Source organism: Choloepus didactylus, chromosome 3 (assembly GCF_015220235.1).
Source record: "Choloepus didactylus isolate mChoDid1 chromosome 3, mChoDid1.pri, whole genome shotgun sequence".
Lineage (NCBI taxonomy): Eukaryota > Metazoa > Chordata > Mammalia > Pilosa > Megalonychidae > Choloepus > Choloepus didactylus.
Window position 1 is genome coordinate 87175949 of NC_051309.1, and position 279200 is coordinate 87455148.

General features: G+C 39.0%; 2 protein-coding genes and 2 non-coding genes across 5 annotated transcripts; 2 read left to right on the forward strand and 2 right to left on the reverse strand.

Moving 5' to 3' along the window:
• The first annotated feature begins 76229 nt into the window (after positions 1-76229).
• Positions 76230-76301, forward strand: TRNAG-UCC. Its single transcript has one exon. It is a non-coding gene; the product is annotated as a tRNA-Gly (tRNA).
• Positions 76302-87414: 11113 nt separating this feature from the next.
• Positions 87415-233468, reverse strand: RASGEF1B (RasGEF domain family member 1B). Of its 2 annotated transcripts, XM_037830088.1 has the most exons (14): positions 233385-233468; positions 115046-115228; positions 113131-113253; positions 112662-112799; positions 104909-105121; positions 104338-104412; positions 102777-102872; positions 102553-102655; positions 99683-99762; positions 98375-98470; positions 93480-93575; positions 92995-93118; positions 91556-91628; positions 87415-88777 (listed from the first exon to the last, which is right to left on the reverse strand). In XM_037830088.1, exons 2-14 carry the CDS (start codon positions 115220-115222, stop codon positions 88753-88755), a joined length of 1419 nt encoding a protein of 472 aa, XP_037686016.1. In that variant the 5' UTR covers positions 115223-115228; positions 233385-233468; the 3' UTR covers positions 87415-88752. The 2 variants fall into 2 exon arrangements, 1 of the variants encoding a protein (XP_037686016.1); XR_005215899.1 differs by lacking the exon at positions 233385-233468 and adding an exon at positions 128002-128153 and having other exon boundaries at positions 91556-93118.
• Positions 97352-97458, reverse strand: LOC119530682. The gene has a single exon (XR_005216077.1). It is a non-coding gene; the product is annotated as a U6 spliceosomal RNA (small nuclear RNA).
• Positions 125919-135860, forward strand: LOC119530327 (eukaryotic translation initiation factor 3 subunit A-like). The gene is made up of 4 exons (XM_037831447.1): positions 125919-125936; positions 127712-128594; positions 128863-129007; positions 135257-135860. The coding sequence occupies exons 1-3, from the start codon at positions 125919-125921 to the stop codon at positions 128865-128867; spliced, it is 906 nt and encodes a 301-aa protein (XP_037687375.1). The 3' UTR covers positions 128868-129007; positions 135257-135860.
• Positions 233469-279200: the final 45732 nt, after the last annotated feature.

Below are 279200 nucleotides of genomic sequence, written 5' to 3' on the forward strand. Positions count from 1 at the left end.
ATAGTAGGCATTTAGGCATTACCCTGTTCCCTCCAGAACAGGGCCAGGGACCCACAATGGGAGCACAGGTGGGCTCCACACAACAATGGGGAAGGGGTGCAGGAGGAGCCAGCAAGCAATCTGCAAGCTTCCCCCACCACTTTTAGAAGTTGCCTTTTTTTTATTCAGTATTTGCCCAGTTACTAAAACCCTTTGATCGTTTTCTGGAATTTTGAGGAAAATGGCTCTGCTAGTTTTTGCTAGTTGTTCAAAGAATCTATTGGGAGGTAGAACCCTGGAGAATGGCTTGCATTTATTATTCATCCTAAAAGAAAAAATACTGCCTCGACAGTTACTAAAATCGTTACTTCCTGCAGGTAGACTTTTCCCCCATCCCGTGTGTTTTTCTCCCTTGCAATTTTATTGAGATATAGTCACATACCATACAGTCATCCAAAGTGTACAATAAATTATTCACAGTATCATCATATAGTTGTGTATTCATCACCACAATTTTTGAACATTTTCATTACTCAAAAAAATACTAAAAATAAAAATAAAACACCCAAAACAACCCATCCCCCCTATTATTCATTTACTTTTTTTGTCCCCATTTTTCTACTCATCTGTCCATACACTGGAAAAAGGGAGTGTGAGCCACAAGGTTTTCACAATCACACAGCCACACCATGTAAGCTACATAGTTATATAATCGTCTTCAAGAATCAAGGCTATTGGGTTGCTGTACAACAGTTTCAGGTATTTCCTTCTAGCTATCCTAATACACTAAAAACTAAAAAGGGATATCTATATAATGCATAAGAATAGCCTCCAGAATGACCTCTTGACTCCATTTGAGATCTCTCAGCCCCTGAAACTTTACTTTGTTTCATTTCTCTTCCCCCTTTTGGTCAAGAAGGCTTTCTCAATCCCATGATGCTGGATCCAGACTCATCCCTGGGAGTCATGTTCCACATTGCCAGGGAGATTTACATCTCTGGAAGCTATGTCCCACATACTGGGGGGGTGGGGGTGGGGCAGGGGGGGTGGAAGCCTGAAGTATCTTTTGCTGCCTCCTTGGTTAACTGGAAGTTGTAAGATTTTTAAAAACATTAATTCTAATTGGAGAAAATGGGGGCGCTTCATAGATAAAGGGTCATTTTGATCTTGTCCTTGGAAAAGTTAAATAAAATGAATTCTAAGGTCTTCCTCAGTCATAAAAAGCAAGTATTCTATAAATGGGATACTTTATAATAACAAAGCAAACCAGAGAATTGAAACATCTATGCAGATAATCATTTAAAAATCAAAGTAGATTTTTTTTTAATATTAAGTTTTCGGTGAATAAACAACCTCCTTACAAGACATTGTAATACCTACTGTTTTCACTTACTCTACAGTCTATATATTAATCCTTTGGGAATTAAATTTTACAATCCTGGGTGTGCTCCAGAAGTATTTCAACTTTTTTCTTTCCCAATCATGTAGTCACATAAATGTTGTCTGATAAAGACAAAATTAAATATTGGTCAGAAAGAAGATCAAATCTCAACTGTTAAAATTTCCATTATGCCTTGAAATGCTGGGGTGGGGTGTAGGACAAATACTACCCTTATAGGCCAATAGTGATATGCGTATCAGGGTTTCGCTTACATAGTAATCTATGTAGGCATGTTTTGGTGAAATGTTTGACCAACAATACGGCTAAAACTATGCTATTCTGGAATTTGCAAATGTGTATTTCTCAAACCCAACTGAAGTGTAAATGCCATATAGTTAGGAAAAAATCCTAAGATTTCTTTTGACTTCAAAAACTTAAATGACATGAATCTTCCTAACCTTTTTCTTCTCTTCCTTTTACTTGAACCAATCAGTGCACAGTATGGTGACTTTGGCAATTATTAGTTTTTGGTTGAATCATACAGTGGTTGCTCACACCCCCTAAATTTGGGCATGCAGTCAAAATATTCTTTGAGTGTGTTATTGGGTTTCCCAGGACTCTTCAGCATGTTTGCAATATATTATGGGCAAGTAGGGGGAGATGCCCCAATTACTGTGTCATAGCTAAAAGTGTTTTAAATTTGCATGTCATTTATTACTTGCTTATAAATTGTTTGCTTTTATTTTTCCTCTTCTTGATAGAAAGTGGAGGCTAAGTGGAAAGTTATTGGGTTTGTGAATCCAAGGTCTGTTAAAAAGAAAACTTAAAAAATTAGCTAGGCAATCACCATTTACTTGATTTCCATGATATTAAAGATTTAGACTTGATTTCTTCAGTTTTTAGCCAGTTCAGTCATTTGACTTGGTGTCAGAAATGGAAATATTTAACAACTCTTAAGATAAAAGAATTCAATCTGCTACTTTTTCCCATTCTCACCCTGAGTCATTGTGTGTAATCAGAAGGTGCACTGCTTGTTTGTGACCTGTAGTCTATATGGCACATATGACTTAGAACATCATTTTGCAACTTCCTTGCAAGTGATTTCATATTTATGATTTTTTTAGAGTGATGACTTCATGGTTTTTATAAAATGGCATTATTTACAATTTCTTTGAAAAAAATTAATCAAAAAAGAGAAGTACAAAAAGTAAAACCAATGATCCCAAATGCTACCACTTGAAAATAAACATTTAATATATGATGACTATTACTCAGATATATTCCTATAAATATACAAAATAAATAAAGAGAGAATGAAGGGAGATATGAAGAATGAGAGATCACAGTAGACAGTATTCATGAATTTAAGTTTGGGGTTGCTTTTAGGATAATTCTGATTTTGTTTTATTTTTTAATCTACATCCTATTCCCAAATACTTTCATAGCCTGCCTTCCACACATCTCCCCTAAATTCCTCCTTTGAGACAAATTACGTGTACTTTCTATCAAACGAAGTCCACGCTTTTCAGTCTGCTCATCTTCACTTACTGATTTCTCCTCTGACTTGCCTGCCCAGCCCACACTGAGCTCTTCCCCTGGCCTCTAAAAAGGCCTGGTGACCTACAGCTCTCTTTGGGCAGTTGTTCTCTGCTACCTTTTAAGGTCAGTTGTCTCTTTGTGTCTTAGTGCCCCTATTAGATTGTTAATTTTCCTTAGAACAAGAATTGCATTTTATTCTCTCCCCCACCCCTCTTTTGTCATCTGGGGCTTCATGCCCTGTGCTGAATATAGTGCAAGTTAGTGCTTGACAGATAGTTGTTGACTGATAATTCCCAGACCACTCAGATAAAAAATCCACATTTTGCAGTAGTTGGGTGATTTTGATTTTTCTCCTACATTCTTTGCAAGGCAGATGAGAAGCCTAGAGATGTCATAGAAGTGGTAAGTTGTCATTGGCGTATTCAAGTAATGAAAACTTCAGGACGTATGTTTGAAAACACTTTGTGAGGGAGGCTAGGAGCTTAGTCAGAACTATAGAAATGCAAGTGACAACAGCATGGCCAAATAACATCCCTGAATCACTTTGCACAAACTTTAATTAAATGAGGATAAATAACTAAGTGTAACATTTATAGGGACTCTAATGCATTATTACCCCTTAGGGGAAAAAAGGAATGAAGAACAAAACATTCCAAAGATGAGAAACAGATTGAGGAGAAAATTGCCTGTTGAGAGAAGAAAAAAAAATTAGAAGTTTCTGGGAAATATGGGAAAAGGCTGGGAGTCGAGGGCAAAATTAAGGCAAGGTTGTGCAGCTCTTTGTCTAGTTGAGTGTCACAAACCTACTAAAAAATCCTGTTTACATGAACAGAAACAAAACCTTCAAGTGAGAGCCATAATTGAGACCATATGTAACCCTGTTCAGGGTCTGAAGAGTGTATTACCATCAAGATAATATTAGGAGCTCATTTTCATTGTTAAAAAATATAAAACTGTCTTACTTTCTCTATGTATAAAGATATATTTTGTTAGACATGGACAAGAAAAAAAACAGGATAATTACTGAAACCTGATTTCCAGGTACGTCTTTTTTTAATTTTCAATTTTATTGAGATATATTCATATACCATAAAATCATCCAAAGTGTACATTCAGTTGTTCACATTAACATCATATAGTTATTCATTCATCACCCCAATCTATTTTTGAACATTTTCCTTGTACCTGAAAAAGTGAAGATAAGAATTTAAAAAATAAGAGTAAAAAAGAACACGCACATCATCTGCCCCTCCCACCCTATTTTCCTTTAGTTTTTTTGTCCCCATTTTTCTACTCATCCATCCATACACTGGATAAAGGCGAGTGTGATCCACAAGGCTTTCCCAATCACACTGTTACCCTTTGTATGCTACATTGTGATAAGCACTTCTTCAAGAGCCAAGGCTACTGGATTGCAGTTTGATAGTTTCAGGTATCTACTTCTAGCATTCCAGTACATTAAAACCTAAAATGGGTTATCTACTGGTGCATAAGAATGCCCACCAGAGTGACCTCTCGACTCCATTTGGAATCTCTGAGCCACTGAAACTTTATTTCGTTTCATTTCACATCCCCCTTTTGGTCAAGATGTTCTCAATCCCATGATGTTGGGTCCAGATTCCTCCCCAGAAGTCATATTCCATGTTGTCAGGGAGATTTAAACCCCTGATAAATCTCCAGATCCCCCATAGGGGGGAGGGCATGATTTCACACACCGAGTTGGCTTAGCTAGAGAGGGAGGGCCACATCTGAGCAACAAAGAGCCATTCAGGGAGACTCTTTGGCACAGTTATAACCAGGTTTAGCCTGTCCTTTGCAGTAATCAGCTTCATAAGGGCAAGTCTCATGAGAGAGGGCTTCGCCCATCATCCCACCAGTCCTCAATGTTTGTGAGAACAACAACAGACATCCAGGTAAGGAAGTCCAACACCTCTGCATTTTCCCCTAGCTCCTCAGGGGGGCTCTGCATATATTTTTTTTTCATTGTAATTTTTTTAAATTAACTTTACCAGAAAAATTTTTTAGAAAACAATAAAAAAAAACATTTCAAACAAAAACAAAATAAAGAAATAAAGAAAAACTAATAACCTATAATAACTACATTACTTTCAACATGAATATTTAGACTATAACCCAGCAAAGGAATAATAATGTCTTTTTAAATAAAACAAACAAGATGGATGGATGGACAGATGGATGAATGGACGGACGGATGGATGGATGGATAGAAAAAAGACAAAGAAAGAAAGAAAGAAAGAAAGAAAGAAAGAAAGAAAGAAAGAAGGAAATATATATGTAGATAGAAATGACTATATGTACTTAAGTATGCATTTATGTATCTATATATATATATAGATAGATAGATATAAATGAATATCTATATGTACTTAAGTATGCATGTATGTATGTATCTATCTATCCATAGCATTATATGCTCCGAGTGTGCTCATGATTCAGCCAGTCTCTCAGACATAGAGTCTGGAGTCAGGAAGTGCTGAGGACACCTCAGAAGCATCACTGTCCAGAGTCCACCACTCTAGACCGTGAGCTCTGCCACCTCTCTTTGAGAAAAGTCCCAGGAAAATGCTCTTTGCGCCTCTCTGGTTCTACTTTTGGTTTAAAAGGAGGATAAAGTAGGGAACGGCAATCCTCAAATCACAACTCCTATAACATCTGAAAAGTGTTCAGTCTCCTTAGCTCAAGTATGTTATCTCCTCCCCTTTGAAGCAATCTGGTCCCAGCCAGGAACTGAGAGAAAACAGATGAGATCACAGGTGCTATAATTGTTGCTATAATAAATGGCATAAATATAATACATACATTTTGCAACTCTCTGACAATTGCATCCACACAGAGGAACAAAGAGGCTCCAAGTAGTCATATTTGTAGTGCACCATACTGGTCCCATATATTAGAAAGTAACTGGCCAAAACAAATCTTTCTATGATCTTTACCTAGAATTTCCCAAACTAAGTTGGTAACATGACCTGAGGACTTAAAAATATAGGTGGCTGTATTTAGCTTCATGTATGGCAACGCAGTAAAAACTGCCTGAAGAGGAAGAGAAAGAGGGAAAGAGGAGGAGGAAAAAAACAAGAAAGGAGATACTTCAGGGCTCCATCCTGCCACAGAAGCTTTGAACAACCAACAAGAACTGGCCAAAACATCTTCTCAAAGCTCCAGAAATCAGTTAAGTTACTGCAGTAACAGGCTGAGCACTGAATCAAGTAAAAGGTGATGTGAAAGCAATAGGATCTCTTGCTGGCCCTTCCTCCACCCCTCCCCAGCTCAACCTGGAGCTGGCCAGTGCTCCCAATGTGGGCTCCTGGTCCCATTTCTGTAGGAAACAGAGTGACCCTTCTGCATATGGTCAGAACTCATATGTCTGGCCCAATCTGTCTGGTGGAGTTCTGAGAGACACACTGTCCCAGAACTTGCCCTGAGTGTAAAAGACCGTTCATGGAGAGCAGCCAACTCAGGCTGCTTGGGGCAAGGGTTTGCTGGTTGTAGGACACACAGTACAGTGCCCAAGACCATGAGTAGACTATTTCCTGCGGAAGAGAGGCATTTATATCATGTAAATGAGGGGATTCCTAGGACCACAGTGCATACCCAAGACAAGATGCATGTGCAGAAATGATTAAGGAGGCCCCTAACGCTTTGACATGGTGCTATCCTCTTAACTTACTTCATGGATAAACCCTGAAGGAGAGCACTTGCACAGGTCAATCTGCAAAGACTGGAAAAGGTGTATTCTTTTTTTTTTTTTTTCCTTCTTCTGTTGTTTGGGCATTTTTTGTTTGTTTTGTTTTGTTTTGTTGTTTGCTTCTAGCATTCAAGGAAACTTCTGTTATAACACCAGCTGTATACAAGTTTAAGGAACTGATGCTTTGGAGTCTAAATTCCAGCAACGACATATTAAAATATCAAAATGTCCAGGTTTCAACAAAAGCTTATAAAACATACAAAACAAGAAGCAATGGCCCAGGAAAAAGAGAAGATTAAAGCATTAGAAACCATCAATGAGGAGAATCAGGCCTGGGACATTCCAGACAAACACTTTTAAAAAATGGTCCTAAAAATATGCACAAAGAGCTAAAGGAAAACATGGACAAGGAACTAAAGGAAATCAGGAAAATGATAGAACAGTAAGAGAATATCAAGAATATCTTAGAATACCCTGTTCCTTCTACCTGAAATGCCTTCTTTTATCTCCCTTCCCATCCTAACCAGATCCTACTTATTCTTTAAGACTTGGCTCATGTGTCTCCTACTTCAGAAAACATTTTATGATCAATCCTTCCTGCCCATGTCCAGTTGAGGTGCTCAGCTGTGTGCTTCCCCCATCACAGTATTTATCCCATTATCTTATAATGATCATTTATTCATCTGGGTTCCCCATTAGACTAATACTTCTTGACACACTGAAATAGTTCAATTACTTCTCAGATATATCACAAGTTTGTTTCTAATAATTATTAAAATACCAAACTTTACTCTTTTTTTAGCCTTTTAGAAAGTACTCAAGGTATCCAATGATACTTAGGATATCCCATTATATTCCCTCATCATTTATTATGCTATGTTTACTTGGGTGGAAGAGATAGGGTGCATATGTGAGAATTTCGGCCACTGCTCTGAACTTTCAATTTCCCATTTGTACAATGGTCCTGATGTTGCTAAACTGTCTGTGTTGCCATAATCTGTTTGAATTCAGCAGTGCTAAAGCTCTTAGATCTTTGGGAGCAAGACATTTCTGAGTGGACTGGAAAAGAAGTTCACTCATTATAGAAATTGGAGAGGTGATGTTTAAAATGTTTAATAATACAGAGGACAAGGGCACTGAATACAAACTGGTAGTTCTGGAACATGATCTTAGAGCTGTCCCTCCACCTGCCAAATAATAACCTTTATTTGCTAGAATAAGCAGACTTCTGGAGAATCTCAAGGGAAAAGCCAGGACAGACAGAGCTGCAGGGATTACTTAAAGGCTCAGAGAAACTGTTACTTGCCAACTATACAGAAGTATTTCAAGACATTTAACAACTAGTGGGGCTGTATGCTTGTGTACCCAGGAAATGTCAGCACTGCCAGCCAGCTAGAAAAAAGAATTAGAACTAATATTGGAAAAAAAAGAAGGAAAAAAAAACACTCAGATTTCCATATGTGCTAAGACCCTAGAGAGGATTCCTAGATTGCATTCTATTTTAAGATGTAGCCCATAAGATATTTCATGATGTTCCAAGAGAAAAGCATGTCCATGGTCAAGTAAGTTTGAGAAATACTGTGCAAAATATACTCTTCTTATATTCCACAGCATGTAAGTGAATTACAAGTTGGGAGTAAGGAAATCTATGGAACTTTGTTTAGTCCAAGCATTTACTAAACTTATTTCCCCCAGAGATTCCCTTTGTCATGTTTTCACCTTTGGGGGACTCTATTAGTCTATACAACATACAGCCTGTTCTAGTTTGCTAATGCTGCCAGAATGCAAAACACCAGAAATGGATTGGCTTTTATAAAAGGGGGGTTATTTGGTTACACAGTTACAGTCTTAAGGCCATAAAGTGTCCAAGGTAATGCATCAACAATTGGGTACCTTCACTGGAGGATGGCCAATGGTGTCAGGAAAACCTGTTAGCTGCAAAGGTACGTGACTGGCATCTGCTCCTAAGTTCTGGTTTCAAAGTGGCTTTCTCCCAGGACGTTCCTTTCTAGGATGCAGTTCCTCAAAAATGTCACTCTTAGTTGCACTTGGTGTATTTTTCCTCTCTTAGCTTCTCCAGAGCAAGAGTCTGCTTTCAACGGCTGACTTCAAACTCTCCTCTGCAGCTCCTGTGCTTTCTTCAAAGTGTCCCTCTTGGCTGTAGCAAGCTTGCTCCTTCTGTATGAGCTTATATAGTGCTCCAGTAATTTAATTCAGACCCACCCTGAATGGGTGAGGCAACACCTCCATGGAAATTATCCAACCAAAGGTCTTGTCCACAGTTGACTGAATCATATCTCCATGGAAACACCCAAAGGATTCCAAAATCTAACCAACACTAACATGTCTGCCCACACAAGATTGCATCAAAGATAATGGCATTTTGGGGGACATAGTACATCGAACTGGCACACCACCCAAAGTACGCTCTCCACATGTAGATGGTCCCAGGTTTGTGAGGTTTTTGACAGCACACTACTGATGTAAGCAAGGGCCATATTTGTCCTTCTGCCAATAGTTTTCAGAAGGTTTATTTTATGCTTTATTCCAGAAACCCAGGAGCATTGGCCCCTTGCTTGATTGATGGCAAAACCAGGATAGTTCTCAAACACTACCCTCTAGGTCAAGAGTCAGCAAACATGTTTCACAAAGTGCCAAATAATAAACATTTTCAGTTTTGTGGATCATACAATCTCTGTCACAACTTCTTAAATCTTCTGATACAGCATGAAAGCAGTCATAGACACCATGTAAATGTGTGAACATGGTTGTGTCCCAATAAAATTTTATTTACAAAAACATGAAGCAGGCTGGATGTGGCCTGTGGGCTATAGTTTATCAAGCCCTGATCTAGGCTAAATAACCAGTAGCCTCCTCAACCTCCACTCTTTTGACCTTGGGATGCTCATCTGGTCTTTGCTCTTTTTGTGTCCTTATTTCTGGGCATCAGAAATAAATTAACCAAACAGGCCTTGTTACTATTAGAAGCCGTAAAGAGAAGTAGAGGTAGGGTAGAGAGGGCAAGAAAATTCCAAATGGCAATGTAAACCATGCACTGGGAGTACAAGTAGAAAAGACCTTCACTGAGCTCCCTGAGATATTTTAAATTAGCCTCACTTCAGCTACTTCCATGAAGCATTTTGGGACTAAAAGCCTTATGACAAGTCTTTGGATGAGAATCAAGTAGCTGTCATGTCAGTGATCCTGCTGTTTGCTACTATTTTTATTTGATAAGTAGAACCTTATACTTGGGCCCAGATTTGAGGCAAGATCATCAATGATTCATGGTTTGGAAACTAGGGGGCCCCCATCTCCAAGTTGGCCTGTGTTAGTGTTTCTTTGGCAGGAGTACTGTAGATGTTTTCCATTAGGTGAAAAACAAAACCTCCAGAGAGTATAACTTTAACCCAAACAAAATCTCTTCATGAATATAATTTCTCTCTCTGTATGTGTGTGTGTGTGTGGGTGTGCATGTGTGTGTAAAATGGTTGAGGCAGCTGTGTTACACAGGTGGTATCCTAGGCAGTAAATTATACCACTTTTATGGATGGCTTGAGACACACAGTCTCAGAACAATTAATTTTACTGCTATACATTTGACCTAAGAGCACTTTTTATCACAGCAGGAATTCCTTATCAAATTCTCAGGTGCAGGTGCCCCATAAACACATTGGAGGCACACGGACCTTGTGGCTGACATGGCTAGTAACTTGAGAGGCAGGAAGAGGTATTCTGGGAAGAAAGAGAAATAAAATACACTGACCCTGGCTCAAAAAAGTAAACCCAAATCCTCGACCCTACCCTTTCTGTGGAGTTTACATATCCCTCCACCCAGCCAAACTTGCTGTAAAACCTTGGAAATTTAGAAATCAGTCATCATAGGGAAGTTTTTCTTTGTGGTCATAAAGCATACATATTCATATGTCATTACAAGTAACTATATTTATGTTTAGAAAAAAATTGACAAAACTTTCCAAATGGAGGACAAGGAAATCATCGGCTTGTAAATTGGGGCTATGGAGTGCTTACCAAAACAACTAGCTAATGAGACTGTTTCACAGAAGAAACTTATATAACTGGATGTCTGTGTGTGTGTGTGTATGTGTGTGTGTGTGTATCCACTAGATTCAGTATTTAAAGAAAGATAACCATCTGTCTCTGAGACTAGTGGTAATCAGTTTCTTTATTCATAAGTTAATTTATGAGCAGAAAACTCTTAATCCCATTTTTTCTACTTGATTAGATAAACAAAGAATTGCTCAACCTGGACACACAATGTGCAAATTATAGATTCTGCCAGAATTTATATTTCAGGTATCAGATCTTGTTTTTTGTTTGCTGGTTTGTTTTGTTTGATTACCCACCTCACCCCCTCCTCCATTAAAGAGCTGCTGGACTTAACACTTTCCTTAAATAATAATAACAAGTGGTAGGGAGCCATCACAATCATTTATTTTTCTCACAGATGGATTTTTTTTTCTTTATAACAGAAGCTGTGGGTATACAGAACAATCATACCTAAAATATATCACAGTTATTTTTGAGAACTCATCAAAATTCTGACACTTTACCACTTTTCCAGTCAACAAGTATTTTTTGATGGGCTAACAGGATGGATTGACAGTGAAATGAATTAGTTGTTATGGTTCAAATGAAGGTACTGACCATCCAAGAGTCCTTCCTGAGACAGAAATCCACATGTCCTGGGAGAGAGAGAGCATTAAATGAAAAAAAAATCTGGCAATTACTCATCCAAATCTGAGCCTATATGTAAGTTTGCATGTACAATCATAAATTCCTGAGTTTTTAAAAATTCCTTTTCTACTTCAAAATGGTAAGGAAATTATATAAAATTTATCTACATCTCTTACTTAAAATCCCATTTTATTATTTCTTTTATATTCACTATACTATAAATAAGATTGTCTCCGTTTCTTCTTGAAACAAAGGATCCTTATTTTTGAGAATGGAAGGACTGATCTAAGAAAGGAATGAAGTGGCTGATGAGGGACACATATAACATCAACACAGAACTAATGAGGAAAAAAAAAATCCCAGAGGCAGCCTTAAACCCAGGTCTATTTCTAGAAAAGGTTTATTGTTTAAAGCCGAAGCTGTCAGTATCAAGGACTATTTCATTATTTTTCTCAAATCTGGAAGTTATGCCACTACATAAGCCTTCCAATGATTCCACCCCACTCAAAAGGGCAAAACATAGCTGACCTTCTCCTTTAAGAAATAACCACTAATGAGATAAACATGACAGCATATTTTTATTTGGGGTTTAACTGGAACTTGGGCATCTGCCTTTTCCCCATAAAAAATGGAGAATATATATTCAAAAGGACCATAAATATGAGGATCTTCTAATTTATTTGAACAAAAACCAAAAAATACTTGTGTTTCTGTCATGTGAGTAGCAGGAACTGAACACTCCAGATACACAGATTTACAGCTCAACTCTACAGATGTTAGTTGGAGAAGTAGGAGAAAGAAACCACTCTCCATTGAACTATGAAGTCATGAGAACACCCCACAAATTTTTTTAATTTAAAAAAATTTAAAGAATGGTGAGGCTACAACTATGTCTCCATTATACTTGCAAAAACTGGGGAAGAGAAATAGGTGGACGTTCGATCCTGAGGCAGAGGTACATCCCTTACCATAACTCCCTCCAAGACCCGAAAAAGCCACAAAGCCTTTTCTTCTCCCACCTTACCTCCTGCATCTTTCTGTCTACTTGAGAAATTTTCCCTGTTTTCCTGTTTGTTTCTGCTATCTCCTAAATGCTCAGAGAAACTTCCTCCCAGTGTTCCCATGGTATGTGGGACGCAGCACCTACCTGCTCATGTGAGCTGATTCTGTGAGACTTTTCACAACTTCACCCTCTGTGACATCACATTGGTAGCATTGACTCGGTCCTGGTGGGGGTATTTATATCATGGAAATTGGCAAATGCTGCAAAGCAAAGCTTCATTCTCCCCCTAGAGAATTAGCCAGTTGTTAAACACATACCAGTACACCACTGCTTTGGACCCGTTTCTCTACTCTGTCTCCCTCCCCTTATCCCATATCAAATCCTGCCTTCAGATAACCATACATTTGAAATACTCTGTGTTCTAGTTTGCTAATGCTGCTGGAATGCAAAACACCGGAAATAGATTGGCTTTTATTAAAAAGGGGGTTTATTTGGCTACACAGTTACAGTCTTAAGGCCATAAAGTGTCCAGGGTAACACATCAGTAATTGGGTACCTTCACTGGAGGATGGCCAATGGCATCCGGAAAACCTCTGTTAGCTGGGAAGGCACGTGGCTGGTGTCTGCTCCAAAGTTCTGGTTTCAAAATGGCTTTCTCCCAGGACGTTCTTCTCTAGCAAGCTTGCTCCTCTTCAAAACGTCACTCACAGATGAACTGAGTCCCTTCTCTTTGAGTCGGCTCATTTATATGGCTCCACTGATCAAGTCCCACCCTGAATGGGTGGGGCCATGCCTCCATGGGAATATCTCATCAGAGTCATCACCCACAGCTGGATGGTGGGGCACATTCCAAGCAAATCTAATCAGCACCGAAACGTCTGCCCCACAAGATTACATCAAAGATAATGGCGTTTGGGGGACACAATACATTCAAACTGGCACACTCTGATAAACCAATTTGTTTGTGGGAAATGAGGTATTTAATGTGACAACTTCACCATGCATGTATTGAACAGTATCTAATGATAGTGCCTTAATCCAAAGTAAAGAATTTCTATTTATTAAAGTCTGACTGTTGAAGAAATGTTGAGTGGAATAGGGCTTTTGTCTAGAACAAACTTCTCAGCACCCTTTGAGTTATACCATGAAGGCAGCTAGTGACTCTACCTAAGGTAAAACCAGTGTTACCAACAGATAATGAAAGCAGGATCCAATAAAACAACTACCTGGGTAGAACGCCCAGTATTGATTGGAATGCACAGACAACCTTATTTTGACAGAAGGGATAATCTAATTTTCAATAAAATCTGGTTCTCACTGAGGAAAGAATAAAGAAATAAGGGTGCTTCTTTAATGCTATCCATCTTATAATCAATAGGGTTTTGTTGGAATGTATATTTATTTGAACACTAAATCATTACCATATTTCATCAAAGTTAAAATATCATTGGTTACAAGATAAACCATTACATTACATACCACTAAGAAAGGATATAAAATTTGTACCAATTAAATTATGACCCAAAGTTTTGCTCTTATTTAGAATTTTTCTTTTTACATTCATTGAAAGAGATCTTACAGATTTAGACAGATGTTATCATATATTACTCTTATGTAAAGCAATTCCTAAAATTCCTTCTCTTTCAAAGTCGAATCTTTGGAATCACTTTTTTTTAAACTTTATTTATCAAAAAATCAAAAAAAAAAAAAAAACCATTTCAAACAAAACAAAACAAAAGAATAAGAAAAACAAATAACCTAAAATAACTACACTGCTTCGAACATGGTCCTACCATACCCCAAGAAAATTAACAAACCATAGTCATTCCTGAGCATTCCCCTAACATTTTGATTACCCTCAATAACTTATCTGTTCTTATTAGATTATGGTTCCCCCTTCACTAGTTGCTGTCTATCGCTAGGTCCCCTACATTCTACAATATAAAACAATTTATTTTACATTTTTCACAGAGTTCACATTAGTGGTAACATACAATAGCTCTCTTTTTGTGTCTGGCATATTTCACTCAGCATTATGTCTTCAAGGTTCATCCATGTTGCCACATGTTTCATGACCTCGTTCCTTCTTACTGCTGCATAGTATACCATCATGTATATATATCACATTTTCTTTACCCACTCATCTGTCGAAGGACATTTGGATTGTTTCCATCTCTTGGCAAATGTGAATAATGATGCTATGAACATCAATGTGCAAATATCTGTTTGTGTCACTGCTTTCAGATCTTCTGGGTATATACCGCGAAGTGATCTAAGGGTAACTCTATATCTAGTTTTCTAAGGAACCACCAGACTGTCCTCCAGGGTGGCTGTATGATTATGCAGTCCCACCAGCAATGAATAAGAGTTCCAATTTCTCCACATCCTTTCCAGTATTTGTAGTTTGCTGTTTGTTTAATGTCAGCCATTCTAATTGGTGTGAGATGATCTCATTGTGGTCTTAATTTTCATCTCCCTAATAGCTAGTGAAGATGAACATTTTTTCATGCATTTTTTTGGCCATGTGCATTTACTCTTCAGAGAACTGTCTTTTCATATCTTTTGCCCATTGTATAATTGGGTTGTTTGTTCTGTTGTCGTTGAGTTGTAAGATTTCTTTATATATGCAAGATATCAGTCTCTTATCAGATACTTGGTTTCCAAATATTTTTTTCCATTGTGTTGGCTGCCTCTTCAACTTTTTAACAAATTCCTTTGAGGTACAGAAGCTTTCAGTTTTGAGGAGTTCCCATTTATCTATTTTTTCTTTCCTTTCTTGTGCTTTGGGTGTAAGGTCTAAGAAGCTACCTCCTAATACTAAATTTTGAAGATGTTTCCCTACATTATCTTCTGGGAGTTTTATGGTACTGTCTCTTATATTGAGATTTCTTATACACTTTGAGTTAATTTTTGTGTAGGGTGTGAGGTAGGAGTCCTCTTTCATTCTTTTGGATGTGTCTATCTAGTTCTCCCAGCCCCATTTATTGAAGAGACTGTTATGTCCCATTTCAGTGGTTTTGGAGGCTTTATCAAAGATCAGTTAACTGTAGATCTGGGGGTCTACTTCCAGATTCTCAATTCAATTCCATTGATCAATATGTCTATCTTTGTGCCAATAACATGCTGTTTTGACCACTGTGGCTTTGTAGTAAGCTTCAAAGTCAGGAAGTATAAGTCCTCCTAGTTTGTTTTTCTTTTTCAGAATGTTTTTAGCAATTCAAGACATCTATCCCTTCCAAATAAATTTATAACTAGCTTTTCAAAGTCTGCAAAATAGGTTGCTGGAATTTTGATTAGAATCGCATTGAATCTGTAGATGAGTTTGGGTAGAATTGACATCTTGATGACATTTAGCCTTCCTATCCATGAACATGGAATATTTTTCCATCTTTTTAGGTCCCTTTCTACTTCTTTTAGTAAGGTTATATAATTTTCTATGTGCAGGTCTTTTATATCCTTAGTTAAGTTTATTCCTAGGTACTTGATTTTTTTAATTGCTATTGAGAATGGAATCTTTCTCTTGAGTGTCTCTTCAATTAGGTCATTTCTAGTGTGTAGCAACATTACTGACTTATGTGCATTAATCTTGTATCCTACTACTTTTCTAAATTTGTTTATTAGCTCTAGTAGCTGTGTTGTCGATTTCTTAGGGTTTTCCATATATAAGATCATATCACCTGCAAATAATGACAGTTTTATTTCTTCCTTTCCAATTTGGATGCCTTTTATTTCTTTGTCTTGCCTGATTGCTCTGGCTAGAACTTCTAGCACAATGTTGAATAACAGTGGTGACAGCAGGCATCCTTGTCTCATTCCTGATCTTAGAGGGAAGGTTTTCCATCTCTCACCATTGAGTATTATCCTGGCGGAGGGTTGTTCATATATGCCCTTTATCATATTGAGGAAGTTTCCTTCAATTCCTACCTTCTGAAGTGTTTTGATCAAAAAAGGATGCTGGATTTTGTCAAATGCTTTTTCAGCATCTATGGAGATGATCATTTGTGAATCACTTTTTGATTAAGAGCTGTCAAAGCCCATGTTACACACAATATTGTCCTTTGTACTTTGGCAGTGTTGGAGACAGCACATTTCTGAAAGGGCTGCACTAGCTGTCCCTGAGGTTTTCCCCCAAGCCTCTGTCACCTGGCTGTAAGATACAGTGCATGCCCTCAGAAGCACCTGGCCTAGCTGACACAGTTGTAAGGCATGTCCCAATTTTAGAGATTTATAAATGTGGCAGAGGTGGGCAGAGACTGCAGAGCACATCTTAAAGCAGGTGAAATATGGTTATTAGTCTCTCAGGTTTTAGGGGGTTAAGCCCAGAGGGGATGGCCCCTCTGAAGGGTCTTCTGCTTATTTTTTGATGCAACTGCAGATTCATTTCCTAATGCTGCTTGCACATGAGAACCACCTGGGAGTTTTTAAAATCACCAATGCCTAGGTCCTACCCCAAGTGTTCTGGTTTGCTAATGCTGCTGGAATGCAAAACATCAGAAATGGATTGGCTTTTATAAAGGGGGGGTTATTTGGTTACAGAGTTACAGTCTTAAGGCCATAAATTGTCCAAGGTAACACATCAACAATTAGGTACCTGCGGTCGCAGTTGAGTTGTCAGGGGGGGGGGGGGGGGCGGCCGGTTGCTGAACCCTCGGCTCTCGGCGTTGCTCGGAGGGTACCGGCGGCGGGGGCTCTTTCCCGGAGGCGAGGGCGAGGCGGGGGACTGGGCCCGGTCCCCGGCGGAGGCGTGCAAGGTGTGGAGGGCGGCGAGAAGGAACAGGCAGGACACGGTTCTTTGAGGGTGAAGAAGCCAAGAGAGTTTATTAGGGGTGAGCACAGGTTATATAGGCTGGCATAGAGGGCGGGGGTTGTTACAAGTCAATGCTGAGGGGATAAAGGCTAGGATTGGTTCTGAGAGGGTGCGGAGGTTAGGATTGGTTCTAAGAGAGCACGGAGGTTGTTTGAAAAGGGGCGGGAGTTGCTCTGGCAACGGTGTCTGGCAACAATGTATGCGCACTGGTGGTGATGGGAGTTGCACTGGCAACGGGGAGTGTCCGGGCAAGATAAGGGGGTGGGGAAAAGGCGGTTCCCTCCGGCAAGCCTCCCCTAACAGTGGTATTTTGGGTGAGGAAATGGGGCCTGCCTCCGGCCTCACTTTCCCAGGCCCGGGGGGCTGTGGAGGGCGCTGTTCACTCGTACCCACTACCCTCCCCAGGGGTGGCCGATCCCCTGGCCCAGGCCCGCCAAGTCGAAGCACGTAATCAGTGTCCTGCATTTCCCCCTTTTTTTCTAATTAAAGGAAGAAGCTTACCGGAGAGGTCCGCTAAAGGATGAGGGAAGGGGAAGGTTGGGGAGGGGAAAAAGGGTTGACGGTGGCTCAGCAAGGCTGGAGCTCAGCGTTGGTGTGGCGCCCGGGCGCTCGACAAGGGCCTCGCTGCTAGCGGGATGGGCGAAGGTGGAAGGTTTAACTGGAGCTCGAGGTTGGTACGAGGTTCAGGCGATTGAGAAGGGCCTCGCGGTCGGCGGGTTGACCGGTGGCGGTGAGGTTGCGGAGGGTTGGTTGTCATCTTGGAGTAGGGAGCGTCAGAGGTGGCGAGTCGCTGGTACTGGATTTGCACGAACGAGGAAAAAATAGCATCTGTTTGTTTTCTTACAAGTTGGACGATTCTGCGGATAATGCAGGGTCCTAAAGTGAGAGCTAGAATGATCATTAGTAGGGGGCCGAGGAGAGGGAGGAGGTAAGGGAGGAGGGGGGTAAAGATGTGGGACCAATAGCTGGTGGCTTCACGGTCTCTTCTACGTCGTTCTAGTCCCTCTCGGACCTTGTTTAGGCTGTCCTCGGCGAGACCTGTGGAATTGGCATATACACAGCACTCTTCTCCTAGGGCGGCGCAGAGGCCTCCTTCTTTGAGGAGGAGAAGGTCGAGACCTCGGCGGTTTTGGAGCACTACCTCAGAGAGGGAGTTAACAGAATTTTTAAGATGGGAAATAGCGTTCTGTAGGTGACGAATGTCCTCGTCAACCGCCGCTCGGAGGTGAGTTAGGGCGGAGCTTTGACTGGCTAATGCAGCGATTCCGGTGCCAGCGCCTGCAAGACCTAGGAGGGAGGCAATTGTGAGGGCGGTGATGGGCTCTCGCTTTTGCAGAAGGGCGGGATCTGCAGTCCTTTCTAGGCGGAGGAAGAAGTCTTCCTCGCTGTGGTATAAGACCCTAGGGATAAGGACAATTAGGAGGCAAGTTTCATTAGTGGTATTGAGGGTTTGCACATTAAGGCAGGGGGTAAGTCCTGTAGAGGAGCACAGCCATTGGGAGGAGTTGTGAGGAATAAGAAACTTGGCAGAGCTGCTGGGAGAGGAGTAGTTGGCACAAGCTGTGAGGCTGAGAGAGTTGCTTGAGCGAGGACGGATGCACTTTCCTGTAAAGGAGACTGAATGAAAGGTTAGGGGGACGGCAGAGGTATTCCAATTGCATTCCGAGGGGCTGTTCTCTGTGTTTTCTGAAAAGGAAAGGTTGGAGGCAATTGGTTCATATAGGGGGGAAGAAGTAGAGAGGCAAAGCCAACAAGAGGAGGTAAGATTGGGGTTGGAGGAATTCACTGAGGTGAAGGCCGCTTGGATAAGGTCAAGGAGGGGAGAGGAGTAACGAGAGGGGGGTAAGAAAGGTTGGGGTGATGGGGTTGGCGATGCGTTGTTTGCAGCTGAGGTGCGACTGGTTGGAGCTGAGGTGTGGCTGGAGGGCTGTGGAAAAAGGGGATTCACTCAGACTGGGGTCCAGGCCCAGGTGTACTGTTGTCATCTGGTGCACTAGGTTGCGGAGACGACAGCATTCTCGTCTCGTTAGACGCGTGGTTGCTGGTGGCGGGCCGGATTGCCCTTCCTGGGATCCAGATTGGTTGTGCTGCATCATCTGGGAAAACACAAGCAAACCCGCGCCCCTGGGCGAGGAGTGGGGAGGGACCCTTCCAGGCATTATTCTTTGGGTCCTTCCAGTAAACCATCGGGGCCTGGGTGGGCCTATACGAGGGCCCCCAATGTTTATGTAGGGGCGAAAGCCCTTCTTTATTGAATGTGAGTAGATTAAGGTGAATAAGGGCTGCTATGATAAGGTCCCCTGGAGTTGCCTGGGGGAGCATTGCCCTTTCTTTTTCAATTTGTGTTTTTAAGCGGCGATGGACTGCTTCCACAATGGCTTGCCCCTGTGGATTATAGGGGATGCCGAAATGATGGGTGATGTTATATAATTGAAGAAAGGCCGCAAAGGAGGCACTGCGATAGGCAGGCCCATTGTCCGTTTTTAGGTCCCAGGGAATTCCCATGAAGAGAATTCCTTGTCTCAGGGCCTTGATACAGTGTTTGGCCGTTTCCCCGGCAAGGGGGACTGCATAACACATGGCTGAGAAGGTGTCAATTATTACATGCACATATTTGAGGCGTCCAAAGGACGGAACGTGAGTTACATCCATTTGCCATCTAGAATTGGGTTTTAGGCCTCGTGGGTTGACTCCCTGAGGTTGCAGGGGGCCAAGCGGCGCAAAGGGCGCACAAGTTGCACAATTGCGGACAAGATGTTTACAGGTATCTAGGGGGAGGCCACATAGATGATGCAACGACGTAGCCGAAAAGTGAAACCTGGAATGCAATAACTTGGCCTGGTTAACAGCATCCCCCGGAGGGGCTGCCATGTGAGTTAGCATAGCTTGGGTATTCTGAGCTGAGACCGCTTGGTCTACTATACTATTGCCATTAGCCAGGGGCCCCGGAAGGCCTGAGTGACTACGAATGTGGTTAATGAACCAAGGATTCTGTCGATGCTCCAGGATGCTTCTGAGGTCAGAAAGTGCTTTATCAATGGCCGAGTCTCCCGGGAAAAAGGTGGAAAACGCGAGGACTCGGCAGACCTGATACGTGTAGAGGCTGTCTGTGAAAATGTTTACTGGGTGGTTGCAGTGGGCGTTTAGCGTATATGACACCGCCAGAATTTCCCCCACTTGAACTGAATGAAGGTTGACATAACTGAATAGGCGGGGTTCCGGGTGGTCCTGAGAATAAGAGAGGAAGGCAAAACGGGTTTTGGAGGCGTCAGTGAAGACGGTAGTGGCACCCGGGATGGGTGCAGAGGAGGGGAAAGGATGGAAGGGGCTGCGGAAGGGAAGCTTGGCGAGTCCCTGTAACAGCCGATGGCTAGGATAATGACAGCTGAATTCCCCCTGAAATCCTTCTAAGAGAATTTGCATGTCCAGGTTATCACGTATAAGCAGGCGGGTTTGGCCTGCGTCCAGGGGCCAAACAATTTTTTCTGGCGGCTCTCCGAATACATGAACAGCCAGGGTGACTAGATCTGAAGCTAGGCTGATCCAGAGCCGCACTACGGGGCAAATTTTCCTAAGCCGGCTCTTAGCAGGGTGCACCCAAAGCAGAGGGCCTTCCTGCCACAGGCAGCCCATGGGCGTGCCGGGCGTAGGAAGGATGAGTGCTATAAGATTACCCTCTTTAGTGCTAAACCTGTTAAGACAACAGGCAGCAAGTGCCTTGTTAATAGCGGCAATGGCTTCCTTTGCCTCTTGGGTGAGCTTAATGCGCCGAGAGATTGCTAGCGGCGGGGCTTCAGGAACACTCAGCAGCATAAAAAGTGGTTGGAGCTGCGCGGTGGTGATCGGCAACGCAGAGCGGAGCCAATTGATCTGACCGCAGAGCTGTTGAAGCTCAGTGATAGTGACCCGATCCGGTATGTCCAGCTGGGGAGCGGACGGGGTAATAGTCTTATCAATACTAAACCCTAAGAAGGCTAATGGTGGCACAATTTCAACTTTATCGGGCTGAATCGTAAGGCCGAGGTCAGCTAAATTAGTGGTGAGGTCTTTAAGGATTAGAGGAAGTGCCTCGGCGTCCTCAGAGGCCACCAAGATGTCATCCATGTAATGGATGAGCATGGCCCGCTTTCGCAGGGGGGCCACTGCGTGATTAACATACATTTGGCAGATGGCCGGACTGTTACGCATCCCTTGAGGGAGGACTTTCCATTGGTACCTGCTAGCCGCGCCCGCGTGATTGGGGACGGGAACTGTAAAAGCAAAGCGCGGGTGGTCTCGCTTATGTAGTGGGATGGAAAAGAAACAGTCTTTGATGTCAATGGTGGCTACATGATAGTGGGCCGGGATGGCTACCGGATGGGGGAGGCCAGGCTGCGGGGAACCCATGGGAAGAATATGCTTATTGATTTCCCGCAGATCATTGAGGAGCCTAAATTTCCCTGTGGCCTTTTTATGAATAACAAACACTGGCGAATTATAGGGACTAGTAGAAGGCTCTATGTGGCCAGCGTCCAACTGCTCCTGGACGAGGGCTTGGAGTGCTACTAATTTATGTGTGGGAAGGGGCCACTGCTCCACCCATATAGGTTCCTCAGTATCCCACTGCAGAGGAACGGGCGCTGGAGGTGTTAAACGAGCAGTGGCGCACATTATTGGGGGGGCTGCGTGGTAAGCACTGCCCCAAAAGCGGCGAGGATATCACGGCCCCATAAAATTTGGTCTATGGTGTGTAGAAATAACGGGCGGAAGGTGCCTGAGTGGCCCTCTTCATCCTCCCACTTAATGGGTCTCAAGGCCTGAAGAGAAGTAGAGGTACCGGTGGCTCCCACTACTGAGGGACCATCGAGAACCATGCACATGGTGGCATACTGAGCGGGCATACAAGAGACTTCTGCCCCCGAATCGAGCGTGCCTGTGTACCATTGCCCCTCTATTCTTAATTTACAAGTAGGCTTCTCTGGAGTGATAGGGACTGTCCAGAGAAGCGTTTTACTGCCAGTGAAATGATTGGTTGTATTAGAACCGGTCGGCACGCTGCCTCTTAGGGGCGGGGCTGAGGCTTGCCCCGCTTGGAGTTTAAAGTTTGCTCAGTGCCCAGGCGCTGGCTGCCGTCAGGGCACCAGGGATAGTAGAGGTTTTTAAAGCGATCCTTGTTAAGATCTCTGTGGCTGCCCTTGCAATCGCGCGCCCAGTGATAGCCACGCTGGCAGCGTGGGCAGGGAGTGGGAGGGGGGCGCCCATTGCGTTGCCTGAAAGGCGGGCGTTTGACCTCCGCATTGGGGCACTCCCGGGCAAAATGGCCACTCTGCCCGCACTTAAAGCAACCTGTGGTGGCGGCTAAGGCGGCAGTGACAGCGCCAGAGACAGCCTGGGCTAGGGACGCGGCAGCTGGGTCAAAGGCGCTGCAGGCGAGTACCCAGTCATTTAGACTTTTTTCCCGCAAGGGGAGACTTGCTTGCTTACAGGGGGGGTTAGCCCCTTCTAGAATGAGTTCCCGGGTAAGAGCTAGCTGGGCTTGGGGGTTGCTAACTTTCCTAGCACAGGCTTCTTCGACCCTGGATACGAAGGTGGCGAAAGGTTCGTTTGGCTCCTGGAGGAGCTTGGTAAAGTTATCAGGTCGACGGGCAGAGCAGTTGGCAAACGCGCGTAAGGCGATGCCTCTGAGGACAGTCCAGAAGGTAGCAGGAGCATTAATATAAGCAGACGCATTCAGAAACGCTCCCGTGCCCAAATAGGCTTCGGGGGGATGATAGACTCCAATGGCTGCGTCTTGCTCACTTTGCTTAGCTGCTTCTGCCTGGAAGTGAGCACGCCAATCAACAAACTGACCGGGATTAAAAATTGAACGGGCAAGCGAGGCCCAGTCTTGGGGGATGCAAAAATCCATGCCGAGATCCTGCAGTATTTGAGAAGCGTACGGGCTACCTAAGCCGTCCTCCTTGACGGCCCTGCGAAGCTGCTTGATAGTATCTGAGTCAATGGGATACCAGTCGTACGGTTTCTGTGGTGTGGGGGTAAGGTTAAGAGGAAAGCAGCGAAAAGCACGAGAGAAAGGAGGACGCACTTGCAGAGGGCCTGGCACGGGAGTGGGGGTAGGAGGAGCGTTGCCCCAAGGGTTGCCTTGAGGTGTAGAAGGCAGCCAGGGGTTGTTAGTCGGCAGGGTGGGAGGAGCGGCGGCAGCCGCCGGTAGCGGCTCCGAGGGGGAGCTTGTCGAAGGGGGAGGTGGAAGTGGGAGGCCCCAAGCGTCGCAAGAGGGTGGCGCGGTAGGCGTGGCCAAGACACAAGATGGCGGACTAGCCCCACCCTGGGAAAGGGCGGGGTCCAAGGCACAAGATGGCGGACTAGCTCCGCCCTGTGAAAGGGCGGGGTCTAAGGCATAAGATGGCGGACTAACTCCGCCCTGTGAAAGGGCGGGGCTTAAGGCATAAGATGGTGGACTAGCTCCGCCCTGTGAATGGGCGGGGCCTAAGGCGTAAGATGGCGGACTAGCTCCGCCCTGTGAAAGGGCGGGGCCTAAGGCGTAAGATGGCGGACTAGTTCCGCCCTGTGAAAGGGCGGGGCCTAAGGCGTAAGATGGTGGACTAGCTCCGCCCTGTGAAAGGGCGGGGTAAAGCGCATGCGGTTTCCAGCCCGGCTTAGGGCTGACGTCATCACTGGAGGACTTCCTCCCCTCAGTAGAAGAAGGAGGAAGTTCGCCATTTTGGAGCAGTCTGGGGGGGCGGTTGCAAAGAGGCACACGGCGCGAAACAAAGAAACAAAGACACAAAGGATTACAGTAAAGTAATGGAGGGGAAGAGGGAGAGCGTTAGGAGGAATGGGGGTCATAGAAGAAAAGGACGAGAGGCAGACGGAAGAATGGGTAGTGGGGAAGGGAGGAGCGGGGAGGGAGAGGCGGCCCCTGACGCGGAGCGGCGAGGGAGAGGCGGCTCCTGACGCGGAGCGGCGAGGGAGAGGCGGCTCCGGGAGCGGCGAGGGAGAGGCGGCCCTTACCTTGCAGGCGAGGAGAAGGAGAGCTGGAGAGGCGTCTGGGCGAGCGAGTGGCGTCACTGGACCGCTGCGTGGAGAGGACTTCCAAGTGCAGGTGCCCCACGTTGGGCGCCAGTTGCGGTCGCAGTTGAGTTGTCTAGGGTGGGGGGGCGGCCGGTTGCTGAACCCTCGGCTCTCGGCGTTGCTCGGAGGGTACCGGCGGCGGGGGCTCTTTCCCGGAGGCGAGGGCGAGGCGGGGGACTGGGCCCGGTCCCCGGCGGAGGCGTGCAAGGTGTGGAGGGCGGCGAGAAGGAACAGGCAGGACACGGTTCTTTGAGGGATGAAGAAGCCAAGAGAGTTTATTAGGGGTGAGCACAGGTTATATAGGCTGGCATAGAGGGCGGGGGTTGTTACAAGTCAATGCTGAGGGGATAAAGGCTAGGATTGGTTCTGAGAGGGTGCGGAGGTTAGGATTGGTTCTAAGAGAGCACGGAGGTTGTTTGAAAAGGGGCGGGAGTTGCTCTGGCAACGGTGTCTGGCAACAATGTATGCGCACTGGTGGTGATGGGAGTTGCACTGGCAACGGGGAGTGTCCGGGCAAGATAAGGGGGTGGGGAAAAGGCGGTTCCCTCCGGCAAGCCTCCCCTAACAGTGGTATTTTGGGTGAGGAAATGGGGCCTGCCTCCGGCCTCACTTTCCCAGGCCCGGGGGGCTGTGGAGGGCGCTGTTCACTCGTACCCACTACCCTCCCCAGGGGTGGCCGATCCCCTGGCCCAGGCCCGCCAAGTCGAAGCACGTAATCAGTGTCCCGCAGGTACCTTCACTGGAGGATGGCCAGTGGCATCCAGAAAACCTCTGTTAGCTGGGAAGGCACATAGCTGGCGTCTGCTCCAGATTCTGGTTTCAAAATGGCTTTCTCCCAGGACACTCCTCCCTAGGCTTCAGCTCCTCAAAAATGTCACTCTTAGTTGCTCTTGAGGCATTTGTCCTCTTTAGCTTCTCCAGAGCAAAAGTCTGCTTTCAAAGGCCATCTCCAAGATATTTCTGTAAGCTAAAGCTCCTCTCTCAGCTCCTGTGCATTCTGCAAAGTGTCCTCTTGGCTGTAGCAAGCTTGCTCCTTCTGTCTGAGCTTATATAGCGCTCTATGAAACTAATCAAGGCCCACACTGAATGGGTGGGGCCACACCTCCATGGAACTTATCCAATCAGAGTTATCACCTACAGTTGAGTGGGGCACATCTCCATGGAAACAGTCAAAGAATTACAATCTAATCAACACCAATACATCTACCCACACAAGATTGCATCAAAGATAATGGCGTTTCGGGAGACGTAATACATTCAAACTGGCACACCAAGTAAATGAGAATTTCCGAATTTAAAAGAAATTCTCCAAGTGATTATAATGTGCAGTTATAGTTGAGAAGCACTGAGCTGTATCTTCCAAAATCCATCCTTCATATTTTCTCCTTATAAACTTTGTTACATATAGTATACAAAGGAGGTAACATTCACTACATAATCTAAATTAGCTGAGCTTAACTTGCTAAGAAGTTGGTAGGACAGAATAAATTGCACCTGATTCTTTGGACATTTTTGCCTCTAGGTTAAAAAGCTTATCCCCATACTTCTTATAGTTTTTGGTTCATATTCACACTGCTGCATGCAGATCTAGTTAGTGTAAGTTCTTAAAACTAATTAATGATTTCTCATCCTTTAAGTGCTATTTTCTTCAAATTTATTTTTAATCTTTGAAAAACATTTAAACATCATTTTCTTAATGAAAATGTTCAATCTTGTTCTGAAATAACTTTGGACTTATAAACTAATGGCACATCACAAAAACATTCCATCCTGATACCAATTCTCACCCTTTTGTGCAACAATAAACACAGTTGATTGGAGAGACAAGGACCTTAGCTTGGGTTTCTTCTTCCCTGGTGGGCACATCCATAAATTAGCGTGGGAATACTCAGTCTCATTAGCCCCACAAGGACTCTGAACAGTTGTCCCAAAACTTTCATTTTCCCCTTCCCACTTTCTAGCAGAATCCCAATTGTTGTTCAAGTATCCACACCACTTCCAGCCCTAGAGGAGGCTCTGATTATTCAGTATATTCTATTCCCTGGCTGCTGTTACTGGGCCAGAGATGGACATTTGGGCCTATCAGACTAAGGAAAGGATTCATGTACCATCTTTGAAAGTAAGGTTTCTCATCCCTCTCTCCTGCTAGACGTGGCAAGGAAGCATGTAGCCATGATAATCTTTGGCCACCCTGTGAGACTATGAAGGGAATGAACTTTAAAATGAAGTCTACACTGAACAGAGTAGAACAGAGACAGAATAATCCCAGTCCCTGAGAACACAATTGAATTCCAGTTATGAGAGTTCATAAGTTTCCAGTTTAAGTCATTTGAGTCAAGATTTTCTGTTATTTATAGCTAAAAGCATCAAACTGTATCTTCTTCCTCTCTATGCATCATTCAAGTATGTGGGCTCTAGCTCTGTTTGAATGCTGATGGGCCAGGCTGGAGACAGAATGAAATTTTTACTGATGTCTGAATACTTGGTTCTTAGGACACCAGATGGCTTAGTGGGAAGGCAGGGCTGGGAGTGGGAAGACAGGATCTACAGAAAGATTTCGGGGCCCTGCGTCTGCCACTTACCGTGCAACCCTAGACAAGTCAACCCAAGTTGCCTCATTTGGAGGATAAGTCTGTCATTACATAAACACACTAAGCCAGGAGTCAGCAAACATTTCTATAATGAGCCAGACAGTTTAGGCTTTGCAGGTCATATGGTCTCTTTTGCAACTACTCAACTCTGCCATTGTAGCATGAAAGCAGTCATAGACAATAAAGAAATGAGCATGGCTGTGTTCCAGTAACACCTTATTTATAAAAACAGGTGGCAGGCTGGATTTGGCCTGTGCATCACAGTTAGTGACACCTGCATCGAGTCATATTTAAAATGGAACAAATTATCATATACCTCCTGAGACAATGCTACAGGAATTATACATATAAGGTATTTTTGCCCTCCCTCACAAAAAAAAGTAGGACTTAAATGTAATTAAAACTAACTTCCAGTTTACACACAATTCAAGAGCTACAGAAACAGTTAAATGATAGGACAGGAAAGCACACAGACAAATCCAGAAAGTGAGACCTTCAAGGCAGGGTTGGGGTAGAGGTAGCAAGTACTCTAGATTAAAAGGAAATGACATTCAGATGCAATGTGTGGACTTTGACCCTGACTCAAACTAACTGTAAACAGAAGGTTTTGGATAATCAGGAAAATTGGGTTCTGTTCTTGCTATTAGGTTGACACCAAGGATTTATTGTTAACTGTGTTAGGCAAGATAATGACATCAGGATGATGTAAGAAAATATCCATATTTTTAGAATGGATCCTTAAGTATGTATGAGTGAAATGATATGAGGTCTGAGATTTTCTTTAAAATCTCCAAGAAAAAAAGTAAGATGATAAATCGTGTATGGCATAGTCTTATCATTTGTTGATTTATGGGTAATGAACATCTGGAAATTCACAGGCTCTCTTTTGTTTATGTTTGACAATTCAAATTTTTTTTCATGGCAAAAACAGGTTTAAATAAAGTCATTAAAATGGTTGTATCTGCCTTTAATCTTACGGTAGGTGTCAGTGTGGCTAGGAGGCTTTTGCACCCCACTAAACTTATCTCTTAAGTTCCTTTCCTTGAACAGGCTTTTTGTGGAAGCAAAGTAAAATTATTTTGATACTTGAGTAAAATTGCAATATAGGTAAAATGCAAATAAACACAGTTGACTGAATAAACTGGAGTGAAATTGTGTTCTGATGATACTTTGGAAATTGGCTCTGAAATGTTACCTGTTTTTATTTTGAGGAGTTGCTTCTATTTTGCTTCCACATAAATTCATAACTGAATTTAAAATCATGATGTATATATTTGCTTGCATATGCATACATAAAATGCAACTAGAAGGAATGACCAAAAAATGGAAACATTGGTTGTCTTTGAGGAAGGGAACTGAGTGGTTGGGGATCAAGAAAGTGAGGAAAAATTTTTATTATACCCACTCATATGTTTTAAATTTTAATCCTGAATGTATTACTCATAAAATAAATACAATTCAAAAAATAATAACGATCACCTTGTACATCACTTCAGGTTTCATAGCAGTCTATGTCTCATACATTCTGCTCTCACCTAAGTAGAGGGAAGCCCATCCACACAGCTCCATGATGGCCAAGTAGGGTATAATAAAATAATTTAAGAAGTAATTTATCTCCTAGTTCACGGAATCCTCATGTGTTTGACTTGGAAATATTAGACTTTTCCCAACTCTACTTACCAGAAAACAAAGTCCGTTTTTCATGGAAGCACAAAGGCATCAGTTAGAGGATGGATATGTTAGTAGGAGAGAAAAAAGATTATTGATAGAAATACATTGGGGTGAATGCACTCTTCTTCTCTTAACCCTCTTTTGCTTTTCTTTTGTATCGTGAGCTCTTTCCATATCTTTGTTCCCATATGGTTAGCCTGAAAATGGCATCTTAGGATCAAGGGTGCCTCAAACTGAGAATGCAAGAATGTGACCAGTATGGACCCCAGAGGAAAGTAGGGAGTAAGGAAGACTGTTAAACCAAATCTCCCATTTGCCCCCTCTCTTAGTTTGCCAGGCTGCTGTGACAAATATCACACGATGGGTTGGCTTAAGCAACAACAAGCCCATGTTTCAGAAGCCAGAAGTCCAACATCAAGTTATCGGAAAAGCTTGCTTTCTCCTCAAAAACTGTAGCATTCTGGTGCTGGATACTGGCCATCCTTGGGGTTCCTTGGCTTTTCCATCACATAGCAATGTCCTCTCCTTTCTTCTGCTTTTCCAGCTTTTTGCTGTTGTCCTGACTTCTGGCTCTGGGCTCTTTATAAGTCCTCCAGTATTCCAGATTAAGACTCACCTTCATTCAGTTGGGTCACCCCTTAACTAAAATAACATCTTCAAGAGGTCCCATTTGCAATGGGTTCACATCCATAGGAATGAAGTTTAAGATTAAGAACATGTCTAAATTGGGATTGCGTAATACAATCTATCACAACCCCTCTCACTGCAAGTAGTAGCAACTTGAGAGGAAAAACCATAATGTGGACCTAAGGGAAAGAAGTCAAAGGGTCCTTCACTCATGACTGCCTTGACCTAGGCCTCAAGCCAGAGAGCCAAAAGATATCCTTCTAGCCCTCAAATCTTCAGCCCATCTCTCAATACCAAATCTCTAGATTTTAATAAAAATGGGTCATTGTTGAATTGTAACCTAAAATTTTCTTTGAAATTTGCTCTCTAACTACTTGTTAAATTGCACTTGGAGAATTGTCACTTTTGTGTATATATGTTATATTCTACAATTTAAAAAATGAAAAAAAATGGGTTTTTGCCTTGAGTGTCTTAAATCTAGGCAAATATTCAGTTCCTAGGAATCCCAAACCATTCTCCATCCAGGAAACAATTTATAGGAACTTTGGAAAGCATCAAGCTCAAGTTTCTCTTCCTTGTAATCCCTTCACACAGAGTATATTCAGTAGGTTAGATATCTATCCCATCCTTCAGTAAGAAGTCTGTTTCTCCTTAAGATGTATGCTATATGTAGTCAGCCACATTTGACTTCATAGTATACACTTCCTATCCTGAACCTCTTCCAATCCAAGCCGCCACTCTCCTCTCTCCAAAATATACTCTTTGGTTCTGGCTATTCTGGAGGAACCGCATTATGAATCCCACAGAAATTGTGAATTGAAAGGCAGCTCTTCACTCAGGCTTCGTATAGATTCAGTAAACATTTATGAAGCAACTGTAAAATTTCAGGCATTGTAGAAAGTCCCAGCACACAAAGTGCTCACAGTGTAGCTAATAGTCCCGATCACACAGGGTGCAGTCAGGAGGGTGGCACACTTACATTGCAGCAGAAGAGAAGTAAATGATTAATTCTGTCCCCAAAGTAGAGGAAAATATGGGCTGTGCATCACAGCAGCTATGGCATTTGGCATGATAGGGGAAGACGGTGTCAGGTATGATCAGGCAGAAAAGGAGAAAACATTCCAGACTGAAGAAAAATAATATGAGCACAGCAGAGCCCTAACAGTGTTCGTCAAGGCCTGTTAGAAAATGTTGACTAATTATCAGGTGGGAGGAGAGAGATTCACGAAATGTAGAATGAGGTCCAACTGTGAAAGGCTCCTAATTCTCTCTTAAGGAGTTTGGACTTTATTCTGCAGGCAGCAAATAGTCTTCAAAGGTTTAAAGACAGGAATGACAGGAGCAGATACCAGCATTGTCTGTTCCCCTAACTGGATCCTGCCCACCAATAAAACTAATTTAGCCAGTGTTCACAGAATATATATTTTATTTTCTCAGTTTTCTAACTTTTCTTCCTGATATCATTTCTTCTGGCTGGAATAACTTTTCCCACCTTACTACCAAAATCCATCCATCCCTCAAAACCCAAATTAAGTCGTCTTCTCCAAAGAGCCTGTTCGATGACTCCCTCCGTACTCAACCCCAGAGAGGTTAAGGGAGTTTGTCCACTAGCGTGAGCTCTGCATTAGAAGCAGTTCACTTCTCTCACTAGCTGTGGCTTGATGGTGTCTCCTAACCATTCTGGCCCTCAGGCCCAAAGTGTATATGTTGAGTGGAGCATGAAGAAAGCAAGTAGGAAAACAAGGTTGACTAGATAATTTTCTGGGACATTTTAGAGTTCATTTCTTGCTCTATGATCTCTCTCTCCACCAAATTCATAGACTGTGTTGTTTCAGTCACAGAATCCTATGATTTGCAAATCTGGGCTCCTAGCACATAGACAACAATAACTAGCAGTGATTGGATGATTGGTCTTTTATTTTTAAAACAGTTTTATTGAGATATATTCACACATCATACAATCCATCCAAAGTGTACAATTCATGGCTCACAGTATATTCACAGAGTTGTGTATTCATTACCACAATCAATTTTAGAACATTTTCAATTACTCCAAAAAGAAAAATCCCATACCTTTATAACTGCTTATTACTGACATATAGCATTGGTATCTTTGTTACAACCAGTGAAAAAAATTTAAAATATTACTGTTAACTATATAGTTTGCATTAGGTGTATTTTTTTCCACAGACCACTCTATTAATAACACCTTTTAATAGTGATGTACATTTGTTCTAGTCCATGAAAGAACATTCTTATATTTGTACTATTAACCACAGTCATCATCACAACAGTTTTCGCTATATTATACAGTCCCATGTTTTATACTCTAGCTTTCCTTCTAGTGACATATATGACCCTAAGCTTCCCCTTTCGACTATAGTCACACTCATAATTCAGCACTGTTAATTACACTCAGAATAATATGCTGCCATCACCATTATCCATCTCCAAACATTCACAATCAACCTAATTAAAAACTCTGCACAGATTAAGCATCAGCTCCCAATTCTCTACTCTCATTCTATCTCCTGGTACCTATATTATAACTACTAATTCTATGAGTTTGCTTATTATGATTAGATCATATTAGTAACATCATACAATATTTGTCATTTTGTAGCTGGCTTATTTCATGCAACATAATGTCCTCGAGGTTCATACATGTTGTTGCATGCATCAGGACTTCATTCCTTCTTTCAGCTGAATAATATCCCACCATATGTATATACCACATTTTGTTTATCCATTCATCGGTTGATAGACACTTGGGTTGCTTTCATCTTTTGGCAATTGTGAATAATGCCACCGTGAACATTGATGTGTAAATGCCTGTTCACTTCCCTGCTTCAGTTCTTTTGAGAATATACCTAGTAGTGGGATTGCTGGATCATATGGCAAATCTATACTTAGCTTCCTGAGGAACTTCCAAACTGTCTTCAACAGTGGCTGCACCATTTTACATTCCCACCAGCAGGGAATGAGTGCTCCTATTTCTCCAAATCCTCTCCAACACTTGTAGCTTTCTGTGTTTTTAATAGAGGTCATTCTAGTAGGTGTGAAATGATATCTCATTGTGATTTTGATTTGTATTTCCCTAATAGCTCGTGATTTTGAGCATCTTTTCATGTGCTTTTTAGTCATTTGTGTTTCCTCTTTGGAAAAGTGTCTATTCAAGTCTTTTGCCCATTTTTTAACTGGACTGTTTGTCTTTTTATTGTTGAGTTGTGGGATTTCTTTGTATATTCTGGATATTAGGCCCTTATTGGATATGTGGTTTCCAAATATCGTCTCCCATTGACTAGGCTGCCTTTTTACTTTCATGACAAAGTCATTTGAAGCACAAAGGTTTTTAATTTTGAGGTGGTCCCATGTATCTATTTTTTTCTCTTGTTGCATCATGAAGATGCTTACCTATATTTTTTCTAGGACTTTTATGGTCCTGGTTCTTATATTTAGGTCTTTGATTCCAATCGAAATCCAATAGCTTACTTTGCAGAAATGGAAAAGTCAATTATCAAATTTTTTTGGAAGAGTAAGGGGTCCCAAATAGCCAAAAACATCTTGAAAAACAAGAAAGAAGTGGGAGGACTTGTACTTCCTGAATTTAAAGCATTTTACAAAGCTACAGTGGTCAAAACAGTATGGGACTGGCATAAAGATAGATAAATGGAAAAGTCAATTATCAAATTTTTTTGGAAGAGTAAGGGGTCCCAAATAGCCAAAAACATCTTGAAAAACAAGAAAGAAGTGGGAGGACTTGTACTTCCTGAATTTAAAGCATTTTACAAAGCTACAGTGGTCAAAACAGTATGGGACTGGCATAAAGATAGATATATTGACCAATGGAATTAAATTGAGAGTTCAGAAATGGACCCTCAGATCTACAGTCAATTGATTTTTGACAAGGCTTCTAAGTCCACTAAACTGGGACACAACAGTCTCTTCAACAAACGGTGCTGGGAGAACTGGATAACCATATCCAGAAGAATGCAAGAGGACCCCTATCTCACACCCTAGACAACAATTAACTCAGAATGATCTGCCCTTGTTAGCAGAGTATTGTGTATCTTTGAATTGTGGAGTTTACCTGAGAAGAAGAAATTTCACTATCTTTAAGCATTTTATTTACCACTTTAAAGAGGAGGAGGGAATATTTCCAAAAGATCAGAAGATTGTGGTAGGAGATGAGCCCTGCATGGAACCAGCCTGGCTGCTTGGTTTTTGCCCTTTTGTCATTAGCCCAGAGCTTGCAGTTTGCTTTCTAGTGAACCAGAGGGAAACACAAAGGGTAAAGGTAAGAGCCCATACATTCTTGGCAGAGCAAACTCCTTGACAACTGATGGGGGGGTGGGGAAGGGGGAGGCACCTTGCCCTGAGGTTACTCCTGCAGAGTTTCATTCATTTGGGTAAAAAGCAAATAGGAAAACCTGATGTTTCTTGGGCCATTAGTGAATTTGTTTAACAGAGCAAGTGACAGCTCCTCATTACCCTAGACGGATCCCAAAAATGTCTTGAAACTTGTACTAAATGTACCCACATTACTAAGTCTGCTGACCATGCCCACTGAAAAACCAGGATTCAATTAAATTCAACAATTATTGCACCTCTCCAATATGCAGACACTCTATTAAGTGGAAGACAAGTAAATAACAATAACTTCCATCTGAGCTTTCATTTTGGGCCAGAATCTGTGCTGAGCATTTTATATGTATTATCTCATCTAATGTTACAATGTTTCTACAGTGGCTTATACTGGCTTATACTCTCATCAGAAGGCATTAACCCCATTTGCCAGTGAGGAAACGGAAGCTTATAGGGATCAAGGGGGGCTTTTCAAGGCCACGTGGCTATCGCAGAGCAGGGTTCCACCCAGATCTGCCTGACTCTCAGCTTGTGCTCATAACTCCTATGTCAGGCTCTTCCTCCCCTCAGGATGCTCATGTCTAGCAAACTGTTGGGGAAGCTGAAAATTGGACTCACACTCCTGAGGGCTGGATTTGGGTCCAGACAACTCCCTGCAACCTCCCAAATGTTCAGGAGACAAACTGTGTTCTCCCTCAACCTCACCTTTTCTAACTGATGCTACCAACTTTTACCTCAACAAAGGATTGGCAAACGGTCCTGAAGAATTAGATTCCCAATAAAGGACTTCCTTTGACCCTAAACATCAAGACCCCATTTGTAGGGGTACAAATATGGGCTTGGGAGTGGACAAGAGAATAGCCCCCCTTCTAAGGCATCACCTCACCTGGGCTCAGCAACTCTGGCTCTTCCCCAGTCTCTGAGGCAATACAGCCTCTGGTGCCACCACTCAAGCCTCCAGAAGCATCTGGACTTCAAATCGGGCCTCTCTTAAAGGGGGGTGATCACTCTCTTTCCTCAGTTCAACTGAGGTAAAGTTAGAATGTTTCTAAAAGAATTTTAATTCTCAGTGAGAGAACAATAAAAGATAAAAAAAAAAAAAAAAAAAAAAAGGAAAACGTAAAATCAGAGACAAGAATGAGATCACAGAGCATGGATTCCCTGTGCTAATGAAACCCAAAGGGTTTTTCTGTTTGTTTGGTTTGGTTGGTTGATTGGTGTTTAGCTCACACGTCCTTTCAAGTTACAGGTCTGGGTCCTGATTTATCAGCCCCGCAGCCCTGTCAGGACCAGGGCTGAGCCATGCCCTTCAGCCCTCGTATTGCATTTGGCATGAGGCTGGCTGAGGTCTGGGCAGCTTCTCAGATCATTCATGAAGCTTCTTTCTCAGGGTTGGCTCCAGGCATTGGAATTGAGGCTGGAAGAGAAGCACATTGTCTAAAGTGGGGTCCTCACAGTAAATGTTTTTGAGAAAATATTTTGACTTGATCAGTTTTAAGCAAATGATAAAAATATACTAGAGAAGTAAAATTAAGACCTGTGAGCAAAGGGGATCAAAGTGGGTGTCATTTTACCTTCACTCTCCTTCTCTAGCGAGCAGCACAGACCCCACCTCAGGCTTGCTGCTCCCTATGTTAGACCTCAAGGCTTCTAGAGCTCTGGGCTCTGCCAGGCTTAGCTTCCACAGGATCTATCACCCACTGTCCTGGCACTTTTCATTCTAGCCTATCATAGTCCTCCTGAATTGCCTTGAAATCATCTTCACTCCTCATTAAAGTGGCTCTGACTTCGGCCCACTAATTTTGTATATGAATCTTTTCCCTCAGTCCTGCTCCATTTGCCTGAAAACAACTGCCTGTAATAGCTGGCTCTACTTTCTGGGCAAGCTCAGATTCTTCACCTGTGCTAACTGAGCATCCAGTTCTAGTCCAGCTAAGGTCTGTGTTGGCTTCAGAAAAATCAACTTGGAAGCAGCGTATACAGTGAAGGTAAGAAGGTGATAGCCCACCATGTTCCAAGTAAGAAATGATAAGGGTTGAACTAGCATGGGAACCGTGGAGATGGAAGACAATGAGCAATATCATGGAGGATTGATTAACCTTGGCCACTCTACCTCATGGGAGCAAATGGCAATTGAGATAATACATGTAAAACACTTAGAATAGTTCCTATTACATAAGAAGTGTACAATAAATATTAGCTATTACTTTCATTAGTTATATATAATGGAGCTTGCCTGTGTGGTTGAATAATGTTCTCTATTATTGGTATTCATTATTCAGTCAGGGAATGATGTCTTAATTTCCAGAAGAAGCATAAAGTAATTTGCTGTAAAATGTTACTGTTCCACCTACTGCACCAACTTAATATTGTACCTACAGTAGACTACAAAATTAATTCACATTCAGAGACAATTTAGAGAGATAATTTTCTATATTAGAACAGAATTCATAAAACCAAATTTGTTCAGAATGAATCAGGAATGTCTCATTTTGGAACTAACTTCCCACACTTGTGGCTTAAAAATGTATCCTTAATCCGTATCTTCTAGTCACCTCTGCCTCATTATTCAGTCCCAGTTCTTTATTATAACATGCTATTTAAGCCACTACCTGACACTCTTCTGGTTTTTCTCTCTCCCCATTTTCATGAGTTCTTGTCATTCCCTCCCTGCATTTCTTAAAGAGGTGAGAAGGTGTCCTGTATGGTTATTGCCATGCATGACTTGATTACCAACAGCCTTTAGTTATTATTAAGCAAAATGAAAGCTGTGGCCTTTGCCCCAGGAATAAGGCAATGATTTTTTCTGCATGTCTGACTTCTCTCTGCTTTCATATCTGTGTTAGTCAATATTTACCTGTCAACCCAAAACATGTGATGTTGGGCTCAGAGTAATTACATCTATCTTTCTTTTCTATCTTGTACCTTTTGTTAACTGTGGCTTTTTGTGAGCTGAATATTTTTAAGTGACAGACACAGGAGAACCCCTTTTTTACCACAGGGTCAAAGGACTGGATTCACACTTAACTTTGGAGCTCAACAATTGCAACCCATCAGGTTATCATAATCTGTAGTTGCAGCAATTCCAGAAACATTATTAGCCACCTGCAGGATACTGAATCCATGGAATGAATAGCTGTTATAGAAGATTCTTCCTGTACCTGAAAAAAAATGTTTAAAACACATTTAGGCAACCATAAGTACTATGCAACCAAACAGTTTTATTGAATTTGGCTCATGGGTTCTCCTTTTAATATATTTTTAAATTAGGATGCCACATGATTTCACTCTTGCATGATCCCTTGGTAATTATGGTCTATACTATAGGCATCAATACAACTAATTTTTAAATGTATATGGTAACTTCATCTGGGCTTGGGCATATCTCTTTACTTGTTCTCTCTTCTTTAAGATAAGCATGATTTTTGTCAACTTACAGTTGTTTTCTGCCCAAGTGCCCTCTGCCTCTCACTACTCTCATTACAGCAGCTATTTGGAAAACAAAATAGATTCTCACCCACTCAGTGTTCAGTACGGCTCAGCAGAGGGCCCCAGTGAGCAAAAGCTGCATAAACGCAAAACAGACTCTCCTATAAAACCTCACCAGGGATGATCAGGAAAATTAATATGGTGAAATAAGATCATTTCCAAAAATACATGTGTAAGGAACAAACACAGCACAGCCATTCAGGGGAGATGGGACTGTAGGAATTGCATCAAAGATAGTGGCCCTTGCTGTTTGCAAAAATGGTCTGCTTTAAAAAACCAAAGTAAACAGACAAAATGTACTCAATAATCATCTTTCCAGGATAATTACCAAACAAGTTTCAGTACGCATGTCCTCTAAATGGATTTTCTCTTGTGCATTTTAAGTCATCACTGCGTGAGAATTTAAGTTACACACAACTTGAAAAATACCATTTGCTTAACGTAAGGCCTATCCTATTGCAGTAGAAGATAAAAGACCAACCAAACTTGGGATAAAGGAACATGCAAAGTTTCTAAAATAGTAGCAACAAATTAGCCAATCAAAAAGGATATGTTGAATGATTAATCTGTGCCAGACACCTTTTCTAGGTGCTATTTGAAGCAGCAATAAATAAGAGAGAAAATGATACTAACCTCATATTCAGTGGCTACATTATCAACAGAACATTTACTTTCTTAGATTTAGATTGCTTCACTGCATTTAGTTTTTCTTTCAAGAACATTAGTAGATTCTTTTCCATAGCTAAAATGGTCAACAATTAAAATATTTCTGTTTTGTTTTAGGATTGTCCAGAACAAAAGGATAGTCTGCCCCAAAGGTAAATTCAACCCTCTATTTCTAATGAAGCAGAAAATACTTAATTTTGCTTAAATGACAGTTTTATTGGCCTCTCTTCCATCAAAATTAAAAATAAAAAAAAAAAAAACTTTAGGCCCAAGTCTCTTCCAGGATACCCAATTATTTTATCTCCAAAGAAAGGAAAGGAGAGACAAGATATAGGAAATTGAAGTGAGACAAATTAGGTGGCAAAGGGGACTTGTTAGAAATAATCTTTGAAATTATGGCCTTAGTGTCAGAAAGCTACTTAACAAACATTTGAAAACAACTCCCTCTCATTTTTGTAAAGGCCTCCTCCAGGGGGATGACTAAGAGTGTCAAGAAAGTTTGAAAGAGGAGAACTTCTGGGGAAGTTTGCAAAGTAGGAAGCCAAAAAAAGCTAGAGACAGGCAGAAATTGTCTGAAACAACTGTTCTGGGACTCTGGTGGCCAGGGGAGAACTATACAGCATCCAGAGAAGAACAGGACAGGGAGACTGAGAAACTGCAGTAAAAAACTGTGAGTAACTCGTTCTGCAGCAGTGACCAGTGCCCATTCCCCACCATTGAGTCAAGCTACCTTGGTCCAGTCCCTGACTGCTGCAGATAGACAGGGATGTGGAAGTCCTCATCCCCAAGAACAGGAGGGGGGTGGGGCATGGCTGAGTACTGATCATGGCTTTTGATCTTCAAATTTAGACTGCTGGGTCCCATCTCTGAACTGCAGTTTTAACCAGCCCCAGACAGGAAAAACCTTGGCTATTGTTTAAACCCTGTTCCCAACAGGGGAGGACCAAAAGGAAGTTTAAAGGCACACTGCCTACTTAGGGCTGCAGGGAACAGTTTGCCAAAAAGTGCCACCTACTGGACAGGTCATGAAAGTGCAGCCTTGGGGAGCTGACCAAAGTCTTTTCGGTGTATTTTCTGAACCTCTCCCCAGGACTCTTCAGAACTGGTCTACACCCCCATCATGGGTCCTTGGCCCTGTTTTGGCTGGGAAATCCTAATAGACACTTGAAGACACATACTAATCACAATGTCAATGGCAAAGATGAAGAGAGAATACTAAAAGCAGCAAGAGAAAAGTGATTCATCACATACAAGGGAACAGTAATAAGATTAAATGCCAATTTCTCATTAGAAACCATGGGGAAGAGAAGGCAGTGGTGTGATATATTTAAGGTACTGAAAGAAAAAATCGCCAGCAAAGAATTCCTTATCTGGCACAACTGCCCTTCAAAAATGAGGGCGAGTTTAAAATATTCACAGGTAAACAGAAACTGAGAGAGTTCATCAACAAGAGACAGTCCCTACAAGAAATACTAAATGGAATTCTTCAGGCTGAAAGGAAAAGACAGGAAAGAGAGGTTTGAAGGAAAGTGTAGAAATGATTATCAGTAAGAATAACTACAAGGGTAAAAAAAAAAGGCAAATATAAGATATGCCATAAAAAGCCAAAGGATAAAATGGTTAAAGAAGGTATGGCCTTTACAGTAATAATATTGACTATCAATGGATTAAACTCATCAAAAGACACAGACTGGCAAAATGGATAAAAAAATTTATATGATCCATTTATATGCTACTTACAGGAGACCCAGTTTAGACCCAAAGACACAAATAGGTTGAAAGTGAAAGGTTAGAAAAAGATATTCCACACAAATAGTAACCAAAAAAGACCTGGTAGCTATACTAATATGGAAAAAAAATAGACTTTAAATGCAAAACTGTTATAAAAGACAAAGAAGGACACCATATATTAATAAAAGGGGCAACCCACCAAGAAGAAATAACAATCATAAATATTAATGCACTTAACCAGAGTGCTCCAAAATACATGAGCAAACACTGGAGTGAAACTGAAGTGAAAAATAGATGTCTCTATAATAATAGTTGGAGACTTCAGTACAACATGCTTATCAATAAATAGAACTTCTAGACAGAGGATCAGTAAGGAATCAGAGAACTTGAATAACATGATAAATGAGCTAGACCTAACAGTCATATACAGGACACTGCACTCCAAAAGAGGAGGATATAATTCTTCTCAAGTGCTCATGGATCATTCTCCAGGAGATACTGCATGTTGTGTCACAAAACAAGACTGAAAAATATTTAAAAGATTGAAATTTTACAACGCACTTTCTCTGTCCATAATGGAATGAAGCTGAAAATCAATAAAAGGCAGAGAAATGGAAAATTCACAATTATGTGGAAGATAAACAGCACACTCTTAATCATTGGGCCAAACAGAAACTGCAAGATAAATCAGCAAATATCTTGAGACAAATGAAAACAAGAACACAACATATCAAAACTTATGGGATGCAGTGAAGGCAATCCTGAGAGGGAAATTTATAGTCCTAAATGGCTACATTAAAAAAGACAGAGCTAAAATCAAAGACTTAACTGCATGCCTGGAGGAACTAGAAGAAGAACAGCAAACTAATACCAAAGCAAGCAGAAGGAAAGAAATAACAAAGATTAGAGCAGAAAAAAAAAAAATGAAATTGAGAATAATAAATCTATAGAGAGAATCAACAAAAACAAAAGTTGGTTCTTTGAGAAGATCAATAAAAGTGATAAAACACTTAGCTAGACTGACAAAGGCAAAAAGAAAGAAGATGCAAATGAATAAAATCAGAAATGAGAAGGGAGACATTACTACTGACTCCACAGAAATAAAAAGGATCATAAGAAGATACTATGAACAACTATATGCCAGTAAATTAGACAACTTAAACGAAGTGGACAAATTGTTAGAAACACATGAACAATGCAAACTGACTCTAGAAGAAACAGATGACCTCAACAGACCAGTTACAAGTAGAGAGATTGAATTGGTCATCAAAAACCTCCCCATGAAGAAAAAAGCCCAGGAACTGATTGCTTAATAGATGAATTCCACCAATCATTCCAAGAATAATTAATACTAATCCCGTTCAAACTCTCCCAAAAAATTGACTACCTAACTCATTCTATGAAGCCAACATCACCCTAATACCAAAGCCAGATAGAGATACTACAAGAAAAGAAAATCACAGACAAATTCCACTAATGAACGTAGATACAAAAATCCTCAAAAAAATACCTGCAAATCAAATCCAACAGCACATTGAAAGAATTATATGCCATGATCAAGTGGGTTTTATCCCATGTATGCAAGGGTGGTTCAACACAAGAAAATCAATTAATTATAATACATCACATTAACAAATCCAAGGGGAAGACATGATCATCTCAACTGACACAGAAAGGGCATTTGATGAAATCCAGCATACTTTCTTTTTTTTTTTAATTTTTAATGCAATTTTATTGAGATATAATCACATAACATACAATCATTCAAAATGTACAATCAGTTGTTCACAGTATCGTCATATAGTTGTGCATTAATCACCACAAACTTTGAACATGTCCATTACTCCAAAAAATAAAATAAAAATTAAAATAAAAAAGAACATCCAAAACATCCTATTCCTCTTCTTCCCCCATTGTTCATTTACAATTTTTAATATAGTTTAATTGGCATATCTTCACACACCCTGAAGTCATCCACAGCATACAATCAGTTATTCACAGCACCATCATCAGAGTCAATTTTTGAACCTTTCCCTTACTCCAAATTAAAAAAAAAAAAGCAAAAAAGAACACCCAAAACTTTCCATCCCCTCCATCCCATCCTATTCTTCATCTAATTTTTGTCCCCATTTTTCCATTCACCTGTCCATACACTGGATAAAGGGCCAGCATCCTTTATTGATAAAAACACTTAGAAAGATAGGGATAGAAGGAAACTTCTTCAACATATAAAGGGCATATATGGAAACCCCATAGCTAACATCATACTCAATGGTGAAAGACTGAGAGTTTCCCCTCTAAGATCTGGAGCAAGACAAGAATACCCACTGTCACCACGGTTATTCAACATTGTGTTAGAAGTTCTAGCTAGGGCAGTTAGGAAAGAAAAAGAAAGAAAAAGCATCCAAATTGGAAAAGAAGAAGTAAAACTTTCGCTATTTGCGGTGGAAATTTCCAAAGAGGAAATACAGATGGCTAAAAAGTGCATGAAAAGATGCTCCAAATCACAAGCTGTTAGGGAAATACAAAATTCAAAACCACAATGAGCTATCATTTCACAACTACTAGAATGGCCACTATTTAAAAAACAGAGAACTTCAAGTGTTGGGTAGGATGTGGAGAAATAGGAGCACTCATTCCCTGCTGGTGGGGATGTAAACTGATGCAGTCACTGTGGAAGATGGTTTGGCAGTTCCTCAGGAAGCTAAGTTTAGAATTGCCATATGATTCAGTAATCCCACTGCTAAGTATATACCCAGAAAAACTGAAGGCAGGAAGGCGAACAGATATTTGCACCCCAATGTTCATAGAGGCGTTATTCACAGTTGCCAAAAGATGAAAGCAACCCAATGTCTATCAACTGATGAATGAATAAACAAAATGTGATATATATGTACAATGGAATATTTTTCAGCTGTAAGAAGGGGTGAAGTCCTGAGGCACACGACAACATGGATGAAACTTGAGGACATTGTGTTGAGTGAAATAAGCCAGACATCAAAGGACAAATATTGCATGATGTCACCAAGTTCTAATTGTAATAAGCAAACTCATAGAGTTAGTATCTAGAGTATACGTTACCAGGAGATATAATGAGAGTAGAGAATGGGGAGCTGAGGCTTAATTTGTGCAGTTTTTGACTAAGTTGACAGTAAACGTTTAGAAATGGACAGAGGTGATGGCAGCACTTTATTGTGAGCGTAATTAACAGTGCTGAATTATGAGTGTGATTGTGGTTGAAAGGGGAAGTTTAGGGTTGTGTATGTCAGTAAAAGGAAAGCTAAAGGGTAAAACATGGAACTGTATAACACAGTGAACCCTGTTGTGGACAATGGCCATGGTTAATACTACAAATATAAGAATGTTCTTTCATGAACTAGAACAAATGTACGTTACTATTACAAGGTGTTTATAATAGAGTGGTCTGTGGGAAAAAATATACCTAATGCAACCTAGAGACTATTGTTAGTAAAATTTAATATTCCATCATCAATTGTAACAAAAGTACCACACTAAAGCTAAATGTCAATAATAGGGGGGCATAAGGGGTATGGGGTTTCTCTTTTTGAAGTACTGAAAATGTTCCAAAATTGATTGTGGTGATGAATGTGAAACTCTGTGAATATACTGAGTCATTGATTATACACTTTTGATAGATTATATCTCAATAAAACTGATTTTTTTAAAAAACCATTTGAGAATCATAGCCCACAATCAGAGCTCTGAGTTTCCTGGAATCAATTCAGAATGTTCAACTTTCCATGCCTTGTGAAGTTAGCTCCATGCTGCCTTTTCCCAGTTCCCACTCCTTAGGAATAAAGTCATGGTGATTGCACTGAGGACCCTGGTTGTGATCCTAGGTGTCTGGCCTATCCAAATGGGCCATACTTAAAGCAACCAGCTCATATAAAGAGAAGTTCTGGAACTGCTTGTTCTGTTTTATTGCATCACATCCATAACTTCGTACCTGTTCAGCTGAATAAAGGAAATAATTTAGAGAAAAATATCAACTAAACTATCATTGCTATTCAAAGTTTCAACCATTTCCAGGTGCACATTAGATTATCCTCCTTTATGTTAAAGAACTGCTGTTCCAAAAGGCATGTTGTTCCCTTCCTCAAGGAGGTTGTAGCTAGCTCTCTGGGGGATCACGGGGCAGAGTTAGTTATGTTTAAGCCTGCTGTACAGGGACATTAAACCATATCATACACTCAGTTGGCTATGAGTGGGGGAAAGCTGTTTCCACTTCGGTTGCTGCAAAGAGAAAGCCTTGAAGAATGTGGTGCAAGCTGGGGCTCCCTGCCTTCCGCACAGGCCAGATCCCATTTCTGTGGTGCAGAGATGTTTGGCGAGGCTTACAGCTGGAACAAGTGCTTCTTAACCCCCAGTGCAAGTGGTACAGGTGTTCCAACATGAGCACGCTTTTGGGCATCCAGGACTTGGCGGGTCTGACCCAAAAAATGCCATTTCTAAAAGTCAAAAGAGTCTGGCAATAACAATGGGCACTGGGCTATACTTCCAGCATGTAATGCCTCTTAGTTGAGAGTTCAAGTGGAATGCGTCTGTAACACAGTTAGAAATTGGTTTGTTTTTATTGGACCAGATTCTTGGTCTCTGAAAGCAGTAAAAATTCTCTCATAGTGCTTCAGAGGATAAGAATCTGGAATCTGGCCTGGGGTTTAACCTTTTCTGAGCACAAGTGTTTGGTTCCTTCCAGGACATTGCAGTGGGACTTCTGAAAGCCTGCATTCCCACATTTGGGGAATGGTGTTAACTTGCCCTTAGGTGGCACCGGCAGAACAAGCTCAGATCAGCACTAATTCCTGGAGGAGATGGCTGTATCAGTGAACAACAAAGAGGGCTAAATTGCAAACCATGAATTGCACCAATGTCTGATCCTCACAGGTGTAAAGCTTAAAGCTCCGTGCATGTCTCTGACACCAGCATTTGCTCTCATCTGTGTCATGGCTTTACCCATTACTGTCAGAGGATCCACATATACATCTGTGCAGCTTTTATTTCAGAGCTATACGACAGACTCCAATTGTAACCATGGTAACAGCAGCACCAATAACAAAGACCCAAACATAACCCTAAATAACTTCCATTCTCCCATAGCCCTGTCTTTTATGCAGGATTTAAAGACTATTCCTTGAATGATAGTTATTTATACAAGTATTATCACCCGTTCTAGATTGAAAGTTCCTTGGGGGCAGATGCCATATTCCTATCATCTTTCAGGCAAACACGGAACAATGAGAATGATGTAGCCTTGGGAATCAAATTGACTTGTGTTTGAATGCTAGATCTTTCTATTTTGGTGGTCTTATGCAATTTAATTGACTTCTCCAAGCCTCAGTTTACTTATGTGTAAAAGAGGAATAATACCTTGTCATAAGGGTCTTAGCTACTTTCTTTACTTTGTATGGACTCACAGTGCATAATACAGTGCTTTAAATGCACATGATAGACATTTGAAATATTTAAACTGAATTCTTGCAAACAATAACCTGATATTTTCAAAGAAGGATAAAAATGTTTTATTTAGAAATCTTACATTTAAATGTGTGAGAGAGAAAACTAGAGAATACCTACGAACTGTCCAGGGCCAAAGAATATGTTGGTGGATAAACAAATCTACTGGATCTGAGATGAGCTCTGTAAGGTCATCTAAGGCCCTCCGCAAATGTATGATTTCACAGCAAGCAACAGTCCACCAGTAAATACAACAAAGCAAGCAGATGGCAGGTCTTCTGGGAATCTTGCCAGAACTAATGCAGCTCCTGGATGCAACACACATCGGCTTCATGGTCTCTGCCAAAGGCATTAGAAGAGCAAAGACAGGCTTGAAAATACCCGAAAAGCACATTTTATTACCTGGGAGGATAAAGCCCACATTGTGGCCTACAAGCAAAGGGAAGGGGGTTAAGATGACTAAAAAAACACACAGTACAGATATTTCTCCATGGCCACCTACCCTTCCATATCTTGGCATTTAATTTCCATACTATCCAGGAAAATCAAGAGGAGAATAAGTGCTTTCAAACTAATACTACAAATGATACTACTGCAAACATATTAAAGGACTTCCCATAGAATTTTCTCCTGGTTCAGGTTCAGCATGTGATGGGAGATAGGATCACTAGCCTGGGGTGGGGCCCACTGGTACCTTCTGTGTTCTTACACAGATTAAGCCATCAGAAAGCTCCCATTTCTGGAAAGCAAAATTGGGTCTAACTTGGTGGTTCTCAACCCCTTCTAAATCTAAAATATTCAGCAGATGTCTGCATGATAGGAATTACACCTTACGCAGTCAGGGTACTGAGAGTGCTAGTGTTCCGGCTCTGCGGTCTGTCATCCTAAGGTTGACAGTCACTAGACTAACTGATTTCTAAGACTCTTTTTAACTTTATTAATCTTTAAATGTATTGAAGTATATTCTTGATGGAAAAATGTAATGAAGAAATTGGTGGAAAAATAAACTTTGAGGTAAGAGCCATTATCAACCAAATATTCAGATCAAACATCTCTGAAGTGAGCTGCTCATTTCCAGTGGGAAAATGTGTTTCCATTCACCAAACACATTGCCACTGCATACCATTTAGGACATGTCTATTGAACAAAGAATAGGGTTCTGAAGGCCACACTGTGTGTAAAGTTGACATGTGAAGAGATGAGGGGCACTTACAGGACCTTGAGAGTTTTTTCCCAAATACATGAGCCACCCTCTCCCCTACTGGATTTGACCACCTTTTAACACCACAGAAATTAGTAGGAACCTTGATCCTAGAGAACCTAAAAAGTGCATTTTTGAAATCAGGGAAGGGAAACCTTAATATCATTCCATCCCTCTAAGGTCATCTTTTCCCCTCATCTCCTGCCTTCCTAGATTTGTAAAAGAGAAGATGTGACATGTTGTAACTTTTGAATAATTTACACTAAATAAAATGTCCATAAAATGAGCCTATGCAGTGGAACATCCAATCATGTTAAGCTTGAAATACTTAGCTCAGAGGGAAGAATGTTGAAAATCAAAGAATTAAGTGCCCAAAGTCAGAAAAAAGCCTGCTGCAGTTAAGGACCATAAATGACCATGTGGTGTAGAGTGTCAGGAAGACAGGGCAAGCACAGAGGAATCAATGAATCAGCAGTCATTTCCTCAGTACCTCTGGACGAGCAACCCTTTTGCTCTTTTGTTTAAGAGGCAAGACAGCTGGGATAAAACTGGCATTTAACACACTTATATGGGTCAAGTTGTTCCTTTTCTCTTTAAAGAGAATACCAGAAAGGGAATGTTCACTGACTGGGGGAAAGCTCTGAGCCAGGTTTACCCTGCTTAGCTCCTTAGCTCCTTGGAGCTCAGACACACTCATGGAGAGACAGCATCTATCTGCATCTCTTTGTCTTTAATTTCCATATTAGGATAGAAGGGGAAAGAGATCAGAGAAACAAATATGAAAGAAGGGCAAGGAAATCAATGAGAAAGAAAAGGTTTTGTGGGGAGGGAGATCCCAATGTTGGGCAAGTACGGAAGGGAGAGGGAGGGGAATGAGAAACCAGGAATTAAAAATTCAGATGCCAAACACTTTCTGATAACATAGAAGAGTGAGGCATGAACCAGAGAAGAGAGCCTAGAGGGAGTGTTGAGGATTCAGTGAATGGGAGAGAGCACGCCCCCTCCACTCAGCTCTGGTCAATTTTTATCCAGAGAAAATGTGACCTTAGTGTTGCTGGATCTGCAGATATTTCAGAAGTATTTTTAAATCCAAACTTTTATGTGAATTATTCTGGTTCCAAATATTGATAAGACCCTGTTCACCATAAAAAAATATCTGCAGGGCAGATCTGATCCAAGAGCCAATGGTGTGTGACTCTGCTGTAAGCACAGAACAGGTAAGGAAAGGGACAGACCTCGTCAGATAGGAATAAATTGTTTTTCACAAAATAGAAGGGAGGCTAAAGAACAAGAATAAGGAAAGAGGGATTGGGCCAAGAAGTTGAGCAGGGCACAAGACTATAAATGCCCTGGGGAGGTGGCTAGAGCATCAGTTTTCAAAGCTGATAATACTAGTTTGAAGCTCAACTTTTGTTGGGCATGTTACTTGACCTCTGTGGGCTTCCACTTCTGTAGAAAGGGGAGTAATATACTTACCTTACATGGTTGTTGAGGTGATTAGATTAGCTAGTTTATGTGGGCATGCCAGGCATATAGTTGATACTCCATCGATGTTAGTTTAATTTCTTTTTTAACTTTCCACAGATGGAATAGTTTGGTCCCAAGAGAGTAACTTATTGGTCTGGCGGATCAAATTCTTATACCTGAATATTTGGGGCAGATCAGGAATCCTTTTGAAAACTCTATGAAAACTTTCTCCTCAGAAAAATATACATGAAATATACATGGCAAAACACACACACACACACACACACACACACACACTTTACATTCCATTTCAGGAGGTCACAGATCCTCTGAAACCTCTCAATGAACTCCAAGTCAAGATCATCCATTTATGTTAATTCTGTCCCAAAGCCTCAGAAGAGAGTAAGTGCCAGGATGCTTGATTGCTTGTGTTTTTGAAGACAGATTCAGATCCAGACTATGGGCTTTAAATCTGGGATATGTGTGTGTGTGTGTGTGTGTGTGTGTGTGTGTGTGTGTGTGTATGTATGCATAAGCACTTTATGTGCCTTGCTTACATAGGCTGACTTTTCCTAGTCTCAGTATCATAAGAAAGGAATTGTCTGTACCACCTGTTTAAATGGCACATATGAATGAAGTGTTTCCAGGGAGTCAGAAGACTTTGGGCTGCAAAGAGATGGAATTGAACGGGAGACAAATTGAGTTGGTCAAAAATTAAAAAGAGATGATGCAAGCAAGGCTCTTCTGTTTGACTTACAAGTTATCAGGTATGAAGTGCAGCTGTGCTGCACTTGTGGGTAGGCACATTGCTGTGTTTGGAGCACAGATCCAGAAAGAATATAGGAATTTAAGGCAATAGTGTGGACCAGTCCTCCTCTTTGTAAAGGTAATGTTCTCTCTCTATACTAACAAAACACTACCAGGTAAAAGGTAGCAAGGCACTGCCACAATATCCAGCCACCTTAGCTGTATAATACTCTAAAACTTTGTGAAGTACTTTCAGAGACTTTTTTTGAAACCCCACCTAGATACAATTAATATACTTGACACGGAAATGACTTTAACATGTAATTGCTTTTTCCTCCCACATTTACCTAAAACTCAAGGCTGAGGCCTTCTAACTATTTCCTAGGAAATAAGTATTTGTAAATATGGGCTGGTCCCCTCAAGCTTAAAAGTCTCTGATTCTGCAGTTCTTGTACGCTGTAAAATGAAGGTTAACACAGAAAGTCACTCAGGGAGGAAGGCGGGGCAGGGCTAAAGAGCGGGCAGGCTGAACCGGGGGCACTGCGCTCCGCGGAGAAAGCTGCGGGCCGCCCTCTGCCGGCTGTCTGAGGTGGGGGAGCATTTCCCCGGAAACCACAGAGCTTCAGCAGATGGGGCCAGCCAGAGAATCTGTGTTTCTCCTTCGTGACGCAAATATTAAAGAAGGCGGGACTTGAGGCCTGCAGGAAATGAACAAAATGTTTTGGGAATTTTGAAGTCATATGGCAACTTCCTGGATTTTGAGCGTGTGGCTTACCATCTTTAGAATTGCGTACTTTGGAAAGTGAAAATCAATGACCTTGTTTCTTCTTTGTTGTTAAAAAATATAAATTCATTAAATAAATGTGTTTCCAGTTTCATTATCTGTTGCTCCCTTTACCACTATAAAGAAATAGCAAGAAATGTAATATATAAGTGAGGATTGCAGATCTTGAATTAGGTAAGATTTGGACAACATCCTTGAATGCCTTTCTGGGAAACCTGTGTTTTGTACAGGCAGGATCTGCCTTGTGCTTAGTACCAGAGTATGCGATGTCCTGTGAGGAGGCAGCAGGAGCTTTAACCAGGAACAGTGTTCAGTGCATCTTGAATTTGACTAAAATTCTACTGAGTTGAACTGGAGGAGCTAGACTGCACTGTAGAGCAGAAATTGACACAGAGAGGGATGGAGAGGATTCACAGACTATGAACCATCCCAGTAGTTCCACATCCTTTAGTGTGAATTAATGTAAGCAGGGCATTTTTTTTCTATCTGGGAAAAAGAAGAATGCAAGAAGCTCTCATGAGAAAGGAAGCAAATAGTAGAAGAAAATAATTAATATTTATTGTATTTTAAGCATATAATCTCAAAACTTGCAAGAATGTGCATGGTTTCTGTTACTATTACCATTCTACAGTTAGGGAAACTGAGGACTAACAACAATTAATTTGTCCAAAGTTACATCAAAATGACAGATCTATTTCAAACATGCCATATGCCCCTTACTTACATAATGGAGAACAGAAATTTCAAAGATGAATTCTGCTTGGTTCACGATTTTGCTCAGTTAAATGCTTATTTGGGGGGGGCTTCAGATTTCTCTTCACAAAGTGAATAAAAGGTCTTCTTGATCGTCCTTGGTGCTTTATTCAGTTCTCCCACAAGATGGCAGCATTTCTCCATGATACAGTTGTGGTGCACTAACGCTACAGGTATTGAACACAAGAACTGGAAATCAGGGGGCAAACAACACAGAACTTCCAGGAAGAGGAAAGGTTCCAAAATTGTGCTAGTGTCCCTACTGTCATAAATGCTTTCAAATGCACTAATGATTTTCAAATTCAACAGCTTCTTGCCTTACTGCTTCTTAGAAAAGTTAATTCATATTAGATGATTTTAGAGCTATACGAGTTTCCACCACTTGATGGCAAAGAAGACCTCTTAAATATCTAACGTCCATTTTCTTTCCTGAAAGTTGGTAGTTCTGTTCCAAAGTTCAGCAATCTATGCCTCTATCTATACTTCATAGTTCTACCCTGTTCAAGACACTGTGAGGTTTTCTGAAATTCCCCAATCATCTGTTAGGTCCATCACTTCTCTCTGATCTGTCGCTGGCATTTTCCTTGGGAGCTAGTGCAGGGATTCACACACTTTCTCCATGCTTGGTCTAATGAATTCATTAATTTTCCACTTCTGAGCCCCACCCATCAACAAGTGACTAATCCTTCTTGGGTGCTTCCTTCAAATAGCTTCTGAACTATCAACTCTTTCCTCTTTGGTCCTATCCCATCTACACATGCAACTCCTGTGATCCCCCATTACCTGTCATCCCAGAGAGGGCCTTAGACAATGACACTTTGTGAAATACAGTTCTCAACTCATATCTAGTGGTCCAAGCAGCACACAGACACTTCCTTGAAGCTGAGACCATGTCTTGGGCATTCTCTGTGATGCCAGCTTTTAGCTTTCAGCAAAGAGCCTAGCACAATGTATGTATTCACTGTGAGTTTATTGAAAGAACAGGTAATCAATTATTTAGGAATTCATTTGTCTTTCACAAACATGTTCATTGTCCTTTCATTTGCTTCAGTGATGCTGATGGTCAATTTCCTGAGAAGAGAGACACTTCCAGGACTTCTGTTTAGAAGGAGGCCACCCCCTACCTCTCTTGGTCCATGGAGCAGATGACATTAGGTGTAAGTCAATGTCATATAGGAGAAAGGGAGAATCAGTGAGGGAGGGCAGTGCACAGTGAGCAAAGGGCCCCTCAAGTCAATGTCACAACTCTTGGTGTGCTGTTATACTAGAGCGATGGACTATACTGAACCATTATTACTCTCGAGGCTGGCAAGCTTCAAGGATCAGCAGTAGGATTGCATGCAAGGTCAAAGCTGTTGTGGAATCTTTTCCCTGAGACAAGTTAATTCATACATCAAAGATGCTATTGGTTTGGCCTTGTTTGGCATTCATTTCTTGGCTGAACATTGTTGGAAACAAACAATGGAGATGATTCAGGAATGCTGCTCAGGAAATGAAGAACCAGAGAAGTTAGATACTGGGCCTCTCAAGTGTAAATGGGGAAGCTGAAGAGAGAGATGGTCTCTTTATAGCTTCCTAAGTACTGTTAAAGTTGTTGAAGAAAGGAATGAATGAATAGGAGTTGTACTTAGAAGGAAGTAATCTTTGTGAATTCATTTTGTTCTCTACTTTTTTTTATTTTTTTATTTTTTATTTTTTTATTTATTAATTAATTTATTTTTTGGCTGGGACTGTAATTCAGGATGCTCTATATCTACCTTTTGTCTGCTTTGTCACTTCTCAGATTGTATCTGTGTGCCAAGTGAAGCAATGACTTCTTGGCAGTCACATCATAAACACTTGGTGTTTATAGACAGTTATCATATCATTAGCCATTGCCTAGTTGCTTCTGCTTTCATGTTTCCACATAAATGAATCCCTCCCACTCCTTCAGTCATGTCTGTCCTTATTCTCTGATCTCCTTCCAGTATTTCCATCTCCTTCAGGCCCCAGAGCAACTTACTGACAATTTATTGTCTCAGGTAAGAGGCCAACATCACCCAGAAAAAAATATGATATGTGGATTCAGGGAAGAGTTAATACTTCTCACACAGCTCCAAAGTCAGGACCAGGAACAAAGAAGCTTCATACTTGGACACCTTGTTTGTCTAGAATGTTCATCCTGTTTTTGAAGTGCTTGACTGTTGGAAGTTTTGAAAGCATGCCCCAAAATATATTGGAACACATTTAATGCCTTTCTCCCTGTAATACAGAAACTTTGTGACAGGGACAATAATCTTTTGTAAAAGGAAAATGAGTGAGATCCAAGAAGACTAGAGAGGATGGGATAGAGTTCACAGGAAGAGGCTTTAACCTTGGACGAGAACTTTCTCAAAGTCATGGGAAATAGTAACATCAGGTGTGGGTATAGACAAGTTGGAGGAGAGGGTGGTGAGTGGGTGAAGGAGGGTTGACATTGAGTTGATTTACCCCTGTTGACCTCAGCTTTCTTGATGAATCAGGGGGTGGTTAGCTTTGAGTAAGGAGGACTGAGGGTGGGAGGACTTTTGAAGAGAGTAAAGGTTGGAATGACCATAGCAAGAAGGGCTGAAAAAGAGAAGTAATAGCAAAGGAGAGGCTAGGCCTGCCTATAATTGTGCCTAAGAGCCTCTTCCTGAATGCCTCTTTGTTGTTCAGATGTGGCCCTCTCTCTCTAACTAAGCCAACTTGAAAGGTGAAATCACTGCCCTCCCCCTTACATGAGATCTGACACCCAGGGGAGTGAATCTCCCTAGCAACATGCAATATGACTCCCAGGGAGGAATCTAGACCTGGCATCGTGGGATGGAGAACATCTTCTTGACCAAAAGAGGGATATGAAAGGAAATGAAATAAGCTTCAGTGGCAGAGAGATGCCAAAAGGAGCCAAGAGGTCACTCTGGTGGGCACTCTTACGCACAATATAGAAAACCATTTTTTAGGTTCTAATGAATTGGAATAGCTAGCAGTAAATACCTGAAACTATCAAACTATGACCCAGAACCCATGAATCTTGAAGATGATTGTATAAAAATGTAGCTTATGAAGGTGATGATGTGATTGGGAAAGCCATATGGACCATGTTCCCCTTTGTCCAGGGTATGGATGGATGAGTAGAAAAATGGGGGCAAAAAAAAAGGGACCCAGTGTTCTTTTTTACTTTAGTTGTTCTTTTCCACTTTAATTTTTATTCTTATGATTTCTGTGTGTATGGTAATGAAAATGTTCAAAAATTAATTTGGGGGATGAACGCACAACTATATAATGGTACTGTGAACAACTGAATGTACACTTTATATGACTGCATGGTATGTGAATATATCTCAATAAAAATGAATGTAAAGATAAAAAAGAGAGAAAGAGAGAAGCAACAGTGTGAACAAGTAGCTTTGAATGCCCAAGTGCAACTGGGAACTCTGGCCTTTATTGGCTTTAATCTGCAATTCCAGGTTTTTTCCCCAGCATGACAATTATATAATCACTTTTTGCTCATTCTACTTTTAAATATTCTTGATCCTGTCCCCTCTACTCCATCCTCACTGCTACTCTTTTGTTACAGGTTTTCATCGTTTTTCACCCTCACTTGATTTGTCTCCGTACTTCAAGTCTCACCTTGCCTATCCTTCTTTCTTACAGCTGCCAGAAATACATTTCTGATCCTATAACTCCATGGCTTCAAACTCTTCAATGGCTCTCTTGACTACGGCGCTTGAGGCTTTTGGTAAACTGAAAAGTTTACAACAAAATTCTCTGCTCCCTGTATGCACAGGCATACCTTGCTTTATTGTGCTTTGCTTTACTACACTTCACAGATACTGTGGGTTTTTTTGCAAAATGAAGTCTTGTGGCAACCCTACACCAAGCAAGTCTATTGGCACCATTTTTCCAACAGCATGTGCTCACATCGTGTCTCTGTGTCACATTTTGGTAATTCACACAATATTTCACTCTTTTTCATTATTATTTTATCTTTTATGGTGATCTGTGATCAGTGATCTTTAATATTCCTATTGTAATTATTTGGGGACACCACAAATCGTGCCCATATAAGATGACAAACTTGATCAATACATGTCATGTACGTTCTGACTGCTCCATTGACTGGCTGTCTCTTGTCTCTCTCCCTCTCCTTGGGCCTCCCAATTCTCTGAGACACAACAATATTGAAATTAGGCCAAGTAAGAGCCTTACAATTGTCTCAAAGCATTCAAGTGAAAGGAAGAGTTGCACATCTCTTGAAAGCTAGATATGATTAAGCAAAAGCTAGGCCTCTTGGCCCCAGTTATCCAAGTTGTCAATGCAAAGGAAGAGTTCTTAAATAAAAAGTGCTACTCCATTAAACACACATATGATAAGAAGTGAAAAAGCAAAAAGTTGATATAGAGAAAATTTTAGTGGTCTGGATAATCAAACCAACCACAAAATTCCCTTAAGCCAAAGCCTAATCCAGAGCAAGGTCCTGACTCTCATCAATTCTGTGAAGGCTGAGAGAGGTGAGAAGCTGCAGAAGAAAACTTTGAAACTAGCAGAGGTTAGTTCATGAGGTTTAAGAAAAGAAGCCATCTCCATAACATAAAACTGCAAGATAAAGCAGCAAATGCTGATGGAGAAGCTGTAGCAAGTTATCCAGAAGATCTAGCTAAGATAATTGATGAAGGTGACTACATTAAACAACAGATTTTCAATGTAGATGAAATGGCCTTCTATTGCAAGAAGATGCCATCCAGAACTTTCATTAGAACTTTCACTAGAGAGAAGTCAATACCTATCTTCAAGGTTCAAAGGACAGGCAGACTCTTGTTAGGCTTTAATGCAGCTGGTGAATTTAGGTTGAAGCCAATGCTTATTCACCTTCCCTAAAATCCTAGAGCCCTTAAAAATTAAGCTAAATCTACTCTGCCTGTGCTTGATAAATGGAACAATAAAGCCTGGATTAACACACATCTGTTTACAACATGTTTTACTGAATATTTGAAGCCCACTCTTGAGAACTACTGCTCAGAAAAAAAGATTCCTTTCAGTATATTATTACTCACTGACAATGCACCTGGTCACCCAAGAGCTCTGATGGAGATGTAAAACAAGATTAATGTTATTTTCATGTATGCTAACACAACATCCATTCTGCAGCCCATGGATCAAGGAGCAATTTTGACTTTCAAGCCCTATGATTTAAGAAATACAGTTCATAAGGCTATAACTGCCATAGATAGTGATTCTTCTAATGGATCTGGGCAAAGTGAATTGAAAACCTTCTGGAAATGATTTACCATTCTATATGCCATCAAGAACATTTGTAATTCATGGAAGGAGGTCAAAATATCAACATTTTCAGGAATTTGGAAGAAGTTGATTCCAACCATCATGAATGACTTTGAGAGGTTCAAGACTTCAGTGGAAAAGGTAACTTCAGATGTGGTGGAAATAGCAAGAGAACTAGAATTAGAAGTGGAGTCTGAAGTTATGACTGAATTACTGCAATCTCCTGGTAAAACTTGGATGAGGAGTTTCTTCTTATGAATGTGCAAAAAAGTGGTTTCTTGAGATGGAATCTACTCCTGGTGAAAATACTGTGAACATTGTTGAAATGACAATAAAAGATTTAGAATATTACATGAACTTAGTTGATAAACCAGTGGCAGAGTTTGAGAAGACTGGCTCCAGTTTTGAAAGAAATTCTACTATAGGTAAAATTCAATCAAACAGCATCATGCTGCAGAGAAAGCTTTCATGAAAAGAAGAGTCAATTGATGCAGCAAACTTCATCGTGTCTTATTTTAAGAAATTGCCACTGCCACCCCCACCACCCCATCCTTCAGCAACCACCACCCTGATCAGTAGCAGCCATCAACATTGAAGCAAGGCCCTACACCAGCAAAAAGATTACAACTCGCTGAAGGCTCAGATGATGATTAGTATTTTTAAGCAATAAACTACTTTTTTAATTAAGGTATGCAAATTTTTTAGACATAATGCTATTGCACACTTAATAGACTACTGTATAGTGTAAACATAACTTTTATATGCACCGGGATACCAAAAATATCATGTGACTTGCTTTATTGTGGTGGTCTGGAACCAAATCCTCAATATCTTTATACAATTTTGCAAAGTGATTTGGTGGTTCCTCCCATCAAGAGAGGGAGTCTATTTCTCCACCAATCTGGGCTTGGACATGTAATTTGCTTTGGCCAGTGGGACAGCAAAAATCTTGACACACTTGTGCATTGGGACTTGCAGTCTCTTGCTCCTCTTTGGGACCCCAAGAAGGCCATGTAAAGAAGCCCAGGCTAGTGAGCTGGTGGAGGAGGACCATGTGAGAAGAGCTATCCCTGTAATTCCAGCCAAGGCCATCCTTGACTAGTAAGACACAATTGACTCATCAGATGACCCCAGAAACATGACTAAGCTAGTAAAGAGCAGAAGAACTGCCCAGCTGAGCTCAGCCCAAATTTCTGACTCACAGGTTTGTGAGCTAAACCACTAAGATTTGGGGTGGTTGAAAGTTAGGACTAGTGTGTGAGGAGAGAGATTGTAGGGTGTGAAATTTAAGGAGGCCCTCTCTTGTATTTCCATGATCTTGAGAGTGAGTGCCTCCTTAAATTTTGTGTCCTACAAACCACACTTAACTCACTCTTCTCATCCTAGTCCCAGCCCATGGATGACTGATATGAGGATCTTCTTGATCTGGTTCCCAGATGTTTATGCACCATGGTCACAATTCCCTGTAAGAGTAACTCTCCCACCCTAAGTCTCCCTGCTGTATCTTGTGATGTATACCAGGTGGCTATGTCCTGTGACATGTGACCCTTTACTACCAAACTTACAGCTGATGGGCACCAGGTCCAGCCACCCAGCCCAAGACTTTCCAGCAAATTAAGAAGTGTCCTGATACAAAAAAAAATTCTGCTCAGACCAGATCAGTGATGTTTAGCTGGGCCAACCAGATTCTCAACCTTGGATTTTGAATCAGAAAATGTTGAGAAAATCTGCCAGACAACTAAAGTAATGATCCATTAACTCCTGCTTATGAGATCCCTAGAGCAGTCATAGACTCCCAAATTACCTTCTGGAAGTAGTTTCCATAAAGTGTCAATATGCTGCAGTTCTTTTTCTTAGATTTCTATGAGATTCCCATCTCTCTTGAGCTAGCCTAATGGAATCTTCTTTGCATGCTACCAAAAAAGGCTAACACCCTAGCTTCACACCTGGTACTGGTGACCTGCAGAAGCTTGTTCTGAAGAAACCCAGCCTGTATCTGATGTGACTCAGGGTTTTACACCCAGTCCCTTCCTTCAGGGAAGTCCACAGCCAATGACAGACAGATGTGGAAGTGCAAAAGCCCAGTTCTTTTGCCGTTCTGGGGTGTGACATATGCTTGAGATCTTTCCATGGGTTCAGGCTGAACCTGGGCCTTCACCTGAAACAGAATCCTTCCTCGGCTTCTTCCCCTTCCTTGCATGATATCCCTAATTCCCTTTCTGATTTCTCCTGTGAGCATTTCCTTAGCCCTTAGTCACCTAAAAATCTCTTACTTATGCTTCTAAGTTATGCTTAATTATCACTTCTGCGGAGTCTCTCTGGCTTTCTATGTGAGAGAGCTAGTCATTACTTCCTCTGTTCCATTACTAACTTTTAAAACAACTTCAACAATTCATTTAAGAACTCAATATTTATAATTCAGTGAACTATCTCCCTCACTGGTGGTCAGTGAGCCCTTTGAGGGTATGAGTATGGATAGTCAGTATCCACTAGAATACCTACTGTAATCATTAGGAACACAAGGTATATTTGCTGATCAGAAAATTCCTTACAGTGACTTGAAATCTGCCTCATTAAAATTTTCACTTCTTGGCTCTAATTATTCCTTTCAACATAATAGAGAAAGCCTTCTGACAACAGTTATTTCTCACTAAGTCTTCCCTTGAGGCTCACTAACCCTGGGTCCAGCAAAAGTCTCTATAATGACCTCGACTCCTAAAATTCTGCTTTCCCTTTTGCTGTCTTCTTGGTGTTCTCAAGTTTGTCAATGTTCCTCTTAAAGGTTGACACTCAGAACTGAAAGCAATGGGTTGGCAAAACAGGAGGATGACATAAAACAGTTGTGGATTAGTAGCCTGTTGACTATAGACCACTTGTCTAGATGAAGGGTTTTTGTTAATGAGACTAAGAAGGCTGATAAAGACACCCGTAAGACGTCACACTATTGGTTCATATGGAGAGAGGGGTCAACTAAACTCACTAAGGTCCTTTACAAGAACTTATGTAAGACACATTTTTCTTCTACCTGCTTTTACTTAAACCTAAGTGCAATGTTTAATTTTAGTCTGTGATGCTTCATCTGGTTTGCTTTAATTTGTTATTAGGCAAAACTAAAGATTTTTGAATACTGATACCACATAAGTTCTGTGACCTTTTGTGTTCTAGTTCTCCAGAGAAACAGAGAAATTACCCTGCCATTCATACCACTACAAACCTTTATATACATATATAATATATATATGTAAATGTTAAGGAATTTACTATAGGAATTGGGTCTCATGACTGTGGTGATTGGCAAGCCTGAATTCTGAAGGACAGGTCACAAGTTGGGAACACCAAGGAAGATTTCGATGAATTACCCGGGAGAAGCTGGCTGTCTGGAGTAGTGACAGAAATTTCTTCTTTCTGACTGCTGAGAGTATCAGTTCTCCATTTAAGGCCTTCAACTGACTGGAAGAGGAGACTTCTCTCAACACTGAAGTATTCTGTTGTTGTAGATGTAATCATCCATCAATGTTATCAACTGACTAGGATTTAAATCCATGAAACACTCTCACAGTATCAATCATGCCAGCATTTGCTTGACCAAACAACTGGACGTCATAACCTAGCTCTGTTGACACATGAACCTAACCTTCACACCTTTTTTTTAGTCTTCATCCTGGTTGATTGTAAAGATGAGAGCAAAATCAGGACAGGGACAGGACCCTGCCATACCATTACATTTCTGCATCCAGGTAGACACCAATTCTTTAATCCACACTCTGCAGGAATCATTGTTCAACTAGCTTTGAATTCACCTATCTGTGCTGTTGTCCAGTTCAAATTTGGTTGTAGGATGACATAAAGAATTATGTAAAATGCTGAAATCAAGTTTATTAAGTTTATGTCTTTGGAATTTTCCTAATCTATGGAGCAAAATTATATCACAAATAAGGGCATGACTTTTAGACTCAGACAGATAGATAAATCTGATTTCTGGCACTTACCAGTTTTGTGACCATAAGCAAATTTTTAACATCTCTAAGCCAGTTTCTATATCCCTTAAATAATTGTCTCCATTTCATAGGGTAGCTGAAAGTAAATCAGTTCACTTTTAACAAGAGTTGAATGGAGAACCTAGCATAAAGCAGTAAGCTCAATGTTTTCTATTATTATTTCAAGTTAATGGGAATGTTGGAAAGGAAGGTTGCTGACTTAGAGGAGGATCAGAGAAGGCTTCATTGAGAAGGTGACACTTGAGCAGAGAGTTAATAAAGAAAAGGGGATGAGCTGTGGAGCTGTCTAGGGAAGAGTGTTCCAGGCCAGGGGAATCATGAGGGCAAGGCTGAGGATGCTTATGGAATGGTGAGCAGTGTGTGATTGGATCTGAATGTGTGTGTGTGGGGGTGGGGAGCTGGGGCTGTTTTAGTTTCCTAGGCTGCTTAAGGAAATACCATGAAATAGGTCTGGTTAAACAATGGGAATTGATTCATTCATGGTTTCAAGGCTGGGAAAATGTCCCATTGAAGGCATCATCAAGGTGGTGCTTTCTCCCCAAAGACTGGCCTCCAGCGATCCTTGGCTCCTCTGCCACATGGCAAGGCACACGGCAGCATCTGCTGCTCTCTCCCTTCTCTTCCAGGTTTTATTGATTTCAGCTTCTTGCTTCTGTGGTGTTTTTCTCTCTGCTCCTGTATTCATTCCATTGATAAAGGACTCCAGTAAGAGGATTAAGACCCAGTCTGAATGAGGTGGCTCATTCCTTAACTGAAGTAGCCTCATCAAATAATATCCTACTTCTAATGTGTTCACACTCACAGGATTAGATTAGATGTAAGAGCATGTTTTTCTGGGATACATTCAGTCCCAAATCACCACAGGGAGGATGGTAGGAGATGAGACCAGAGAGGAAGAAGGATGAAATCTTAAAGGACTTTGGATTTCACTTTGAGTGAGATGAGAGACCATTGTAGGAATAGAAGTAATGGGAAGTGTAATATAAGCTAACTTATATCCAAAATGTCTGCCCTGGCTGCTATGTGGTGATAGATAGTAGGAAAGCAAGGATTTGGAAGACTACTGCAATAATCCAGGTAAAAGATTATGTTGGAATTAGTGGAAGTGGTGAAAAGTAGTCAGTTTCTAGATAGATTTGGCAGTAGTCTATAGGAATATTGATGTGCACTGAAAGAAAGAGGAAACAAGAATGAGGCCAAGTGATTTGGCCTGAGCAACTGAGGGGATTAAATTCCTCTTCACTAAGATGGAAAGATGAAAAGAAAATGATACGGAAAGATGAGACAGAAGGTGTATCAATCAAGACAGGCTAGGTTATGTTGTGGAAACAAACAACCCCTAAATCTCACTTACTTAACCCACAACAATCTCTTTCTCACTCACAGTATGTGTCCATTGCTGGTTGGCAAGTGCCTCTGCTCAGAGTAATCAATTGGGGACTTAGGATGACTGAGGCTTCATCTTTCACATATGATTTTGAAATCATCACAGCAGTTGTAAGGGAGCATGGTGAATTGAACACTGGCTTCTAAAGCTCTTGCCAGGAAGTGAAGTCACTTCCACTCATACTTCACAGAGCTCTGTCCAATGTCAAAGGGAACTGTGCTGGTTTGGAACTATTATGTACCCCCAGAAAATGCCAAGTTCTTTCAGTCCATCACTGTGGGTGCAGACCTATTGTGGGTGGGACGTTTTGGTTTGATTATTTCAATTCAGGTGGGACCCAGCCCATTCAAGGTGGGGCTTAATCCCTTTACTGGGGTCCTTAATGAGAGGATGAAAGAGAAAAAACTCAGCAGAGAGAAATGCCTCAGGACAAGCAAGGAAGGACCTACAGAAACTGAAGGAGCCAGACCTGAGAGAGAACAGAAGCTGGGAGAGAAGGATCAGCAGTCACCAGCCATATGCCTTCCCAGGTGATAGACGAACACTGGATTCAACTGGCCCTTCCTCAGAAAAGGTGTCATCCTGTTGATGCCTTAATTGGGACATTATAAATCTCCATTGAAAAGCCAACCCATTTCTGGTATATTACATTCTGCCAGCTTTAGCAAACCAAAACAGGGATGACAAGTACAATCTTCCCCTTATTTCCAGAGAGTTGGAAATAGTTGGTGAACAGCACCAATGACTAAAACAGGAAGGAAAAACAGTATTTTTTTTCCCTCGTTTTTGGACATGTCTTTCCAAGTACAGGTGTAGGATAGGCAGTTGCATGTACTAGTCTTAAGTTCAGAAGAAGACAAGGTAGGATACAAAATCTGTGTACATCGACAGGAAGCTTCTTTAAGATAAAGGATGTGCGCATCAGGACAAAATTAGTTACTTAGAAGGAGTTGTGTAAATGAGAGGCTCTGATGCTTAAGTTTCCTAAGCTTTAAAATGAATCTGCCTCTGGGAGAGAGAAAGACCTAAAGCTGTGAGTGACCAGCTAGTAGAGGATTTTTAAAGCACTGGGACTTAAGGAAGCCCCCAAGAAAGTAATACAAATAAAGAAGTCCCCAAGCCCTGGGGTAATTCAGTGTTTTGTGATTGAAGAGCAATCGGCAAAGGAGACTGAGGAGTGGCTAGGGAGGTATAACAAAATAATTTCCTTTTCTCTTTATGTTTACCTCATGCTTGCTCTTCTATAGACCGCTATTTATTTTTATTACATTCCTTTCCTTGAACTACTGCAGGATGGAGAGCCTCAGATCGTTTGACTTTAACACCCCCGTTGAAAAACGGGCGGAAGCATCAGGTCAATTCAGCTCAAAGGGAAATCCAGCATTTAACCAGTGGTATAAGGAGAAAGAATTGACTACAGGTCAAGAGACTAAATCTTAACTTCTAACCCTGTCACCAGTTTGTTAAATCACTTGCTCAAGGTCACATAAATTCTCTGGACCTTAGTATATGCATCTATAAAATGAGGATGTATATTATTTTCTCTACAGTCTTTTCTGACTCTACTATTTGGTCCATACACTCCATCTCACAGTGAGTTGGGACTCAGGACTGGATCACATCAGTTTCCGTGATATATACTCAGTTGCATTTATTGATTTGTGGAAACATTTCAAATTCCCTATTTGCTTTGCACTGATTAAGATATGATACAAGTGAACATAATAAACAAATGAAATATGGAACCTTCAAAGGGGCTTGACAATAAAATGGAATGAATGTAGTTGTGGAGTTCAAGGAAAGTATAGGAAGTATTACTTAATTCCTTTACAAACCTCCTCTTTATTAAAGGGATTTAATTACAGGCAGACCTCAGCTTAATAATTTAATCATAAAGAGACAAACTACATACAGTTGCTGCTCCTGAGTCTCAATTCTTCTGTGTCCTCAAGGGCACTCTCATATCCAGCCACCTTCACCTGGGTTTGTGATCTCCTCCTCCTTAACATTTTGCAAATCCGTCTCCTCCTATCCATCCTCTCTGCCTTCTGACCAACTGGCTACAAATTCAGGGGCCCCCACCACCCTCTCCAGTTGGATAATTTTCTAGAACAACTCAGAGAACTCACTGAATGCACTATATTTATGATTATAGCCTTATTATAGTAAAGGATACGAATAAGAAGCCAAAAGAAGAGATCTGAGAGGGTCTCAAACATAAGCTTCCATGTCCTCTCCACGTGGATCAGAGCACATCACCCTCCCGGCACAGCAAAGTCACTATCAATCATGGAAGCTCTCTGAAGCTTTGAGGGTTCCAGAGTTTCAAGGGTTTAGTTTATATGGAGTTTGCATGGAGTAGCCATGACTGATGGGATCAATATCCACATGGTTGAGCTCAATCTCCAACCCCTTCCTCTCCCAGAGATTGGTGAGGCTGACAGGTGTGGCTCAAAGTCCCCACCCCCCAATCACATGGCTGATCTTTCTCATGAGGACAGTCCCCACCCCAAGACTCCTGGTGTGGCTATGGAGCCGTCATCTCGTTAGCATATGAAGTATGATGTGTGGTCCTGCAACCACCATAAATAACAAGACACTACTATCAGGAAATTCCTTAGATTCCGAGGTTGCTTCTCCAGGAAATGGGGAGAAAGACCAGCCCAGCTTTCCATTACACTACACCATGATTCTTCTTAAAGGAGAGAATCCATTCCATGTCTCCCTCCTGGCTTCTGGTGGCTGGCAATCCATGGCATTCCTTGTTTAGTGACAGAATAAATCATTCTCTGTCTCCATCACATGACCATCCCTCTCTCTGGCTCTCTCTTACTGAATGTCCAATTTTTTTTCTCTGCTTTGGACTGCTCTAATCTAGTTTGACCTCATTTTAACTAATAACATTTACAAAGATCCTATTTCCAAATAGGATCACATTCACAAGACCAGGGGTTAGCACTTCAACCTATCTGTTTGGACTAACACAATTCAATCCACAACCACTGTCTTGCGAAAAAGCATCTCACTGCTAAAATTCCTTCAGTGGTTCCACATAGACCCTTAGGATAAAGTGTGATTCTGCAGCATAGAGTCGAAGTCTTCTCTCCATCTGACCCCTGATCACCTCTCAAGCCTCAGCTGGAACTTCAACCATAACCAGTGTGTGGTAGTTCTTTGAATAGAGTGTTTTGTTTGTGCACCTTCTCAGGGCTGCTGCTAACATAGAAAGAACCTGTGTGCCAATTAGGAAAAGGTCCCTTACGAGGAGAATGAACTATAATAAGGCACCCCTTCATCTGGGCTGGATTTCAGTTCAGTCCTCCAGCAAGCACCCTTGTGCAGGAAACAAGTGATGCACAGCTATGTGGCTGCCTGACCCTTTACCCACCTGCAGCAGAAGTTCCCCAGGCAGGCATTGATCAAGTCACAAACCTGTACCCACCAAGAAAATTCTCTGACTTCTAATACTGATTAACTAACATTAGATTCAACAGGAACACCAACACTCATTCAACTACAAGAGTCTATTTTCTCAAAAGTGAACTCCTTCAAAGTAGGCACTGGGTTTTATTCACATCTGAATATTCCTGGTCCTCTGCATAGTCTAGCATGTATATGTACTCAGTAAATCTTAAATGAATTCAGCTGTTTCTTGGTAATCAGCGAATCTGTGGATTCGAAGGTGCTGGAATAGCTGAAAACACCACGGATGGCTTAGGGAAGTGAACCAGGCAGAGCCCCAGCTGGTCTGCTGGGAGGGAATCTGCTGCGTGCCAGGGCCTAGATTGTAGTATTAGTCCCAGGCCAGTCACCAACCAGCTTGACGGTCAAGCTAATAAATCACTTCTTAACTTTAAAGCCCTCATTTTACACTCAAGGCAACTGAGGGTGATAATAAATTTGGTATGCCATTAATCATATTTTTCTTATTTTTACAGTTTTACAAAGTCTGCCCCTCCACATTTATCCCCTCACTGCCCAAATTTGCAAAATTTTGCTCTATTATATACATGAAAACTCTACCAGCTAGAAAACTAACATGAAAGGATTCTCAGTCAATCACATCATGGCATGAATTAGGTTAACAAATTTAAACCTTCAAATCCTTGTTTAGAATCAGCAAGCCTGAGGTGTCTCGGTTTGGAGAGAGGAGTAAAGGGAAGCTGGTAATTCCAGGGCACTGAGTATGTTGAGGAGGTTGGGTAGAAACTGGGAACATACCAACCTCATTGTAGATGCTGGTTGTCAGCAAGGCTGTTTCCTCCCATCCTCCTCCAACCCTCTGCTGGTGAGGGCACATGCCCACTGACCACCTGGTACCCAGGCCTAAGCCAGGCAAAGATAATTGATAGGGCTCTTTGTTAAGGTAAAGGGGAGGCTCTCTAGCCCTAAAAACACCTGGGAACTATGCAGTCTTAGCAGTAGAACTATCTTCCTTCGTTCCATCCATTTCTGTTAGAACCTTTAAATTCCAGTGTGGATGTAACCAACCAAGACTTATGAATTACAGTGAGCATGGTAGTCAAGTCTTTTGCGGCTGCCTAGACCAGTTAGTCTAGAGACTTGGTGAGCAGGCTCATTGGTCCTTTAAAGCTTCAAAGAAAGAAACAGTTTCCATTTCTGAGTCCAGACATCTGACTGGGTGAGTGGGTCACCAAGGTAAAAGTGGATCAGGAAGTTACGGAGGTTTGAGTCCCCTGGACCTGGGTTTTGAGGCCCTGGGCCGTATTTCCAGAATGATCCCCCTTTGCTCTGATCTCTACACCTTTTCTGTTTTCTGAATACCATTCTGCTCAGGGTTTGAGGCCCTAACCTGACTCTGTCTGCTGAATATACTTCCCCAAAATAAGTAACCCATCAATTAATTGGTCTTTAATTAAATTAAGTTGTGTTTAGTGTCTGTTTAATTTTTTTTAATGGAATTTTATTGAGATATAGTCACATAACATACAATCCTCCAAAGTTGTTTATTAATTGGTGTGCTACTTAGATATAGTAAGTATTACGTGTCTGTTTAAATTGTTAGCTGGTGTGTTACTGCTTTTGTATTGTTCAAGTGCTCCTAACTGGTTACTGATTACTGAAATTCTTTAAAACGGGAAATTCTAATTCGAGTAGCATTCCAGAATGTACCCTTTGGACTGTATTTTGAAAAATTGGAAAGATTTTAGTTGTGAGCCTATGAAATGACAAAAAAACATAGTTTATTTTTATAACACAGTCTGGCCTCCATATGATTTAGAACCAGAAAAGAAATGGCCTGAGAATGGCTCTATAGAAAAGAGCACTGTATTACAGTTACAGTTGTTCTGCAAAAGAGCAGAAATGGGATGAGATGACGTATGTTTTGACTTTCTCAGCAATTAATGTAGGTGAGGAAATGTAAAATTTTACCTGCAATAGGACGATCTAAGATGGCAGCATAGAGAGGAGTGGAAGCTAGTTTGTCCCCCTGGAATAACTAATAAACAACCAGGAACAACTAATAAATAATCCAGAATAACTGTGGGGGAACAAACATGACCATCTACTCATCATACACCAACTTGAATTGGGAGGAATGCCTGAGATCACAGCATAAAATCTGTAAATAAGAACTGTGGATCCAAGCTGGGACCCCCCTCCCCCCACAGCCCAAGCTGCAAAGCCTCCTGGTGCTAGAAAGAAGCTCTCTCCCAGCAAGCGAATATAGCTCAGCTGAGCTCCAACTGGGGTTTTAATTAACAAGCGTGGACTGCTCACTACAAGCTATGAATCCCCAACAAGCAGACAGAGGCTTTGGGTGATGACTGACCTTGGAGAGCTGGAGGGTGGCTGCAGACTGTCTTTCTGTCCCTGCTTCAGCTCAGCGAAGAAAGCCTCAGCCATTTTCAGTTCCCAGCCCTCTGACCCAGACAAGGGTGGAGACAGCACAGGCAGAGAGTCTATTCAAACGCTAATGACCTCTCCCTAGAGGGATTATCTTTCCTAAGAGGAAAGAGGTGGGGACAAGCTTTACTACCCACCTTCCATTCAGAACCAGACCCCAGAGCCTGGGGGAAAAACAGCCACAGGCCACACCTCCTTACACCAGTCTGAAGCTAGAAGCTTACAGGTGCCACCTGCTGGGCAGAAAAACACAGTGACTTGAGGGGCCTCACTGGGTGTACCAATCTTCTAAGACACCCTCAGGGAAACCAGATACTATTCCCTCCTTCCAAGACCTAAGCCTGTTCTGGTCTGGGAAAACCTGATTGGAGTAACCAAGGAAACCAGATGCCTAGACAACAGAAAAATACAACCTACACTAAGAAAAACGGAATGATGGCCCAAAGGAACAAACTTACACTTCAACTGAGATACAGGAATTTAAACAACTAATACTAAATCAGTTCAAAAAGTTTAGGGAAAATATGGCAAAAGAGATGAAGTGTATAATGAAAACATAAGATAGAAACTGAATGTTCAAAAAAACAGGTGGCAGAATCTATGGAAATGAAAGGCACAACACAAGAGATGAAAGACACAATGGAAACATACAACAGCAGATCTCAAGAGGCAGAAGAAAACACTCAGGAACTGGAGAACAAGAAAACTGAAAACCTACACACAAAAGAACAGATAGAGAAAAGAATGGAAAAATATGAGCAACGTCTCTAGGAACTTAAGGACAACAATGAAATGCAGGAATGTACGTGTCATTGGTGTCCCAGAAGGAGAAGAGAAGGGAAAAGGGGCAGAAGCAATAATAGAGGAAATAATCAATGAAAATTTCCCATCTCTTATGAAAGACATAAAATTATTGATCCAAGAAGCACAGCATACCCCAAACAGAATAGTTCTGAATAGGCCTACACCAAGACACTTAATAATCAGATTATCAAACATGAAAGATAAAGAGAGAATCCTGAAAGGAGCAAGAGAAAAGTGATCCATCACATACAAAGGGAGCTTGATAAGACAATGTGCAGATTTCTCAATAGAAACCATGGAGGTAAGAAGGAAGTGGGGTGATATATTTAAGATACTGAAAGAGAAAAACCACCAACCAAGAATCCTATATCCAGCAAACTGTCCTTCAAATATGAGGGAAAGCTTAAAATATTCTCTGATAAACAGATAATGACAGAGTTTGTGAACAAGATACCTGCTCTACAGGAAACATTAAAGGAAGCACTGCAGACAGAAAGGAAAAGACAGGAGTGAGAGGTTTGGAACACAATTTTGGGAGATAGTAGCACAGCAATGTAAGTACACTGAACAAAGTTGACTGTGAGTATGGTTGATAGAGGAAGGTTAGGAGCATGTGGGACACTGGAAGGAAAGAGGAAAGATAAAGACTGGGACTGCATAATGCAGTGAAACCTAGGATGCTCAATGATTGTAATAAAAGGTACAAATATGTTTTAACATGAAAAAAAATTGCCTGTAAAGATTGGCAGAGAAAAGAAAAATGTTCCCCCTGATTCAAATCAGGAAGATCCAATAGAACCTTTATTAACTCTTTCATCTGCTCACACCTACCCTATATCTGAGGGGCCATTAGATCAGGAAAGGAGGAAGCCCTATATCCTCCTCCTTATCCTCTTTAAACCCCTTTACAAGAGGTAAAACAGCCTGAGATAGAAATGGTCTCTGACAACTGCCAATAGGAATAGAATAACAGGGAGGCCCAAGAGGATTTGATATGTGCAACTCCATTCTCCACATCAGATTTTTATAATTGGGAAAATAATATCCCAGTCTATAGAGGGGACTCAAAGAAAATGGAAAGCTTAGTTGCTTTTGATTTTTGCATCCTATAACCCAAATTGGGCTGATATTCAGTCCTTGTTAAATGCCATGATAACAGGGGAGGAACAGAGAATGGTAACAGAAAAGGTGTAGCAGGAATTAGATAAGAAACAAAGAGAAAATCTCAGCAACCCAGTGCATGCTGGAGCAAATTTAGCAGCACCAGCAAGGGATCCTAAATAGAACCCAAATGGTGCTGGTGACCGGGCTAAATTAGAGCATTATGAAGAGTATATTGTTGCAAGTCTGCAAAACAGGGTCCCTGAACCTATAAAATTACAAAAAAATTAGTGAAACAGTACAAAAATGACAAAAAAAAATTTCCTCAGCTTTCCTTGAAAGAATTTATACTACCTACCAGCAATACACCAATATAAATCCAGATAATCCAAAGAATGCCAAAGATTAAAATATGACCTTTGTTACTCAAACTTTTCTTGATATAAGGAAAGAGCTACAGAAAATTGATGGAGAATTAAGATTACCTATCTCTAAGTTATTTGACATTGTCTTTAAAGTTTACTACAACAGGTACCAAGCAAAAAAGACCAGTGTATATATAAATTAGTACTCCTGGAGTACCAGAAATTAAGAAAACCAAGCTTCTAATATTTTTTAAAAACTCCTCCTGCCCTCTTTGTCTGTGTACTGGCCTAGATACTCAGGCCTTTCTCACTCTAAGCCAAAAAGATTCAGGAAGCAGTACTGTGTAGATATTTTTAAGAGCTGGGGCTCTAAAATTCAAAGCCTATTGATGAAGGTCATATAGATATCTAAATGGATGGAATTATTTGAAAGAAAAAATTGAGGAAAAAAACCTCTACATTCTTTCTATCTCAACTGTCCCTGCCCCCAAGATCTTCTCTTGAAAAAGTAACAGGGCAGCTATAGGAGAAGAGTTGGATGCATAAAGATGGGGGAAGTTTAGCTTAAAAATTCTTTCTGCTGTCCGTAAAAATTAGCAGTGACAACGACCAAAAAATGTTAAAGAATAAGCCACGTTTTGTGTAGTTTGTCCTGTAATTCCCAAATTATTTTTTTTCCTAACAATACCTTTGCAGAAGACAAATCATTACTAAACTTAAGATGAAGGTAATTGATTAAAATCCAATTGCCAAATTTAAAAGCTCCAGTAAGTAAAGAAAAATGTCCTTGATAGCTATGGAAAAGTTTTCCTGGATTTATATTTGGGACAGATTAAACAATTGTAGTATATTTTCCAGAGCTTAATAGTCAGTGTGTGTAGCTGAGAGTTAATAATTTAAAAACTCATTATGATTATTGAATCATTATATATGTCCGGCGCTCTCTCCGCCCCGCCTCGAGTCCCCGGTCGGCCGGCGATGGGGACCAGAGAGATAAGGGGAGAGAGGGTGCGGACAATGTCTTACCCGACGCACTCGTGATCACTCTGGACTCGCAGCAGTGAAGCATGTAGGCTTTTAATGGAACTAGGCAATCATCCTCTTTACAGGTTCCGCCCGGGGCAAGACACCTCGGGGGAGAACAACCTCGATGCGGCCGTCAGGCGCGGCTCCTTGTGGGCTGTCTCCCCGAGCTTTGCCCGGGAACTTTCTTATAAACCTTGCGTGTATCCAATGGGCTAACGCCACGCACACAAGCATGATTGGTGAATACAGCGGGTGGTTACATACATCAGAAGCCGGAAGCAGGATGTGGGCGCCATCTTGGCACCACTCGATGGGCGGGGGGACTTTGGAGCAGGTTTACAGCGCATGCGCTATGCCCGTCCCGGGAGACGGCTCTCCACAATATAGATGTTTTTCCTTCTAAAAAATTGTAGACTAGACAAAAACTAATACCTGAAATTACTGAAACTCACTGAACTAGTCTCAGTTCTGTTTAGACTTTCTATTGTGATAGTTATTCTAGAGTAATGTCTGCCCTGTTTAGACTCACTATTGTGACAGTTATTCTAGCCTAGCCCCAGTCCTTGTTTATACTTGTTATTTTAATGGCAATAACTCCATCTCCCCTTGTTTGAATCTATGAAAAACCATGAACCCCTTAGACTCAGGGAGACAGGTTTTTTCTTTTTTTTTATTCATTTTATTGAGATATATTCACATACCACGCAGTCATACAAAACGAATCATACATTCGATTGTTCACAATCAAATAGTTGTACATTCATCACCAAAATCAATCCCCGACACCCTCATTACCACACACACAAAAATAACCAGAATAATCATTAAAATGAAAAAGAGCAACTAAAGTAAAAAAGAACACTGGGCGCCCTTGTCTTTTGTTTGTTTGTTTCCTTCCCCCACCTTTCCACTCATCCATCCACAAACTAGACAAAGGGGAGTGTGATCCCCATGGCCCCCCCAATCCCACTGTCCCCCCTCATAAGCTACATTTTTATACAATTGTCTTCAAGATTCATGGGTTCTGGGTTGTAGTTTGATAGTTTCAGGTATCCACCACCAGCTACCCCAATTCATTAGAACCTAAAAAGGGTTGTCTAAATTGTGCATAAGAGTGCCCACCAGAGTGACCTCTCAGCTCCTTTTGGAATCTCTCTGCCACTGAAGCTTATTTCATTCCCTTTCACATCCCCCTTTTGGTCAAGAAGATGTTCTCCATCCCACGATGCCGGGTCTACTTTCCTCCCTGGGAGTCATATTCCACGTTGCCAGGGAGATTCACTACCCTGGTGAGGGAGAAAGGTTTTTAAGCCAAGAGGCCATCTGATCTCCTATTTTGAGCCTAGCGATAAACTCTTTCTGTCTTTGAAAACCTGGTGTCTCTAGAAACTGGTCATTTGAGTGCATCAGGCAGAGAATCCCCCACATTTGATAAGTATCAATTAGGTGACTCTGGTGGGACAAGGTCCCTCTGAAGTAAGGAGTCTGACTGCCTGAAGCTGTGGAGGCCTGGCAGGACGGGTAAGCACAGTCATTGAGACTTTTGCAGCCATTAAACTCTTTTAGTCTAGATGCTCAGTGACGAGGTGTTCTTCTGTCCTGCCAACACACCAGGCCCTCGGCACTTTAGAGCTTCAAAGAGAGAAACAGTTTCCAGTTCTAGGGCTGGACATCTGACTGGGTGAGTGCATCACCAAGGTAAAAGTGGATCAGACCTTGGAGGTTTGAGTCCCTGGTCCTGGGATTTGAGGCCCAGGGACCCGCTTCCACAGCAAGTCCCCTTTGTTCTGACCTCTATACCTTTCTGTTTTCTGAGTACCATTCTGTGTGGGGTTAGAGGCCCTGGCCTGAGTCTGGCTGTTGAGTTTACTCCTGAAAAATAAGTGATTCAACAATTAATTGTTGTTTAATGAAATTAAGTATTTGATGCCTGTTTAGTTGTTAATTGGTGTATTACTTGAAAATAGTAACTGTTTAGTGTCTGTTTAAACTATTAGTTTATGTGTTAATGTATTTGTATTGTTTAAGTGTTCCTAACTGGTTACTGATTACGGAAATTCTTAGGAAATGGCAAAGACTTTTCCAATTGTCTAAGTCACATCTTTAAGCAAAATAGATCTAAGAATTTAAAACAATTAAAGAAGGGCATAGAAACTCTCATCAATACTAAAGCCACCTTATGGGTCTTAAGTCCCACTGCCCTCATTTAAAACTTTTAAAACCAAACTAAACAGATCAGGCCTCATTCTTTCTGTATCACCTATGCCAGCCTCTAGGACCTCTTAAAACTTGACCAAATATGAATGAACCAGCAAAGACAGCTATGGGGGAAGGGTTGGGTAAAGAAAGCTGTGGTATGGGGGGGAGGCTTGGTTTAGAATTCTACTTAGTAGGCCTGGAGATTGGGAATGGTAGGCACAGAGGAAATGTCACATGGAATAGGCCATGTTTTGCATAGTTTGCCCTGCAATTCCCCAATTTAAAATTATTTTTTTTCCTAAAAATAGCTTTGCAACTGTAGTCACAGAAGAAAAATTATTGTTAAAACTTAAGATGGGTGTAACTGATTAAAATCCAGTTACTGGAAATGACTCCTGGAAATAAGCATGGACCCAGTACTGGGGGATTGAGAGGATTTTCTTACCAAAAAGAGGCTTCCAGTGGCTGAGAGATCTCAAGTGGAGTGGAGAGGTCACTCTGGAGGGTATTCCTATTCACTTTTTAGTCTGTAGTGTGTTGGAATGTCTAGAGGGAAATACCTGAAGCTGTCAAACTGCAACCCAGTGACCTTGATTCTTGAAGATGATTCTATAACTATGTAGATTGCATAATGTGTCTGCATGACGGAAAACTTGAGGCTCACACTCCCTTTATCCAGGATATCGACAGATGAGTGGAAAAATGGGGGCAAAAATCAGATAAAGAATAGGGTGGGATGGAGGGGATGGAAAGATTTAGGTGTTCTTTTTGGCTTTTATTTTTATTTTGGAGTAAGGAAAAGGTTCAAAAATTGATTCTGGTGATGAACACACACTGTATGATGGTGCTGTGAATAATTAACTGTACACTGTGGATGATTGTAGGGTGTGTGAATATATCTCAATTAAACTGTGTTAAAAAAGTAAATGAACAATGGGGGTGGGAGGGGAATGGGATGTTTTGGATATTCTTTTTTATTTTAATTTTCATTTTATGTTTCATTTTAATGTTCAAAGTTTGACTGTGGTGATGAAAGCACAACTATAAGATGATACTGTGAACAACTGATTGTACACTTTGAATGACTATATGTTATGTGATTATATCTCAATAAACTTGCATTAAAAAAAAATCCAATTGCCAACGTGGGACATGACTCCCAGGGATGAGTCTGGATCCAGCATCGTGGGATTGAGAAAGACTTTTTGACCATAAGGGGAAAGACAAATGAAACAAAATAAAGTTTCAGTGGCTGAGAGATTTCAAATGGAGTCAAGAGGTCAACCTGGAGGCTATTCTTATGCATTATATAGATATCCCTTTTTAGTTATTAGTGTATTAGAATAGATAGAAGGAAATCCTGAAACTGCTGAACTGCAATCCAGTATCCTTGATACTTGAAGATGATCATATAACTATATAGTTTATATGGTGTGACTGTGTGATTGTGAAAACCTTGTGGCTCATATTCTCTTTATCCAGTGTATGGACAGATGAGTAGAAAAAAGGGGGACAAAAAGTAAATAAATAATGAGGGTGGGCTGGGGAAGGAATATGCGATATTTTTGGTGTTCTTTTTCACTTTTGTTTTTGTTCTTATTTTCATTTTTATTTCTTGGAGTAGTGAAAATGTTAAAAAAATCAATTGTGGTGATGAATGCACAACTATATGGTGATACTGTAAACAATTGATTATGCACTTTGGATGATTGTGTGGTTTGTGAATGTATCTCAATAAAATTGCATTTAAAAAAAATCCTATTGCCAAATTGAAAAGCTCCAATAAGTAAAGAAAAATGTCTTTGAGTGCTATAGAAAAGTTTCCCTGGATTTATGCTTGGGACAAATTAAACAATTGTATATTTTCCAGGGTTTAATACTCAGTATGCATTTGGGAGTGTTCATACTTTTAAGATATTATAAAAACAACAAAAAAATTTTAACCTCCAATAGGAAAAAGCAAATACAGCTGCAAAAATGCAGTGACAAAATCTAGTCCTATTTCTGTTTTTATAATGACTTTTGAACCAAACAAATACAATTGTATTCTACTTTGGTATGTTCTCCCTAAATCTGCGCAAGTTTACTGATAAAATAAAGTAGCACTATATCTATTAGGTCTTTAGGATGATGAAAAAAGTAAATTTGTGTTTAATGAAATTAAGTTATTATTTTGACAAACTTTATTCTATGAATAATTATGTTTTGTAGAATGTTTGAAGACTGTATCAAAGATCTTTTTGTAACTTAAGGTATACAGGTAGGTAAAGTATACAGGGTGTGCTTTATTAAGGAAAGGAGTGTAATTTTGTATTCAAACATGTGTAAGACAAAGCCTGAGTGAATACAGACAGTTGTAAAGGTTTATAAAAATAAATTTTATCATAGTCCTTGCTAACTAAAATTTAATAAGCTTATTTAGGAGTGTGGTTTTGTCCTAAAAAGAAATGTCTGGTTTACACAGAATGTAAAACAGAAATGCATAGGACAAAAGCTAAATGAATATAAAAGGTTACCAGAAGAGGAGAACCTAAGATGGCAGCTAAGTGAGACTGGGCAAAAAAACACCTCCATGAAAAATACTAGATAAAAACCAGAAAGTGACCCAGAATACCACTTCCAGCGATGCACCAGCTGGACAAGGTCTGCTAAAACCACAGGGACCATGTACTTGGTGTAACTGGGAGTCTGCATTCTGAAATGAGTGAGTAAGCCAGCAGAAAGTCCCACCGCCATGCTGCAGTGTGGGGAAACTGTGGGTTGGTGTTTGGAGATGGACTAGTTCTTTTAAAAAGAAAACCCTAGGAGCAGCTGCAGATATGGCAGTGAGAACTGCACACTGAAGCACTGCAGGAGCAGGCTGTAGCCAATGCCTTGGTGTCTGGCATGGAAGATAGCCCTCCCCACACCTGCTGCTGATTGTCCCGGGGCCAGAGGAACAGAGGGGAGAGCCAAAAGGAGAAAGAAACCGCACCCCTTGCAGCTGGCTTTCTGGCATGCTGGCAACACTCCTGCCCGGGGCCATACCCACAGCCCAGAGCCACACCAGAAAACCCAGTCTGATGGGGAGTGTGTCTCATGGCAGCCCGCACACACCACAATATCAGCTGTGGACAGCGGCCTTGGGTGCAACCACATCTAGTTGTCCCGGAGATGGGAAGGCGGAGCTGTGCAAAAAGGGGGAGGTTGAGACGCCCCATTCAGCCATTTTTGCATCAGGCTGGGAGTGTCCCTGCATGGCCTGGCAGCCCGGGGCTTCCCTTGAGGGTAGGCATGCATTTGTGACGTAGCACAGACTTCCCTCAGCAGAGGTCCTGGAAGATCACAGCTATCAAGCAAAGCAAATGCCAAGATGCCAAAAACAACAGAAAATTTTCCAGCATTTGCTAAAACCAGACGATATGGAGAACCCAATCCCAAACACCCAAATCAAACGATCAGAGGAGACAGTACTTGGTGCAATTAATCAAAGGACTATAGGCAAAGAATGAGAGCATGGCACAGGAGATAAAGGACATGAAGAAGAACATGGCACAGGATATAAAGGACATAAAGAAGACCCTAGAAGAGCATAAAGAAGAAATTGCAAGAGTAAATTAAAAAATAGAAGATCTTATGGAAATAAAAGAAACTGTTGGCCAAATTAAAAAGACTCTGGAAACTCTTAATACAAGATTAGAGGAAGTTGAACAACTTAGCGTACTAGAAGTCCACAGAACAGAAAATGGAAGAACAAAAGAAAGAATGGAGAAAAAAATTGGAAAAATTGTAATGGATGTCAGGGATATGATAGATAAAATAAAAGATCTAAATTTAAGACTCATTGGTGTCCCAGAAGGGGAAGAGAAGGGTAAAGGTCTAGAAAGAGTATTCAAAGAAATTGTTGGGGAAAACTTCCCAAACCTTCTACACAATATAAATACACAAAGCATAAATGCCCAGCGAACTCCAAATAGAATAAATCCAAATAAACCCACTCCAAGACATTTGCTGATCAGACTGTCAAATAGTGAAGAGAAGGAGCAAGTTCTGAAAGCAGCAAGAGAAAAGCAATTCACCACATACAAAGGAAACAACATAAGACTAAGTAGTGACTACTCAGTGGCCACCATGGAGGTGAGAAGGCAGTGGCATGACATATTTAAAATTCTCAGAGAGAAAAATTTCCAACCAAGAATACTTTATCCAGAAAAACTCTCCTTCATATTTGAGGGAGAGCTTAAATTCTTCACAGACAAACAAATGCTGAGAGATTTTGCCAATAAAAGACCTGCCCTACTTGGGATACTAAAGAAAGCCCTACCGACAGAGAAACAAAGAAAGGAGAGAGAGATAAAGAGAAATTTAACAGACATATATAGAACCTTACATCCCAAATCACCAGGACACACATTTTTCTATGGTGATCATGGATCTTTCTCCAGAACAGACCATATGCTGGGACATAAAACAAGCCTCAATAATTTAAAAAAAAGCGTTGGTGGTACAGTGGTGAGCATAGCTGCCTTCCAAGCAGTTGACCCAGGTTCGATTCCTGGCCAACACAGCAGACTGACATAAAAAAAAAACAACAACAACAACAACAATTGAATATATTCAAAGCACATTCTCTGACCACAATGGAAAACAAATAGAAGTCAATAATTTTTGATTTGTAACTCTACTATTTACTTCCTACAGGATCTAAAATACATAAACTCTAATAACAAATCAGTGGTTTTGGACTTAATGTAAAATATATAATTTTTGACAAGAACTATATAAAGGTGGGGGAATGGAGGAGTATAGGAACATAGTTTATGGTTCCTATTGAAGTTAAGTTGGTATCAAAGAAAACCAAGATTGTTACTGATTTAAGAGGTTAAATTTAAGCCCCACAGTAAACACAAAGAAATTATCAGAAAATATGACCATAGAGATGAAAAGTAGAGTATGGGTTATGAGAAGTGGGGGAAGGGGCAATGGGGAGTTAAGAAATGAGTTTAGACATTGGGACTGGCGGTTTGATGTGCTGAGCCCTCGAGCATGGGACTTGCCCTTATGAATCTCATTACCACAAAGGAGAGTCTAAAGTTCTATGTAATGGTGCCTAAGAGTCTCCCCCTGAGTACCTCTTTGTTGCTCAGATGTGGCCCTCTCTCTCTCTAACTGAGCCATCTTGACAGGTGAACTCGCTGCCCTCCCCACTACATGGGACCCGACTCCCAGGGGTGTAAATCTCTCTGGCAACGCAGAGTATGACTCCCGGGGATGATTGTGGACCCAGCATCGTGGAACTGAGAGTATCTTCTTGACCAAAAGGGGGATGCAAAATGAGACGAAATAGTTTCAGTGGCTGAGAGATTCCAAATGGAGTCGAGAGGTCACTCTGGTGGACATTCTTATGCACTATATAGATAACACCTCTTAGGTTTTAATGTATTGGAATAGCTAGAAGTAAATACCTGAAACTACCAAACTCCAACCCAGCAGTCTGGACTCCTGAAGACAATTATATAATAATGTAGATTATAAGGGGTGACAGTGTGATTGTGAAGACCTTGTGGATCACACCCCCTTTATCTAGTGTATGGATGAGTGGAGGAATGGGGATAAAAACTACAGGACAAATGGGGTGGGATGGGGGGATGATTTGGGTGTTCTTTTTTTACTTTTATTTTTTATTCTTGTTCTGGTTCTTTCTGATGTAAGGAAAATGTTCAGAGATAGATTGTGGTGATGAATGCATAACTATGTTATCATACTGTGGACAGTGGATTGTATATCATGGATGATTGTATGGTGTGTGAATGTATTTCAATAAAACTGAATTTAATAAAAAAAAAAAGAAATGAGTTTAGGGTTGCTGTTTGAGGTGAAGGGAAATTTCTAGTAATGGATGGTGGGAAGGTGATAGCATTACAACATTCTAAATGTGATTAATCCCACTAATGGAATGCTAGGGAGGGGGTGGAATGGGAAGATTTAGGGTGTATGTATGTTTCCACAATTGAAAAAAAAAAAAATGACAGCCTAAATAGATGACAATTGAATGCCAAGGATGATCCTGGATGGGATCTGAGGATGGAGGAGAGGAGGCTCAAAGGGACACAGTTGGGACATAAGGGGAAAAAAAAAGGAAATATAGAATGTAAGCTTTGTATCAATGTTGAATTTCTTGAACTTCTTAGCTGTGCTTAATGGGATTGCATAAAAGAATGTTCTTGTTCATGGGAATTGTATGTGTGAATTATAGTGTTTGTTCAAGGATGTGTGCAGCTTGCTCTCTTATATTCAGAAGACAGAGCAATAGATGATGGATGATAGATAGGGAAGGAGAGAGGGAGGGGAGGGAAAGAGAAATGGTGGTGTGACAGCATATTAAAGTTGATGGATCAAGGTACTGGGGGAGGGGGGTCAGGGTATGCTGTGTATGGGGTTTGTATTGTTTTTGCAACTGTTCCTGTAACTTTGAATTTATTTCAAAATAAAATTTAAAAAAAAGTTACCAAAAGTTTATAGAAACAAATTTTATCTGTTGTAATAGATGCTAACATTTGATAAACTTATTTATTAAATAGTATACTAACACAAAACTAAAATTTAATTTTCTCTCTGACACAAAACTAAAATTTAATTTTCTCTCTTTAAAAGATTTTATTTCCATATGATCAATATAAAAGGCAGAAAGTCTGTGTTTTATCAGAATAAACTTCTTATCTTCATGTTTACCTTATCACATTATTAACAATTTAAAAAAACAAATACTCTACGTTAACATTTTAAATCTAACCCTAAATGATATCTTTTTATTTCAAACTGTTACAAAGGATTTGCTCGTTCACCTTGTAAAATTGAGGAGCTAAAAATAGTTTAATATACTGCATGGAAGTGTTCCAATAATTAAAAAGGATTTTCTAAACTTCTGTTAGTTAAATTTGTCTGGGTGAAATGTTATTCATATATTTAGAGATTGTATAAAATTCCTGAAATCTTAACACTGTTCTCACTGTCCATGCGATGTCCTGATACTGATCTGCATGATGATAAACAACAGTATGATTGTTGGTCTGGGTTTTAGTTATCCTTAGAAGAATGTTACATGCCATGGAAATAACCAGATTTTTTGGTCAGTTACACTGTTTTGCTCTGATGCTTCTCTAAAAATGCATGCAGTCAGTTACAGATCAGAGCTTCATCATCAACCAAAGGGATGTTAAGAGAGAAGCAAGGTGTGCCAGTTTGAATATATTGTGTCCCCCAAACGCCATTATCTTTGACGTAATCTTGTGTGGGCAGACATTATCAGTGTTGATTAGATTGTAATTCTTTGAATGTTTCTGTGGAGATGCGCCCCACCCAGCTGTGGGTGATGATTCTTATTGGATAATTTCCATGGAGGTGTTGCTCTGCCCATTCAGGGTGGGTCGAAGTTGATCACTGGAGCCATACAAAGGAGCTGGCAAACAGAAGGAACTCAGTGCAGCTGTGAGTGACATTTTGAAGAGGAGCTACAGCCAAGAGGGACACTTTGAAGAAAGCACAGGAGCTGCAGATGAGAGACAGTTTGCAAACAGCCGTTGAAATCAGACTCTTGCTCCAGAGAATCTAAGAGAGGACAAATACCCCAAGTGCAACTAAGAGTGACATTTTTGAGGAACTGCAGCCTAGAGAGGAACGTCCTGGGAGAAAGCCATTTTGAAACCAGAACTTTGGAGCAGACACCAGCCGCGTGTCTTCCCAGCTAACAGAGGTTTTCCGGACACCATTGGCCATCCTCCAGTGAAGGTACCCGATTGCTGATGTGTTACCCTGAACACTTCATGGCCTTAAGACTGTAACTGTGTAACCAAATAAACCCCCTTTTATAAAAGCCGATCCATCTCTGGTGTTTTGCATTCCAGCAGCATTAGCAAACTAGAACACAAGGCAAGTCTATGAATTATGTTCTACCTGTTAATTAATATGCCCTGGTAAAAGTGTAAAGGTGAGACAGGGCAAACTTTTGTGGTCAGTGTTGATAATCTCAATATAAATTAGTTGTCAATCGAAAGTTTTTATTTCTGGAAATAGTTTCATTTTTAAAATGCTCATGTGAATCGAGGCCTAGATTGTAAGCTCTTGCTGCAGTCACATTTGTTTCTGAGCTTCAGTTATTTCTACATTTTGAGGCACTTTGCTCCTTGGGTGCATGACCTGGTAACTCCTTGGAAATTGAGGTGTCTGTGTGATACCTAAGGCTTAGTGTTAGAGTTCTCCAGCTCTGAAGGTACTGAGGAATAGCATTACTCCATACGGCAACTATTAAAGAGTTGAAAAATGGATCAGATTTCAACTAGGGCTGATCTGGTTAGGACTAAGGTGAGCCAGAATACAGGGTAAAGGATATTATTGCCTGTATTCTGAGACTTTCATTTCTTTGTGACACCAAAGGAAAAGAGATTTATTTTGTCCAAAACTTAACACTATCTGATTTAACCTGTCTAGTTAGTTTGTTCAGACAACCTAATTCAGCTTCATTTGACATGGAACCTAGAACAGAGAATGAGATCTTGATATTCTTTATAGGTTGATATAATACCCTGATGCATTTCAGAGTATTTTCAGCAGAAAATAAAAACAAGTATTTGTAAGTTCCCTTGAGGGACTAGAGAAAGAAAGCATGGAACTATTAAACTTCCCTACCTGGGGAATTCTTGCTATTCTCTCTAGCAATAGGGGCTCCCAAGTTAATAAGGGAAGCCCTTACTCTTGAAACTTGCCCTTATGAAACTTATTTCTGTAATGGTGAAGCTAAGCCTAATTATAATTAATGCCTAATAATTATCCCCCTGGAAATCTCTTTTTTTTGGCTCAGATATGACCAATCTCTAAGCCAAATTCTGCAAATAAACTCACTACCTTCCCCCCATGTGGGGCATGACTTCCAGAGGTATAAGTCTCCCTGGCATCGTGGGACATGACTCCCAAGGGTGAGCCCTGTGCTGGCACCATGGGATTGAAAATTCTTTCTTGACCAAAAGAGAGAAAAGAAAATAAAATAAAGTTTCAGTGGCTAAGAGATTTCAAATAGAGTTGAGAGGTCACTCTGGAGGTTACTCTTATGCAAGTTACAGCCAGATATTGCAAATAGCCACAGTATGCCAAGCCCCAAGCAACAGTGTTCCTGAAAACCCTAAAAACTACCTTGGGCTCTAAGATTCTATAAAAAATTTTTACTTATTCAGTTTATTTTCAGAGACTTAAAACCTCCAGATTGTTCCTATGCCAGCTAAACCCTGAAACCCAGAGGTACCAGTCTCTCCAAGAATGATAACCAGTTTTATTTCTCTACCTCCTAATGTTGACACCCCTTTTCAGCATGAAGAAATTAGAACAGTTGTAGCCCAGATATCCTTCAATAGTGAGGAAATGGATAAACAAGAGGGAGAAGTTGTAACAGAGTTAAGAATTTAAAAATCATTATGATTACTGAATCATTATATAGATATATTCTTACCTTCCCTTATATTGTAAAATAGCCAAAAGGAAATAACTGAAATTACTGAATTGTCACTTAGTTGCCTTGATCTTTGATAATGATTGTATAACTATATAACCTTTATCTTATAATTGTAAAAATCTCATGAATGGTCCTGCTTATGCCCCCTTACACTATTTTACATCTTTAGAGTCTTATGATGACAAAGACAGCCCCTAATGAAGGAATGAAGGAATTGAGTCAGTCCAGAACTAACCACACACCCCCAATTCCTAAACTATCTTACTATACAAAGCTAGCATGTAATCCATCTGTGCATTCCCAATAATTAAATCACCTCTAACTTTGTCATCTCGAGCCATTATACTCATTATCCTAAAGCCTGCCCATCTTTTGATACTGTAAAACTATCAGAGTTATTGTAGTTTGAGGAGACAGATTTTTAGGCCAATAGGCCATCTGATCTCCTGCTTCACACTTAGCGATAAACTCTTTCTCTCTTTGAAACCCCAGTTCCTGGGTTGGCTGTTACATGCTTGGGGCAGAGAACTCCATGTTTGATTGATATCAAGAAGGAAAAGAACCTGGGAACTAAAGGACCAATGGTGTGGGCCTGGGCCTAGAAGAGAGGAGAGTAAACACTCCCTCAGGCTCATCCGAGATTGTGACAGAGTGTGGTATGAGAAATAACCTGCCGGGAAGACCAAAGAACTGTTTGCACTGTCCTCTGAACTCTCTGAACACAGAGATTTCTAATAGTAAGACTATTATTGTAATAGACCCCCACCCTCCCTCCTCACACAATTTAAGGGCAGAGCTAAGGGGGTACATTTATTCCACTTTGTGCCCAATCATCACAGCAGCCTTGAATTTGTCTGCAAACCAAGAGACTATCCTGAAAGAAAGAAGGCATTTTACAACTGTTGAGCTGGCTTGGGGAACACCTAGGGACCCTTTTATCCTTATTTCTCTTAAAAGGCAGAACTGGTTGAGACAGCAAAGCAATTCACACACGTACCTTTTGCTCTTTGCAAAGGCCTTGCCAATCTTTGAATAGGTGGAGGGGGTTGGTGGTGTCTATTTTTCAGAATATTCTTAAAATTGATTTTATGGAGTCCATTCAATAAGTTACTGTAATTGAAAATAATTCTCCTAGTTATCTAGTTCTGTTCATTTACCTAATATTTCTTTTAGTAGTCAAGAGTTCGTAATTTCCTGAGAACATAGCTGCTAGCTTTATTGTTTTTTACTATATTTTAATGAGTTTTAGTATTTCAGATGTTCACACCTTCTGTAAAGGTAGGTAGAAAGGGTCTTCTCCCACTTGTCAAAGCTATTTACTTTGTTATTTACATATCCTTCTACTTTTTCTCCCTCTTATGAGTTCTTGTTTGACTTTTGCTTCGATTTTTTTTTTTTTTTCCTTCTCTCTTTTACAGCAGCCTTCCTGGACTGGGATTTATGGAGCATTTATAGTCCAAGGAAAGAAGGTACCCATCCTCACAGGACTGGTGCATGCCCTTTCTGGTTTCCTCCAGTGTAGGACTTTCCCCACCACGCATGTCAGCATCAGTAGCCTAACACTGTCTGCACAGCTTCAAGGAGACCATCCCTCTGGCCCAAGAAATGAACATTGACAAAATGCAGAAATGGATTCTAATCATCACTTGGCTGATTTTTTTTTACTTTTAAGCCAAATAGTGACTTATTTGTAAATGACTAGGTGTGAACAGGCTCTTTATATAGAATTTTATCTACATAAACAAGCACAATTTCAACAGCTGCTATGGCAAAGATGTATTCTACACAACAAAGCTAATTTCATAGTGTTTAGAAACTGTGCTTTCTTGATCTAGTGACTTTGAAATCATATAACAACTGATCTTACAAAAAAGGTTGTTTTCTGATTTCTGGTTTGGGTTACAATCGCTCTACAATACAGACCCCAATTCAATTATGTTATATGCAACTGGAGGGGGTGGAGTTGAGACATTATCACTCCTTTTGTCTGCAGTGGAGTAACAATTAGCCTCTAATCCTTTCTCTCTTCAAACGCAATTAAACAAAACACAAAGGAGCCAGGCAGGAGGACAAGAAGGTTGGAGGCTGAGTTCAGGATGCAGTATTTACTTGCTAATTCTTTTAGCCCAGGAAGCGAGTATGTGCTTTCCAAAACCACAGACTAGTAGACCCAGAAAGGCCACTCAACACCAATTAGTCCAGGTTCATTCGTTACAGATGAGGACACTGAGGCTCAGAAGGGGCGGGCGATTTCCCGAAGTCCCAGAAATCTCAGGAGACGGAGGTTTAGCACTTAGTCCCACGGCTGTTCTACTGCTCACAGAATGTATTTCAAATTTATCCCAGAACCCAGAATAAAGTTGGCCCCAGTTTGGTTTATTAACGATAGATTTTCAGAGTATTAAAGATGGATTTCTTTTCGTGATTATAGGTAGTAATTAATAAACACTGGGGAGTGTTAATTGAATTAATAATAGTTTTTAAAGCAACTCACAAATAGTACCACTCATGGGAATGGATCAAAATCACTGAAAATTGTCCTCATTTCCAAAATCCAAATGCCTTGGGAGTACATTTGAGATTTACTCAGTCAATTAAAATGAAAACCTAAGAACCCCCAAGGATAACCGTACTAATAATTGGCTTACACATATGTTCAACATATATTTACTGAAATATATACATTAACTCCCTACCACAGCTCACTTGCAGAAAGTTTAACAATGCCCCCGTTCCTCCAACTGCCATGTCTCAACCAAGTTGACAACACATTACGCTAAACCTACTTTCCTACATGATTCATCCACAGAAAGATGATTTCACACTAACTTTCATTTTCTCCCAGCAGCATAGGAACAACGGAAAGAGAAAAACTTTCATGGTTTGGCACCCATTGAGGAACAAGTAATTTTCTTTGTTCTAAGACATACTAGTTCTCTTCTTCCTCTTTAAATTCCTAAATTATGATCCATGCACTAGTACATAGAAATTCTAAAATGTTGGATTATGTGCATCCTTATACTTTAGTACATTAACAGTTACTATTCTCAGACGGCTGCCTCATATTGTTCACAATGTGATTATACACATTTGGATGTTTAATCTCTTCTTAGATAGAATATTAGAGAGAAAAATGAGGTTTCAGGCTTGCAGAACTTAAGCTTGCTGAGGGCTGTTAGCAAAAAAAGGAATTGCTATCTGGGAAATCCCTCATTGTATTAAGTAAAAAAATGTATCATTTAAGAGAAGTTGAGTCTCAAATGCAGAATTAAGGCAGTGGTATATTTTGCAAGGATCCAGCATTGTTTGCTGTTTTGAATGACAGGTCCCTAAACTGAATAGGGTTTAGATACATAAAATTGAAACCCCATTATCTCTTTGTTAATATTGAGTAGAGTCAATGATTACATGAAGCAGAGAACTAAGGCAATTTATCACATAAGTCAAACCCAGGAAAAACCTTTGGCTCAAACTAACCAAGAGCTTCCCCAATTTTCTACTAAAACTCTCTAAAAGCCCAAGTCTGACAAAGTCTTTTCTTTTAAAATTACTTAAGGATAAAGCTAATAGTCACCATCAAAATATCTTCAGGTTTTATATGTTTAGCTAGTAGTCTCCAGGTCCCTATATTTTTTTTCAGGAAACTAATTCAGAAATTCCTTTGAACTCTTAGCATCAACTGGAAATTAGCCTAACCCTCTTTTCTATTCCCAGTTCTGTATTCTTCATCAGAATAGTGAGACAAGTTTGGGAGCAGAGGCAGGCACTATCTTTTGTTGAGACAGAACCCGGGGTTAACAAAAGAACCCAAGTAGAAAGTAGAGCACATTAACAATTTACAGCTCAACATTCCTATATAGTTTAACAACTCAGCCTTCAATGGTGGACTAGGTTTTCTTGAGATTCCAAGCACAGGAGGCATGCCGGCAGCAGCTAGGAAAAAAAACTACAGAAAAAAGTAAAATAGTGCTGGAAGAAAAAGTACAAGAGGAGTGAGGAACTGAGAAGAGGTACCAGAGCCAGGTAAGGTAGAGATGGTAAGCTGAAAACCTTCTGAGACAAAGGCAAAACAACCAGTTTCCAATTATGTTGCCTTCGTTAGATGAAAGGCAGGCCACCCAGGGGATCTCAGGCCTGTGTCCTCAAATAACAGGCTACCATCCTTTTCAAGGAGTGAAACGTGCACTCACCTTTTACCTAGCTGGACTCAGCTTGTTTTGGGGCCCAGCCTGGCCCCAGCCCCGAGCCTGCTGCTTTGGAATGCACAGCATGCCTGGACAAAACGCGCCTGAATCACAGTCTGCCGACACTGCCTAATGCTGTTTATGCTTGTGTTTTCCAAGGCTCCCATGCAGCACCGTAAATTATAAATGTATCTCTAGGCCCACTGGGTAGTCCAAATACACACACGGTATAAGAGGGAGAATATTAAATGATTTGAAAGGATATGGTAATACATGGTTTAAACTTTGGGCTTACCTGGGCATTAAAACATCAGGCTGTGTAGGAGATGGGTAACTGTGTGAAAACTTTTCTGTTTAAATACACTTAGAACCAGGTTTTTACGCCAAATACTACTTTAGGATATTTTTTCAGTACATTCAGGTATCTAATGCCCTAATAGAGACCTTATAGCAGTTTTACAAACTATTTTGTAATGCTCAAAATAACCACTTAGTTCAGGGGTCAGCAAATTTCTGTAAAGAGCCAGATAGTAAAAATATTTGAGGCTCTGTAGGCCACAGGCTCTCACAACAACCTGACTCTGCTGCTGCAGCAGAAAGCAGCTGTAAGGAAATACTCGGCCCAATGTGTGGCTGTGTTCCAGTAAAACTTTATTTATGGACACTGGAGTTCGGATTTCATATGATTTTCAGATCATGAAATCTTATCCTTCTTTTGATTTTTTTTTCAACCACTGTTTGCTCATGGGTCCTACAAAACAGGTAGAGGGCTGGATTTGGCCAGTGGTCTGAAGCTCGCCGACCCCTGACACGGATAATTGAAGGATAGATGCTGCTGCTTACAGTGGTGCTGTAGAGAGGCCAGGGAAAGCAAGTGAAGGGAGGTGGTGTGAGGTGCTTCGCTATTTCTAAGTGGGATGCCAGGTCCAGCAACATCAGCATCACCTACAAAATCAAAATCTGCATGTAAACAAGATCCTCACAGGTTATGTACAAGGCTAATGAAGCTTGAGAAGTAGTGGGTTGTGGTTTGAATTTTGGATTTGTAACAGTAACTTTTAAAATAGAACCTAAAACTGTAAGCAAGCAGGAAATTGTAAACAAGCAGGAAATTGTAAACTAACCTTGGAAAGTAACCTAAAGCAGCTTTTGAACGTAATCTTGGAACAGGAAGTGGGTGGGGGTGGACAGGGAGGGGTGGGGGCAGGGTGAGGACCTTTGGTCTCACTAAAGAGCAAGATGTAAAATCTGCAAAAATATGTAAAGTTTGCACCTTTCACAAGTGTCACCTAGTTCCTGAAGAAAACAGGAAATAACTAAATTACTGAAATTCTCCAAACCTGTTACATGTTAACTAAAATAATTAACTCCCTTTGTCTCTAATGGGTTTAGCCAATTGAAGAATCATTTTGGGGAGATTGCCCCGGCCCTCCCAGATATAGATAAGCCTTTTGTCTATCACTCTTGTTGCATGTTAATTAAATGATTAACTCTTTGTCTCTGGATATAAAAACCAATTGAAGAAACACTTTCCTGAGGCAGAATTGGGAAAGCTTTCCATCTCCCACCATCTTAAATAAACCTTTTTTCCTTCTCAGTCTGATTTGGTGTGAATTCTATTGGCCAGGCCCTTCTACAGATTCTGCAATTAGAAAGCCTCCTTCAAATCTTTCGGCTCTCATTAGCTATGAGACCTTAGGCAGATTATTTAAACTCTATATGCCTGTCTCCACATCTAAAAAGTGGTAGAATGACAAGATAATCTATGTAAAAATTCAGGAAGTGCCTGGCAAGTACATTTATTAAATGCTTGCTATTGTTCATTTTAAAAACTAAATGCACACACACTCCCAATGGCCACTTCCTCAAGGACAGACTCATTTTTAGCTATGGTCACTTTTTAAAAGAGAACTACTATATCAATACCCACACCTCCCCAACCCATGGCCCCCCACCAATTCCGTCCATAGAATAAAATAAAGATGCCACAACTCTTGGCAGCAGAGTGTAAAATATATTGATGATTGTAAAGGGACAACTTGGAGACATTTTAGGTCTGCTCAGATGACGTGCAGCACGCACACATGCTCTTTTTTTTTAAACCATGTCATGAAGTTTTCAAATACAACTCTAATAAGCTGTTTTGTTGTTCTTTTTTTTTTTCTTTTTCATTAGCACAGATTACTACTCTACAGTTTTTCCTAGAGTAAATAAATATAATGGCTAAGTTTGCAGAGCAACTACAGACTTACTTAGATGTTTAACAAGGTGAACTATTTCACAATTAGATCAACCACTGAGTTAACAGCAAGATGTTTTTCATTTGTTTTGTTCACTGCTGGGAGGGGAGTCACTTTTCCAATTTATTCTTTGTTTACATGTTTAGTCACCAACAGACCCCAAAAGTAATGAAAAATAATAGCCTGTTAAAGAAAATTTAAATGTAATTATGCCATGGAATTTTTCCAAGACCCTTATGTCAGATCATTTAAATTTACAAGAAAAAAAAATCGGTGTCATGGAAAAGTAACTAACAAAAACTGAAAAATACATCCATAGCACACAGTGGTCAGTTGTAAACAGCTCAGAGGGGCAAAGAAAACAAAAAAAAAGTCCTTCTAGAACATTAAGCAGTCCAACAACAAACTCTGCTTTTTTTTTTCCCTAGTGGCTATTTTCCTACCACAGTGTTGAGCTTCATTATTATATTAAATAACTTACGTGGGTAAAAATGAGTTTGCTAACCAGCAGCCAACTCAAAACCTTGTAGGAAGAGGGAGGAGAGGAATTCACAACACAGCACACACTAAAGGGAAACAAACTCCACTGTCAGCATTCAACCAGTCTTACCTCTCTCTAGAAATACTGATGGAGCTGAGTTTGGGGATCTAAATGAAGGGGGTTATCCCCCTCCCTCCTCTCCCTTTTTCATTTAAGTTAACAAAGAAACATGGGCTTCCTAAGTGCCAGCACTTGGCTGGGCAAGTCCCATTAGCAGCAAATGTTCAACCAAATAAAAAAACACACACAAAAGAAGGCTCCATCCAGGTGCAGAGCTGTGATTCACATGGAAATTCCAGGAGATGAATCATGTGCAGAGCTGGGATCTTCAGAGGATTCTCTCTCGAGCATCTTCAGTGAACATTTCAGTCTCACAAAATCTGGTCAATCTGTCAGTTGCAGAAAATAAGTTCCCCATCTGCTCTTGAGTGAGCTGGCTTTCCTTGCTGACTGGAGCACACTGATGCTGGTGGAGTCCTCAGGAGTTTTCCTAGTACTAGTTGCCAGTGAACCACATGAAGCAGCGGCAGCAGCAGTCAGTATCCCACTTGTTAAACTCTGCCTAAGAGGCTCGACCTGAGCAAGAAAGATGACAACATAAGAAAGAATACAGCAGAATATGTGAACTAGAATGACATGCCTTGCCTAATAGTAGCTTTAACCCTCCTGTGTTTTAAGTTTGATTTTACATACTTAAAAACGGGGGTGGAAGAGGTGGATTCAAGCTTTGAAGTCCTTCAAGAAAACTGCTAGTCACTGAAAACAAGTCTTTATTAATGGAGATGGCAGAAAAGTTGGTTTTAGGTAAATCTGTGTCCTGAGAGGCTTTGTATTAAAAAAAAAAACACAACAAGAAATAAGGAGCATAATGATAAGACGCTTTTAGATATATGCTGGTCTTACCACAGATGGGTTTATTTACTAGATACTCGCATCTTCAACAACACCTTCCATGACCACCGGGGGCATCACACATTAGGTGATGAGAAAGATGTCTTCCCTCAGAGATGTATCTGTCATTCCCATTATTGAGCCCAAGTGTCTGCAAGGAATGGCTCTAGGTAGGGCCAGCAGGATAAGTGTCTAGGTAAAAATATCTTCCTGTACGTACAAATTTTCAGGCAGGCACTATCATTCCAGAATCATCAGTCTTAGCATCCACTTAATATACAAGGCTTTGCAAATTCCAGTAGCCCATTTTCCTTTCTTTGTCCTCTGTGTGGTCACTGTGCCTCGGCCAACACCCAGAGTAACCCAGAATCAACAACTCTGCAGGGGCAGTGCTGCCACAGACATGACCAGGGAGACCTGTGATTGTCCTCAGTGGGCTTGGAGGTCAGTAGGGAAAGAATAGCATACACTACACAACAACGTGTGGTTGGTAACAGAAGAGCCCAGGATGGGACTCCTTCCGGGAGAAGAAGAGTCAAGGAGGGGAAGGCATTGGAGGTGTCTTGAGAAGGTTATAGAAAAGGCAGGATGCTTGGCTTAAAAACAGATTGGTAAAGAAGGAGCTGGTGGAGCTCAAGGCTCTTGGAAGGACAATTTAACATGGAAACTATTCTTTGAAACAAAGAATACATTGCCACTGTGTTTCTACACATATTTACTTAGATACCAGTCATTTTACTTGTGTGACTGCTAGTCCTTCAGTGAATCCTCATCAATAGCATTATGTAATTTTGAGTACACTGTACAATTGCAGGTAGAGTCATCCTCTTTTTTCACCTTTCTAAATTCTCCACTAAATTCTTTCATCACATTTTAACTAATCAAATGTTAAATGTTATTGTATATTGTGGGTGTACACAACATACAAATATGGAAAGAGGTTAAACAATTCAAGCTTTAGCTCCTACTAGTAATCCTCTGACTTACAAATCCTTCCAACCTAACCACTCATCAACAGAAACATGGCATAAACAAATAGCAACTAGAAAAGAATTGTAGGTACACTGGACTATTTTAATTTGTGTGCATTCCACAGATAATGTAGATATCAGGTATTATTTATTCATATCCAATTTATCTATATCAACTTTTTAATAAACTACAAGAAAAGTAACAATAGCTATGCTGTACCCAGCAACCATACTAAGCACAAAAAAAAAAAAAAAACAAAAAAAAAAAAAAACAAAGAAGAAAAAAACAGAAAGGAGGAATTAAAAGGAGGAAAAATATGGAAGGCAAAGTTCATCCACAAAGGATACCTAAAAGGAATAATTCCCAAATCTTTTTTCCAGGAAGGTGTACACTCTTAGAGGCATCTGAGGCATTACAGAGTACAGTAACTATCCTTTAATAAAAACACAAAGTAATGACAAGCTTAATTTAGATGTGCAGAAAATCTCATGAAAATAGAATTGGGCACCAGCCCAGTAGGGCTGTTATATTCCCATGATTCTGGGCCATTAGCCATACTTCTTTGTGTTTGCCCCTGGGGATACAAGAAACTTTTCCAATCCTTTACCGATCAACGTGAATGTTCTAAGGATAATAATTACAATGCCTCTGTACCTCATACTTTCCTCATTGACAGGTACAAGGAAGGAGGCTTAGCTTTCCCTTTGATACAAAAAAAGCAAACAAAACCAAGTATATCTTGAATATTCTTTTTTAAGAAACCTAGTTCTATAGGCAGAATAATGAAGGCTCCCAAATGAGTCTGAGACCACAAGAGAAAGAAGAGTAAATGTTGTCAAACCTGATATAAAAAGGTACATATTCCTACAGTTTCTTGCTAGAAATACAAAGACAACAATTTTGATTATATTACATTATATCCCAAGGATGCTTTGGCCCCTTAAAATGTCTTAAATGATCAAAATAGACATTCACCTTTTCTAGTTTTGTTTGAAAATATATTTGTTTGAACATACTGATAGATAAAATTTGAAAATATGAAAACACTCTCAAACCAAAGAGGGGCTAAGATTCAGTTGCTAAGTGAAACACCCAACTTTATCAAGCCAGCTCCTGCTTAGGTCTCTTTTATTTCAAGTCAAAATTTTAGAGTTAGAAGGATTATTCAGAAATGTGCTTTGAACTTCTGATCTTTTAGATGAGGAAAACTAGATGATGCTGTTACTGCTGTATCATGAATAATTTTAGTTCCTCATTCTGTAAAATAATGGGAGATACAAAGAGTCACTGTATTTCTGCCAGTAAAACATAATGAAAGGCAATAAACTGAATGGTGGCAAAGAGAATTCTAAGACATAAGGATTGGGTTAACCGGAGCTAAGGTTCAGAGAACTGGAAACAGGGAGACAAGGACCTTCTACAGTAAGCATGTGTACATCTTCAAGTAAGACCAACATCTCCCTTAGACTTGAGCAGCTCATTGGGACCCACCTCAAAGACTTCCATCTGTCTTTCTCTATATGATTTTCAGGTCCTTCACTCTCCATAAGAGAGAAGTAGAGAGCTATAATCAACCAAAAAGAAGAGTGTGTTAACATTAAAGCCTTCTTCCAATATTATCCACCAACACCCACCCCCTTCTTCAACTTGACCGAAACTCTACAGCAAAACATACACTTTATATCAAATCATGGCAGAGAAGCTTCATAGTTTCATTAAGAACACGGAATATCATTTTGCCTCTGACTGGCCATTTCAACAAAAACCCAAGGGCTTCTGGGCAAAAAAAAGCAACTTTAATTTGCTGAGACAATTTATGAGGCCAAAAAAAAAACAAAAAACCTTACAACTGCAAGCCACATGATGCTATCATATACTCAGATTAATGTTCTTTACAAAGAAGTAGGGGGATCTTTTCCTGGTAGCCTCAGTTTCTAAAAACTCTTCATAGGTAAAAAGCCAGGTTTTATAGACCAATTGTCCATCCTTTCAATATTTTTTTCTTTCTTTTCCAATCAGAAAGAATTTTCATCCAAAGAATAAAAAGCGTGACATTAAACCTAGTTGTGGGACAAAAATGGTCAAGCTGCCTTTAGAATAGGTAGGTATCACTAATATCAAGGAGTAAAATTCACTGGTAAATGGAGAATCAAATTGGGAACTGTGATGAGGTCTTCAATTTGTTCAGTTCAAGAAACAGAAGTCATGGGCATTAGGATCAAATTAACAAGCATACATTTCTAATTTTCCAATAATTAAAACAATTTAACATATATCCACATTTAAGGTCCATTATACTTAGTCTTTCACTGATAATTCAAAATGTTCTTCAGTCATTATCATGAACACTATCAATTTACCATGAGAATTGTTAGGTGCTATTGATTCCAATAATATGAGAATACAACAAAAATGGGATAAATCACCAAACCTTTTACAAACTCTCTCTCCCAGTGAATTTTTCTGTACATATTCAATCACTTTTTCTGCCTCAAATTCTCCAATATATAACAGGTCAGGACTTTCTACTACTTTTTAAACAAGGGATAGCAATAAATGGTTTTTTTTTCATCAAATTACCTTGGAATATCAACATACCATGAAACATCTTTTTCTATATTGAAACAAGCTCCCACAAGGAAAAAAAAAAAAAACCTTCAATAACTTCCCATTTGTGCCCAAAGCTCTGCAGATATATTATAAAGAATCTTTAAACCCAGTTAATGGGTGAATATTACATAGGTGCACAAGCCAAATATTTTGTGGATAAATCATAAGGTTTTCTATGCATTAGAAAAGTCTTAAGATGGAAGAGGTCAGAGGGCAGTCTTCAAACTATATGAGGAACCAGGCACCAACCATTTATAGACCAGTTTCCTAATCCCAGGGCTTGGGGATGCTAGTGGCAGCCATCCGAATGGCTGACTCACCATCTTCGCTGAAGACTGGCACTGTGAGCAGATACTGCAAGATCTTCCGGTCCCTCTCAAATGGACATTCTACCTGTTTCCATGTCATGAATTCGCTAACTTGTTTGGCCAGTTCCCAAAATTTCTGGAGAAGAATAAAGGAAAAGAATTTAGAAGGAGTCATCAGAAATTATGAGCTTGGAAGAAACAATTTCATTTAACATGCTTCCCCTCTGGTTTCTAATCTTATGTTATTCTCTTAACTGAATAAAATTTTATCTGCAGGTTAAAAGTGAAAATTAACTTAAGTTCTTCCAAACAAAAATAATGGTACAGCTAATGTATTCTATTTGGTATCATTAATTTTCTACAAAATAGTAGGCAAGAAAACTTGGTTCTGCAACTTCAGAATCAGAGCGAGCTTTGGCTGTCTGGTAGGGACAGCTGCTGAACAGCTGCCCCTCCCTGTGCTTTTTGAATTTTGCATCCTACCTTATTACACTTACCTCAAAATTGACGTGCCCATTTGGAAGGCGGTTGGCACAGCCCTCATTGAGGAAATAAATATCTTTGATTAAGAGACTGAAGAATGGTATCACAATCTAGGGAGAAATTAAAAAAAAAAGATTCTGATTTGTTTGGGCAAATAAACATTTAACCACTTGTCAAACAATACAAAAGATTAATGAACGACATTAACTCTGGATTCAATGAAAGGCTACAAAATTAAGATACGGTGTTTATTTCCCTCACCTGTCGGCAATTTCTCCCCTCAAATAATTTTGCTTAAGGTGCAAATGTTATTAAAATCTAAAATGTTAATAAAATCTCAAGATAATGTGAGAGCTCAGGGTTTTAGGCAATAGTTGGGGCAAACATCCTATTGAGTAAACCGGGTGCTCAAATTACAGAACAAGTTAGCACCTGTTCTGTGGGAAATCACCTAAGGACCTTGCACAATATGTTCTAAGATGTCCTCCAAGTGAAGGAGGAATACAAATGTGTAAATTAAAATTAATGAATCTTCTTTAGCAATACTTTCCTGCCTCACAGCTTTGGTTTGATGAGGTGGTATGTAATTAAATAACCTAAAATAATAAGTACTAAGAAAGTACCCTAAATCAAACTAAGCCCTAATGAACAAAGAACAAAGCTCAGCTATTTCTATCAAATGCCAACATGACTTTAATGCAAGTAACGTACTAAAGACAAATTGGGGGTCTATCTCGTTTCCCTAAAATCAGATTTTTGAAGTTTTCCTACGCTTAGGATTCATGTGTTACTTCTATACTAAGTAAATGGAAGGTCTGGAAAACAAACTTTCTGGCTCATAGGCAAAAATATTAGATATCAATTCACCTCTGGGAAGAATTTCAGATTTTCTCTAAAATCACTTTTTAAAGAAGATTATTTTTTATTTCACTGATCTCTGTTTTTCAGAGATCCTTTATTTCAAAGGAAGAACCTTCATTTTGACTTCCCACTTGAAGATACTTGCAATTGTTTGCATTCTGTGGACATCTTTAACCTGAATTAGTAAAGATCCCCTCACCTCATCTACTTTTTGCTTTATTTTTCAAATTTAGTGGATATTTCTCTATTATCTTAGAACTAAATAGTCTTAGTAACAATTATAAAAGTACTCCTGAACTCCTCACCTCTTTGAAAGACTGCTAGTGAATGGAAAGTGCTGGGCTTTGGAATCTGTCAGACATCCATTTAAAATCTGGCTCTGCAATTTACTGGTGATATAAGCCAGGAGCTAGCAAACTGCAGCATGTGGGCCAACTACAGCCCACTGCCTGATTTTGTATAGCCTACAAGCTAAGAATGGTGTTTACAATTTTTAAGTGGCTAGGAAAAAAAAAATCAAAAGAATATTTTGTGATGCATGAAAATTATATGAAATTCAAATTACAAAAGTACTCCTGAACTCCTCACCTCTTTGAAAGACTGCTAGTGAATGGAAAGTGCTGGGCTTTGGAATCTGTCAGACATCCATTTAAAATCTGGCTCTGCAATTTACTGGTGACATAAGCCAGGAGCTAGCAAACTGCAGCATGTGGGCCAACTATGGCCCACTGCCTGAATTCGTATAGCCTACAAGCTAAGAATGGTGTTTACAATTTTTAAGTGGCTAGGAAAAAAAAATCAAAAGAAGAATATTTTGTGATGCATGAAAATTATATCAAATTCAAATTACAGTGGTCACAGAACTTTATGAGAACACAGACACATTCATATGTTTACATATTTTCTACCTATGCTTTTGTGCTACTACAGATTTAAGCAGTGCAGTGGAGACCATTTGGCACAGAAAGTCTAAAATATTTATTATCTGGTCCTTTATAGAAACAGTTTGCTACTGGTACAAACCTAACATACTCAAAAAACTTAGTTTTCTCACCTTAAAATGGGAACAGCAGCAACTACCTCATTGCATTATGGTGAGAATTAAATTAAGTAATACTTAATTTGACCTCAAGTAAGGGCTCCCAATATGTTACTGGGTCCCATTCAAGGGGACAAATATCACTGATGCACTGAAATTAAAGAAACTTCATCATAAGGCAGTCCCAAGGAATTGAGAATAAAACTATAATCAAGATGCAATGTTTGAACAGCTTTTAAGCAAGAACTTTATTTCTGTGCTGTATTTTGTAGTGCTGGACTGTGAAATTTAGGAAGTGCTTACTATTTGCTGTCTCATATAGATATTTAAAAACTTTTTATAAACTTTGGTTATGTGCCTAATGGGATTATAAACTCCGGGTGGCAGAGGTTCTAATTTGCGGGAGTTTTGCATTTATGGGTACCTGCAAGGTACTAGACTATTGTTTGTCTGGATTACTCTTCCAAACAGGCATGTAAATAATCTCACTTAGGATACTGCACTGTTTTTCTCTTTATGCTCATATTCAAGAAAGAAGTCTCACAGGCTGCTACAACTTCTCATTTACTCATGGGCAGTTCTCCTCAGATTGTAACCCCTACACAAAGCTAACATTGTAAAAATCTGGAGATTATAAGCACTTTGGATTTCCATGAGCTAAGGTGATATGCTCAGGTTACCAGGAGAAGAGGGTAAAAATCTGGTTTCTAAAAGGTCTTACTGATGATGTCTTCAGTGGGAGAACTTCTCAAATACTAATATTTTCCTATTATCTCTCAAAATATTCTTAATTCAGAGACTCAGCAACTGTATCTTAAACATATTATCAGTTCCATACCTAGAAATGAATGCTCTTGAGTTGAACGTGTTCACAGAAACAGGACCAGAATAGCAAAAGGATTTAAAACCATGTAATCAAATGAGGAATGGTTAAAGACCTGGAGACACAAGTACCCATAGGGAAACAGAGCTATTTAAAAATACATTAAGGGCTCCTGTGAGGAAGGAAAATTTGATTTGTTCCATAAGATTGTACCTAGATGAAATGTTCCACTTCAACCACATAAATTTGGGATTTGAAACAATATCTAAGATTCTATTGCTCTAGTTACGCTGCCAGGAATATTTTAAAGCAGGAAATTACTTTGGAATAAAGAGTTCCCCTGTACATCAAAAAGGGAAAAAAATTACCATTTCCTTAAACTAAAGATAAATTTTGTCCAGGAATGTTTTCATTCTTGGCCTCTGAGATCAATTGAGAAAAAGAAATTGTATATATTTTTAAATGGTGATGATTTCATTGGTTTTATGAACTCAGAGTACAATTCACATGATCACAGAGAATTGAGTAAAAAAAATAAAATTAAAGCAGACAGAATTTATTAACTTATGTAAAGGCTAAATACTTTGGACTCTTTCTGGAAAAAAGCTGTTAGTTTCCCACAAGTACAATATTCCGGGAGCTCTTGTTTGGGGGGTTGACTTCAGAATTAGTTTGGTCAAAGCTGTAAATCCATGCTTACAGGAATGATTCTACAGCCTCCCGGTAGAAGCACAGCCCATCGCTCACAGAGGGCTATGGAGAGAGATCTTTGCACCCAAAACAGAGAGAGGTAAATGAGATGACATGCATGGCTTCCAACGATCTTCACATGCTAGGGTACTGAGTTCCTCTCATGTGTGTGCTGATTTTCTAATGCTTAAAATCCTCAGAGTAGATCTTTTCTTAATCTAGTTGCAGGAGCACTGAGATTTGACAAGTAATATGTAAAAGCTGGTAAACTGTTGGGTTATAGCAAGATGGTTATTTAGGCTTCATTTCCTCACTGATCTTGTAAATTTCTTCACATGTAGAAAAAAAATTAATGTATTTACAATACCTTTCAAATGCTATCAGAAATGATCTTCTGGATTTTGTTAGGAACTAATTTAGCATTTTTAAAAGGTAGTATTTCTTTTGGTATTTGTTTCGGTTTTGGTCTGGTTTTAAATACAGAATGCTTCACTAATTTGCATATCACCCTTGCAGAGGGGCCATGCTCATCTTCTCTGTATTGTTTTAATTTTAATATCTGTGCTGCCGAAGCAAGCACTGTGTTTTTATTTCAGATTTTTATTAAAGATAATTAGGATGAAGGTTTTGCGGGGGGGAGAGAGTGATTGAGATGCTCTGAAATGTTTGTTACCTTAATTTTCTTTTATTTGTTGAAGACACAGTCTAAGTTAAAAGATGAATGGAATCTAAACATACAATAGAGACCACCAAACAACCTTCATTAGCCCATTTTCCATAACCAGGTATTTACTTTTCAAATGTCAAATAATTTATAATTTCTCCACAGAAGATACAACACAGAAATGTGCCAAGAAAGGACACTCAGAGACAAGAGTGTGGTATATTCAGGATGGTATTAAATTGTTTAAGGGTGGGGAAGATAGAGTAAGGATCATTAACTTCTCAGACATCATCCACATACTTTTTCTGCCACCCACATATCCAATTAACAACAGCAGGCTTAATGCTACAGCAACTAACCTAGTTTCTGTAAATAAATGACTTAACCAAGGGAGGTAAGTAAATTATTTTAAGAGAAAAGGTTACCTCAAATCAGCTACGTTGTGCAGAGTTTAAGTGTCTATTTTCCATTAAGACATTACTCTCTAATGCTATTAGTCATCATAAAATATAACTTAATTATTGCTTGAAACACAACTAAGACACACTACAAAATAATCATTGAAATAATGCAGTGATAACACAAAGATATGTATTTGCAAAGTTCTCCACCAAGTGACCTTTCCCTTTTTATGATGCAACTTTGCTTTTGCACTCCTCCTTTTTGTGGCAAGTAATTCTACACTGAACAAAAATTTCTAGAGTAAACTAACAGTATAGCAACTTTTGTTCTTAGATCTGAACAGGTAAAAGAAGCTCTGCAGCAGCCCACATTGCCTGTCAGTGCAAAACATGTCAACTGCAGCATAAGTCGTATTACTTTAAGTACTTACTTTCTCTCTGCTACTATGAGCAGTTAAAGACCTTTGTGCTGCCCCACGAAGAGCTGTTCGATAATTATAGAAATTGCTTGAAGGGTCCATCTGATGCTACAGACAAAAGACAGAAGAGTATTAACTACTTCTTACCTGCAGGAAGTTTACATGATCACGCTTTCAATGAGACATAAAAATTCAAAATAAGTTGGGTAACTCATTAGGAATATGGTTTCTCTCATACACACACATAGGTATGAAACACCTTAGAACAAGCTGCCTTTTTTTTTTTTTCCTTTCCTAAGGTTTGGACTATTTTTACAAACTAACGTCAGCTTCAATAATATTAAACCTAGACCAAATTCCTTCCAGGGTAACTACTGAAATTAGATGTAAAATTGGTAACAGATACTAACACCAGAAAAATTTACTGGTTTCATTTAAAGGTCAGTGCACTAGTTTATGGCTAGACATGTACAGTGAGCCAACACTCTGTGATGAACTTGATCTTTGCATTTTGTAGCAAATCATTTACAATTAGTTAAAGCACACTATCTTGTAAGAGGGAAATGCATTTATTAGACAATATGAATAAAGTAACATACAACTCACCTAATAGTAATTCCTAATTTGAGGAGAAACTTGGGAAAGAACCCTTTCTTATTATCTCCGAAGACAGTAGATTCAAAGCACCAGCACACCAAGTTAATGCTGAGATAAATATGATTTAAATGCAAATGCCCTTTTGTACAATTCTTACTGCCCTCAGAATTATTAGAAAGACTTTTTCACAGGTTGGCTAAATTCTTTGAGAGTGTGGTGAGAGAACATTTCTCTAGGAATGGGGGAACTTATCCATAGGAACACTGTAGACAAATGAAGCTAGCAGGCCCATGGTGATGTAAAATTCTTAATTGTTGAGGACACAAATCCTATCCTGACATACAATGTAAGTGACCAATAAGTCACCATTTATCCAACTGGTGACCACAATTTGTTTAGCCTTTCACCTATATATGGGCATTTGGGTTGTTACCAGTTTGGGGATATCATGAATAAAGATATTCATACACATTCTTGTACAGCTGCCACATAAATGGAAGTTCCCCCCAATTGGAAGCCTCTATCTATAAAAAGACTAGTCTACAACCTGATTTATTTCCTCCTCCTCCAATTCTAATCCATCTTTTTCATCCTCTAGGTCTTCAAGGATAGATGGGCTTTTTCCTCTGTGGTACTGTCTGATCAAGGGGCAAAATCACATAAAGGAATTCCACTTTCCAGGTGTAAAATGTTACTTAACAGCAAAACATCAGCTTCACATACCTCAAGAATGTCAAACTTCGCAGTCTTCACTTTGGCCCAAGTTTTCTTTAGTCGAGAGACAGGACTCATATTCATTCCAGCTTGCCATTTAAAATGGAGGGGAGAAAATGAGAGTTGAAATAGAGAAATAAGAATAGCCACTCTAACCTACTCTCCTAAAAAGCATTCCTCAGTAAGTGTAAGCATTCTACAAATTACTAGTAAGCTATAAATTCCAATTTGGCAAGTAATATTGTAAATATTCCCTAAGACTGCAAACAACATAACTGCTACCATTCACTTTGAGCCGGGGTTGGCAAACTTTTTCCATACAGGACCAGATGGTAAACATTTTAGGCTTTGCGGGCCATACAGTGTGTGTTGCAGCTAGCCAATACTGCCATTGTAGCGCAAAAGCAGCCACAGATTCTACGTAAACAAACGAGGGTGGCGGTGTTCCAATAAAACTTTAATTATGGATACTGAAATCTGAATGTCATATTATATTCACATGTTATGAAATATTATTCTCCTTTGGATTTCTTTTTTCAATCATTTAAAAACATAAAATCCATTCTTAGCTGACTGGCTATAAAAAGACCAGTGATGAGCTGAGTTTGGCCCACAGTTTGTAACATGCCAACCCCTGATCTAGAGTTTAACATGTCACTGAGTGTTTTGCATATATTATCTCATATATCCCCTCAACATTCCTACAATAAGCTGAAACTCCAGGAGTAAGAAATTTTCCCAAGATCATCCAATTAACAAGTAGCAGACATGATAGCTCATATTGATCCAACTCCAAAACCCACATTCTAACAAACCATGCTGCCTCTTGAATGATGCTTTATGTACTACAGTTACTTGGAAAAATATTAATCAATAAGATGGCAAGTATCTCTAGAATTTACAGTGGCTGTTTATATAGAAAAAGTTCTCATTTGCCTTAATATATTAATTCCATGCCACTGATACTCACATTTTAAGGACAAGTAGGTTATTCCTTTTTTATTTGAGGCAAAATTTACATTTATGGCAAAAAACAGATTTTAAGAATACAACTGGAGAATTCTGAAGAAGTTCTCAATCAAAATATAGAAGTTTTAACCTCAAAAAGCTCCCTTGCACTCTCTTCCAGTCAATCTCCACCATCCATAAAAATTAGAACAGTGATTTCTTATCATCACAGATTAGAGTTGTCTGCTCTAGAACTTCATACATATGGAATCATACTGTATATACTCTTTGTATCTGGCTTCTTTTCTTCAACATAATGATTTTGAAATTCAAACATGCCATTTATTTTTATCAGTAGTTCACTTTTATTGCAGAGTAGTAGTTTTTATTGTATGAATATACCACAATATGTACAGCCATTCACTTATAAATGGACATTTGGGTTGTTTCCAGTTTTCAGATATTATGAATAAACCTTCTTATATACATTTTCGCACAAGCCTTTCTGTGGACATATGTTTGCATTTCTCTTGGATAAATACCTAGATGTGGAATTTCTGGGTTTTGCTGTAGGTATATGTTTATAAGAAACTGCAAACCAGTTCTCTAATGTAACAGTACCATGTTACACTCCCACCAATAATGTATGAGAGTTCCACCTGTTACACATCCTCCCCAATATGTGGTATGTTCAGTCTTTTTAATTTTAGTCATTCTGGTGTGTGAAACAGCATTTCACTGTGGTTTTAATTTGTGTTTCCCTGTTACCTAATGACGTGGAGGATCTTTTAATATATGTATTATCCATTAGTATATCTTTCTGCTCAAGTCTTCTGCCTATTTTTTTCATTGAGTTATTTGTCTTATTATTGATTCTTAAGTGCTCTTTATATATTCTGGATACAAGTCTTTGTTAGCTATATGTATGACAAATGTTTTCTCCCAGGCTATGGCTTGCCTTGACATTTTCTTAATGGTATAAGAGGGAAATTAAGCAAAATTTTATTTACCTAGATTGTGACTCTTTCAGGTCCCTGATTGAGATGGCCTTTCTGGTCACTATTTTCATGGACTAAATGATATAAATAAAGAGTTGAAACTTGGCTACCGATTTTATAAAGGAAACAAAGGGGAAATGATATGGGGGGAAAATGGAAAAAGTACTGGTGAGAGAGGGATTTATAAAGACCAAGATGACCAAATTAAATTTGGTGAATTCTTTGGCTTCAAAGTGTCCCTGAATTTTTTATTTATTCTTTTACTCAACTATATATTTCAGTATGTACAATGTGTAGGGTCACCACATAATTTATCATATAAACTAGGACACTTTCTAATGAAAGAGTCACTATCAATAATTATGTAAGAAAACAGGAAAAAATTGGGGGAAAAAAACATAATATATTGTCATCCATGTACTGAGTTTATACAATGAAAGGAAAGAAACATGGTCAGTGGTATTAAAATCATCACAGTGCATAGGAGGGGCAAATTTGTATACAAGAGAATACTATAAGAGCATGGGCAGTCAAAAAATGTTCCAATCTCTCAGGCCACCTTCTTGTCTATGCTGATAGAATCAAAGAATTCAGTCTCAGATCATGTATCTCTACAATGCTTGATACCCTAGCTGCCCAAACACTTTTTAAGACCCTTTATTTGGATAAAGACCTCACTTAGCAGCTGTATAGATAAAAATCCAGTTGATGATAAACAGACTAAAGTATTCTATGAATTCTTGCACACTTAAGAAAAGATTACACCTGATTGCACCAGTTTAGTCATTTAAAGCATTTGGAGTGCTCTGAAATAATTCAAGATTAAAAAGCATAATTTTCATTATCAAAACCATACCACTTCGCAAAAGTTTAGTGGATACATTTATAAAACCTCTACCAAAAAAGGACATGTATCCTCCACAAAATACTCACAGATTATTGCCATCAAGGAATTAAAGTTGCCAATGTTAAAACACTCCCGAGCCACATCAATAAAATACTCAATCATTCTTGCTCGATGCTTCTTTTTTACAGGCTGTGGAAAAAAAAAAAAAGACAGTAGAGGCCAGTTATCCAACATGTAGGCCCAATAGGTGTAAAATAAGTTTGGAAAAAACAGTTATGAAAATTAAGAGAGAGAAAATTCATTTTCTCACCATGCAGATTTCTGTAGCGACCAAGTAGCTGAGGCGATTAAACCATTCCACGTAAGCTTCTAAGTTGCGCGTCTTCTTCCGTTCACCGTAGCAATTCTATAGAGAAAGCAACATGAGCAGATAAGTTGGAGAAAAAAATGTAATTGGCTTTCATTTTGTTAGATATGGGCCTTAATTCTCAGTCTGTGGATTAGGAAAGCTTCCGAGGATAGGAAAGAGAGAGAGAGAAGAGAGAAAAGGAGAGAACGAGTGCAAAACATGCTCACAAGAGAAGCATGCCAGAGAGCCACTAACAAGTGAATCCTTAACTTGATTCTCATTAAGTTAAGTACCAAAATCTCTTAGTATAGTCCAGTGAAAGCCCTGAGGTCTAGAAGTGCACTCTGATGCCTTCCTGAATGTGTCTTTCCCTCCCAGGAAACTGTGTAAGTTACTCTGAATGGGATTTCTCTGTCCTCAGAAGCACAATTCAAAGGAGCCTGGGCTAAAGGATCTTGCCAGCATTCTAAGAAAATCTTGACTGACTAATTGGGTAAAAATACCAACTGCTGTCACACAGCAATGAGTAGTAAAAGTGTACAGGATTAGAAAATGTTCTCCTTAAGTCCTAGAACAAAACTGTTTATCATCATAGAGCAAAAAACTCAGTTTCTTCCATGGTAGAAAAATGGAAGGCTACACTATCATGGTATTTAGTATGGTCACTGACACATTATTCAAACGCAAAAGGGGTTAACCTCATCTTGGAGTCCAAGGCCAGGTCTGAACAGGTTAATTAACCCCTCTTTCCTTCCTTTCAAGAGGAAAACAAAGCAAAAGTCCACCAGCCTTCACTTACAAAATGTATTCTTCACTTCCTGTATGGGGAGAAACTATTCCGAGGCCGGAAAACAGCTGCTGTCCCTATTCCCAGAGGGGAGCATTCATCAGTGGGTGATGCAGTCTCTGCGTAACATTTTAAAAGCTCCTAGAGGTCACTGGAAAAAAAGATTTCTTCTGCAGGGTCACTGTTACTACAGTCCATGCCCAGTATTCTTTTCTTTATGTGTGGGCTTCGCCCAGCTGATAAACCTGTCATGAGGGATTCATCTTAAAATAAGACAAAGCACTAAAGACCCTTGCTCAGCAAGCTGGATACTACCCTGTCTTTATTGCCTCTGTTACTGTTGAATCATGAGCAGAGCAGTCTCTCGTATTTTCTTTCTCACTTAATCTGCTAAAACCATTATGCCTTTATCTTTTACCTTCATCACAAATGCTGGCAACTACCTGTAAAGGGCTTACTAAACTTCCCAATAAGGAAGAAGAAGAGACTTAAAAGTGGTGATGGCGTGAGACTATTGTAAAGGAACTGGTGGACTTCATTAAAGAAAAATAACTGAATCAGATATGGTTAATTCAAGCAAAAAGCAAAAAAACAGACCAAAAAAAAAGACCTCTTATGTTTTTAAAACCTAAAACAGGTTAGTTTCAACTTTTGTCTCTTGTGCCCACTATCGCAAACTAAGGAATTCCATTTCTGGGTCCAGGTCTGACCACAAGGTGGACTGATGGACTTTACCTTGTCATTGTCCAAAGGGTCCTTCTGAACAAATGCTTGAACAAATTCTTCTGGTCCAATGTAATTGAGTCTCTCCTGAAATGCAAAACCCAGCAGGTCAACAATATTAAAGAGAATGAGAAGAAATGGAAGGACAACATTCTCTATTGATTTCTGGCACCATCCTCACTGTTTATGCACTTTGTAAAATAAACCTTTAACCCTAAATTCTTTCACCACCTTCGTGAAATATCTGAACAGAGGCAATTTTCTGCTTTGGTCAAGGCTCCACAAGATTGTGAAATCTGAGAGTGAGTTAGAGAGGGGAGACAAGGAAAACAAAAAAACTCTTTGCTCCTCAGGATATTTCTGCTTTCTTCCTTAGTATTTGTTTAAAACTGAATTATCAGAATATCAGAAGCTTTCAAATTCAAATGTTCAAATAAAGCATGTTTCAAGTATATTGTACATTATTTCCCATTCAGATTATTCTAACCTGTCTCTGTGACATTACTGTGGAAAAGTGCCTTGTCTAGTTGCCAAAGGAAATCAAATCTGTGATCGTAAAGGGTGAGGATGATAATAGCCTTACCAGCTCTATGTGAGTCAGCTGCTGGGCCAACGTGTAAGGGTCACTGCAGACTGTAATGATGTCCCTTTGTATAGACTGTGGCTTGTTCTTGAGAACTGTGAGCCGATCTGTGGACGTGGCGCTGATTTTTGCCAGGACTTCCTCGTACTGGCTGAGCGTAGCAAGTTTGCGGATCAGACACTGAATCATCTGCTGGACATTCTTCCGGTATGTCTGCCAGGGAATAAGCCAAGGATTGCAATGCGTATCAGTTTTCACAACTACACAAACTCAGATATAAACAATTTACCTTGATGTAAGAGAACCACCTTGGTTCAGGGCAGGTATAGGAGGAGTCAGCCCAGCTCTACATTTAAAAGGCACTTACAAGGTATCTCTTCAGAACTGTAAAGTTTAGTTCTTTTCTCTGGTTGCTCTTGAAGGTACAATTTAGTTTGGGCCATGAAAACACTACAGTGAAGTTTCCCAATAGCTACTAATGGAGGGAATCCAGTGTAATGGGAACCTCATACAACTAAATCTTCTCTTGGCCGATAGAGGAATGTGTACCAGTTTACTTTTGGTGGGTTAAAATGCATCATCAGTCTCGAGTCACAACATCCTTTTCTTAACACTTTCTTCAGGGCCACCTTCTTGATTCCCTATCATTCTCAATCCCATTTGGATACCTTATTGATAGTTGGGATCATACCAGTTGAAGCTGATAGAAGTACACCAGAACTTCCCACTCACCCCCCTCCCCAACTCCACCCTGACTTCCACAAAAAAGCAGCAGATATTCATTTTTTTTTTTTTGCAACTGACTTCATTTGGCCCATGTCCATTTATTTTGAGTTCATGAGTCAGTGCTAGTATTCATGACCAAACTCTTCCACATGGCAGTCCTCCCAGTAATGCTACTACCAGCTGCCACCTTGTTTGCTACTTGCTTCAGGCACAGCATGTAAGAGAAATTGGTTTAACATGCAATGCATATATTATGGATAAACATCAACCTCTTGACTTTTAAAATACATCTTAAGTCAAAGAAATGACTTTTTAACCAAATACTAAGAAATCACCTTCTAAATAAGTTATGATGGCCATATCAGACAAGGGAAAACAGGCTGATTCAATGACACTTTGGTCCTTCAGTAAACAGCTCCAGGGGAGGACAGTCCCAGCGAATATACAGATGTAGAAGGGCCTACTTTATGCCTCAGTCCCTAATTAACTCTTTAAAAAAAGTACCACAACATCATTTATTGAGATTAATTATCTGTAATGGCATCTTGCCTACAAATATAGAAAACATAATTTTTTACAGAGGTAATTTGATTACTAGAGCATATCACTATGGTAGTTTGGAGCTATGTACCCCAGAAAAACATGTTCTTAAACTTCATCCATTCCTATGGGTGTGAACCCATTGTAAGTAGGATCTTTTGATGAGGCTACTCTGGTTAAGGTGTGGCCCAACTCAGTCAGGACAGTTCTGAGTCCTATTACTGGCATTCTTTATAAGCAAAATGAAATTCAGACAGATAGAGAGAAAGCCATCGGAAGCAAGAAGCTGAAGGTCAGCAGAACTGGGAAGAAACAGGAGAAACCAGGCGAGGCCTCCATGTGCAACGCCATGTGACACAGGAGCCCAGGTCCAAGGATCACTAGCAGGCAGCCCCAGGGCCGGCCTTCCAAAAGAAAGCATCATCTTGATGCTGCCTTGATTTGGAAGTTTTCCTAGCCTCAAAACCGTGAGCCAATAAATTCCCATTGTTGAAACTGACCCACTGCATTGGTATTTGCTTGGGCAGCCAAAGAAACTAAAACAATCACCAAAACCCAAATGAATAGACATTTGCATACATGAACCAAGGAAAATTGTAACGATATCTGGAAATGGTCATTTCTCATATAGTCAAGTCAAAAAAAGAATTTTCTTTTCTTTTCTTCTTCTCCACTTGTTTGGTTTATACTCCACTGAGTTCCTTAAACTGGCCCATTAGATGATGACCTTTATTTTTTCTCTACTTTCAAAGACCACTCTAGAATCATCAATGAAATGCCTAAGTGTTTAAAAAATTGAGTCATTGAAAAATCTGTTACACAGCTTAAGATTATCAGTTTAAAAGAAACGATTTATTTGGTAATATGCTTGTCTCTCAAGGAAAACGCCTTTCTTTAAAATTCCAAGCTGTTGAAAGCCTAAAGCCTATTTTAAATCCCTCTTCCCTAACCCTTGAACTCTTCTACTTTTATAAACTTGAGTTATATTAAGAAATCTGTGAATATTAATGTCTTCTTCATCCCCTCTCCCAAATGTCATAATACATGACTACATGAGAGTTAGATACTCATTCTAAAAATTATGCAAATATTTCCCAGTGCATTACTCATAATAGTTAATTAAACACTTTCTTGGAGGTATATTAGTTACAGCATGTACTATCCAGGGCAGAAAACACATTTTATGAAGTTGAGGTTTCAGTTATTAAAGTGTTATTTACCAAAGCAACCCACAACCATCATTATGTTACTACATAACCAACCATAGTTTGATGTGGATAAGGGACTTCTGTGCTAAGTCTTTCTGAGAATATTCCTGAAATTTCTCTAAAAAAATAGTTCACTTGTTTGTAGCCAACAGAATAGATTTTAAAAAGAAATAAAAACAAAAACAAAAACAAAAACATGGCCCAATAATACTGGACTACTGTGCAGCAGTTTAAAGAGAATACAGCTATATGTACTGGCACAGAAAGGTATCTAAGACATATGCCTGAGTGAATAAAGGAGGATGAAGAGCAATAGGCAAATACATACACACAAACTATACACACTCCTATGGATGTGCGTATATGTGCATGCATACCTATTTACTTAGAAGACGCTCTGGCAGAATGCACACAAAACTGGCAACAGTTGCTACTTTTAAAGAGAGAAGTGGGATGGGAGAAAGTTTTGAGTATCTTTTGCTTTGTGTGAATTATTTTTAAATTATTTTAAACAATGAGAATGTACACTTGTCTTACCTAGTTTATTAAAAATAACTAATTTTTAAAAAACTTTCCCATGGAATGGAAAGATTCTTAGATAACCTAACTATGAGACATGCATAAAAAATTTCTTTTCAAACAACTCGTTTAAAAATATTATCTATTTTATGTTTTATCAGCTCCTCCAAGCATATTATCATTCCTACATTATGCATTCTGCCCCCTTCCCAAGATCTCCAATAAAAACACTTGAATCAAAAATTACCACATCTCCTCAGGTCACCATCTGACGATACCAGCTGAAAGACAATGAGCACAAAAGGACTAAAGGGGGACAGCCTGGAGCCTGGGTCCCTCCCCCAGAGATTCTGACTTCACTGGTCTGGGGTGAAGCCTGGATATCAGGATGTAAATGCTCCTCAGGTGATTCCAATATGCAGCACAGTTTGAGCAACAATGCTCCAACTGGCATATCTGGTGAGAATTTTATCCTGCACTTGCAAAACACTTTTTAGGGAAGAGGCAGAGGAAGGTACTCTCAAGGACTTGACTCTAAAGAGGCTGTTAGTGAGCAAAATGCAGCAGCAAAATATAAGGGGAAAATGTACACAATGAGGTATAGGGAAAAAGCCATTCAAATAACAAAGAACTAGTGTGTGTGTGTGTGTGTGTGAGTGTGTGTGTGTGTGTGTGTGTGTGTAGCAGAGGGGGCGGGGGGAGAAATGGAGGGGTAAGAATGTATGAAATGAATGTATATGTGCATCTTAAGTTTCCTGCTGCCATTTGATCCATCAGAGAACCCAAGCTTGCTGTTGTTAAGCATGATTCCTCACTGAATCATGAATTACTAAATATGTACTTATTCTTTTTTATAACTTTGAATGCCAGTGACAATAATTACCTAGCAAATAAAGACTTCTAGAAGTTCTTGTTATAAAGACCTGCCCCTTAAGGAAGACAAAATTGCATTCTACCCACCATAGTCATTTGTCATGTAATTCAATCATTAGTTTCATTTCATATTTCTTGCAGTCAAATCCTAATAAACCACTTCATTTTGGGCAAAACCCCAGGGGAGGACTCATATATTTTTTTTTTTTATCTTCATTTTATTGAGATATATTCACATACCATGCAGTCATACAAAACAAATCGTACTTTCGATTGTTTACAGTACCATTACATAGTTGTACATTCATCACCTAAATCAATCCCTGACACCTTCATTAGCACACACACAAAAATAACAAGAATAATAATTAGAGTGGAAAAGAGCAGTTGAAGTAAAAAAGAACACTGGGTACCTTTGTCTGTTTGTTTCCTTCCCCTATTTTTCTACTCATCCATCCATAAACTAGACAAAGTGGAGTGTGGTCCTTATGGCTTTCCCAATCCCATTGGGGAGGACTCATATTAAAGCAAATTATGTGGAACTACCCTAGCAAATTCAAAAGAACCTAACTAAATTATACGTAAGGCACACCTGGACTCACTGACCGCCAAAAAGTTCCCCAAAGTCCTAGGCAAGAAGCAAGATGTCCCACCCCAAGCCTGCACTCCTTCCAGTGTAGGGCAATAATTACTTTCTATTCCAGTAATTGATTTGTTCATTTGTCCTTTCAGTCATACATTCATTCAAGTACTACTGAGTGCCTATTAAATACTAGACACTAAGCCAGGAGTTAGGAATTCTATGGTGAGCAAAGAGGGAAGGGCATAGAGTCTAGTGGGAGGAAACAGACAATAAACAAGCAAAAAATTAATAATCACACAATGCTATGAAGGAAACAGGGTACCAGTGGTGAAAGCAAATAATGGGGAGGGAAGTAGAGGTGGTGAGGGAGGCCCTCTCTAAGGAGAGGCACTTAAGCATATGACAGATAAGGAGGCTGCTAAGCAAAGAACTGGGCAAAGAGCTTTCATCACACAATTTTAGAGCTGAAAGGGACATTGACACAAGGTAATTACAGCTATGATTTACAGAGATGAGGAAATCAAGGAGCACAGAATTTAGGGGGCTTGCCAAAGCACACTGAGCTCAAGCAGCTGTGAAGGGTGGCCCTTCACTATAAAACCCATTCTGATCAGGACAGGTGATATCTCCGTATTCAAACCCTAGTTTATTCAATTCTTCAGGTAGTCCTGGCTTATCTTTTAACTCCTCTTTTCATCCTCAGAACCATTTGAAATTCTCAGTATTTTTGACAGAGTTTTCAAGGATATGTTATTAACACCGAAGTGTCGATAAGAAGTCAGGGTGCTTTGCACAGTTCTGCCTCACCCTTGAATGGCTTGATCCTGTAAAGAGACCAGATCCCTCCCGACCAGCACAGATGGAAATGATCACCCTCTTGGACTCCCACAAAAAGGATCCAAAGTCATCCATTTGGCATTTTCAAAATATTAATTTTTATCTTAAAAAACAAAAGATATTTACGGCGCTCCTTTTGGAAAGAAACAAGTCACAATTTCTATCTTTTAAAGGCCAACAGAGGGAAGGTCAGTTGACCTACATATAAACTTAAGTACCTAAATACAACATAACTGAAATGAAGCATGGACTGTCTGACTCATGTGCTTAGGTCTTAGCCTTCATAGAAGAAAAAACCCTTATGATACCACTAATATTTTGAGCAGCCTGTCATAAACCAAGGTCCCTGAGCCAGCACTGACCTTACCAAGGAACCCAACAGCTAACCTCTAATACAAGATTTACTATAAATCTGCACTGACGCTTAACTTTTGCTTTTGTGAGTGACCTACCAATTCATGCCCAGCTTGAACCTGTCACAGACAAACAGGCAAAATGATTTTAACAGTAGTAACTTGGAAAATGATTCAGCAAAGTACTCATTCAAACTTGCAGAAATGATCATTGTCTCAGGCACCAGGTTCAAAATAAAATAAGAGAACAGTAAAAGGATTAATTCCATTTTCATGAACTAGAACATAAGCCAAGGAAGCCCTGTGTAAATTTTTCAGGCACTAATTTTATATAATTTTTTTTTAAGTTGGGGAAAATGGCACTAAAATGTATTCCCAAGACATACACAGAATAGATAGGGTATCTTGTTACATGACCTTTATAGCACACCACTGAAAGAATGAGTCCTCAAGGAAGATTATTCATAATGGGAAAAAGCATTTTTATGACCAATGAAACAAGACTTCACTGCAATTGCCAAATGATTCATTGATCTTTTCCTATGTGAAAATGTTGTATGTGTGCCTAAGTAACCTGTTCCCCAGAGCTCACCAACAACACAGAAACTACAAAGACATCCTTGCTCAACAAGCCTCAACATAGAAGAACAGCCCTCCAGGCCTACTTCAAGGAGGATAACCTTGAATATGTCACAGCTATTAGCTCTTACCGAAGGCTCAGTTGAGGGAAGTGATATTTATGGAAGATAATCTAAGACATTTGCTTTCCATCTCCATATATTCTAGGTATTAGCCACAAATCAACTTCCAGCACCAGAGGCTTGGATCATTGTCTCTGTGTCCCCCTCCAAAGAATCACCTTTGCTAAACTTTATATTTATATTATGGTCTCATTTTATGCTTTTCATCAAGGGACATTTTTTGTAAACACTATAAAAAGCAGTTTCCATGATCTCATTCTATATCCCCTGTATGAAGTCCTTCATGAGAAAGGGATTTTTTTTTAAAATAAATTTCATTTAATTTAATGAAATTTCTCTTTTCTGACAGTGAGAATTGTATAGTCAACTGTGTTTCCCTTTTACAAGGAGCTTAGATGCAAATCAGTCTACACTACTGGCTCTCAAGACTGCTATATTTACTTTCTCCCTTCCATTGTCCAGGTTATCTATTTCTATTTATGATTTATTAATATATTACTTATATTTATTAATATATTAATGCTTTTTTATATTTTAATGTTTATATCTATTGATATGCTATTTATTATCTAACTAGCTGTGTCAAACCTTTTTGGAAGGAAGAAAGGTATAAGTAAAGTAAAATCAAAACACACTTGCAACACAAATCCTGTACATGAATTGACATGAAATACCCCTAAATTAATCACCTATAAATCTAGGTTAGATCCCTTTGAAGCAGGATGGTCCAATCATCCCCATTTGACATACAAAACAGACTGATATGTATGCAGAGGATTCATTCAAAGGCAAAAATGGGAAGTTAGTGTGCTGGTTTGTATATATTATATCCCCCAGAAAAAGCCATATTCTTTAATGCATTCTTCTAGGGGCAGACGTATTAGAGTGGAATAGGTTGGAACCTATTGGTTCAGTATTTCCATGGAGGTGTGGCCACACTCATTCAGCGTGGGCCTTGATTAATTTACTAGAGCCTTATATAAGCTCAGACAGAAGGAGCTCACAGCTAGCTGGAGCTGAGACAGACGTTTTGAAGATGGCCATTGGAAGCTGATATAGAGATTTCGGAGAACACCATTTTGAAATGCAACCCAGGAGCAAAGGACAAGCAGACGCCAGCCACATGCCTTCCCAGCTAACAGACGTTTTCCAGACGCCATTGTCCATCCTCCTAGTGAAGGTACCCAATTGTCGATGCGTTACCTTGGACACTTTATGGCCTTAAGAATCTAATTGTGTAACCAAATAAATCCCCTTTTATAAAAGCCAATCCATTTCTGGTGTTTTGCATTCCGGCAGCATTAGCAAACCGGAACAGTTAGCAATGGAGATTCTGATGCACAATGCAGCACCAGTTACCACCAAGGCTATGCCTGGGAATTCAAGTGACTATGTTCAATTCAGATTACCAACCTCTTCACCGCTGGCTATTCGGTGAGCCAGATCTTTTAAGTTCCTCATCATTCTTTCATCCCGAAAATCATATGGAAATGTTTCCGTCCATTCTGTCAGGAGTTGAAGGATTTTAGGTGCAATTTTTCTTATCAGGTTCTAGGGAAAAAAAGTGAATCTAATTCAATGGTATCTGTCACAATGGCCTACACATCAAAGAAACAATTACCAGCAGCATCACTGATAAACTTCATACAAAGTCTTTGGAGTGCAAGAAGCAGTTCCAGCCTCCCCACACCTCCCATGTTGTAGATTTGTACCATGTTGTTACACCATTCCTAATTCCCTTTGCACAGCCCTGAGACCATATGTACATCTTAGCCTGGGGATATGCTAGGATTACTTAAAGGAAAACAACTTCACAAAATTTAAGCCATAGAGTTACCAAAACTAACAGAAAAAAATTGTAAAGTTCAGAATGCATCATTACCTTATCACTGCTAGGATCACTTAGTCTCTGGTGCTCGACACACAAGTGGCAAACTTTGGCCATTAGCTCATAGGGATGCATAAATAACCGAGAACTGAGTAGGAAGGTGAAGATGTACGTTCTCTGTAGCAAGAGAAAAAAGTCATCACCGTTATATTCTCCCTGAAACAAATACTACTTCTTTCCTACCTATTATACACATCTTATTTTATTACCTAACTACATATAAAAATCTAGAGAGTTTCTGATAAAGTTCTCACAATCAAAGTTAGTATGCTGCAGTTACAAAAGCAATGCCTACTAGTAGCAAAACACAGTGTAAGATGGATTTCTCCTTTACCCTCCTATGTATCTTTTCCCTTAAACCCTGCTAAAAATAACAAATGTATAGGATAAGTTTAGTGAAATTATTCAGAGGACATTTTCACATCCATACTCAGGGAGCAAGGATACCAGGACACATAACTCTCTCTAGTTAAGTAGAATGGAATTCAGCCCAGAGAGATAAATCTAACTTAAACATATCACGCATACAGAATCTTGTTCTGCGTCCAAATATTATGGTAACTCAACAGAAACAAAACAAAACCAAAAAACCAACTCGCATTCAGCTCAAGAATTCTCCAGTAAGCCCAGAGTGGCATGCTGGAGTATTTATGTCAGAACATTCAAAGGCAGGCTTTCAAGTAATCTGTTTGTTTGCTCAAAGGCTCAGCAATTTGATAAAGCATAATATAACAGTATATCTTTTTCTTTAACCACATTGTGTCCCAAGAAGCCAGTAATGAAGTAGTGCCTATTTGTTATAATAGTTTCAGACTCCCTATGAAAAGAGAATTCCATGGTTGTTTCCCTTTTCCTCCCCCTTAGGCTTCTTTAATAGCTCATAAACACTTACAGGGCGAACAAAGGATTCCTTTTACTTTTGATTACAAGTTTTCCCTGTGTGGCAACATATTTGAAAATGCTATGTTACAAATCACACATACAGAGATAACTTAATAAGAAGCATTATGGTGAATTACAGTGGCAAGCACAAACTGTCCTTTGCACACCAAGGTCATTATTCTATTTATAAAAACATTAAATGTGGTGTCTACGTATTTTCATGAAATTTTTATCAACAACCAGCTAGTCTGTAAATCTCATTGTACTACTAAGCTCAACTCCAAAGGGGTAGCTATAGCACAAGGGAAAGCAAACAAACATCACTTGCCCCAGTGACAAAAAACCTGTGTTTGAGTACTGATGATGCTGGGAGTAAGTCTGTCTGCAAATTACTCAACACTCTGAATTTCAGTTTTCTCCTCTCTAACCTCTTGGACTTACAGGAAAGATTGAGAAAATGTATAAAGAATTCCCTAGATAGGAAAATGCTATCTATATAAATGTAGGTTATCAAGGTAAAACATAAGCAAATATCACATGATGTTCAATCTTTAAACAACTGCACATTGAGTATAAATCTTGTTCTCCTTTTTATGTACTTTCCCTGACTAACTTCAGTTTTCTCAACATAGTGATGTTCTTGGGGTGGGGCGGAAGGCATTAAATATTCTGGGAGCATCCAATGTTCTCTGGCATTTCTATTTAAAGACCAAGGTATATGCATGCATTGAACATACAGATATTCCAGTCATATGATACATGACTGCCTGCAATATGGTACCTGGCCTGAAAAGTAACTGATATGCAGACAACACCAAAATCTGATCCATACCCAGGTTTGATTTGATCTTAAGGCATTCAACCTAAATTTGGAGATAATACCTTTAGTATAATCAATATACAATTTCCATTAGAAAAAATTCTTAGCAACCCAGATATAATTCTGTAGTATCTATGGTCCCTGGCTAGTGTATTATAATTTCTGTTCAATAGCAAGGATGTATTTTAGAGGAACATGAACACCTACATCCGGATAGTAATCCACATTAGGTACTAAGTGCTGGATGAGTGCTTCCAGAGATCCGGAGAGGAGGTTGTTGTCATGGTAATACAACCCTCCACAGCTGTCCTCTGCAGACTGATAGAGGTTTCGGTTGTAACCACTGCTGTCAAACATTGCTGAAAAGGGAGGAGTCTGAGGCATGCTTTCCTAAAAGGAATAAAACAGGAGAAAATTTAGTGCCAGCAATACGCAGTACAAAGAGAAAAATAAGCTTAAGAGAGATTAAATCTTAGTAATGAGGGAACAGGCAATTAAAAAATAGTTTAGATTCTGATACAGTATCAGAGCCCATCAAGAACCAAATTACTTAGTCCCTAGATTGTAAGCTCTTACAGCAGTTAACTCTATCCCTGAATTGTAATGCCTGTCTCTAAACTTTGAGATGCTGATCCCCTAGCGTATAACCTGATTGGTCTCTGGAACAATGCATATCTCTGAGACACCTGAAACTCAGAGCTAGTGCTCGGCAGATATGAATGTCAGTATTAGTGCATACAGCCACTGTAAAAAAAAAAAAAAAAAAGCTGAAAAAGAGCCCAGACTTCAATTAGTGATATGAATGAAGCAGGTCTGGTTAAGACCAGGGCAAGCCAGGCCAAAGGCTAAAGGTTGAAACTGACTGTGTTTTAAAACTTCAACTTCCATATGAGACCAAGGGAATAGATATCTATTTGGTACAGGATCTAAATTTTCTAAACGGTACAACTCTACAGTCGATTTGTTCAAACACCACAATTGCATGGAACTTTGAATAGGAAGTGAGATATGGTAGGTTAGTATAGGCTGGAGTGAAATAGTGACACATCCCAGAGTAATTTGGGCAGATAATAAAAAATATATGTACAGCCTCCCCCTCCCCAGCCCCGAGGATCTGGGGGAAGGTGCGGATGTGTGGACATCCTCACCTGGACTGGTGTTGATGTCGTCACAAACAATGGGACTGGCGGTTTGATGTGCTGAGCCTTCGAGCATGGGACTTGCCCTTATGAAGCTCATTACCACAAAGGAGAGTCTAAAGTTCTATGTAATGGTGCCTAAGAGTCTCCCCCTGAGTACCTCTTTCTTGCTCAGATGTGGCCCTCTCTCTCTCTAACTGAGCCATCTCGACAGGTGAACTCGCTGCCCTCCCGCCTACGTGGGACCCGACTCCCAGGGGTGTAAATCTCCCTGGCAACGCAGAGTATGACTCCCGGGGATGAATGTGGACCCGGCATCGTGGGACTGAGAGTATCTTCTTGACCAAAAGGGGGATGCAAAATGAGACGAAATGGTTTCAGTGGCTGAGAGATTCCAAATGGAGTCAAGAGGTCACTCTGGTGGACGTTCTTATGCACTATATAGATAACACCTCTTAGGTTTTAATGTATTGGAATAGCTAGAAGTAAATACCTGAAACTATCAAACTCCATCCCAGCAGTCTGGACTCCTGAAGACAATTATATAATAATGTAGATTACAAGGGGTGACAGTGTGATTGTGAAGACCTTGTGGATCACACCCCCTTTATCTAGTGTATGGATGAGTGGGGGAATGGGGATAAAAACTAAAGGACAAATGGGGTGGGATGGGGGGATGATTTGGGTGTTTTTTTTCACTTTTGTTTTTTATTCTTGTTCTGGTTCTTTCTGATGTAAGGAAAATGTTCAGAGACAGATTGTGGTGATGAACGCATAACTATGTTACCATACTGTGGACAGTGGATTGTATACCATGGATGATTGTATGGTGTGTGAATGTATTTCAATAAAACTGAATTTAATTAAAAAAAAAAAAAGAACCAAATTACTCTTTAAGTAACACATGTATGCATACTTTTGAGTACGGACATTACTGGATCAAATACTATAAAATGATCAGCCCAAAGGATCCAATCTGGACTTAAATTCAAGTCTCAGGTTGCCATGCTTAGATATCAGTGCTTCGTGTCTGGTTGCCAATGGGTGGGGTGGGGAGGGAGCACTAGGCTTGGAATTGCTTTATCCCACTGAGACAAGTATTTCCAAGGAAGGAAATGTGCAAGTCCTCAAATTCAGTTAGGAAGAATTACATATCAACAAGCATTGGGCAAAAGTTGAAAAACTAAACTGTGAGAGGCCAAGAGTTAAAGTGCACAGTGTGTGTGTGTATTTATTTATATATTTAGTACATATGAAGAGATTTAATGCATGATTCTGACTTCCCAGCTTTCACTGGAAGATCAGATACTGCTGATTTTCACCCCTTTCTGCCAAGTTCTTTCAAGGAGGAGAGGAACTTCTCTAAAGTCTCAGTTCCAGCAACCATGCAGGCTGAGAAGGCAGCGGATTGGGGAACAAGGAATGCTATGACAGTCCCGAGATAAGTTGCTCCTCTCCATCTGTGCGTTTTGCCACTCACAAAGCCCTTGTCAGGGGGTGCTCAGTAGAGGCCAGAAGGTATTAAGTTATTACTTGGATTCCTAGGGACAGAGCCCCAGGCCCTGAGAACAAACTCCCAAATTCTGGCAGCAGGTCTGGACAATGAAGGCATTCAAAAGCTGCCGGGAAGGGATTCAGAAGGCAAACAATGAGTAGAAACGGAACTCCAGACCTTGCACTGGCAGGGACAGGGCATGTGGAGACTGCGGGAGTACACAACGTGGACTAATACTTCTTTTCAAGATGACAAAATATATTTGCATCAGAATGGGGGGGGTGGTCTGGAGCCCTGTCTGTGAAGTCACATCCAGCACCCCACAAGCATCTGTGTCAGCCACAGAGCACCATGTGCCTCAGTGAGAGATGGCCAGGTGTAGAGTGTTAAAAACAAAACAACATCCTTTAAAAGGCAGACCTGGCAGGTAAAAACAGTGGTTAGGCAAAGAAGCTGTAAGAAAAGTAAATAGAAAAGAAGCTTCAGCTCTTAGTATTATCCCATCCACAAACCAGTGCTGGGAGAGAATAAAAAAGAATCTGCAAAAAAATAGGTACCAATGAGAAGAAAGCCATTATTGAGAATCGCTCTACTGGGGATATTTGTCACCACGAGTCATCGCTGTTGTGCCTCTGGCTTTGGGAGGACACAGTTATAACAGCCAAGGGATCAAACACTATGAAATGTAAACATTAACACAACTGCTCTGTACCACTCCCTTAGTTGGTGAGACCTCACACGTGGGAACCAAGGTAAAATAACTTAATGGTAAACATTACTTATAAGGTAAAGGACAAAGTTCACTTCTTTCCTCTTTACATTGCCAGTTTTCTATGAGTATAATTCTTGTGCAATATAACCCTTCATAAATGGGTTGTCCTTGGTGGGGATTAAAGAAAAGATCTGCCTGCCCTTGCCCTGAGAAAATGTCCTCAAACTGGGAGGGTGGGCCCTGAGATGAGAATCAACTAAAAGTCACTTCTGAGGGCCTCCAGGGAACCCCTCTTGTCTGCTGTCTCTGGTTTAAAAAAGCTTTAGATGGTTATAACCACACAGAATCTCTCATGTGGAGGGTGAGCAGGACTCTCTGTCATGCCCTATGTTTTTTTCTCTGCCAGGAACCAAGAATTTTCCTCAGTTTTTCCATCTATTGGTTGCTATTGAAATTATCTAAATAAAGCACTTTGAGGAGATAGTTGGCTGGGATTTCAAAATTTTAGGAAATTTTAAGAGTTCAAATGGACCTTAGAACTATCATCTGGTCCAGGATGGCAAATAGATCATTTCACTTCCCAACTGCCGTCAATCAGAATTTAGGGGTTTGAAGATGGGTGAGAAGGATTCAGGAGTTGTAACTCAGTGGGAGAATGTCTGCCCTCTGAGTAGCAAAAGGAGCAAGGCAGTCATGGAAGAAGTCAGTCCATGGACTCCACAAGTGGGTCCAATCTCCTCTTTTTACAAATGTGCAACTGAGATCCAGGGAGGTGAACTGAAGGGACCAGGCTAAGATCACACAGCAATGCAGCTACAGTGCAGAGTGAGCCCAATGGAATGCCCTGAATCTACATCCCTGGAGCCTTGGGACTCAAATTTAATGAAGTTCTAGTTCTGGCACTTAACAGTTGTGAAAAACCCTCTTATTCTCCCCACCCCAAACCACATCCCCAGTATGGTTTTCATGTGGAAAATTATATTCAATTTTACTCACCCCTTCCAAAATTCTATCAAAACTACCCATTTTCTTTATAAAGTTCTTCGTAGAGCATCATTATTAAAGCAATGGCAAAAGACTTTCGTATTTTTTTTTGGAAATGTATTGCACACAGGATTTCTTTGAGGATGTACAAAATATCAACATCTAGATAACTCCCTTCAACCAGGCACTGGACGAAAATACTGCAAATAGCAATGGAATGCAAACTGACGTAAATTAATTGGGGTTGTAGATTATTATATTTAAAAATCAGTTGTAAGAATAAAGTATGCCCGAGGTTTTCTGCCTTTGCTAAGCAGCTGATTTCATTTTCTCTTGAGACACCTTAATTGTTAAACTTGTTCATAGCAACAATGAACCACTGAGATTTGAGTTACTCCAAGAGGCCCCCTCCCTTTAGGCACAAAGATCATATTTTTCTACCTTGCCAAAGCTCAAGGTATAGCTCATAACTTTTTTTTTTTCAATTCCTTAAGCCCTGCTTCTATGCTTAGTTGTGCATTCTCCTACGAGATCCCATGTGCTGGAAAGTCTCCACATTCCATAGTCCTTTACTCAAATTCCCCTTCAAGGGCCATCTCCTGAGAAATCCCCAGCTCCACAGTGTGGAAGCCTCTGAGAACTTCAGCAGCAACTATTTGTGTAATGTGTTAACTGCTTACAAACACTTTTTTGGATTCTACAACCACCCTGTTTGGAAAGCATCCTCATCCATTTTTGAAAGCTTAAGATGAGGCGCAGAAACACTCTAATAATTTGCTTGGGGTTACATGTATAGTAAGAGACAAATAGGGCAAGGAATCACACTTAGGTCTTCAGATTCCAGGTTCAAAATTTATTATACTATATTATGTTACACTGCAAATGGTCTTCTTGGAACTTCTGTTTATCAATAAAATTCAAAGTCTGTTAGTCTGTTCTAAATTGTAGGCTAATAGAATAATTTGTATGCTTTACATGTGTTCTGCACAAATATTTACTCCAAAGACTTATTAGCAACATTAGTTAACCCTTATTAGAAAGCAATACTGTCAACATGAGCATTTAAACTACTGACCTTTGATATCAAAGTATCATCTCCTCTAGCAGAGATTTCAGTGACTCTAAAATGCACTTTTTTTATACTTTGATACCTTTGAAATTGGGATGCATCCAGTCGACGTGGTAAGAAAACATGGCATTGTTTAATTAGCAGCCTTTTTTATTTTAGCAGTATACAAAATAATGGAGCATCTTACAGTTGATGGCATTTTAAACTCAATAAAATATGCAATATTTGCTCATATGTACTTTACAGATTTCCAGTGGAAATTTTAATGAAACAAATGACCAAAAGGAAGATAGTGGAGCACAGTATTCATCATCCATTTCTGGTCAATCTCTTAACAAGTGACCAGACCAGCCATTCTCTGGGAGGATCAACTGCCTTGTGTAACAGATGCACCTGATAAACAAGGGGAAAGGTCAGTGCATGGGAATGAAATGGAATGTACTGTTTATGAAGCCTATTTTCAAATATCTAAGGTGATAAGCATAGCAGCTTGTTTACTCTCAAGTATCTACCTTCTCATTACCCAGATCATTCAGGGCTGTTCAGAATTACTAAGATTGGATGTCTAAGTCTTTCTAACAAATCAAGAGGTGGAGGCTCCGAAGATTCAATAATGACTTGGCTTTTGTTTGAGAAAACAAACCCAGTATCCAAATACTGTACATGAGAATTCAGAGAAGTATGTATCCCTGGACAATATTAACTCCAGGAATCATTTACTAATGATTTCCCGAGGGAAGAAGGGTTAAACCTGATGCTGCTCTAACCCACAGCTTTCTTTTTATTTTTTTATTATTATTATTTTTTAATTTCAATGTCATCCTGATGCTTTCTTATGTGCAACAAACCTTCTCTTTTCAGTTCCCACACTAATGTTTTCTATCTCGGGGGTCCTGTAAGCTTTGAATTTACTACTCTCTACACTTTCTAAAATACTTTCAAAGCCAGCTTCTCCACTGTCTGCCCTCCTTCCTTAGCACAAATTTCTCCCAGCTTAATATAGCTATCTACGAGAACCTGCTAACCAAAATATCTGGTTCAGGAAACACTGATTCTTCTCCAGAATTAGAATATGTGACAGTGCAGCAAGTTAGATACTGGCATTAGTTGACTGTTAAGTCAAGCTTCAAAGTAGCTGCTTTGTTTGGAAGAAGAGAGATTTGTATGAGGCACCTGAAAAAGCTGCTAATGTAGTTAAATCACTGCCAGTGCAGAGGGTAGGTTAATCTCCTCACAAGCAATTCTCACCTTAACAAAGTCTCATTTATAAGTTCCTCACAATTCAGAAAAGGTTCCTTTAGGCCAGTGGCTCTGAACTCTTTAGGGAGAACACAAACCTCGCCACCCTCTACCACCACCACCCCCAGAAAAACGTAGCAACAGATCTGCTTAGACCAGATTAATAAGCCCAGGTACTGGACTATATAGAACGTAGATCTTAGGTATCTACTTTAAAGGAGAACATGGTGGTTCTGAAGGGAGACTTGGTCTAAGATGGGCAAGGGTGGCTCCTTAGAAATCAAGGAATACTTATACTTTCAGGCACTACTAATCAAATAGAGTTAAAGAGGAGAAAAGAATAATAAGGCTTTATTAAAATATTAAAATAGGCATTTTACCCCCTAAATGGAGGCAGCACAACATTTCACAGGGCACTCTGACCTGGGGAGGAGATACAGTGCAATAATGGAAAACAGACTATTTTTTTTTTTTTTAATGAGCCAGGCTAAAATAAAGCTTAAAGCCACTAATCTTAGTATACAAATTATAGGTTTTTCTGGAAAACTTCCCAATCGGAAGTAAAGATATACCCAACCCCCAACCCAGGTATACAAGATAAATCTTCCTTAAAATTAATTTGGTAGCTGAAAAGATGGTTGACAGACAAGTTATCTTACAAGGAAGCTAATTCAGTCACAAAGATATATCATGTTCTTCCAAGGACCCTGAAAAAGTTCAGGCTGACATTGATCCAGCGGCAAGGAAGCAAGCTCAGGGTGATTTAAGGGGTGAATGGATTTGAAAGGCATGCCTAATGGTTTCAAACCAACTAAAGCAGCAGATGAAAAGCTGCCTTTTTCTCAACAGCACACTGTGTTTGAATTAGCAACTGCTTTTGCACAATGTTATTTATGATGAAGCAGGTGCACTAGGATAAGGTGGTTTCAGGTGACAATTCAAATTGGAAAACAGGTTGAGGAAAAGATGTGTGTGGGTACTAAATCAAAAGCCATCCCTCAACATCTGGTATCGGCACTTTGTAAATCTCTACCAGAATGGCAAGTCAGCAGTTCCTTTACACACAAGAGAATGAGAGAGAAAAGGTAGAAGTCACAGAAGTTGTTTTTTTTTTCCCAATCTCTATCTCACTAGAAATATTTCATCAGTGAAATACTTAATAAATCCAGTGTCTTTATGCTGTGATCACTTTATTTTAGCTTGTGTTCAAATGCTGGGCACATATCCCAATTTAAAAAAAAAATAGATGAAGGCCTCCATATCACAGCTGAACTTTGGAAGCATATTTGTTTAGTGGGGAGAGGTTTGATTTAATATCCTGGAATTACCAGTCCCTAATTCCCAACTAGATTCCAAAAGAACTCTGTACTCTGATGGGCTGCATATTCAAAGATATGTTCTTCATTTATTCATTTAAGTTTCCAGAGACCTGCATCAGAAGAGTTTACATATTTCAGCTTTATTCCTTTTGGCATTGCTAGGTCTTAGAATATAAAGACTGAATACATGATCACAGGGTGTATCAAACTATGGATCTGAGTCATGAAAGGTGAAAGTCAAGTTACTAACACTAAAACAGGGCTTATTTTGAGCCTGAAAATATCTAGATTTCTCTTTATTTCTCTCCTGAGCCAGGGGAAGTCCTAAAAGGAGAGATTTCTAACAGCATCTCTGGAAACTGTAGAAATGCTATACCTCCTCCCTTGAAGAAAGACTATTGTGTTGAGAGTGCAAACAATAAAGAGCAGACAACTCAGAATCTACTCAATTCTTTGGCACATGAAGAGAAAAGGGTAGATCTCCAAGATAAGCACATTCTTTGGAATTGAGTTCCAAATACTTACTCTACTTCAAGTACAAAACCAGAGTATTTTTGAGGAAGGACGGTTTTATTTTTCCCCAGATAAGAATGGAATAGTGATACTATTTCCTGATTTAAGTTACAGGCTTCCATACAAAAAGTGAATTTGCATTTTGCTTTGATTTGTCCAAGACGCTATTTAAAAAATTCTTTACGAATTCCTAATTTATGGAGGAAGGGGATTCTGACTCAAACAGTTCCTATCTTTGGTTTTCCTGGAAGGAAAACAAAGATAAAATTTTCAACTTTTGTCTCGGGGAATCTTGTTAGTAGTATTTTTAAGACACAAAGCAATATTTTGGTACATGACAACTCTAAATAGGCCTGGAGAGTCATTTAAAACTTCTATGAGATATATCTTTACTGTGTGGTAACACTACAGAATATGTTGACATCCTTTATGCGTCAATCATTATATTCTACAACTTCCATGCAGTTCCTGACTTTAACAGTAGGTGGCTCCTCGTTCCTTGTCTTTTAATAGGTTAGTGCTTTCCAGCATTAACAGTCAGTGATGGTTTAGAAAAGCAAGAGGGCAACTAGAGTTCTGGAAAAAAATACTGAGAAATTGGTATTTGTGACCTTGGCATATTACTGAACTCTGAAAGGTGGCATAGCTCATGCTTTATCAGTCAAAGGATAAGCTTATAAAGACAGTCAGTCTTACTTCCTTAGGTTTTAGGTGTTCATCTACGATGAGAATTAATTATTTTACTCTCCCAGAGGATAAAAGTGATCATCTAGATAATCAAAATCATCATTATCTAAGTCAGCACTGCTCAGTAGAGCATTCCGGGATACTGGAAATGTTCCTCTTCAGCACCATCCAATCCGTAGCCACTAGTCGTATGTGGCTATTGAGCACTAAAATGTGGCTAGTGTAACTGATAAATTAATTTTAAATTTTTTTAATTAAATCAAATTTTAATTTAAACAGCCCCACGTGACCTGTGGCTACCGTTTGTTACAGACATAAGGAGTCGAACAGTTGTTTATACATGATAGATCTCAAGCTAAATTATAGAATATTATATGGGGGGGTATCATTTATTAAAAGGTTTTATTTTTCTAATCCCAGTTCATTGCAGCAGGAAAAAGACCTAATATTTCATGAAGACATTTAGTAATCAAGTAGAGCTTTCTCTTTACATTATATTATGGAACATATTTACTAGGATAATTTTATTTTTTGGTTTTTCTTTCTTATAAGGCTAATTTGTACTTTCACTGTGGAATGATATCAGATACAGACATACCTTGAAATGAAATACTAAGTATTTAGACCTAAGGAAAAGATGATCAGATGAGAAATTTAAAGCTTAGATAGTAACTAACTCAATAGGCCAAACAGAAATTCTGACTCAATCATCTAGCTAATTAGTATTTTTTAATTCTCATACTTTAGGAGAACAAAAGCAAAAAGCAGTTCATTAAATCTCTACATAAATTTCATCCATAAAAAGCAACTTCACCCTCCTTTCTTCATTTCCATGTATCCAGAAAGCAGCTGAACATCTAACTACAGGTCACTTATCATTCTCCCACCTCTAAAAAGGCACAGCAGATGCAGGCAGTGATATAGTACAGCAAAATATCAGTTATCACAGAGCTAACAGACACTCATAAATCATGTAGTTCAATCCCTCTGTCCATTGTACAGATCCTGCAGGTACAGAGGGAAGATAAGTGACTGCTGCGGATCCAGTTCAGCCAGAAAAGTCTCAGGGCAGAAATCTGCCCATAGCACAAGGCTACAACATCTGTCATTTTAGGTTAATTAAGGGTTACATAGATCTAAATTTTGTAGATTAGAAAAGCAAAAAAAAGGACAACTATAGTTCCAGAAAAGTGAAAAGGCTGGGGAATCAACACCTGAATTCAACCATAACCACAAAAATCCATAAGTCTTAACTAAGCAGCATTTTCAGCAGTACAATTTGCCTTTTTAAGGCCTCACAAAATGTTATAATGGCATTTCCATTATTTGTGGCATCAGAATCAATCCCTGCTTCAGTGATCTCCAGATTCTTATCCTAAACAAGGAAGAATACCCTCCTTTGCCCCTTCTCCTTTGCAAGGAGGCGCCCTCCCTGTAGCCATCTGAATGCTCCTTCAAAATCCAGTTCTTCCAGAAAGACTTTCCAGGTTGTTAAAGTTGATCATGTAGCCTCCTGTACCATACTATCCCTTAGCTAGCACAGTCACTTCCTCAGCCTCTCCCCTCCCTAGATATGTCTTATTCAATTGGTTTTATTTGGGCTACTGCATTCTATTTGCCAGTAGTTAATTTTAATGGTAAGAAAGCAAACAGATGCAATCATCAAACTCATCATTTCTTTTTTGAATTGAAGTTTTGAATATTTAGTTCAAGGGCCTAAGAATGCTATATATTAATAAAAATCAACCTACACAAAATAAGAATGAAATTTCAGTACTAACATAGTAAATATTTATAATACATCAGGAAGTTCAGAAACATTTAGTAATATATACTGAAAAATATATTGACTAGATGGTAAGCTGGAAATAAAAGACAATGAATGTTCATGCTTTTTGGTGATTCTCTGTTCCAAAAGACAGCATGATCCCCAGGTATCAGGTGTGGTAGTATCAGATAAAATGTCTAGTGAAGCACATAAAATGGAACAAGACTGAAAATGCACCATGGGAAAAATGAATTCTAAGCATTTAACACTCCATTAGACAACTGGAAAGTACAAGGCCAGTATGCTTAGTAGCCAGAAATGTTGCCACCTCTAAGAAAACAAAGGATTGACTGGTGCGTAGTGGAAGAAAGCCAACAAGAAACTTGCTAACCAGTAGCTCTTCTCGTCTTTGCTGGAGAATTTGTTTAAAAGCATAATATAGCACTGTCTGTGAATTCTGATTTCTGTCAAGACTCCCTTGGTCTTTATTGGTTCAAACACCATCCACCCCCTCAAAAAATAAAATACTCATTAATTATAAGGTCTAACAAGCTGCTACTTTTTTTTCTCTCTAATGAAAATCTCAACAGCAAAAGGTTTTTTTTAAGAAAATTTTACATTTATCTAAACCTCTTTAGGCCAGTAATTTTCCTCCCAGTTCTCCAATCAGGTATATATTGTGGGTCACTGTAAACCTCCTTGTCTCTTAGCATAGGCTTATCATCATGGTCCAACTATGCTTTAAATTAAGGTACAGCTATCACGTGCCAAGCTCTAGCTACTGTTTTCAAAGGAAAGAATAGTTATTCACCCCATCTGAATCTGACTGTACCAGACATCATCCAGGAGTGCAAAGTCCCGATCCCTGGATTCTTCCCCTTTATGCACCCAGTTCAGGGACCCTCCCTCGGTCAGTAGAGACTTGTGGATCATCTCCGGCTAAATATAGATCTACGCACGCCAGCAGTTCCTGACCATCGTCACATGGTGTTGCTGACGAAGGGCTCCTTGGAGACAAGAACGACCCAAACACACACACACAGACACACACACACACAAACCTTGTGTGCATATTCATCTAAATATACTGCACCCACCGAATTCATCTGCGCATCTGCACGTCTACATTCAGAAGAGTGACTTGCCCCCCAGAACATCTCCTCCGGCTAGTTACCACACTTGTGCCACCCTCTGCATCTTCTGTCAGGGGATGCTTAGCTGTGCTGCTTTCGCGGGAAATGCGCATGTTCGGTTGGGGTAGGGTGGGAAACAGTTCTTAGAGTAGTACACACACACACACACACACACACACACACACCGCCGTCCACACACCAGTCTACCTCCAACACCCACCCCCGGCTCGCCCCCTTTCTTTTACACAGTACCGGATTTGTTCCCACGGTTCCTAGAAGAGCAGCCTTCCTCACACTGTCCGCGAGGCTTCTAGGTTTGTTAAAACTCACATTATCATCTCCCAACCCGGTGATGCGATTCACCTAAGCAACAGTAAAACCTGCCAGCAGCGGGGCGACTCGGTGCTCCCAATTTCGACAGGTGAAAGGGAGGGATGAATGAACATCATCTCGTCAGTCGCAACTCCATGACTTTTGTTCCCTTGGCCCTTCCAAAGAGTTAAACCTTAGATTATACGTCACCGACACCCAAAATAAACACACACACCCCTCCCCCAATACAAACTCACACACAAAAACCAGCCAAGAAATAGAAGAAAACCACCGAGCTGTGTACAGTAAGGAAAATGGGAATGAAAAAGGGATGAACGCGACGAGAACTCAGACAAATCCTCAAAAATTGCACCCAGCTCGCCAAAAGAAGAACTAACTGCGAAATCCCCAAAGACAAGCAAAGCCAAACCCAAGCCTTTCCCTGCCCGGGTCCCAGAGGCTCGACCTGGCACCTGCTGGGACAGGGACCGATCCCAGAGTAGTCCCAGGAGTCGGCGGCGGCCGAGCAGGGGGACTCTCCTTGTCCCGAGCTTTTGCGGGACGCTCTGTGCTGGCGGGAGCTCGAGCAGTCTCTCGCCCACGGCTCTCCCGCCTCCTCCGGGCGCACCTGGCAGCCGGGACGCGGTTGGAGAACCCGGCCGGCTCGCTCCCAGCGCTGCGCGGATGGCAAGGAGCGCGCTGCCTGGGAAGACGCAGCGCGCAACGCCGTCCCAAGTTCCCGCCGTCGGGAGACTCTCTCCCGGGAAAACAGCCCAGTCAGGGAACAACCTACCCGCACACGGACCCCAGAATCCTCGGCCTCCGGATGTTTGCCGCGCGCCCACAAATGCGACCAAAGGACAGCGAGCGAGAGCGCGCGGGAAGAAGGATTAAAAAGAAAATCCGCCCAACCAGTCGGGTTCCTTGTTTATACTGAAACTACGGCACCGGCCGCTGCGCACACCCCCTCGGCTCGGAGCGCCCGCCTCCCTCCGCCAGCTCCGCCCCGCGCCCACAGCGGCGGACCAATCACGGGCGCAGCTCACCGCCCACCCCGCCGCCCTCGCAGGGCCCCGGGAGCCGGCCTCGGGAGTCCCGGGGCGCTGGGGCCCTCCCTGCGCAGTTGTCTCCATTCCCTCCCAAGCTGCGGAGCCCCGCGCAGCGGTGTTTGCCAACGCTGGTTTGGCTGGCCCGGTCGGCGCGCATTTCCTCCTGAGGGCACCTGCCCCGGGCTGTTTGTGCAGTCGCGTGTGTGTGAGTGTAGCATTTACCTGTGTACTACCTGTAAATGCCGGTCCGACTCGTTATACAGTATCTATGAACTAAAGGTTATTGTCCATGTAACTTTCAGAAGGGAGCTGAAAGGAACCACAGAACATTTGTTCGGTAAACACGGAGCTACTGAGGCATTGTGTTAGGCGCTGGGGACATACTGAGGGCAAAAGCAGACTCTCTAGTCGGGGGTGGGGGGAGAACGTTAAGCAAATAAATGCATGAATAAATGTAAAATTACGGATGGCTCTGGTAAGTTCCACAAAGGAAGGGTACTTGTGCTGTGAAATTCGATTCTGGAGGCCAAGCAGGGAGGCTAGTCCTCGGTAAAGGCTGTGTTGTGGTAACCACATACTCACTGGATTTTTTATAACTGTTTTAGAATAAAGGTATAAACCTCAGTATCTCGTAGAAATTAAAGCAGGCTGGAAGGAAGAAATGATGGGAACAAAAAACGGGAGAAAGAGACCCACGGAAAGAGAAAAACTGATACATTCAGGAAACTCTTGCCAGCTGTGTGACCCTGAGTAAGTAAAGTAGCTTTTCTGAGCTTAATTTTCTCTGTATATAAAACTGCAGTATTCCTACCTGTCCTGTAGGGCTAAAATTAGAATCATTGAGATAGAGAAACCCTTTTAGTCCCTGCCCCATGATCTCGCATCTCCTTCCTGGGTGGAAACTGTCATCTTGAAACTCACCTTGCCTATTCTTGACTGACAGTTTCCCTCATTTCTTTCATTTGTGCTTCCTCTCACTTCTCTTCCTCTTTTATCATACTCCCCTCTTCCCTTATACAAACTGGTCTTTCCCAACTCAGTAATTCACATTCACCTATCTGAGACTTTGACTTCACATAGCTTCTCCACAGTTTAAAAGGGAAGCCATACAGTCAAGAGAGCTTGGCGGGAGCCAGCAGTTCAGAGGAAAGCAAGACGGCTTGGGCCCCTCAGCCAGACTGTTGTGCTTTTGGTGATGGGTTGTTTTATCAAGCTCAGTTTTCCATTCGGGTTCTGTAACAAACAAGATGTATAACTTTGGGCAAGTCACTTACACTCTTGAGTTTCCTGGTCTTGTCTCAATAGAACAAAAGGGCTGGACCTAATCAGGATGTCTTAATGAAAATATCTGGCATATCCTATGTAAATTCTAGATAAGCCCACCAGCCTGGAAGATTTTGCCCAGATTTACTTCCTGAGGTTTTTTTTGTTTTGTTTTGTTTGCCAAAACAAAAGATGGCTATTTTAGTGTCTCAGAATATTAAATGAATACAATCATAATATTGATTCAGCAGTTTTCCAAACCAGACTCCTGCTCCCCATTCTGATGGATCTCCCAGGGCCCTTTCTAGCTTCCCACATGATAAATAATACACAAGGAGGACAGCTCCGGAGTCAGGCAGCCTGAACACTAACCCTGTCTCTGTCACTTAGCCAGCTACCGAACCTTAGAAAAGGAACTGAAGGACTCTGGACTCAGTTTACGCATCTGAAAAATAGCAATCATGGTTAATAAAAGTACCTTATTCATAGGGGTGCTGAGAAGATTAAAAGAAAGAATACAGAAAAGGGGTTTGGAATGATATTCTTCAGAGATACCTTTCCTGCCCCCCACCCCCATTTAAAATTGCAATCACCCCCCTCTCCATATTGGCTTTCTCTGATTTGTTGGGGGCTTTTCTTGCATGGGATTTATCACCATCTAACATACTGTTCATTTTACTTATTATTGCCAGTCTCCTCTTACTAGAATGTTATAAGAGCAATGTTTGTTGTTTTCCTGCTGCATTCCCAATGTCAAGAACGGCTTTTGACACCTAATAGGCACTCATTAGCTACTTGTTGGTTGAATAAATTACTGAACTAATTAATGCCCAGCACACAGTAAGCACTCAATAAATAATAGCTGTTATTATTATATTTCCCATTATTATCTGTCATGAAAAGATATTCATTCTCTTGTCTACTTATAGTTTCTTCCTGGCCTTTTAACTCCACCAGCTAACTTCTAACCCGGTATATGTTCTTAAGTTCAGTGATATCATTTAAATTAATGCAAATAAAGCCCTGCGAAGTAATACCTCACCCAAGTAATGATAGTTACCTGTTTTGAATCTCTGCTACATGCCAGGTTCTGTGCTAAGAAATATTTTTCTTTTCAGTTCCTCTTGGACCTCACGTGCACAAAATTAGAGCAATCATCGTGACTGATCCACATCCAACCCTCCTTCTATTGTTTTAGTCGTTTTCATTTCTCATATAAAATCCCAGTTTTCAGCATCCCGAAGGCACTTCCTCTCTCACACTGTATGTGGTGTTAGTCTTTCAGTTCACCTTGTATGAACAATGATGGTATTGTTTTATGTGTGCATGTGAGAATTATTTACCTAAATGTTATTTCACAATCCATCTTGTTCTGTTTCTCCCTGTTTTTTCTCCAGCTTGCACTTCAGATCATCTAACTGTGTCGATATATGTTGAAGTTGTTCATTCTTTCTGTCTTCTCGAGAGTTTTTCACCGTATTTGTGTTAAGTCCTTTACTTACATTATCTTTTATCCTCACCAAAACCCTGAAAAATATTTCTGAGTTGAAGGAATGAGGCTTAGGAAGGTAAATACTGTAATTTGCCAAGGATACACAGCTAGAGAAGCCATGAATTAAACCCATATCGCTTTGATTCTACTGTTCCCATCTTCCTACTCTGTAAAAGGAATTTACTTACTGTAAGATTTATGAAGTGCTGTTTGAAAAACATTTTCCATTAATTTAATTCATTTTACATGTTCAAGGTATTGCTGTTAAAACTAGATGTGCATATTTAAATTAAACTAGAGGCTCATTGCTTCATTGCAAAGCAATGTTTATTATTTGTCTCACAGACACAGTTTAATGTCATGATTTATGGTTTATGGCTTCTTTAAAACACTTGAATTTTAAATGAAAATCTCAGAAAGCATAGCTGTCTTCAAATACTTAAACAATCCTCATGTGAAAGAGGAATGAGGCATCAGGGCACTGGAGAGAGAACCAAAAGGGAAAGGTATAAGGGAATAGATTCCAGCTTTAGTGCAAGAAAAACATTAAAACTGTCCAAAGTGAAATGGGCACCCTTTTTCAGTATCAAATTATTCTCTCTGAATCGTAAAGAGCCTTCTAAAATGGCCAAGTTACTCCCAAAAACACTTTCACATTTTCTCTTTTATTTGTTTTCTAAATGTCACTCTCAAATACGGAGATGAACAGTCCAAGGACACAGAATCTTAGTTCCAGTTTATAAATGGAAAAAAACTAAGTCATAGGTCACACTACTTATCAACAGTCAATCTAGGCCACAGCCTAGAGCCTTGTCACTTTCAAACCCCAAGAAGACAAACACATTTTTGATACACGTACATACATACATACTCTCTTGTATGTTGACAAAAGATTATGAGAACTGAATGAAACAAAAACATGAAGAATGATCAGATGAGATTTTGAGAAAATCATTTAACAGTTCCTGAGCAGAGTGTGTTACTATGGCTTTGTAACTGGTTAACTTGTCCTGTAGTATCTCTGAACTAATCACAGTTTCTCTGGAACACAAACACAATTATTTGTTTACTCTGGTGTAATTTGAATAGGTAAGAAATAAGAACCTATAATACCTAGATTACTGCCTAGATACCAAACTATTTTACATTAAGGAAAAAAAGTAATCTTTACCTTACAGAGTATAAATGCAAAGGAAAAAAGAAGGAAACATAACTATTCCTGTCCAATCTTCCTGCCCTCAGAGAGGAGGAGAAAATACTGTGGCCATATGGCAAAGTCAAGACAAAGATATTGGGGACCCCTAGTATTCATGTTGTGACCCCTCTGTAGCAAGTTTCATTTTCTTGGGATCCTCCCTCTTTGCTCTCTCTCCCAAGGGCTGCAATGTTGAGATAGCTTACTGTGACAAGGTCTCGGACAGGCCACGCAGACTAGTGCAGCTCCAGATCTTAGAGAAAATCCCTTTTGTTCCCCTTGCTTTTTAGTGTATTTTTCCTTGATTTCTCTCTCCGCCTCATCTGAGAGCCTGGCATGAAAGGGGAAAGGAGGCTATTTGGCATGCTTTGGTTCCATGCCCTCACACAGCTTCTAGCCTGTATAAAAGGAATTATGTCCACAGGCCAACCTAGCTTACCAGGGGCCATGTTGGGAAGTCCTAGTAATAAGGATTGTGTATGTGTTTGGCCTTAGCCTCTGTACATACATTTCTGCAGAACTCAATGGGAAAGATGACCCCGACGGGAGAGAAGATTTAGATATTCAATACCCTGTGTGTCTGCCCAGTGCCATCGACCACTTTGTAACTGTAAAACAAACCCTCCCACTTAGAAGGAATTTCTGTGATGCAACAAATGATTGGGTCAGCCTTGGAATGGCCGTCTCAATAATAATTTACAACATTTGTTATAGTTTACAGTGTTCTTTCACATCCATTAACTCATTTAGGGAGAACATTGGGTTTGCGAGGGTCATTCAACTCTGACAGTGGTCATTATAGAAGTCATATATTTTTCCTTATCTGGGTTCATTAAAAATATTCCAGATAGCCATCCATTTAAACTTGCTATGAATATACTCCCAAATAGAAGGGAATTCACTAGAAAAGATAACTTCAGGAAGTCTCTTCCACATATCCATGTGATTCTTTGTCACTGTCACTTTTTATCTCCCAGACCCTAAAGTTGTGCAAAAGAATGTAACAACTGAATGGGAAATTCCAGAACAGAAATAGTAGGTTTTCAAACACCCCTAAACGGATTACAAATTACTGTATCTTCATTTATAGACAAAAACTGTTGAGAGGTAAATTTATTATTTTTTTCTTTAATGAGCATTATTTCAGCCATTTGCCAATTCTTGTTTGCTCTTACAAAGAAATTATTTGCAATATACTCATGAGGGAGACTGATATTGACAAATAATATAACAGACCTGTTCACAAGATCACTAGATTGTCTCATCATCTTCAGTGATTATATAATGCATCATAACTTAATTTTTCTGCACTGACAAGGAAATATTGATTAATCTTAAACATGCATCATTTTGATTAGATGTGTTTCTGTTTGAGTAGAAATTCAACTTTGTTTAACATGAATTATTTGGATAAATGTCCTTCATTTGATATAATCTTTACAGTGAATAGTAAATAAAAACATATTTCTCTATTTTTAATCTCTCTCTCTAGCAGTTTTTGTCTGGTCTCTTCTGAATGAGTCAATCTTATAATGAATCAAGCAGAGGCTTTTCTATTTCATATTTTCTTAGCCTTTAATGTGAAGTCTGATAATTTTGCAAGAAGATCCCCTGTTGTCAGTCTACTAACAACCAGGAAGGTAGTTTATCCTCATTTTGACTAATTATCAATTTAAGTCCTCAAAGGGAGAAGGGAGAAAATGAAGAAAAGAATAATAAAATTTTAGAGCAGGGAGAAATATTAATGATCGTTTCTTTTAATTTTTCCCTACCCCTGTTCCCCCAACCAAGGCATTTTTGAGATGAGGAAATTGAGTCCCAGAGAGATTAACCAATTTCTCCAAGGCCATACAACAAGATAATAGGAAAGCTACCCTAGTCAAAGAGCCTAATGATAAGTCCTGTACTCTAACTTCCTAAATATTCCTGCAGGGGTGGGACCCATGGAGCTACTGTGACATTATAGAACTACCGTTTGTTTTCAAATATTGATGGCAAATATTCTCTATTTAATACCTCACCATAAAATGATAAAAGAGATGTTTCCAATATTTTTATTAGAATTTTCTAGATGTTACTAATGCCATTTATTATCTCCTTAATATTAAATATAGTAAAATAGTAAAGTCTTTAATTGCTTTGTCATTAAAGTTTCCATAATCTGGACTATTATTAAGACTTCAAAAAATATATTTAATAAATTATGTTGATCAAAACAAGCTTCTCTGATAAGCATTTACTGTAGTCATTATGCAAGCATATTTTTCTCTTTCATCTAATAAAATAATTAATTTTCAAAAGAATATATCATCTTTTGAAAATATTTGAGCATTTCTCTAGGGCAGTGTTGTGATTTGTAGATGATCTGTGCAATTTAAACTTGTAAGATGTCCAAACATTTATTTTGACACATGGATAATCATTATTGCAATAGTAAAATCAGCATTTATGTACAATATCTAAAGATTCTGAAATGAAAAAGTATTAACATTAAATATATTTTCTGCACAAAAACAAAAAGCACAGGCTATATGGTTTAAATGTATTTCACTGAAGAATTAGAGAAAATGGCTATCTCTGGTAAGGGGTGGAGGTAAAACAAGGGGGACTTCAAGTTTATCTATAGTATTTGATTTTTTTCATAAACAAAGACACAAGGCAGATTTGACAAATGTTCATTTTCATTTCTGGGTGGTGGGTACACAGGTGTTTGTACTTTTCTGTAATTTCTTTAAAAAACAAAATTTTATAATCAAATTTGGGGATTTCCATGCATCTCTACTGCACAAACTTCTATATTTAAACCTTACATTTTAAAGGAATATATAGTGCTAAAGTTATTGTTTCATGTTTTTCTGTTCACTATTAATCAGATTTATAAAGAGTAATTATCAAACAACAGTTCAGAGAATTTTATTTGTACCCACTACACTAAAATATAATATGCTTGACTGAAGTTTGTTAAAGAATGTTTTGCATCTCATATAGTTTATAAAAAACAACCCCCCCCCCCCCGCTTTTTTATGTGATTATGTGTGTTCCTTCTCAGACGGTGATGTGTGTTGGAGTACATAACACACAAAAGAACTATGATTCTTGACTGAAACCTGCTTTAAGATCAATTTTCCTACTGGCTAACACCATCATCATATGATTAATGTTCCCAGGGCCTGGAATAAAATAGTGATAATTTTAGAATCTACAGTTATCAACACATTTTTCTCCAATTAATTCTCTGTGAAGAGTTGTCAAGAACTAAAGGAAAATGTACAATGAATATATGGAAATGTCTACCTATTACTGGAGTGGCCCCTTCAAGTTTGTTGAAATACTCACAGGAAAGGTGTGTTTGGAGATGTGTTTGGGTGAGGAGGTGGGGTGGAAGGACATCACTGTTGCTTGTAGGGTAGAGTTTGGGAAGAATTGAAAGAGAAGAGAAGAGGAATTTTCTGGTCCAGACTGCTGCTCAATGATTTTAAAGAAATTATCTCTGAAGAAGAAGTACATAAGGAAATACATCTAAGAAAGACCAAGACACTGTTCTCTACAGAGGTATCAATTTAACACTCTCACAGCAAGAATTTAATAGCAAAGGGTAAAATAAAAGGTCTCAGACTGGATAAAATTCCCCAGCTCAATAAAACATTTCTTCAGTTTTGTTTTTGTTTTTACATTTTTTTTTAAGAATTCACAACAAACTTATTTTAATTCCCTGTCTTCCTAAGTTTAAAAAAGTCAAACACATCAAGCTGTTACAAAGGCAATCATGAACACAAACTTTCTAACTTCCAAAATACTGACAACAAGCTGTATTTTCCCTCAAAATAGTTGAACTAGAGCATTCTGTTTTGAAAACATCTCAAAATAGATGTGATTTGGTTAGCCCTGCCCTTGCACTTGCATTAAGGCTAAGAGCAGATATAGTGTCATCTTCTGATTCAGAACTCACAGCGAACTAAAAACGAACATGAATTTTGGTCTGTTATCTTTCCATTGGTTTGTGTTTCCAGCATAAACTCTTTAAAGTTTATTACAGTAGGCATAAACTTGAGGAACATCTCACCTAACAAGTAGGTACCCTTTTTTGGTGAAAAATTTCCACTTCAAATCTGAAAGTAATCAACCCACACTTTAAGGAAGAGAGAGTGTTTGAACCTGTTAAACAGGAGTTCGTTTAGGGAGAAACAACTAGGACATTAAAATGTCATTTGCAAAAAGGCTAGCAGAACTTGTTTTAGAGCATATACAATGAGGGAGGAAATGCAAAACAGGACAACCTGTTGAGAGCAAACAATGGAAGGGTCTAATTTTCTCACTTGTGGAGCAAGAGCAGTTGGCCAATATTTCAAAGAGACTAGTCAGTGTAGCAACAAATAAAGAGGATCCTATAAGACTTGCTTCTCCATTTGAGAAGTTAACGTCTCAGACTAAACTGAGTCCTCTCAACTCTAAAATGAGAGTTATCTTCTAGATGCTACTTCATATTAAGGCTATTTTTAAATTGTTAGTTTCTAGACTAGTTCCAGATGAGTAGCTCAGCACTCAAGAGACTTGAGAAAACCCAGAAGTGATAGACTTGACTCAACCCTGCTGAGTTTGTGATTGTGGGTGTATCTTTTCCCTGGAACTCAAAGTCTGCATTCTTATAGTGATCCTTATGATGCTGGAGAGATTTCCTAGGGGTCTGCTTCCTTTTTTCCCTAAGCCTGTGACCTAAATTTAAAGGCATTGGCTTTAACTAACGGTACTATGGTATAAAAACACCTCTATTCTAGGTCTGGTTTACAGAGACTTGAGACTCAACTTGAATGATGGAAGGTCTATTTCTGGGATTAATGTCTCATCCATTGGATATGCATTTCTCATAGAGTGACCAACTGTCCTGGTTTGCCTGGAACCATTCCAGTTTTAGCACTGAAAGCCCTATGTCTTGGGCAACCCCTCAATACCAGGCAAACCAGGACAGTTGGTTACCCTAATTCCACAGATATTTTCTGAGTACCCTCCATGGGCCAGGTCTTGGAAAAGGCATGGGGTGTCCAATAAAACAAAGCAGACACGGTTGCTGCTGTCCTGGTTCTACTCTTTAAGTGGGCATGACAGATACTAAACAAAACAACAAATAACTGATCATTACAGATAGTAATCATTACTGAGACAGAGGACAGACGTGGGGACCTGCTTCTTAGAGTGGTCAGGGAAGGCTTCTCCTGAGAAGGAGTCAGCCGTAAATATTATCAGGACAACTTAGATCTTGGTCATTTCTAAGAAAGAAGAGGGACTTCAACAGGTCCTTAGGAAAATAATATTATTTCCTAAAATCAACTTATCCATTTATCTACTTATTATTAGAATTAGAATTAGGGTTAGAATAAAAATTCTAATAGGATAATTAGACAAAAAATTACATGTGAACAAAGACCTTGTTCATAACCCTCAATGCCCAGAACAGTACTTGGTATATACTAGGTGATCAATATCTGTTGAACAAATAAATGAGTGAAAATATTGCTGCTTTTTATCTATGAACCTCCCCAAACTCTCTTTCCCTGAATGTTTCTCTTTTTCTCAGATAGCCTGTCCATAAAGCAGACTGATTTATAGATCCCTTGGGCTGTGAAACAAAAATAAATTTCAGTTTAGGGGTATTCTGAGCCAGTCTGTGTCTCCTGGCCCAGAGAGCTTTGTAAAGGCCGTTTCCTTTGCTCTGAGCCCATGTATTAGCTCATAGAATGCTAGACACTCTGCTCCCTGAGTCAAGGAAAGATATATCTCATAGTTGTAAGCCTTCAACTTTATGATGTCCTGTGTTTAAAGGTGGAGTGTACTGTGACTAATGTAAAAACAGTAGAAGTCTAACAAAATCACTGTTTCCAATAGAAAATTTCTCATCTCCCCTGAACTAGCTCCCTGTTAAGATTTTCCAATTTTTGATCATGGTACTTCTATTCTCTTTGTCACTCAGGCTTGAAATCTCACAGCCTGCATGGCCTCTTCACTCAACCTTGTTGCCTACATCCGATCAGCAGCTATATCCTATTTTATTTTCTAGTCCCCAATTCCCCTTACCTTCCCTAGCTATTTCCAATTCCATTGCATTCAGAGATTAGGGAAATGATCATCTACCTGATTGCTATCCTCCCCACTTGACACACTGTTCGATTAGCACTCCCAAACCATGTCTCAGCTATATCGGAGGAATTTGAATAGTTCACTTGCTCCCAAACTGACAGTGATTTGCTATATTTGAGCAATCACAGCTCTCAACAAAACTTTCCAATTTTATCTCCTATTTACACTGTTATAGACACAATGATCCACCCTAGTGGATTGTCTCTCTCTGGGGAAAAAAAAAACCTAAGTTCTCCCGTCTCTATGACTTTTCTCATACTATTCCATTTACCAGGAATGAACTTTTATAGTCCCCAAATAGATTATAAGTAACTGTTCCTGCCTGAGTTTTAGAAACTAGGCATTGAAAATATCATTTTATTCCTATAGAGAATATAAATAGCTTTCATAGCCTTAACAAATGAATTGTAATGAGTATCATACTGATAACAAACATATATTTTTGAACACTTGTTGAATTCCTCTGTTGTAGGTTTTAGGGATGCAAAGCCATGGTCCCTGTTGACAAGTTGATACTTAGTAGATGTGGCTGAAGGATCTAGCATTGACAATCACTTTGAACATCAGGGGTCTTCTGACCAAGCTGGAGTCATTTGTGACCATCCAAATAAAATTTAAAGGAAGGTGAGTCCAGTTGACCAGGACAGTGGCATAATACACTCCAGAGAGCCATTACCTCACAGAATCTTTGAACAACTAGCAAAAATGGCAGTGCTGTCTTCCTTAAAACTCTGGAAAAGAGTTAAAGGGTTACAGTAACAGGACAAGTGCCAAATGAAGAAAACACAGCTTTAAAAATGGTGGGAGAGGACACAGACCCAGATGTTTGGAGAGGCAAAGCTAAGAGAATAAGCCCAGAGTTTGTCCTAGAAAAGCTAAGTGAGAACCCACAGACGCTTAAGGAGAAAGCCACTGAAATCAGAAGCTGAAAGCAACACAGCTCAGGAGCAAAGGACCAGCAGGTGCCAGCCACGTGCCTTCCCAGCTGACAGAGGTGTTCCGGAGGCCATCAGCCTTTTCCTCAGAGAAGAAATTTTAATTTCCAAGGAAGGAAATGAAAGAAAACCCTGCAGTGATTCTGTATTCACAGAAAAGCTGCAAAATTTGAGCAAGGAGACAGACCTATAAAGGTAACTGGGCTGGTTTGGATGTATTATGTCCTCCAAAACACCATGTTGTTTGATGCAATCTTGTGTGGGCAGATGTATTGGTGTTAATTAGATTGGAATCCCTTGATTGAGTTTTCCCATGGAGATGTGATTCAATTAACTGTGGGTGAGACCTTTGGATAATTTCCATGGAGGTGTTATCCCACCCATTCAGGGTAGACCTTAATTGAATCACTGGAGTCCTATAAAAGTGTTCACAGACGGAAGGAGGTGCTACAGCCAAGAGGGACACTTTGAAGATCATACAGGAGCTGAGAGAGGAGCTGGAACACAACCTGGGCTCAGCAGATGCCAGCCACGTGCCTTCCCAGCTAACAGATATTTTCTGGATGCCATTGGCCTTCCTTCAGTGAAGGTATACTTGCTCACACCATAGCTTGGACACTTCTTTTATGGCCTTAAGACTGTAACTTTGTAACCAAATAAACCCCCTTTATAAAAGCCAAAAAATAAAATAAAATAAAATAAAATAAAATAAAATAAAATAAAATAAAATGGTAGGAGAAGCTCATAGTGCCCTTGCTGGCCCCCTCCCTGGGCCCTTCCATTACACATTGTAAAGTCAGCCCACACTCACACTGTGGGTCCCAATGCCTGTTCTGGATGGAGAAGAGTAGCTCCTATGCACATACTGGGGTGCCTGTATGTTGGTACCAATTTATCAAGTAGCAGCCTGAATGATGGAACCAGGGAACTTATCTCTGACTTGCCTTCATAGAACTTGCCTACAGGCAGAAGCAGCTTTCAGACAGCAAAAGCAGTTTATGAAAAAATTAACTCAAACAATCTGGAGCAAAGAATTACCTCCTTTAATAAATTCAACAGTGTACTCAGGAGGGAAGAAAATGTATTTCATAGGGGTATAGGGAGTATTTGAAATCCTGTAAACAAAGATGTCATGAGCAAGCACAAGCCTAAGATGAGACACAGGCTCAGAAAAGACAGAGAATAATTTGTACTTCACTTTTGACTCAAGCTGATACTCTTGATAGTAGAGCTAATCTTTGAAGGAGAGCATCAGCCAACACAAAACCAATTTGAAAATACTTTGAAAGGTGTTATTTCCTTCATTTTTATTAGCTCCTGGTACTCAAGGAAATCTGTCGTATCACTCTCTGGATACAAATTTCAGGAACAGAGAGCACAGGGACTAAAACCCAGAGTTAACGCTTTAAAATATTAGAATGTTCAGTGCGCTACAAAATATTACCAGACAAAGAAATAGGAAACAATGGCCCATACTTCCTCCCCCCACCCCCCAAAAAAGAGAGAGAAATTTCAGAAACCATCAATGAACAAGACCAGACTTTGGACATGCCAGACAAAGACTTTATAAAAATGATCCTCAGAGAACTCAAGATGGCGGCTAGGTAAGACACAGCAAAAAAACACCTCTGTGAAAAATACTAGATAAAAGCCAGAAAGTGACCCAGAACACCAGTTCCAGCGATGCACCAGCCGGACAAGGTCTGCTAAATCCACAGGGACCGTGCATTTGGTGAAACCAGGAGTCTGCATTCTGAAACAAGTGAGTGAGCTGGCTGAAAGTCCAGTGGCCACGCTGCGGTGTGGGGAAACCATGGGTTGGCATTTGGAGACGGACTAGTTCTTTTTAAAAAAAAAAAAAAACCTGGGACCAACTGCAGATACAACAGTGAGAACCACACAGCGAAGCACAGCAGGAGTGGACTGTCCCAATGCCTCAGTGTCTGGCGTGGAGGATAGCCCTTCCCACACCCACTGCTGATTGTCTCGCTGCCAGGGGGGCAGAGGGAAGCCAAAAGGAGAAAGAAACCATGCTCCTTGCAACCATCTCCCCAGCGGGCTGGGGACGCTCCTGCCCGGGGCCAGACCCATAGCCCAGAGCTGCGCCAAGGGTCCCAGTGTGACAGGGAGTGTTTCCCGCAGCACTGCACACATGCCACAATATCGGCCATGGACACTAGCCTTTAGTGCACCCACAGCTAATTGTCCCGGAGCTGGGAAGGTGGAGCTGTGTGAAGAGGGGTATATTAACGTGCCCAATTCAATGATATTTATAGCAGGCTGGGAACACCCCTGCACAGCCCAGCAGCCCAGGGCTTCCCTGGAGAGCCGGCGCGCACTTGGGATGTGGTGCAGCCTTCCCTCGGCAGGGGTCCTAGAAGAGCACGGCTGAGAAGGGGGACCTGCTTGCAAATCCCAGGGACCCTACGCCAGTGCCAGGGACTTGTGGGTCAGCAGCAGAGATGATCTGTGGCAGGACTGAGGTGAAGGCTTGGACTCATGCAACAGTCTTAAATCTCCGGGAACACCTAGGAGGTTTGATTATTAAAGCTGCCCAGCCTCCCTCTCAGCTCAGACACATGCCCCACATTCAGGGCAGACAGCACCAACAATTCACCCAAACTTAGTGCACCAACTGAACCCCACAAGAATCAGATCCCCAAACACCACAAAGACAAAGTTGGGGAGAACTGACTTGAGGGGAATAGGTGACTCGTGGATACCATCTGCTGGTTAGTTAGAGAAAGTGTATGCCACCAAGCTGTAGATCTGACAAATTAGAGATTGGTATTTTTTAGACCCTGAAAGAACCCTATCAAGTAAAGCAAATGCCAAGAGGCCAAAAACAACAGAAAATCTTAAAGCACATGATAAAACCAGACGGCATGGAGAACCCAAACCCAAACACCCAAATCAAAAGACCAGAAGAGACACAGTACTTGGCACAATTAATCAAAGAACTAAAGACAAAAAATGAAAGCATGGCACAGGATATAAAGGACATAAAGAAGACCCTAGAACAGCATACAGAAGAAATTGCAAGAGTAAATAAAAAAAATAGACGATCCTATGGAAATAAAAGAAACTGTTGGCCAAACTATAAAGGCACTGGATACTCATAATACAAGATTAGAGGAAGATGAACAACAACTCAGCATCCTTGAGGACCACAGAATGGAAAATGAAAGAACAAAAGAAAGAATGGAGAAGAAAATCGAAAAAATTGTAGTGGATCTCAGGGATATGATAGATAAAATAAAACGTCCAAATTTAAGACTCATTGGTGTCCCACAAGGGGAAGAGAAGGGTAAAAGTCTAGAAAGAGTATTCAAAGAAATTGTTGGGGAAAACTTCCCAAACCTTCTACACAATATAAATACGCAAAGCATAAATGCCCAGCACACTCCAAATAGAATAAATCCAAAGAAACACACTCCAAGACATATTCTGATCAGACTGTCAAATACTGAAGAGAAGGAGCAAGTTCTGAAAGCAGCAAGAGAAAAGCAATTTACCACATACAAAGGAAACAACATAAGACTAAGTATTGACTACTCAGTGGCCACCATGGAGGCGAGAAGGCAGTGGCAGGACATATTTAAAATTCTGAGAGAGAAAAATTTCCAACTTTATCCAACAAAACCCTCCTTCAAATTTGAGGGAGAGCTTAAGTTTTTCACAGACAAACAAATGCTGAGAGATTTTGCTAATAAAAGACCTGCCCTACTTCAGATACTAAAGGGAGCCCTACCGTCAGAGAAACTAAGAAAGGAGAGAGAGATATAGAGAAATTTAACAGACATATATAGAACATTACATCCCAAATCACCAGGACACACATTCTTCTCTAGTGAACACAGAACTTTCTCGAGAATAGACCATAGGCTGGGACATAAAACAAGCCTCAATAATTTTTTTAAAAAAATTGAATTTGTTCAAAGCACATTCTCTGACCACAGTGGAATACAAATAGAAGTCAATAACCATCAGAGTCTTGGAAAATTCACAAACACCTGGAGGGTAAAAAGGAGGGGGAGATGAAAACATTCCCAGATAATCAAAAGCTGAGGGACTTCATCACCAGGAGATCAGTCCTATAAGAAATGCTAAAGGGAATTGAGCAGGCTGAAAGGAAGGGACACCAAAAAATTGACTGAAACCACATGAAGAAACAAAGATTTCCAGTAAAGATCACATGGTAAATATAAATACCAATACTACTGTATTTTTGATGTGTAACTCCACTATTTACTTCCTACAGGATCTAAAATACATAACTGTAATGATAAATCAGTGATTTTGGACTCAATGTAAAATATGTAATTTTTGACAAGAACTACATAAAGGTAGGGGAATGGAGGAGTAAAGGTACATAGTTCATACGTCCTATTGAAGTTAAGTTGGTGTCAAAGAAAAACAAGATTGTTATAGACTTAAGAGGTTAAATTTAAGCCCCACAGTAAACACAAAGAAAGTATCAGAAAATATGACCATAGAGATGAAAAGTGGAGTATGGGTTACGAGAAGTGGGGGAAGGGGAAATGGGAAGTTAAGAAATGAGGGTAGAGTTTCTGTTTGGGGTGAAGGGAAATTTCTAGTAATGGATGGTAGGAAGGTGATAGCATTGCAACATTCTAAATGTGATTAATCTCACTAATGGAATGCTAGGGAGGGGTTGGAATGGGAAGATTTAGGCTGTATATATGTTTCCACAAGTGAAAAAAAAAAAAAAGACAGTCTAAATAGATAATGACAATTAAATGCCAAGGATGATCCTGGATGGGATCTGAGGATGGAGGAGAGGAGGCTCAAAGGGACACAGTTGGGACATAAGAAAAAAAAAGGAAATATAGAATGTAAGCTTTATATCATTGTTGAATCTCTTATACTTCTTAGCTGTGCTTAATGGAATTACATAAAACAATGTTCTTGTTCATGGGAAGTAGATACGTGAATTATAGTGTATGTTCAAGGATGTGTGCAGCTTGCTCTCATATGTTCAGAAGACAGAGCAATAGATGATAGATGATAGGGAGGGAGGGAGGGAGGGAAAGAAAGAAACGGTGGTGTGACAGGATATTAAAGTTGGTGGATCGGGGTATTGGGGGAGGGGGGATGGGGTATGCTGGAGTTCTGTGTATGGGGTTTGTATTGTTTTTGCAACTGTTCCTGTAAGTTTGAGTTTATTTCAAAATAAAATTTAAAAACAAACAAACAAGCAAAAAAAAAAAAAACAATAAAATGATCCTCATTCTATTCAAGGAGGTAAAAGAAAACATGGAGAAAGAATAAAAGGATATCAGAAAAATGATAAAAAAACAAAATGAGAATCTCAGTAAAGAGACAGAAATTTTTAAAAGGAACCAAACAGAAATACTGAATTTGAAGAACAAATAACTAAAATGAAAAATTACTAGAGGGTTTCAACCTCTAGGTTGGAACAGGCAGAAGAATTCATAAACTCAAAATGAGTCAGGCTGAGGAGCAAAAGGAAAAAAAGAATGAAAAAAGTGAACAGAGCTCAAAACACCAATGGGACACCCTCAAGTGTACTAATATATGCATTATGGGAGTCCCAGAAGGAGAATAAAAGAGAGAAAAAACAAGAAGGAATATTCAAAGAAATAATGGCAGAAGCTTCCCAAAAATAACAAAAGCATGGATATACAAATTCAGGAAGTCCAATGAACCCCAAACAGGATAAACTCAAAGAGAACCACACCCAGATGCATAGTACTCAAACTATCATATACTAAGGACAAAGAGAAAGTTCTGAAAGGTATAAGAGAAAAGCAATGTGTTATATACAAGGGAATCCCAATAAGATTAAGTTCCAGTTTCTCATCAGGAACCATGGGGGCAAGAATGCAGCAGGATAAAATATTTAAAATGCTGAAAAAAAACAATTACCAACTAAAAATTTTATATCCAGCAAGACAGTCTTCAGAAATGAGGGAGATATTAAGAAATTTGAGATAAATGAAAGCTGAGGGAGTTCATCACTGCTAGACATGCCCTACAAGCAATGATAAAGATAGTTCTTTAGACTGAAAGGAAAGGACACCAGACAGTGGATTGAGGCAGCATAAAAAAATAAAGCCCTCCAGAAAGGTAACAATATGGAAATTATAAATGCCAGTACTACTGGATTGTATTATTTGATGTGTAACTCTACTTTTTACTTCTTACAGATTCTCAAATGCAAATGCAAACATAATGGAAAAACTATGATTTTGGAATACAATGTATGAAGATATAATTTGTAGCAAGTGCAACAAAAAGATGGTATGGGGTAGAGGAACACTACATATGTATGCATTGGAGTTAAGTTGGTATCAAATCAGACATGACTGTTGCAAGTTCAGGATGTTAAATTTATGCCCTTGGGTTAGAGTCACAAATTACCTACACTGACTCAAGAAAAAAAAGAATATCTTGAGAGTATAATAACCAGTAAAGAGATTGAATCAATAATCAAAAACCTCTCAACCAAGAAAAGCTCAGAACCAAATGGCTGTACAGGTGATTTTCACCAAAAATCCAAGAAGAATTAACACAAATTCTGCTCAAAGTCCTCCAAAAAAATGAAGATGGGGGAATATACTCTAATTCACTCTATAAGATCAACTTCACCCTAACACCAAAGCCAGATAAAGATACCATAGTAGAAGAAAACTGCAGACTGAAAACTCCCATGAATATAGCTGGAAAAAACCTCAGCAAAATACTAGTAAATCAAATCCAACACATATTAAAACAACTATACACCATGATCGCATGGGATATAACCCAGGTGTGCAAGAGCAGTTCAACATAAGGAAATCAATTAATGTAATACATCAGTACAATGAAGGAAAAAAAAAATGTGATCTCAATGGCACAGAATAGGTGTTTGACAAAATCCAGCACCCCTTCTTGATAAAAGCCCTTAGAAAACTAGGGCTAGAAGAGAACTTCCTTGACATGGTAAGAGGCATATATGAAAAACCCACAGCTAGCATGATACTCAGTAATTAAAGACTGAAGGCTTTCCCTGATAAGGATGCCCAGTATCACCACTGTTGTTTCCCATTGCAATGAAAGTTCTAGCCAGAACAATTGGCACGAAAAGACCATAAAAGGCAGCCATATTGGAAAGGAACAAGTTAAACTTTCTCTATTTGCGGATAACATGATCTTATATGTGGAAAATCCTGAAAAAGTCCACAACAAAGCTACTGGAGCTAATAAATGAATTCAGCAAAGTGGTGGGGTACAAGATCAAAATGCAAAAATTATCATGTTTCTATACACTAATAATGAGTGATCTGAGGAAGAAATCAAGAAAAAAACTTCCATTTACAGTAGCAACAAAAAGTATTAAATATTTAGGAATAAATTTAACCAAGGGTATAAATGACTTGTATACAGAAAACTACAAAACATAGCTAAAAGAAATCAAAGACAAAGAAATGGAAAGTCTATTCTGTGTTCATGGATTGGAAGATTAAATATTGCTATGCTATCAATTCTACCCAAAGTGTTTTATGGATTCATTGCAGCCCCAATCAAAATTCCAACAGTCTTTTCAGAAATTTAAAAGCCAATCATCAAATTTGTATGGAAAGGTAAAGGGTCTCGAATAAGCAAAACCTCACATTTCTCAATTTTAAAGCAGTTTACAAAACTATGGTAATCAAAAAGAGCATGGTAATGACACAAGCCAAACACATAGACCAATGGAATTGCATCGAGCATTCAGAAATAAACCCCCAGATCTATAGCCAACTGATTTTTGTCAAGGGTACAAGTCCACTCAATGGGGAAAAAAAAAGTCTCCTCAACAAATTGTGCTGGGAAAACTGGATATCCATTTAGAAGAATGATGGTGGATCCATATCTCATATCATACCCAAAACTTAACTCAGAATGGATTAAAGATCTAAATGAAAGAACCAAAACTATAAAACTCTTAGAAGAAAATATAGGGAAGCATGTTCAGGACCCTGAGTTAGGCAATGTTTTCTTAGACCTTACACCAAAAGCTCAAGTAACAACAACAACAAAATAGATCAGTGGCACTTTATCAGAATTTAAAAGTTTGTGCATCAAAGGATTTCATCATGAAAGTAAAAAGACTGCCTACAGAATAGGAGAAAATATTTGGAAAACACATATCCAATAAGGGTTTAATATCCATAATATATAAAGAAATCCTACAACTCAACAACAAAAAGACAATCCAATTATAAAATGGGCAAAAAACCTGAATAGACGTTTCTCCAAAGAAGACATACAAATAGCCAAAAAGTATGTGAAAGGATGCTCAGCATCATTAGCCATTAGGGAAATACAAATCAAAACTATAATGAGATACTATTTCAGACCCAAGGGAATGATTACTAGTAAAAAAAGGGGGGGGGGGAATAAGTATTGGAGAGAGTGTGGTGAAATAGGAACACTCATTCATTGTTGATAGGAATGAGAGCTGGTGCAGCTGCTGTAGAAAACAGTTTAACCAGTCCTCAGAAAATTGAGGCAATCCCACTTCTAGGTATATACTCAAAAGAATTGAAAGCAGGGATGCAGACAGATATGTTCACACTGATGTTCTTAGCAGCATTATTCACAATTTCAAATAGATGGAAGCAATGCAAGTGTCCATCAACTGATGGATAGCAAAATGTGTGATATATATATACAATAGAATACTATTCAGCTGTAAAAAGGGATGAAGTTCTGATACATGCAACAACATGAATGAACCTTGAAGTCATCATATTGAGTGAAATAAGCCTGACAGAAAAAGACAAATATTGTATGATCTCACTGATATGAAATAATTAGAACAAGCAAATTTGTAGAGTCAAAAATTAGAATACAGGTTACCAGGGGCTGGGTTTGGGGTAGGGAATGGGAAATTAATGCTTTATAGGTACAGAATTTCTGTCTGGGTTGATGAAAACATTTTGGGAATGGACGGTGGTGGTGGTATCCCAACATGAATGTAATTAACAGCACTGCATTATATATTTGAATGTGGTTAAAGGGAAAATTTTTATGTATTTATCTGTTAATAGAATAAAATTTTTTAAAACCATAGAACTGTACAACACAAAAAGTGAACTCTAATGTAAACTGTGGATGCTAGTTAGAAGTCTGATTATAATAACATTGTTTCATAAATTGTAACAAAATTACAGCATGAATGCAAAGCGTTAATAATAGGGAAAACTGCGTGTGTGGGTGAGTATATGGAACTCTATTTTCTGCATCACTTTTCTGTAAACTTACAACTTCTCCAATAAAAAAGAAGTACATATAAAAAAATTTAAAGGAAGGTGGTGGTTATTAGTGGTGATTGGGGAGTGGCTTATATTTATTAAACATTTTTCCATATGTCTGGGATTGTACTACGTGCTTTCTATATATGTTTATTTAATACTGATAGCAATCTTTTAAAGCATTTAATATTGTCTCCATCTTCATAGAAAATAAAATAGAAACTCAGGATTTAAAAGTTGCCTAAGAACATACATCTAATAAATGACAGAACCCGGATTTGGACCCAGGTTGGCTTGATTCCAAAAATTATGCTCTTTGTATGACAAGGAGGCCACAGTGTAGCAAGGGAAAGAGACACATAAATGATTTGATGGATTTGCATTATACAGGACACAAAAAGTACTGCAACTGAAGTAAATTCGAAAGTTTCCATTACCACAGAAGTGGTTATGTTTCAGCTTGGGGTGGGGGACAATACTGTGTAATGATCAAGGTCATAGATGATGAAAATGGAAAGACTTGGTTCAAATCCTGACTCAATCACATATTGTCAACATGAACTTGAACAAGTTGTTGAATTATTCCAAGCTTCAGGTTTCTTATGTGTAAAATTAAAACAATAATGCTTACTTTAAAAATGAAATGAAAGCATGCATACAAAGGCATCAGTACAATATCTGGAACATAGTACACACTCAATAAATGATGGTTAATTTATACAATTATCACCACTAATCAGTCAGCCTCTTTCATCCTTAATACCTCAGATTCTTCTGAAGGCCTTAAAAAATATGACTATATTTGCTTATCTGTATATGTGATTTCATCTTTTTTGCTATTGTTGAACTGTTTGAAAGTTGTAGACATCTTTACATATTTTAGCATGTCTTACAAAAATATGGGCATTCTACATAACCAATGATACCATTACCAACTAAGGAAAAAATATTGTCTAATATCATCTAATTTTAGAATTTTTTAAAATTTCTTAAATTATCCCCCAAATTTGCACCCAAGGAATTTTTGAACCAGGAAACAATCAAGGTTCATGTGTCATATTTGGTTATTGTTTCTTTATTCTTTTTAAAATCTAGAATAGTCCTCGTCCTACCCTCAACCCATTTCTGCTTTTCTTAGTATCTGTATTCTTTAAGAAACCAGGCCATTTGCCTTGGGGAAAGTACTACTTTCTGGCATTTGTCTGAATTCTTTCTGGAAGTATCATTTAACTTGCTCTTCTATTCTTTGTTTTCTATAAACTGGAATTCAGGTCTTAAGATTTTATTGCTTTTAAGTTAAATGTTGTGGCAAGAACACTTCAAAGTTGATACTATGTAGTTTATATTACATCACATCAAAGTTTCCACTACCACTTCCTCTTCAAAATATTTTGTGGTTTCCTAACTATCCCTGGGGTAGTCTAGATCAGTGGTTTTCAATCCTGGCTTCACTTAGAATCATCTGGGGATTTTTAAAAATGTTTTTTCCTGAGTTGCACACACTAGAGATTTTGACTTGACTTTATTGGGACCGAGGCATTGGTATTTTTATAATGCTCCCCAGGTTATTCCCATGGATAACCTGGGTAAAGAGTGATTGATTTAAACTATAAGCTGTGAGAAGGCAAGAGACACATTTCTTATTTACTATTACATATTCTGTTTCCAGCAGAATGCAAGACATGTAATTGCTTCTCAATAATATATGCTTAACCTCATTAATTAATTAATTGATTAATGTTCAGAGTATGGGCAATGTCATCTTCTTTTCATGCGCTTACTTTTCCTGTTTTACTAAATGGTACTATGAAGGCAGTATGTTAATTCTATAGCATGATTAGAGAAATCAGAACATGCCACTATTCTCTTATAATCAACTATATGTAGACTGAAAAAAAATCATTTTCAAGCTTCTTCTGAGAGAAGGAAAAAGAGCAAACAGTCAGTTAGCTGTAGTGCTAGATTAATTCTGTTGCAGACAATGATCAGGTCTCTCTTTTTTTCTTTCACATTGATAGTTTTTCCAGTTCTTATTGTAATGACTGGCAAAATGATTCAAAAATTATTTAGAGAGGAAGAAAGACTGGGAGTTACCTTAGGTTTAATTATTGTTTTTCCTCTCAAACATACTGAGCAAATTTCAACCATGTGGAGGACTGCTATAGTCTGAGAAGGAACCTTGGGTGTTGTTATGCTTCCATTTGTTCAAATTCAACTATGACCAAATATTAAAATAAGAATACAAAGATGTATGATTTATTAGGGCTTGCCAAAACTAACCACCTGTAGCTTCAAATGAAAAAGAGATAAGAATCTTCACTTTCTCCCCCAAAAGAAGCCTATTTCATAGCAAACTTAGGAAATGATGAATATATAATTATTTGCTGTACCAGTGCTAAAATCATTGACAACCCAATAGAAAACCAACAAAGGATGCAAACAGAAATTCACTTGTGAAAAGGAATTACAAATGTCTCTTAAGCAGATGAAAAATGCTCAACTTCACTCCTAATAAACATGTAAATTAAAACTATATTGAGATATCTTTTTCTTTAACTGATTAGATTGGGAAAAATCTGTATTGTGGAGGATTTGGAAACACTGGTACTCTCATATATTGTTAGTAAGATTATAAATTGGTGCAACCTTTCAGGAAGGTCATTTAACAAGATCTAAAATTACAAATGCACATACCCTTTGATCAAACAATTCTACCGAAGGAAAATTATTACACAGATCTACTCCACTCATTATTGGAAACAATATATGAACAAAGTTATTCATTTCCTCATAGTAAAAGATTAGCAGGAACTATATGTCCATATGTCCATCATTAGGGAACTAGTTAAATAAATTGTGATCCTTTCACAGAATCAAATACTATGCAGCTATAATAGAAAATAAAGGAAACTCTATACTGATATGGATTCTCTCCAAGATATATTGCTTAGGTATGTAAAGCAAGGTATGTATCAATTTGTAGAGTAAGCTGCAACATATACAAAAGGAGGAAACACAAAAGAATATATATAAATGTGTACTGGATTTTTTATAAGTTAAAAATCATTGGTCAGATAAAGAACTGATAAGCAGTTAGCTGTTTGGGGGAGGTGATGGGAACCTGGTAGGTGGAAGGCAGTGTGAGGGAGGAACAGGAAGGAGATATTTCACAGGACAGCTTTTAATACTTTATCACTTTATCATTGTTTGAACCATGTGGATACATGACATACTTAAATTTTAAATATTTCTTAAAAGCCCCACCAAAAGTCCTCAGAAAATGTATTCTTTCAAATAGAAATATTTCTGATATTTTATAATCCTGTCTTGAGGATTTTCAAAATCAGTTTCACTGAAACTGAAACTGCAACTCTGCCTATTTCTCATACACCCACTAACACGTGGAATCAGGGGGGAAAAAAAAACCCTCATTAGCAAACTTCTGACAATTCCTGAGCTTGACTTTTGTTGTTCTACAGAATTTCAAAGTTTGGGACTACATTTAAACATGCGCCATCTGGAGTTAAAGTCCAAACAGACTATTGAGACAGCTATTCTTCCCAAGGCTAGTGCTTACATGAAACTAAAGTAATGGAGTCAAAGTGAAATCAATGTCTTTCCCCTAGTGAGCTCTCCATGTTATTCACAAGAGATGGGGCTATCACACACCAAAATAGGAAAAGTCCACCTAAGAAAAAGAAGAGATTTTTTCATCACAGACAAATCAACAAGATGAAAGGCATTGTGGTTTACTCATTTGGCTCTTAGCATCTACTACTACTTTGGGTTATTAGTTATCTTTTTGTATGTATTCCGCTACAAAGAGGTAAGGAGTTGTTGTTGAATTGCTAGCACTTTGCCCAGTGCCATGCAAATAATAGGTGCCCCATAAATGTCTCACATTAAAATATATCTGTATTCTGGTCTCTGTGACCTTGCCAAGTCAAATATCTCTCTCTGCCTTAGCTCAACTTCCTCATCTGGAAATGGGGATGATAGTGCCTAACATGAATACCTCACATGTTCTTAATCTTAACCCATTCCTATGGGTATGAACCAATTGGAAATAGGACCGTTTGATGAAGTTTATTCATTTACAGTGTGGCCCAACTAAATCAGGATGGGTCTTAATCCTATTTCTGGAGCTCTTTTAGAGAAGACCACAGAGAGAGAAAGTCACAGGGGAAGAAATTGAGAGTCAACTGAACCTGGAAAGCAAAATGGTTCCTTAACCTAAAGCTCTCAAAATCTAGAATTAGACAAATAAGAGCCATTTGTTTGTGAATTCAGTCATTCCATTACTCATTCATTCAATATGTATTTTAAATCTATTATATACCAAACTCGGTAGTTGCAAAAATAGACATGGTTTCTACTATTCTAGAACTTGGAGTTCAGTTTGCAAAAATACTTAAATAATTACACAAATAAATGTAAAATTATCAATTCTCATAAGAACTATGAAGGAAAGATCTGAGATGCTATAAGATTATAAGAGCATTTGAGGAGAGATATGCCCCAGTTGGGGGTGGTTTCTGAGGAAATGATGTTAGGCTGGGATTACTAGTCAAGCGTCCTTGGACAACATTTCTAAACCTAAATCCTCACCTGTAAAATGAGGTAAAGGACTGACGTGAGAATTTAAATAGGTAAATGCAAAGAGGTTATTCCAGTACTTAGTAAGTACTTGATACATGATAGTTGTTGAATTTGTTATTTTTGTTTTTCTCATTAATCCTTGACCAGTATCCAGTGAGAGAAGAAGATAAAAGAAACATGAAGATTTAAAATAGTAGCAAGCAGAAAATTAGAAAGGATGGGGAGGAAAAAATATTTTGAAAAGGCTACCAAAATTCTGATGTATATAATTTTTTTTAAAAATAAGTGATTCAGTAAAACAAGCAATATACTTGTAGTAAACGAATGGGAAAAATAAATGCATATGGGTAACTAAGTGTTTTGTTTTTCTGACACCCCCACAGGATTTTGTCATGATTTGGCTTATGTCTACTGATAGCATGCTTCTCTGTGTTTTTATTTCAGCATTACACCTGGGCTGACTGATTGACTGATACACTCTGTGTTTTACCCGGAACTTAATATTGAAGCATAGAGAAGAAAGGGTCGGGTTGACTTTGCTGAGTGCTTAGGTTTTGGTGTTGGTACAGACTTTGCTTAGCTACGTAAAGACATGAGTGGGTTTGGGGGTGGAGAACCTCTATCTCTCTAAGGAGGAAAGATGTTTCAAAGCTAATAATGTGAATCAGAGACATTCCAACCTGATTACTTTCTGCTTCAGCTTAGTGAGGAGAAGTAGGAAAACATTGTGAGTTGTCTTGATAGAAACTTATTTACTCTTTCCCAAAACGTGAGGCGTCCCAGGGAGAATCCCACTGGGGATGGGTTAAATCCTGCCACACTTTTCCCGAGGGGAATTTGCCCCCTTTGGGAGAGCACTTCACATGTTCAGAAAGACCTTCAAAAGGCCCAGAGCCTTGTCCATGACTAGTAGCTAAATCATGGAAGTATGTGCCCTTGAATCCCATTAGTGTTTGCAGGAGGTGCTACACCGATGTGGAAATGAACACATTCTTATCTAGAATCCAAAGAAAAATCATCTGGGATGGGGTCAGGGGTAGGAATTGTGTAGGAGAGGAAGGGTGGTGGGGAGTCTGGACCTTAGATTTTAACCCCCATTAAACCCAAACGGTTTCATCCCCACGGAGGACAGCCATTGCAGCAGCACTTCTCAGGAGTTTGGTTGACTCAGATCCCCTGAAAAAGTTCCCTGTTCCTGGGTTCCTGTATTCCTGGGCACCCTAGCCCTGGAGTTTTCTATCAGCTATACATTTGCTTTTCCTTAGCTAGTCTAAAAGCAACTATCAAATCTCTCTAACTTCCTCCCTTTAATCCCTTCTGGGAGAAATTCTGAAATATTAAAGGGACCCATGTTACATAGAAAATCTGGGCCATTAAATATAGACAGCCCAAAAAAGCCACCAGTTATCACAAGTGGCATTGCCACGTTTCCACTGAATTCAATGATACTTTTCTCATCATCAGAATAAACATATCAGGGAGGTGTCTCATGTTTCCGGGATGATTCTAAGGGCCTGACCTTTCATTTAAAAGGTAAGCTTTGTACTACATGTGCATTTTTTTCCCTTGTAATTAGGCCATTGCATCTGGGTTTTGACTAAGAGCAGTGTTTTTCATTCCCTCCTCTTCCAAACACACACAACATGCACACACATATACATATATTGGAAGGGTGGCATATGGAGTATAAAAACAGTAAAAAAAGAGACAGAAACAGAGCTTTACAGGCAGCAGGAGGCAATAAATAGAATCACCCTGGCAAATCCAGGATGGCAAAATTGCCTCCAAGCCCTCCTTTTCGAGGAGCTCAATTCATCCAGTTTCTGCACCACAGAGGCACAGAAAACAGTCAGGTGCTGGCAAAGCTATATAAGTGAGATTCTGTTTCATTCAAATTTCTAATATTAAAATCCACAGCAAAGGGGAGGCCTTTCCTCCCTAGAATTTAAAGGAAATTGTTTTAAAAATTACTTCTTTTGTCCACCTAGTTATTGAGTTATTTACCATTCCTAGCACATAGTAGGTAGTCAATAAGTGGTTGTTGAATGAAATATATTCCATATGGGAAACCATAAGCATTCCTCAATGACCAAGAAACTATACTCCTTCTGCCTTCTCAAGAAAAAGCTTGAAATATTTGTTTTGTGTCAATTCGAAAAGCCCCAGGCATTCAGCTTTTATGTTTAAGGTCTCCAGAAATAGGAAACACCTTCTTGTTTATTTTTTCACTTACAACTGTTGTATCTGGAGTTTAATTCTAGTAATAAAAAGAAAATATCTCTAAACAATATAAAAAAAGAAAAAGGAGGTCCCTCCCCCAAGGCTGTTTGCAGCCACCCTCTTCTTTTCTCTGCTTCCCTCTTTTTCAGCTTGACATCCTCTCAAACGCTACCTGACAGACTGCTGCAATCACCCTGTGAATGTAAGTAATTTCCTTATTGACAGCCTCCCATTCTCTCTGACATCTGCCAGCACTCCCTGACACTTGAATAAGCATTAAGACATTAACAGTCTGGCACAGGTTGAAGGGCTGGAATAGTAATGTTGGCAGGCCTGCTGCACAAAGCCACATGCAAAGAGGCCCCCACTCATTCAACTTTGCCATCCTTCTGGTTGGAAAATGTGGCAGGGGCCATAGTAAATGCCTATTATTCGCTCGACTGCTCTGGCATTTTGGTGTCTCCTTAGACAGACCAGATCGCACGGTAAAGGAAAAAGAAAAGGAAAACAAGAAAATGCCTGCTTGTGAGGTAGTGTAAGTGAGAAGTAAATGTTAATAAAAAAGCAGGTCTTTGCTCACTGGGATGAGTTAATATTCTAAAGGGATTAACTTAGAATAAGAAGCAAAGCCAAGCTCACCTAATTTACACACAGAACAATTTGCATCACGCTCTCTTTTAATAATAAGTACTAATTGACAGAGGCCATCTTTGTGCTATGGATTTTTTAAAGGCATTTTGTCAGATAAACATACAGAAAATTATTAGGAAAAACATCATGGTAGGCTTTGTTGCTGGAATCTGTTCGCTGAGCAATGGTAGAGCTGTGACATGCTTGATATTTGTTGAGTGTCAGAGAGCTGCCTCCGTTCTCTTCTAAGTAGGTCTTACTTCAGATCAGAAACCTGTAATCCACCCAGGAATACTAAATTAACATCAGAATAGAAAGGGCAGAATTGTTGGTGTGAATGCCACACTTCTCAAGTGAAAAATGATTCAATTTGACTGCACTTGAGAAACAAAACAGGAGATAAAATAGGCTCTACATAAATTCAGGGTAGTCTAATTAAAGGGTCAAGCAAGATTTTTCTTTTAAGAACATGCTCTGGCTTTCTTGACACCTTCAGATGTAAGTGCTAGGTCTTTCCCACTCCTTGAGTTGGCCACTCTCAGGACAGTGTGTTGTCACGGAGAACAGTGGTGACTTGCACAGTAATTCTTTCTGCAGACTGCCTTCATTTGCAGGTTTTTTGATCTTAGCCTTGAATCACTATCTCTGATTTGCAAATGAGGATGAAAGAGGCTCAAAAAGGAAAAGGGACTTTCCCCAAGTCTTACAGGGAATAGTACATGGTGGACGCCTAACTAGAACCTGGTTCTTGACTTCCGTGCCATTAACTCCCAGTCCCAGGAAGGTTGGTCAGAGTTACCAGTGTGAGGGAATAATAAACCTGGAAGAATAGGTACTAGCTTTCTGGAGCCAAAAGAGCTGTCTGTGATCCTGGTAAGGCTTGATTAGGCTGACGGATGTGTATCTGAGCAGAAGCAATATAATAGGCTCCAGTCTATAAAAGGGGGCTGCTCAGATGGGCAGGGTGTTTCCCTTCAGACTGAACTCATTCCTTTATAACTACAGAGGAGAACCAGAACCAGCCACGAGGTTTATGTGGATGGCATCTGAGGGCAGGTGGGTAGGGGCAGTTAGAGTTCTTAACCTAAAGTGTCACCTTGGGTTTGCCACTCCAAACCTGTAAGGGTTAAGAGTGTGGGCTTTGGAGTCAAGGGAACCTGAATTGGAGAGCTGCCCCTGCCCCTTACTAGCTGTGTAGACTGGGCTTAGCATAGTTAAATCTCAGTTTCTTCATTTACAAAATAGCGACAATAACTGATTTCCTCATAGGCTTGTTGTGAGTGTGAGTAAGCAAGATATTTCCTTAAGGAACATGCTATGGCTTTCTTGACACCTCCAGATGTAAGTGCTCTGACAAGCTAAGGCTTGTCAATTGTTTAATACAGTAAATGCTCAAAAAAATGAAGGTTAATATATTGTTTTCATCAATCCATATGGGGTTCAAACAAGGCTCCAATCTTTCTGAATGTTTATTCAACACTTCTCTTTGCATGTCCTGCAGTTATTTCAAATGCATGTCCCACCCAGGTCATCTTCATCTTCCATGTAACCATAACAGTCACAACAAAAAGCTACTGAGAACTTAGTGTCTGTCCTGTGCCTTGTATTCATTACATTATTTAATCCTGCAAACTAGGAATTATTTTTCACTTTTATACATGGGACCATTGAAATGCAGAAAGTTTAAGGTATCTACCCAAAGTTTCACAGTTGCTAAATGTCATACCAGCTTTGCAGCTGAGCTCATCTGATGCCAAAGTCCATTCTGTGCTAAACGACCTTGCGCCTACCAGAAACTAGGCTTCAAACCACAAGAACTTCCATTCTCTCTTCTCCCAGGCGTTGTGTCCCACCATCCATACCATCAGCAATTCTTTTCCTGCTATTCCACCTAGTGGGAATCTTTTACATCTTGTTCTGGTGCTGCATTCACTGTGACCATCCTGGTTAAAGACCTCATTTCAGTCTACTAAACTTCGGGCTGAACTGCTTTCCCCATTTCCCTTCTTTCATTCAAATCCCATTCTGGTTTCACCCATCACCGTGCTTGCCTCATTTAGTCCCCCAAAGCCTAGACGGCTCATCATTTCATCCCTGCAGTAAATTCCAACAACACTCCACTGTCTGCAGAATAAAACGATACTATGCAGCCTGGCAATCAAGGTCTGCTTCCTCCATAAATGTAAAATTTAGCTTTTCAGTTCTCACTACTTCTCTTTACATACTCACTAGAATATAAATTCCATGAGGGCTGTGTCATCAACACCTATAATGCCTTGCATATAGGAGGTGCTCATTAAATATTTTTTTTGAGTGAATGAATGAAAATACTTTACCCAGCCCAAATTATTTACCTTGTACTTACTTTCTACCATGTTTTACTTTAGATCCTATTTGACATTGAAAGACACAAAATCCACTTCCAGTTTTTGAAAAAAAAGCCAAAACAGGATTTTAAAATTTTAAATATATTTTACGGGATAATGTTTATCAAACAGTGCTTTTAATGTTTATTATATATAATGCAATATAATTGTTGTATTCAAAGATAATTGCAGGATTTATAAGATTATTCATTCTTAGTCATTACAGGCAGTGTGGGCCAGTATAGGAACACCAGTTTAAAGCAGGGTGACAAAGGTCTTCTTTATTTTCTCTAGGGTGTATATCTCAACTGGACATAACCTCTTCTGAGGCCCCTCCTGAATATGTGGCTTCTACGTAATGGCTCTGCTGCCCTGCCCACCCCCTCAAGCCTATCTTCACCCATTCCACTCCTACCCTTCCATCCCCATATCTTCATGCCCAGCCTATGCTTCAGGGGCTAAGTTAAATATCCCCTTTCCATCCACATAATCTTCTCCAGGTCCCCAAGTCATAAGAAATCTCTTATTATAATCTCCCAATAGCAATTTAAATGTAGGTTCACATGTGTTTATGATTTATCACTTTATTCTGGGCAGTTTAGTTATACATATCCACAGTAGGTTTGTGAGAACAAGGCTCATCATCTATTTCTGATTTATCTTTGTAACCACTCTCCGCCTACTGCTTTGTATCATGTCATGCTTACAGATGTTCAATATATATTTTTTAATAAATATATCAATGTGGCAATGTAGGTAAAAATGACAGATGGCTGAAGCTGGGCATTAGGCAGACTTTCCTAGTTGGTGGAGGGAGGAGAAGGAAGCCATGGCAGAGATTTATCGGATTAAAGGCTGCAGATTATGAAATGCAGCACGGTGCACAGATTAACTGGGCTCTGGAACCAGACTGCTTGGGTTCAAATACCAGCTCTTTCTCTTATTTGTTGTATAAACTGTGGCAAGCACTTAACCATTCTTGAAATCAGACAACATTTTTACCAACCTCACAGATATTGTTGTGAATATTAAATGAGCTAATGGATGTGAAATGGTTATCCCCACTGTGGTAGATTGCACTATTATTGCCAGTATTTTGCTCTGTAAATATATATATCTCCTTCAGTGCCCATTGTTATGAGCCTTGGTATATTCCTTTCATTGACATCAAGTTTGGCCATGTGACTTGCACTGACTGGTGAAATTTAAGAAGACGTGACATATGCCCTGACTAAGCAGTGACTTTAAGGGACATGGTGCCCTTTTCCTTGTGCTACAAGAATGACATGTCTCAAATAGGTCTTCTCATTTACCTTGCATCCTGTGACAAAGACAACACAAAGATGAGAGCCTCAGCCATCGCATCCAACAAATGGGCAATAAACCTTTGTTGTTGTAAGCTTGAGATTTTGTGGTTGTTGCTGCTGTATGACTGGTGAAAGTGGAGTTAACAGCCCAGTATGAAGAAGTCATCAATTCACGTCAAATCCTTAGAACTATGCCTGGCACATAATAAGGTTCTCAAGAGTGATGATCACTGCAAATATGTTTTGATTTTTGACACACTTCCTAATTTGCACCAGCTTCCTTTAAATTAAAAACCTCATCCTTGGACTCTTCAAAGTATTCCGTTGTAGAGAACCCTCTGACTAAGAGTCGGAAGGCGTGGGTTCCAGGCCGAAGTCTGCCTTGTGACCACGGTCACAGGACTTGTTCTTTCTGGGGCTTCATTTCCTCTTTGATAATTTTCAAGGTTCCTTTCAGCTCAAAGAAGATCCTGAGTCTACAAACAAATAGATCCCAGCACCTCACACATCAGTAAAGAAGTGTTTGCTCTGCTAGTTACAGAGCTAGGTGATTTCAGGACCTTGGCTTCTCAGTTCTTTATTCCTATCACAGGCTTTATGTTAGGCCTTAGCCACTGTCAGTTTTCAAGGCAATGGCATTTATTATAGATCCCTGCAGCAAGGCACTGTTGTTGTTTTATCTAAAATTAAGTTAGGTTACCAAACTCTTAGCCAGAGAAAAAAGTGGTTTCCTAGAAAAAGGGGAATCGTGCTTTGTGGGGGTTATGAAAACTCTCTGGCTAACCATATATGTCTTTAACTTAAAAGATTTAAAGTAAAAAGCAGGGTACAATCAGAGAAGAAAGGCAGGCCTCTGTGGTGGGCAGAATTCTGGACTGAGAACCAGAACCGTCGGTTCTACCCCCTTTCTGCCGTTCGTCAGCCAGGTGGCCTTGGACAACCATTCATTTCTCTGGGTTTCACTTTTGCTACCTGTAACAATAACAGATCTCCACAGTCCTCACTGGTTCTAATACTTTATCACTATGATTCCATGAAAGTTAATTGACAGGGTTGTTTTTTACAGGCCTTTCAGTGGCAGTTCTCTTAATTTGTAAAGTAGGGGAAATACATTAAACAAGGGGTGTGTTTACAGGGAAAGCCCAGCCAACACAAATCTTCTGAATTGCTAATACATTCTGATCCTAAAGGGAAAGTAAAGAACATACTTGATTTATAATAATTTAACAAAATAAGCATTATCCGATCTGCTAGAAGGGGCCCCCAGAGGGGAGATATTCTGCTCCAACCAAGGAGGGCTTATCACTTATTCCTTTCAATTCTAGTGACATTTGTCTATGGTGTGGCTTGGATCCTCAAAGTCTCTGACAGGGGTCTGTCAAGTAGAGGTTTCAATGCTGGTCCATGGAATGGTGTATTATTAGTTCCTAAAGCAAAGTCCTTTTCCTACCACTTGGAGTACAGATGCCTGCTCTTTCCATGCCACTGGCCTCAGGAGAGCTGACAGTAGTCCCAGTTTCCATGCCACTTTTCTTTAGATTTCCACCATTATCCCTCCTCAGCCAATCCCATTCTTTCTTGTGAGCAGAGATGGCACAAGATTGGCTAGGGTTGTGAGGTGGGGCATGAGGGTGAGGGACTGCAAGTTGCCCAAATAAATATGCAATCTAAGTAACACCTTATTCTCCAAGAGGAGCCCCCAGGATCCTTTCTTAAAAACATATTGTTCTCCCACGTAGAGATTCTATGGTTACCGAAACTTGTGAAAGCCAGACCCCTTCCCCAGAAGGACACTCTAGGGGAACAGGTTTTGAAGGTAGTCCTGCTCAGTTCTCCCTTCAAGAGAATCCCAGGGGATTCCTCTAATGGGAACTTTGGCTCAGGGACTCTCCATCAGCCTGGAGAGAACTTTCTCAGAAATGCACTACAATCTGAGCCTCTTCCTACCCAATCCTTCCTCCCCTTTCTCCTTTTATGGGTCTCAGAACTGCATAGTAGACTAAAGGTTCCCACCTATTCCTTCCTGCTCCTTCCCACTTTATTCTTCACAGGCACTTCCCTCAGAAAACCTCGTGCACATTGTTTTAGTTTGCTAGGCTGGTGAAAGCATGGTTGGCTTAATGATGGGAATTTATTAGCTTACAAGCTTTCAGTTTTGAGGCCATAAAAATGTCCAAATCAAGGCATCATCAAGACAATGCTTTCTTCCTCTGTCACGTGGCAAGGCACATAGCAGCATCTGCTGGGTCTCTTCCTGCTCTTCCGGGTTTCATTGTCTCGGCTTCTTGCTTCCATGGTTTTCTCTCTCCTTGTGCTCATCCATTTATAAAGGACTCCAGTAAGACGATTAAGCCCCACCCTGGGCCACACCTTAACCGAAGTAACCTAATTAAAAGGTCCTACTTTACAATAGGTTTACACCCACAGGAATGGATTAGCTTTAAGAACATGATTTTCTGGGATGCATACAGTTTCAAACCACCAAACACATCAATTTCCATTTGACATCTGCTTCTTAGAGAAGCAGGGCATGACACTTAGGAAGGTTTGCATCCCTAGGCCATGGGATTCAATAGCTAATCAGTTAAACCACTTTTGCTAAACTTGACTTGAATGAGTCAGGTTCTCATAGTGTGAGTTGCAGTAACCCATAGTATCCTTTGAAATTTGTTCTAGAGCTACTTGTTAAATTGTAATTTGAAAGTTATCACCTTTTTGTAGATATGCTTTATTTCACAATAAGGAAATAACTGAAACTATGGTATTGTAACTCATAACATTTTAGGAAATTTTCTATATAACTGCTTGATAAATTATACTTTGAAAGATATTATCTTTTTACATATATATTTCACAATAAGGAAATAACTGAAACTGTGGAATGGTAACCCATAGCATTCTTTGAAATTTGTTAAATTGCACTTGGAAAGTTATCACTTCTACGTATATGTTATTTTCTACAGTAAAAAAATATGATTTTAAAAAGTCTATGAATGCCTTGAGGGTGGAACTATGCCTTATTCATTTTTTTGTGTCCCTATTATAGTAGGTAGATCCTGAATACATAGTAGGAATTCAATAATTTATATCTATTGAGCTCCTACTATGTGCCGTGCCCAAAGTGCCAGGGGTATAGTAGTGAATAAAACAGTCCAGGTACTTGTCCTCAAAGAACTTACATTTAGGTAAGAGAGACAAACAATAAATAAAATAATAGAATATATAATACAATGGGGGCAGTGATACTTGTGATAAGGCAAGAATAATGCAGGCTAAAGGGATAGAAAGTGATGGAGAGGTGTCATTTTACATAGGTGCTCAGAGATGACTTGAATGAAAAACTGAATGAAAGAATTTATGAATGAAGGTCTCTAATCTATTAGTCATGCTCAGGAGGGAATTTTGAAGTTTGCAGAAAAAAGATTATACTAATGTGTTGGGGCAACCAAGAATTTGGAGCCACAGTGAGCAGATGAATAGTGACCTCCTCCATCCATGGGTCAACTCAACTAAATGGTTATTTCCTCCAAGCTCTGGCTTGTATGTATATTTTGCTCTTGTGTATCCCATTTCTCACAACTTCTCCTGTGGAGAGGGCACAGAGTGACTTGTCTTAAGGAACTTCCTCACTGGAATAAGTTTTAAGTCAACTTTTATCACTAAAAATGAGGGCCCGGGGCCAGTTTTCACTTCTGAAAAAACTCCTGTAAAAGTGGTACTCTGGAGACATTTCTATAAATGAAGATAGACTTGGCAGAGAAATTCCAAGCTTAATGGCAGGTAATTAAGAGAGATTTTCAAAGCCGAGGGGGAAATCAAAGATCATTATGTGTGTATGGTTTACACTAACCCACGTTTATTACAATTTGAGCTCTGCACAGCTGTGTAGCAATTGAATGTGAGAATACACAGCCAATGAAAGAATAAAAGCCATGTGGACACCAACTTTCTGGTAGCCTACAGGAGCCACACATAAGTGAGGTTATACAGCTTGATCTGAGTAATTTGAAGAATCCAAATATGTAATTTTTTTTTCAATGCTGGTGTAGCAATTGAGAAAAAAAAAGTTGAAACTTTCCCTGTCCTTCTTGTACTTCTCTGACTCAATTCCTTACTTTTGACAGGAATGTGGTAAGAGGAATGAGATTTTGTATAGAGTCATCTAAGTCTCTGGAAGGTTTAGTGGAAGACCCTGGGCTTTTCTGTGCATCTTAGTTCTGCCACTTAAGAGGTGTATGATTGCAGACAAATTATTCAGTCTCTCCTTACTACCCCTTGCTAGTCTGTAAAATACCCACTTGATGAAGTCGTGCCTGGCACATGATGGGGGCTCAATGAATGATGGTGCTTCTCTGGAAGCTACTTAATGAACACAAAAAAGTGTTTATCATGGTTTCTCTCATTATTGCTAATAAAGCTTGTAAGATAAAAAACTTCTTTGTCAAGAGCAGGGATCATAAAATCAAATGTCCTTCATAAGCCTACTATAGGTATTTGATTTTGTGATTTATTTTGGGAAGGGAGAGAAGAACTATGGAAAGCTGGAGGCGGCCTGGGCTCCATGAAGGGAGCAACTGAATGACCCATGCTCCATATAAGGGGTCCAACCCTCATCCAAAAGGGGCACCTGGAAGACCTAAGCCCCATTTAAAAGGAGTTGTTACTTAGCTTCCTGCCTGGGGCCAAAGAGTGGAGTGGAAATAGACCCAGTGTTGGCAGATTTTTTTTTAAGAACCCTGAAATCCATATTTCTCTGTGAAATTTCTATTTCATGTAAAATGATACCTCATTCAAATAATTAAAAAACATGTTTGGCCACAAAAAGAATGTCTGCAACTTCTAGAAGAGGAACATTCTGTGATTATACTCTCTTTATATAGTAAAATATTTTGGTTTAAAAAAATTCTTTAAATAATTCCACACAGAGCAAAGAAGCCAACATACAAATAAATCTCTTTCTGCATATTTCTGTTTCTAGGACACTAAGGACCAAAAATAACCTAAAAGTCTATGAAGGAATTTTGTTGTTATTTATTCCAATGGAGTCAGCTGATTGATGATTAGCAGACAGTTCAATGTCTGTGCATAGATAAAGACAAGTTGATCTTTGCTGACAAAATGTGATATTCCTGCATATTTTTGATGGCAGCATAGAGGGGTTTGCCTTAATGAATAGTTCACAAAATTATTGCCTTCAGATCTTAAAAGAGAGGGTACAATGAGCTTGGAAGAAATTATTTTCTTTTTTAAAGAATCTTTCTGTTGGCTCCAGGTAAGCTTCACGATAGCAAAGAACACTCCAGAGAAGTACTGATTGGAAACTATCGGTGGCTGAAAATTACTAAGCTGCCAGTGTTCTAATCAACTTGTCCTGCTCCATTTTTGAGCTTTCAGCAGAGAAAGAAAAGGAATTGCATTTCAATATCAAAAGTCACAGTAAATGTTAAGCTCTATTTTTGACCGACAGTCTCCCATACATGCACACACCCTAAAACCAGCAACTATAAATTTAGAGCATTTGTAAAACCCAAGGGGTGTTTAGAGTATGTGACAATTCAGATATATGTGCATCACTTATCCACAGAAGCCATCTCCTGTGGCAAAATGTACTGTGACATCCATTTTGATAGGTAACAGCCACATTAGGATGGAATTACCTCAAATAGAATGACTATAATAACAGGCAGAGAGAAACCTTGGACCAGAAGAACTACAGGGCATCTTTAAGGAACATGCTTAGTTGCCTTAACAACGCATAAAAGTATTCAGAATTCACTGGGGACAATTAAATTATCAATACCTCTTCCCAAATTATCTATATGTTCAGCAGGTATATCTTCACAAAATAATTGCTCAATCTTTAACTGTCCAAATAGTATACGGGCAAGTACTGGATCTGGGGTCCAACTGATTCACTTTATGTATTGGCAACCTTAGTGACACGCAACACAGCCAGTTAATTCAGTATTCTTCTGCCTATTCATACATCTATTCATTTCTGAATAGAAAACAAATTCTATAAAGAGAATGTGGCCTGAAGATGTTCATATTCTCATCCATTCCAGGCAGTATAGGCTATGTCCCTCTTAAAATGTTAGGTTAGAAAACAATAACAAGAAGCTACAGAAAGGACAAAAAATTATTCTCTCAAGATGATGCTTCAGGGTTCTGCTATAAAAAATGAAAGCATTTCCCCTTACCACCAGGCAAAGGCATATTTTGGAAATTAAAACATTTAGACCCTGATACACACAAATAAAAAAAAAGGGTATTTTGATATCTGTGAGAGGCAGGACTAAAATAACATAGCACTATCCTGAAGTAGCATATCAAATAGAATTTCTATTTGGAAAACTAATCTTTAATTACTTTCCTTGTTTCCCACACCCTTTCTTTCTTGTAACTCCCTATCCCTTTTACTATAATGGCCCCAATAATAAAAATAGCTTGCCTCAGAAATCTATTCATTTGAACAGTGAGTATATTTTAATTATGGCATTAATTATACCTTAATTTGAGAAATGCTTTCTGGGGAAAAAAATGAGTGAAATTTAAGTAAGTGTAAGCTTATCTTTTTTGCAACCTTGTCCCCTGGGATTATCATGTTCCCAAGATATTTCATAATCTCAATTGAGTCAACTCTGCAGTTAAGTTGAATGGCAGAACTCCCAGGGAAGTTGCTATGCTGGGTTTGGCACTTGATGCCAGAGTTATGTTTTTCCTTGAGAAAGCAGTGCATTTTGAAAATGGAATCCCCAGAGTGGGGTTTGAGAGGTGGTCAGGACAAGGCTTTGTAAGGTCCATGAAGACATGATTGGCCATTTTGGTAGAAGCCAGGATACAAACTCTAGTTGGGATTGCAGTAACATTTCAATGCAGATTCTTCCATTCTGCTCAAATTCCTGCTGTCATCTCAATTAGAATGAATGGTCTTCTTTCTTACCAATTCCCTAAGAAGTGTAGGGTAGCTGTGACCTGCCAAGAGTGGATTAGATGTCCTTCATAAATACAGACACAGTCCAGCAGTGGGTTAAGTGATACAGTTAACAGTTAATTCTTGCTTCATCAAGCCAAAGCAAATAATTCTCATTTAAATGAAGAAACCCATCCTGCTTCCCAGTAAATATTCCGTATCAGAGCAGCAATACGAGTTCATGCTATGTAAACCTTACTTCTCTTTGGGGGATCCTAGGGCATTTCTGCTAGTATCCCATTGAGATTGATAAACATTAAAAACAAAAATGACCCTTGTCCAAATAAATGGATAAAATAAGCTTTGAGAAATATCTTCCTAGAGTCTGTGTTTTTTAAAAAAAGTTGTGCATTCACTCTCTTTTTCAATCATGAAAATGCAATTCCTCATGGGCTTCCCAGCCATTAGTATGAATTAGAAAGTCCCACTGAATAATCTCTGCAAATCATTTTGTAGAAAGTGCTGGGCTTTTTAGGCTAAGTGCACGTTATACATATAAATCATTGTCACTTTGGGGTTGATTAGAAAAGGGCAGGTATTTTGCAATCTTGGCAGTATGTATATGCCTGTGGCAACTGGTTAGCTATTTCAAATTAATTGCCTAAAATTAAAACAAGCCGGGAGTTATAATAAAAGGAAATGGTTTTTCTATGTAAGGAAAGCTTCATCTCCTCAGAAAGCCCCTTCCCTCCCCCTCACCCTGTTCCCTTCCTCTTATAGCCAACCTCAGAATGATATCTGTCAGCTTGTGGACTTACATGGGTATGACTTATCATGTGAGTTTCCAGATCTCACAGGCAGGAGAGACTGTGGGAACAAGTGAAACAAAGATGTCAGTAAAATCTGTTTTTCTATAGTCTTTTCACAAAAGGGGACAACTTCAGGGGAAGTTATTCTCCTGTGAATCCTTTCCTCTGTCTGTCATCCGCTATCCTGCCTCAGTCTGGGAGCTTCCGGCAATACAGTCAGGGCTCCTCTACATTGTTCAGGTTTCTCCCAACCTAGGAGAAACTCAGCAGAAAAGAAAAAGTCCAATGGAAAAACATTAAAATAAATAAATACATAAATAAAAGCAAACAAATACTCTGTTTCCAAGGTAGGTGGGGGACATGGGAACAGGGAGAGTGGGAAGTGTGCTTGAGGCTCACAGTTTGGAAAAAGGAACTGGGTTTCAAAAAGAATTAAAAAAAAAAAATTTTTTTTTTAATTTTTAATTTTTTTTTTTTTTTTTTTTTTTTTTTTTTGAGGGGAGCATTTTGCTTTCTTGGCATACTGGGCCTAGATTTTATTTTGGAAAGTATTGGCAAGTAAATGGGAACTTCTATCTTAGTTTATCTTCTAAAGCTAAACGAGAGAGAGGATGATACAGGTCTTTGAAAGACCCTTTTCTGGACAGTAGAGAATATACCTCAATATTCTTGCTGCCTATCCAAGAATTCGGGGGCCCTGAAGTTGGTCTACACTGAGGATTTGTTTGTTAATTACCAAAGCTGGGTAGCTTGCCAGGTTGCTTTGACAAATACCACAGAATGTGTTGATTTAAAGAAGTGTTTATTGTCTCATGGTTTTGAAGCCCAGAAATCCAAAATTAAGGCATCAGCAAGGCCATGTTTTCTCCCCCAAGTCTGAAGTGTTTTGGTCCTGGCTTGCCACAATCCTTGGCTTCCTTGGCTTGCCTCTCCTCTTCACATTCCCACTCCTCTCTCCTTGTGTCTGCTCTTCCAGTTTCCAATGACTTCCTGCTTCCTCCTGTGTGACCTTCTCTGACTGATGGTGTCTGAATTTCTTTTGCTCATAAAAGACTCCAGTGATACAGAGTAAGGCCCACATTAATTCAGTTGGGGCACACCTTAACTAAAAATAACATCTTCAAAAGATCCTATTTACAAATGCTTCACCCCCACAGAAAATATCTTTATTGGGGGGTATATTACTCAATCTACCACAGTGGGCAAAGGTTTATTTCCATAACTGTCGACTGTATTTCCCTAATGATTCCCTCTAGGTTTCCATATCTTTTTTATTTGATAAGGAGACACTGCTCCCCATGCAATTTTAATTTTATTAAAAAGAAAGATAAAAATGCCATTTTATAAGCAAGACCAATTTTGTTCATCAAATTACCCAATAAGAATTGCCAAATGCATACAAACATTTTATACTCTTCCATCCTAAAGATTATTACAACTCTTAGCTACTGGTAAAATATTGAGTGGCAAGAGAAAAAGAAAAAAAAAGCTTTGACATCGAGTGGATGTGTGTTCAAATTCCAGCTCCACCATATACTATCTGTGTGACCTCAAAAAAGTCACCAAACTTTTGTGATCCTCTGTGGCTTAATCTGTAAAAAAAATAAGGCTAATAATACATACTTGGCAGCATTTTGCAAGGATCATATAGGATAACAAAGAATGAACACCTATCATGGCAGCTAGTGTGCATTTATTCTGTTTGTTTTCTTCCTCCCAATTTAAAAATGCTTTCTGGAAATTCAATTTAATTGGTAACCTTAGAATATCTACTCAGTCCAGCCAGCTCTGTGGTAGACACTATGAGAAAGGATAAAGTAGGAAACCCAACCCATGTCTCAGAAGACTATTCCCTCTATTTGAGGATACAATATGTATATATAAACTGCAATTAGAACATACATAGATGAGTCTTAGACATTATGGTATAAACAACAGTCTTAAACATTATGGTATAAACAAGAGGTGTCCAGAAAGATTAGAGGGAAAGAGAAGGGTTTTATTTATGCTTTTATGAAATGCAGATTTTTTTTTACACTAAACAAACCAGCTTATAAATAAACAAACACAGGAGACTTCTTTAATGGGAATAATATGGTTTAAGATTTGAGGGTAGAGATGAATAGCAAACTGACCTACCTGGAGCATAGAACTTTATTGAGGATGTGGGGGAAATGACTCAAAAAGAGTATATTGTGATTAATTGATGAAGAGCCTTGAATAATTTTCATAACAGACTCTGATCTTCAAGGAATGAATATGTGCTCTTCAGAAAGAGAATAAATGCAGAGCTTTGGAGAGGTTATTACTACTCAAGATGGGCTGGGGACAAGGATTTGGGCCAGGGACTCTGCTCGAGTCATGTGATAGAGGTGTGTACCTTGCTTGTGCTTCCTTCTAGAATGTGTGTTCCAAGTCATAGGCTCAGTGGGTCCTGAAACTTGTTTTCATCAATTTATCTATAGGTGGTTTGATCCGTATTAACTAAACTCAGGACAGACTGGTTCATTAAAACTAATTTAATAATTTAGAAAGCTAAACCTAATTATTAAGAAGAAGTATGTGTATGTTAAAAAATTTAGCCTAGCTAGTTCCTTTCTAACAGGAATGCCATTCTGGAAAATTAAATTAGTATCAGAAAGTTTACTGGTCATTCATCCATCTGTTTATCAAATATTTACTAAGCATCTACTAACTGCCAGGCATTGTGCTAAGTTCTGGGGCTGCAATAATGATTAAAACATAATCCTTATCCTCAAAGGGCTCAGAGTCTAGCTAAATGCCCCATGTAATTGCAGTACAGGGAATTAATAGCAACTATTTGAAATGACAAAAGCATTAAGGAAACACAGAGAATGGACATCTAACCAGCTTTGGGGCTGGGAAGCGGAGACATCATAGGCAGGTAAGACATGATGAGCGGGTGCATTAGCCAGCAAGGGTATGCTGAGATCTGAAGCAGTATAGTGATGTTGGGGGGAAGCAGAAGGCATTAGAGTTACACAGAGGAAGGCAGGATCCAGGCCACAGAGGGCTGTATATTTTCTATAAAGGAGCCAGAACTTGATTATGTCTATACTTGTAAGCCATGAAAGTTTTGGTAAGTTTAGAAAAAAATTTTTTTAACCTCTAAATATGCTAATAATTAATCTGACATGGGATAGAAAAATAGTGTTTTACCTACTATAGAACATGTGTTTGTACCAATAATGCTACTGGGTTTAAATAATAGTACATAGGAACCAGATATAACAAGCTTTCAAAAGCTAAGTTCCAGTTATACAAATGAACCACAGGCTAAAAAATCACTTTTATCCATGGAAGTTATTTGACTAATCCAAGAAGTTGAGACACCTATTACTTTTGCAAATCAAGGAATGAATTAATTCTACAGTAGATAGGAAAAGAACAGAATGGAATAGAATCAATATACAGGGATAAACTACTATCATCAAATCAGGTAGGCTTGCCCACTAGGAAAGATCTAAATTTTTTAGGTCCAAATTAAGCCATCATTACAGATTTTTTTATTTAAGTTTTTTGATCACTGATACATTTACATGGTTCAAAAATCAAAACCCTATGAAAAATATATATGGAGAAGCAACCTCCCATCCTTGTCCCTCTTCACACACTACTCCCCACCCTAAGCCCTTATCAATCAATTAACTATTGCTGTACTCTTCCAATCTTTATGCATACTCAAATACATGTTGGTAAATATGACATTTAATTAGATTTTAAAAGGGGAAGGAAACAAAACAATACTTATTGGACAACAACTACTTGGCAGACAATGTTAGGTGCTTTCCCATAAGTGAAGTCACTGATTCCTAATTACAACTCTGTGAAGGAGGTGCTTTTATTTGCCACAAGATTAGATTTCAGTCTGGTAGACAGAAAACCCAGCTCTTTGCATTGTACTTTGAAGGACTTGCCTACACTCACCTACCTCTACAGTCCAGGTTGAACACACCTTTTAATTTCTATATGTTAACATTGCCCACCTTCATAACATCTTTAAAATACTCACCTTTTAGGGTCATGACATGGATTAAGTTGAGTTGCTAACAAAGCACATGGCATATAGTACATGGAAGCTATTATTATAATGCCTCTGGGAAAGTTTCCTGTGTCATTCAAAATATTGATTCCTGTTTAAGTCATGGATACAGCCCCTTTTTTGGATTTAGTCTATTCTGGTGTCAACCTTACTCCTGAGTGAGCAGTAACCCTTGTCTACTTCTTATATAAATAAAAATAATCTAGAAATCAGGCGACTAGATCTTCTCTTGGACAGTCAAATTTAAAGCCTAGGGACAAGAATTACCATATTCACGCTAGATCAAGGGTCAGCAAACTTTCTGTAAAGGTCCAGATAGTAGATATTTTAGGCTTTGCAGGTCTTTGTTGCAATTTCTCAACTCGGTATCACAGCAGGAAAGCAGCCATGGACAATATGTAAATGAATGAGTATGGCTGTGTCCCAATAAAACTTTACTTGTGGGCACTGACATTTGAATTTCATGCAATTTTCTCGTCACAAAATATTATTCCTTTGACTTTTTTCAACCACTTAAAAATGTAAAAATCTTTCTTAGCACATGGGCCATACAAAAGCACATGGTAGACTGGACTTGGCCTGTAGGCCATAATGTGCTGACCCCTATTCTGGATGGTGATTTGGTAAAACATATCTATGGACTTGGTCAATTCTCATTTTTGCTCTTTACCCTCCCATCTCTAGCATAATCGGGGAAAACAAAAGGCCCTTTCACAGGGAATACTTCTACTTACCCAGGGAGCTGTAATTTTATTTGTCTCAAGAGCAGCTTAGGGTTTTATAAATACAATTTAATGATTAATATACATATTTAGATGCAGATTTGAGTTGATGTCAACTAAATGGTCTTGATACTGGAAAAAAAATTGTAGACAGTTTGTCCAGCTGCTAGGAAATCAAGAAACACTGGAATCTGAAAGATGTAATTACTTTATTTGAAAACCAAACTTCAGAAGAGGCTAAAATATTCTTGTTTCTTGCTATTTGTGCTCTTTTGGAAGGGTTCCTTGATGCTGTGCCCAGTTTGGGCAGGAGAATACTCACTGGTGCATGGATCTTGGGATCACCTTGGTCTGACCTCCCTGGAGTCTTTGCCTTTCTGAGAGCCTAAAGTTCAGGCTTACTGGGGACCCATACAGCCACTGCCATCTTTCTGAATGCTGCCCAGCGGCCTCCACCCACTTCCATGTCTTCAGCAATTATCTCCCCAGCTCCTAACTCAAGCCACCTTCATCTCTCCCTTCTCTACCGCCATGATTTGGTCAGGAGATCAGGCCTCTAGAAACAAAAGTAAGGCAGGCAGGTTGCTTGTGGAAAACTTCTGCTTTCTTCAACACACCCCTCCCCAGAGGCAAAAGAGCCCAAAGGTCTTGCTCACTGCTTGGAAATGGTTAGGGAAAAATATTTTAATTATCCCATAAATTATTGTACTATGCAAGCTTCTTTTAATCATCTAGGGAAGGCAACCATTCCAAAGGGTCAAATGGTAGGCTCCAGTCCACTCAGGAAAATTCCATCTCTCCTGTGGATTTTTCAGAGTCTTGGACTCTTGAACTCAAGACCTGGAATGCTGGGGTTACATTTTTGATGTTTAATTCATTATAGAATCTTCATTGTTAGCCCAGAACCCAAAAGGCACAGGAAAAAAAAAAAGTGTAAATGTTTTGAAGAAAAAATATTTGAAGTGGGACTTATGGAATTACAGTTGACAAGAGATGAGTGGTCCAGGTATATCTTAGGGAGTAGGTAATGAACAAAAACATAGGGAAGGCATGAGATATTTTAAGCTACAGGAAAGGAAGGACCTTGTCTGTCTTATTTGCCATGACGTCCCCCACCCTTGGAAGAACAGCTGGCTCAGTGAGTATTTGTTTATTGAGCGAATGGATGGATGGTGGGTGGATGGAAGGATTCACATAGAGAGGAGAGAGGAATAAAAACGACTAGAGAGATAAGGTCTATTGATCAGGACCTGGCAGGAAACCGGATTTTCCCAGATAATTCATGAGAACATATCTGACTGAGAGGATGACTTAAACAGGTATGTGCAGGGCTAAAAGAAAAAAATAAGGGACATCAAAGCACCCAGAGACTAGCAGAAGGAGGCTGACCCCACCCCCTAAGGCTGACGGGGCGGAAGCAGCCACTCTGCAGAACAGACACAGTTACTGTTGGAGAACTGCACTGAAGCAGGAGGATGTGAGGAAGCAATACCCTCCTCTATTCTCCTCCCAGTGCTTCACATTGGGTGGACCCAGCTAGAAGCCAGAGTCATGAGAGCAAGGCAGAGAAGCTGGGAAAATGGATTTGGAAATGGGGTTCAAACAGAATAACCAACCCATAGATTAAACTGAAACAGAAAGCTGAGTTTTAAAAAAATTTCGTGACTCCACTTTTCTATGCCTTTTTTCATTCCCTATTCCCAAAGATATACCCCTACCCTTCTCACCTCTTGTCAATTGGACTGATAGGATATTAGTTGCCATTGGAGATTTTGGAAGTGGAAGTGAAAAAAAAATGAGGCTACGCTCACCTGCCATTCCTTCCACTCCTTAACTGTGTAAACTTGGACTGGTTACTTAAAATATCTGTGCCTCAATTTCTAGCTATGTCATAGACTGTTGTAAAGATCAAATGAGATCATCTAAGCAATTGCCTGGAACTGTTGTTATTGCTTTTTAAGAGCCTATCTTGTATAAGACTTAAGAAAATTTATCTTATATTGAAGAATTTATTATCAATGAATGTTGGGATGAGGTTTTAGTGAATTCGGCAATCATAAAGAAGAGAGAAGGGTCTTCTTATAGTTCCATGACTGCAACTTTACTCTGCTTTTGTCTACACAGGCCAGGAAGTTCTCTGCCCTTTCCTCCTTTAAATAACAGTAAAATGTCATACAGGCTTTAGGTGACACCAGTGAAGTCCACTTACATGTGATCTCAACATACAGCCGTGATTTAGCTACCAGTGCATTTCTGAAAATTGCTTCCTTGGCATTTTAGCACTTTATTCGAAAGAACAACTGAAGCAGAAAGAAAATCAAGCAACAACAGGAGGGCTTAGTTTCTAAACTCGTGAACTGGCAAGCCAAAAAATTTGCTTACATCAGTTGGGGTTTCAAATGTAAGAACTGCCTTCTGATATGAAAGCCAGTAGCTATGGTTTAAAAGCTGCAGCATATTTTCTTCTCCTTCCCTCATTTGCTTCCTTATTTTCCTAACAAGAGTTTCAGTGCCTTCATAATAGGTAACACGTGTTGCCCATGGAGTGCAATGTACTCCTGTTTAGAACAGCATTAAAATTTAAATAGACCTACATTTTATGGAAAGACTGGCTATAATTATGACTTTTACTCCCCCCTCCCATTTCCAATTTGTGGCATTGCTATAAAAGAAAGACCATTCTTCTTGTTGAGTCCCTGATGAATATTTGTGGAAATTTCTAAAATTAAAAGTGCATTTATAATTGTAATGCACTAATTTAACTTGCATAGGTTAAATAACAAGAGAATATAAAAGCATTTAAATATCATTTTGAGACTTTAGACTTCTGGATATTTCAATAGGTAGGTGAGACTGCATGATGATCCTTAAATATAAGTTGTTTATTACCATAATATACACTTCATACAAGTAATGACTCCTTTTCCAGTGGGTTAAATTTTAAAATGCACCTAAAAATTAGCATTTCCTGGATTATAAATGTCCTTAAATACTGACTTTCAAGGATTTCCTCTGTCATTGCTTAATAATAGTTGAGGTCTCTAAGGCAGACTTCAGAATCACATGTTAAAATTGTATATACAATACAATTATAACTATATTTAAAAAAAAATCATCAAAACTCATTGCATAGAAAGATGAAGGAAAGTCACCTAACTCTTAAAGTAGTCACATGTTTTCATTTCCTAGGCTGCTCAAGCGAATACTATTAAATGTGTCTGGTTAAACAATGAGAATTTATTCGTTCATGGTTTGAGGCTGCAAAAAAGGCCAAATCAAGGCATCAGCAATGTGATGCTTTCCTCCCAAAGACTGTGGTGTTCTGGAACTGGCTGCTGCATCCTTGGACCTTTGCTTGTCACCTGGCAAGGCACACGGCAGCATCTTCTGGTCTTTCTCTTCTCTTCAGGGTTCTGTTGACCTTTAGCTTCTTGCTTTCTGTGGTTTCCTCTCACTGTGTCTGAATCTCATTCTGCTAATGAAGGACTACTGTAATGGGATTAAGACCCATCCTGTTTGAGATTGAGACACACCTTAACTGACGTAACCTCATCAAAAGGTCCTACAAGGGGTTCACAGCCACAGGAATGGATTAGATCTAAGAACGTGTTTTTCTTGAGTACATACAGCTTCAAACCACCACATTATATATGGGAGTGGGCATAAAATACAGGTCTAAAGACAGGATTCCTGATCCCTTTTTATTTTTCTCCCTTTCTTTCAGGGTATGGTGTCAGAGGCAGTGGTGAAAAGCATGGGGATCAAGTCCTGGCTCCATCATTAACTATAGTGTGACCTTGCACTAGTATGAAATCTCTCTGGGCCTTATTTCAATCATCTGTAGAAAAGGGATAATAATAATAGTCAATATTTGACTCTCTTTGCAGTTAGTGTGTAGAATACAATTTCCTCAGCTTCCTTCTATCCATGCTTTAGTCCCAGTTCTTACCCTTTTGTGTATGCAGAGGTCATACTTGAACCACATTAAAAATACACACACACACCTATGTCTTCACTTGTTTGGGTAAGGAAGCGATGTTATTATTATCACCCCTTTTTAAGATGAGGCACCTGAGGCACCCAGGAGGAGGCGCGAATCACTTCAGAGAATTATCTTCCAGATTTTCAGAGGGATATACCCAGCCTCCCTAACTGCCCTTTATTAACCCATTATAGATCACTACTTTATTAAGAGAAACTATAAAAATACCCAGGGGATGAGGTGGGAGAAGTGGATTAGCTGGAATTATTAAGTAACAAGTAAATAAGGTGCAGTGGAGGGAATTCAGTACAGGAGGGAAGTGTGAGTGATTAGATTACACTGACAAATATTTATATAATGTCTAATAATTTACTAAGTGCTTCTACACAAAGAAGAAGAAGAAACCGAAGGAGTGGAAAAGAGGGTAGCAAATTAGACTAGGTAGGTAGGCTTCACTAACACACGGTCTTTAGACCTTAAAATTGTCTTTTTTGTTTTTTAGTTTTGCTGAGATAATGGAAACCAGGGGACCACAGAGAAACCTAGATAGCCACTTAATTACTTTTAAATGTAAAACAGGTAGGTCAAACTCTGCCTTACATTTCTGTGAACTTTGACACTGTTACTCCTTTTATGAGTCTGGGATATTTTGGAATCATTCTAGGTCTTGGTACACAAAGTGGTGTCAGTAGATGCGTTTCCAAGAGCTTTCATTCATCTGGTACAGGCTTTCTTACACTGTGGTCACGGTAAGTGCGGGTCATAAAGTCCTGTGTGCAGCACAGTGGCCAGAGAGCCCAAAGTCCTTTTGAAGCCCTGAATTGGCCAGGAAGAAATTTGTATTTCTGAGTGCTTGTTCTGAAGCCTGCACTGATTCAATAATTTGGAGCCGGAGGCAGAGCAGTACGTCTCCCCATAAGACTTAGGTGCCCCTCACCTTGGTGGTACCCCCTTAATTCAGTGACAGCTCATCTTCTCAAACCACAGATGTAAACAAGCCAACATCCATAGGGTTCAGTCCCTCCTACCCCCACTTTGAGGTAAAATATTATCTTTTATGAAACCCTAGGAGAATGTGAGAGTCTGAAAGCCAAGCCTACTCCCTTCCCCAGGAGGCCATCATGTACCATTTTACAGCAATTTCTCTTTGCTTTGTTTTTTCCAATGATGCATTTAGCTGCAGCATGTAGAGAGAAACCCTATTGAAGAGAGTGGGGTCATTATCCACACACAAAAGGCCATTTAGAGAAAAAACAGCTCAGTCAGTTCAAGCTGTGGCTGGTGGAGTCCAGACCCATTAGGGGAAAAAAAAGGTTAGCTGTTTAAGTGGGAATGTGAAACAAAATGCACTAATTAGGGCTAACTGAGTACCCTACCCCCCTGCCAAGTAAGCTGCTTGGGATCATAAACTAATTCCCAGAAAGTTTTAATCTTACTGGAAAGCAAATCGTCAACTCTAAATAACAGTTCAGTTGTTAACCTTTACCCTAGAGACTAGGTTTTCTTTTTACTTTCTTTTCTTTCTCCCTTCCTTCTTTCTTTCCTTCCTTCCTTCCTTCCTTCCTTCCTTCCTTCCTTCCTTCTTTCCTTCCTTCCTTTTCTTTCCTCTTTTCTTTCTTTTTTTTCATCTTTATAGATGTCACTTTTATAGGGCTGGGCTGTTCTTTTTCTAGTTCACCACTATTGACACTTTGGATCACTGCTTTTTGTGTTTAAAAAAAAAACATGAAAAAATGTATGTCTTAAAATTAACTATGGTTACCTTTAGTGATGAAATATGTGGGAGATTGGGAATTAATTTTTCTTTCTTTTTTCCCACCCTCTATGCTTTCTAATTGCTCTTTTATTGACATGTAATGTAAAAGGGAGAGAAAAAAGACAATATTTCAGATCAATTTTTCTATCATATTACCCTTAAAGGAGGAAAAAAACTATTAGGCTTTCAACATGGTTAACCAGGAGGAGAAAGCAGCATAAGCCATGGAAGGGAAGAGGCAGAGTCACGAAGGCCTGAGAACTAACAGGAACATTAGCCAGTCTTTACCCCCTTTCACCCCTCTTTGCTTCAGCTATTTAGCACCATATGGTTCAAAGTAATTTCAGACTAACAGATGTTTTGTAGTTGTTAATAATACAGTAGATTCTCAGCGTTCAGCATGTGCAAAGGTGCAGCAGCCTAGTTAATAAAGTCATGTTAGGATGAGCACATGCTAGTCATTTGATGCATACTTCATTTAGGATTGGTTGAAATATTCTGGTTATTAGAAAGTAACCATGCATACAGCACATGGATAGCCAATATTCAAATAAACAAGACAGGGTCCAACGCGCTATTCAAAATTTAATATTTAACAATTTAGAAGCCTCTTTAGGGTCTTGCAGAGCTTTGGCTAATCATTTTGAATATCAATGGTGACCCTGACACAGAAAGGCAATAGTACAAATTCATAAGGATACCCTTTTGTTGGATTATATGACAAATCTGCTTTGAATGGAATATTTTTAAAGTGACCTGTAGATAGAATGGAAACAGGAATAAATTGCTTGGCAAATAGAGATTAGACATTTCCTTCATGGCCTTTCATTAACACTTACCTTTACTTTTATTGCTCTCATAAAAAAATATTTACTGAGTGCAGGGCCTTTTACCCAAAAAGCACAGTTCCTCTGTTCACATTGATTAAGAATTTAAGAAGTATGAATGGTAAAGGAATTTCCTTTAAATTACATGAAATTTCTTTAAAATTTTTGCGTCATAAAGTTTTGTCTATCTGTATGAGGAGGAGGAAGGGGCATGGAGAAATTTTAGATCTGCAATGGCCTTTTGGTTTGCAGAAGATTAGATGTGGATGCAGAGGTACAGGCCAGTCAAGGGTTGAGAAAAGGACACCAATTTAATTCATTCGACAAATACTTTTGAGCACCTACTGTGTGCCTGGTGCTGTTGTAGGCACTTGAGATTCAAGGGTTTTTCTAGAGAAGGCAGACAATAAACAACAAGCATCATAAATCTATAAATGATGTTAGAGGATGGTAAAAGTTATAGAAAAATAGGGCAGGGCAAGGGGGCTTAGAAGAGGAGGTTGCTTTTGACATTTTAAACAGTATAGCTACAGTAGGCTTTATTAAGGAGACTTGAGCAGTGACTTGAAGGAGATGAGGGAGTTAACCACATGGATATAGCTGGGCAGAGGGTATTCCAGGCTACAGATAATGGAAAGAAGAAAACTATTTGCTGCGGAAAATGAAAAGAGCACAGTTTGGGAAGAAGAAAGGGATAGTCAATTGAGGCAAGTAGGCAGCCAGAAAATTCCTAACATAATGCAACTTGGACATGCTTGGCTTTTGAAATGGTGATTGGAAGAAATAATGAAAAATAGTCTCTTTTTCCAAAATGTGATCAGCATACATGCCATGATCAGCATACATGACATGTACTACAAAATAAATAGATAAATGTGGTCAACTTGCGCACATCTAAAGATCAGCATGTTTCTAGAAAGAGGCTAGAAAATTGAATGTATTCACTTTTCTATCATATATATTCTGAGCACCAATATGTACAGGACTCTGTTTTAGGAACTGCGGGTATGGTGGTGAGCAAAACAGAGGTGATTCCTACATTCATGGTAGAGATGTACTTTAATTAATGATATACTTGTTATCTGATTACAAGTACTGTGGCCTACTGGGAGTCAGGAAAAGCTTCCACTAGAAGGTAATATTTGAGCTGAGATCTGGGGGATGAGTTAGTGTTAACTAGGAAAAGGGTAAGATTCATCTAGGCAGAGGGGGAAGGAAGCATGGAATACTAGAACTGAAAGGTTAGTGGCTTAAGGAGGGAAAGAATGGTTCAGTTAGGATCCTAACAGAAAACAGAGAGCACACTCCAATGGGGCAATTGAGGACAAGTCATTAATAAGACTCTTTAAAATGGTGTCTGTATGGTTAAGGGAATCAACAAGGATGCACAGTACCCTAGGACTAGCAAGACTGAAAAGCTGCTATCACAACTGGGTATTGAAGGGGAGGGCCAGGAATGGTTATTAAAGCTCAAAGAAAACAGTTATAGGAAAGAGCCCCCTAACAGGAGCCGTGGCCTTCTGTAAAGAGATGCAACCAATCTGAGACTAAATGGCAGGGAGAGATCCAGGGTGAATAAACACTGTACAGCCACTTCCCATCTCCCAACTTTCTTTGGTGTAACAAGCTGGAAGCCAGAGGGTTAAGGAACCATTTGATGGGAACCATTTGATGCAGTTCATAAAGATCAATGACCAGGACACAGAGCACGGTGGAGAGAATAAAGTGGATCAGGAGGGGAAATAAAATATCCTCTACAGTGTGGACCACATCATACCAGATCTTAACAGCCAAGTGCAGGATTCAGTATTTGCTTTTCTAAAAGCCATAGGCAGCAAGGAAATGATGTGGTCAGATTTGCCTTCATAAGAGAAGATCGCTCTTGTAATATGAGAAGAATGGAGTCATTGTGTAAGATGCAGGAAGCTCAGTTGATGGAGCCAGTGAGAGACGATGGTAGTTTTGTTCAATGTGGTGGTTGGAGAAAATGGGAAAGTTTGGGAAGATTAGAACAATTCTCAGGAGGTAATGGGTTTGTGTTGGTTTGGATATGGGAAGTACAGAAGAGGGTGTGAGAGGTGTTAGAGATGAATTCTAGATTCTGGTTTGTATAAGCGGATGGAAGGTGATGCCATTCCTGAAGGAGAACCAGTTTTTGGAGTTGGGAAAGATCATGAGCTTGGTTTTGGACATACTGAGTCTTTGAGAAAACCAACTGTAAATGTCAAATCAGTACTTACACTTAAGTAGGTGTTTAACATCCTACCTTTTATTTACCATTACAAGGTACTATGCTAGGCATTTTATATAAAACATTTTCCCCAATTCTCAAAATACCAAGGCAGATATGATTTTCCCCCTTTCATGGATGAGAAAACTGAAGCTCAGGAAGATTAAACTTCTTGCTTAAGATTAGTACTCAAAACCCAGACATTTTAACTCTGGCTGGAGCTCTTTCTCCTATGTACAGCTATATATGCAAAATATATACGTAGAAGAGGTTGAAGAAAAGTGAAAATTTTCTGTGATGAGTACTTACTTCATTTGGGCTTTGTCTCATTGGAGTCTAAAGTAGGCTCATATGAGTTTCGATTGATCAATTGGTGCTCACTCAAGAGCAATTTTTATATGCCTAGGACTTTGCTGGCTATTATAAAAATATTATACATAGTATGAGATATAATCCTTGAGTACAGAGGCTTAAAATTTTGTTTGGAAACAAATACATGCAGAAAAACACTAGTATATATGATAGCATTAGATGTTGATATAACAAAATTACAGACTGTATAGTACTGATAGCTTAAAAGAGGACAGTATATACCATTATAAGGTCTTCTTTAAGGTAGAGAGCTGCATTATGTGTACAAAGGGAAATTGATAAAGCAGAGGATATTATGCATCAATGGTCTAGGAAAATTTCAGCAACTGAGTATCAATCTGCATATTTCTTAATGATATGTAAGAAACTTCTTAAGATATGTAATTAATGACAGCTAAATGAAATATGTATCAGATGATCTGGGAGTTGAATTTTCTGAGAACTACTTTTTTTTAACACTTGTTTTTGAAATTTCTGCAACCAAGAGTGCTTTACTTTTTGATAACCAAGGGACAACAATCTGTTCATATCTTTGTTGAAGGAAAGCTGAAATTGCAAATGTGTTTAAATCTGATACAATCTAAATCCTTATCCAATAATGAAAAATGCCATCAAAAAATCTCAGCCTAGGATCTTTGAGGCTCCATAAAGATTACTGTTTATGGGAAAATCACCCTGAATTTATTTTCAAAAGTAAAGATAAGGCCTCTCTTAAATAGTGGCATCTAGAAAATAGAAATTTTCTTGGTAGTACATATTATAACTGACATTTGTATAGCATCTTATGATTTGCAAAGTACTTTATATACTGTCTCATTTGATAACTAAGCAAAGCTGAGCTTTCTTCAGGAAGTTATGTTGACTACTTTAGTTCCCAAAAGAGGAAAATGTGTTGGTTTTAATAAACTTAGAAACAAAAAATCAATCTTAGCTACTTAGGTGTTAAGCGGAGGTCATGAATTGCCATAAACTATATACTCATTTAGTAATGATGAGTTATAAGAATAAATAACATGGATTGAACCTTTACTATATACCTGGTACTGGTCTTTGCCCTTTTATGTATTAGCTCACTTAATCCTACAAAAACCCTATGAAGAATATTATTATTATTATTACTATTATTTCCAAGTTACAGATAAGGAAAATGAGGCACAAGTGTTTAAGTAATTTGCCTAAGGTCACATAATTAGTAAGTGGAAGAGCTGTATTTTAAACCCAAGAAGTCAGCTTCCAGAGCTCTCACTCTTATTCACTAAAGATTCTTTCCAAAATGTCAGCCATCTCTTTTATAAACATTATTTCTCTTTATTTTTTTTTTTCCCATGCATGTCTTCATTTTATTACTCATATAACCATACACTGGATAAAGGGGGGTCAGTCACAGGTTTTTATAATCACATAGTCATAAGGTACAAGCTATATAGCTATAAAATCTTAATCAAGGATCAATGCTACTGGGTTACAGTTCAACAGTTGCAGGTATTTCCTTCTGGTTATTCTAATATACTAGAAACTAAAAAGAAATATCTATATAATGATTCAGTAGTCATAACAATTTGTTAAATCCTAACTTCTCAGTTACAACTCTCCCTCTCATTTGATCATTCTCTCAATCTTCAGGGATATCTGAGCACTGACCATTCTAACTTCTTTGTGCAGAAAAAGGGTGTCGACATTACGGGGTAGAGGAATGAAACTGGTTGATGTTCTTGGAAAGACTGGTACGTCTTATCTGGCATAGGAACTGTATTAGATAGGGTTCTCTAGGGAAACAGAATCAACAAGAGATATCTATAAATATAAGGTTTTATAAAAGTGTCTCACACAACTGTGGGTATGCATGAGTCCAAATTCCACAGGGCAGGCAGCAAACTGGCAACTCCAATGAAGGTGTTTGATGAACTCCTCAGGCAGCGAACTGGAAATTCCGATGAATGTGTTCAATGATCTCCTCAGGAAACGCTTCACTGGTTAGCCAAAGAAGAAGTGAAGGTCCTCTATCTGTCTCACTTAAAAGTGTTCAACTGATTGGATTAAATCCAGCTGATTGAATTCTCTCATTGTGGAGGACATGACCTTCTTTGATGTATTCAGTCACAGCTGCAGCCAATTGACTGATGATTTAATAAATCAGCCTTCTGGTTTATTAATAAGCCCCCAATGTCCTTGCAATAATGGTTAGGCCACTGCTTGCTAGACCAGACACCTGGACACCATCACCTGGCCAAGTTAACACATGAACCTAACCATCATAAGAACAATCTGGAGGCTTTAAGTTTCTAAAAAAGTAAATTTAATAAGTAAAATTTTATAGAGTCTTAGATAGAGCCCAGGGTATTCTTTAGGGTTTTCAGGAATACTGTTGGTTGGGACTTGGCATACTGTGGCAAATTTGCAATATCTGGCTGAAGCTTGCATAAGAGCAACCTCCAGAATGACCTCTCGACTCCATTTGAAATCTCTTAGCTACTGAAACTTTATTTTGTTTCATTTCTTTTCCCCCTTTTGGTCAAGAGGCATTGTCAATCCCATAATGTGAGGGCCAGGCTCATCCCTGGGAGTCATGTCCCACGTTGCCAGAGAGACTTACACCCCTGATAGTCATAAACATTGTCTCTTAAATAAAAAGTGTAAGTAGCCAGTGATTTGCAAACAGAGATAAAAAGAAAAAAGTGGATAGGCACTATTGTGAACACCAATCAAAACTCCTTAAAGCCACACAAAGAGGAAGAAAGATAATGAAATGCCAAAAATCTATTTAAAGAATTAGAAATTGAAACATTTCTAGCTTTCTGACTAGTCGCTGAAGAAAGAGAAGGGAAGGTTAAGAAGGAATAGGCTAACTTTTGGTCCAAGAATAATCCAGTGTTATCATAATTATAAAAATATGCTTTTAACCTTTCCTTAAAGTATTTCCTGCTTTACTTGGAGAGGAAACTGGAAGTACTTTTAATATAGAGCAATTTCATTCCTAAGCAAGAAAGAGAGGGTCTGGAGACAAATAGAACATTCCAAAATCTCAGGCACCTCACTGAGGACCCCAAATTCCTGGGTGTGAGGGGTGCAAAGTAATGCAAGAATCCATTCTTTTACTGTGGCCCTCTTTGGGTGAGGATGCCTGGCACCCAGACCCACCCAGCTTCCAAGAGTTGTCTTGTAACAGAAAGGAAACTTAGTCCCTTGAGGTCTGAAGATGTCTGGAATCTGGGGTGGGATATGGTAATTTCCAGTCAGCTCTGATAAAGTATGTAAAGGAGCTCTTAAGATTGTTTTGCATTTGGGGATAGGTGGAAAAGACCTTTCCCCAGTGATCAAGAGGTTGGAATAAAGAATTTTTCCTAGACTGTTTTAGGCAGTAACAGAGCAAAGGTTCTCTTATGTTATTGATATCTCTTGCCTGCTGCTTAGAGTCAGAAACTGAGAAGGTGAGATGGCCAGGTATATTGTCTGCAGGTGCTTAGATTTCTTACTCCTAATCTGGGAAAAAAAACTATTATCACCTATTGCAAAGGGAAGGAAAAAAGCATTTTGCTCTTTTTTGATGAAAAAATCAAAATTTCTGAAGTGAGTTGAAGATTTATTATACTAAAAACCTGTTCACCTTATGCTGGATTTTACCAAAAGTAAGTTTAAGTAAAAAGATTAATAGAATTGTCTAAATCTATGGAACTTTTTTTTCTCATTAAGGAAGCTTTACTGACATACGGGACAAGATCTCATAATCATAGTGATCGTAATAAACGACACTGAATGAATCCTGCTATACTGTTTTATCCTCATCCCAATAATATTCATGGCATGAAAAGGAAGCAATTCCATCCTTCACTATAAGACTTAGGACAGGGTTTTTCAAATTGCAATTTGCAAAACAGAGGGTAATGGAATTGATCTGGTAAGATTTAACCAGCATTAAAAAGTAAAATCAAATCACATAGAATGGAATAGAATAGAAATATCAGAGGGCATCACACATGGTAAAAAAAAAAAAAACAGTATTATTTTATTAAACTTTGTTTCAATTATTTATATGTGTAAGTATACTGGATACAACATAAAATGTATTTGCTTTTGGTCATAGTGAAAAAAAAAGAGGTTTATAAGCCACTACCTAGAGAAACTCCTGGACAAGTGCATCAGACCGAGTCTGATTGTTAATCCCTTACTCACAAACCCAAAAATCCACTATCAAGAGCAACTAAATATTTGTGGACATAATCTCACAATGGAATTGTATATAGCAGAAAAAAATGAGTAAACTACCGCTTTATGTAACAATATAAATAAATCTTAGAAACATAATATTGGAATGAAAAAACAAGATCCACAGAAATACATACAACACGATACCATTTCTATAAAGCTCAAGAAACAAGCAAAATGCAATACTATGTTGTCTAGTGATACACGCTTACATGAAGAAACTATCAAAATAAAGCCACCAAGTAGACGGCATAAAATCTAGGAGTGCGGTTATATACATGTGGAGTGTTGGGGGAAGAGGAGGATGACATTGGGGAAGAACATGCAAGAAGCTTCTATGGAGTTCTTAATATTCTTGTTCTTAAGTTGGGGGATGGGTTCATGAGTGCATATTTTATTATGTTTCATTACTTTAATGTATTCTTAAATTTGTGATAGTAAATTATTTTGATTGACCCCAACCATCAGAAGTAAATTTGTTAAAGTAGTTTTATAAGGAAATGAATTTATTATTTAGAAATTCCGTCTTTGATAGAATTCTGATAACTACCTTTCTAAAAAACACACCACCTTTCCCAATAACAGAATGGCCAATAATACCCCAGACAACTAAGCTTATCTAAAAATAAGATTAGCTTTTAACCAGTTGCCTGGAAATGATAGAATAAATGAAGATCATTTTCTCAAAATTGTAGACTCCCCTCTGTGACCTTGCATAATATTTTTCTCATTGCCTCAGTTTCTCCAGCTGCAAAGAAAAAATTACATGTAACTCTGGATTCCAGTTGCCTCCCTCCCCGCTCTAGTCTTTGAAGAACAAATCCAAGCAATTCTACAGCAACGTGTTATGAACTTGCTATTTGATGGACACACCATCAAAAATGTCTTTTGAATGACTGCCAAAATACATAGCCCCGATCCAGACAGCTTTTTCCATAATTCAGCTTTTTTTGCTGTAAAGGAGCAAACTGATGCATAAATGGGTAGAAAAGCAGCTGCCTGCAGTTTCCTGTCTTTAGAGATTTAAATGCATTGTTTGAAATATTGATTATTAAAAAAAATTTTGCTTTAAGTGCCCACTCAGCAGCCAGGCAGTAGTCTGTGTACTCAACCTTGCGTCCTCGATGTAACTACAGACAGTTCTCAAATCAAACACGGGCTGTGTTCCAAATTCATTGAAAAGTTGGGTGCTTAGAATTCAAAATATCTTTTCCAAAGGAGATAATGTTAGAAATTATAGCATGAGCTCCTCTCCAGACCTCTGAAGGAGGAAGTACTAATAGTGTCCCTGGTCCCTCTCACCATCCAGGGGCCTCAGCAAGGGTTTGGTGGGAGAAGGTTGGAAGGAGGATTGTAGTCAGTGGAAATACCCACAGAAGGAAGCTATTAGACTTTAGGTTGGGGAGTGTCCTGGGGGGCTACCTCTCAGTGGTGCTCTATTCTGGGCAGCTGACAGTGAGAGTGTAGGGAGATACGTAGGGGAATAACTTTCAGAGGAGAATTTCCGTGTCAAGGGAGGCTCTCAAAGGGAGGTAGACCAGATGAGCCTTCCAGTAAATGTCTAGGGGACCCACTTCTAAGTATTGCAGAAAAAGTGCCCTTCAGGAGTGTTGGAAATTGAAAAGTATGTCCAAACTTTTGTCTAATAAACTCTTCTGAGGCTCAGAGAGAAGAAACTACTCTGGCTGGCTGGCAGAAGTACTTGTTTTTATCCTTTTTTCTTTTGCACCTTTTCAAGAAGGGGCAAAACTCCCTGGTGCCTAAAGCCACAGCAATTCCATTCCTCCTGGTCAGGGAGCCCAAGGCCATAGCCCTAATCTAAGGGCAAATGGAAGCATGGCAGTAGCAGAGAAACAAGTGTTACCTTGGCAGGGGAGATAACATGGAAAAGACCTTTGAGCCATGGGAAGATTTTATACCATTTTTCACTGTCACCCAAATGAGAGTATTTCTTTATCGTTAAAGAGTCCATTCAGTTGACAGGGCTGACCAAGCATCTCTAAGAGGCAGTGCACCAGTCTTGGCACTGATTTGTGATGCCAGGAAATCCTGGGCATTTGTGAAAGCAGCTCCATCCCCAAGAACTTGCCAGTTCCCAATTCCATTTCCAATCTGAAAAGATCCAGGTAAACTTCCATTGACGACTGAATCAATGTTAATGAAACCTTTTTTATATTTTCCATCACTATTCAAAGTTAAAATTGTACATTATATGGTTTTCAAAATTGTCACTTTAAAATGCAAAGATTCTGATGAAAAGGGGGGGGGGACCCAAGAAAAAATCCAAGTCTACCTCAAACAATCATGAAAATTAGCAAAGACTAAAAAATTACCTAAGTCTAGGAGCTGAAAAGTGTTAGACTGTATCTTAAATTATGTGTTTGTAGGAAAATAAGAGTTTTCACACAAATTCACTCCTGTTTTCAGCCTTTGAATAATTCTTTACACTTCTATTTTGAGCTACCAGCTGAGTCTTTTTCGTTTTCTTCTTTTTCTCTTTGACGTAATAATTATTGAGAATTTGTGTAGTGTTTGGGACAATGCAAAAGAATGAACAACAATAAAAACAGCAAGTGGATGTTAGATAAAAACAGATAAATGGATGGAAAGGTGAATGGGTAGTGAGTGGATGAGTAGGTGGATGAGCGGGGGGCGGCTAGCCTGCTGGACACCTACAACAGCTGGGTAATTTACTTTATGGTCTCATGATTAATAGTTCTATAGAAGACAGAAAATATGTCAATAATACAAATCCAAACCATTGATTGCTAGATAAATTTTAGACTGGTTATATGAGTTAAGTACATTTTTTTGGTGTACTGGTAAAATGAGCACATCTTTCATTTCTTGTTGAAAGAGAACTTGAGACACATGTCCTTTTATTTCCTAAACCATTCACCCCTTCATGAAGAGTGTAGGATTTGAAGTTTTCTTATGCACAACCTGAGTGAAAATAAGGTGAAGCCAAAGAAAAGGGAAAAGTTAATTAAGAAAATTTAAGGTAATTTAAAAAAAAATGACATTCACTATCTTACAAAATGAGAATTCAATTGTATTAACAGTTTCAAAAATTGTAGAATACTAGTGTTTATTTTCAAAATCAACAAACACCAACAACCAAACAACCAGACAACCAAAACTCTTCCAAAAACAACTGGGTATAAGCGGTTGCAGTTTCACTGGTGAAATAGGTTTTAAGAGATACCCTTGCTATTCAAAGTGTGGTCCTTAGACCAGAAGCATCAACATCACCTGGGAATTTGCTAGAAATGTGGCATCTTGGGTGCCATAGTAAACCTATTAAATATGCATTCTCATATGCATATGTGAAGCACTCATATGCATATGTGAAGCACTGTTATATCTCTTCTTGGAAATTTAAATTGTATATAGTTGTCAATAAGTTGTTTAGCTTTGTTCAACCCACTCTTTCCCAAAGTTATTTGATCATGGATCCCTTTTTTAGTGGAACACCTATTTAATATTGCATGGAATTTGTGGAACCCAGTTTGGGTAATGCTGGGCTTTATGAGCACTAAGGTCTGCCCAGATAAGCATTATCTATCTATCTATCTACCTATCTACCTATCTATCTATCTATCTGTCTATCTATCTATCTATCTATCTATCTATCTAAAATGGCCATCATTCTATTTATACGTTTAGTGTAAACAAAAAGGAAAATGGATTTACTAGATTTGAGGGAAATGGAAGAATACAATTTTAAGTTCTTGGTGAAAGGAAGGAACTTTGTGAAAACTTTCATCTGATATCCAATAAACCACTTCAATGAAGAGGTCAGTGTCTGCTGGGAAATAGTTTATATGGGGCTGGAATTTCCTCTTAATCTCCAACATCTTTTCCAAAATATACATTCTTCATTAATGAGAGCTAATATTTGTACACTTTCTTCCACTTGTTCTTATTCAAATGTTTTATTTTTAGAAGGAATGTTGTTTTGGGGGCCGTTACAATTTCCATAGGATTTTAAGAATGCTCTTAAAGAATGTTAGTTTTTGATGAAGTTCCCGCGGGTAAGTACAAATTGAAATGATGTAAGTACACAATTGCTTGTGAAATGTGGAATATTTTGATGTTATTTAGAATTAATATGAAAATAAATACCACTTCCTAATGATGGTAGTTCAATCCTTTAAATCAATATTTTGAACAGAACATTTTACTGTATTTGGCTTCATGTTCCCTTGGTGCCATTCAAAAGCACATAATCTCCCCTCCTCCACAAGAAAAAGCACATGCATCCAGGATAGTGGCTATATTTTATCCCAAAGATTAAACACTTGAGAATAGAAAGGACTTTGTCATTGCAGACTTCACTGTATTCTGACCAACCTTTGGGAACAGTGGGAGTAGGAGTGAGTCCATGCTGGGGCTGTAAGAAACCCAGGGTGGCACATGAGATGATTCTGAATGGTACATGAGTGGTACACACACATCTCTAATTGGAATAGTAATGAATTTATCTTTAAATTAGAAAGTAACATCAGTTACACAAATGAGCCACTTCCCAGATACAATCATTCTGGATGAAGATAAGCTAAAAAGTGAGGATTTTTTAAAAGTAACATTTCAGGTGTGTATACAATTTAAAAAGTGACTATGATAATGTAAATGTGGGAAATACTTCTCAAATCCAACTCTTTTGCTCTGCTGCTGAAAGCGAAGCCATTTCTAAGTGGTAAATTCATGGGGATTAGGGCCTAGGATTTCTTACTTCTCAGAATCAAATTGAAAACCCTGTATTAAAATACTTTGTGTATTGAAATATCTTTGGGATATAGAGTTATCAATCACAGTAAATGTCTACTTCTCCAGAAATTGGACAGCGAACAATATGAATTCAGTTCATAATTTCAGGATTCTCCAAACCATTCAGACACATTATAATAGTAAAATGAAGGAAATTGTCCCTCAAAATACACTGGGATTGCCTTACTTTGATGTAGGAACCATAAATTATCATGGACAGGGGAGGCTGTCCCTCAGGCTGCCACCACTTTTCTTGGTTTTGCCTACCATCTTCAGATGGAATCTTGAGCAAGTCTGATTCTGCTTCCAATTTATTTACTACAAAAAAAACATCAAACACCATTTAATTTTACAGTCCCTTGGTTTCCCCATCTATGAAGGACACCCAATTAGTTGATCTCTAAGATAATTGCTAGTTCCAAAGTCTTGTGACTTTATAACTATTACAAAGATAAATATCATATTAAACACATAGAAATCTCTGGGCTTTCAAGAACAAAATATGTTATTAAATCATGAAACTGCCATTTTCGGTGGTACAACGTCATGGGTACTCTAGAAATGTCTTGTTTAATCTGCCAAACACCCGTTCATGATTCCTGTTTCACATTTGTGGAAACTGAAGTTCAGAGGAGTGCAGTAACTTATTCAAGATCACACAGATGAAAGTAGTAGAGCTGATATTTGAGCCTCAGTCTCCTTTGCTCAAAAGTCCACTCTTTTCCTCCACCATGCCAAACTACTTTTCCATGGTCAAGACATTATTATCATTCCCTCTGAGATAAAGTTTCTGGGGTAGGATTGCAGGGAAAAAATATATCTATTAGCCAATTTGTCAACACAGGTGGGAAAACATCCTAAGGATTGCCTAATTGGTACAAATATTGAGAACATGTGTTATTGTGTAACTAATCCTTCAAATTCATGGGAAGAGATTAATGAAATGAAAGTTGATCAAATTCAATTTAGATGTGAATTTGCCATTTGAGAAACCCCAAACTCTAATACTAATCCAGGCCACAGAGAGTAACTGATACAAATCTGAAGAGGAACAAGAATAGAAACTAAATGAATATTCTACCCCAAATAAAAGTATTTCTGTTATCTCAGGATTATATTAGATTTCATTTCATTGAAAATAGAAAACAGATATCATTATTACCTGGAAGAGAAAAGTAATTATTCATGACAGAAAAATGGAAATGAATCATAACATTTGGAGAGGAGTTAAAATTACAACCATAATCTTTGTAGTTGGAAATGCAGCATTTTGTAGCCAAAAAAACAAAAAAACAAAAAAACAAAGATTTCCATGTGTATATATTTAGGTGCAGTCAAAAGCCACATTTACAAAATGCATTAAGTGGCATCGATTTGTTGGAATTTAGCCTCCAAACGTAAACTATATACAGATTTGGCATTATCTCTTGAAATAATTGCTGAGCTAACAGAAATTCAGTTTTGATCTGCATGGCGATTTTGAGGTGGTAAGACAGGGAATTTCTTTAGAATATAGAGAATCAGCTTTAGATGGTAACATCTGCTTTAAAAAAAAAATATGAGAAAGCCCTCATTTCTAGCTTTTGGGCTTACTCTTCACCATATTCCAAATCTGCGACTCACAGACATGAACAAAAAATAATTTAAAATCTTGAGATAGCACATTAACATCTCATAATAGCAATTATCAATTGATATTCCCTTAAACAGCAACATTTGATATAGTCAGTATTTCAGGTGAATTAATCAGTCATATCCCTAATATAATCACCCTCTTTGGTTGGGGTGCCTGATGAATGAGTACTCATATTGAGAGTAAATTAAGAGTAACCATGATTTTCCCTGAGGCCATCAGCTTGTTAATATGAATGAAATTACATTAAAAATAACAACTTAATTTTTACTGGCTTCATCTACATGATAATTCCTCAATATCCTTGAAAAGCTTCCCAACCCTCAAAAATTTCTGGGGTCTCCAGCCAGTATCTTTTTTTTTAATTCAGTTTATTGAGATATATTCACATACCATACATATCCATGGTGTATAATCAGTTGTTCACAGCACCATCATAGAGTTGTGCATTCATCACCCCAATCTATTTTTGAACATTTTCCTTACACCATAAAGAATAAAAATAATAATAAAAAATAAAAGTAAAAAAGAACACCCAAACAATCCCTCCCATCCCACCCTATTTTTCATTTAGTTTTTGTCCCCATTTTTCTACTCATCCATCCATACACTGGGTAAAGGGAGTATAATCCACAAGGCTTTCACAATCACACTGTCATCCCTTGTAAGCTACATAGTTATACAATCATCTTTAAGAGTCAAGGCTACTGGGTTGGAGTTTGATAGTTTCAGGTGTTTACTTCTAGCTATCCCAATTCATTAAAACCTAAAAAGGGATATCTATATAGTGCATAAGAGTGCCCACCAGAGTGACCTCTCGACTCCATTTGGAATCTCTTAGCCACTGAAACTTTATTTTGTTTCATTTTACATTCCCCTTTTGGTCAAGATGTTCTCAATTCCATGATGTCGGGTCCAGGTTCATCCTTGGGAGTCATATCCTGTGTTGCCAGGGAGATTTGCACCCCTGAGAGTCAGGTCCCACGTAGGGGGGCGGGCAGTGAGTTTACCTGCCAAGTTGCGTTAGCTAGAGAGAGAGGGCCACATCTGAGCAACAAAGAGGTACTCAGGGGGAGACTCTTAGGCACAATTATAAGCAGATTTAGCCTCTTCTTGGCAGTAATGCGCTTCATAAGGGCAAGTCCCATGATAGAGGGCTAGGCACACCAAACCGTCAGTCCTCAATGTTTGTGAGGAAGTCCAACACCTTCACATTTTCCCCCAGTTCCTCAGGAGGGCTCTGCATATATATTTTTATTCTCTGCCCAAATTACTTTGGGATGTGTCACTATTTCACACTAACCTGTACAAACCTACTGGGTCTCGCTTCCTATTCAATGTTCCATGTAATTATGGTGTTTGAACAAACTGAATGTACAAGTTAAATTGTTTAGAAAATATAGATCCTGCACCAAATAAACATTTCTTCCCTTGGTCTCACATGGAAGTTGAAGTTTTAAAACAGTCAGTATCGTCCTTTACCCTTTGGCCTGATTCGCCCTAGTCCTAACCAGATCTGCTTCATTCATATCTCTAATTGAAGTCTGGACTCTTTTTCAGCTTTTTTAATATACCCAACCAGTATCTTGATAATGTGTACTTATCAATATGCTCCTCCTGGGCATGGCAGCTCCTCTGTCAATGGTCAGCAAAGCACCACAGCCTCTCCTACTGCTCCTCCAGGCCCAGCTGTTCCTGGTATGCATCACCTATGCCCCATCACGCCCACCATGCTGGCCTCTCTAGGGCACTGTGCCACTCCTCCGCCACTCCCCTCTGGGGCATAACCCATGATTTCCTGAACCTCCACAGTGTCATGGCAGCAGCTGAGATATATGGGAGAGGAGGTCATGATTCATCCTGGCTCCCCATCTGGTTTCCATGGATAAAGTACAGATTCTAGGCACTGACAGCTAATTGATGATCATTAGTGGAATTATAAATGAACCAGAAGTCATAGTTCATTTGATCTTATTATCTCGCTGGGCTGTTGGGACAAATCTCTACAACTCACCCCTAGAGGCAGCTCCTAAATATCAGTAGATTGAAAGATTTGAGGGTATACTCTACTGCTTCCACCATGTGTCTTTTCTTTTCACATTGTTGTCCTTTCCTTTGTTCCACCTTATTTTCTAAGACACTTTCAACCTTGCCTGCTTATGCCTCAAGCTCTTCATTGGTATATTTGAATATTGCTCAGCTCTTCAATGGACATCAATTTCATTAAAGGATCTGTGTCTATCTTGACTGATCTAGTATGGACCTCTCCTAAATTCAAGTTGAGACTAGATGGGCCTGATAAAAAGAAATTGGTAGAGGAAAGGAGCCATTGAATCTAAAGCTTATGGGAACTCACAGTTTAATGTAATTGGTGATTATGTTTGCTGGATAATTATTGCTTCTCTTGCCAATGGAAACTGATTTTTCCTTAGGCCTTACTCACCTCCAAGTCAGTCCACATGACCAGGTGGCTGATGGAGTACTATATCATGGGACCATAGTACTTGCATCGGAGGTGGACAGGTGCCCCAAGCAGGGTTAATCAGAGCTAGTCCTGGGACTTTGCTGGAATTAATGGGATGAGGCAAAGTCGAGAAATGAAGAGAAAGGTAACACTGAAATGGTTCTGATTTTTTGAGCCCCTTGGTCTAGCTGGGCCTGAAGCTGGTGTTAATTTATTGTAACATATTGTAACATATTGTCCTTATGCCTAACATTCACATTTATCATATTAAATTGTTACTACCTGGGGTCGGTTTACCCACTAGATTGTAAATTCCTTGAAATCAGAAGCTCCTGCTACCTAGCAAATGGTAGCTGCTCAATAAATAATTCTTTGAATAAACAATTCAGAACCTATAAAAAATGGAGGCTAGATTTTAAAATGATCAAATTACCATGCTTCTGGGCAGGAAATAGGATAGCACTTGGTTTAAAAATATTGGGAATAGTTTGCATCAATAAAAATTCTGCTAATAGAACTGCAAAAAAAAAAAAAAAAGATGTGGAGAGAAGTTAGACCTTTTATTATAACTAAAGTTACTGGTTTTATATGCACAGGCTGACTAGATATCTACATGGAGTCCCACAATCTAGTTCCTACCATGCCTACTCCAATAAATTAATTGCAAACTTAGGTAAGATGCATTAATCCCAATATAGAACTTATCTTTATTCTCCTTGACTCTTTAATATGGTGTTGGAATAATAGCAGAAATCATCTTTTATTCAACCTAGTATTTAATAATTTGGAGAATTTCCCTTTATGTCTCACCTCTGAAAAGTCTACAAATGCAAAATTAGCAGTATCACACTACCTGTCTCTGTTTAAACTGCCTATTAGTCAGGTTTACTTTTCATGGAGTTCTGGATAAATAAGAATTAATAACTAAGAATGATCAGTGACTCACAGAACTTACAATTTCTCATTCAAGACAAGCAGAGCTTAGAATCGCAAGAAAATGTAGAGGCTAATCACAAAACTTTACTAGAATGAGGAACTATATAATTAACCTACACTCTCCTTCCTCTATCATGAAAAAAACATACTTGAAAAGGAGCAGTCATACAAAAATGAACAAACCCACATCATGCCCTGCTTCCCTCACATGCACAGCAGCTTTCCTCTCCCTTAGACACCCTTGCCTTCAACCAATGTAAAATTTTAACAGAGAAGGAGGCTCGCCGAGGAGTAGGTATGGAATTACTGGATAGCTCTGTTAGTTAGCTACTTTTGGGTTTTCTTTCTATTACTTGGAGTTCTAGTCTAGCTGAGGTATAACTGAAAGTTTAATGTCAAAAGGCGTCTTGTCAACAGGGTTCACCTTCAAGATTACTTGGTTTCATTTTGGTAAGGAGATTCTTTTTATCCTGCCACCCCAACTTTAAATAAAAATTGAAGACACAAAACCTTCTTTATTTTATGACTTCCTGGCTTAGGAAGAGGTTGAGTTCTGTGTGGTTCTGTGGTCTAACGTTTGGCACACTTTGTTCTCTGGTGGTAAGCAATTATACAGCAATTCTTTGCATTGTTTGTTTTCTGAATTTTAATTACTAAGATTTTAACATTGGAAGGCAAGACTTGCTTACTCTTTCCTTGAAATTCTCTGCTTTCTTAATTTTCATGAATATAGAAATGTTTTTATAAAATTCAATTTGTTTATTCCGTTCTTCTTAATCCTCTGGGTTTAGAATAAGCTCTGGAAGCTTATTACCAGTAGGATAAACCAGTTCTTTACTAAGAGGCTTTAGTACCACTCCCTTGCAATAACAAGCAAACTCTCCTGGTTCTATGATGGGACAATAATTTCCATAAATAACAGTTTCTATCTACTGTTTATACTGAATTATTGAAGGATGCATGCTGGTCTCAAGATCCTGGCAAAAAGCCCTTTGAAAATATTTTGTGGAAGATGCTGTTACCACACGAATAGAAAACAAACGCTGTAGACGTCAATCTTGTACTCCTGGGTACAGATGAACATTTTTGCAAACACTGCAGTATCTAAGGGCCTCATAGTGCGGACAGTTTAAACGCAATCTGCCTCTCATTTCACTATTATATCAGTAGTTAAGGTGATTTGGCACCAGCTGATATATAAACTGCTATACAATTTTTGAACTTCATTCTGCTAAATTTTGAACTGCATTCACTTTCTTTCTTATGACTTTTATTACAAAAGATGTGCTTATCGTTTAAAAATTAGAAAGCCACATAAAGAAAAATCTACCTGCAATCCTATCACTCACTCTTCACATTTTAATGTCTTTATATCGTGGTTTTCTGTATTTTGTAATCTGTCCTTTCACTTAACACTAAATTGTGAAAAACTTTCCAAAACTCCATATTCTTTCAAATAGGATCTGCCCCACAATCTTGAATCTACAAGCAGAACACTGAGGTTACCCCTCATGGCCTAAGTAGGTATGGTTATGTTTTCTGGAATAAACCTCTTGTTTTATGCTGATTTGGTAAGAGCCTCTCTTCCTACATATCATAGACAAAATAATTTTGAAGTTTCTCCTTGGATTTATGTGATATTTGATGATGCTGTCTCCCCAGCTCAGACTTTTTCTGGATCAATAACACTCCCAAAGTAATTGACTCAGCCCAAAGAAACCACCAGCGGGCAATACCAAGGACTCCATATACAAGGAACTCTGTCAATATCAATAATGATACTCTGCATCCATCTGTGATTCAACTTTGTAACATTATTAGTGTCTGACACATCCTAAACCAGCAGTAAATCCTCTGAACAAAACAGAATAAGTTACCTAAGAAATCTAAAATCTACAATGCCAATACCTGGGTCAAAACACATAAGCTATTAACTATGTTTTTCAAGTTTAAACCTTTGAACAATGTGTGATACTAATATAAATTTCTTAATATTATAACAACTCTATAAAATAGCCTGGAATTAGTAATACTAGTAATAGCTACCATTTAAAAACATTTAATAGGTACCTGACATTAAATATACGTGCATCCTTTCATATGCTCTGTCAGATACACATTTCACAGTAATCCCATGAGGCACATGTGTTAAATGTCATTTTGCAGATTTGGTAACTAAGACACAGAGGTAAACTGCCTAACATTACCCAAATGACAGAAGGAGAGTATATTGTGCTTTGGTGACTCAGGTGCCCTTTGCATCATGCTTCACAATGCACGTGGCATGACTCCAGAGTCCATGCTATTTCCACTGGGCCAAACTTCCTGATCTCGAGCAAAGCAGGACAGTGAGAGGCTCTAATTTATATTCGAGTTCCACCAGTGGTCTGTCCAGAGATGCCATTCTTGTTTGGTTCAAGGTAAAAGTACCTATCAGATTATAAATCCCAGAATGCAAAGTGACTGATATTTAAGTTTTTCACTGAGTACTTGAAAACTATTCAATTCCCTTCTTCTTCTTTAAGAGGATCTATTCCCTGACTCTGCAAACATCATCACTGGGGTGACAGCAATAGTAGAGAATAAACTTAATTGTAATGAATGAGTAGAACTTTATTAAAGCTAAATAAAGTTTTAGCTTTAATAAAGTTTTAAATGCAGTTTTAAAGGGTAGAGAAAACTACAATTCAAGGAAACATGAGCAAATCAAAATACCGTGGTTAATCTAAACTGGACAAGCAGATTCTTCAACTGTAATATAAATGGTACAATCCGGATTATCACTGAGGATAACTTTCAAATTTAGAAATCTATGAAAGTTCATTAAATAACAAAACACAATCCTAGATAATTTTCCCATGGAAAATAAAACTTCTATTGGCCCTAACAAGGGAAGAAGAACAGGTGGCCTAGAATTCTTGAGGAGAGGCCCCAAGTGAATGATAAGTTTCGTATTGATTATTTTTAATTTTAGAATGTATATTTCTTTTAAAATTTTAACATCTCTGAACTCGAAATACGCATATAGTTGACAGTACTTTACAATCATGTGCCAGTTTGAAACTGTTATGGACCCAGAAGAGCCGTGATCTCTTAATCCAATCTTGTGGGGTGGAACCTTTTGATTTAGTGTTTCCATGGAGATGTTTACTCACCCAATTGTGGGTGAGACCTGTGATTAAATTATTTCCATGGAGATGTGACCCCACCCATTCCAGGAAGTCCTTAATTAGATCACTGAAGTCCTTTAAGGAGCCCAGGGAAACAAAGAGCTCAGAGAAGCTGAGAGAGACATTTCGGAGAGAAGAGAAGATATGTAATCCAGAGTTCGCCCCCAGAAGAAGCTATGAGCCAACACAGATGCTTGGAGACTCCAGGAGATGCAGGCAGAAGGATGTTTGGAGATGCTAAGCTAAGAGATGAAGCCCAAAGTTTGCCCTGGAGAAGCTAAGAGGGGACCCCCAGATGCTTAGAGAGATACCCTGGGAGAACAAGCAAGGCTGCACAGAGGCTGAGAGAGAGAAGCTAAGAGAGACAGAAGCCCAGAGACATTTTGGAGAAAGTCATTTTGAAACCAGAACTCAGGAGCAAAGGACCATCAGATGCTAGCCACATGCCTTCCCAGCTGACAGAGGTGTTCTGGACGTCGTCAGCCTTTCTTCAGTGAAGGTATCCTCTTGTTGATGCCTTAGTTTGGACATGTTTATGGCCTTATAACTGTAAATTTGTAAACTAATAAATCCCCTTTATAAAAGCCAATCCACTTCTGGTATTTTGCATTATGGCAGCTTTAGCAAACCGGACCAAATTATAATTGGCAGCATTTCTTAGTAGCATATAAAATAACAGTTTGTCATATAGATGTACTCTCTTCTTATTCCCACATCTGCTTAAGGTCATAGAGCGTGTATATATATTTAAGATCTTTCAAACATCCAGTGCAAAATTATTTAAATGAATCAAGTACGCAGGTGGCAGGGAGACAAAGAGTCTCCAAAGTGACTGTGGCAGTTTTATAAATTGTCATCTCAGAAAATTCTCATGTACCATAAGATAGTTCCTCCACATCTGCTCCTATTCTAGGTGCCCTTAGATAGCTCTCATTCTTCCAGAGAATACTCAGAGTTGAAGCTTTATATCATCATCATCATCATTATTAATCATAGGCCAGTGATTTTTAAATTGTGGACTGAAAACTATTTGTATATTGTATAGTCAATACAGTGAGTCACCATAGCATTTTTTAATAAATAAAGGAGCATAGACTAGAATAGAAAATCTCAGCGCATATCTCAGATGGTGAGTATCTCATTGCTTGGGACTTTTTATTTTTTTTTAATATTTACTTCTATATGTACATGTGTACATTTACATATGTGAGTACTAGTTCATGATTTAAAATGAATCTTTATCATGGGTCATGGTCAAAAAGTTTTAACTACATTATTCTAGACCTAGTCTTGGAGGTGGCAGTAGCTATTAAAATAGCCTGGAGCATGAACAACCATGCAAGAGATGCTGAGTCAGATGCCAATGTCTCTGACCTTCACAAGCACATCTCCATACAGAAAATACACACTTGGCAAAATGAAGTGTACTCTGAATGGGTTTAACTAGCCACTCAAATCTTTCATGAATCTGTTCTCTTTAAAAGCCATCTATCTGTCTCACCAGCCTGATATACCTGGTTCAAGAGCTTTTCTGCCAGATGGCCTCTAACTGGTTTATTTAACTGGTAAATTAATAGAAACTTATTAATAAAAATTCCTATTGCTCTCTGACAGTTAGTGACAATATTTTTATTGTTAAAAAATTCCTGGTTAGGTTCTATTACATATCTTTTAGGCATAACATTCATTTAAAGAAGGAAGAAGTGGATACTGTTGAACACCTTTCATTTAAAGAAGGAAGAAGTGGATACTATTAAACACCTTTCCTTCCAAATTACTTGAACCAAAAATAACCGAGGCCCCTTCACAGGCATATTAGGTTCAGTTGGTGTTTCCTATAGTGCCGGAGTTTCTGCTTTCGTTTCCATTTCGAGCATCCTTCCTGCACGTCAAGACAAGGGGTTTCTACCAAGGAGGAAATGAAACCAGCAGCTGTCATAATGACAGTGGGAAAGTATTCTTTCCCCCCGGAACCTCTACACGTAGTTGAGCCAATGCCTTACCTGAAGGATGTCCTCAGCTTTTAGCTTTTCAGATTGATCCACATTCTAATGATGACTGTTTGAGATTCCATCCAGGAGTAGTGCCCTATAATTGCCTGAGATTTCCTCATGCCACCTTCTCATTTTATAATGAAGAACCCAGGCCCAGAGAGGTTAGTGACAAGTCTAAGGTCAGAAAACCTGTTGCAGGCACATCTGTGAGGGCTAAAATGTCCAGAGAGACTGGCTGTGTTACATTTATTGCCTTTAGACTTTTTCTTAAAGTACCTTAAATCTTTGGGAGATGTGTAATACTTGGCTCCAGATATTTTAAATCTCTTACTGAGTTTTCAAATGGCAGTTTCCCCTCTTTTATAGAAGTTCCTGCTAGAGAATTAAAACCAATAAATGCTAATACTTTTGATAATGCATATAATCAGATTTTAAATTCCTTGCTATTTTCCCAAGCACTTCAGAAACAGAGGAATAAAGACTGTGCTTTCTTTCTCTAAATATCTGTGTGGAAGATCGGTAGTAAGAATATTTCCCTCCAGGATGTACATATTATAATAGCAATTTTCTTGGTCCTTTTGAATGCTGTGAAATAGTATCTATTACCAATAAATATTAAAACAATACACCTGGCTTAAGTATAAGGCTTGAGTCACTGCTACATCAAAAGAAGTCAACGGATTTTATTTGTAAGTTGGAGACTACAAGGGATTCTGAAAAGGAGTGGCCTTTTAAAAATTCATTTTTTGAATGAGGAAAGGAAGGCAGAGTTTAAGATGAGCAAGACGAGCAAGAGAGAGAAAATTTTGACATCTGAAGGAGCAAAACAACCTCAGCTGTCTTTGATTAGTGTGTTTTTACACAGCTTGCTGTCAGGAAAATTTCCATTCAAATGAATTCTTTATTTTTCAGCTCATATCTTTTTAAAGTTTGGCTGGAAAAATGAACTTATTTTGAATAATATGGCTACAACTAACAAAATAAAATATATCAAGAACAAATTATAACAACCTGATAAAACAACAATTATGTTCAAAATATCAATCTGCATAATGCTAATAATAAATTAGATAAACTCATAAAATACAGGGAAAATATGAATACACTGCTATATACAATGATCAATAAATGTGTACTAATGTACACATAGTATAGCCACTCAATAGACAATGCAATAATTTTACTGTTACTGGAGATTATGTAGTAAGGCAAACAATATGCATGATACATTAGATAAAGAGGTTACAACTTTCTCTGTATAGATTAATAAGGCAAACAATATGCATGATACATTAGATAAAGAGGTTACAACTTTCTCTGTATAGATTAACCAAAGCCATTTAACTCCTCTGTCTCATTATCTCTGTTTAAAAGAAAAACAGCAGTCATTTAAATGGTGGTTCTACAAAGACTTTAATTTAATAGTGGGTAATCTTTGATAAGATTATGAAGTGTTTTTTTTTTCATTTTTCCTTAAAAATTTTTTTTTATAATGATCATGAATTTGAGTCTTTAGAGTAATAAATATGTCTTTCTTTTGGGAAACATATGCCCTCTTTTTCTACAAATACTTCCATTGTCAAATTTGATTTCTATAAAGTTGGCTGGGATTTCCTTGATCTACGTTCTGAGTTCTTCATCTTTCCTGAATTTACCTGACAGTCTCTCTAAACAAGGTCATTGATGAGAATACAAAGTAAAACAAAAATAACTACGAGCATCCAAATGGTGTCACAAATTTCACATACTAAAATCAACAGACAAATAAATAAATAAACAAACAAACAAATTTGACATAAAGTTCAAGTGGTTTGCTTGTGTTCTAATCTGGAGCCTATATCCTGTAAACTTAGCCACAATTTTTATATAGATAGCTATTTGACTTCCAAGCCCTTAGCAGATTAGAGACAAGTGAGAAAGAGGTTGGAGCAGCTGCTGACAAACTGGTAAGAAGGAAAGGGACAGAAAGGCATAGAAAAGAAAACATAAGTGAAAACTTTCAGAAATGCATTCGATGTAGGGATTGAGCATGAAGGCAAACAAGTTTACATCCTTCAATAGGACCTAGGTTATCACTATAAATTGTAGTTGACAATAACTTAATTTTAATAATGGTTAACACTGAGTAATAAAGGAAAGGCAAAAATACAACTAGAATGTATTTTTTAAGAAAGAGAAGAATGGATAATGCCATTGAAAGTGATTTCCACATAAAACAATTACAATTAAAATGTTCTAGTGCTGCAAGGGATAAACTGTCAACTATAAGGAACAACTCATCCACTGGACGTTTCAGGGTAAATTTAGTTTATTTTAATTTTTTAACCTTTTGCTCACTTTTGTGTCACTTGAGAACACTTGCTCCTTTGCAAGTATTATTCCAATATTTAGGACTGTTAGCCTAATAATTCCTCCATAGACTGATAACATATAGACAGAAGGAAATAATAGCATCTAAATTGTCCCCTCCTTGCATTTTATGGAGTTTCGTCCCAATGTCTATCGTAGGTTAATAAATGTCTTACACTAGCAAATCAGTAAATTATTCCTGTACAGCTAGTTCTGCTTCTGCCTTTGTAACTTGCTGGTGTCCTCCCTTTGGCACAACCAGCTTCTTGGCAAAAAACAGATCGTGTTTAGATATAATCTGGTTACCAGAGTTCAGCCTTAGTAAATAAAATTGGGGGATCTAGCATTCAGGTGATGAGAGCAAAACTGACAAACTGCTGACACAGACCCAATATATCACAGAAAAAATAATGCTACTTAGAATGAATAGTAAGTAAACCCTTAAGTCAAAATCCTGTTGGGGTATGACATGTTATTTTTCTTTTTATCATTTTTTCTTATTGCTAAAAAAAAAAAAAAAACAATTTTTCTTGTAGTAATCAGTATGTTCAAGTGCTGATTGTGGTGATAAATGTACAACTTTATGATGATACCATGAACAACTGATTGTACACTGTGGATAAATGTATGGTATGTGAACATAACTCTATAAAATTGTAGGAAAATATATATATAGGAGTAAAAGTGTTGGAGAAAACATGGTGAGAGGGATGATGCCTCACCAATATGGACTAACTACAATGTGCAAACTCAGAATTGAATCTTAGAACATAGCCTAACGTGGACACAATAATTGTAATAGTCCCTAGATTGTAAGCTCTTACAGCAGTTAACTCTATCCCTGAATTGTAAGGCCTATCTCTAAACTTTGAGATGCTGATCCCCTAGCATATAACCTGATTGGTCTCTGGAACAATGCATATCTCTGAGACACCTGAAACTCAGAGCTAGAGCTCGGCAGATATGAATGTCAGTATTAGTGCATACAGCCACTGTCAAGGAAAAAAAAAAAAAAGCTGAAAAAGAGCCCAGACTTCAATTAGTGATATGAATGAAGCAGGTCTGGTTAAGACCAGGGCAAGCCAGGCCAAAGGGTAAAAGTTGAAACTGACTGTTTTAAAACTTCAACTTCCATGTGAGACCAAGGGAAGAGATGTTTATTTGGTACAGGATCTATATTTTCTAAACAATTTAACATGTACAGTGTGTTCAAATACCATAATTAAATAGAACTTTGACTAGGAAGTGAGACCTGGTAGGTTTGTATAGGTTAATGTGAAATAGTGACACATCCCAAAGTAATTTGGGCAGATAATAAAAAATATATTTACAGCCTCCCCCTCCCCAGCCCCGAGGATCTGGGGGAAGGTGTGTATGTGTTGGGCATCCTCACCTGGACTGGTGTTGATGTTGTCACAAACATTGGGACTGGCGGTTTGATGTGCTGAGCCCTCAAGCATGGGACTTGCCCTTATGAAGCTCATTACCACAAAGGAGAGTCTAAAGTTCTATGTAATGGTGCCTAAGAGTCTCCCCCTGAGTACCTCTTTGTTGCTCAGATGTGGCCCTCTCTCTCTCTAACTGAGCCATCTCGACAGGTGAACTCGCTGCCCTCCCCCCTACGTGGGACCCAACTCCCAGGGGTGTAAATTTCCCTGGCAACGCAGAGTATGACTCCTGGGGATGAATGTGGACCCGGCATCGTGGGACTGAGAGTATCTTCTTGACCAAAAGGGGGGTGCAAAATGAGATGAAATTGTTTCAGTGGCTGAGAGATTCCAAATGGAGTTGAGAGGTCACTCTGGTGGACATTCTTATGCACTATATAGATAACACCTCTTAGGTTTTAATGTATTGGAATAGGTAGAAGTAAATACCTGAAACTACCAAACTCCAACCCAGCAGTCTGGACTCCTGAAGACAATTATATAATAATGTAGATTACAAGGGGTGAAAGTGTGATTGTGAAGCCCTTGTGGATCACACCCCCTTTATCTAGTGTATGGATGAGTGGAGGAATGGGGATAAAAACTACAGGACAAATGGGATGGGATGGGGGGATGATTTGGGTGTTTGTTTTTCACTTTTATTTTTTATTCTTGTTCTGCTTCTTTCTGATGTAAGGAAAATGTTCAGAGATAGATTGTGGTGATGAATGCATAACTATGTTATCATACTGTGGACAGTGGATTGTATATCATGGATGATTGTATGGTGTGTGAATGTATTTCAATAAAACTGAATTTAATTAAAAAAAAAAATCCTGTTGGGTACATTCTTTACTTGTTTGTTTGAGTGAGTGCTCTCTTCCTATCCTTATGTTCCTCAATTTAAGTACTTAAGGCTTTATATTGTGGAAGTTTCACTTTTGGTAATACCAATCTCTTTTTCCCTTTTTGCTCTCAAAATTTCCATTCTCCTAATATCTAGTCTAGAAGTTGTTCTGCTTACTCTCTGCCTCCCACAGCCCCTTGGCCACAGTCCCAGGCTGGTGGGTGGAACGCTGTTTGTCAGAGACTGTCTGGGTCAGAGGTGACTGGACTGATGGTCAGCTGGAGGGACAGACACACAGTCTCCAGCTGCATGGCCAATTGATAAAAGACTTTTTCTGTGCCCCCTCTCTTTCTCCTCGCCAGATAAGGCAACACAGGAGTTTCTTTCTCCGTTTCTGCCCTTTATCCACCCATTACAACCCAATATCCCCTTCCCTATGCCTTCAGCCTTCCAGATCAAATAAAGGGACAAAAGGTTAAGGGTTTGTCATTTGCACCTAGAAACCACCTACCCAGAATTTACATCTAAAAAGAAAGCTAATCTAAATCAAAAGACCCTGGATCCCCTCTGGTCAAGTTATGATACACCTGATTTCTCAAATCCCACTGGATTTCTGTCTAGAGATATTCACTCCCATTTCTCTCGGAGTATAAGTCAGTGATCTCTCAGTTACTTGCTGAGGGGCTATTTCTTTTCAATAGCTTTTTTTTTTCCCAACCCAGTTTTCCCTTGTTCCAATTTCTATTTTTCTTTCCTCTTTCCATTTATCTCTAGCCACTTGCTCTCTGACCTTGCATTAATCTTGCTTCCTCCTATTCTGGTATCTTTCCAAATTGTTCTTCATTCTTTTTCCCATTTCACCTTCTCTTGCCTCACTCCCCTCCCATTGTCACCCACCCCCTTCCTCATCTTAATCCTTTCCCTTATTGTTTGGGTAATTGCTGCCTGTGAACCTTATCCTTTCTGTCCTTCATGTTCTGTTAGTCTTTCTTGCCCTCTTCCTATGGGAATAGCAATCTAAAGAAGAAAAGATATTTCCTGCCTGTGAAATTTTACCATCCCACTTTAACAAAAATAAGCACTGCCAGTAAAAGAGCTTAACACTAATGAAATATAAACGTTTTCAAAATGATAAGAAGCAGGACAAAAAGTACTATTTGCTATTATTTGCTATGATTGAAGTTAACATTTAATACTGTGAACTCAAAAGACGAATCAAAGTTGTGAAACTCAGTGTTAATATACCTGGAATCTATTACTATTTCTATCATATTGAGTATTGATTACCTAATACTGAACAATTTATCACTTTTTTGTATGATTTTTAAAATTATGAAATAGTTTATTATAGCATAAAAAAGTATAAAATTACAAAATGCTATACCATGAAAAGTTAAGCTGTCATCTACTAGAACCCCATACCACTTTCTCAGATATAACCATTAAATATTTTTTGCATATTCTTTGCAAGAAATCGCCATTCATAAACAATAAAGCATAAATGTAGGCATATTTAAATTCGTATATATCTTATTCCCCTTTTTCATGCAAATGGAAGCATACTATATTACATTATAAAGCAACTTGCTTCATTTACTTAACAATACATAAAGGAGTTAATTCCAGATAAGCACTTAAAAATCTACTTCATTCTTTTCCACTGTAGCATAAAAACTACTTTATTAATATACCATAACTAGCAGTCTCAAACTTTTACATTTTAAAACCTTTACATTTTTAAAAATTAATGGAAACCCTAAGAGCTCTTCTTATTTATATTGATACATAAATTTCACTAATTATGAAGAGCTTCCAAATGTTGACATATTTCATTATATCATATCATGATAATATACCCATTACAATCACCACCAATCTCTCCAGAAAAGTCTTTAAATATTGGACACTTGTCAGGTTTACAGGGGCAGATATAAATTTTCCAAAAATTCCAATTTTCCTGTGAAAGCTCAAATTTTATCATTAGCATAAATATGATCCATTGTTTTCCTTGAAATTCACTTTATTTTCAAGAAAATCTATGCCAAATACCTAATTCTGAATAACTGCAGTTTATCTGTCAGTCATTTTCTCAAATAAAAATGTTCCATTAAAAAAAAAAAGGAATTTAGTTCAGTTTGCAACTCAAACAATTGCACAAGTGCTTTGCCTTGTGACAACCCTCATCTCTTCGGTATGTAGCAGAAGTGTTTTTGCATCTTTCCCATTTTGTCACACAGACTATTAACAAGACAAATACTTAAGGGTCAGTCTGGTGACACTGTGGTTCACTGTTTCTATTTTGCTCCAACTGATTTCCTATGTTGTACCTTTGGTGACTGAATATGGGTTTAACCAAGAGTGTCTTTTGTTTCAGCGATGGCACATGTTAAAACAAAAGCAATGACAGGTTATAACTGTGACTTGAAAGTAGTTGTTAGATATTCTGAAGTAAAAGTAACCTACACTTGATTGTACCATATTGTCTATTTAAGGAGTAGGTATTCAGAAAAGTAGATACGAATCTTTTAAAGAACTCTAAGCCCTCACTAGACAGACTTACTAGACAGTCAACCCTAAACTGTAAGCAGTGATGAAGATGTGGCCAGTTTGCTAAGCAGTCTGGCTGCTCTCCATAGGGGAATTTACTTCTTTTCTTTTGCTGAAAAGGATCACATTTCAGCCCTGGAAGTGGCAATACCAGTTTGGTCAAGGACACCCCCTTTCAACCACCGATCCTCCCACCCCAACATACAGATGGGATGTGTGGTGGTTTTTAGCAAATTGAATGCAACTTTAGAAACTTTTTTGTGTGTTTTGTTTTAACAATGTGATGTAATTTGTAAAAAATACAAAAAAAGCAGCAAGCTGCAAAGCAGTCAGGGAGCAAATAACACTGGAACCTAATTTGCCAGTTGCCTCATGTCTAAGCAGTAGTTTGGATACCACTGAACCCTTCTGCAAAGTTAACCTCCTATTTAACCCTTTTTTGATCTCACTGCTTAATGCAGGCGGACATCTGCTCATACATTAACTGTAGAATACTCCAGATCAAAGGGACTCTAATTATCTGAGATTTCTTTAGAACTTAAATTTCTCCAGCTCAACTACTAGTAAGATTAAAAGATACCTTAAGTATAAGTACTGAATAAACTTGCTAGATATTCAAAGATAGAGGAAAATAAATACACACTTACTTGTTTTTCCTGGTTCTAACTCACTTAAAAAGAATGTAATAAAGCTATTTTCTTAACTTCTCTATTTTGAAGGGTTTTGCCTGACAGTTACTAAAACATCAGATATGGTTCACCAGCATACAATTGAATACCTTTCATTTAAAGATGTCAAAGCATCTAACAAAATGGGGGGAGAGGGAATAAATCAAGAAAGAATTTTACAAAGAAATTGCATTTTATTATTGAGAGAATACCACTCCACACATTGCAGGATTATATCCCAAGTCTAACTAAGTTCTAGGGAACTATGTCTTTTTCACCTTTGTATCCTGAACCCTGGCATAGTGCCTTACTAGCAGATGGCAGATGCTCAATAAATGCTTGTCGAGGGAATTGTAAGTAAATACTTTAGAGCTCACGTAGCACCCCCACAAGAGTAAGCCAACTCATTACTTTTAAGAATTGCATGGAGCAACCTTGACTGCTGGAGTTTGCTGTTATTTTAAGTCATTTTAATATCCTAATTTTATCAATATCTACATTTAAATAACAAGGGGAGTAATATCACTAAGTTATTGCGGAGGATGGTGTAAAAGAGAAAAAATAATTTAAGTGACTTAAATTTTTAATACATGGATTCATATATTAGTGTTAAGAGATCCCTACCATCTAGTACATTTTTAACCTCAGTGCAAATTGGTCTAATAATAGGGAACACACTACTTCAGGAGGCAGTTCATTCCAGTTTTTTGATAGCTCTAATCATTATAAAGATCTGCCTCACTCTGAGCTGACTGCTGCCTCCTAGAAATTCAACATTTTGGTGCTATATCAAAGCCCTTTTAACTCCATGAGGATCCTTAAGCAGTTGAAAATCATTATGTACTTCTCCCTCTTCCCATCTCCAAACCGAATATCCTTATCCAAGATAAACATTCCTAATCCCCTCTGACATTGTTTCCAAGCCCTGCTCTCTTCCCTGGGTAAGTTCCAGTCTTATGCCATTTTTCTAACATGGAATACTAAAACCTGAAAAAAAATTATTTAGGACTTTTTTTTTTGCATTTATTCATTGACTTGGACATGTTTGTGCCATAGTAAGCTTGAAATCAATCGATACCTCAAAGCTGTTTTTATGCCAACTGCTGTTAAACAACAATGGCCTATCCTTTATTGATATGCTTTATTTTGATTCTAGGTTTTGGACTTTACATTTATTTATATTAAAATTTTTCATCTTATTATTTTGGATGATATTTCAGCTTATCATTATAGGCAATTGAGACTTTTTGAATCTTGATTCTATTATTCATATGACATATGTCATGTTGGCTCTTCCCCTTCTAAGCCAAGAGTGAAATAAATACTACAGAGCCTATGAAAGCCAAGTCCAGTGATTTCTACCTGAATCCTACTTCCAGCAACTCCGAGGCTTGATTCAGGAAGAATTTACACAGTGTAAGCACCTTGGAGCCAGGATTATCTCTGACCATTTTGTTGCCTAGAATTTACTAAATCCCTCAGGGCTTTTGTTTCCTCCAGGTTAAGCAGGAGCCAGCTTCAGCCTCTGTGGGAACCTTCTCCTGCCAGGCATGGTATTTCATTTCAGCTTGAACTACTGTTTTTGAATGAAATCTTAAGAGACTTCTGCTTTTTCCTGTCTCCTCTGGTTTTATGCCCCTCCCAGCTTCCACTTAACCATTACCCTAAAAGACTCCATTCTCTTTCTAAGAGATCGTGTTAATCAATCAAGAGGAAACTTCACACAGGAGGGAAGGAAGCCAAAACCACTGAGTGGAGGCACAGTGTAGTGGGAGATTGCACAGTGTAGTGGGGATGTCTGGAAATTCCCTAATTCCTCCTTTGCGTCTCCAGTGTTGCTATTATTTTAACATGAAACAGAGCTGACGATTTGGAGTATGTAGGTAGAAGCTCATAGCAAAATGACAGTTTAATGAAATGAATGGAGTTCTGTTTTAAGTCAACTGAGTATTATTTTAACAAACTTCCAAGTTCTAAAGATTTAGAGCACAGAGTACAATGAGGTCTCACACTCAAAGGCCCACTCGCTACCTACAGGCTCCGGCTTGCAATCAGAGGGCATTTATCTCATTTATCTCAGAGGGCATTTATCTCATTTGGTTCAGGCAAGTTGCATAGATGCAGTCCTCTGTGCAGCTAAGACAGTTCAGGGACAATAGTCAGGAAACTCAGCTCGGCCACTCCCTTGCTGTGTGATTTTGGGCAAGTGACAATCTATGTGGGTCCGCTTGTGCTTATGTAAACTGAGGTGGTGCTGAATTATATCATCTTGAGGTCTCTTTCAGTTTTAATATTGTCATTCTTTTAAAATTATTTTTTGAGCATTTTGAAGTTTATTATGCTTTGTGATTATTAATATGTTCATTGAAGAAAAATTAGACAAAATGAAGAAAAAGGAATCATAATAGCACTACCCAGAGACAAAAACTGTTCATATTTTGGTTTGTTTCCTTAATTCTGTTTTCTATCCGTTCACATTTCTACATAGTATTTAAGTATATCTATGATGCTTGTTCACTGAGGGCTCCACTAACCCAAGCTTTGATGCTTTATGCCAATGTGACACACCCTCTCCGGCCATCGAACTGAAAGGCAGCCTATTCTTAGACTAAGGACCTAGGAGTCGTGGTCTGATTTCAAAAGATGAGCTGGAACAATGAGTTTAAGAATTTGGAATTGGGAGGCTAAGAAATAACAGTAACGAAGCTGAGATGAACAGATACAAGTTATATTAGAAGCTTAACAAAAACATTCTGGACTGTTTGCAAGTTGAAGTTATGAACAGTAAAAACTATGCTTAAGTAGAGGAAGTGGTATGCTAGAGAGAGAGAAATATAACAGGCATGCAGGGAAAATCCAGTAGTCAGAGAAAGGAGCCTTAACATTTAGGGACGTTCCAGATTCCATTTCCAAGAGGTTTGTTTATCCTTGATTCCTATACTTTGATTTTCATGAGGCTTCCGAGGCATATTAAAATAAAGTCCCCTTTTACTTGAGCTGTGTCTGTTGTGGCAACCAAAAGAGAACTAACTCAAACAATTCACATTTGAATCTACATTTTTAAATTTACTATTATAAAATAAGCATTTCCCAAGTTTTACATATGCTTTAAATACCTAATTTTTAATGGCTAAATAATATTTCACAGTATGGATCCACTGTGATTTTTAACCTATCCAATCTGATTTTTCCCCTACCCTGACAGGAGTCGGTGGAAGAGTTCAGGTTGGGATTCCTAACATCATGAGAAAGTTGTAGGAAGAAGAAAAGGGAAACATGATGATGATGTTTTTATTTCCAAAAGGAGGCAATTGATATAAAAAAAGAAAAGGCCAGCTCACAAGTAAAGAACCCGAGTCACAGCAAATTTGATTACTATTAATATTTTAAAAATGATTCCCCGGGTATTAAGAAGTCTAAGAACTGAGGCTGCCCACATGATTCAGGAAGACCTCCACATTTCTTCCAAGAATCCTTCCACCTACCAGAGTGGCAAAAAGAAAAACAAAGCAAAAATAAAAACCCACAAACCAATAAACAAAAACCGCTTAGTCAGTACAATTCAGCACAGAGAAATCTATCCTGCCTTCACATATCCCTTGAATACTGTTTCCTAACTGAATCCATTACAGATATTTTTATGAGGACACAGTGGGTGTTTTCCAGCTTCCCCATGCCATTGTAACTCAGAAGGACAACATAGCCCCGCCCTTACCTGACCTTAGTCACACGAGAAAGAAAATCCGGGATAAAGGTCACCCTGAAGTCCAGACGAGCAGGTAAGGCAAGGAGAAAGAGCACATGTACCTTAACCCCAAACCCACCTTTTCTTCCAGATAGAAAGAATGTAAAATGATTTCCCTTTATCAGAAAGGCACAAAAGTATCAGCCCATGGTTTGGTACCAACACTTGGTAAAACCTCAAGCAAACTGTGAGATCTGGACTCCATTCTTTGTTTAAAATATAATATCAAATTCTGCTATTTGCAGGTTTGGAAATCGTTGGGGAAAAAAAAAGTTTTATCATCTTCCCTAACAGAAATTTCATCCACATGGTAACCTGAAAATTCTCCTGTACTTCTCCTTTTCCAACATAATAGGACAATTAGTCTTTCCCTCTCCCAACTGCCTAAACTCACACAAATCCTCCTATAAAATTGCACCAGTTCAGTGTTACCAAAAACACAAGGGAGAAGACAAATCACAATTTTAATTAAAGTAGCAGGAGAAACTCAAAATAAGAAGTCGCCTTTCTTCGAGTGTTTTGCCTTATCTCTTTTCAGGAAATGAACGACACTATTACGTAGTCACCTATGTGACTACTTATTATGTATCACCTATGAGATAGGTGATGTGATATGAGAATGTTTATTTAGTATTATTTGGGAATGATCATGTCCCCACTTGACTCAAAGGTTAATTCTGAGAAAATGTGAGATAAAGTATATAAAGGTATTTATAAAATTTCAAGTAATTTGTCGATGGAATACTTTACTTTTGCTGGAAAGCTGTAAATTAAGAGTCTAACAGAACAGACTGGAATATCACAGATTTGAGTTCAAATTCTACTCTCTACTTAACCCTGGGCAACTCCTCATCTCTCTGAGTTTTTGTTTCCTCATCTATAAAATGGTATTAATGATGCCTTCCTTACTAAGTGGACGAGAAGATTAAATCACATTTGTAATGTGTCTGCAATCAAAGTGATGTTAGTGGACAACTTGTCTTGTTTCTGAGTTAAATAGGAATGCCTCTGATGTTCCATAGTTAGCAATGAGCTAGCTATTGTTTCCCAATATTATAAAGATACAGAATTGATTTTTATCTCTTTTATTATATTTTCTTTCTAGTTATGCATAGTATAAACCTCTGTTTAGAAAACCCAGAACTAATAAAATACTAAAAATTAATAAAAAGAGTTCAGTAAGGTGACCAAATTGAAAATATATATTCAAAATTCAACAGTTGCTTTATGTATTAGCAATAAAAAATATCAACATCAATGAAATATAAAATAAGTAGCAATAACTTTGATTAAAAATTGCACAGTAACTTACAAAAAGAAAAATTATAATTTTTTTCTGATGAATAAAAAGAATATTGGAACAAATGGAGAGATATTCCTTATCCTGAATGTGATGAACAAATGTGATAATGATGTCAATTCTTTGCAAAATAATTATAGCTTTAATGTAATTTTGATGAAGTTTAAACAAAAAAATGTTTAAAATATACCCAAAATAATTTTGAAAAAGTAGAGTAATGAGAGAGCATAAAAATGTACCATAGCTATAAAAATCAATACAGCATGCTACTAGGAAACTTCTCATATCTCTTAGTATCTTATCCCCAAACTGTAGACCATGCTGGCCTTCTTTTCTTCCTATTTTCCCTCCTTCTAAATGTCTATAATTTCCTTCCATTTACATAACATTTTTTCTAATCAGATATTTCCATATTTCATTTCTTATTTATTTATATATTTTTATGCCTCTTATTACATACATCAATTCAGCCCCATCTCATTCCAATCAGTGGAGCCAAAGGCTCAACATTTCTCTTTATGGATAGAGGAATGGGGAAAGGCAAAAAAGAAAAGGAGAAGAGTGGATGGATTATAGACCTTTCTAGTTTAATATATTTCTCTTTTATCTTGGTTACATATATGAAAAACAAACCAGTATAAAAAATATTACAGTTCCAATAGAATAAAATGGATCAGGAATATGAACATACAGTGTACAGAAGCAGAAATTAAAAAAAACAAGCAGGACATAGGAGACCTCACTATAAATAATAGCAAATAAAACAATGGGATGCCATGATTTAATCTATCAAATTGACAAATCGAAAAAATATAATATTCAGTGCTGATGGGGGTATACTGAGATTGGCATTCTTATTTACTGCTAGTAGAAATATAGACTGAAGAAACTTTTTGAAATGCAGTAAGACAGTACATATTGAGAAACTTTTAAAAGTTCATAACCATTGCCATTTCTAAGAGTAATTACAAGGAAATAATCAGATAAACATAAATAGATCAATATATGAGTATTGATTATTTATTATTTGATTATTTATTTTAGCATTATTTATAATGGCAAAATCTAGAAACAAGCAAAATGCCCAGAATTCGTTGGTAAAATAATTTAAGCTATAGCGACACATTTAAATGTCAAGTAGTTATTAAGATTTTTGCAATATATTTAATGATATCATAAAATATTTATACTATAATATGGTGTGAAAACATATTTGATAGAAACTGCATATGTGGAATAATCTCAGTTGTTACACAGCACAAATGTATGCCTAAGTAAGAGGAAAATACACCAAAATGTTAACTGTGGTTATCTTTGAATTTGTGGAGATTTTTGTATCATTCTTTCCCTGAATTTTCCAAATTACCCATAATGAGGAAGACAAAAAAAGGATTATTTCCATAATCAGAAAAAGGTGTTTTTTTTTTTTTGTAAACAAAGAAGAAGCACAGTATTCCATTGTAAATAATCAAATATCATTTCTATTTCCATTTCAAAAACTTAGATAAGACTAAATCCCTTGACCTTGGGAGAGACTTTCTGGAGGATAGAGTATAATACTCTGGTTCCAGATAACTTAATAAAGCTGGAGGGATTGGAAAGAGAGAATTAGAGAACATAATGAGAGCTGTATAGTCACAGGAAAAACCTTAGTTACCTGTTCTAAATGATAAGGAAGGCAATAAATCATTAGAAGCCATTAAAGGTGAATTTTTATTGTATCTACATTTTCCCATTTGTCTAAGATGCTTAATAGTTTTTTAAAGCTCTTTTCAATACATTATCATCACAGTTTTATCAACAATTGTGGTTTCATCTTTCTTTGAGTTGTTTTTATCATTATTATTGTTTATTTATTTGTTTGTTTGTTTGCACAACCATGGACAAATTGTTGTTGGGCATCAGTGCTAACAACAGGATTTGGTATTAGCCAGATACCACTGCTTAACACACAGTCCTTCTGAATGCATCGATTATAAATGCTGCACAGCATCACAGAGCTGAAAGTAACATTGTAGACCCAATGTTCATTAGCTTGGCTTACTTAATGAAATCATCCACTCCTATACCCCAGCCTTCCATCTTGCAAACATATGGAGTTAATTACCTATGGGAACTAGGTAAGAAGATGGAAGAGTTAAGAATAAATCCATCTCCACTCTTAGAAGCCCATCTCAGAGTCACCTCGATTCTGCACATTCTTAAAAAGTCCTAATGCCGGTAGAGCATCTTTAGGTATAATATCCATAAAGCTCTTCTGATGATTAAAAACATCTCATATGGATAGTGTTAGGGACTGGATTCTGTCCCCCAAAGACATGTTGAAGTGCTAACTTCCAATACCTCAGAACATGAACTTATTTGGAAATACGGTCATTGCAGATGGAATTAAATGAAAATGAGGTCCTAGGGAGTTAGGACGGGCTCCGAATCCAATATAACTGGTGTCCTTACAAGAAGAGAGGAAGACGCAGATAGACAGAAGAAAGATGACCATATGATGATGGAGACTGAAGTTTTGCAGCTGCAAGGAACACTAAGAATTGCCAGCAAACCACCAGGAGCAAGGAAGAGGCCAGGAAGGATTCTCCCCTACAGTTTTAGAGGGTGCATGCTTCCTGCCTACACCTAGATTTTGTACTTTAGCCTCTAGAACTGCGACAGGATAAATTTCTGTTGTTCTAAGCCATTAAGTTTGTGGTACTTTTTTATGGCAGCCCTAGCAAGCTTAGACAGAGGGATTTTTTAAAAAATAAAATAAAAAAAAAGAGCTCTCAGGGAAAAATGGGTTTTCCTGGGGTATTCCAATTTTAGGGTAGTTCTAGAGTTGAACTCTCTCCCAACAGCCAGCAATACCTCTGGGGAACCCCTGTTGTCAAACACCAATTAAGAGTTCCTCTTGGAAAGTTCTTCTACTTTGTAGAGCCCCAAGTCCACTCCCATGCTGGACTTCATTCCAAGGCAGTTATGCTTCTCTTTGGTCACTCAGGGTTATCCAAAGTCAACCACCACATAAGGCAACTCCAGGGATCCCCAGTGACCACACTTCCCTTGATTTTGGAGTTTACCTTTTTTTTTTTTAAAAAAAAAAAATTTATTATAAATATACTGCATTTATAAAAAAGGGCATAAAATCTATAGGTACAGTTTACATTACAGTTAAAAAGGAACACCCATTTGACTATCAACCAAATTAAGAAAAAGAACATTGTCAGCACCCCTAGAAGCACCCTGTGAATTCCTTCTTCGTCACAACCCGTTCTCAGAGTTCATTTCTTTGACGCACTCTCTCTTCAGCCCCAGCAGGAATTCTTGGCCAGGATTTTATCAGTGCTAGAGAAATGTAAGAAAGACTTTCCAAAAATAGTCCTTACTGTACAGCACATGACGCTTTTTTGGCATTTAATAAAGAGGCTGCTACTATTTTTAAAAATTTCTCTATTGATCATAGGAAATGACTATTTTCCAGGACATAAAAGGCATATATATTCTGGAGGATAGCTTGCCTTAGCAGTTCAAAAAATTAACATGCTTTTTAATGAGTTTTTTTAAAAGAATATTTTAAGCAATTTGTATTTTCCCTTTTGAATTCTATGTTTACATAATTTGGCCATTGGTTTCTTAGCTTTTTCCCTATCAATTTGTATGTATATGTTTATGTATATGTGTGTGCATATGTGTATAAAAATGAATGCCAACTCTTTGTCTGCCATATTTGTAATTAAGATTTTCCCTGGCCTGTTTAAGAAAGTATAGAAGTTCTTAATTTTGTTCATATAGTAGGATATACTTGACTTTTTTCCAATAACTTAAAAAATTTGAATGGACATTTTCAAACACAAAAGTAGAGGGAATACTATAACAAACCCACACGTACCCACGATCCAGCAAAATAATTACCAACATTCTGGAATTCTTATTTCCCCTATCTCTCCCCTTCCCATACTGGTTTGTTGTTGCTGAAGTATTTTAATGTAAATCTCAGATATCGTATCATGTCATCTGTAAATACTTCAGACTATGTCTCTAAGCAATAAGAAAATTTTAAACAATATAATCACCATACCCATCAACATTAACAATAATTCCTTAGTATCATCTAATATATAGACAGGCTCAATTTTCCCTAATTTTTTTTCAAAATGTCATTTCAGAATTTTTGTTTTGTTGTTGTTGTTAAACTCATATCCAAACAATATCTATATACTCTATTTGGTTGATAAGTCACATGAGATTCTCCTCCCATTTTATATTCCCTGCCTTTATTTGTTGGGTCATTTGTCCTGAAGAATATTTGGATTTTGATGATGGATACTTGTAATGTCATTTAACATATTCCTCTATCCCTTGAATTTTTTTATCAAGTGGTATTAGATCTACCACTTGATAAAAGTTGATAAGCTACGAGTATAATCTCTTTGGGCAGAAGAGTTCATGGTGGTGCTGTGAACTTTCTATTGCATACTGTCATAAGAGACATAATCGCCTAATGTCTGAGTTGTTCCACTTACGGTGATGTTAAAATTAATTATTGGTTTAAGGTATTGTCAGCCTGATCTATTCTTTATAAAATTCCCAATCAACATTTCCACTAATGCTTTTAACAGTCATTGATAATTGTTGCTTACATGCAGGGTTAAACTCAAGACTTTCTGTCTTTCTATGTCAGATCACTAGTCACTCGTATTTTCTCAGGTTCTTATTATATAATTTTTTTTTAACATTCAAATCTTGGATCAATCTAGAATTTACTTCTTCAGTGTGAATGTCAGGGAGATGAGGATTTAAATTGATTCTTTTCTAGAAAAGGTACATTTCAAGAAGGTCAAAAGAAAATTAGTCAAGATGATCTTTATTATACCGTGCACCTAATGATGGAATTCTGATTAGTTACAGTGCTTTTCCAAGAAGGAATTCAAACTGCTTTCCAGACATTTGTTAATTTTCCCAACACTCTGTGTCCTAGCACTGGAATACTAATTAGCAAGAGATTTCATTGTTTACAGAAACTTTATAGTAGTATACAGACTGAGAGGATATTCAAGAAATTTGAGGCATCTGTTATATCCTCTTAAAGTAAGTAAAACTTCTCTACTAGAATGCAAAACTACAGCTTTTTTTTTTTGATTATTCAGGGTTTTGTTCAGTAACTAAGTTTTTGATTCTTGAAAATGTCAGCTTTTATTTCCCCAAACCATCATTTTGCCACTAAGGGAAATAACCTTTAATAATCTGTACACATGACGAAATGACTCAAACTTAAGCAGAAGTAGTTATATTTCCTTTTCCCCTTCTTTAAGAAAACAGCATATTCACCTCTTTCCAGATGTTGGCACCTTGTGTCTGATCCCTAAATTGGCAGAAAAGAAACTTATTGGAAGAGTAGCTGTTTAGGTCACTTTTTGGTTCACTTTTTAGGAAAAAAAGTATGAAGTACTTGGTTTTAATCAGGAAAAAAAAAAAAAAGCTGTAAGGCTTATTCTTAATGGTTTCTCTAACTCCAAAATTGTCTCATTCAAACTAATGCAAAAAATGTTAACCACATTATCTTTGTTGTTTTTTGTTTTTTTTTTTTTTTTTTTTGCTTAAAAAGCATCTATAGTTCCCCACCACTTTACAAAATCAAATTCAAATTCAACTTCCTACTTGGAAGTTCTATGATTATAGATGCCCTACCACTTAGCCACCCTTTCTCCTACCACCCATTCTCCAGAGTAACTCTCCAACACTGTCACTCTAGTCTATTCTCTGACCCTTTGTGCTTTTCCACATACTCATCTCTAATCTAGACACCATTCTCATTCGTCTCTCCCAGTACATGTTTTAGCCTATTTTTTCAAATCCAGATCAAATTTGAATTAACCTACAAGCATTTCCCTGGTAACGGCCCATGTGTAGATTTCTCTTTTCTCTACATTATGCCTCTTTAAAAACAGACTACCATAATCCAGCAATCCCACTTCTATGTATACATATATCCAAAAGAATTGAAGGAAGGGGATGAACAGAAATTTTCACACTAATGTTCATAGCATTATTCACAGTTGCCAAAAGGTAGAAGCAACCCAAGAGTCCATCAGTTACTGAATGGATAAACAAAATATTGTATATACACACAATGGAATATTTTTCAGCCATGAAAAGGAACAAAGTTCTGATACATGTGACAACATGCATGACCTTGAGAACATCATGTTGAGTGGAATAAGCCAGACACAAAAGGACAAATATTGTATGATCTCACTGATATGAAATAAGCAGAATATGCATATTTTTAAAGTCAGAAACTAGAATACAGGTTACTAGGAGCTGAGTGGGGGAGGGAAGTGGGAGTTAATGTTCAACTGGTATGGAGTTTCCATTTCGAGTGATGGAAAAGTTTTGACAATGGATGATGGGGATGGAGGCACAACTCTGAGTATATAATTAACACTACTGAATTGTACATTCAAAAAGGGGAAAAAAGGGAAATTTTAGGCTCTATATAAGCTACCACACACACACACAAACAAAAACCCATAGAACTGTACAGCACTAAAGAGTGAACCCTAATAAAAACAATAGACTAAATTTAATAACATAGTTATAATAATATAATGAATTGTAACAATGGTACCACACTAATGCAAAATGTTAATAATAGGGGAAACTGTGTGTGTGTAAGAGGGGGTATATAGGAATTCTGTACTTTCTGCATGTTTTTGTAAACCTACAACTGATCCAATAAAAAAAAAAGTTAAAAACAAAACAAAACAAAACAGTATAGTTTAGCACCCGAGTTTTTCTTTTACTGTTTGCAGGGTATTTGTCATGGTTCTCTAACTAGACTGTAAAAGCAAAAGTGATATACTATAGGACTTAATTTTTAGACCCTACTCAATTGAAATTTCTATGAATTATTTTAAGAATAATTTTAATAATTTTAGGAATAATTTTGATAGTGTGCTTATCAAAATCCACAAATGACATGATCTTAACCATGTGGTACATTTCAAAACAGCCACAATTTTCATGTTGTCCTATATCCAGGCCCTTTATAATTACCCTGAAGTTCCTCCTATCAAGAAGTACAGTCTAATTCCTCAGCCTGGCCTTAGGACTTGTTTTCATCGATAGAATGCAGTGGGAGTGATAGTGTTCCTGGTTTGAGCTTAGGCCTCAAGAGGTCTTTTTATTATGATATATATATGTATATTCATGCATATGTATATATATGTATATGATGTACATGTATATACATATATATCACACAATTTTCCATTTTAACATATTTAAGTGTACAATTCAATGACATAATTACATTTACAATATTGTGCTACCATCACCACTACCTATTACCAAAACCTTTTCATCACCCCAAACAGAAAGCTGTACCCATTAAGAGATAACTTCAAAAGGACTTTTTTTTCATTTGCTGTCTTGGAACCCCATGCTTTGTGGACAAGGCTGGCCCAGGCTAACCTGCTGGAGGATAAGAGACCATGTAGAACAAAAGCAGCTGAAGTTCTTCTAGAAAAACCAGGCCCAGCTGACCTGGCAGCTGACCACAGATGCATGAGTGAGCCAAGTTGAGACACAAAATTAGGAGCAAAATTGTATTGTAATCTTCTAAATATTGTGTGGCTTCATACACAGCAAAATTAACTGATAAAAAGGGAAAATAAAAAATGTTGGATGAAATCCTAAAAGATTTCATTATTCTAGAATAACATATCACAATATTAAGATAAAAAATAATAGCGATAATTTCAAGTTCAAAAAACCAACTGTGTAAATATAGACTAGCAGAAATAGAGCTTACAAAAATGTACACAAAATACCCCCTGGCTTTGGATGACCACAAGCATATGACTCAACCTTGTATTTCTACCCTTCCAAAGAGTCTAATGTGAATTTATGTTTTGCTAATTGTGTAAGACTCCAAGTGGGGTTTGTCCAGAGGACAGTAGCCATGATGCTCAAGGGTCTAGTAACCATTCACACAGGAAAAAAATGAAAGGCAATTCAATTGTGCATACAGTAGAAAGACTGGGGAGGTAGAGTGGATGAGAGCAATCTTCAATTTTTTGAAGGGCTTTCATGTGGGAAAGGGATTGGACATGTTGGGTGTCATCCCACTAAAAATGAGAACCAATGAATACAAATTATAGGAAGGTAGGTTTCAGCTCAACATAAGGAAGAATTGAATTGGCAAGGATGTATATATATTGTTTAAGAGTGCAGACTATGCCATCAAAACCAGGTCCTCTACCTACCTGCTCTTTTATGTTGGGCAAGTTGTCCAACCTCGCTAAGCCTCAGTTTCTTTATCTGTAAAATGGAAACAGTAACAGCACTGTTTTGTAAGGTTGTGATGAAGATTACATAGGATTTTTGAAGATAAAACACTGAGTGCAGTGTCTGGCACCATAGTAAGTGCTCAGTAAGTTTTATTTATTATCACTGATAATAGGGCTGTGTAAATAAGGAAGGCAGAAAGCTGCCTCTCACTGGAGATATTCATGGGAGGCTTGGCATGTATTTGTAAGACAGATTTAAGAAGGGAAGGGAAAGTTGGACTATGTGACATTTAAGTTACCTTCCAACACTGAATACATCATTGTATGTCCCTTACAACAGGAATAACTTACTGAGTATCTCCCAGAATACCTTGCATTCTTGATCAAATGATATTCATCTACTACATTTGATAACAGTTTTTTGATAATATAATTATAAATGTGTATTTTTCTTATAGTAAATATTCCATGCTGAAATGAAGACACACGAGGAATCCTGATTTCTGTATTTCTCTTTCTAAAAGTATGCCATTAAATTTTATTTTTATTATTGCCAGTATTGACCTGAAACTAAGGAATGCAAATTTTAGTGTCATAAATTCTTCTTTGTTAAGTGTTTAAATTCATATATACAAAGATTTCACCTTTTCACCGTTGGTGTTTACCTGTCTGAATGCGTAATTTTAAACCAGGCAGATATTCTCAAGCAATATCAGGCCTAACTTTCTTTCATGACTGACTTCATATCAAAAGGCCAAGCTGGAGTCAGTAACCATTTTTCCTTCTTTTTATACAAACAGCATCTGGAAATGCTGACCATGATTACTCTTACCTTCTAAAGGCACTGCAGGTGGTTCTGACTCCCACAGTAATTCTATTTAATAAAATAGATATTGTAAAATCACCTAAACTGAGTAATATGCCTATCTTCCTCAATTATCGTCATGTTATCAGTTAATAGGAAGGAATTCCCATTGGTCAAGGTGCCTGTCTTCATGGCCTCTGATAAAAATCTTTCCTTTCCTCAGTGTAATAATGGGCATTAATCATCTGTGAGGAAAAGAAGTGTTTTACTTTCCTCATTAAGGAAAGTTGATAGTCTGGTACTCTGGCCAAGAGAATCCTAAAATGTGTAAGTAGGGAGAGCTTTTGGGTTTGAGTGAGGTCTGAATTCTGAGTATTTGATGAAATGAATAGGGTTTCTGGACCATTCAGTCCCTCATATGTGCCAAACATTGTGCTCCACACTGAGGAGTACAAAGATAAGAAACTTGCTCCATTACTAAGAAAAGACAGAAATACAAACAAAAATTTCTACAAAGCAGGAGAAACTGTAATAGAAGAAAACACAAAGTCTAGTTGTAACTCAGAATTGCAGTGGCAGAGGAAAAGAAGTGGAGGTGAATTACAAGATAGATTTGGAGAGAGAAGAAGAAATTAGGCACGAACAAGCAGAAGGAACAGCATGCACAGTGGCACAGAGTCATGAAGTAGAGTAGTTTTTAGGATTTGAAGGGGTAAGCAGTGGGAACTGAGACTGGAGGGGTAGATGTATCCTATGTGTCTCACACTATCAATTTTGAGAGAATTGTACTTAATTCAGTTAGTCAATGGGAAATCACTCCATCTCTTAATGAAGTATGTAACTTAATCATATTTACAATTGGAAAGGATGATTCTGCCAGTGGTATTGATGATGCATCGAAAGAAGGTTAAGAATGAAAACAGAGAAACTAGTTAGAGAGTTTCATCAGTAAGCCAGATGAGAGAGAAGGGCCTTAAGCAATAACAACGGGGAAAGAGGAAGGAGAGATGTTTAAGGATTTAGAGCCATCAGAATTTGGTGGCAGTTGAATGGATGAGAGAGAGGGAGACATTACGGAAAACAACCAGGTATTCAGCTTGAATTGTTGGGTGGAAGGTAGGCCCATTCACTGAGAAAGAAACAGAACATGAGAGAAGCTAGCCAGTTTAGTTTTGAGCCTATTGAGTAAATGAAACAAAAGAATAAATAAATTGCTTAAGGAGAGAGAATTGATTAAATAAAAAATGTGCATCAGCAATGGAAAACTGAGGAACTCAAAATTTGAGGTTTGTTGAAGGAAGATTAAACAGCAAAAGAGACAAAGAAGCTCGGAGGAGAACTAGAATGGTCTGGCCTCATAAAAGCCAGGAGAGGAACAGTTTTCGAGAAGAGGTCAATTGAGTCAAATGCTGCAGTAATAAGTTAGAGAAGGACTGGAAAGTATTCTTTGGATTTGGCAGTTAGGATGTTCCTATTGACCTAGCGAGATCACTTTCAGTGGTGCATCTTTTGTAACACAAAGCATCAGAACATTCTCTCTCTCTCTCTCTCTCTCTCTCTCTCTCTCTCATGTGTTAATCTCAAGTCTCTTATCCCTGATTCCCTTTGAAAATCCTGACTGTACATATTGCAGTTCTGTCTTTTGCGAATTAATAGGGCTTTTCAAGAGTTATCACTCGGTAAGCAACTTTGTTTTAAGGTAAAGCCAAAATTTTAACCAAGCTATACATTAGAGAGATTTCAGAAGACATTTAATGAAAAGCAGCCTGAACCCAGGTAACCAGAAAGCAACAATCTCAGATCCATCAATATGGGAATTTTTCCCCCTTTCTTTTTCTACCACTTCCCTCTCCTTAACAAGTAGCTACTCTGTGGTAAAATTGCACTTGGTGCTTTGGGGTCATAAATAATGAATAAGGTACAATCCTGCCCCTGCCCCAGCCCCCAACCAAGGAGATTACAAGCTAGTGCAAGACAGACATGCAATCAACCAACCCTAAAGTAAGGTGGGCTGAAATAAGCTTTTATAATGGTACAAGCAGAGTTCTCTGGGGACCCAAATATAATTCCTCATCTCTTATGAAATACAGGAAACGACCTTTAAAAACACAGACATAATTGGGGAGTTCATAACACCACTAATTACCTTCCTACTCTTCAGACCATAAACTTTTATGCGATCTGCTCCCTGTTCACCTCATTCACACTCATTTATTTTAACAGGCATCCAAACTGCCTGTATGCAAAAACTTAACAGGCATTAGTGGCAAGTGGAGGAAAGTGATTTCAGCTCCAATCTTGGATTTATTGTGATTCCTTCATTAAACTGAGCTTTAATGATACTTAATAATACCACTCTGACTCTTTTTTAATGAAAATGTTATAGTTCTTCACAACTAAATGTACAGTCTCATGGATGAGGTGAGCCTTAGACCTCCTTCTCCCAGAGAGGATTAACTGGACACCTAAGTATATAGAATGTCTTCTGAAGAATACCATTTTGATCCGAGTAACCTCAATGGTGGCATCTTTGCAGCTCATACCCACTTCAAAGTTCTTTGTGGAGCAGTGGCCTTCAAAGGATCGGCCTAGCTCTGCATGCTCACACATTATTTCCCATTTTTGCAGGGCTGCTATTTATAACTGGGAACTTTGGAAAATGAAAATCTAAGATTGGTTAACTGTGGCCAGGGTGACCCATAATATAAGCAGGGTCATACTTTTTTTGGCATCCTTCTGTGTCCTCTCAGGAAACTTTGATTATATTTCAACTTGGAATAGAAAAGAGATTGCCCAAATAAAAAACATCTCTCCAGCAGACGGTTAAGGCATGGGTCTTGAGTCAGGCATGAGTGCCTTTGGATGCCAGCTCTACCAGTGATTTCCTCTGAGACTGTGAACAAGTTGTTTATCTTCTCTAGGCTTCATCTGTAAAATGATTCAACAAGATACTGCATCTGAAGAATTTATGTTAGTGTTTGGCACAAAGCCCTCAAACAATGGTAGCTTTTATAATTATTATTTAAACATTTAAACCAAACGGCCCTGGATTACAGTTTTCAGCACACTGCCTCACACATGGTAGACATTCAACGTCTGTTCACTTCCAAGCTGGCTTTTAGCTTAGAATGTAATATTCCCAAGAAGGGCTTCCTTTGGCTTTCTCAATGGTTCCCAGAGTCTTGGGAAGGTAGCAGGACTCCACAAATGCTGCACTAATTCTGCTGATAATTCTATAGCAGAAGTCAGTGATATTTCTTTTTCGGTCTATGTAAACAGAGAATATATGCATCCTATGGCAGCCTTAGGTCATCTTTTTCCATCAATAAACAGGCCATCCACTTAGCATGCTTCCATCAGTTTTACTTGATATTTTTCAGCTGGGTTCTGGGGCAGCATTAATGGGAAAATGTCAGCACCCTGAGACAAGGAAAGAATAAACAATATTTCTGGAATGCAAATATGACTCTATGCCCTTTGATAATGGCACATTCTCCAGTAGAAGGGTTTTGGGCAATTTATAATGGGAACATGCATGTGTGTGCATGTCTATGTATGTGTGTGTGTACTTGCATGCACTCCCACATATATATAAATGCTGTTAGGACATTTACTTCATATGCAAACATTTATTTCATATTTAAATATTAAGTACACTGTGATGTGTGTATGTACATTTAGTCCATACATACTGTATCATTTATTTCAGTCTTTATAGATATGGTGATCAGAAGTAAGATCAGAGGAACAAGAATTACTATTTTCCATTTGTAGCATATAGGAATGCTTCTGAAATTAAATAATTTTACAAACTAGGAAATAAATGTTTTCTGTAGTTATTAACTGTTCAAATTTCATTTATTTGGTACAGCATTGAATATTTGTATATCACGCACAGAAGGATATAAACTGGATTAGCACTGGCTTAAGCATACTAGCTAAATTTCAGTAGACCTCTTCTGAGTTTCTCAAGCTAGCTTATGAGTCGTCTTGCCTGTGCAAGTGTTGGGATGGACAGACTTCTTGCCTTTGCGTATCAGGTTGCCTTTTTTTTTCTGTCTCTGTTTGAATTCCTACCATTGGAACTCCTGTGGTAAATGTCAGTCTAGGCTGTACTTAGGTAGCAGGGATTAACCAATAATCCAAATTTAAGATATACATATTTCCTCCTATGGTTATTTAAAATTTATAGAATATTATTAATGATATTGACTTCAGAAATTCTTTGTCTTTAGTTAAATATCATCATATAGGAGGCCACTAATGGTTCAATGACCATTACGATCAAGTATAAGTTGAAAACAGCTGACTGAATAACAATCTAAAATTCTATATTAATTTAACCACCAGTAGACAAGTACTACCTCCCTACTACGTGCATGTCATTGTGTCAGATATTTTGAGGAAAGGGAGGAGGGAAAAAAAACAACACAGACTCTAATGTATGTTAGCAGTAACATTTGATTTTTTAGAGGGTTAATTTATAAAGCCAAAATAATAAGTGCTAGTTAAAGTTAAATAAAAGGAGAATCGGTCTAGAATGAGATAACCATTTACTCTTCTCATAACACCCTGTGTGATAGAGTTCCAGCAGACAGTGGAGCCCAAGATGTTTGCCCGAGGGACTCTGAATCTGCTTAATACTATATCATATACAGATATGTAGATATTTGTGAATATTTCTAATAGAATAACAGCTTCCTAGACACAATAAGTATCAATAGGAATGTTATTTGACCAGACAATGGGCTCCACCACAGTTCCTGAGTTTGAGTATTTTCAGTAGAAATTGGCTTGTCTTGGCTTGAGGAAGATTTCCCCGGAACTCTGCATACAATAGACACATGGGTTTACTAAATTCAGAACTCAAAAATGGAGTTCTCTGCTATGCAAAGTCCTGCTCATCATCTTATTTTCACACACAGAAGTTAGCCTCTTTGTCTCTCCTTTCTCATACAGGCTGAATTTGGAAGATGCAACTCAGCATCTTCATTCCTCTAACTGATACTTATCGTACTGGGCTCTGCTTGCTACCCTTCACTAGATTCTAAGTAACTTCCTATAGAGCAAGCAGCCTACTCTCTCCTGTGCTAACTGTATATTAGGACACCTTTGCAGCTACTGAAACAATAGTCAAAATAACAACGTTGTAAAAAAGACGGAAGTTGATTTCTGTCTTAGGTAATAACAGTTTGAGCACAGCAGTCAAGGGATCTATGGAGTCAGAGACCCCATCTCTTTCAGTGTTTCAGTGTTGTTTCTCTGCCATCCTCTTGTGTTCTAAGGTGGCTGCTCCAGCTTCTGCTACCACAGCTGTATGCCAGCCAGCTAGGGGGTATGAATTTCCTATTAAGAGCATGGCCCAGAATTTGTACAATTCCATTCACATCCCATTTGCCATAATCTAGTCACATGGACACATCCAGCTATAAGGGAGGCTGTAAATGTACATTTTTTTTTAAATTCAGTTTTACTGAGATATATTCACATATCATACAGTCATCCATGGTGTACAATCACCTGTTCACAGTACCATCATATAGTTGTGAATTTGTCACCCCAATCTATTTTTTTGAACATTTTCCTTGTATCAGAAAAAAGTAAAAATAAGAATAAAAAATAAAAGTAAAAAAAGAACACCCAAATCATCCCCCCCATCCCACCCTATTTTTCATTTAGTTTTTGTCTCCATTTTTCTACTCATCCATCCATACACTGGATAAAGGTATGTGATCCACAGGGTTTTCACAATCACACTGTCATCCCTTGTAAGCTACACTGCTATGCAAACATCTTCAAGCGTCAAGGCTACTGGGCTGCAGCTTGATAGTCTCATGTATTTACTTCTAGCTATTCCAGTGTATTAAAACATAAAATGGGTTATCTATATAGTGCGTAAGAATGCCCACCAGAGTGACCTCTTGACTTCAGCTGGATTCTCTAAGCCACTGAAACTTTATTTTGTTTCATTTTGCACCCCTCTTTTGGTCAAGAAGATGTTCTCAATCCCATGATGTCTGGTCCAGATTCATCCTTGGGAGTCATATCCTGCGTTGCCAGGGAGATTTATACCCCTGGGAGTCAGGTCCCATATAGAGGGGAGGGCAGTGAGTTCACCTGCAAAGTTGGGTTAGTTAGAGAGAGAGGGCCACATCTGAGCAACAAAGAGGTACTCAGGGGGAGACTCTTAGGTACAATTATAAGCAGGTACACCCTCTCCTTTGCAGTAACAAACTTCATAAGGGCAAGTCCCGAGATAGAGGGCTCGGCACATCAAACTGCCAGTCCTCAATTTTTGTGAGAATATCAGCAACAATCCAGGTGAGGAAGCCCAACACCTCCACAGAAAATGTGCTCTTTAGCTGGGTGGCGATATGCCTAACTAAAACCTCCATTATTATAGAAGAGGAAAATAGACCCCTTAACTTGAAGATCTCTTTGCCTTGCCAGAGTAACAGGAGAAAAATACCTAGCTTAATGCATTTGCATCAGTGACCAGAAGCTAAATGTATAGAGGAAGGGATTTCAGCCAGATCAGGGGTACTCATGCATAAAACATTAAAATTATATTTATCTACAACTCTAGTAATTATAATGGCTTGCTTTACTAAGAATTATTATCCTGGATTATTCAATTCATAACTTTTGGGAGTTTGGAAAGCCATGGAAGGCCAGAGACTGGTTTGTGGGTGGGCTTCTCCATCTCCTTGGGTCACTGAGAGTCCTAAGTATTGAATATTAAGCCCCAAAGCATTTCCCATAGAATTGATGCTGTCTACCTGGACCCAGACATAATCGAATGATTTAATGTTCAGTGGTTTTGAATGGGCCATGACTTAGAAGACTACTCTTAAAATGGTTCCCATTTGCTAAACTGAACATCCCATCAGGAAGAAAAATTCTTCCATGCTAAATGGAGCTTAAAACTAAATGAATCTGTAAGGAGGGACTCCTATATTTCTGATTCCCATGGATACCTCCCAACTTTGAAACAAAGCAGCTCTGTATTTTGTTGATTCTGCGTTCACCAATTCCTTTCTTTTTATCTGTTGTTTATCCAGTTACTTCCACCTGGATCCTTCAGTTTCCCCTTCACTCACCCAGAATTAGAGGGCCTACAGAACTTTGTTTACTTTCTTAGCCTCCCTTCCATTTAATAACACTGCTATCCTTAAAAGGCTATTAATCTCTCCATTTCCTTCCACTCAAATCTAATAATGCATTTAAAGCTACATTCCTTTTGAGGAAGAGAAGTTCATCTGGCACCCAAATTCTTTTGAGAAAGGCAGGTCAGCACAGGGGTGCTCATGGGCAGCCCCTAATCCAAAACACTTCGGTCTGCTTGTGTATCTGGAGGATTATGTGCTGTATGCCAAGGTCGTGGCATTTTACAGAGCTATTCTGATTTGGCATGATCTGCAAAATGCGTTGCTGAGTAATAATGCTTCTTTCAGCCCAGTTTCTTGTCTTATCAGTAGTACCAATGAGAATTCTGTGCATCTTCCTGTATGTTGTATATCTCCCTAAGTCCCTGTTTTTGTCTCCATCATCGTCTAATTCCCTTTCAGTAGTCCATTTTGAATCTCCCATTAATTTATTGAAATCCTGGGATCCCTTTTGCATTTATTGTAAGTGTACCACCTCTTGAGTGTTACATGGTTACTATCAAATATGTTAAAATACTGTCTTAATTCATTCTCCACAGTATCACCTAAAAATTACAAAGTAATCAAGTTATAGCATTGTGGGGTTTTGGGGAATAAGTTCAGCTTGGGCTTTCCCAACACAATATTTGGCAGCTGCAAAGGAAAGGAAGAAAGAGCTGCCAGGTCATCCCCAGAAAAATCCCAAGACACATATTTTTAATATTTGCATTCTTAGTTACATAAATTTGTATGCTCTGTCCAAAAGGCGATGACTGCAATTATGTAAAATAAAACCCTCAACTCCTCTTTATCTGAGGATGGAAAATCACATATTACAGGTTTGCTTTGCTGCTGCCCAGACTGAATTCTCTGACTTCTCCCTCTCTATTCCAAGTAGTTCCCTCCTTTATCCCTCCCCTCCAAACACAAGCATTAAGGAAAAGAGTTATCATTTCATTGTAAGATGAGAGTTGGCACTGAAATATTCTTTTTTTCTTTTATGAGCGCACATTGGAATCATCTGTTTTCCAACTGAGGTTTTCACAAGATCTCCCTTTCCCAATAGCAAGGAAACATTGGTTTCTCATTCAACTTGGGGCATGACAGCTTGGGTGGTAGAAATCCCATCTGGATTCAGTTTGTAGCCTGACACCCAACAGATAGTTATGTGGCACTGAGGAAGAGTTTGGATTCTGGGCAGATTAACCATAGGTTTCAATTATCCACCCCAAATGCTGCCTTCCATTGGCTCTTATACTTGTTTGATGTCATTTCTTCCCCTCCAGGTGGGCAGGTAACAGACCTAACTGCAAAATATATCCATTAGAGCATTTTACAGCAACTATATTAAGCCTGGAAATCAGAGCTGTGGGGAGGAAAGAGAGCAGGAGTGCCCTCTGGGAGTAATCCCACTTAACCAAGGACCATCTTGGTGACACGGTACAGAACACTCCTGACTGTGCCCTGGCTGGGGAGGGAGAGCGGGAAGCCACACAGGGAAATAACATTACTGAACCAAGAATGGTGATACTGTATTTCACTGCCTTCAGTTCTCTGAGAAGCATTCCAAAAAGTCACACCCTGTCCTCCTGATACTGCTGGTAGTGTTCCTCATCATTTCTAGGAAAACATTGAGTAAACTCAGGACTATCTATTAGATTGAAATGAACTTCGGTCAAAGGAGATCCCTTAGGGGCTCATTGACTTCTGACCTCAGCCTTTGAAAGGGCTTCTGTCTACAGGGCAGGCAAAGCAGGGGAGGGGGAGTGTCTCTTTAAAACCTAAGCAAAGTAGAAACATGTGTGGCTGGAGGGGGATGGGGATAATGGATGTTGGAACAGTTGCCAGCACATTTTGGGACGTTCAGGACATGTTTTGTTTTTTTAAAATTTGTTTTTGTTTTTCTGTTTTAATCTTTGGGTCAAATGACACTCCTCTCACCATGAATCTGAGTCAGCAGAAAGGAAGCACAGACCTTACTGAACACAAAGTACAGAAACACAGTCCCAAGAAGCTTGGGTTGCTCCCCAGCTACGCCTGGAAAACGTCAGTCCCGCTGACAGCGCAGGGTGGGAGGTTTCCTGTTCACCCTGGATTTCACACTCTGTCTACAGCTGCCTTGGCAGGACTTGCAGCCAAGGCAAAATTACCAGGAATTAGCTGAGAAAATAGATTAATTTCACTTTAAAAACTGCAAAAGATCTGGTTATGACCACATTTAAAGAGGAAAGACAAGCCCTGTTTAAAGGATTTTTCTTCTTTTTTTTTTAAGTTTTTCTCTACTGTGTCCATGTGTCATCCTCGCTCTTGGATTGTGTATGGCCCTGAGAGCCACAGCAGTAGCAAAGGTTAGGAAGGTGTGGGTATCCCAGGAGGACTGTGATTCTTCTGTTAAAGTGTGCCTGGAAATTGTCCTTGACATACTCACTGGGATTTTGCTTCTCTTTCTGTTGTAAACCGTCTCCCCTTTCTCCAGCTTCCAATTCTTGCGCTAAGCAAATTGGGGGCAAGTTTCCTCTAAGCTTACACTGTGTAAGACACTTTTCTAAGGGATTTTCATTTATTCATTCATTTACCTAATTCCTTAAGTGCCTAATATGTGTTTGGATACACACTGAACATAACAGATAGAATTACTTGTTCCTGTGGATTAACATTAAATTATCTAATCCTTTTGACAACTCCACAAGGCAGATACTATCCTTATGTCGTTTTTTACAGGTGACTTGTTCAAAGTCATGGAGCCAGTGAGGGGCAGAGCTGGGACTTGAATCCAGGCAGACAGGTTCCACAGATTAACACTCAACATTGAGCTATATACTCCCTAGTGGGACCAACGGTTGTGATTTCAGGTACAGAATGCAGCAGTTCAGGCATCAACCTGAAATTTCCCTACTAGAGACAAAGACTTTACAGCTACAATACAGTTTAAATGACAAGTATTTTAGAAAGAGGTAGTATTCACACTGAGATGTAAATGACTGAAAGTACCCCCTTCCTTCTAACAAGTTCTATTAGATAAGGGAAGGTGAGTATATTAGTGTCCTAGGACTGTCATAACAAGGTACCACAAACCCAGTGGCTTAAAACAACAGAAATGTATTCTCTCACAGTTCTGGAGGTTAGAAGTCTAAAATCAAGGTGTCAGCAAGGCCATGACCCTCTGAAACTTCTAGGAAGAAGTCTTCCTTACTTCATCCTAGATTCTGGTATTGCCAGCAATCCCCAGCTTTCCTTGGCTTGTAGCCTCACCGATCCACCTTCACATGGCCTTCTTCCTTCTGTGGGTGCTTGCATGCCTGTGTCTCTCTATAAGAATACCTGGATTTAGGACCCACCCTAATCCAGTATGACCTCATTATACCTTGATTATATCTGCAAAAACCCTGTTTCCAAAAAAGGTCATATTCACAGGTACCAATGATTAGGTTGTCAACACATCTTTTGGGGGGGGGGACACAATTCAACCCACAAGAGTGAGCCAAAGAGCTGAGAAACCAGGCAATTGGAGGAAGTTGGGGAGGACGTCATCAGGATGGAAGTAGAGGCAGAGGATGAGGCCGGGGAACCTCATACCAATGTCTCTCAGCTCCACATTTTTCCTAGGACAAGTCCCACTAAGGTGAACCAAATAGTTCAAATTTGGGACTTTATCAGCCACTTTTACAGGATAAATTTAATTATTTCACACAAATATTTCAAGGTGAAAAGAAATAACAGCCAATAGGCTAAAATCATGCTGTTAAACAAGAAATAGATTCATTCTTACTTTGTCTTGTGACTTCTCAATCAGAGGGTTTGTAAAGCAGGCTGGAGTTATGCTACTGTATACAGAAGGTTTCCATTGCTGTTCCTGCAAGAAGGAAACACACAGAGAGAGACTTTAGGGATTTGGCTGGCTTTTCTGCTACACAGAGCCATTTCCCTGCTTCCCACAATAGTGCCTCAAGCACTTAATAGTTACCATTTGAAACACCTGCATTTGCCTTCTGCATGGACTCCTCAGTTTGCAGCCTGTGCAAACCCATTTAACCTCATACAGAGACATAGTATAACAGCATTCATGACATTTTGAAGGAATTCATACACACATGTTGACATAAATCTAGAATATTTTCAGCTTTATCTGTTAAGGCATCTTTCTACAACACATCAGTTTAGGTGAAACTTTTTAAAAAATAACTTTACTAACATCTTATTGCATACGAACAATAAATGCATGTAAACTTCTGGTTTTCAAATCTTTTCTTCCATATGGGATAACATCCAAAGTTTTCTACCTGCCATTAAGAATCCTCAAAATGTGGCTCTTACTTTTTTCAGCTTCAGTTTCAATTGTCCCACAGTCTCTCTAAACCTCTAGCCACTGGGTCAATGTGTTTTTCTTGAACAGACTCCAATAGATGTCTTTGTTTACACTGTTCCTGGTTCCTAAATATCCTTTCCTCAAGATCTACCTATAAATTCTTATCTGTCCTATAAAACCCAGCTCAAATTCCCTAAAAAACATTTTGTTGTTTTCCTCCACTTCTAATGTGAGAGAAAGACCCCCCCCCCCCATCACAGAATCCCATGTTACTATTATTCAAATACTTACTACTATCTGCTGGGCATTGTGAGCTACTGAGGGCAGGACTCATGTTACAATCTTCTTTGTATCCTTCACTGTCTAGCACAGTCTTGTACAACAACCTAGGTCCTCAGTTTAAAAAAAATCTTTCCTTTTGCCAGCCAAATCTATTTCTTTATATATTTACTAATTTGCAAAAACATTTTTTACCATCTCTTTTCAACCTTATTGGAGGAGACATCAAGAGGCATATCACTGAAAAGAACATAAATATGGGTACCGATAACCTCTTAAAATAAAAATAACCTTTTTAAATGAATCAAGTATTGACCCACTCCTACCTCCCATTGTCCAATAAGTGGACGTGTTTCTTGAGTGAAAGGAAGATTTTTTTCAGTGGTCTTAGCAAAGGAATAAAGTAGGACCCTCTGGAATCTCTACCCCTGCTGTTACTAATTATCTAACCCAAGGCAAATTACTTGTACTCTCTTCTAGGGTGGCCCTGCCTGTAAATGTGGTTTGAGTTATTTACTCACATCTCACAAGGTATTTTGAGACTAATTGCGGTAATATCTGTGGCCCAGAGAGGCAAAGCATAATTCCTGGGGAAGAGGCCCTATAGTTCACTCTCAGGAGAAGCCATTCAAATCTTTAACTTCTTCCTGTGGTCTGAAAACAGAGTTTATGGTTGGATTCCAAGGCATGTGGATTTCTGTCCATGAGGAGTTCAACTGAGACCAGCAACTCATTTCACAGGTCAAGTCACAGCCATCAAAGTTTAATTACCATCAAACCCCACTGGCACAGCTCTCACCATATTAGTGAATGCATGAATGAAAGTTCCAGGGGATCCCATTACCAATGCCCACCTTCCAGAGATAAAAAGACATTGAACGGCACCAGGGGAAAGGCCAAAATATATCAACCTGAGACTGCAACTTCTTTATTTTATTTTTAATGAAAATAACAGGTACAGTATTAATGATCAGGCAACATGATTCTGTTTCGAGGAAGTCAGTCTGCAGCAGCAGTAGATGAAGGACTCTGTCCTCCACTCTGAGGCTATTCTGGTTGCCATGGCAACGTGAAACTAGTTTTCTTAGGGCCTTGTGCAGCCTGATTTTCTTTAGACCAAAGATTCCCTTGATACATTTGCATAGCAGTTGCAAAATGGATTTCTTAACGTTTGTTGGGATATAAAGCACGGATTTATACATTTGTTGGGAAAGTATGTTAAGTTTCTGGTCACACATGAGAGGGAATTTCTGAAAGAATGGGCTCATACACAAAACACAGGGTAGTGACAGGTAGAGATAGGCATTTCCTTCTCCCCGTCTCCCTTCCCCATTTCAGGCTTTCCCCACAGGGTTTGTTGTTGTTTGGGTGGCTTAGTGGTTGGTGCTTGGTGTGTTAGTGATGTTTTACACTAGTTCACCATTTGCTGAATGTGGGGGAAGGACACAAAGAATGGACTTGGAAAAAGTGGAGTAGCCAAGAATTAGAGGAATGTTCTTGAAGCCTTAAGCGTATCAGCCGTCCTCCCAGATCTCTGCAAAATGAGAGCAATTACTGCCCCTTATCTTCTTCCCATAATAACATCAGAGCACTCCTGAGAAGCTATTAAACTAATCAGAGGTCTTAGCAAAGGAATGAAGTAGGACCCATATGAAAGGTACCTGGTGTTACTTTTCTAAGACTGGACCCCTAAAAGGAGACCAGAGAAGTGGTTAAGGCCCAAACTGTGACTACAACCTTCAGTGTTTATCCTGGTGCAAAAGGACAGAAACATCCTATGTTTTTAAAGAGAAGGATATCTGGCAGGCTCAGCTGGTTGCTTGAGCAGCAGGCTTGGTCCAGGTGGTGTCTAAGGCTGCATCACCAGGCAGCTTGGACTTAATTCTAATAACTCTGAAGGAAAAAATGCATCCTTCCCAAGAAATCGTGACTTAGTCTCTACACACTGATGCTCATAAATGGTCTTCTCCCCATGCCTTGAGGCTAGGAACAACATACTTTGTTTTGAAATCTGAAGCAGATTCTACCTTAAAGATTGCCATTCCTATACTCACCTGTCCCTACTATTTATCTGGAGTGAAAATAATGTTAACTTGTACCTGCAGAGTATCTAAAGAACTGTGAGCAAAGTACTTTAGTTGCTCCTCACACTGCTCAAAAGCCAGGAGCAGTTTCTGGGACCTAGGATGTCCAGTTAATTGGCATTTCAAAAACTCAGTGGGAACAAAGGAAGGAGAAAGTTCCTGAAAAAGGATGAGATGTAGATAATCATCATTGTCCTAACCCTTCCCCTCTCTGGGCCCCTAACCTCCTTCTTAAGGCCAAGCAACAGGGACTTGGGCCTGTCCCTACCTAACCCAGCTGGAGTTCCTTCCTTGGAAGGGTCAAGCACACAGATGCAGAGGTGAAGTGGCCTTGGAAGGGAGGAGAACTGGGTGGAGGGCTATTAAATGTTGACTCACTCAGGCCTTACCAGACTTCCTCCCTTTTTCCACACTCAAGAACATTTTTAGTGAAGTTCAGTAAGCTGTGTATACTGCTAAATTTTCCTCCTTCCTCTTGGGCTATTATCACAGACCTACACCAGGACATGAAAATGCCCTCCCCTCAAAACTTGTGAGCAGAGGGAGAACATACTCACAAGCATTCCGGTTTTAAGTTCTCTAGGCAGGATCCTGTTAGAGCCTGACCTGCTTCTGCGACTTCAGACCTCCCTCAGTACCCATTTCCCTTAAGTGCCCGGCTAAATTTTTGCATTTAAATTTCCTTATCCTGGCTGTTTTACATGCTGATTTCTAAAATGTCCCTTGTGCTTTTTCCTTCTTTCACTATGTTTTATGCATCTTCAGTACCATCTGTACCTACCAAAAGGCTACCATTACAAGGAACATTAAAACAAGCACTGTCGAAATATTTCAACATTAATGGGGCTTCTAAACGAAGGAGGCACATTCCTTTCACTATAGAGTGTCTCTGAGTTTCCTCCCAGCCTTGATCCAAAAGCAGGTACCTTTAGCTAGAATGCACTTTGAATCACACTCTTAAACATTTTCCACTTAGCATTACATTTCACATATTTTCTGTGTTGTTACTTAGTCTATGAATTTATAATATTTAAGACTATATAACACCCCATCGACAGGATACAGCATACTGTATTTGATATCTCGATAGACATTTCTATTCTCTCTATTTTTACCTGTAATTGATACCTATTCAAATATGCTTTATTTTGTTTTTTTCAAGTATTTCTTTAGAATGTATTTCTAGGAGTAGGATTCCTGGGCCAAAGATATGGACATTTTCTTGGCTCTTGTTATTTACTATTCAATGGTTGCTTTCCAAAAGGATTGGACTGGTATATGTACACAAACATATATATCTACATACAAACACAAACGTAGCAACTTTTTTTACAGCAAACCTATGAGGGAGATGCAATAATTAACCTCTTATTTACAGATGAAGACAATAAAGGCCACAGAGGTTAAATAACTCAGGGTCAGTTGACCAACCAAAGGAAAACAATGTCCCTTTTATGGGCTTCATTGGTTTGAAGTGTCTGTATCCAGTATGTCCCTGGTTGCAATGAGTAATTGCTGACTATGTCACCATCCTATAATTTCTTCAGCTTGTGTCATAGTGAAGCAATGATCAGGGAGTCAGTGAGGTACAAGATCAAAGTCTGAGTCCATAACTTACTAGTATTGAGACCTTGAGTAAGTTATTGAACCTCACTAAGCCTCAGTTTCTCCAAATGTAAAACAGACTGATACCTATGATACAGGCTTTTTTTGGAATACTAAATTGAAGTTTGGCTCAGCAAAGAAACTTACACATAAAATGCACTATTATTTTTCATTTTAATGAAAAATGTTGTTTTGTTATTCTTCCCTGGTGCCTTCTTCAGAGTGAATTAACAGATATCTATGAATCTCTATTATAATTTAAAAAGTAGATCTTCTCTATTATCAGTCAATAACTTATTCTCTGAATATTGGAACTCAGCTCTGTGTTAAGTGTATTAGAATTTTTATATGAAAGTATTTATTTGTAAGCAATATAAAAATTTATAAAATGCTTAAATAAAAATTATGAGTATAAACTATAAAAGTTACAAAAGGTGAAAATAGATTATTCAAATATTGATTAAATAAGTGTAAATAGGTATGTTTATTTTTTGTTTAAAAACATTCAAAACTTTTAAATTAAAAATCATATTGTAAGTATAAATTATAAATTTATTAAAATAAAACCTACAAAGTTTATAAAACAATGAGCACAAATCTAAAATATTTTAAAAATAATTGTGAGTTAATTAAATGAGCATAGGCTCATAAAAATAAATAGTTACAAAAATAAGTATATATCTCCCTCTAAGGACCTTATAAATAAGTTGACAACGATAGGGGAAAGAGCACTGGCCTACTCTGAAGACCTGGATTGGAGAACCTCTTTGATACTTACTTGATGTATGAATTCTTTGGAGTTCCATGTCTTCAGCAATAAAAGGAGATAGTAATTTTTTTTTTTTGGAAGATTCAGTAAGGAAAGGTATCTGAGAGCACTCAGTAAACAATACATAAAAATTATCTCTCTTTGGAATGCTAAGATGGAGACGTGAGATAGTTACACCACAAAAGCAGTCCTTTCAGTTGTATGATATGAACACTAAATTTTCTAGAGTTCAGAAAGGATAAGACGGAAAATGAAAATGAGAAGTCATCTATTTAACAATGAGAAAATATCACATAAGGGAAGAAATGGTTCTTCACAGTTCCCATATCTCACTGGAGATCAACTTCATACCCAAAATGATCCCAGAAGTCTGAGCTCTAAGAAGTCTGAATCTAAAGTGATTACAGTAGAGTTTGTCAGGAGGGAGGGAGGGAGCAGAGGATGCTGTAATCTGCTCCTCTGGGGACAGAAGCTATGTGGAGACCTGCAGCAAATTTGAGGGAAGGTATCAATGGGTAGGAGGCAGCCCAGCAACAAAAGCATCAGTATCAATGGGGAGGGCTTTGAGGGCAGGAGGCAGTTAATGTGGGGAAGGGAAAGTTTCCAAATGAATTGGGAAGAGGGTGCTGTGCTGATAGTGACAAAGCAGATGCAGAAGTCTGAACAGGTAGAGTTCTGTATGTGGGTGCTGAGCAGGCTCTGGGGATTCTCAGGTGAATATGATGTTGCTCTTACCCTCAAGGAGCTCCCCTAAGTCTAGTGCAGGGCAGAGGTATACAAATAATACTAAAAGTAGAGGTAAATATTAAGGAAAGAAGTATGCAGAACATGCAGTGGAAACAAAAACATCTAACCCCGTCAGAAGAAGAGAAGTTACTTGTTGCTGAGAGGCTTCCAGAGGAGGTGGCGCATAAGCTGAGCATAAAAGGGTGGAATAAAAGTTCACCAAAGAAGTGGGGATTGGGGCAGAGTACAAGAGAATGGGGAAGAGAAGGCTTGGGGATGTAGAAGCAGGTTTAGTGTTCTGAAAAGAGGAAATGTCATGAATATAAGGAAAGAGGTATAAAGAAAAAAAGTTGAAAGTTTTTGCATGAACCACAAATAATTTGGTGCTGTTATATCTTACAGAGTAAGACAGAAGTGGAAAGATACAGCAGGAAAGGTAGCAGGAACCAAATGATTCTTCGTATAACATGTTTTTAGTGTATTAAAACAGTTGGGGGAATACATCTGAAGAAAGGAAAGTCTGTAAATTAGTAAACTGTTTTGGCTGCTGTTGCAACAAGCAAGAAAAGATAGGATAATGCTAGAATGTTTGCACTAGGAAAGTAGCAGAGGGGTAGAGAAGAGGAAACAGATTTGAGAAATAGTTAGGAATTAAGATCATCAGAACCTATTCATTAGTTGGAAGTGGAGTTTGAGCTAGGAGTGATTATTTGTAGGTTTCTGGGAGGTAAGGAAGTAGAGGCAAAGGGTACAGACTCTTCTTTTCATAGGATTATAAGAGAAGAGAAGGACACAGTGAGCATGCAGGTAAGGTACAAGGAGGAACAGTTTATTTGGATTAATGTCTTCCCTGGGCACCGAAAGGCACAAAGAGCACTCACCACTTTGAAGTTCTGATTTTAAACATATCATTCTTTCACCTAAATTTTCTACTACTTCTGTCCTTAACATGCCTTCAAATGTCAACTTAAACTTTTGTTAGTTAAAATTTTCTGCTTTCTCTAGTGCATACACTATGTTCAGTCCATCACTGTATCCCCAAACTCAAGCACAGCACCCAGGATAGCACAAACACTCAACAAACATTTCTTCAGTAAATAAATGTACAGTTAACTAAATGAATGAATAAATTCCTAAGACAATTACTAAAAGATAAGTAAGGGAGGGGCAGGCAAAGAAAATGGGGAAGAGTTTTCCAGGCAATGGGCACACACACACACAAATAGAGAAATAAAAGTATTTGAATAATTTCAAGTTATCTGGAGGTTATAGGGTGTCTAAGAGGTTGGAGAAGTGGCAGAGCCAGACTATGAAGCATTTTGACTATCATGAAGGTATGAGAGAGCCAGGAAAATATTTTAGGCAGGATTCACCTGGATTTGATATAGGTACTACAAGAATCACTTCAGAATCAGAGTGAAGATTGTACTAGAATAGTGTAAGGCTGGAGACCCCAGAGATCAGGTGGGATCTTGGGGGCTGAAATAAGGTGGTGGCATTCAGGGATATAAAGAAGAGGTAGGATTCAGGAGAATCGACTCATCACCTTCGCCACAGATAACTGTTGAACTGTATTAAAGTTTTATATCACTTGGCTCTTTGTCAGTACTAGGTGAATGCTCTCACTCCCTTTTTTTAATATACCTGGATCTATATTGAGTTAGTATTGTGCCTTTGTGGCCCCCCCAAAAACAAGAATAGAGTGGAGGGATTATCATAGTTTGGTTGGGTATGGGAAAGGAAAGGTGTCAATCAAAGGCATAAGAACCTTACCTGGATTGAGGATTCTGAGCCTCAACTTCACTTTTAGAATAAGGCATGCTTTTGTTTTGGGGTAAAGGAACAAGATGTGCATAGATGATGTGAACAGAAAATCAAGACATGAATAAATTATGGTAGATGCCCTTCTGGATGACATTTTGGCAACAAATTATCTTTGATATTGTTCACTCTGACATTCAGGGCTAGCTTCATGGGCCTAAGACCTGAAGTATTAACCCCGGGACTCAGGTTTAGAAGGGCCCCGTGCTTAGTAAAATGTTCTGCTATAGCAGTTTTCAAATTCTTAATAATTTTATCTTTAAGCTTTGTTTAGTAAGTGAAGCCTGTTGGGACGATGGAGCCTGCAGGTGAGCAGAGGAGATAAGCACAAAATGTGCCCGGCTGCTTCTGGCAGCTCATCTGCATATAATGTTTCCCAGGCACCAAGAGCACAGGATTCCAGTGGGCCTACAATGTGTGGAAGTTCAGAGAGACTCAAAGCAAGAAGAAGATAATGGTGTTATGCCTACAATTGTGTAAGCAGGAGCGGCGACAGCTCCAAAAGTCTGTGCTTTCCATTTCAACCAGAACTTGCTTCAAAGGCAACACAAAAGCAATGGCGTTTTAAGACACAGGAACAACCAAGGAGTCTTATAACATCCTTTTTAAAAAACAAAACAAAACAAAAAAACCTCATATTATTTCCCTGTATTAACCAACCACTTATGCTGAAAATGATGACACAGAAGGACAGGGAAAAATAGGGCAACCCACAGTTCCTTTTCCTTTCAGTTCTTCCTTATTCATCAGTAAGCCAAAGGTAGAAAATGTTGGTAGAAACTATGTGCATCAAGAAGTGGAATAAAAACAGTTGAGTTAGATTTGCAGTGTTTCCACTGTTCAGGTAAGAATGAAATACACAGGTAGGCACGAGCTATGAAATATAAATTATGTAATTTCAGTGATTCTGCCTATGAGTAAAATGTTCTTATATTTACATTTAAAACAGACTGTACAATATAAAGATGAATGATAAAATTCATGCTAATCATTTAAAATTTTAACTGTTATTTACTTGGAATGATAACAAATAGCACGTAAAAAACCACAATGACAAGTAAAGAGAGAGAGATTGCAGAAGAAAAGAAAAAGCTGTATGTTTAGTACATTTAACAATATTTTTTCCCACATGTTGAACAAAGGGCCCTGTATTTTCATTTTGCACTGAGCCCTACAAATTATGCAGTCAGCCCTGCTGAAAGTAAAAGCATTGCCAGGTACCAAAGCACGGGCAAGAAAACTGTCAATCCTGTTGGTAAGTAACAATTTAAAGAAATAACTGACAAATTTCAATTGTAGTTTAAAACTGGTTTGTTTATATAAATTGCATGGCTGCGAGGTAAAGCTTACTCTCTTAGGAAAATTTATCTTGATATAATGTAAGAGGACTCTGATAAACCGTGCTTGATACACTGCAACACTTTTCCAAAATCAGGAGCTCATGTGATATACAAGTGACAAAGATAGTCAAAATTGGATTCCAAAATCACCAAATAAAATCTGTATGAAAGTGTACGAGCTTCATCTGGTTGAAGTAGCTGTGAATTTGGATTCTGAGACTATACAAACAAAATTTGTGTTCTCAAAGACGAAATCAATTCGTATTAGAAAAGCTTTTATGCACTGCTAAACTAATAAAAAGTGAAAATATCCATTCATCCTTTATACCCAAATACAACTTTTAAGGAAAAGGGAACAAGCCTTTTTATCATATTTTGTTACCCAAGCAGATGCATTTTTTGCTGCTACTCTTACATCTTCCTTATAATGACTCTCAGGACCGTTGATGACTAACTCCTATAAGACAAACAGCTCTGAATGTGTTAATAAGGAAGATCTCGTAATCAATCTTCTCTCCTTGAAACTAAAAGATTGTTCAGAATTAATTGCTAAGAAGCATGAACAGTAATAACATTTCCAAACAATTTAGCCATTAACTAGGATTCATAAGAATTTCTAGTGTTACTAAAAAATTTAAGTGGGGTCAGCTAGCAGATCACATCCCAGCTGGAGCCATAAGCCATAGGTAGAATTCTCCCAGAGAGCAGATATGTGATGCAATTTCAGGTGCAAAGAGTTAGAATGCCCCACTCATTGATTACACCCTCTTGAAATTTCTTTTCCAGGGAAAAGACATTCATTCTGTGATTAATAGTTTTTAAAAGGCTTCATATGTAAAGTTCCCTGGGAGAGGTAACACACTGATTTAAATTCACAATATGGGAGAAAATGACTGAGAGAGCATGACCTCTGAAGATAGGTTTTGATAGGAAATAGAGCAAAGAGGAACAAGCAATGACTGCAAACGAGAAGGGAATGCAGTAGGGCACCAAATGCTGCATCTGTCCATCCCTGGGTCTTGGCCTGAATGCATTTTCATGCCACAGTGATTTATAAGGCCAAATCAGCCCTGACCACTTTAATCTTCAGTTTAACAGGGGCAAAAAGTGCCTAAATATACTGTCCCCATTATAGACTCTACACCATATGATCTACATTCTTTTAGGTATTTAATTGTGATCACGGTTCTAATCTCAGGAACAGGAATAGTGTTGTATGGAAGCAGTTACTGATCCATCAATAGATGAGCTCCTCCTGATGACACGAGAGCCCTCTCTGGGCTGGACTTTAGAATAAGACCAGAGGTGACTCCTACGTGGAAGGCCCATCTGGTGTGGAGTTTCATGGCACAGCGTCGTGCACTCACTTTACTTTTCAATCCTTTAACCAGTTATCTCATTTTCATTATTAGCAATTATGATCCATTAGCCAAGCTGCATTCAGATTGAAGAGCATGGAATGTAGAGTCAGAAGATCTGGGCTTGAGACTTTTCTGTCTTTGATTTCTGAAAAAGAAAATAAAGACACTACCAATATTTCTCTTACCTGTCCTACCTGCCTCATTGTTTTGTTATGGCCACTCTGTTCAGACACAGTGCTAGGGGCATTTTTGACAGTGTCTTTAATTCTCTCACATGAGATAAAGCATATGAGCATGACCTACAAACTAGAATGAATAGTCCCACACAAATGTTAGTTTCTCTCCAAAATATGATATAGTGTTTATAGTAATATCAATTTTAATAAAAAGGTTGCATGCCAATGCCACCTTTTTTTAAAAATTTTTATTATGAAAGGTAAAAATTAAAAGGCTGATTGACATAGGGCATGTATTAGGAAATGCAGTTGTCCCTGCCCCATTTCCCAATTCTCCTCTCACATCTCTAAGCAAGGCAGTCTGGAGTTTCCCAGCTGGCTAAGTGACAGTAACCTGGAGGCCAATCAAAACCCCAGCCAGGTGGAGACTCTTTCACACCTCCTCTCCATTACTGAAAAGGAAGCCACCATCCTCACTTCTCCCATCATTGATGTTTGTCTGTTCTTGAACTCCACAGAGATGAAATTATACATAATGTATTATTTGTGTCTTTCTTTTCCACTTAAAATTATGTTGTGGAGTCATTCATGCCATTGTGTATGGCTATCATTCACTTTCATTGTTGTATAGTACTCCATTGTGTGAATATATCACAATTTATCCACTTTACCACTGATGGGCATTTGAATTTGTTTCCAGTTTAGGCTATACAAATAATGCTGCTATGAGAATCCTTATGCATGCTTTTTGGTACACATATGTACATTTTTACCATTGGATGTACAACTGGTAATAGAATTGCCAGATCACAGAGTATGCATATATCCAGTTTTAGCAGACAATGCTGAATAGTCTTCCAAAGAGGTTGTACCAATGCAGACTCCACTGAATGTATACATCCTCCAGCAGTATCTTTTAATAAATTTCCTTTTCTGCTTATATTAGGCAGAGCTGATTTCTTTTGCTTGCAAAATAAGCTTCACCAGACATGTGAAAAACCTAAGAGGAGCATTCTTCGTTAAGAATAGCAAGGAGAGAGCACCTGTGGGCATTATAAAACTACAATATAGCTGCATTATATTGGTTGCTTACCATACAGATACTGTGCCTAAGTGTTTATACACACAGTCATACACACACATACAACTAATATAGATAGATATCCAGCCAGAAATATCTCAATCATTCTTACTTGCCAGTTCCATGGCAAGCACTCTGTTAGACAAAATCCAGTGAAATAGGTATGAATAACATTAACTGACATGTTGAAGTCATTTGGTCAAGGTCATCTATTTTAAAGGGAAAGCAGACATTTGAACTCACAGTTGTCTGGCTCCAAAGATAGTGCTATTCGCCAATATACCATATGGGAGGATATTTAGAATAGAGTCTGTTTATTCTAATACTCCCAACAATAGTCCAGGGTTATTTATTTTCTCCAAAGTCTATGTAGAATATCCTAGGCAAAATGGTAGATGTGTCATGGAAGGGAAAGAACATTCCAGAGAGTGGAGAGCATGACAAATCGTGTGCAAATATTCTTCATTTACTGGCAATTACTGATGCTACATTCCAACTCTGTTAAAAACAGTCTTAGGTAATAAAGGTGACATATCCATAAAGTACTCTGCATCCCTCAAACATTACAGGTCAAAATGCTCTATAGGTCATCAAGAACAATATATTTCTTCACCATCTACACTGAAGTCTTTCTTTAAAAGATGCCATTATTTTAGTGTGAGTGCAAAGCAGAAAAGGAATATTTTTTTTGTTAGTTATGTTTCATTTTATTTCATTCCTGCAGATAGATAGATAATTTGAATGAGCTTATCAAAATACTATACTGATTTAACCTTTAAGATTTTACAGATTGTAAAATTGATGCAGTGTAGTTGCTGATGGATGGTTGATTAGTTGGTTGGTGTGGAAAGGTGTTTGGCCCTGTTGTTTCTTTTCTTTTTTTTGGCTGTTTGATTAGCATTAAGTGTTACTAGTCCATGTCCCTTGATAATGCTTCAGGGACACATTATTCAAATAAAGAGGTTACCTTCTTTGGGTGTATTTCTCTTAATTCTCTCTTCTTTTCCTTAATACTCTTTTAATTCTTAAGTTTCTATGATTCTAGAACACAGATAACATAAAAGTAAGATTGAAACAGCTGAATAGATTTGGCACACATTAAGAGAATTTTTGAATAACATAGCACTGCAGCTATAAAGTTATGCCACATCAAAACACAACAGTAGAATCCCCTCAGAAATCAATGGTAACAATAAACTCCCAAAAAAGGACTTCCCTTGGCCAAAGAGAGGAGTGTAATAGGGCAATGCAAAGAGTTGAAGTATTTTCTCTTTACAGCTTATTTAATTACATTGTTTCTAAACCATTCTATTTTGAACACCCCTCTCTGAAAATTGCTGTTGAGCAGACACAGTTACAGTATCATCTGCTGCCTGCTGCTTATAATTTAAAAGTGATTGCTAGATGCAAATTGTGTAATTAATCAGCCCTGAAGAGAAGTGAAAACTGTGCCCTCTATTCAAATGCAAAGCTAATTTTTGGTGCTGGTACTTTCTATTTTTGCATCTTGGACTGATGTGAGTCTTTAGCAGCCACATGCAAACCAGCTGCCACACCCAGTGGTGCCCTTCAGCTTTCGGACTCCTTCATTAATCATGCCAGGTGAGCTCGAACACCTCAAGGTACTTCATCCTGGTAGTTAGGTATTCACAGGCAGGGAAAAGCTTTTCCAGTGTCACAGAAAGGCAGCTCCTTCTGGAGAAAGGCAGACACTCCAGTGCTGCAAAGCCCACTTTGTGGCACCAGGAAAACATAAAGTCCAGTAATAGTATTCAAGTAATATTCTCTTTTCAATCCTCAGTTCTCTGAATGGATGGGTTATTCTTTCCAAATGTCCCTGGCATTTGCTATTTGATCCTAAAATATTAGATGACCCTTCTCAACTATGAAAAAGTACTTTATAGCTAAAGAGAGATTGAAGTAGAATTAAGCTCTTGATACAGAACAATCAGTTTAGGCTCTGAAATTAAAAAAATAATTTCAGAGGATGAGCCACAATTGCTTGTCTGAAACCTTTTATTTAGGGAGGACTGCTAAAGGTGTCTTCAGCCTGGTGTTTAGTTTCTCTGAGTCACTCTCCTTTTAATTCCTTGTTCCCTGTGTATAGTTTCAGTCTTTTTTTTTTTCTTTTTACTTAAACTCTTAGAGCAAGATAAAAAGACAAATAAAACATGGCAAAAACAGCCATCATATTCTTCTTAGCATTCTCTTTTTAACTTTAGAATTTACCCATTCACCTTAGCATATATAAATAGTTTGAGTAGAAAGAAAAGAAAAATAAAAGAAAGTTCTTTCACCTTAATTTATCATTATATCTGGCCTATATCTGGACTCTACTTGACCTGGCATGATAAGAATTAAGAAATTAAAAAAAGAGAAATTCTAGCAGTTGACAAATAAACAAAGGACAGTGTAACAGAAAGCATTGTAATAGAATTCATAAAGTGAAGAAGAGTTGTTTTACCAACTTTTGTCCAGGCAACACCCACTCCCCACCCCTTTGTTATTTTGCTGAATTTGAACTCTGGCCTCTATGAAACTTACTTGCTTTGGCAAAAATTTGGAATCTAGCTAATGTCACCGTTAGGCTTAACATTAACTAAGAATTAAACTTAATATTAAACCTTGTAATGAATTGAGAAGATTCACTTGTTTGGTCATGTTTTTTGGCAGTGCCATCCACGTGCTTGAAAGGTAGCTATGAATTGTTAATGTAGTGACAGTCATGTTGCATATGCAGATTTTTGTAATAGTAAACATCAGTCCAATATCTGTGTCCTAATTTGGAGGGTCTGATATATTCTGACAATGACTTTGATTTGAAAATAGGCTATATATGAACCAGCTATATAAGCTGTGGCTATGCCTATTTGCTTCAGTCTCCTAAAGTGAAATATCCATTAATTACATGGAAAGATCACCACAATGGGCTGTAAGAGAGCGGGGGAAGGGCAGAGGCAGAGAAAAAAAAGAGTTTTCAAAGAATACTTAAAGCATGATTCCAATTTATAAATGCACACACAGGCAAATAAAAATGACTGGAAAGATATACATAAAACTGTTTAACAGTAGTTATCACTGAATAGTACTCCATGGGGCAGAGATTCTGTTTTACTCACAGTTTTATCTCTAGCACTTACCAGGAGATAATGAATATATTTTTTGAGTTCTTGTTGCTGAGTTGCATTCTATGTGCATTTTTGTATTTTCAAAATTCTTTACAATGAACCTACGCTACATTTATACTAATGAAAGAGAATGTTATTTTAACAAAACTTAATCTTCTGCTTTTATCTAAGTCAATTTGTCAACTGGTCTATCCAGAAATTAAATTAAAATGAATTTACGAGGAAGAGGAAATGTCTAATTGTTTTCCTGCAGTGCCTGCTTATAAAAATGCTATCTACAAACATTTTGCACAAAGAGCAGGGTGAACTATGAAAACTGGGCCCAGTGACACTATGCACGGCTCCTCCTGCCAAGGCTGAGGTCACTGACTGAGCTGGTGTGGTGAAATTTCCTCCACAAGAAGACAAAAAGCCAGAATCTGTCATCTTTAGAAGACAGCGTGCACTTGGTTTTCCCACTTAAATGGGGCCTGGGGAGGTCAGGCCCACCTGGGCATCTCTTTTCCAAAGCATTGTTTCATCTAGAATAACTTCACAGTAACAGGAGGTGAGAACAAATTCCCTCTCAAGGAGGGAAAAGGGAATGACTACTGTGAGGTGCTAATTCAGAAAGGGTTTGGCAGGGGTGGGAAGAAACATTTTCATGTCAGTCCAAAGGGTATGTGTTGAGTCACTTGAGTGGGCCAATGACCCCTTCTTGACATCCTAGTGATACTTTTTTTCCTTTAATTTACTAAGAAAAAAATTCTTAAGTGTTGCTTATACACATGCAATAACATCCATGCAATTATCATTATTTAGTTCCAACCCTGTATTTCAAACCTTGTTATAATAAACCACCCCAAAGAAGGAAATTCTTTAAGAGATGTTCCTGTGTGCTTATGATGTCAGATTCCAAAATACCAGAAATGGATTGGCTTTTATAAAGGGGGTTTATTTGGTTACAAGGTTATAGTCTGAAGGCCGAGAAAGCGTCCAAATTAAGGCATCAACACAAGTATACCCTCATAGAAGGATGGCCAATGGCTTCCGGAAAATGTCTGTTAGCTGGGAACGCAAGTGGCTGACGTCTGTTGATCCCAGGTTGAGTTCCAGCTCCTCTCTCAGCTCCTGTGCATTCTTCAAAATGTTGCTCTTGGGGTATTTGTCCTCTCTCAGCTTCTCTGGAGCAAAGTATCAGCAAAAGTCTGCTTTCAATGGCCATCTCCAAATGTTTGTCTTGGCTGTAGCAGTGAGCACCTTCTGTCTCCGTTCTGTCTCAGCTTTACATAGGACTCCAGTGATTAAATCAAGACCCACCCTGAATGGGCAGGGCCCATATCTCCATGGAAATAATTTAATCAAAGTTTTCACCCATAGTTGATTGAGTCACATCTCCGTGGAGACCCTTAAAAACCTAATCAACACTAATATGTCTGCCCCCACAAGACTGTATTAAAGAACATAGCGTTTTGGGGGACATAATACATCCAAACCAGCACAAGAGGTTTCCATGTTAAATATTAATGATAGTTCCACGGCATCAGTCACTGGCTATGACAGAGATCACTGCACTTAATACAAGTGGATCTCCTTTCCTTCCTGGACATATGGGAAGACCTTCCAGCCTCCCTTGGTCACATTGGGGAAAGATGTGGTTCTGGTGAATAAGTTCTGAACAAACAAGCAGAGGGTTATGAGTTCTCCTTTTTCTCTGTCTTGTAGCAGCAAACTACAAAGTGTCATGTTGAGGTGGCGTCAGAAAGTGGAGCCTTGGTCAGCCTGCCCTCCTGAGTGACCATGTGGAGCAGATCGTCCTGGCACCCAGCATTGCGTATGTTGTACTGAGTTAAGCCTCTGAGATTTAGGGGATAATTTGTTATCACAACATAATGTACCCTATACTAACTGATATACTGGCAAACAGGTTGAAGACATTCTTATTTATTCCCAATAAGAGAGGAAAACCCTCAAATGCAAACATTCATTTGTACACCATCAGTGTCTCCAGGGAACATACAGACAGGTTTTGATGGACTTATGAATGTGATCTCCCTTCTTTCCTGTGCCAGTACTTCATCCATTTATTCAACAAGTAAGTACTGAGCATGGCACTTTCAGGTGCTGCAAGCACAACAATGAATAAAACAGAAAACATCTCTGCCGCCATGTTGCTTAAATTCAAGAGGTGTGAGATCAAACGAACAAACAAAAACCCAAACAAAAAACAACAAGTAGTACTTCAGAAAGTTAAAAATTCTATGAACGAAAATAAAGTAAGAAGGGGGCTATGGTCTGTTAAAGGTGGAGGAAAGTCACCATGTTCCCATCATCTACAAAGGTGCCTGGCACCATATGGGTTTTCAACAAAGAGGACCAGAGCATTGGAGCACCCTAAACATCACTGCACTACCTCTCAGGTTCCTTTCAGTTCATGTCTTGGATTAGTCTTATACAGCTTTCTATTTGTACATGGTCTTGAGGACTTGCCCTGCTTCCTTCATTGTCCCATAAGTTAGGAATGACAGGTGCTGACTTTTGAAAAGAAATAGATCAGCCTCCACTAGAGATATTTCCTAGAGCCTTCCCCTGATAGTTCACTCTCTGCTCCTGTTCCAACCTGGGCTTTGCTGGGCTCCTGAATATCAGTTCCATTTTACTTCACAAGCCTATCCTTAACTCTCTGTACTTAACGCTGGTAATTAAACTCCCCAGTTAAGTCTCAATTTCCCCTCAAGGACTCATCTCACTCCCTGAATTAGAGATGTCAATTGGCTCTTGCTCACACACAGTGTCTTTTAAGGGGAATTTTTCTACCTTTAGCCCCTGATATCTGACCAATTATATATTAAACCACATAATTCCTTTTCTCTCCAACCCTCCCCTAACCGCTCCACTCCCCACCCCAGGCTTCGGGTAATTAGGCTAATGGTAGGCATCTGGGCTAATCTAATCCTTTAGCTTACTAGAATAAAGAGAAAAAGATTAGCTGGAACAACTAAATTCTCTCTCCTAAATTTGAATTAAGTCATGCTGCAGAAAGACGGTGCCAGTTGGTGGTATTAGTTGAAACTGAAAAGAAGTCATGAAGCTGAGTTGAGCTCATGGCAAGCCAATGGCACATGTAATCCAAAATTAAGAGGCAGTAGAATCTATGAGTAAGCAGAAAAAGCCTCATAGGAAAACAAAGCAGACACCCAGAGAAGGATCTGGGGGGTGGGGGAAAGGAGGTAGCGAGCAAGTGAGTATTTTTTATCATTCCCTAGAATTGTGCCATGCAGGCTTTCTAGTTTTAGTTCTGCTTAGATTACTAAATCAACATATATCCCTACAACAAACACTATTTTTCCAAGTTACTTGGAGAAGGTACCTCTTCTTTGCAACTAGAAAAGCCTAGTCAAAAACAACACCAAATTGGACCTAATTTTGTGCTTCATCCCACCCCTTTTGGCTCCCTGACCGTGCCAGAGGAGACTCTTTTTGAGTTAGCTGCACTGGATACTGGGAAACAAGGGAAACTGCTATTAATTCCCATCTCCAGGAGACAGGGCTGTTAACCACTTCAATGAAATGAGATAAATGGCAATAGTGATTCTCAAAAATGCAATAGGTGTCTTGAGAATGATGATGCAAATCAGCAGCCACAGCTAGGAATCAGCGTAGGATATCCACTGTCTTCAAGTCACTTAACCCCAGTGTATCAGTCAGGTGTTTGTGGCTAAGCTTCTAGTCTCAGTTTCCCTGTTTCAGGCCTATCGGTCCATGGGGCCCAGTACCCTGCCTTGAACCTAGTTTACTTAGCTAGTACTTGATACTCAGTCTTGCTTGCCAGGGTCCTTGCTCAGGAACTTGACTTTGTCTCCTATTATTTCTCATCCTTCCCCAGCTTTTGGTGGCTAGAGTTCTTCCCTGAAAAGTATGATCGCCCACATCAGGTCAAGCAAATCTTAACTGAGCATCGAAGGGCTTCCTACCTCAGAGCCTTTGTATTTGCTGTTCCCTCTGCCTGGAAAATTATTTTTTCCATTCATCTATTCAGCAAATAATGGAGACAGAAGAACCAGCAAGGGTAAAGATGCTGAGGCTCTTCCCCCATACTTCTGCAGTGTCAGTGACTGGCACAAAGTAGGTGCTCAATAAATATTGGTTGAATGAGTCCAGGAAAAGACTCTTGGAGGAAATGATGCCTCTGCTGGATTGTAAAGGGGTTTTCATGTGAATACAGATGGGAAAGGCACTGTAAGCACAGGAAAGAGCACTGGCAAAAGTTCAGAAGTGAGAACCAAAATAGTACACAAAACCACAAAAGTGTGAACAAATTGAGGCAGATATAATATTGCAAGAGCAAAATGCAGAGGATAAAGTAAATAGAGGCAAGGCTGGATAGATAGGCTAGATTATGGAGACGTTGACATGCAATGCTAAGTATGGTCTTTATTCAGGAGGTGAAATTGGTACCATTGAAATGTTTTAAGCATATATTTGGACTTTGTGTTAAGTAAAATTCTAAGATGATCCCCCAAATTCCTGGACCATTGTATACAGATATCTTGTCCCACTTATTGAATTACACACTAATTTAGGTACTGCTGTGAAGGAATTTTGCCAGTGTCATTACATTCCCATCAATTGACCATGAGATAGGGAGATTATTCTAGGTGAGCCTGACCTAATCAGATGAACCCTTAAAAGGAACTGCGCTTTTCTTGGCAAAAGAGACTTGATGTGAAGGAGATTCTCTGTTGCTTCAAGGGTCTATGTGACAAAAGATGTGGGCATCCTTTAGGAGCTGAAAGCAGCTACTGACTGTCAGTCAGCAAGAAAACAGGGACATCAGTCCTACAAGTGAAAGGAGCTGAATTCTGCCTACAACCTGAATGAGCTTGAAAGAGGACCCCAAGTTTCAGATGAGAATGCAGCTAACCAACTCCTGGATTTCAGCCTGGTGAACCGAGAGCAGAGAACCCAGTATTCTGTGCCTGCAGAACTATGCACTAATAAATGGATGTTTTATACCATGGGATTTTTGGTAATTTGTTATGCAGCAATAAAAAACAAATATAGGCTTCAACTAGACTGTATGAAAACAGCTTGGAGATGGTTAAGACTAGAGACAAGGAGACAGGGAGAGTTCCTTCTCTTCTCGTCTTCCTTTCTTCCTTCTCCCATTAGCTTCACCAATAAGGAAACATCGTCATCATTATATTATTATTATTATTATTATAAATTTTTATTTGCAGTAATCCAGACATGGGGATGAATGCCCAGAACCACAATGATCTCACCCACCTGAACCTCACAGAGGCCTTCCCTGCAGAGCTGAGCACGCCACTGCCTTTGAATTCTGTGCCTTAAAGCATCTAGGAACTTTATGGATAGCCACTTTCCATAGCTGGGTTGGCTCACCCAGCTGTAATCAGTCAATTCCCAATTTCCTCCATCTTCTTGCCAACATGGCGTGCTGGGTCCCAACAAGTTTCCTGCCCAAGCCTCCATGAGTTAACGAAAATCATCCATGCTTCTCACCAGTAGCTTCCTTTGGAGGCATGGACGTATAGCAGTAGTTCTCAATGCTAGTAACCCATTAAATGCCCGAAGGAGCTTTGAAAGGTATGATTTCCAGTTCAACCTCCCAGAGACACTGATTCAACTAGGTTCTGGGCATTGGCCTTTTAAAAAACCTTCCCACTGAGTCTAATGTGAAGCCATGGTTGAGAACAGCTGAACTATAGCCTCAATTATAAGCTAGATTTTCTCCTTCCTCCTCTTCTCTTCTTCCTTTCTTCCTTTTCCTTCCAGCTTTACCGATAAGGAAACATCATCATCGTTATTATATTATAATTATTATAATAAAATTTTATTTGCAAATTAAGAATTTATTATAGAAATGATTTCAGGTGGTTGATAAGGAAACTAAGGCTCAAGAAATTTAAACAGCTTGTATAAAAATCAGAGTCATTGTGGAGTGAGCCCAATCTCAAGCCATCTCCATATCCCAAATCCTGTTTTCTTCACCAACACCATTCCATAAGGAGCCATAAAGAACATTTTTACTTCTCTTTATATAAGCCAACATCTGTTGAGCACTGACTATGTACTAGGCACAGTCAAGTATGTTTTTTATTTCCTTTGATCCTCACATTTATGTTATGGGATGAGAATAAATATCTCCATGTAATAGACGATAAAATTGTGGTTCAGATTGGTTCAAGAACTAGCTCAGGTTCATACAACTAAGGGATTTATTCAGAATATGTCCCAGTCTTCTGGTTCCAGGGCCAGTGTTGCTGGATTGCTCTCACTTGAACCTTAGTGACAGAAGACTCTGAAAAGGCAGGATACCCTTGGGAAGGATGAAGAATTAAGTACAAATAAAATCATAAAAACAACTCCCACTATTTGTTCAGGTTTCTCTCCCACCACTTGGGGGTACTCATACAAATTCTCAAAATGATTCTAAGCTCTCATTTGCCACCTGAACAAGTAGTGGCAGGCTGCACTTGATGAGAAAAATTGCTAATAAGGACATGAAGGCCTTCTAAGAGCAGTGGTCCTGAGAAGACACTGTATACCAAAAAACTATATGAGCATACAGATGAACATTTATATATATATACACGTGAATATAAGTGAGAAACACAAGACATTGAAACCCAAAAACGCTCATTGTGATTATTCTGGGAGGAGTGTGATTTTTTTTTAAATCTTTTTTGCCTATTTCTTTTTTCTAAATTTTCTACAGCAAACATGTAATAATTTGTAGTTAGGAAGAAGTTATGATGAAAACAGAGAAAACAGCAGTCTCAAAAATTCCACTTTTTTCTGCCTCATTTACCCTACTGTTATGTATTAGCACCCCATCCCATTCTCCGAAAGTTTATTTGGTGTGAAGCCCAAATAAACTCTCCCCTTACTATTTCTAATACATTCATTTACAATTGCAGCTCCAAGTTTCTACTGAATATCGATAAATTGTCCCTGGCAATAATAGAAAGGTAAGTAATACTCTCCCTCTGGCCCCAAGAAACTCACATCTAGGGTGAAAGACTAATTAATTGGTCATTATTATACAGCATAAGTATTACACTACTTCTCATCTTGAGAAAAATGTCTTCATGGCTCCACTTAGCTTTAGCTTGAAATAGTTTACACCTGTCACTTGCTACATTATGTGAAAGTCATACAAATCTGTCTAGAAACAGCATGCATATTTATGGAAAGAAATGGGAGGGGGGTGTCAGCAGTGAAGACTAGACTTACATTTGTGGACTTTACATAGAGTGACCTTTGCATTTATCATCCAAACCTTTCAGACACTTTTGAGAATGGAAAGAGGTGACATTAATAATTATCCTGGGACAACAGGCATAAACCCTTGTCCCTCCAGGGAAATGGAGACATATGGTGACCCTCATCAGGGATGAAGGAAGAGAGTCAAGCCTTTTTTCTTTCTAGATGACTTCTCAGAGAATCAAGGATACTCACTCACCATGGATTATTTTGTGACAATGCTGAAATCATTTCCATTCATTTCCTTTGCCTCATTCCACACATACAGACTACCTGCCTTACATGCTCACCATTTATACACCAGGACATTTCTACCAGATCTATCTTCCTAGTGGGACTCCCAGTTCTTTACCTGCACCCTAGGATATTTCTTCCCTTTGTCTATGTTTCCGGGCCTCCCTATACTTCCTTTGAGTGTCAGCAGGGGCAGGCCTAGCTGCAGCTGCAGAAATAAAGGGTAAAGGGCCCCCTGTAGCTGGGTGATGGGTAAAGAGCAGTGGCTCAGACATGGCTGTTCGTACAAATTCCTCCTGGTTGCTGTGGAATACAATTTAGGAGAGTAATGAGAGAGCCCTGTTGTGTTCACCACATGCAGGCTTCATCAGGGCAAAATTTCACTCAGCAGATGAATACAGACAGATGCACATTTCCTTCACCAATGAAATATTAAACATGACAGGTGCGTTACCCATCAGGAAAGGCTGCATACAAAATGCATGTGTAACCCATGAGGTCTTGCCTACTTCACACCTTCTGCTTGGCTGGGTTCTGGGAGATGATATTCCTCTTGCAACTCTGCTCAGGTATTCAGCCCCAAAAGTTATGGCCATCAGTATCATTTGGAAGATAATTTAAAGGCTTTTGGCTTTAAATTAAGAATCCATTAAGATAATAAAATGTTTTCTTCAAATTTATTGTTATTCCGCCTAAAGGATCCGTGGGGAAATGTAGGATAAAAACTATGGAGAGCAAGATTCCCGTCACTATGGAAACAGATTCATTTATTTTTATGGGCTGATTTCTAATTCCTCTCTCTGGGCACAGCTCCCCTAACTTCTGATGCTAGGAGATTATGCTCGATCAGAGGATATTTTGCTGCTTGAGACAGTATTTCCCATTTATTTGTGGAGGAGAGTGGTAGGGAAGGGAGGGTTCCAAAGAGCCAAGATGTCTTTCCAAAGGTTTGATTCCAGTCTAAATAGCCATTGATTAGCATGAGGAGAGCCACTTTCAGAATTCACTACCAATATACGAAAATGCAGCCCTTTCATAGTTACTAGCTTGATATCAGCTCTTTAAAAATGCAAAAACACAGCAGGAGTTAAGAAGTATAACTCCGGCATGAGATTCTATCTGCTGGCTATGTTCAGCCTAGAACCCACTGACATATAACACTGTGTACAGATGGTATCGGGGAAGGTGGCATTTCTTTTGGGACCACAGTTTATTTCACGTCAATTATTTTTAAATGCTCAGTTCTGACTGTTTGCAGAGTTCATATTCTTTAATGGAATGTCAACTTCTCTTAGCAGCAGGTTGTGTGTGTGTGTGTGTTTGTGTGTGTATGTGTGTGTGTGGATAAGTTACAGTGGCTCAATTCCCCTATTAGAAAAATGGCGATAGTGCTATCTAGCAACTTCTAGGAACAAAGGAGGATTGTGATTGATACCTGAGATCATGCTGAACTCTCAACCTAAAGAGTGTTAGAGATATAAATAGCACATTGATGACTTAATTCACTCTGCTCTAAGAGATCCCTGTTGTTTCTTTGCGTGTAAATGACATCATTCCTGGTCATTCAATGTCCTCCTGTGCAATCCCTCAACCCGCGAGGAAGGCCAATCACAATCTTTGCACCAGAATTTATTCAAGGCTATGGAATGCAGAATACAACAATGCATGCAGAACTGGTTGAAAGACAGGTGGAGCAATCCATCCCTCAAGGCTGACTGAGCATCTGTCACTCCTCTCGCAGGCGACTCACTCAGTAACCGTCAGTCCTGGACAGCCATTGGAACAAAGCCAGTGAGACCATGATTCAGCAAGTTGGGGTTCAGGTAGAGTTCAAATCAGTGTGTGTGTGTGTGTATGTTTGGGTGTTTGTGTGTGTGTGTGAGAAGAAAACCAGGAGTATAGCAAAAGTTTCCCTAGATTGAGTTCTCCACCAAATCTCTAATATAAAGATAGACTATTTTAAGAATTGGTTAAAAATATCTAGATGACATGGTTTCACATTGCCAAACATTTGACATCTGGAGAAACCTGCATGTTTGATCAATTTCTTCATCATTATGTTTGACACAGATGCTTTCTTTTGCTTATTTTAGTGCAAATATGTACACAGCCCTTTGGGGGGCTGTTTACCCCGTTTACATGCCTGACTATCCCAAGGACGCCAAGTGATATTGAAAGCAGGATGTAGAGTTGGGTAAAAATGTGTATGGGAGAAGACTAAATAACTAAGCCTGGGCTAGAAGAGTACACGATGTAATACTGTATATTCCCGGGCTACATTTTCGAAAGTGGATATGGGAGAGTAGTGGATAATTGGAGGGTTTTGGTGAAAGTATTGGTACTCTTCTGGGTTAGAAATAAAAGTATAGACATATCCACGTAATAGAAATAGGGAGCAATGATACACTAAATAAGATAATTTGTAAATCTCTATTTTAAGGCAATAAACAAATATTGAAAGATATGTGCAAGTTGCTTTGCAAGAGACAAGATAAATAAACATTGTGCTTGCCTTCAATAACTTTATAGTCTAGTGGAAGACAGAGACATAAAAACAATGAATCATTGGAAAGAGGAGGGGGAAGGAGGAGTCTAAGATTCTTGAGTGACTAACAAGAAATAGGGAAGATGAGCAATTACATATTTTTTCAAATATTGCAAAAGAAACACGTGCTCACTCCTCCCCACCACTGCCCCACCCAGGGAAACTATATTAATAGCCTGCTGAATAGCCTTCCATTTCTTTCCATATGTCCATTCAAACATACAAACACATATACACAAATAGAAGTGAGGTTTTTTTTTATTATTTTGGTTTTGTTTTTACAATAATGAGATAATATTATATACATTACCTTGCAAGTTGCTCTTTCACTTTAGAATATATCATGGACATCTTTACTTATCAAATAGATGCAAAATAGCCATAATACACAGTCATCCATTATCCCCGATGGGTATTCAGGTTGTTTACAATTTCCCACCACTACAAACAATAAACATCCTTATACATATATCTTTATATATAGAGAGAGGTTTTTATATTTCCATAAGAGAAAGCCCCAAAGTGGGATTGCTCGGTTAAATGGCGTATATATTTTTAATTGTAACAGAGTCTTCCAGATTTCTTTTCAAAGAAAGTGAAGCAATTTATACTCCACCAGTGATGTGTGGGAATTCTTATTGACAATGCCCAATTGTGAGAACTGGGGCCCTGGGCAGAGCATGGGAAGGAGCGGAAAGGTAGTTTAGTTTGGTTTCTGACAAATTAAGTCTAAGTTGCCTATTGATACCCAGCTGGAAGTGAGATGGTTAGCTTTGGCACTAAGAAGCTAAGTGGGAATGAGGGCACAGGTGATCAGGTAGAGTCATTGGAGAGGATGGCATAGCTCTGGGGGAGAGAAGGGAGCCGAGAAGGAGGGTGGCTCCCAAGCACAGAGCTGAATGGAAAATTAGAAATCAGTAGAGGAGGCTGAGGATGCATCAGAAGTAGGAGGGAAGCAAAGAGAATTCAGACCAAGGGAAACAAGAGGAAGAGAGATTCAAGAAGCAAGACGTGTGAAACGGAGCCAGATTCTGGGTAAGATCTTTAATCCTAGGGACCTGCACGTTGCTATTCTTGTATCTTATAGTTGGCGCAAAGAAATGGGAGTTCCAATTTCCCATGTTTTCATTTAAAAAATGTCATCGGTGTGAACTCTAAAGAAGAGGGTGATGTGATACACTAAATATCCTTTGTCCAAAAACCATCTTCTGAATCATGACAGCTATGTTCTACTCCCTGCTGCACAGGAAATCCATTAGCAAAGTTGTCAACAAGTTGGAAAACAGACCTGTTTGAGTTTTCTTTTGTTTTGTTTTGTTTTTTTCTTTTACTTTCCTTTTAAGGCTGGAGAAACCAGGAAGCCAACATGGGAATAGTCCCTGTGCCTGTTTTCCCTAATGGCATCCAGAGTGGAGCTAGAGTCATGGAGGAAATGGGACTAAAGAGCAGGCTCGTCTGCCTCAGTGGCAGAGGAAATCCCTCGATGGCTCTCCAAACCTGGGAACTTCATAAACTTCCAGTTCAAGGGGTGAGACTGATTTGGTAAATGAGTCCTGACATCTAGTAACCTCAAGTTCACTCCTGAAACCCACACAAAAAGCATAATTAAAAACTCCTTCAATCCCAACTTTACAGCACAAAGTAGCTGAAACTGCCTTGAAATATGAATCAGGAGCCCCGGGTTCCAGCTGGAGACTTGCCACTTCATAGGGTGATTTTGAGCAAGTCACTTTGCTACTCTGTGCCCAAGTTTCTTCATCCATAAAATGAAAATAAGATGTTCATTCTACCTTGCTGGGGTTGTTTTGAGAATCAAGTAAGATGATATAACTGAAAGTGCTTTGAAAAATTATAAAATTACATAAAAATATAAAATGGTGTTAATAATTAGAGCAGCGTCAGAGTCCATAAACCCCACCCCACTTATTCTATTTGTGAGTAACTAACTCGGAGCAGTGGTTATTGTTTTTGAGTTTTGAGTGTTTGGGTTTTATCTTGTTTCCCCTCCCCCTGCCCTCCTTCTGAAAGAAGCACTGGCAATCACAGAATAAAGGCCCTAAGTCATTCACTGGGCAGGAAAACAGCCTCTAGATTATCAAAAGCTGATTACATCCGTGCTGACAGACACAGGCTAAGATGTGGAACCTCTTTCACATCGGATTCTCTCTTTGGATAATGGAAATAGAGTTCCCACCCACCTATCATCAAAAGTCCCCTTGATGACAAGTTTTAAATATGTCTCTGCAGCAGTCCATGTAATTATCTGCGTCATACACCTCATGACATTGTCCTATGTTGGCGGAAGAGATCCAGGACAGGAAGTGACAGTCATAAATGTGCACATTTATGTTCACACTTAAAATGTTTCAACCCCCAGGGAACACTTGCAATCCCCCATCTCCACCCACTCATTTCCTTTATTTAGCGATGACCCAACCCTGTTAACGGAGCCACATAGATAGAAAACACTTCAGAGGAAACGATCAGCCATTTCGTGATCAGACTGGGCCATATCCATGCTGGCCTGGCAAGAATATATAAGGAAGAAAGCAAGCTTTCCAAGTCTGACCTCATGGAGTCAGTCAGTTGATGCATAGGTATCAAATGCTGCTCCTCAGACAGGTTTTTAGGAAGGCACTGTTTGTATAACAGTGATAAAGGCTACCAGGGGAATTGCAAATTTGATTTGACTTACAGCAGTCATGCTTGCCCCTGGAGACTTGTGGGGATTTGTGCTGCAGAAAAAAAAAAAAACCTCCAACTCTTTGCATTGCCTGAAATTAGTATGGATTGATAAAATGAAATAGCACAGGAGACTGGCAGATAGACGATAATTGCAGTCAGGGCAACCAGGGTTGGTCTAGCCCAGAGAAGGAAATTATCATTTTGATTATGTTCAGGAGGATCTATTTATGAGTGCAAGCTTCCTGGTCAAGTCAGGCTGAATATTTTTCTGGATTTAAAAAGCACAATTTGGGAAATAATAAGCAAAGTAAGGTAAATTCTCCATCTGGGAGCATTTTCAATAATTACTGCTTGATGAAGAGCAGTCCTAAAGGAGAAGAAACTCATATCACAGGTCTCTTGTGCCCGCAATCTGGATGGGTTTTATTCCATTTTTTGGCGAAGATAAGCCATATCTCCTCCTCTTAACACACCCACCCCTGTCACGCCCGAGTCTCCTCTTCCTCATGCTTTCCTTGACCACTTAGTTCACCCCGGTGGACAGAGAACATTGCCTTTGTCAGAATGAGGAAGTGAAAGCTCGGTGGGAAGGAGTCACTAGCACATTACAGGAGCCGTGATTTCTGAGCATGAGACAACCGACAACGCATCAGACTGGATTCAAACAGACTCGAATGCAAATTCCATCTCATTCACTTAGGAGAAGCATGACTTTGGGCAAGTCACATACCCTTTGTTTGCTTATGCGTAAAATAGGAAAAATAATACCCATGTCTTGGATTGTGGTGAAAATAGAGGGGAAAACAAATAAACAAGTAAAGGGAAATACCCCCATCCATGCATATAAATGCTTGATTTTCCTGGTAAGCTGTAGGCTCCCTGGAGTGTAAAAGTAATATTGACAATCTATATAGCCCTGTAAATATATGTGCCTCAGTTGTTGGCTTCCAAGCAATGAACTAGTTTTCTTTAATGTTAAATGCCAGAAGCATTACTCAAGAAATGTTTTATCCCTATTGTTTTTCTCATGAAATCCACAGCTTTTGTTCTTATCAACTTATTTGAAGAGTTTGGGGTTTGGGGACCCCACCAGACCCAGGTTGGGATCTAGTTTAATTGCACCAAGGTTAGAGGAAATTAATGGGCCAGGAAGTTGTTACTAAATTCTTATGCGTTCCAGGGAGCCCACATCAACACAGTATGCCCCACTGGTACCATAGGTCCTGCTATGGAACCACAAATTCCCTGCCAGCTTTTTCATGAAAACTCCTGCCTCCATACTCCGCAGAGACTCAGGCTCTGTTCCTCGTTTAGAGTTGGCCTGGCAGAGGCCTTCATTCAAGAGGCTAGCTGGGACCTGAGGGCTGGGGTTAAGGAGAATTACCCACTTGAGTTGCTCTTTGAATGAGTGGAGCCAGAGGGGTGAGCCAATGCCACCCTTTCCACATTCAACAAACATTTGTGTAGTCCCTGATCTGTACCAAGCACAGAGCTAAGCATGGAGGACAGAGGGCTCAGCAAGTCACAACTCCCGAGGGTGTAGTAAGGGGCATGGACACGTGAACTTATAACAAGGGTTACAACACTTAAAACATTGTCATTATTGCCCTTGATTGGCAAACTAGAAGGTGCTGTAGGAGCAAAGAGATGAAGCTCCTGTCCCCAAATGGGGGAAATCACCAAAGACTTCTCCAAGGAAATGATATTGAGAACTAAGTAGAAGACAGCCAGGCAAAGAAGTCTGAGGTGAGGATGAGGAAGAAAGAAGTTTCCTAACAGAGGGAATAGCACGTACGGTGAACAAGCTGGCTAGAGTGGGCAATGAAGAGTCCATCAGCCAAGAGACCTAGGCTGGGGACGAGAGTGGTGCAGGGGATCCAAGCAAATTTGACTTTGCAGTCAGACTGACCTGGGATCACATTCCAGCTCCACAACCTACTCCATTCCTCTGTAAGACTTTGAGCAAGTTATTTAGCATCTCACAATCTCCGTGTCCATCTCTGTGCAGGACATACCAACAATGTCCAACTTTTGGGTTTATTTTGGTGGCAAATTAAATAATGTATAAAAATTATCCAGCATCTTCCCTGCCACCAAGAAAACACTCAGGAAATGTTAGTTATTATTATTAATAAGAAAAACACAATGAACATGAAGTTCAGACGGCAGGAATGAGGCTGCAGAGGGAAGATGGTACCAAGAGACAGAATTCAGATCACAGTGGAAGTGGGAAAGGAATTGAGCACCATAGACTCTAGCAGATACTGTAACTGCATTAGACCATCCTGAGACTCCCTGTTATTGGTTATCAGATCCACGCTGTGTACAGTCCACTTAAAAGCAGAGATATGGAAGCTCATATGGAGGCTCAGGCAAACAGATCACAGTTTCTCAAGGAGGGGTCCTATTCAACCACAGGTGGGAAAATCCTCTGTTGTGTGGAGCTGTTCCTCACCTTGCAAGATGTTTACCATCCCTCCCCACCACCTGCTATATTCCACTAGTTTCCTCCATCTTTGTGACAACAATACTTTTCTAAACACCACTGAGAACCACTACTTCATTAACCACAGATATTTTTAATCTGAAAGCATCTCCTAGTCCAGAAAGGTTGGAAACTCTTAGCGAGACAGGTTTCAAGAGGGATCTAGAATTTCCAAGTACAAGGCTCCAATGAAGGCAGATATTTCAGAAAATTCAGATTGATATTTCTTCAAAGTTCTTCCAAGAAAAAGTCCAATTAAATAAGTAATGTCCACGTTGGTTATACTTTTCTGTCTTATATCCTATATGCGCAAGAGCAAGTTCTCACTTCTGAGGTAGGCATAGACCAATTCTATATCTCTGGCCTAGCACACACTGAGAGCAAAGCCAAAGTTGGGGCAAGTTATGTGAGTGGCATAATCATAGGTGTCTTTCAGGATTGTCAGCAAATTAATTTCTCAGGCTGTTATAAAGAGTAATCCAGGTACTAGCTTCAGAGAAAACAAAACCTAAAATTAATTTCCTACATCATTTCAGAAAAATGATTCAAGGCTGATCAGATTTGGTCTGTCTTTTCAGTACTATCACTGAGAGGACGAAATGCCATTTGCCCATCTGTCCACCAGCCTCCTCCCCACAGGGAATGATGAAATACCACAGCATATGTCATTAAGGAGATAACCTGAGTCTCCACACCAGGGGAGGGGTTGTTAAGTACCAAGTTCCATTCCAGAATCACTTTCTACTGCCCACTTTAGATTCAGATCACCTTCTGCTCTGTTAGCCCAGTTATCCCCAGGCTACAACCAGAGCAGCTTTGAGACTCGGATATCATCTATCTGGGCTCTTGAGAATGCAGATTAACTCTGCCCCATGGCTGGCCGGCTGCCCACCAGTCTGCCTCTCCCGCACTCTCTGCAGGCAGGACGTCCATGAAAAGCAGCCCCATATGCTGCCTTACCTTTCAAAAGGGGCCAGACCGCTCACCCCTTTTCAGCTTCTGTTCCTCATCCTTCTGCAGAGTAAATGAGACCCAAAGCTAAAGGGAGAACAATCAATCCTTCTGTTCTCAAAGCACTAGCCATGTGAGCTTTGCTGTTAAAAAGCATTGCTGTATTTTACCTTCAGGGCAGAGCAACGGTGTACATTTTGAAAAGGATTTTGAGATATTTGGAGCAGATAAACAAAACTGCTAGAGTTGTATCAAAAATTCATGGTGATAAACATAGGGAAAGAATCAAGCATGGTTACCTAGCCATAAAACCCACTGTCAGCCCAGCCGGTTCTGCATTAAGGGAAATGCCAAAGGAGAGAGATGCTTGGGAAAATATGTGACAGTGCCCAGTGTGTGTATGCACAGCTGTGGCCTCGAGCCATGGCTTCCTGGTTTGCTTTCCTCCTTTTCTTTCTTGAAAAAGTGAGAAAAGAAAAAATTGATAATAATTTTCTCACAAGCAATTTTTGTGTGAAATATAGGAATAAAGACTAAATCAGATTAATCAATTAAAAAAAGACAACAGTAGATAATTGAAAACATTTTAATGACATAAAATAAACCCGACAAAGGATAATGTAGCAGCATGTCCTACAAGAGTTCCCAAACTTGGCTTACTTTCCTCATTAAAATTAAGGAAATATAAAGATAGACAGACAGATTTGACTAAGGTACCAAGACTAGGGTGAGGGAATAGTCTTTTCAACAAATAGTGCATGTCCATATGCCAAAGAATGAAGCTGCATCCCTTTTTCATATCATACACAAAAATCAACTCCAAACAGATCACAGACCTAAATGGAAGAGCTAAAACTTTAAAACTCTTATAAGAAAATGTAGGAATAAATCTTTGTGACCTTTGAATAAGCAAAGCCTTTTTATATGCAACACGAAAAGCACAAGCAAGAAAAGGAAAGAGAGAGAAACTGGACTTCATCAAAACTAGAACCTTTTATGTTTCAAAGGACACCATCAAGAAAGTGAAAAGATAATCCACAGAATGGGGGAAAATATTTGTAAGTCATATATCTGATAAAGGATTTGTACATAAAGAACTCTTAGAGTACAGTAAAAGACAACCCAATTTAAAAATGTGCATAGGATACGAAAAGACCTTCCCCTAAAGAAGATACACAAATGAACAGTAAGCTCAAGAAAAGATGCTCAAAATTATTAGTCAATAGGGAAACGCAAATCAAAACCACAGTAAGATACCACTTTACAACCACTAAGATGACTATAATTAAAAAAAAAAACTCAGACAATAACAAGTGTTGACAAGGATGTGGAGAAATTGGAACCCTCATACATTGCTGGCAGGAATGTAAAATAGGTGCAGCCACTGCAGAAAACAAAACGTTAAACATAGGATTACCATATGACCCAGTAATTCCACTTCTAGACGTAAAACCAAGAGAAATGAAAGCAATGTCTACACAAAATCTGTACACAAATGTTCATAGCAGCCTAATTCATCATAGCCAGTAAATGGAAACAACACAAATGTCCATCAACTGATGAATGGATGAACCAAAATGTGGTATATCAATACAATGGAATATTATTTGGCAGTGAAAAGGAATGAAGTTCTGACATGCTACAACATGGAGGAATCTTGAAAAACATTATGCTAATTGAAAGAAGCCAGACACAAAAGGATAAACATGGTATGATTCCATTTTTATGAAATATCCAAAATAGGCAAATCTATATCAAAAGAGAGTAGATCAGTGGTTGCTTCAGGCTAGTGACTTGGCAGTTAGGGGAAATGAGGAGTGACTGCTAATGGGTATGGGTTTCTTTTGGGGATAATGAAAATGTTCTAAAATTGATTGTGATGATGGTTGCATAACTCTGTGAGTATACTAAAAAAAAAACCAACAAATTGTACACTTTAAATAGGTGGATTGTATGGTATGTGAATTATATCTCAATAAATCTTTTTTAAAAAGATAAAGAATATTTTTAGCATAAGACAAACCTTAATGTCTTAGCTTGGAAATATGTCCTTAACTTGAATACCTCTATTGTAAATTCATATTAGAGGAGCTTAAAATGTTGGTTTGACACATACTTATTTTTCTAGGAGACTCTGAAAATGTCTATCACTGTCAAAATCCAGAGGTTGTAGGTATATGTGCAGTTGTGCACGTACACACACACATACACACACACACACACACACACACACACACACACACACCCCGCTCAGAAGGGCCCTGAGTTTGGGGTTTAATGCTCTGTCCTTGCCCTCTTGAAAGTCTTAATTTCATCTTTGTATTGGTGTTTTGTAAGTGAAGACTGATGGGACAATGGAGCATGAGCCAGGAGCTTGGAGTCTTGGCTCACACGCACAACTTCCTCTAGCCACCTCCCCAGATACGGGATGTCAGCCGCCTTTTCCCTTGTCCTCTGGCAAACCCACCTCCCCGCCCTGCCCAGTTCCTGTTGCTGCTCTCCCCACCTGGCAGGGGCTGGGCATAGGAGGGTCAGGATCAGGTATGAACACCCTGGTGTCTCAGAGAGAGGCATGGTGACAGCTGTCCCCACCCAGACTGGCAGCTCCATGGATGTTTGGTAGGTGATGGGGTGGGAGGAGGAGGGAGAGATGACTCTCTCACCCACCCCCAATTCAGGTACCCAAAGCACCTGATTTGGAATTTACAGTCCTTTTGGATTCCCTAGTCCAGCGTATGTTGGAGGGATGAGCCCATGGAAAGAGACAAGTGCTTTCTTCCAAGCCCTATCCCCAACCCACCTCCTTGCCAGAGCATGGGCTGTGGTCGGTCCGGCAGCTGGCAGGAGCAGGGACCTGGGAGCTGGTGGGCTGAGTTATGGAGTGGGATCCCTGGGCACTTCTGAGCGCCTGCACCTGCCCCACATCCCCATGCCTGAGGGAGCGCAATACCAAACAGCAAATAAAAAACACCATGTCGAGAGACAGAGAGACCGAGTTTTAAAATATTAGTACCTTTTGGCCCTTTTTGGCTGGCTTTTGAATAAGGGGGCCCACATTTTCATTTTTCACTGCCCCCCACTCATGGTGAGTACTATCCTGCAGACTATACAATGCACAACTCCAGGGGACGTCACAGACCATGATGCAAATAGCCCCTAGAGATGTACAACGAACAATCTGAATGACCCTATACAATGGCCCTGTCACAGCGACTCTGTGTGACTCTGCGTCTTAGGTTAGCTCTGGGGTTCTCTAGGTGAACTGTAGCTTGCAGAATGAGGAGCCTGGGGACTTAGTTCACTTGGAAGTCTAGTTCTAGGTAGACTTAATGATTCTGAAGAGAGGTAAGAGAATTAGTCAATGATCTTGGACAGGGCAGAAGGCATGGAGTGGTAGTGTTTCCAGGCAAATGATAAGAATTTTCTATGTCCTCTCACCTCTAGCTCCTATGTTTACAGATGGCACCACCCTTCTCCTGGTTCCTTCTTGTTCCCTAAACATCAATAATATTAATTATGTATGAATGAAATGTGTGAATAATTTATTTAGTGCTAACTGTGCAAGGCACTGTTTGTGCAGCAGTGAACAGCATGAACTCACAAACCAGACAGCCTGGGGCCACCGTAGACCAGCTCCGTGCCCTCGAGTATAATTCAGTTTCTTTATCTGTAAAATGGGAATAGTTAAACCAACACACTAAAGGGTTTGTGAAAATTAAATGAGTTAATATGTATAAAACACTGAAAATAGTGACTGTGCAAAATAGATACTATTTAAGTGTTTTCTCTTATTGGTAGTAAGTCTCAAAACCCTTCATTCATTAAATATTTTATTTAACAAACATTTATCAGATACCTATTATGCAGTAGGCACTATTCTAGGTGCCCCATGAGCTAGACATTATTCCCATTTTACAGATGGGAATACTTATGTTTAGAGAGATTGCATCCCTTATCCAAAGTCACACAATTTTCAAGAGGCAGAGCTAAGGGTTAGATTAAATGTCTGTCCCCAAAAAGGATAATTACAGCCAGTCAGCCTTTTTTTATTCTCTGTAGTAATGATAACATATATTTCATTTATTGAAGTCTTGCTCTATGCCAGGTACTTTTTATACATTATTTCACTTGTTCTCCACACCCCTCCAAGGTTGGTATTATTATCATGATCTCTAGAGCAGGCATAGAATTTAAAGGAGGAGTTAAGTTCCTTGCCCAGGTTTCAATCCTGGAAATTGGGCAGAGACGGAATTTAAACCCCGGTCCATTTAATTCCAGAATTGCCATTCTTGCTGCTAATTCATGCTGACCCCATCATTAGGTCCTTGGGATGATTCTTTAATGCATCTCTGGAATCTGCCCTTTTCTTTACTTTCCCATGAACATAATGCATGCCCAGTGCTCTGATAATTCACACCAGGATTTCTCTATGGATTTCCGGTTGGACACCTTCCCATAGTTTCACCCTTTCTCAAGCCACTTTGCAATCATCAGCTTCCTTTTCTAAGAGACCACTTCTATCATATTTCTCCATCACTTAAGAACATGCAATGCCTATGGAACCAAATCCATATTCCTCAGTCTGGAATATGTGGTTCTGTATAATATAACCTCTAACTCTGGCTGCACCCTAGAATCACTTGGGGAGCTTTAAAAATCCTGTTGTACATGAATAGACATTCCTTCAAAGAGGAAATACAGATGACTAAAAAGCACATGAAAAGATGTTCATCTTCATTAGCTATTAGGGAAATGCAAATCAAAACCACAATGAGATATCATCTCACACATAGAAGAATAGCCACTATTAAACAAACAGGAAGCTACAGGTGTTGGAGAGGCTGTGGAGAATTAGGAAAGCTTATTGACTGCTGGTGGGAATATAAAGTGGTACAGCCACCATTGAAGACAGTTTGGCAGTTCCTCAGAAAAATAAATATTGAGTTGCCACACAACCCGGCAATTCCACTACTCTGTGTATACCAAGAATATCTGAAAGCAGGGATATGTACAGACATTTGCATACTGATGTTCATAACAGCATTATTCACAATTGCCGAAAGATGGAAACAATCCAAGTGTCCATCAAGTGATGAATGAATAAACAAAATGTGGTATTTACATACTATGGAATATTACTCAGCAGGAAGAAGGAATGAAGTCCTGAAGCACGGACAACATGGATGAACTTTAAGGAAATAATGCTGAGTGAAATAAGTCAGACAAAAAAGGAAAGATGTTACATGAGTTCACTAATATGAACTAACCAGAACATGTAAACTCATAATCATAAAGCATAGAATATAGATTACCAAGAGACAGACTGAAGCTAAAAATGGGGATTGTTTGCCTATTATGTACAGAAGTTTTAAAGAAGTTGAACTTAAGTGTTTAGAAATGGATAGAAGTGAGAATAGTACGTTATTGGGATTATAAGTAATAGTGCTGAACTATAAATGAATTGGGTTGAAAGGGGTTGTTTAGAGTCATGTATGTCACTAGAAGGAAAGCTAGAAGTTTAATATAAGATGTATAACACAATGAACTTTGAGGTGGACGTTGTTTAAGATTAAAACTACAAATGTACATAAGATTTTTCATGAACTAGTACATATGTACAACACTTATACAAAGTGATAATAGTTGATAAGTATATGGGAAGAAAGTATCTATTGTAAGCTACAGACTATAGTTAACAGTGATCTCCTAATATCCTTTCATCAACAGTATTGAGTGTACCACATCAATACTAGTAGTCAATAAGAGGGGAGGATAATGGGTATGGGGCGTTTTGGGTTTCCTTTTTTTATGTCTATCTGTTATTTTTCTTTTTGGAGCAATGAAAATGGTTTAAGGTTGAGTGTGAGAATGCACAACCAGTGATGACACTACAAAATATTGATTCTATACTTTGGAGGGATTGTATGGTATGTGAACATATCTCAATAAAATTTGCAGGGAAAAAAATGAATGAATATGTAGTGACAGAAAGCAGGTCCATGGGTGCCTTGGACCAGAGAGTAGGGAGAATTGACTAGAAAAGGGTACAAAGAACTTGTTCTTCATCTTGATTTTGTTTATCATTACAAAAGTGTATACATTTTTTAAAACTCATTGAAATGCACACTTAAATGGGTGCATTATACCATGTGTGAATTATACTTCAATAAAGTGAATTTAAAAAATAAAAATATCCTGTTGTCCAGGCTACATTCCAGACCAGTGCCTGGGTGGGACCCAGGCACTGGTGTTTGTTTTTAGGCCTCCCCTGGCAATGCAGTCAAGATGGAGAAGCACTGCAATAAGCCAATCAAATCCACAGCTTAAACCTCTCCCCTAATTACCAGACTAATCTCTTTATTGTCCTTCACATCTACCACTTCTGCTCCCACAATCCTACTCATTCCTGCTGCTGAGATTTTGCTTAGGCAGAATGCCTTCTCCTTTCTCCTATGATGATTCAGGTCTCCCTCACCTGCCAACCTTGCTCCATCTCCATCCACTCCAGAAAGACATCTTGAACATGATGACCTTGAACAAACCCTATACCTAAATAGGCTCTTTAGTTGAACACATGATACTACAATATTTTCTCTTGCTCTCTAACTAATTTACTAGGTTTTGGCCTACAATTCCCCCAATAATGTAAAATATTATTGCCAAGATCTCTTCTTCTATGCTTTGCTATTCTATTGATCTTTTCCAAATTTCTGAGTACCTCACACCCTTTAAAATCGAACTTCTGCATTTGTTTTCTATTTCTGAAATCTTACTGTTTTAGGTTTGCTAATGCTGCCATTATGCAGAATACCAGGAATGGATTGGCTTTTATAAAGAGAATTTATTGGGTTACAAATTTACAGTTCTAAGGCCATAAAAGTGTCCAAACTAAGGTATCAACAAGAGGATACCTTCACTGAAGGAAGGCCGATGGCATCTGGAACACCTTTGTCAGCTGGGAAGGCATGAGGCTGGCATCTGCTGGTCCTTTGCCCCCAGGTTCTGTTTCAAAATGGCTTTCTCCAAAATGTCTCTGGGATCCTTTCTCTCAGCTCCTGCGCATCCTTGCTTCTTTCTCCCAGGGTGTTTCTCTCTCAGCATCTGGGGGTCCTCTCTTAGCTTCTCCAGGGCAAACTGTGGGCTTCTTCTCTTAGCTCAGCATCTCAAAACATCCTTCTGTCTGCATCTCAAGCATCAGCAAGCATCTGGGTCTGCAATGGCTCCAGAGCTCTCTTAAGTAGGCCAGGGAGCTAATCAAGACCCATCCTGAATGGGAAGGGTCCACACCTCCATGGAAATAATTTAATCAGAGGTTCCACTCTAATCAACAGACTAATCAGTCTGCCCCCACAAGATTGCATTAAAGAATATGGCTTTTCGGGGGGACATAATATATCCAAACCAGTACACTTACCTAGGCACCCTTCTGGTGTCTCCAAACTTTGTGCTACCCCCTTCATTCCTTAAATAGAACGTTATATTTTCATTCCTCTGTGCTCTGGCTAATGCCGTTACCTTTGCCCAGAACCTTCACCTTCCAATCCAACAAATTTTTACTTATCTTTCAAGGCTTCCTTTTCTCTCAGTGCTTCAATGATTCTTCCCTGGCTAGCAGAACTAAAGGTGTTTTCCTTCATGTTCCCATTACACTTTATTTATACATTTCATATAGAATTTATCACAACATATTATAGTTAGTAGAATTCTGCTGATTTTAAATAGGAGAGCATGGCAAATGTACATGTTGCAAAAAGTGAATCGTCCAGACAAAATAGAGCAAAATTCCGATGCTGTGTTTCCTTTATAAGACTGGGAGCAAAGTGCCATTTACTTAAAAGACCATTTTCAAGATTCATAATATCATCACTGTGGGGGCTGGGTGGGGCTGGCCTTTGGAAAGTTGTTATTTTGTGTGCTTGTCATATGTGTAGGTGTGTGCTGGCTTCCTTTCAAAAAAGCTGCACAGAAAGGAACTGGTGGAGAGGCAAGATATGAAAAATGTGTTCCTCTCTTTGAGATCCATCACTGATTAGAAATTAAGAAAAATACCCTTGAACTGACAGAGGGGAGCACACTTGAAAGCATGATGCCATAAGCAGACCCATTTAGTAACAATTTCTTTTAAAAATGCTGTAGCTTCAAAATATCTTTGTAATATTCCATTTTAAAAAGTCACCAAGAGTAGCAGTGACAAATAAGAATTCCATACTCAGGAGGATCTTCATCAGTAACAGATTCCAGATCCCTCCACTGAGAAATATACTCTTTTTACAGAGGACTAAGAAGTTAATTACACATTTCAAAATCAAATTGAGGCATGATGCTGCTATAAAAGTTGATGAGCTGAGTTTTTAATCTTGAAATTGCCATTCGCACATCTCCACACTAACACTTTATAATAAGGGTAATAGGTAGAGAGGAGAAAGCACATAGCATGAGACTATAATTCTGTTGGGAAACTCCTGATCAGGAATTCAACGGTATATGAAAAGGTGTCCAATCAATTTCCCTTTGCACTTAAAAATTCATTGTCTAGTCTCTTATTCTAGTCCCCATAAAAGATCAGAGAGCTGAACTCCAAGTTCCTCTCAAGTCCCCACTTCAATGTATGACACTGATGAACTAACAGGCACATCTTGAAAAAGATTTCAAATCACATTCCCATCTCATCATGATGAATCTTTCCCCCACTTCAGCCAAAGTTCATTAAAATTAAAACCCAGGTCTTTTCTAAACAAGCATTCATACTATGTGATTTGTCATGACTTGTCTATAATATTTCTTCACCTCTAATCAAGTTATTCCCAGGCTGAAAAATCTTCAGTGATAAAGATGCATGCATATGAAATGAGGCAGAGATCAATCAACGTGGGCTGGGAAGATGAGGAAAGTAGGAAGAGGTGGGCTTTTCACTTGTTTTGGAAAATGAGTATATCTGGATATCTGGAGAGGAGAATGTGCTTTTAGATAGGAAGGACTGCATAAACAAAGTTTGGGGTAGAAAGAAACCTGTCACCAGCAGTGTTACAGGGACAGTAAGTCACCTACCAAATAGCCATTCTCCACTTCCTTTTTCCAACCTAGCAGAACCTACCTCTCACTATAGTCCAAAAATGCCTGCTATTCCCTCTCCCAATTGCCTTTGCAGCTAGGGCATGGGCCTTTGAACCCATCCTGGCACATACGGAAAAGTCTACTGAGGGATTCTGGGAAATCCTAGAGCTAAGGTAGCCATCTTGTACCCACAAAGGAAACACAAGAAATTTACAGAGTAGCTGCTCCAAAGCCTTGACAATACTAAGACACTGAATCAACCCTGCCACTGCCTCCCTTGGATTTCTTATATCGTGAGACAATTCTGATTATTTAAGCCCATCTTGGTTGGGTTTATTACTCGCAGCGTTCATTGAGGAGAATGACCCAGCTAATAGAAGAGGTTATGCTGATAAAACTGAGTAAACCCGGGTTTTGAAAAAGGCCTTTGAAGGTTTTGGAGAAAGTGATGTAGGAATGTGATGTAGGTGATACAAGAGAAAGAAGAGTTAAAATTGAATTCTGGCTATATGATGCCAGTTTTACAAATCAAGAAAATTATTTTGAGCTGTGAAAATCTTGCATTTTTCCAGTTTGCCAGAAAGATTCTGGAAAAAATATTCCTCTTCCTGATACTATAATGTTGCTCTGTGAGGATCGGATGCCTAGAGCTACTGCAGCCATTTTGTGATGATGAGGGAAAGAATCACAGGAACCTAGTGTAAGAAAATAAACTCCATTTGTTAAAACCCTTGTGAGAACTTCTGTTACTGGCAGCTAAAAGCATTTCTAATGCATGAACATTTTGGAATTAATAAAACTTGGTCTCTAACCTTAAAAAGACCACATAGATATGGAATTGCCAGATTACATACAAGATCCCAGTTGAATTTGCATTTCAGATAAACAATAAGTAATTTTCCAGTATAAGTATGTCCATTCAATATTTGGGACAAACTTATATAAAAAAAAATGTGTTGTTAATCTGAAAAGTAAATTTAATTGGGTATTCTGTATTTTTATTTGCTACATCTAGCAACTCTTCATAGATAGTAACAAGAAGCTTCTGAAAGAAGCAGAAGAGATGTGTAAATCAGAGAGAAAACAGCAAACAAAACCACTCCCAGGATGAAATAACAATAATAACAAATTATATATCCAATACTTCACAGTTTTCAGAGAACTATTTTCATAGACATTACTCATTCAGTAAACAGTTGCTGGGCTTACACTGTATAAAAACAACAACCTGTCTTACAAGTTATTTGCCCAAGATCGTGCCGCTGGTAAGCAAAGGAGTTGACACCTGAACTCATCTCCTGAATTCTGCTTCAGTGCTCTTTGTTTACAGCAAAGGTTCTAAAACTTGAGAGTGCATCAGACTCATCTGGAGGGCTTATTAAAACAGAATGTTGGGCCTCACTCAGCAATAGGTCTTGGGTAGGGCCAAAGAATTTGCATTTGTAACAAGTTCACGGGTGATGTGGATGCTGCTAGTGTTGAGACCACACTATTTGGAATCCACTGCTTTATACAATACCAAGGTAGCTCTTTCCTAGCAGGACAGAAAGCAACAACCATTGACCCTCTTTCCAAGAAGAGTAAAACCTAGGTGGTATATTGAAGCCAAAGTTCCTTTGACAAGACATTAATCGCAAGGAAAAATAAATAAAACCTCTTTCTCCTTAAGCATATCATTTGGAGCTTGAAAGGTAAATGTACATATGGGGAAGCACTTTAAAATCAATGTGTTGCCCTCTACTCCTTGAACACACTGGTTTCTATTCATGGATGTAATGCTGCCCAAACAAGCTGGAGGTTTTACTAAAGCGTGGGAGGTGGGAGTGGGATTTGCAGGGAGATGGGGGGGGATAGATCCTGTGAGTGTGGAGTGTGTGTGTGTGTGTGTGTGTGTGTGTGTGCAGCATTTCTGGAGGACGGACTGCAAAGAATTTAAGGGTCTCTACAAAGCTGCTCAGGTGCCTGGAAGTTAGAACTTCTGGTGCCTTCATCTCTAAAATCATGTTTCTGTCGGCTCATGAAACTTGATCCTTTGGACGATAAACCAATAGCTGTACTTCTTTTATCCAGAGTCAATTGCATTCTCCCTCTCTCTTTTCTCCTTTCCTTGATTTCTTCATACTCCCACAGCAACCACCTCCCAGACAGGAAAATAAAATAGAAACTGAGAGGAATGGCCAATTGTAAAGCAGTCAAATGTGGCTGCCAAACTGCACACGGGTGAGGGGGGTGGAAGGGGGGACGTGGAGGAGAAGGAAGAGGGCTATTTATTCTGAGTCTCTGAGCAGTAATTTCACTGTCTGCATAAACAGTAGCTGAGAGCATTAAAAATAAATACAATTATCCTACAAACATGGGAAATACGGTTCATATTCTTGGGGCCTCCTTCCATGGGAGAGTCCTTAAAGCCTTTGGGACTCCCCAGTCAACCCCCAACCCTCCAGCTTGCCTACCAGGACCCCTTGTTGCATTCCACATTAGCAACCACCTCTTGCCTATTCAATTAGAATTTCTTCAGGATGGGACAATGAAGAGTAATTGGTTTTGTTTTTTGTTTGTTTTTTGTTTGTTTTAGTTCTCAAAAGCATTAACGCTGCAGAAAATTACAAAGAATAATATAAAAACAAACACTCATGGTCTTACAATCCAGATGCAACATTTGGTTACATATTTTCCAGGTTTTAATTTTTTTCATGGAAATAAATATGACAGATATAGTTAAAATCCTTTTTAGCTACTTGTTTCTCATTATTCTTCTCAGGCAACGAATGCCATGAATTTTGGATGATTCTTTCCATTTCATTTCTTTTTAATTTTACATGTACAAAAAATGCATTATAAAACAATAGACGATATTATTTTTGTTCTTTTTTATTTATATAAATGATTCACTCAACCTAATGTTCTTGAGGTCTAACCAGCTGAATTAGTTAACCCTTTTAACTGCTCATTTTATTTACCTATTCCTCTATAAATGGACATTTAGATTGTTTCTAGTTTTCTATTCTCACCAACAATGCAGCAATCTCTCTCCTTTTACATGACTCCATGTGTACAAGCACCAGAGTTTCTTTGGGTTATATACATAAAAGCAGAATTATTGAGTCCTATCCATTATATCTTGAATTTTACTAGCTGTTGTCAATTTCTCTTGAAAGTGGGTATACCAAATTATACTCCTAACCGCAATGCAGGGGAGTACCCCTTCATCCACATCCTGGCAACTCTAGATGTTGTCCAACTTCTTAATTTTTTCAGTCTAACAGATTGCAATAAAAGGTGCATCATTGTTTTAATTTTCAATTCCTTGTAAACTGTAGAGGTTTTTCAGATTCAGATTTCCTTCCTGGTGAATTGCCTATTGAATCCTTTCCCCATTTTTTCATGCAGTTACTTGTCCTTTGACTATGATTTATAGGAATTTTTAATATATTCTGAATAGTAGTACTTTATCTGTTATACCTAAATATTGCAAATATCTTCTCCCTGTCCATTGCTTGTTCTTTCCACATTGTTTATGAGTAACTTATTACTAATAAGATAAATAAAGCAAAAGAGTTGAGCACAGACCATGCCTCAATCACACACAATCCTTCAGTGGGCTAGGAGATAAAGAAACTGAGACTTTTCACGGGAAAGTTGTAACTGGGGGAACCAATATTGAAAGTCACCCCTGAAAGTCACAAATCCACTGCTCATTCCACCACAACCATCATGCTTGCTCATGTGTTTCCCCTTGCAGAAACACTGTAAAGCCCTATCACGGGTAAAAGCTGCAAAGCAAGAATTTATGGCATCAGAAATACTTCAGGAAGTTTGTTAGAAGTCCAGAGATTTTTATTCTGCAGGACTAAGGTGCTACACAAATATGCATTCTAAACAAGCTCCATAGGTGACACTAAGGCACCAGATCAGTGGACCAGACTTTGAGAATGCTCCTGTGTAAATATCTGATGTCTCTCTCCCCTGCTAGTCTAAGGCTCTGTAAGGGCAGGGACTTGCCTCTTCTGATTTTTCCCCAGCACCTAGCATAAAGTTCAATTCAGTAAATTTTTGTTGAATGAAGAAATGTCCCACCTATCACATTCTATCAGCAACCGTCCATGGCTAAGAAGAGTCGTAGGAATGCCTATACTTAGCCTCAAGTTCTACACACCCCTCTCCTGCTGAAAAGAAGACAGGCACCAATAATTCACTCCACATTGCATGTGCTCTTGACCTCAGTAAATTAACAGTATTGACCTTCTGCACTGACAAATGTCATGTGAAAGCTCATATTATGAAAACAAATGTTCCTAATTGTGGTTGTATCTATAAAATGGCAGTCAATTCAGGAGAGAAGGAAATTTATCTAAACTCTTTACTAGGTGAAAACCGAATATCCAGGGGTTTCCTTGGAAGCCAATGGTCAAAAGGTGCTTATGATGACCCATTTGACACCTTCTCAGGTATCAAAGAACCTGAGGCAGAACAAGTTCCTAAGGGCTCCATTGGCACATGACATCTCTCTGAAGCAAGCATGATTTATTTGGCCTAAACTTTTAGTCCTGACAATTGCTTGCATCCGGTTTAGTCCATCCCTGTCTTTGATCAAAACTATCAGTATTGTCCTTCCTCTATTTATGCTTTAGTCATAACCTATCGAATTGGTTGGTATACCTTCTCTCCCAAGCAGGCCAGAATCTACCATGGCTGATCTGGGTGTGATGTAATGCTTCAGAGATGTCTGACAGGGAAGGAAAAAAATTGTAAGCATTTCTGAGAGCTTTGTCATCTTCACCTGGTTTGAAATCCTTAAAGGGACAGGTATCTCTGAATCTCCTCAAAAGTTATAATGAGGAGAGGCCCAGGGCAACATATCTGAGTGGGAGGTATGACAAAGCCAGAGAGAATGTGGTTCAGGGAGGTTCTTATTTCTCTTAGATATTTTTATTTTCACAATTGATATTAAAACTTCCAAAAAAAAGTATGAGGATGTTAAAACTCCTTGTATGTCTAATCAAGAAACATGGAGTTGATGCTGGTTTGAAGATGAAAACAAGACATTATCTTCTCTATTGCTAGAGAAGGTGGTCTGGGACCCTTATCTACTCATTCCCAAAGGATGTGGTTAGATTCAGAGGGGTGACTGGCAGGAGGCAGCTGTGATAGAACAGAGGTGGGTTGAATATTTTCTCTGGAGGAGGGTCTAGAATCCATTCTACCAACCTCTTCCAGGCCAGCCGCCAAGCTCATGTCTCTTCTGATCTTTAAAGCAATTTCCCTCTCTTCAATTCTTCCCTGAAAGAATCAGACTTAGAGAGGATCTTTATAGAACTGTTGTTTGGACCCCCATGCACTGTGGTATGTGGGAGGGCACTTAAAAACATGATGCGTAGTAAGTACAGGAATTTGTTGGCTGGTCTTATTAACTGACAGTAGTTTCCAGATGACATGAATCCAACTTTTTTTTGCTTGTAAACTTATATATAGTCTTCTAAAGATATTTTAAGACATTTTGTTCTGATTAATTTGCACTTGACTCATAAAACCATTTTTCCCCCTCTGAGCCTAACATTGTCTGGCTTTTTTTTTTTTTTTTTTTATCTTTTTTAAACTCTTGTCCATGGAAACAGGAAGTGGGAAAACATACCAGAAAATCAAAAAGTTCAAATTTAGGGCAAAATCTAAGAGTCACACAAGTTCT

Bases quoted from the DNA above. Each gene is read 5' to 3' on its own strand.
- RASGEF1B (XM_037830088.1), bottom strand. From the start codon at position 115,222: ATGCCTCAGACTCCTCCCTTTTCAGCAATGTTTGACAGCAGTGGTTAC. The intron at 112,800-113,130 runs GTAATGATGCAT...TTTTTTCCCTAG, and splicing joins GTGATCCTAGCAGTGATAAG to AACCTGATAAGAAAAATTGC. The intron at 99,763-102,552 runs GTGAGTATTTTG...TTAAATGGCAAG, and splicing joins TTCCTTGATGGCAATAATCT to CTGGAATGAATATGAGTCCT.